The 257,724-nt window shown below is 46.5% G+C and overlaps 80 protein-coding genes across 80 annotated transcripts; 42 read left to right on the forward strand and 38 right to left on the reverse strand.

Moving 5' to 3' along the window:
- Positions 1-337: 337 nt before the first annotated feature.
- On the reverse strand, positions 338-3,668 carry F4807DRAFT_35612 (uncharacterized protein). Its single transcript, XM_047995512.1, has 4 exons — positions 3,284-3,668; positions 3,145-3,211; positions 2,970-3,082; positions 338-2,912 (listed from the first exon to the last, which is right to left on the reverse strand). The coding sequence occupies exons 1-4, from the start codon at positions 3,325-3,327 to the stop codon at positions 773-775; spliced, it is 2,364 nt and encodes a 787-aa protein (XP_047855863.1). The 5' UTR covers positions 3,328-3,668; the 3' UTR covers positions 338-772.
- Positions 3,669-4,425: 757 nt separating this feature from the next.
- On the forward strand, positions 4,426-5,586 carry F4807DRAFT_420061 (uncharacterized protein). The gene is made up of 2 exons (XM_047997452.1): positions 4,426-4,935; positions 4,990-5,586. The coding sequence occupies exons 1-2, from the start codon at positions 4,572-4,574 to the stop codon at positions 5,496-5,498; spliced, it is 873 nt and encodes a 290-aa protein (XP_047855864.1). The 5' UTR covers positions 4,426-4,571; the 3' UTR covers positions 5,499-5,586.
- A 2,340-nt stretch (positions 5,587-7,926) lies between these two features.
- On the reverse strand, positions 7,927-10,847 carry F4807DRAFT_420062 (uncharacterized protein). Its single transcript, XM_047997453.1, has one exon. It carries the CDS (start codon positions 10,626-10,628, stop codon positions 8,172-8,174), a length of 2,457 nt encoding a protein of 818 aa, XP_047855865.1. The 5' UTR covers positions 10,629-10,847; the 3' UTR covers positions 7,927-8,171.
- Positions 10,848-11,113: 266 nt separating this feature from the next.
- On the forward strand, positions 11,114-13,202 carry F4807DRAFT_420063 (putative toxin biosynthesis protein). The gene is made up of 2 exons (XM_047997454.1): positions 11,114-11,192; positions 11,258-13,202. Exon 2 carries the CDS (start codon positions 11,776-11,778, stop codon positions 13,123-13,125), a length of 1,350 nt encoding a protein of 449 aa, XP_047855866.1. The 5' UTR covers positions 11,114-11,192; positions 11,258-11,775; the 3' UTR covers positions 13,126-13,202.
- F4807DRAFT_420064 (uncharacterized protein) lies at positions 13,203-21,106 on the reverse strand. Its single transcript, XM_047997455.1, has 6 exons — positions 20,522-21,106; positions 19,392-19,751; positions 19,182-19,291; positions 14,233-19,119; positions 14,029-14,178; positions 13,203-13,973 (listed from the first exon to the last, which is right to left on the reverse strand). The coding sequence occupies exons 1-6, from the start codon at positions 20,683-20,685 to the stop codon at positions 13,777-13,779; spliced, it is 5,868 nt and encodes a 1,955-aa protein (XP_047855867.1). The 5' UTR covers positions 20,686-21,106; the 3' UTR covers positions 13,203-13,776.
- Positions 21,107-21,616: 510 nt separating this feature from the next.
- On the reverse strand, positions 21,617-23,706 carry F4807DRAFT_420069 (2-oxoisovalerate dehydrogenase alpha subunit mitochondrial precursor). Its single transcript, XM_047997456.1, has 2 exons — positions 23,015-23,706; positions 21,617-22,958 (listed from the first exon to the last, which is right to left on the reverse strand). Exons 1-2 carry the CDS (start codon positions 23,612-23,614, stop codon positions 22,185-22,187), a joined length of 1,374 nt encoding a protein of 457 aa, XP_047855868.1. The 5' UTR covers positions 23,615-23,706; the 3' UTR covers positions 21,617-22,184.
- A 1,595-nt stretch (positions 23,707-25,301) lies between these two features.
- On the forward strand, positions 25,302-26,849 carry F4807DRAFT_420072 (ubiquinone/menaquinone). Its single transcript, XM_047997457.1, has 2 exons — positions 25,302-25,818; positions 25,902-26,849. Exons 1-2 carry the CDS (start codon positions 25,457-25,459, stop codon positions 26,572-26,574), a joined length of 1,035 nt encoding a protein of 344 aa, XP_047855869.1. The 5' UTR covers positions 25,302-25,456; the 3' UTR covers positions 26,575-26,849.
- Positions 26,850-27,126: 277 nt separating this feature from the next.
- F4807DRAFT_420075 (uncharacterized protein) lies at positions 27,127-30,886 on the reverse strand. The gene is made up of 4 exons (XM_047997458.1): positions 30,324-30,886; positions 29,582-29,741; positions 29,414-29,525; positions 27,127-29,356 (listed from the first exon to the last, which is right to left on the reverse strand). Exons 1-4 carry the CDS (start codon positions 30,327-30,329, stop codon positions 27,562-27,564), a joined length of 2,073 nt encoding a protein of 690 aa, XP_047855870.1. The 5' UTR covers positions 30,330-30,886; the 3' UTR covers positions 27,127-27,561.
- A 1,540-nt stretch (positions 30,887-32,426) lies between these two features.
- F4807DRAFT_35795 (uncharacterized protein) lies at positions 32,427-35,937 on the reverse strand. The gene is made up of 3 exons (XM_047995532.1): positions 35,527-35,937; positions 32,776-35,316; positions 32,427-32,722 (listed from the first exon to the last, which is right to left on the reverse strand). The coding sequence occupies exons 1-3, from the start codon at positions 35,530-35,532 to the stop codon at positions 32,483-32,485; spliced, it is 2,787 nt and encodes a 928-aa protein (XP_047855871.1). The 5' UTR covers positions 35,533-35,937; the 3' UTR covers positions 32,427-32,482.
- Positions 35,938-38,631: 2,694 nt separating this feature from the next.
- F4807DRAFT_458930 (glycoside hydrolase family 78 protein) lies at positions 38,632-41,223 on the forward strand (the record flags this gene model as incomplete). Its single annotated transcript, XM_048001285.1, has 7 exons — positions 38,632-39,291; positions 39,437-39,573; positions 39,651-39,707; positions 39,763-39,802; positions 39,874-39,941; positions 40,020-40,762; positions 40,841-41,223. 7 exons carry the CDS (start codon positions 38,632-38,634, stop codon positions 41,221-41,223), a joined length of 2,088 nt encoding a protein of 695 aa, XP_047855872.1.
- Positions 41,224-41,906: 683 nt separating this feature from the next.
- On the forward strand, positions 41,907-44,675 carry F4807DRAFT_451005 (BRCT domain-containing protein; the record flags this gene model as incomplete). Its single annotated transcript, XM_048000192.1, has 4 exons — positions 41,907-41,996; positions 42,054-42,487; positions 42,540-44,007; positions 44,058-44,675. 4 exons carry the CDS (start codon positions 41,907-41,909, stop codon positions 44,673-44,675), a joined length of 2,610 nt encoding a protein of 869 aa, XP_047855873.1.
- A 154-nt stretch (positions 44,676-44,829) lies between these two features.
- Positions 44,830-45,892, reverse strand: F4807DRAFT_35868 (ESCRT-II complex, vps25 subunit). Its single transcript, XM_047995540.1, has 2 exons — positions 45,209-45,892; positions 44,830-45,097 (listed from the first exon to the last, which is right to left on the reverse strand). The coding sequence occupies exons 1-2, from the start codon at positions 45,783-45,785 to the stop codon at positions 44,985-44,987; spliced, it is 690 nt and encodes a 229-aa protein (XP_047855874.1). The 5' UTR covers positions 45,786-45,892; the 3' UTR covers positions 44,830-44,984.
- Positions 45,893-46,055: 163 nt separating this feature from the next.
- Positions 46,056-48,758, reverse strand: F4807DRAFT_420093 (HEC/Ndc80p family-domain-containing protein). The gene is made up of 3 exons (XM_047997459.1): positions 48,586-48,758; positions 46,534-48,485; positions 46,056-46,471 (listed from the first exon to the last, which is right to left on the reverse strand). The coding sequence occupies exons 1-3, from the start codon at positions 48,628-48,630 to the stop codon at positions 46,270-46,272; spliced, it is 2,199 nt and encodes a 732-aa protein (XP_047855875.1). The 5' UTR covers positions 48,631-48,758; the 3' UTR covers positions 46,056-46,269.
- A 187-nt stretch (positions 48,759-48,945) lies between these two features.
- F4807DRAFT_35961 (uncharacterized protein) lies at positions 48,946-50,900 on the forward strand. The gene has a single exon (XM_047995551.1). The coding sequence runs from the start codon at positions 49,124-49,126 to the stop codon at positions 50,210-50,212; it is 1,089 nt and encodes a 362-aa protein (XP_047855876.1). The 5' UTR covers positions 48,946-49,123; the 3' UTR covers positions 50,213-50,900.
- A 156-nt stretch (positions 50,901-51,056) lies between these two features.
- F4807DRAFT_466634 (adenylosuccinate lyase) lies at positions 51,057-54,360 on the forward strand (the record flags this gene model as incomplete). The annotated part of the gene is made up of 13 exons (XM_048002409.1): positions 51,057-51,210; positions 51,275-51,438; positions 51,491-51,506; positions 51,559-51,635; positions 52,054-52,269; positions 52,326-52,428; positions 52,487-52,514; positions 52,570-52,635; positions 52,747-52,850; positions 52,903-52,931; positions 52,985-53,089; positions 53,202-53,432; positions 53,521-54,360. The coding sequence occupies 13 exons, from the start codon at positions 51,057-51,059 to the stop codon at positions 53,617-53,619; spliced, it is 1,392 nt and encodes a 463-aa protein (XP_047855877.1). The 3' UTR covers positions 53,620-54,360.
- Positions 53,959-55,928, reverse strand: F4807DRAFT_420102 (glycoside hydrolase family 5 protein). Its single transcript, XM_047997460.1, has 4 exons — positions 55,375-55,928; positions 55,194-55,322; positions 54,525-55,123; positions 53,959-54,468 (listed from the first exon to the last, which is right to left on the reverse strand). The coding sequence occupies exons 1-4, from the start codon at positions 55,439-55,441 to the stop codon at positions 54,031-54,033; spliced, it is 1,233 nt and encodes a 410-aa protein (XP_047855878.1). The 5' UTR covers positions 55,442-55,928; the 3' UTR covers positions 53,959-54,030.
- A 1,806-nt stretch (positions 55,929-57,734) lies between these two features.
- F4807DRAFT_36021 (MFS transporter) lies at positions 57,735-60,196 on the forward strand. The gene is made up of 3 exons (XM_047995556.1): positions 57,735-58,368; positions 58,420-58,799; positions 58,853-60,196. The coding sequence occupies exons 1-3, from the start codon at positions 58,075-58,077 to the stop codon at positions 60,006-60,008; spliced, it is 1,830 nt and encodes a 609-aa protein (XP_047855879.1). The 5' UTR covers positions 57,735-58,074; the 3' UTR covers positions 60,009-60,196.
- Positions 60,197-60,808: 612 nt separating this feature from the next.
- Positions 60,809-61,645, reverse strand: F4807DRAFT_458938 (glycoside hydrolase family 61 protein; the record flags this gene model as incomplete). The annotated part of the gene is made up of 3 exons (XM_048001286.1): positions 60,809-60,980; positions 61,032-61,290; positions 61,342-61,645. The coding sequence occupies 3 exons, from the start codon at positions 61,643-61,645 to the stop codon at positions 60,809-60,811; spliced, it is 735 nt and encodes a 244-aa protein (XP_047855880.1).
- An 868-nt stretch (positions 61,646-62,513) lies between these two features.
- F4807DRAFT_420109 (uncharacterized protein) lies at positions 62,514-65,767 on the forward strand. The gene is made up of 3 exons (XM_047997461.1): positions 62,514-64,137; positions 64,187-64,889; positions 64,939-65,767. The coding sequence occupies exons 1-3, from the start codon at positions 62,606-62,608 to the stop codon at positions 65,260-65,262; spliced, it is 2,559 nt and encodes an 852-aa protein (XP_047855881.1). The 5' UTR covers positions 62,514-62,605; the 3' UTR covers positions 65,263-65,767.
- A 1,768-nt stretch (positions 65,768-67,535) lies between these two features.
- On the forward strand, positions 67,536-69,807 carry F4807DRAFT_466638 (general substrate transporter; the record flags this gene model as incomplete). The annotated part of the gene is made up of 8 exons (XM_048002410.1): positions 67,536-67,631; positions 67,700-67,837; positions 67,901-67,988; positions 68,113-68,665; positions 68,730-68,772; positions 68,829-68,990; positions 69,058-69,470; positions 69,628-69,807. Exons 1-8 carry the CDS (start codon positions 67,583-67,585, stop codon positions 69,805-69,807), a joined length of 1,626 nt encoding a protein of 541 aa, XP_047855882.1. The 5' UTR covers positions 67,536-67,582.
- A 225-nt stretch (positions 69,808-70,032) lies between these two features.
- Positions 70,033-70,959, reverse strand: F4807DRAFT_420113 (uncharacterized protein). Its single transcript, XM_047997462.1, has 3 exons — positions 70,883-70,959; positions 70,551-70,816; positions 70,033-70,410 (listed from the first exon to the last, which is right to left on the reverse strand). The coding sequence occupies exons 2-3, from the start codon at positions 70,705-70,707 to the stop codon at positions 70,184-70,186; spliced, it is 384 nt and encodes a 127-aa protein (XP_047855883.1). The 5' UTR covers positions 70,708-70,816; positions 70,883-70,959; the 3' UTR covers positions 70,033-70,183.
- Positions 70,960-71,593: 634 nt separating this feature from the next.
- On the forward strand, positions 71,594-73,556 carry F4807DRAFT_36066 (uncharacterized protein). Its single transcript, XM_047995559.1, has one exon. It carries the CDS (start codon positions 71,672-71,674, stop codon positions 73,307-73,309), a length of 1,638 nt encoding a protein of 545 aa, XP_047855884.1. The 5' UTR covers positions 71,594-71,671; the 3' UTR covers positions 73,310-73,556.
- Positions 73,557-73,630: 74 nt separating this feature from the next.
- Positions 73,631-74,162, reverse strand: F4807DRAFT_458943 (EthD domain-containing protein; the record flags this gene model as incomplete). Its single annotated transcript, XM_048001287.1, has 3 exons — positions 73,631-73,756; positions 73,815-73,995; positions 74,062-74,162. The coding sequence occupies 3 exons, from the start codon at positions 74,160-74,162 to the stop codon at positions 73,631-73,633; spliced, it is 408 nt and encodes a 135-aa protein (XP_047855885.1).
- Positions 74,163-79,233: 5,071 nt separating this feature from the next.
- Positions 79,234-80,400, reverse strand: F4807DRAFT_458944 (cyclin; the record flags this gene model as incomplete). The annotated part of the gene is made up of 1 exon (XM_048001288.1): positions 79,234-80,400. The coding sequence occupies one exon, from the start codon at positions 80,398-80,400 to the stop codon at positions 79,234-79,236; it is 1,167 nt and encodes a 388-aa protein (XP_047855886.1).
- Positions 80,401-88,470: 8,070 nt separating this feature from the next.
- Positions 88,471-90,364, reverse strand: F4807DRAFT_36212 (DUF500-domain-containing protein). Its single transcript, XM_047995581.1, has 4 exons — positions 90,163-90,364; positions 89,954-90,057; positions 88,870-89,870; positions 88,471-88,809 (listed from the first exon to the last, which is right to left on the reverse strand). The coding sequence occupies exons 1-4, from the start codon at positions 90,197-90,199 to the stop codon at positions 88,746-88,748; spliced, it is 1,206 nt and encodes a 401-aa protein (XP_047855887.1). The 5' UTR covers positions 90,200-90,364; the 3' UTR covers positions 88,471-88,745.
- Positions 90,365-90,974: 610 nt separating this feature from the next.
- On the forward strand, positions 90,975-92,064 carry F4807DRAFT_420140 (uncharacterized protein). The gene is made up of 2 exons (XM_047997463.1): positions 90,975-91,421; positions 91,497-92,064. Exons 1-2 carry the CDS (start codon positions 91,287-91,289, stop codon positions 91,653-91,655), a joined length of 294 nt encoding a protein of 97 aa, XP_047855888.1. The 5' UTR covers positions 90,975-91,286; the 3' UTR covers positions 91,656-92,064.
- F4807DRAFT_420143 (ArfGap-domain-containing protein) lies at positions 92,065-94,295 on the reverse strand. Its single transcript, XM_047997464.1, has 2 exons — positions 93,943-94,295; positions 92,065-93,875 (listed from the first exon to the last, which is right to left on the reverse strand). The coding sequence occupies exons 1-2, from the start codon at positions 94,058-94,060 to the stop codon at positions 92,266-92,268; spliced, it is 1,728 nt and encodes a 575-aa protein (XP_047855889.1). The 5' UTR covers positions 94,061-94,295; the 3' UTR covers positions 92,065-92,265.
- Positions 94,296-94,464: 169 nt separating this feature from the next.
- F4807DRAFT_420144 (SelR-domain-containing protein) lies at positions 94,465-95,682 on the forward strand. The gene is made up of 2 exons (XM_047997465.1): positions 94,465-94,900; positions 94,960-95,682. Exons 1-2 carry the CDS (start codon positions 94,660-94,662, stop codon positions 95,325-95,327), a joined length of 609 nt encoding a protein of 202 aa, XP_047855890.1. The 5' UTR covers positions 94,465-94,659; the 3' UTR covers positions 95,328-95,682.
- Positions 95,683-96,018: 336 nt separating this feature from the next.
- Positions 96,019-96,882, forward strand: F4807DRAFT_466640 (uncharacterized protein; the record flags this gene model as incomplete). Its single annotated transcript, XM_048002411.1, has 1 exon — positions 96,019-96,882. The coding sequence occupies exon 1, from the start codon at positions 96,361-96,363 to the stop codon at positions 96,880-96,882; it is 522 nt and encodes a 173-aa protein (XP_047855891.1). The 5' UTR covers positions 96,019-96,360.
- F4807DRAFT_420146 (uncharacterized protein) lies at positions 96,819-97,424 on the forward strand. Its single transcript, XM_047997466.1, has one exon. The coding sequence runs from the start codon at positions 96,940-96,942 to the stop codon at positions 97,375-97,377; it is 438 nt and encodes a 145-aa protein (XP_047855892.1). The 5' UTR covers positions 96,819-96,939; the 3' UTR covers positions 97,378-97,424.
- A 1,816-nt stretch (positions 97,425-99,240) lies between these two features.
- Positions 99,241-100,032, reverse strand: F4807DRAFT_458950 (uncharacterized protein; the record flags this gene model as incomplete). The annotated part of the gene is made up of 1 exon (XM_048001289.1): positions 99,241-100,032. One exon carries the CDS (start codon positions 100,030-100,032, stop codon positions 99,241-99,243), a length of 792 nt encoding a protein of 263 aa, XP_047855893.1.
- An 846-nt stretch (positions 100,033-100,878) lies between these two features.
- F4807DRAFT_420150 (phosphoglycerate mutase-like protein) lies at positions 100,879-103,917 on the reverse strand. The gene is made up of 5 exons (XM_047997467.1): positions 103,060-103,917; positions 102,157-102,971; positions 101,952-102,095; positions 101,505-101,884; positions 100,879-101,423 (listed from the first exon to the last, which is right to left on the reverse strand). Exons 1-5 carry the CDS (start codon positions 103,190-103,192, stop codon positions 101,231-101,233), a joined length of 1,665 nt encoding a protein of 554 aa, XP_047855894.1. The 5' UTR covers positions 103,193-103,917; the 3' UTR covers positions 100,879-101,230.
- Positions 103,918-106,407, reverse strand: F4807DRAFT_420152 (C2H2 type zinc-finger-domain-containing protein). Its single transcript, XM_047997468.1, has 2 exons — positions 105,733-106,407; positions 103,918-105,648 (listed from the first exon to the last, which is right to left on the reverse strand). Exons 1-2 carry the CDS (start codon positions 105,882-105,884, stop codon positions 104,112-104,114), a joined length of 1,689 nt encoding a protein of 562 aa, XP_047855895.1. The 5' UTR covers positions 105,885-106,407; the 3' UTR covers positions 103,918-104,111.
- Positions 106,408-107,002: 595 nt separating this feature from the next.
- Positions 107,003-112,141, forward strand: F4807DRAFT_420153 (uncharacterized protein). The gene is made up of 3 exons (XM_047997469.1): positions 107,003-107,659; positions 107,733-110,011; positions 110,061-112,141. The coding sequence occupies exons 1-3, from the start codon at positions 107,439-107,441 to the stop codon at positions 111,530-111,532; spliced, it is 3,972 nt and encodes a 1,323-aa protein (XP_047855896.1). The 5' UTR covers positions 107,003-107,438; the 3' UTR covers positions 111,533-112,141.
- Positions 112,142-112,154: 13 nt separating this feature from the next.
- F4807DRAFT_420155 (T-complex protein 1 subunit epsilon) lies at positions 112,155-114,581 on the reverse strand. The gene is made up of 5 exons (XM_047997470.1): positions 114,313-114,581; positions 114,236-114,253; positions 114,123-114,171; positions 112,946-114,062; positions 112,155-112,895 (listed from the first exon to the last, which is right to left on the reverse strand). Exons 1-5 carry the CDS (start codon positions 114,320-114,322, stop codon positions 112,434-112,436), a joined length of 1,656 nt encoding a protein of 551 aa, XP_047855897.1. The 5' UTR covers positions 114,323-114,581; the 3' UTR covers positions 112,155-112,433.
- Positions 114,582-115,299: 718 nt separating this feature from the next.
- On the forward strand, positions 115,300-118,179 carry F4807DRAFT_420157 (long-chain-fatty-acid-CoA ligase). The gene is made up of 3 exons (XM_047997471.1): positions 115,300-116,144; positions 116,203-117,754; positions 117,817-118,179. The coding sequence occupies exons 1-3, from the start codon at positions 115,696-115,698 to the stop codon at positions 117,907-117,909; spliced, it is 2,094 nt and encodes a 697-aa protein (XP_047855898.1). The 5' UTR covers positions 115,300-115,695; the 3' UTR covers positions 117,910-118,179.
- A 215-nt stretch (positions 118,180-118,394) lies between these two features.
- Positions 118,395-122,740, reverse strand: F4807DRAFT_420158 (cysteine proteinase). Its single transcript, XM_047997472.1, has 2 exons — positions 119,910-122,740; positions 118,395-119,857 (listed from the first exon to the last, which is right to left on the reverse strand). Exons 1-2 carry the CDS (start codon positions 122,085-122,087, stop codon positions 118,934-118,936), a joined length of 3,102 nt encoding a protein of 1,033 aa, XP_047855899.1. The 5' UTR covers positions 122,088-122,740; the 3' UTR covers positions 118,395-118,933.
- Positions 122,741-123,055: 315 nt separating this feature from the next.
- On the forward strand, positions 123,056-125,973 carry F4807DRAFT_420161 (VHS domain-containing protein). Its single transcript, XM_047997473.1, has 5 exons — positions 123,056-123,333; positions 123,401-123,533; positions 123,600-123,884; positions 123,957-124,746; positions 124,806-125,973. Exons 1-5 carry the CDS (start codon positions 123,257-123,259, stop codon positions 125,711-125,713), a joined length of 2,193 nt encoding a protein of 730 aa, XP_047855900.1. The 5' UTR covers positions 123,056-123,256; the 3' UTR covers positions 125,714-125,973.
- A 239-nt stretch (positions 125,974-126,212) lies between these two features.
- On the forward strand, positions 126,213-128,866 carry F4807DRAFT_451018 (uncharacterized protein; the record flags this gene model as incomplete). The annotated part of the gene is made up of 6 exons (XM_048000193.1): positions 126,213-126,324; positions 126,388-126,567; positions 126,615-126,638; positions 126,705-127,361; positions 127,417-127,608; positions 127,662-128,866. 6 exons carry the CDS (start codon positions 126,213-126,215, stop codon positions 128,864-128,866), a joined length of 2,370 nt encoding a protein of 789 aa, XP_047855901.1.
- A 297-nt stretch (positions 128,867-129,163) lies between these two features.
- Positions 129,164-131,065, reverse strand: F4807DRAFT_36557 (uncharacterized protein). The gene is made up of 2 exons (XM_047995627.1): positions 130,208-131,065; positions 129,164-130,148 (listed from the first exon to the last, which is right to left on the reverse strand). Exons 1-2 carry the CDS (start codon positions 130,604-130,606, stop codon positions 129,462-129,464), a joined length of 1,086 nt encoding a protein of 361 aa, XP_047855902.1. The 5' UTR covers positions 130,607-131,065; the 3' UTR covers positions 129,164-129,461.
- Position 131,066: 1 nt separating this feature from the next.
- Positions 131,067-132,143, forward strand: F4807DRAFT_36394 (RmlC-like cupin domain-containing protein). The gene has a single exon (XM_047995600.1). The coding sequence runs from the start codon at positions 131,438-131,440 to the stop codon at positions 131,879-131,881; it is 444 nt and encodes a 147-aa protein (XP_047855903.1). The 5' UTR covers positions 131,067-131,437; the 3' UTR covers positions 131,882-132,143.
- A 1,338-nt stretch (positions 132,144-133,481) lies between these two features.
- On the forward strand, positions 133,482-136,146 carry F4807DRAFT_420187 (78 KDA glucose-regulated protein-like protein precursor). Its single transcript, XM_047997474.1, has 4 exons — positions 133,482-133,845; positions 133,939-134,123; positions 134,189-135,677; positions 135,733-136,146. The coding sequence occupies exons 1-4, from the start codon at positions 133,711-133,713 to the stop codon at positions 135,919-135,921; spliced, it is 1,998 nt and encodes a 665-aa protein (XP_047855904.1). The 5' UTR covers positions 133,482-133,710; the 3' UTR covers positions 135,922-136,146.
- A 128-nt stretch (positions 136,147-136,274) lies between these two features.
- On the reverse strand, positions 136,275-139,074 carry F4807DRAFT_420190 (MFS general substrate transporter). The gene is made up of 7 exons (XM_047997475.1): positions 138,301-139,074; positions 138,131-138,232; positions 137,912-138,079; positions 137,830-137,848; positions 137,491-137,773; positions 137,313-137,394; positions 136,275-137,261 (listed from the first exon to the last, which is right to left on the reverse strand). The coding sequence occupies exons 1-7, from the start codon at positions 138,454-138,456 to the stop codon at positions 136,560-136,562; spliced, it is 1,512 nt and encodes a 503-aa protein (XP_047855905.1). The 5' UTR covers positions 138,457-139,074; the 3' UTR covers positions 136,275-136,559.
- A 1,841-nt stretch (positions 139,075-140,915) lies between these two features.
- On the reverse strand, positions 140,916-141,958 carry F4807DRAFT_36567 (peroxisomal biogenesis factor 11). Its single transcript, XM_047995629.1, has 2 exons — positions 141,264-141,958; positions 140,916-141,165 (listed from the first exon to the last, which is right to left on the reverse strand). Exons 1-2 carry the CDS (start codon positions 141,809-141,811, stop codon positions 141,003-141,005), a joined length of 711 nt encoding a protein of 236 aa, XP_047855906.1. The 5' UTR covers positions 141,812-141,958; the 3' UTR covers positions 140,916-141,002.
- A 1,080-nt stretch (positions 141,959-143,038) lies between these two features.
- On the reverse strand, positions 143,039-145,098 carry F4807DRAFT_36671 (phosphoribosyl pyrophosphokinase). Its single transcript, XM_047995638.1, has 4 exons — positions 144,763-145,098; positions 144,164-144,701; positions 143,821-144,034; positions 143,039-143,769 (listed from the first exon to the last, which is right to left on the reverse strand). Exons 1-4 carry the CDS (start codon positions 144,980-144,982, stop codon positions 143,389-143,391), a joined length of 1,353 nt encoding a protein of 450 aa, XP_047855907.1. The 5' UTR covers positions 144,983-145,098; the 3' UTR covers positions 143,039-143,388.
- A 985-nt stretch (positions 145,099-146,083) lies between these two features.
- On the forward strand, positions 146,084-148,123 carry F4807DRAFT_36685 (Formamidopyrimidine-DNA glycosylase N-terminal domain-containing protein). Its single transcript, XM_047995641.1, has 2 exons — positions 146,084-146,532; positions 146,586-148,123. Exons 1-2 carry the CDS (start codon positions 146,514-146,516, stop codon positions 147,770-147,772), a joined length of 1,206 nt encoding a protein of 401 aa, XP_047855908.1. The 5' UTR covers positions 146,084-146,513; the 3' UTR covers positions 147,773-148,123.
- A 47-nt stretch (positions 148,124-148,170) lies between these two features.
- On the reverse strand, positions 148,171-150,755 carry F4807DRAFT_420201 (uncharacterized protein). The gene is made up of 2 exons (XM_047997476.1): positions 149,356-150,755; positions 148,171-149,300 (listed from the first exon to the last, which is right to left on the reverse strand). Exons 1-2 carry the CDS (start codon positions 150,523-150,525, stop codon positions 148,395-148,397), a joined length of 2,076 nt encoding a protein of 691 aa, XP_047855909.1. The 5' UTR covers positions 150,526-150,755; the 3' UTR covers positions 148,171-148,394.
- Positions 150,756-150,939: 184 nt separating this feature from the next.
- Positions 150,940-153,335, reverse strand: F4807DRAFT_36703 (polysaccharide lyase family 4 protein). Its single transcript, XM_047995645.1, has 2 exons — positions 152,374-153,335; positions 150,940-152,296 (listed from the first exon to the last, which is right to left on the reverse strand). The coding sequence occupies exons 1-2, from the start codon at positions 153,184-153,186 to the stop codon at positions 151,106-151,108; spliced, it is 2,004 nt and encodes a 667-aa protein (XP_047855910.1). The 5' UTR covers positions 153,187-153,335; the 3' UTR covers positions 150,940-151,105.
- Positions 153,336-153,920: 585 nt separating this feature from the next.
- Positions 153,921-155,258, reverse strand: F4807DRAFT_420204 (uncharacterized protein). Its single transcript, XM_047997477.1, has 3 exons — positions 155,238-155,258; positions 154,951-155,050; positions 153,921-154,868 (listed from the first exon to the last, which is right to left on the reverse strand). The coding sequence occupies exon 3, from the start codon at positions 154,833-154,835 to the stop codon at positions 154,359-154,361; it is 477 nt and encodes a 158-aa protein (XP_047855911.1). The 5' UTR covers positions 154,836-154,868; positions 154,951-155,050; positions 155,238-155,258; the 3' UTR covers positions 153,921-154,358.
- On the reverse strand, positions 154,946-155,391 carry F4807DRAFT_36699 (uncharacterized protein). The gene has a single exon (XM_047995644.1). It carries the CDS (start codon positions 155,288-155,290, stop codon positions 155,057-155,059), a length of 234 nt encoding a protein of 77 aa, XP_047855912.1. The 5' UTR covers positions 155,291-155,391; the 3' UTR covers positions 154,946-155,056.
- Positions 155,392-157,538: 2,147 nt separating this feature from the next.
- On the reverse strand, positions 157,539-159,972 carry F4807DRAFT_37107 (MFS transporter). Its single transcript, XM_047995677.1, has 8 exons — positions 159,483-159,972; positions 159,019-159,429; positions 158,843-158,972; positions 158,649-158,791; positions 158,499-158,604; positions 158,403-158,450; positions 158,192-158,355; positions 157,539-158,134 (listed from the first exon to the last, which is right to left on the reverse strand). Exons 1-8 carry the CDS (start codon positions 159,579-159,581, stop codon positions 157,730-157,732), a joined length of 1,506 nt encoding a protein of 501 aa, XP_047855913.1. The 5' UTR covers positions 159,582-159,972; the 3' UTR covers positions 157,539-157,729.
- Positions 159,710-160,241, forward strand: F4807DRAFT_37037 (uncharacterized protein). Its single transcript, XM_047995670.1, has 2 exons — positions 159,710-160,052; positions 160,118-160,241. Exon 1 carries the CDS (start codon positions 159,819-159,821, stop codon positions 160,050-160,052), a length of 234 nt encoding a protein of 77 aa, XP_047855914.1. The 5' UTR covers positions 159,710-159,818; the 3' UTR covers positions 160,118-160,241.
- Positions 160,242-160,887: 646 nt separating this feature from the next.
- Positions 160,888-163,403, forward strand: F4807DRAFT_458969 (cytochrome P450; the record flags this gene model as incomplete). Its single annotated transcript, XM_048001290.1, has 15 exons — positions 160,888-161,092; positions 161,159-161,200; positions 161,273-161,354; positions 161,418-161,487; positions 161,570-161,712; positions 161,780-161,874; positions 161,928-161,937; positions 162,002-162,007; positions 162,060-162,087; positions 162,152-162,175; positions 162,241-162,475; positions 162,560-162,698; positions 162,758-162,862; positions 162,936-163,073; positions 163,196-163,403. The coding sequence occupies 15 exons, from the start codon at positions 160,888-160,890 to the stop codon at positions 163,401-163,403; spliced, it is 1,530 nt and encodes a 509-aa protein (XP_047855915.1).
- Positions 163,404-164,466: 1,063 nt separating this feature from the next.
- F4807DRAFT_451022 (carbohydrate esterase family 8 protein) lies at positions 164,467-166,751 on the forward strand (the record flags this gene model as incomplete). Its single annotated transcript, XM_048000194.1, has 3 exons — positions 164,467-164,557; positions 164,616-166,653; positions 166,715-166,751. 3 exons carry the CDS (start codon positions 164,467-164,469, stop codon positions 166,749-166,751), a joined length of 2,166 nt encoding a protein of 721 aa, XP_047855916.1.
- Positions 166,752-167,109: 358 nt separating this feature from the next.
- On the forward strand, positions 167,110-168,527 carry F4807DRAFT_37490 (uncharacterized protein). Its single transcript, XM_047995718.1, has one exon. The coding sequence runs from the start codon at positions 167,563-167,565 to the stop codon at positions 168,298-168,300; it is 738 nt and encodes a 245-aa protein (XP_047855917.1). The 5' UTR covers positions 167,110-167,562; the 3' UTR covers positions 168,301-168,527.
- Positions 168,528-170,791: 2,264 nt separating this feature from the next.
- Positions 170,792-172,109, forward strand: F4807DRAFT_37354 (uncharacterized protein). The gene is made up of 3 exons (XM_047995701.1): positions 170,792-171,173; positions 171,226-171,462; positions 171,517-172,109. The coding sequence occupies exons 1-3, from the start codon at positions 171,005-171,007 to the stop codon at positions 171,672-171,674; spliced, it is 564 nt and encodes a 187-aa protein (XP_047855918.1). The 5' UTR covers positions 170,792-171,004; the 3' UTR covers positions 171,675-172,109.
- On the forward strand, positions 172,083-173,329 carry F4807DRAFT_36827 (uncharacterized protein). Its single transcript, XM_047995658.1, has one exon. The coding sequence runs from the start codon at positions 172,545-172,547 to the stop codon at positions 173,184-173,186; it is 642 nt and encodes a 213-aa protein (XP_047855919.1). The 5' UTR covers positions 172,083-172,544; the 3' UTR covers positions 173,187-173,329.
- On the reverse strand, positions 173,276-175,783 carry F4807DRAFT_37414 (ABC1 family protein). Its single transcript, XM_047995716.1, has 3 exons — positions 175,050-175,783; positions 173,496-174,974; positions 173,276-173,444 (listed from the first exon to the last, which is right to left on the reverse strand). The coding sequence occupies exons 1-3, from the start codon at positions 175,599-175,601 to the stop codon at positions 173,400-173,402; spliced, it is 2,076 nt and encodes a 691-aa protein (XP_047855920.1). The 5' UTR covers positions 175,602-175,783; the 3' UTR covers positions 173,276-173,399.
- A 187-nt stretch (positions 175,784-175,970) lies between these two features.
- On the forward strand, positions 175,971-177,652 carry F4807DRAFT_37493 (cytochrome c/c1 heme-lyase). The gene is made up of 3 exons (XM_047995721.1): positions 175,971-176,250; positions 176,318-177,048; positions 177,106-177,652. The coding sequence occupies exons 1-3, from the start codon at positions 176,179-176,181 to the stop codon at positions 177,362-177,364; spliced, it is 1,062 nt and encodes a 353-aa protein (XP_047855921.1). The 5' UTR covers positions 175,971-176,178; the 3' UTR covers positions 177,365-177,652.
- A 992-nt stretch (positions 177,653-178,644) lies between these two features.
- Positions 178,645-181,062, forward strand: F4807DRAFT_420288 (uncharacterized protein). Its single transcript, XM_047997478.1, has 2 exons — positions 178,645-180,752; positions 180,825-181,062. The coding sequence occupies exon 1, from the start codon at positions 179,187-179,189 to the stop codon at positions 180,507-180,509; it is 1,323 nt and encodes a 440-aa protein (XP_047855922.1). The 5' UTR covers positions 178,645-179,186; the 3' UTR covers positions 180,510-180,752; positions 180,825-181,062.
- On the reverse strand, positions 181,023-182,070 carry F4807DRAFT_458977 (uncharacterized protein; the record flags this gene model as incomplete). Its single annotated transcript, XM_048001291.1, has 4 exons — positions 181,023-181,493; positions 181,555-181,650; positions 181,805-181,973; positions 182,033-182,070. The coding sequence occupies 4 exons, from the start codon at positions 182,068-182,070 to the stop codon at positions 181,023-181,025; spliced, it is 774 nt and encodes a 257-aa protein (XP_047855923.1).
- Positions 182,071-182,906: 836 nt separating this feature from the next.
- Positions 182,907-185,133, forward strand: F4807DRAFT_420291 (amidohydrolase family protein). Its single transcript, XM_047997479.1, has 3 exons — positions 182,907-184,111; positions 184,165-184,217; positions 184,294-185,133. Exons 1-3 carry the CDS (start codon positions 183,459-183,461, stop codon positions 185,052-185,054), a joined length of 1,467 nt encoding a protein of 488 aa, XP_047855924.1. The 5' UTR covers positions 182,907-183,458; the 3' UTR covers positions 185,055-185,133.
- Positions 185,134-187,357: 2,224 nt separating this feature from the next.
- Positions 187,358-188,624, forward strand: F4807DRAFT_458979 (uncharacterized protein; the record flags this gene model as incomplete). The annotated part of the gene is made up of 3 exons (XM_048001292.1): positions 187,358-187,433; positions 187,492-188,154; positions 188,221-188,624. 3 exons carry the CDS (start codon positions 187,358-187,360, stop codon positions 188,622-188,624), a joined length of 1,143 nt encoding a protein of 380 aa, XP_047855925.1.
- Positions 188,625-206,969: 18,345 nt separating this feature from the next.
- F4807DRAFT_466666 (FAD/NAD(P)-binding domain-containing protein) lies at positions 206,970-209,068 on the forward strand (the record flags this gene model as incomplete). The annotated part of the gene is made up of 5 exons (XM_048002412.1): positions 206,970-207,047; positions 207,104-207,146; positions 207,200-207,637; positions 207,697-208,236; positions 208,296-209,068. 5 exons carry the CDS (start codon positions 206,970-206,972, stop codon positions 208,799-208,801), a joined length of 1,605 nt encoding a protein of 534 aa, XP_047855926.1. The 3' UTR covers positions 208,802-209,068.
- Positions 209,069-209,349: 281 nt separating this feature from the next.
- Positions 209,350-212,367, reverse strand: F4807DRAFT_420306 (subtilisin-like protein). The gene is made up of 2 exons (XM_047997480.1): positions 211,671-212,367; positions 209,350-211,611 (listed from the first exon to the last, which is right to left on the reverse strand). The coding sequence occupies exons 1-2, from the start codon at positions 212,353-212,355 to the stop codon at positions 209,477-209,479; spliced, it is 2,820 nt and encodes a 939-aa protein (XP_047855927.1). The 5' UTR covers positions 212,356-212,367; the 3' UTR covers positions 209,350-209,476.
- A 517-nt stretch (positions 212,368-212,884) lies between these two features.
- F4807DRAFT_37672 (uncharacterized protein) lies at positions 212,885-214,870 on the forward strand. Its single transcript, XM_047995742.1, has one exon. The coding sequence runs from the start codon at positions 213,135-213,137 to the stop codon at positions 214,632-214,634; it is 1,500 nt and encodes a 499-aa protein (XP_047855928.1). The 5' UTR covers positions 212,885-213,134; the 3' UTR covers positions 214,635-214,870.
- A 649-nt stretch (positions 214,871-215,519) lies between these two features.
- F4807DRAFT_37692 (NAD(P)-binding protein) lies at positions 215,520-217,230 on the forward strand. The gene is made up of 3 exons (XM_047995744.1): positions 215,520-215,540; positions 215,612-216,576; positions 216,630-217,230. The coding sequence occupies exons 2-3, from the start codon at positions 215,699-215,701 to the stop codon at positions 216,769-216,771; spliced, it is 1,020 nt and encodes a 339-aa protein (XP_047855929.1). The 5' UTR covers positions 215,520-215,540; positions 215,612-215,698; the 3' UTR covers positions 216,772-217,230.
- Positions 217,231-218,709: 1,479 nt separating this feature from the next.
- On the forward strand, positions 218,710-219,347 carry F4807DRAFT_458986 (uncharacterized protein; the record flags this gene model as incomplete). The annotated part of the gene is made up of 3 exons (XM_048001293.1): positions 218,710-218,922; positions 219,174-219,251; positions 219,306-219,347. The coding sequence occupies 3 exons, from the start codon at positions 218,710-218,712 to the stop codon at positions 219,345-219,347; spliced, it is 333 nt and encodes a 110-aa protein (XP_047855930.1).
- A 1,336-nt stretch (positions 219,348-220,683) lies between these two features.
- On the reverse strand, positions 220,684-222,731 carry F4807DRAFT_37843 (glycosyltransferase family 69 protein). The gene is made up of 2 exons (XM_047995756.1): positions 221,078-222,731; positions 220,684-221,025 (listed from the first exon to the last, which is right to left on the reverse strand). Exons 1-2 carry the CDS (start codon positions 222,630-222,632, stop codon positions 220,829-220,831), a joined length of 1,752 nt encoding a protein of 583 aa, XP_047855931.1. The 5' UTR covers positions 222,633-222,731; the 3' UTR covers positions 220,684-220,828.
- A 2,793-nt stretch (positions 222,732-225,524) lies between these two features.
- Positions 225,525-227,176, forward strand: F4807DRAFT_451030 (uncharacterized protein; the record flags this gene model as incomplete). The annotated part of the gene is made up of 3 exons (XM_048000195.1): positions 225,525-225,581; positions 225,646-226,362; positions 226,409-227,176. 3 exons carry the CDS (start codon positions 225,525-225,527, stop codon positions 227,174-227,176), a joined length of 1,542 nt encoding a protein of 513 aa, XP_047855932.1.
- Positions 227,177-228,074: 898 nt separating this feature from the next.
- On the reverse strand, positions 228,075-228,664 carry F4807DRAFT_466674 (uncharacterized protein; the record flags this gene model as incomplete). Its single annotated transcript, XM_048002413.1, has 2 exons — positions 228,075-228,530; positions 228,605-228,664. The coding sequence occupies 2 exons, from the start codon at positions 228,662-228,664 to the stop codon at positions 228,075-228,077; spliced, it is 516 nt and encodes a 171-aa protein (XP_047855933.1).
- Positions 228,665-231,618: 2,954 nt separating this feature from the next.
- Positions 231,619-234,309, forward strand: F4807DRAFT_466675 (uncharacterized protein; the record flags this gene model as incomplete). Its single annotated transcript, XM_048002414.1, has 3 exons — positions 231,619-231,710; positions 231,767-232,100; positions 232,154-234,309. 3 exons carry the CDS (start codon positions 231,619-231,621, stop codon positions 233,924-233,926), a joined length of 2,199 nt encoding a protein of 732 aa, XP_047855934.1. The 3' UTR covers positions 233,927-234,309.
- Positions 234,310-238,192: 3,883 nt separating this feature from the next.
- On the forward strand, positions 238,193-239,973 carry F4807DRAFT_451032 (glycoside hydrolase family 18 protein; the record flags this gene model as incomplete). Its single annotated transcript, XM_048000196.1, has 7 exons — positions 238,193-238,314; positions 238,370-238,518; positions 238,582-238,661; positions 238,718-238,961; positions 239,103-239,425; positions 239,559-239,749; positions 239,820-239,973. The coding sequence occupies 7 exons, from the start codon at positions 238,193-238,195 to the stop codon at positions 239,971-239,973; spliced, it is 1,263 nt and encodes a 420-aa protein (XP_047855935.1).
- Positions 239,974-240,751: 778 nt separating this feature from the next.
- On the reverse strand, positions 240,752-243,242 carry F4807DRAFT_451033 (MFS general substrate transporter; the record flags this gene model as incomplete). The annotated part of the gene is made up of 3 exons (XM_048000197.1): positions 240,752-241,534; positions 241,655-242,166; positions 242,363-243,242. 3 exons carry the CDS (start codon positions 243,240-243,242, stop codon positions 240,752-240,754), a joined length of 2,175 nt encoding a protein of 724 aa, XP_047855936.1.
- Positions 243,243-245,230: 1,988 nt separating this feature from the next.
- On the reverse strand, positions 245,231-247,741 carry F4807DRAFT_466687 (DEAD-domain-containing protein; the record flags this gene model as incomplete). Its single annotated transcript, XM_048002415.1, has 3 exons — positions 245,231-246,243; positions 246,296-247,459; positions 247,508-247,741. The coding sequence occupies 3 exons, from the start codon at positions 247,739-247,741 to the stop codon at positions 245,380-245,382; spliced, it is 2,262 nt and encodes a 753-aa protein (XP_047855937.1). The 3' UTR covers positions 245,231-245,379.
- A 232-nt stretch (positions 247,742-247,973) lies between these two features.
- Positions 247,974-249,407, forward strand: F4807DRAFT_38076 (FtsJ-domain-containing protein). Its single transcript, XM_047995783.1, has 2 exons — positions 247,974-248,112; positions 248,173-249,407. The coding sequence occupies exons 1-2, from the start codon at positions 248,010-248,012 to the stop codon at positions 249,264-249,266; spliced, it is 1,197 nt and encodes a 398-aa protein (XP_047855938.1). The 5' UTR covers positions 247,974-248,009; the 3' UTR covers positions 249,267-249,407.
- F4807DRAFT_38073 (uncharacterized protein) lies at positions 249,278-250,057 on the reverse strand. Its single transcript, XM_047995782.1, has 2 exons — positions 249,652-250,057; positions 249,278-249,596 (listed from the first exon to the last, which is right to left on the reverse strand). The coding sequence occupies exons 1-2, from the start codon at positions 249,866-249,868 to the stop codon at positions 249,289-249,291; spliced, it is 525 nt and encodes a 174-aa protein (XP_047855939.1). The 5' UTR covers positions 249,869-250,057; the 3' UTR covers positions 249,278-249,288.
- On the reverse strand, positions 250,058-251,696 carry F4807DRAFT_38072 (taurine catabolism dioxygenase). Its single transcript, XM_047995781.1, has 2 exons — positions 251,176-251,696; positions 250,058-251,113 (listed from the first exon to the last, which is right to left on the reverse strand). Exons 1-2 carry the CDS (start codon positions 251,317-251,319, stop codon positions 250,247-250,249), a joined length of 1,011 nt encoding a protein of 336 aa, XP_047855940.1. The 5' UTR covers positions 251,320-251,696; the 3' UTR covers positions 250,058-250,246.
- A 1,859-nt stretch (positions 251,697-253,555) lies between these two features.
- F4807DRAFT_420344 (uncharacterized protein) lies at positions 253,556-253,813 on the forward strand. The gene has a single exon (XM_047997481.1). The coding sequence runs from the start codon at positions 253,561-253,563 to the stop codon at positions 253,744-253,746; it is 186 nt and encodes a 61-aa protein (XP_047855941.1). The 5' UTR covers positions 253,556-253,560; the 3' UTR covers positions 253,747-253,813.
- Positions 253,814-255,545: 1,732 nt separating this feature from the next.
- Positions 255,546-256,486, forward strand: F4807DRAFT_466689 (uncharacterized protein; the record flags this gene model as incomplete). The annotated part of the gene is made up of 2 exons (XM_048002416.1): positions 255,546-255,840; positions 255,898-256,486. The coding sequence occupies 2 exons, from the start codon at positions 255,546-255,548 to the stop codon at positions 256,245-256,247; spliced, it is 645 nt and encodes a 214-aa protein (XP_047855942.1). The 3' UTR covers positions 256,248-256,486.
- Positions 256,487-257,724: the final 1,238 nt, after the last annotated feature.

Here is a 257,724-nt window from a genome sequence, read left to right on the forward strand (position 1 = left end):
TGACCTGCTTGGCCTTGCGGCACGGGAGTCGAAAACCTCTCGACTAGGGGCGCGGTAGGAGGATGTGCATGACTTAGACCAAGCCCCGGAGGCACGGACGGCACCCGTCCTTCATCCGACAGGAACGACAGTTGAGAATTCTCCAGCCCGTCGTCGTCGTCGTCAGCAACGAGAGCATCCACGGACGAGGAAGCTTCGGGTGGTAAGAGGTCATCGTCTAAAGAAATACGTTAGCTACTGGCACCATGAATACGCGGTGAATTACAATACGAAGGAGACGAGAAAAGCAAAGGTCACGTCACAAAGCTTCCATCGTCGTCTTCCACAAGTTATACATGACTATAGCAACTGGGTATGAGGAAGAAATGCTATATTTGAGAGCAGCTTCTCAGGTCTGGTCTGGAGGATCGACCTGTGGGTTAACGTACATGAAGAACTTTGTGGAAGAACGACGACGGCTTGCCTGAACGTGACCCATGTAACCGATGATGCGAGCGAACAACAAATGAATAGCGCCAGAAATCAAGTATCTTCAGCAAAAAAAGGGCAAGCACTGTTCGCGCAAGGCCTCGTCGTTTCCAATCGCATACTCGACGCCCAAATGCAACCTAGACCCTCCCTGGGCCATGCCTCTGCAATGCTCGCTTAAAAAAAGTTGACGGAGTATTCCGATTAATTTCCTTTGCCCATTCCGAAAAACCTAAGACGCCCCCGACGTAGCCATGTGGAAGCCAGCCAGTCAAATGAATAAAATCAAATATGCCACCCTTCTTTACCATCTGCTGTATACGCCGCTCCCATACACCATGCTGGGGTTGTACCCACCTTGGTTTTGTCCACCGTATAGCCCCTGTCCGACTCCGGTACTGGTTCCCTGTTGCTGGTGTTGCATTCTCGCCTGCAGGATACTCGGGTCCGCAAGATCTACTAAGCCACTCCCCCCAGAGGAGGAAGTGTTAGCGTGTCTGTGCTTCTTCCCCTTCTTCTTCTGCTTTGGTCCGAAATCTTGGAAAGCCCCAGGCTGGGAACCGTGGAGCGATGCCAATAGGCCCGGAGCCGGAGCAGGAGCTGGGGTGGAGGAGGAGGAAGACGGGTATTGATTACTAAAAGGGAAGTACTCACGCTTTGCCGCCTCGTGGGCCTGGGTGCTTCCCGCACCTCTTCCGCGGATAATGGACTGGAGTAGCTCACTCGAAGTGTCCTTGGATCCTACACCAAACACCGATCCCCCAAACGAATTTCCTTGGCTGAACATCCCACCGTTAACAGGCGTTGAGCCAGCCGACTTAAGTCCTGGCGGAGGTCCCGGTATGGATGAAGGATATAGCTGATTGCCCGGCTGCGAACGATACGTGGACGGCATCATCGACGATTGCTGAGCCATGTACCGCGGGTCACCAGTTGACTTCACATTGATCGAGCTCGAGTTGTTTTCATTCGCAAAGCTGAATCTAGACTGCTGGCGACTATGTCCTTGGCCCTGGAAGAGCGAAGATGATTGTGGTAAGATACCGGGCGGCATCTGATCGGCGAAACTATTCTGGGGTCGAACGAATAGCTGTGGCGTGATAGTGCGGCCTCCACCAGAACCGACGGCTGAGGCAGTTGAACCGTATCCAGATAAGGTTGGTCCGAACAAGTCGTTTGTGTTCGTCCGTTGGATCGGGGGCTGTGCCGGATTTCGTCTCTGGTCGAAGCGACCACTATTACGGCCTTGATCTCTATCTTCAGGTTCACCCCCTAAGGCGAGACTACCGCTCTCAGGTTCGCCTTCAGAGGGCTCCAGGTTATCGACCTGTTCTTCATGATCGCCTAGACGATTCTCTTCTTCGTCTCTCATAGCTCGTCTTCGTTTACCCCCATTGACGTCGAATAAAGGGGGATAGTCATCGCCAGCGTCTTTGATCGGCGCAAAGGCGCTTTCCGGGTACTCAGAAAGGTGCTTTAGAATGATACTAAAATCGGGTATATCGTCTTCACTTGTTGATTTAGCAGTGACAGCAGCAGTAGTAGGTGTGGTCTTAGCAGGTGCCTCAGTTGCCGGCTGTTTCTCAGCTTTCCGAGAAGCGGAAGTCGAAGGAGGCGGCTCTGTAACCACCGCAGATTCATTTGTCTCTTGCGCAGACTCGCTAGTGACAGGCAATGAAGTAGATATAGCAGGACTCGAGGCAGCACCGCTAGTAGCATGACTTCCTCTTCTACTTCGCTGCTGGGTGGTGCGTGCCCAATTCGCCGAGGGTGGTAGAGCAGGGCCATCACCAGCATCCGAGCCTTCCTTGCTAGAGGTGCGGACCATGGGTTGTGATCCGGCAGCCGGCGGATGCGATGGAGCCTGTTGTCGTGATGCGGAGCGCGACGAAGACGCATTATTCGAGAGAGGCCGTTGGGTATGAACACTGTTCAACGACGAGAGGTCCTGCCGGGAGTAACTGTCCTCTTCGTCACCAAGCTCGTGAAGGAACATGCATTGTCGGTTTCCACATTGTTCATGCCGAAGCCATGCCGAGCAGTACTTGGTCGTTCCTAGCTGCGCCTTTAAAATACGATCGCCATTTTGCGAGCCGTGTACGGCTTGTATGCACCGGGCGGCGTCTTCCTTCTTCTCGAATGTGACGTAGATACCTAGCGATTGAGGTTGCCCATCGGCAGTCTTGCGGTTACTGATCGAAATCTTTTGGATGTTGCCATACTGGCCGAAGAACTCAGGCTTGCGGAGCGTCTTCAGCAGCTCGTCTTCGCGTACAGTAGGTGTTAAACCTGTGACGTAAACAAGGTTCTTTTGTACGACGCGGACACCCTGAAGATTCTTGCGGCTTTCCTTTTCGGCTTCGCGCTTCTGAACTTCCTTTTGGCGTTGCTCCGTTGCTCGCTTCTTCTGGTTCTTCTGAATGTTTGCTCGGAATTCAGCCTCCCTAACAAGAATTAGCCACATATCCTCAACAGGTTTAGATCGACCATAATATACATACTCTTCATGAGTAACCACTTTCCACTTGATGTCTTTTTCGTCGTAAGGCCGTCGACATGCGGGACATAATCCGTTCAGGTTGTTTTTCAGATTATTGTAGCAGAACTGACAGATCTAAGGCAGGGCTATTAGTAACGTAGTCAAACACCGCGACAGGACGGGCCCCAAAGTCTTACTTGATATCCGCAGGGACATGGCCTGAAGTTTCTGTCGGAAAGATCGAACTCTTCTATGCACAGAGGGCTTTATGCAACACGTTAGCAACTGAATCCTGTGACAATAGAGAGGATATGGAGTAACAGAGCGATGGCGTACCAGGTATCCTCTTCATCATCGATGAAGCTATCTTGAGGAGCCATATCGATCTTGGACAAGCTTGATTACAAACTTGAGGCTGCTCGACAAAATAGCCCCAACACCAACCCAAATCGGCAACGGTGAGTTCGCGTATTAGGTCGCCAGTTATTGGTAGAGTATGCGTTGATGCGTGTTCAAGAGGCGCGTCGTGCCTATGTGTCAAGTTTTGGGTTGAAATATCGGGTGATTATGCAGGAAGAGAGAAATGGTGATAATAGCGAGGGAAAAACATGCGAAACCCCCGTAAAACCGTGTTTAAAGGAAAAGAGAGATTATGGAGACCAAATCTGGTTTGTTGAGAAACGTCGCGAATCTTTGGAGAGAGGTGTCAGGCGAACGTTAACCAGAGATGATTGAGGGTAACAACATAAAAGTGCAGGTGAAGGTGAAAAGGCAAAGGAGTTTAATGCAGAAAGATTGGATCAGAGCGTCGCCGAAAAGAAACGTTGACCCGATTCGCGCTAAGTAGCCTGTGTGACCTAATTTGGCTTAGCGGCTTAGCGCCAATTTTGGATTTGCCTCAGCTATTCTTTCCCACCTTGAGTGCTGTGACTGTGCGAGGTACTAGGTACCTGGGTAACCAAATGCGGATTACCTAAGTGGTAATTAAGTGGGGTCTAATACACTCTTTCGGATGCGAATATGTGAATATGTGTAGGAAACAATGCAGTTGATAGGTAATTGTTCAATTTGGACTCCCAAGTCTCCTTTGTGATGTGACTTGGTGTTTGTCACCGCAACGCGATGAAAAGTGCTCGGTGATAGGAAACGTGTTCTTGACAGGTAGGTATGTGGATTCACCAACGCAGTCTCTTAATCTGTAGCAGAGTTTCTGTGACCTTCTTAGCGGTCTGGATGGGTCCGAGGAGCAGGAACGTCTAGGTACTGGTTTATTAAAAGTTGGAAGTTGGGAATTGGAGGTGCAAGTCATGTGCTACGTCACAAAATATGGGAGTAGGATTTTAATTGGGCAGGTGCTGCACAAGTTAGGCAATTACTTAAGCATGTTACCTAAGCAGTCCTAGTTCATGCTAGTCGGAGCAAGCTGAACATTATTCCGCAAATTGGGAATTGTCCCACTCTGATTGGATCAGACCTGCCGTACACTGTATGCACTGTAGAAGTAACGGCCTGAGTTACGCCAATACTAGGTCAATTATTGGATTCGGAGGCTCATGACGATTTAATACTCAACCAGCTCTAATACACCTACCACCAATTGGCCCGCCTACTATCGTCATCGACCATGGCGACCAAGCTCTGCCGAAGCAGGGCCTTCGCATCAGCTCTGCGACCGGCGAAGCCCTCGTTATCGTCCCGGAATGAGCAGGTCGTCCGCTGCATCGCCTCCACTGCTCGTCAAAATGTCGCCATGCCCAAGGATACCACAAACCCGAGGCAGGCGCCGCGGGACCACCCGAAGGAACTCAAGGTCCCCGTCGTAAACCCCGCCGACAAATACTCCTCGAAGGCCGATGACCTCCATCGCTACGGAGCTTGGCTTATGGGTTGCTTGCCTAAGTACATCCAACAGTTTTCCGTCTGGAAGGATGAACTGGTTATCTATATCCCGCCTTCCGGAGTCATACCCGTCTTCTCTTTCTTGAAGTGTAAGGCCCCATTCGCTCAAGAATAACATAACGCAGTTACTAACCTAGAGCTAGACAACACGGCTGCCGAGTTTACCCAAGTCAGTAGTATTACCGCCGTCGACTTCCCCACCAGAGACCAGCGGTTCGAGATTGTCTACAATATGTTAAGTGTGAGACATAATGCGCGACTCCGAGTTAAGACGTACGCCGACGAGGCGTCGCCAGTGCCCAGCATTACCTCTTTATTTGATGGCGCCAACTGGTATGAGCGAGAAGTCTACGATATGTTTGGTGTTTTCTTCCTCGGCCACCCGGACCTGCGTCGAATCATGACGGACTACGGTTTCGAGGGCCACCCCCTCCGAAAGGACTTTCCCCTCACCGGGTATACCGAAATCCGATATGACGAAGAGAAGAAGCGCATCGTTACCGAGCCGTTAGAAATGACGCAAGCCTTCCGTAACTTTGAAGGGGGTTCCACAGCATGGGAGCCCGTCGGACTTGGTGAGGATCGCAAGCCGGAGAGCTTCAAATTGCCTACACCTAAGCCCGAGGAAAAGAAGGAGGAACCTAAGAAATAGAGGCCGGTTATGCGGCTTGTACATATCTTTGATACAATTAACATCGTTAACGTTAAAATCAACCCTGTTGTATTTGATTTGAGGCCGTATCAACTTCTGGCCCTAAGAGTGCTTCGTCAGGTGAACGTTAGGTGAACACTAGGGCGTACATCTATTTTACTATCTTTACCAAACGCAGCGCCTGCGTGCTGGGGATCAACTGTTTTCGATTAACACGACTGGATTTTCTGACTCGAAAGGCAGGGCGCCTCGTCACCCAACACGGACAGGTCAGTGCTGTAGCCTCTCTTTGCGGCAATGGCAAAAACGTGATGCTGTGGCGACAGTTCGAGAGACATAATCCTTTCTGAATTTGCCCCTTTTCTCTCTAAATGACATTCCCAAAATCGTAACATATGCTTACGCTCAGATGTATCGCCACACGTATGAAAGCGTGTCATACGAGGTAGTTTTCATCAAGGTAATGCGATGATGATGAGCGAGCTGCCCTTTTGCTCGAGCGCCGCAGCGAGTGTTACATAGGTACAGCTATAGTATCTTACATGTCAGCATATAACTCATGAAAGTGCTGAGGCGATTACGTGGAGTTGTGTATTATGTCTCCTATTTTCCCCTAACCTTAACATCTTTTATCCTTCAACGAACTGCCTTGAACCACAAAATGTAATTATAGTATCATGTAACTAATACCCGTAGGTTTATAAGAGCCTGTGGTGCTAAACAATGTTAAAATACTTCTGATGTGGATGAATGAGAGCTCTACCCCTTTAGGATAACCTTGGATATTTGAATTTCATAGTGTATCCGAACTCGTGGATAGCCCACTTAGCTCAAAGATATACTTTTATTAGTTCGAGTAGGTATCTATTATGATTAAGCTTCTTGAATAGACCCTTCTACATCAAGAGTAGGTAGTCATGGATACTATCCAGTCGAAGTTTCTTAAGTTTAGTCGAAACTTGTTATGGCAGGCCAAGAGAAACTGCGTCCCAACCCAATTTGTATGAATATAGAGATCGAAGCCGGCTTATTGAAAATTTTTTTTTTTTTTTTTTTTTTTGGAAATACGTCGGGAAGTAAAGTCTCACGGTGAACATCACGAAACTATGCTCCCATGTGTCACGGCTGCTATCCGAGCGATAGGATTATGGGAGGTTAAGATAGGAAGGCGTCTTATCCCCTATTAGATGACGCCTCCCATCTAAGGTTGGTCCGGAATAAGCAAGAATGGGAACCCTACTAAGCCTTAATTCGTTCTTGTGCCTTATAATATCTGCCCATTGCTATATATACTACTCCTATCCATAATACACCTATACAGATACAAGCAATTACCAGTATTAGCTGTATCAAGACGCTCATTAGACATCATGAAGCTACCTACTTTACACAAGAGAAACACCACGATGGACGTCAAAGACACCACATCAAGTGCGCCGGGGAACTGTGCCATCCTCATGCCGACGTCAGAAGGCAACGTGCTCATCTACGCATCAGAGAAGGACATCTGCGACCGGTAAGTCAATCACCTCATTCCCCTTAGGTCCAGCCAAACCAAACCAAGTAACTAACACCCCTTAGATATGACTCCACGGGACACTTCTGCTCCCTCCCAGCCTCGTTCCGGGACTCATGGCAGCACAACTGTCCGCTCTCCGCCTCGGACTCGGCCTTAGCCGAGCTCGAATCCGAGCTCGTCCAAATCCTGACACCAACACCAACGCCCACACCCACGCTACCGACCCCAGCAACAACAACAACAGTCGACGACCTCACCACGACACTCACCCTCGCCCCATCCACAACCACATCCGATTCCGCAGCAGCAGTCATCATCGAGCCTCCGCCAGCAACCACCACGGCCGTCATGCAGCCCTTCCGGCCCGTCAAGTGGGACCCGACGACGGGGCTCCTGTTCGGCCTGGGCGGTTTCCTCATAATGTGCGTGATATTCATGCTAGGCTGTCCGGGATGCCCGTGCAGGACGCAAAGACCCCCGAAACGTCGGCCGCGACGGTGAGTTTTCCCTTTTCTCCATTCCTATTTTCTCATTTTCTCCCCTCTGAATTTGAATTTAGTGATACTCTGAGTTTTCTTACCTTCTCCCCCTTCTCTTCGTCTGACTCATACGTGACCCCTGCTAACTTTGTGCGTCACCCTGGCAAAAGCCTGACAACTCCCGCTTTGCTCGATCCAGAACTGACTCAAGGTATCGTGTATCCTGGGTTTGGAGAGGATTACGTACCGCCGCGATGATCCGGCTTCGGTGGTATTTTTGTATACTGGCGTTAGCGAGACTGGAAACCCGAGTATATAACTAAACAGCGATGCTGGACCAAGCTAGCGATGGAATTGGAATAATGCTCTTCACTAGCATGTATGTAAATGGTTCAAATGTACTGTTTCACGTAGGTCAACATTAATACATGCTTGGTTTAGAAATGCATGAAGCTTCTTCATAGGATACCTAACTCCTGATAATAATGCTGTCTGATTATTTCCATGATTTCAATGTGCCCTGGAAAAACAAACGTGGCATCATAGCTAGCCTAGCATACCAGAACGCCAAATTGTGCGCACTCCCCCTTGTCATCTCCTATCCTATAGGGTAAAAGCCTAACCCATCCATGCAACGCCCACGCGGATACCTAAACACGTAACCTTGCTAATGAATCATGAATCTGATTGTTCATCCGCCGAGTCCCATATAATCGGCGGTGGCTCTTGAATTTCCTCGTTGACCAAGCTGTCCGGCAGCATCTGGCTTCGTGTCAGGAACTGTGAAGATCTTAGGGAGTTATTTCGAGCATTCCGATAAGCTGTCGGACTGCTGCTATGAATGTTGTGGGAAGATGCTTCGCTAGAAATATGTATAGCCTGAGGGAGCGACTTCTCGGGAGATACGGCGGGGCTTGAGACTGTAGTAGCTTGGGAGGGTCTAACGAAACCTTGCGATCTCTGACTCACGGGATCTCGCTGTGATCGAACCGAAGAGCCTGACATCAATCTGGGCACAGCCGGTTTCACAAAATCCCTAATATCACCGGATTGGCTCTTTTTGCCAGATGACTTGATCGGTGTTTGGGTTGAAGGAATCACTTCATTCACATTCTCGGGTGAACGATGCTGGGTCGAATAATCCGCATCACTCTGAAGCTGTGCTTTGAGTTCTTGTGATTCAGTGACATTTGGGTTGCTCGCCTCGAGTGCGCCCTCTGCATCGTGCTTTTCACCAAACAAAGCGCACTTCAAATTCGCCGTGAGCTCTCCAACAACTGCCGGAGGAACCTTGATGTACTTCTGCGGAGCGGCAGATAGCCAACCTTTCTTTTTCATCTCGTCCAGGGAAGCCGGATTGTTCAGTTCATAGACCTGTAATATTTCATAAGCGAACTTAGCAGTCTGTTTTCCTTGATTGAATTCGGCATTTCCGATTCCCTTCTCGTCCTGAATTTCTCCAGGTACTTTCGGTGGACTAAGAATACACATGTACTTCAGCTCAGAAAATGGCCTGGTTGAGTAAATCCAAATACGAGATACGTCAGGGGGTATCTTCCAGACTCTGAATTCGTGGTCCTTTGTACGGTCAAGGATTCTCGCTAAGGGCTCGGGGTGAAGTGAGACCATGATATCAGAATTGCCAGTCTGGGGACCAAGAGAGCGGATGGTTTCTAGGGGTAATCGTTGGCTCTCAAAGCCTTGAGTGTAGGCTTGAGTGTGCGTATTTTCCATGTCCTCATCAGGCGGCTCCTGTCGTGGGGAAGACAAAGGCGTCTCTTTTACCACAGAAGCCGAAGCTGACGCAGGAGTAGAGACACTTGTAGCTTGGGACGCGCGTAAAATTTGCTTCTGTCTTCGTCTTGGCTTCGGCGTGGGAGTGGCCGAACGTGATCGGCTCTCCTCCCGAGAGTCGCTCTCATCAAGTCCTCGAAGAAGGTCAAGCTCAGCCTGTGTTTCAGCTCCGATAACACCATAACATGTCTCTGCAGCTCCGGGGTCATCTTGGTCGTCTGTGGCAGGGATATCCTCCACTGGAGCGTTCTGACGTGCTCTAATGACCTGTTCACCTTCCATATGGGTTTCGTCGGAGTCATAATCGGAATCCGGAATTTCTTTTAAAGGTGTTCGAGATGAACTATCTTTTGGCAGCTTTGGCGACTTCGGTTCGGTCCTGTTTGGTGTAATATTCTCTTTATTCTCAGGAGGTATTTTGAACCGAGTCTGCTTCTTTGGCGTCACTTTAGCAATCGACGACCGGAGAGACATAGCTGGGGAGCTGTGAGATGTGCTATATGAATCTTGAATCACTCTATCACCGAGCTTCGGCGTCTTGTTGACTTTCTTGATAATTGGAGACGGTGCGTTGAGGTTGGTAGATTTGCCAGCTAGAGGTGAGTTTTGTGGCATGGCAAAACGTGGTACTATGGGTGTTGATGAAGGCGTTGCCACTGTTGTGCTAGAAGATGGAATGACTGATCTCTGTCGACGGTTGGTTGGGGTAACAGATTGGACGAGACTCGGAAGGGAGGACTTGATTCCAATTTGTGGTTCTGGCATGGTCTCATGAAGCTTAGATGGAGCATGTTCTTTTGGTTTTGTTGGGGTTTCCTTTATGAGATCTGCATCGTCATCTTCTGAATCGTTGATCTGCCATGGATCGTTTTCCTCATCTTCGCCCTTGACGGAAAGCAGTTGAGTCAAAGTCTGAGTATGGAAGCTACTGGAAGGATTGGAGGGCGGAATATCTCCCAAAGTCTTGCGTCTCTTCGCATCTCCTGGTTTTCCATCCTTGGTCAATTCATCGCCAGCTGTCTTACGCCGGGATTCCCGAACTCTCTTCTTAGGCTTGGCAGGTTCTACAGGCGCAGGAGCCTCTTGCTCTTCAGCATCGTCATTCTCATCTTCGACTTCCTCCTCCGAGTTGAGGGGGTCCTCTGGCATGGAGGGCGTAACGAAGTCCATCTGGGTCAATGTTCCTTGCTTGGGATCTTTTCTTGCAGATCGAGGGCGTCCATAAGTTTTGACGTGCTTGCGACGTGCAGGAAATAATTGCTGCTTGGGAGCTGCAGCAGTTGATCGATATGACCCACTCGCGGGTGGTTTGCCACGGGATCGTGTCTGGGGTGGCATTGTTGGCCCAAGTGCCACAGATCCTGTCGATACCTGAATCCTGCCAGGTGCGCAATCAATTTGAATACGGCGATATTCTTGTGAGCCCAAAAGAATAGTGATTCAGAGATGAATATTGGATATCTGATTTAAACAGTAAGTAAGTTAAGATAAGATTCACCTTCCGAGGGTGATGTTAGTAAGGGGCAGTGCAGGAAGTAAGATATGAATGAAGATGCGTCATAAACGCGGTTAAGCGTTAAAGTGGAGTGGACACAATTAAAGCTATCGCGTCAAATGCATATCAATTAATAAATATGGGGCTACGTAGTACAAGGTGTATCCGCACTCGATAGATGCATCGATTTGTGCTCCCCGCGCCAAGTCCGGTAGCCTGCATCGGGACATGGGCCGAGGTATGTGTCTCCAGCCCCTGCATATCTGCATAGGTATACATACCGGATCATAGAGTCGGGATCGGCTTTCAGCTTGAATCCGGCAAGTTGCTTTTGGTGAATCACTTAGATTTATTTGACTGATTCAAAATTTCTGCTATGTAATAGTATCAATGAAATATTTCAATTGGTAAGTTTGATGTTCGAGGTAAAATCTACCTATACAATTCACTTACATATCTAACAAAGAATCAGGAATTGGCCTTAGTTCTATCTGATTTCTATATCCTATAAATTATATCTTTTGCTTCTTGTTTGTCGCCGAAACAACAAGCCGTGTCTGTCTCGGCCGAGTGCCTTAAAATCTTAGCGTTGAGAAACTGTAGGACGGTACCAGCGGACGGCACTCAGCCGCGGCTAAATCGACCACGCTCTATATACCTAGTTGGAGTAGCAAACTTGAATGCCACACCGAGAATTCACTGAAACAACATTGGAACCTCGACGGCAGCACAAGGCAATCTCGTATGGGTATAATGACTGTGTCAGATCTTTAAGCACCCAGACCTTCGACGCTTCCTAAGCAAAAGTCTCGGGTGCTTAATAAGAGCCTCCCGGCACTCTTCGTGCTGCGTAGCATCGACTACCACCCTATATATCCCATAGGTATACTTCACAAGAACCCAAGAGCCTTGTGCTCTCGACCAACTCTCGCCAAACCAGCGGTACCCAGACGCTAATTCAAATTCATCAACCGAACCACCCAGTCAACCATGTCGCCCTTCCCCTTCCACATAAAAGAGCACGTCATCCCCTCGCAGCACGTGCGCGAGTACCCGCGCGCGACCTCGCGCTCGCAGGAGGACGTGCTCTACATCAGTATCAAGCAGTACGTGCCCATCGACAACCCTAGCCCGCAGCCGGGCGACGTGACCATCATCGGCGCGCACGCGAACGGCTTTCCGAAGGAGCTGTACGAGCCGCTGTGGGCGGACCTGCACGCGCAGTCCCTAGCCTCGCAAAGAGAAGACGGCGAGGGCAGTCGGGGCTTCCGCATCCGCGGGATCTGGATAGCGGACGTGACGAACCAGGGGTACAGCGGTGTCGTGAACGAGGACGTGCTCGGCAACGACCCGTCCTGGCACGACCACGCGCGCGACCTGCTGCACATGACCAACGTCTTCCGCGCCGAGATGCCGCGCCCTTTGATCGGCGTCGGCCACAGCTTCGGCGCCGCCACCCTGACCAAGCTCTCCCTGCTGCACCCGCGGCTCCTGACCACCCTGGTCCTGCTCGACCCCACCATAACCACCTTCTCCTTCCAGCGCGACGGCCCGGGCAAGTCCGCCGCCCGCGCCTCCGCCTTCCGGCGCGAGACCTGGCCCACCGTCGACGCGGCCGTCGAGTCCTTCAACAAGTCCTCCTTCTACCGGACCTGGGACCCGCGCGTGCTCGCGGCGTGGAGCACGCACGCCGTGCGCCCGACCCCGACCGCGGTCTTCCCCTCCACCTCGCCCGCCGCCGACAAAGCCACCCTGCGGACGACCAAGCACCAGGAAGTCTTCACCTTCTTCCGGCCCCTCTGGCCGTACGTCGACAAGCAGACCCGCACCATCGACCGCGTCGGCGCGCCGGACTTCGACCCGGAGATGCAGGATAAGCTGACGCTGACCCCCGAGATCTTTCCCTTCTACCGCTCCGAAGGTCCGGATATCCTAAAGCACTTGCCCGAGGTGCGGCCTTCCGTGCTCTGGGTCTTCGGCGGCGATAGCGAGCTCGGTACTCCAGAGGCGCGGAAGCTGAAGACCGAGGCGTGCGGTTCGGGCGGCGGGGGCTCTGGCGGGATTGCCGAGGGTCGCGTAGATTCGGTCGTTATGGAAGGGAGGGGACATTTATTCCCCATGGAGATTCCCGCCGAGTGCGCGCGCCATGCTGCTGTCTGGATAGGGAAGGAGATGAAGCGGTGGCGGGAGCAGGAGCGTGAGTATGAGCAATGGACTAGATTACCGGTTCGAGAGAAGATTACGCTGAGTGAGAAATTCCTCGATAATGTCGGTCGGCCACCAACGAGGAAGGGGAATAAGGGGAACGGGTCTGTAGTGGGCACGGAGTCTAAGTTATAGAAACAACTACGTAGGAAGGATGCTCCATACATATCATTATCATGTATAAGACACATGCACAATCTAATTCAGCAAATAATCATGATCACTTAGACCCCGATCCTCTTTTAAGTAAAGGGGGGGTTTGTATTAAGACTCGAAGAGCGTGACAGCGAAGTAGCAAAACGCCATTTTGGGGGAACGGGTAGAAAATTTTAGAAATCAATACTTGGAGACAAATTGGCCAATCTATCTACCCGATGAAGAAGATGTGAAGCCACCCGGTTGCGAAGGTAAAAAGCAAAACAAGTACTGTCCTTGCCAGGGCTGTCCAGTCTGATGCTTAAATTCAATCCCGCCTGGAATCATGTTTCATTCCTACGCCGAAACAACCTTTCCATGCATCAGACGTTCCCTTTCAACCCTTCCGTATCTCGTGCCTTGTTCCGACCTCCATCTTCGTTGTCGAGGTTCATGACGGGCGTAAGAAGGGAATTATGGCGGGTGTGCCAAGAAAAGAAAAAACCCGACGCACCTATGCGAGGTGCGCCAGGACGACGGAGAAGAAAAAAAATCAATGCCTCATTTTCCTTCATCAATGATGTCCACGTATCACAATATTGATGCGTGATGTTCGGACTGTGTTGTTCATAAAAACCCTCGTGCTGGCGATTAAGAGAGATGGAAGGCACCTTGACCTTCCTTGATAGCAGTGAAGAGCTGTCGCTTCATGCTATCAATACTAGTGTAGTCGGGCAACTTTAAGTAGTTGACACACGTCATGACGCTTGGGAGATAGTCATCAGATGTGTAAGGCGGTTCACTGGGTTTACACACTACAGTGAACATGGGGGTCAAGCTCTTGAACCCTGCGACGACGGTTAAAATGGGTCCTGAGGGTGGGGGAGATGTCATGATGCTTACCTCCAATGGGGAGTTTTGGACTACCAGTAGTGAACTGCAAGAAGTCGCGTCGTTGCGCAACAGTGAGTTCGCTCATCGTCTGTAGAAGGTTTCGGACTGTTCTGCTATCCATATTGAAACCGTGATCGGCTTTGATCGAGTCCATAAGAGCTGGAATAGGTAGGTTAGCTTTATAAATGGTAACGATTGGTCTTATAAACTTACTCTCGAGAGACCAGTCCTCTTCGACGCGCCCGAATAGTGCCACCAATTCATCAGGTGTGAAGGCGCTCAGAGCAGAGTATGGGAATACTTGCGAGAAACCAGTGCGGAAGGCTTCAACTTGACGCTTGACACCGCGGGATAAAGTCATATCGATAACCTTCTCTAGGTAAGATTCGACATTGTAAATGGTGACAGGTATGTGAGAACCGCCTGGTGTAAGCTCAATATCGGGATATCCAGGCAATGTGAAATCCAATGCCAGGTCCTCCAGTGTTCCGTTGTCGATGACGATCTTTTCAGTATCCGCAACTTTTTGTGCAGGTGTGCGACGAGGATCTTCATCGATAGCCTTCTTCGCAATAGCAAACCTCTTGATGTGTTTCAAGGAGCGAGCCAACCCGGGATCGACTATCTTGACGGCACCCAATGACGGCTTTACGCCAGAAGAATCCTCACTAATGCGGAAGAAGATGGGGTTAAAGTTGAGGTCGATGATCCGAGAATCTATCATAGATCGGGCAACAAACTTTCCAAGCATCTTGAATAGGTGGAGGATGACGTTGGTGCTTGGGTCATCGTCGTTCAACGGCCGAGGGAACAGGCCAGTGGAACCGGAGATAAATTCGCCCGAATCGTTGGAATCCATGTCGCGCCAAAGTCTAAGTTTTTTCTTCGAGAACTCCTTCGACACCGTGGAATAAAACTCGAGAGTAGGCCCAAGACCTGTCCCGACCTCCTCGAAGTATTCAACCTCGAGAATGCTCTGTGAGCTACCATAAAGTTCCATCACCTTTAAGGCGGACTCTAAGATCTTCGACCGCGAGATTCGGACCTTTTGACGTTGAAGTCGTCCAAGGAATAGATGCTCGTCCCGTCGGTCGCGACGCGATGTCTCCTCCTGTTGAGCGTTCTGCCACCGACTCATAGACCGCGCATAGCCGAATGAGGTTGACTGAAGGAACAAGTGACGGGTCTCAAAGGGGAAGAGGAAAGGATATAGCCGAGCCAAATCCTCGCTCCATCCCGGTAGACAATTGCTTGCCACGATAAGGGGCTCTTCAAGCTGCCTATTGAGCTTGGCAGTCAACTTAGTATTGACAAACTGTGATAAGGGTTCCACATTCAACTTCAACGTGTTCTTATTCTCTACTAGAATATCGTCAATGTTTGCGTTCAGGTCATGCAGAATATTTAGTAGACGGAGAATAGAGGCTGTTGTTGGATTGTTCGCGAGCGAAGTCGGCACGCCATTCACATCAGTTGAGCCATCGAAGGAAGAGCTGAAACCGATAGGTTCAGCGGGAGGCGGTCCCGGAACTCGGCGGAATTTGATGACGTGCATGGTGGACCAGACGCTGCGGCCCATATGATCCTCTACAGGGTTGGCAAGGTTATGGACTGCTCGATAGATAGTGGTCTCATTTGGAATCACTCGATCTTCTAGACTGAATTCGATATGCCAGTCTTGGGGTACGGACTGAATGGCAGCCGCGTAAGAAAGAGGTCGAGATGCCGAAGGAGTCGGGGTTGGTGTAGCCTGCTGCGACCCCGACGGCTGAGGTGGAGGCGCACTACGGCTTGGTAAGTTTGCAGAACCACTCTGAGCTGGAGTAGGAACCCGAGTCCCATCCTCCTTTCTGGCCGTAATCCTTCCACCGGCAGCCTCCACCAAGTTAACCGCAGATGGGTCTGAAGAGGGTGCATCTTCCATATCCTCGTCGAGCTCGCCTACTATAGCGTCGAGAGCACTGCTATCAGCAGCTTCCGCTTCATCGTCCTCGTCAGTTATCGGCTTTTCATCCGCGCATTCTAATGCATTCTGCAAGCCCTCATCGTCATCGGGAGGCGGTGGAGGGGGCGGTGGGGCTTGCGATTCACTCGCTTGTGCTGGCTGGCGCCGAGTTGACCTGCGAAGAATAGCCTTCTCTCGGCCGGAGCCTGGTGTCGACGTCGCACTAGACGGCGTATCAGGCTGTCCTGGCTGTCTTGACTTGGATCTTCGTGGGGGACGAGAACCTGAAGCCTGCGTTGGGATCGGAGGCGGGTTGCTCGGATACCCCGATGCTAATTGCTCGGCCCGAGATCCTAATCGCTCGGCAAGGCGCTCAGCAGATGTAAGCCCTGATGGTAGTCCTGCTGAACTAGCCATTGCAGCTAATGCTCTAGTCAATCCATCACGAGATCTCGGGCCGCGGGGACGCTCGTGAAGACTTATTCTAGGGCGTAACCAGTCGTCGAGGGCCTTAAAAGTAGCAATGGCATGGATGTGGACATTAATACTTCGGAAAGAGCGAGGGATGTCAGAGTCATCGTCTGCGACTAATCGAAGCCTGATCTGTTTCGCCAACATAGACGCTGCGCTGCTGCGATTGCCATCAAATGTACTGTGGTGGACAGTAATAACTTCGAAATGCTCTGATCGGCTAAGGAGATCCTGAAGTTTATGGATAAGAAGGCTGAATGGCGTAGCGGGAGAATCTGCAGTTGCAGTCTTCGGCCGCGAGCTAACATAGCGGCCCATGAAGACTTCGAGGAACGAAGCTCTCGCCGCATTGGCCAGCGTCTCGTCGGGGTTGCTGAAAACGTCTTCCAGTACACGCACGAGACCTGATGCAAGCAATTCAGCGCTTGTCACACTGTCAAGTACATCCGCGTCGAAATAGGACGCTAGCCTTTCAAAGAGGGCAGTCCCGTTGGCGGGAGAAAGATCCTTCGCGGTCCTTTGGAGGTAGAACGAGTTGAGTCCACTAGCTAGTAATTCGAGATCTTCAAGAATTTTCTTAGCCTTCTTTCTCATATTCTTACTATGCTTCTCCGTCTCGTGAGTCTCCAAGAATTTCTTTGCCGTCTCCGCGATGCGTGACTTCATAGATGGGATGTCACCAACGAAAGGGCGCTGCGGGCCGTCGACAGACATAGTAGATCCATCTGAACTAGCGGGGGAGCCGGACATATCGTCGTCATGGTGATCATTTTCTTGGTCATCCTCATCGTTCTCGTCCTCGTCCTCATCCTCATCCTCACGGTCCTCATCGTCCTCATCATCGGAGCCATTGTGAATAGAGACCCTGTCACCTTCGTCTCCGGATGCCATACTATGGTCTTGCGATGTCTCGGCCGGCCTAGTCTCGGGTTCCTGATATTCAGCTGCCAGCTTCATTATCTCTGTGATCACTCCCTCGCGGTAAATTTGGTAGCGGTAGATATCATCCAGACGATTCAGAAGAAGTTCCGTGATCTGGACAGCAGACATGACGAGCGATGGATGGTCCTGCTGAGAGAGTATAGCGGCCAGGAACGAGGCATAAGGAACAGCTTTCAGGGCGTCGACGAGGATGTCTCTGTCTAAATTGGACAACATCTTCAACTGAGCGGTGAGCACCTTCTGTCGCACGCTCAGATTCACGGTGCTTGAAAATGCGTCCGTCAAGGTAGGAAATAGGATCAGCGCAAATCTTCTGACTTGATCTTTGCAGTCGTCGAGCAGTTCTAATCTCTTCTCGTTGGATGTCTTCCTATGAGATCCAAGAGTTGACGCAATAATACGCTCAGGGCGATCAAGATCAGCAGCGAGTAGGGCTGCCGAGCCATCGTTGAACTTTAGACCCGGGAGCAATTCGCAGACGACGTTGAGTGTCTCGATAATCTGCTCACGTGGGCGGTGGATTAGTGCCTGCATAATCACCACACTATCTAGCCTCGAGGCGACATCTTCTGTCTCACTAGGGGGGGAGACGCCCGTGAGGATCTGATAGAGTGTTTCGACCACGTTCAGCTTAAAGAGCTCTGCAGACAAGCTCGGGCTGGCACGAGCAGTGATCGCCAAGACCCGGAGGAATTGTGTATGGATATTGGCGCTGATGAGGTTCGTGGTGCCTGGGACTAAAAGTCTTAAAATGACCTTGAGCAAGTCCACACTGACAAGCTGTTCCAATTTCGACGATTGGTACTTGAAGCTCTCGATTATACGAGTAACACAGAGCGAGGCCTGCTCGACGACTCGTTGGTCACTGCTGTTCAGCACATTAAGGAGAATTGGCATAACCCCAGTAATGACGCCGAACGAATCTTCTGGTATATTGCGACAGCAATTGGCGGCAGTGGTAACGGCAGTTCTTTGTGTGCCTGTTGGGAAGAAGTCTAGATAAGTTAGACAAGCCGTCAAGCCGCCCTCCCTAACGATGCTTGTAGGATATTCTACGGAAATTTTCTCCAATGTGCTGAGAGCTTGCTCCGCAAGATCAATATAATGAATCTCTAGGAGCTTCTGGCATAAGATTGGTACGGCACCGCCGTATACCACGTTGGCAGCGCTTGCCGGAAGAGCCTCCATTAGGTTGGCAAGACATCGGCATGCGAGGAGCATAATCTCGGAATTTTCCTCGCCGGTAATCTCGTTGGGCTGCATCAACGTTACCAACTCTTTCACGAAAGCATCGGGGGAGAAATGACCGGATAGGTTGTCCTCGTTGGATACAAGGAGAATCTCGGCCAACTCTTGTAATGCCACGAGCTGTATGGTTGGGTCTTCCTTCTGCCTAAGATTGTGAAGAATATCACGCAGTCTTGAAGAGATGCCGGACATCATGCCGGTCAATGCCCTGAGTGTACTAGAGAGACCTGATCCATGAGGACCACCGAAACCACCGAACGGGTCGTCATCGTAATGACGGTGAGGCTCTTCATCATCATCGTCATTCTCATCGCTGTTATCGTCGTCGGGGTCATGCGCAGGAGGAGGCGGAGGTGGAGGCGGAGGTTCTGTCTCATCCTCATGCTCTTTGGTTCCTGTCATAGTCGTGTCTGGATCAGGGGGAGGCGGTGGATGATTGCTAGACGTTCGCTTCGATCGCCGTGTAGAACCAGAGGCAGCCGGCATAGATTGATCTAATTGGAAAAAAGTAAGCACCAAAAGAGTTTTTCAATCTGACAATAATAAAATTCCATACCTTGAGCTGCCGGAACGGCCTTCTTGTTACGGCTCGACTTGCGGCTAGATGAGGCTGAGGGTGCATTTGTAGAGTCCTGCATTCTGGCGGCGGGTGGGGGTGGGTCGGAGCTATCAGACAAACATTGATTAGCATTTATTTACGATGTGATCATATGGTAATTGTGAATTGCTCGAGGGAATAAGAGCAAAGAAAATTAATAAAACATACCCAGTAGGACTAGACATGGAAGCAGTATTCTTTCCTTTCCGCTTCCTTGAAGTAGATGCGGCAGTAGTGGCGGGGTTGGTTTCGGGCGTCGGCTCGGAAACCTTCTGCCTCTTAGGTCTACGTGTAGAGGAAAGTGGTTCGGTGTGTGATTGTTGCTTGGGTGAGTTGTTTTCTGTGGGGGACGGTTTTCTCTTTCGCGATGACGTCGGTCTCAAGTTCTGTGGGGATTGGTTTACGTTCGCCTCGGCAACGGCGCCGATGTTGGTTCTGGCAGATTGGTTGCCAGAAGTTTGGCCAGCAGAGGGATCTGCTGATGACGCTCCTTGGCTCGCTGCGTTGCGCGCAGAGGAGCGGGTGACTCTGGAAGACATGAGTACTTGTTATGAAGAACGCATGCGAAATAAATGGTCGGACTCGAGAAGAAAGGGTAGAGAGCAAGAGGCAAGCAAGAAGCAAGAAGGAGGCTTATATTGCAATGAGGTAAGTGAGGGTGATTTTGATAAGCCTCGCATCAGAAACTTAAACACAGTGGGACGGAAGTTAAGTTTAAATTTCTTAGAAGTAATGATAGGTGACAGCAAGTTCACCTGGACGTTGCCTGAGGCTACTGCTGCGATTTCTGCCGCTCTAAGGGCAACAGACAGTGCGGCCAACAGGTGGATACGTCCAGCGCAGGTGAACGGTCGTGACTACCTAGGTAAGGCGGCAACAAAGAAGGTACGAGAATGGAGTATGGATCGAGGCGTCAACTGAGTGATGCTCAAGTTCCAAAGCTCGTACCCCTCTCCCTCGAATATCTGATGGCCAACCACAAGGCACTGGCCGAGAGCTGTACCGCACTGGAGGGTGATTGATCACGATGAGGACTTGAGTCTAATGGAAAGAATGATGTAAAGGGTAACGAACAGTGGACGAGTGGGTGGTAGAATCAAAGGAGTTCGGGATGATGGAGAGGACGAAAATGAAGGCTTAGAATATCGAAGTTTGATATGGGGTAAAAAAATAAAGTGGTGCCTCCTCGGGATGTAAATGTACCAAGGTATAGTGTACGTAGGTGGATGTGTTTGGATGGTTCAAGGCTGAGAAAGAAGGAAGGTGTACTTGATTGAGAGTTTGGCTGTATATCGTACCTGGGTGATAATGACGGGTTCGAGTATGCTGGCGAGGTAGGAACAGCCGATCGCAAGTTCAAGTTCGTCAGGTCTGGTATGGAAGGAAGTCGCGCTGCTTGAGGACCGTTATCGACTGCCGATCTAGAGCGCGGGTTCGCAGCAGAGGGTGTTCGGTCTGCCATGAGTTACGCCATGAGGCACGGCGACGGGTTGGCTTCGGATGACTTCGAATATTTCGGATCGCTTGTTTTATTTGTTATAATTGTAGTTCGTTCTTCGTCTTTCCCTCTTGTCGGTTAAAGATTCTTGTCCTGCTGATTCGGACAAGAAAGTGGGAGTGGGATAAAAGTATGTCGTCAGAGTCGATTGACCACGATTCAATACGTATTCGGCTTTGTGGATACGAATGCGGACAATTATATTTACCTGTCACGAATCAAGTCAATGAAATGGTTTGATCGAGACAAACTTGTCGTCGCTGTTGCTGTCGTCGTCGTCTTTCTCGTCGAAGCTTTAAGACGTGCGTAGTTGGACGTTTATCGGAGGAGGTTCATTCGAAGATGCATCAGCGGGCGGCTTGGACGGTTGGGCTATGTACATAGGTAAAGGTGGGTTATGAGTGGGTTGTGTGTGGTGTGTGCGTTGTGCCAGAATTTACCTAGACCCGGCCGCCAGCCGTACTCCTCTACATTCCTTGTAGCAGTTCGTGCGGGTAGGGAGTGTACGATGCTTTACTAATGGTGTAACGGGCGTGTGAATAGAAAAGAGAAGCTACCTACTTACTGTGTAACCTTACACTTGGTAGGTTGGAATAAAAATATCCATACAAGCTAAACCGTATGCATACGAATGATAGTTGTCTTAGTGCTTTCAATGTCACTGTGATTCTATACTGTATGATGTGCGATTTGGTGAAAGGGGTGTCATTATGAACGCTTACCTTTTACATCCATATCTATTGGATTTTCGCTAGACAAACGATACCTAGTAGCAGCAACTAGCCGTTATCAATAAAATAGTAGGTACCTGCCTCACTATCGATGGGAGCTATCATAAATCAACTCATGCAGCTGCTCATGTTGCGGCTTTCTTCATAATTACTTGCTTTTCATTGCTTGTACTCGCACTAATAGAGGCCCTAGGTGCAACATGTACCGCCTAGAACAATACCATACAAATTATGACATCACCTTTCCTTAAAGACAAACCTACCTACTACTCAAGTGCTCATATTTATTCAATACACCTTGACCATATGCATTGATAATTTGACCTTCAACGCAAGCGCCGTATGAGCAAATACACATCCCACGAGGCATCAAAGAAGCTCTATTATAACTTTCTTCCCCAATTGATAGGATGAGAGCTTCCGTAAAAATTTGTCGAGTTCCCCATTTCTTTTTGTTCGACGTGGCTGACAAGCGTTGGTCATCTCGCAGCGCCTACCAATCATAACGTCTAGGGACATTTTGATTCATCGTCGCGTAACGAAGACAAGATATGGGCTTGAAATATGTAGGTACTGGTAGCTACCTACCTATCCACCAAAATCAAATGCTAAAAAAACTCGGGTAGCTTCAACGATATTTGACAGCATTCGATGGCGTACAAATTTGCTATGATCACGAGAGCCCATCCCCCTCTCTAGCTTGCTAGAATTAGAACTAACTATGCATATCCTCTACGAATTCAAACTGTTAATTCCCTCTTCAAATTCTCCCAATTCATACTCGTTAGGGTATTTCTCCAAGTGCTGTTTCAGCTGTTCCATCTGTGCCTTCAAGTCAGGGGTCATCTCCTCATATACATCCTCGAACATGTTCCGAATAGCTGGCTTCTTCTCTCGCTCGGCCTCCGAGAACGCCTTCAAAACATCTCGTTTAATGGTTTCCTTAGCATCCTTCTCCTTAGCCTCGTCCCAGATTCCTTTTGCTTCCATGTATTTCCGTAGTCTCGTGATAGGATTGTCTCGGCGTTTCCAGTCTTCGACTTCTACCCTTGCTCTATATGCGTAGGAGTCGTCGGAGGTACTGTGGTGGCTGACGCGATAGCTCATTGCTTCTATCAAGACTGGCTTGCCTCCGTCTTCAAGGGCCATCTCCCTCGCCTTCTTGGTGGCTTCTCTCATAGCCCAGAAGTCATTTCCATCGACTCGCACAGTGTCAATTCCGTATCCGATTCCCCGACTGGCAATGCCATCGCCTCGGTATTGGTCTAGAATCGGAGTTGATATTGAATATCCGTTATTTCGACATATGAAAATAACAGGACAAGATCGCGTGGCGGCAATGTTCAATGCGGCGTGAAAATCGCCTTCACTTGCGGCGCCTTCGCCGAAATACACGGCTACTACGCGGGGAGGTAGAGATGGGTCGTTGATGCGCTGCATCTTGAGAGCATATGCCGCACCGGATGCTTGTGGTATCTGCGTCGCTAGGGTCGACGAGATCGTATGCTACATGGAAGGGTTAGCAACTTGTTCCGATAATATGTAGAGAGGCCCAAACATACAATGTTGAACTCTTTGCTGCCGTAGTGTACAGGCATATTTCTGCCTTTCCCAATATCGCTCTTATTCGCAAATAGCTGGTTCATAAAGTGCTTTAAGGTGAAACCCCGGTATGCAAAAATGCCTTGCTCGCGATATTGGCAGAAGACCACGTCTTCATTATCCAAAGCCGAGGCAGATCCAATGCTAATAGCTTCTTCGCCAGCCGATACCATGTAAAAACTTATACGGCCCTGCCTCTGCGCATCGTACATTATGGGGTCCATTATCGAAATAGTTAACATGGTCTTATACACCTTTACAATTTCCTCTTCGCTGAGATCCGGCTCAAACGACTGATCAACAATGTTACCATCTTGACCGACCGCTCGATACGTTGGCAAGGCAGGAAGGTTGGCGGGTAACACGTATTTGAGGTCATTCGTGAACTCGCTTTTCACAGCACCAGGGAACGATACATGCTTCGAACCGAGTCGTTGCGATATGCTGCTGGATGATCGGATTATTGAGTGCTGGAAGCTAAGGGGGAGATAACTAGAACAGCGGGGTGAAGAGCTGAAGACCCTTCGTAATGACGCCCTCGGTAACATGTGTACCTTCATTTTTGCTAAAACATAGTGTTTCTATGAAAATAAGTAGTTTAAATTGCCATTAGACTTAAATTGGAAGAATTAACTTTATGATTGTTGATCTGACATGCCCAAGTAATAGACGGGTTTCCGAGGATAACGACGTCACTTAAGCCGGCGTAAAGCGAAGGCCGATCCAGACCGAGAAGGATCTCCGGCCTTTAATATACCCCTAGTAGTATTATGTAATATATATACGCTCAGCAACTACATGAATTAAAAGTTAGAGTTATAGTTCAATGTTTTCCTCTGATGTAATAAGTTTATCTTTTAATATTTCAATACTACTATATGGGTGTGCAAAATAGGTTTCGGTATTATACTTATGTGTATTGAATGTCGTCGTCTATCGCTTATGTGGTAGGTATTTGTTCTACGGACATTAGGATCTTGCTCCCCAGCTATCGTCTATATATGACCGTCTTGTAGAATTATTAGACAATCATGATATATGGGCCACTCGTTAAGTGAATAGTGAACTCAAAGAAAAATAAGCAGGTATGAAGCTGGCTATGCGTAGCATTAGTATTAGTCCCACTATCATTGCGCACGCAAGACGACGCCCCAGGACTCGGGCTTGTTCGAGAGACGATGACTCCTAAACCGTGATCCATACCGTCAACTCCTAGTTCGACTATTGCCCATAGCAACACAGCAACCTAGCTCCGCATATTCTATACTTTATCGATCCAGATGCGCATCACGGATCTAAACATACCTTTTAGTTACCATCCACCCTTCAACTTCCTTTCACCTATGTACCTTACAATACCACATCCACGTTCCTCTTCATTTGCCCTACCTTCTTAAGTCCATTCCACAGCTGGGATATAACAAGCCGATATAAATCTTGCTTCGATAGTCAAGACGTTGGGTTGTTATATCTATGCAACAAGAGAAGAACCAAGCCACTAGCATCCTTCAAGATGAGCCTAGCGGAGAACGTCGCAGCAGCCATCGTGGTCTTCATCCTCGTGCTCGTGATCACGATTATCATCTACGGGGGACTCTCATCGACCAAGTACTTTGGCAGGATCATGTTCCGCAACAAGCAAGCCGAGCGAGAGTTCCGCCAACGGCAGCAAGGAGGACAAGTGTTGGAAAGATTGCAAGCGATAGAACAGCAGATGCTGTCAAACCCGGGAGGAGGCGGTGGTGGAAACGTTATGAACCGAGCAAGTCAGACATGGGAGGTCGGCCACGGAAACGAGCAGCAACAGACCGAGGAGAGCCAACAACAGCAGACCGAGGAAAGCCAGCAGGAACAGGCCGCCGAGGCAAGCCAATTAACCGAGACACCTGCGCCGACGCGGACTTCGTCGAACGTGGCCGAGGTCGGTCGCCAATGTAAGTGCCTATCTTGAGTTACTGTTTATACGATATTTGTCGTCAGAAGCTGTGCCGTGCCTATGATATAAATCCCAAAGGCCAAAGGCCAAGGTTATTACTTGAAAGATGAAGGCCTTAAATCCGACCAATCGTCTTTGATACCCCAGATATTTGACCTCCAAAGTCTTGGCATTCCACCCCAAATACCCTAGTCCTAGACATGGGGCTCATCCATGGCCCACTGTGGCTAATACACCCATCGATCCATCGCCCACCCAGACCTCTCGCTTCACGGCAGCCACCCCCGAAGCTACCCCCCACTAAGCACATGCCGGGGACCTTGATCGTCCCACTCCCCGTCCGAACCAGCAATTTTCTGACCGTAGCTTCGCACCGTATTTTTTTCGGCCGGCCGGTTTTGCTAACCTCCCACCTCAACACCGCAGGATCTCACCCCCGAGCACTGGCGACGGCCGAAAACTGCGCATGACCATGGCCGCTCGCTCGACAGTCCTTCGCGCAGCCTCACGAACATTACGGGCTCCATCGAGACAGCCCGATTGCTTTCCTTTCGCTCCTTTCGCTTCTCCGTCTCACCCCGGGAGACTATCCTTCAGCACTACGACGCGCAACCGACAGCCCGAGCTTTCCTCAACATCCGCGCCCGCGCCTGGCGGTAATGGCTCGAGCAGTAAGATCAACAGGGACGGAACAACGCACTTCGGGTTCCAGGACGGCTTTTCCGAGTCCGAGAAGACGGAGCGGGTAGCCGGCGTCTTCCACAGCGTGGCCGAGTCCTACGACCGCATGAACGACCTGATGTCCTTCGGCTGGCACCGAGTCTGGAAGTACGTCACTTACCTACCCTCCTCTCTCCCCTTTCCTCGACGTAACCGCGAAACCTAAGCTAACTTAACCCCAACTTACACAGGGACCACTTCGTCTCAACCCTGAACCCAGGCCTCTCCTCCTCCGTCCCGCCCAAACCCCAGCGCATTCTCGACGTCGCCGGCGGCACAGGCGACATCGCCTTCCGCATGCTGCACCACGCGCACAACCTCAACGCGAACCCAGGCGTCCACGTAACCATCTCCGACATAAACCCATCCATGCTCGCCGTCGGCAAATCGCGCTCGCAATCGCTCCCCGCGTCCCAGCAATCCAACCTCTCCTTCCTCGAAGCCGACGCCACCGCGCTTCCCGCCAGCATCCCCGCGAACTCGATCGACCTATACACCGTCGCCTTCGGCATCCGGAACTTCAGCAACGTGCCCGCCGCGCTGTCCGAGGCGTACCGCGTCCTCAAGCCGGGCGGCGTCTTCGCCTGCCTCGAGTTCAGCAAGGTGCGATCCCCCTTATTCGACGCCGTATACAAGCGCTGGAGCTTCGGCGCCATCCCCCTGATCGGCCAGCTCGTCGCCGGCGACCGCGACTCCTACCAGTACCTGGTCGAGAGCATCGAGCGCTTCCCCTCGCAGGACGAGTTCCGCGGCCTGATCGAGGACGCCGGGTTTGTCGTTGGCGGCGACGGGTACGAGAACCTGACTGGCGGCGTGGCGGCTATACATAAGGGCATGAAACCTCTACGATTTTTTGGGTCTTGAAGTCTAGTTACCTAGGTAGGTAAGCAGGCTTGGGTACCGGAGCCTATGACTGATGAAAACAAGGGGGAAATAAGGGGGGGAAAAGAAGAGGTTTGTACATTACACTTGCATTATCCGGTCACCCTCGGCGGTACGGGGGCTATAGACAAAAGGAAGCAAAAAGGCGGGAGAGACCACCTCTCTTGGCTCATTGTAGCATAGCAGCTGGAGCAGAACTCGTGCGGCTCGCTCCGCATAACTCTCCCCTAATAAAGAACTTGCATATGACTGAAAAATTTACCAAGGCCATACTTGATTTTGGCGTGTAAACTGTGGTCATGAAAGTTACCTACGACCATTGATATAAGTAAGGTTCCCACTAATCCAAGACGTCAAGCAGTAGCATTAGATATTCAAGTAACAAGCTTCCCTCCTTAATGTCGTAGCTTGGAGAATGCTTATGAAGCTTAGTTATCTGGGCAAACCGTGCGAAGTTCATAGTGTCTAAAAACCACGGCTTACTCGAATAAGTATACAGTCACTATTATAACAAATCACATAGAGACGCAGAGATTTCTCAATAATCCATTCGTACGGTTGTGTATTGGCAAGAACCTATTTCAATGATTCCCGTCCGGTATGGGACCGGGATCTCAGGAAAAAAGGCACAAGAAACAAACCGAACCCTTTTTGCCTGCAATAGCCGCGAAAGCAGATAACTGGCATAACCGAGAGAACAATGGCATCAGCCGATGAGCTATCGCGCCAACCGAATACACATCCATTCCCACCAGTATGACGCAAAGGCCCCCTCACGTTTTTTTCCCCTAAAAAAAACTTCCTTCGCAGGCCGGCAGAATCTCTGAACTCCACCTGATAAAAAACGACGAGAAAGTTGTTCCGTTGCGAAGTGCCGGAAAACAAGCAAAATTCCGCGCGGTTTCACGCGAGGTTATTAGTAGAATGTACGTAGGTGATAAGGTAGGGGGGGTTAAGTCAACGGGGTGTTTACGAGTCGCCAGCAGGAGCAGGGGAGGCGGTTCCTCCCTCGCCTTTGCCCATGCCTCCGCGACCACCCCGACCACCCCGACCACCTCGATCTCCTCTACCACCTCGGGCTCCACCTCGACCACGTTGTCGGCCGGTTTCCGGACCGCTCTCGCCACCACTAAGAGCGCCGCGGTCACCCGCGCTGCGGTATCCGCTTGCATTGTCCCGGCCACGACCGCTTCCCCAAGTACCAGCTCCTCGGGTTCCGAACATCTGCTTGTTTTCGCGAGGCTGGAAGATCTTCACCAAAGGACGTGATCGATCTTCGGAATGGCGAACCTTGAACTCATCGGAGAGACCAGTATAAGCTGTCTCTCGATCCTCGACGGTCTGGAAATGCACAACCTTATTGTTGCTGTTATTTCCCCATTTCTCGATCTTAACAATCTTCGCCTTGTGCTCTTCTGGGAAGATCTCGCGAGCTTGTTCGTCGCTTTGCACATTCATCACAAAGAGGCCAATGATACTATCGGCAGGGGTACGAGGTGCTGGGGATGGTACGGTCTCTGGCCCGTTAGTCGATCCGTTGGCGCCTGCAGGCTTCTCATTCTCCTTACCGGCGGCCGCGCTGGGAGCCGGGGACGAGGAAGTCGGCTTCGGTGTGGCCGACTTCGGAGGCTGCAATGGGGTGGCTGCATTAGGCTTCTGTTGTCCCGCGGCTGAAGGAATTCTCTGCGGACCGGAGATTCCAGGTGTGGACGTCGATGCGGGGGCTACAGAAGCCGCAGGAGCTGCTGGGGTTAGGCCAGGAGCCGGCGAGGGGGTGCTCTGGGGCACAGTCTGTTGTTTGGCTCCGCGGTGAGAGAAGTTGAAACCTTGGGCTCGCATCTCCGTACCAATGCGGCCATCTTGAATCTCCAACACAAGCCAACCGAACGCAGCATCCGCCAAGTTAAAGTTCCACATATTCTTGAATGCGCTTTCGTCCACCTGACCTTGAGCGCCAGGTCCGGTAACAGGACCACCAAAAGGGTTTCCGCCGGCAGCGGTTCGAGGCATCTTATCTACCAGCTCTAGCGCGTTCCGGAGAAGATTCTGCTGAGCCTCATTCTGCTGGATAGCTGGCTCGACCTCACCCTTCACCGTCTCCCAGACGTCATTGAACGATGCCTTAGAAGCAGCAAGCTTACCACGATAATGGTCCAGTGTCGGGTTAACACTAAACTCATTGTAAGAGCTGCCGTATCGGAAGTGCAAACCTGCCGAGATAGAGAAGTCTGCCTTAAGACTGACTGAGAGCTGGTTTAGAATACCCTCGCGAGCGGGGGAGGCGTGAGTAACGAATATGCGGGTCTCAGTCGGGTCGTAGACACGGGTGGCAGTATCAACCAGTTCGCCCATCTGAAGCAGTGTTGTCCACATGGTACCCTGACCACCGGCAATAGTGGTTCGACCTTCGCCATTGTCGAATAACTTGTGCATGACGACGGCTCCGCCAAGTCCGAGCAGTCGCAACTTGACGCCACCAATCTCGAGTAACATGGATCGAGCCTCATCGATAATGTGCAGATTGTGCACCTTGTACTCCCCTGATCGGAATTTCTCTAACACACGGACATCCTCGCAAGCGCCCCAGACTGTGTAAACCGGTACGTCGAGCTTAACTTGACCGCTGATGAGCAGAGGTAGTTCGGATAGAGGAAGTTCTTGGGGAGGGAATCGAGCCTTGACGGAGCCCGGTCCACCTTGGCCAATAGCCTTCTTAACTTCTTCGTTAATTAAAGGGGAGTACTGAGCAACGTGCTTGAGAGTCCTGTTTCGCAATAGTTAGACCGCCGTCCAAAATCTCGGTTGAAAATGTGTATCTTACTTCTCCGCAATGCGCTCAAGGGATGTATCGTCATAGAAACCGAAATCGCCGGTATGAATGATGTGGTCTGCTCGTGCGGTCTTCGCCAGGTCGTTCAACGATCGTAGATTGCCTATAACACAATCCTTAGCCCCACCTTATAGTTTGATACAATAATTGTTATCCTACCTCGGACATCTGCTATGCATAGCACTCGAATTGGACCCGATTGGATGACACGTCCTTGGTTGGGTAAGAGGGGGACGGCGCCGGGGGCTGGCTGGCCAGCGTTCGGGTGGCCGCTAGTAGCGCCGTTGGGCATGTAACCCTGGTTCTGGTAACTACGGGACTGCAGAGGGTTAGAAAACATTGATCGAGGCAGAGATATCGAAAATTGGTGCCTAAATGTAGCAAGACTAGCATGACGAGGACCGGGTGGCCGAAAGGAACGAGCTTCGTCACCCGAGATCAGTCGGTAGCGAAAGCGACCAGGTTCGCGATACCGATCGCGATAGTTATGCTGAGGAGCTGTGGGAGGCGCATTCTCCCACTGGGGATTATACGGTTGGGGAGTGTCATCCCAAGCCATCTGCTGCTGCTCACAGCATGGCAAAGTCGGATGAGTGAGGAATGGGGGAAGCTGAGGAGTAGTCGCGGTGGAGCGATGGTAAGGTGGATGAGGCATCAGAGCCTCAGGTGCAGCAAGCCCTGCTATGGGAGGATGGGGGCAGGGTTCAAAATTGGAATAGGTGTTGCGAGACATCGCGGACGGGATAATGGGATCATGAAGTCATATCACAAAGGATATCTCCAGAGAAACAAGGAAAACGTGGTGGTGATGGTGTCCGGAGAGGAACAGGAAGCTTGCCCATCTTGTGGTGATATGATTCCAACACGAACGAATAATTAGGAAAACAGGTGGTCTACTTACTGCCATGGGGTATTCCGCAGCTGCAGGATAGTATTGAGTGGTCGTTGTAAAATCGTATCACCGGCGATGGTCGCGAGGTGTGTGTACGGAACCGAGAATTGAAGAGTGGGAATGGTGGACGATTATAATGCGCGTGTGCGTGATCGTAGTTTAAATGCCAGCAAAGTGGCTCGACCAGAATGAGAGACGGTTAAGGTACGATTCAATAACAACAACGGTAAGGGTATCTTAGAAAAAAGAATAATCGGTTAAGGATTGAGGGAAGTGCGATGATGAAGGAGGCAGGATCGGTGGTGGAAACCGTCGAGCAGAAAAATGTCGAAGTGTGATGATGGAAGCTCGGAAACTTTTGAATTTTCGAGGCGACAGTTAAGTGAACGAAGGTTTGGGGTGTCAAAAAGTTCGACTGGGGATAGGGAAGTCGCGACAATCACAAGCTGTGCTAATTTATCATTGGCTAGGAGCTTCAGCCTCGACCCGCTTTGTGATTCACTGGTACAAGGTACCCAAAATCACTTACTTTTAGGAAACATCTACTTGAAGATACCTAGGTAGGTACTTGCAGGCGCCTTAACCAAGAGCAAAATGCAAATATTCATTTTTAGGCACATAGGCAGCTATCACTCGGTATTTTGAGCCAATCAATAATTATCACGTTCAACATATTCGAGCGTACCTACCTACCACCTAGCTACATGTATGTACTTCAATCTTGGAAGGTTGATTCAACCCGGGCCTTACCTATGTTTATGTAATATCGAAGTACCTAAGTACCTTACTCAAAATGCTCTACGCACAAAACGTCGAACGTTCTATTTGCTAGGTACCTACTAGGTAGGTATTTCCAAGTTACCTATGTATGTACCTAATGTTCTATACTTCGACGTCGCAGTATGAAATATTGATATGCCAAATATTTAGAGTTACTCTGCCTTGATTTAAACTACTTCTTCCTTTCTCACATATAGGTTATACCTTACATAAGATATTAAGTGGCTTCTAAAAGAATAAAATTATTTGATACTTGAACTTTATCTCTTGAAAACAGTTTCAAAAATTGACATACGTAGCCTCGAGATGATCTGAGACAGCACAATGAGATACCGTTGCCTTCGTTAAACTGTCTTAGCTACCTCGGTACATAGATATGTAGATCCATAATAATCAACTCAAGCTCACCAAGTTATCCTTATGTTGGTGTCATTACTTGCCTAAAAATGACCTTAAAGAAACGAGGTAGCAAATCATGCGAGATACGGTTTTATAACGAATATTGTGATATGATTTTTATACCATCTGTCTTTTGACTCTTCCTTGAAAATATCTAACTAAGCTACCTTCCTGGCAATGTCTCTTGGAAAATCATATACAGCTAAGTGACCTAGGAGGATAAGCTTCGTTAATACTAATAATGGCGTCCATGAGCCTCTTTACCTGCTGCATAATAGAACGATGTAATGATGCTGTTCTATTTATACCACTGAAATTTAGAGAAAATATTACTTCATGTATATAACCAGCATAAGTGACTAAGTTAATCACATAGCTGATGCCTCGTCTCTATTTCTCTAAGAGCAAACCAAGGCACAATTGACTCCTGGCTTCGGACATGCAATGCATTGTATCACAACACAGGACTTCACTCGTAAGATGATGTATTTATGCCCGAAGGTCGATTTAATTCTGATTATAATCCAAGGGGGTTTACCTCCAGCTGATTTCCACCGTGCGTAAAGGCCCATGGTATGCTTCCTAATAGACATCATAACAGATGCTACCTTCAATATATTCTGGCCCCCTAAACTGGCCCTTCAATTTTTTTTCTTCGTGTCCCGCAATGTCGATCTCGCTCCTAGCAAGGAGAGGTATGCAGTCGACAAACTCCAAAACAGGAACGGGAGCGGGAATCTTAAGACATCTCTGGTTTCCCATGTTGCAAATGCCGTACAAAATATCCACCCTAAGCACATGCGGTTGTTATCCGTCCAACAAAGAGGAGCGCCCGGTTATGTGGCTAAAGGAATTCATATGTTCGTCGGGCTCCTGATGATCTGCCCTGCACGAAAGGCATCATATCCCAGCTTTGAAGCCTGGAGAGTATGCGTCGGTGTGATCGCTATACGGGTGCCTTTGGCGATCCCGCCTCATCGTTTGGCGTATCACCACATATCTTCGTCTTCGTCTTGGTGCTGGCGGCGCCCGTTTTCACTGTTAGTGTACTGAACGTAAGTAGAATAGTAATCCTTGTCTGCGTCTTGACTACCGTAATCATCCATATCTTGGTAGTCATTATTTCCACCCATATGATCCTTGCTATGCTCATAGTCGTAAATTTCGGCAGATTCCGGGTAGTCTCCAGCTTCTTGCTGCATGCTAGGATCCCCATATTGAGTCGTTGACTGGATTTATGTTAGACCTAGGAGTTTGGTTAGATTTGGTTGTGCTAACTTACTCGGTGGTATTCAAAGTTGTAGCGATCAATGCTATCCTGCGCCTGTTGCTGTTCCATATACTGCTGCTCTTGTTCACGCCGCCGTCTCTCCTCTTCTTGCAGTCTCTTCTGTTGAGGTGATTGTGGAACTTGTATTTGTGGGTGCATGGCTTGGACCTTTGCGAGATACGAGTACATGAAATTGCTGAGCAAGACCTGGCTATACAACGCACGGCGGGGGTTTGCAAGCTTGATATGTGCCATCCGATAGATCGCTCGCTCCTCTAGAATAGGGAATCTCGTCCAGTGATAGTCGACATCGGGCCGTAAGGGTCGGTATGGAGCTGGTTCTGGGGACAACGATCTCTGGGCCTGGTGTTTCTTACTGGTAGAATCCCTCTCACTTCTCCTTTTGCTACTTCCAAAGAACGAGCCGAAGAAGCCATCTTTTTCTTTCTTTTGTTCACCTGACTTCCGGCTACTTTCCTTTCTCCTTTCCTCCTCTAGTTTGCTGTCGACGGCGTCACGATCAAGCAGTAGACTCTCCCGTCCCTTATGAAGTGCTGTATCAATCGAAGTTTGCAGAACGTCGAGACGAACATTATCGTGCGCTTTCTCCACGAATGCTTTGGTCTTGGACTTCCTATTTTCATCGTCCTTCTTTTTCTTCTCTTTATCCTCGCCCTTGTTGAACCATTTCCAGGACGTAGCCTTGGATTTCTCACCCTCGTTTTCATTCTTCTCTTTCTTGCCCTTCTTCTCCGGCTTTCTGTCTTCGGGAGTTGTAAATGTCGGGATGAATGTAAGGGATTCGGTACTAGTGGCGCTGCTGGCTGCAAACGGTGAAGAGTTCGGTGGCATATCATTGATGTTTCGGTTAGTAGTGCTTGTTAATCTATTCGGTTGCGTTCGACTTATAACCTGTGGCGGTGAGGAACTCTGGAGCGGTTGCCCATAATTCGGTCTTTTATTCGAACGCGCTGGTGGTTCAGCCGGTGTTGACGGTGGCGGAGACACAGGCTGGGCGGCGTTCCGCTGTGAGGATGATCGCTCCGGGAAAGGCCTATTCGTTTCCATGGCTTGCGCTTCAGAAGGTTCCTCCTCAGCAATGGATGTCTCGATGATCTGCGATGTCGGGGTAGATGTCTTAATAGCCTCAGCGGATAAGGTACGGCTCGGTCCTTGCGGTCTGGTGGGAGAACCCTGGCTTGAGTCTTGTGAGTCATGTTGAGAACTTTCGTACGTATCTGACGCTGGGTCTTGGGAGAAAGTTTGCTGCCGCCGCATAGGTTTCGACGGTCTTGAGAAATTCTCGGAAATCGGTTCTGATTGTACCCGTGTCAAGCCGTATCCCGGTGGTGCTTCAGCAGTTGATTCACTGCCAGCTGATGCACCTGTCCCTTCTTCGGGTTTCTTCGCCGCGATACGTTTCGAAAAAGGGAGTCGATCCTCAGACCTGAGGGAACCTTGTCGATTCTTCAGACTGCCACCTTTTCGATATGTGGTACGAGTTGATCGGCGTAAGCCCATGCCTGGCGCGACAGGAAGTATAGGCATATCGTCGGCATTCGAAGCCTCAGCCCCTAGATCCTGGCGTTGAGATTCGAGAGTAAGTTTCTGGACGATCTTCGATGGGTCCTTAACAAGTTCATCCAAACTAAGCTCTGGTGGTCCTTGCCCTGGCTCCCTAAGCGACTTTTGCCTTTCTAATCTTTCGGCACCGTCAACGTATCCTTCCGCACCGTGTCCGCCCGCATTATCGATTTGTCTGGAAAGCATAGACTTCTTTCTCCGCAGCCCACCCGAATCGCTCCTCTCCAAGCCATCCACGGACAGCGTGGACTCGGAAGATCTCCGTTTCATTGACTGAACTCTTTTTTCGACAAAATTCTTGAACTCGGTAGGGGCCAGCTCAGGATGAACACCGGCAGGAACCCATAGTAGTCTCGAAGGGTCGGCATCATCGTCTCCTTTCGGTGCTATGGACGGCATCGCCATGAGAGACATGCCCTGGAAAGGAAGAAGGTCGGGGTCGCTGTTGTTCGAGACGTCCATGGACATGCGCCGTAGGGCTTGTAGGTTGCTTAGTTCTTGCGCGATATCATTTGGATTGTCAATGTTGGTTATCGGATATTGCTGAGCATCGTCGCGCATATCACGGAGCGTGGGCGACATAGGCGAATTTGGAGATTTCGGGGCCGCTTCGAAAGAGCTACTTCTTGAGTTCGTAGTTCTCTGGCCGGGAAGCGTCTGGGATTTCTGCGCGGAGTTTCCGTTCGTTGCGGGAGGCTGTAAATTTGTCTTATCTGAGCTTGTTCGAATAAGCGGAAGCCGTTGCTTATCGGAAGATGTAGGCTCCGGAGCAGGACGCTGGGCTATTTGCTCACCCTCTGGAGGAGAGGAGATGAAGCTCAAAGGGCGCGAATCGTAATCGTCATCGTCGCCGTACATAGTTCCGATAGTCTCGGTTATGTGGTGGGTCGGATCGGAGATGGAGAGTTGGTTGGCATGGCCACGCCGACTCGCAAAACTTCCACCAACATCGCGAGGACGACGAGAGGTCTAGGTATGTAGTGTTAGGTTAGTCGCGAGTAATCTCAACATATACAAAGGGAAGTTGAATGGTCTCAGTGACAAAGTAGGAGACTCTCGACATCAACACATTGTTGACATAATGAGTTAATAAATGGATATAGTCAAATGTCGATCTTCTCAAGCTGATTCCAGGACATGCGACCATATCCATCATATATACCGGGCAAGGTGACGTACCATCATCGAGGGTGTTAGCAACGACCTCGCGTGAGGTCTTAACCTCCAAGATTGCCCCTTATAATAATGTCGGGTTGCACGAAGCAGAGTCTCGTCCGGATCGCGGCACTATCATGGGCGTGACAATGTCGGGCTGGTCAAGCTGGTCTCTAACGTCGCTGTCGCTTTCCGATGTCCGAAGTCCAATGTCCAATGTCCAATATGTAAACACTCGTAGACGCATGCAATAGAATGATTCAGGAGGCAAGTTTAGGCTGGTGGTATCGGGATCGGGGTTGGAGCCGGGGTTCGATTTGGTGTCGACAAATTCGCGGGAGTCGCGTCAGGTGACAATGTTGTTCGATAACGGGTTAGACGATATGTCTAGCGAATTCGAGCGAAATAACTTCGAATATTAGAAATGGGTCGGGAAAGACTGTGTGTGTTCCAAGGTTGTATTAAAGTAAATAAGGGGGGTGCCCCGGGTAGTCGGCCGAAAGTTGCAAGTATAGAGTTGTTGGGCTCCGAGGTCGATGTTTATTAGGTAGATAACGAAGTTAGCGGTGCATGGTTCGAAGGGTTCGAATTCATGTCTCGTCAATTTTCCCCTTCCTATTTCTCGCCAAGGGGTTCCCTGAATAATACCGAATGCTTACCTAGGTAGTCCTAGGTAAAAGAAAGGTATGAGATTTGTGTGGTACAGAGTACTGGTATGGAGAGGTTATGGAGTCAGGTATTCCCTAAATCCTAGATGCTAGGTTAAATCCTACAGTGGCATTCGCCCACCGATCTGATGGAGAACAACCAATTCTTCTTCGGCTACAGGGCTAGCCATCGATGTTCCAACATTTGATTGATCCAGTCTGGGTGCTCTTTCAGAGCATTGCATTAGCGCCGTTCAGAAGCCAGCGCCTGGCCCTTCTTTTGGTTGTCGGGGTTAGGTATTTTTACAGGCAGGTTAACCCCTGGATGACCTGGATCGGATGTCCCAGTTAAGCCAGTGAAATGTCACGTGTGAGCCGCCGGAATGGGAAGAACAAAGGGTGCTGGCTGGACTACTGGGCTGCTGGCTGGTAGGAACTGCCAAGTGCCCACCAAAAGAACCCACCGACCGTGACTGACCAAGCAATTGGAAGCCTTATTTTATTCGCTATTCCTTCCAGTCGGGGGCAATACCTCCTAGCTGCCGCCGCGTCCCACTACCAACTACGAGCTTAGCGGAAGCTTAGTGGAACCTTACAAGGCTAAGATAAATGATTAGCAATGCGTCAATGGATCTTTATTGGATCTTTACAGGGGATCAACCCAGAATATTACATAGAACGTGCCTGCTTCCATCTGTACTTCCATGTGAGTATCCCACAGCTACCCATGGATGACTCGACGATTATTCGACTTTATAAACTGGAGAAAATCAAGCAGAGTCCTTTCAATTATAATCTTCAACTTCATGCGATAAGCAACTTCGACAATCGCAATAAATTACCAGCGGCGTCGATATCTTAAAATAGCCCACACCTGGTCTCTCAATTCGCTGAATCGTCACTCCTATTCAAGGCGAGGCTCTTCCTGATAGGAATCGTGGGCCAAAAGCTCTTGTCAATATAAATGGGCGGGATGAATCTGCAGCGATTCTCTTCCTTCGGTTACAGCTCACGGAAGCATGCGCGTCCTACCTACCTACCTACCTACCTGCTATATAAGGTCTAATATCTACGCCTCCATTGACAATTATGTAGTCATATTTGACCGCCATTCTACCTGGCATTGGGAGCTGCCGCACTCTTCATAAAACAACATGCGTATAGCAGATTACGGGCTCAAGTAATACGACATCTCTACGAGATCTGTCTGGCGGTTCTAACCCACAAAAGCCTACACTGCTTGCTGACTTATGAAGGATATGTTTATAATTCATTAATATGGACAGGTAGCATGTTTCCATCATACCGACTTTCTTCTTCACGAGTTGCATTTAGCTTGGTCTCACCCATGCTTCCATCTTCGAAGAATGTCGTCTGTTATAAGCTGGAATTCAGTCGGCTCTACGTCACCCCTACAGCTCTATGGCACGTATGTGGCATTTCCAACTGCATACCACACTGCGAGTTGTGTAAGTGGCTTTAAGATGCATGGCTAGCCCGGCTTATTCAAACTGGTTCGACGATAGAGTTCGCCTGCTAATTCAATTATGGCCTGGATCCCCTGCCGCACTGAAGAAAAACGTCTTCATTCACTAGGGTCATTCACGCAATTACTTATCTTACCCCAGAACTCTCTTACCCGGGCTTTATTTTGGAAGGTTAGAATTCGGCCAGATCGACAATCGACAGACATTGGACTGTTCACTAGTACCACGGAACCCGACAGTATGGATATCTCCAAACTTAATCTCATAAACAGAAACACCTTTCATCAGTCACGCCTTTTCCCCTGGAGCCTAGATATTCTAACATATCATGAGAATTGTAGGAGGCGCCTGAGATTACTAATGTTATATCATTACTAGGTACCTAGTCCAAGACACTCTTGGAATTCACGCGGCCCCAGGGGTTTATATACCCGGGATAAGTGGATCAACCACGGAGTAAATCAGCCGGAAGGTGAATGTGATTGATGGACTATGAATCCATTCAAACTTCCGGAACCAATATATTTCCAGATATTTTAGCATCGCGCCTGGCCGAGTTTCGTTCGGATTCGGGAATGCCTGACGATTAATGATCACCGGCATGGTTCGTCCAACCTTTGTCTCCACGGTGCTGTCATCCGAGCCGCTGTGCCGCCCCAGTAACCCCAACTGCCAGCCAGGTTATGTCCTTAATTTGAGCGGGGTGGCTATGCTGGCCGCTTTAGTCTCGGTGGGAAGATGTGACGAGAGCGTAAGTACATATTTATCCATCTCAGTAGAGTAGATACCTACGTACGGCTTCTATATAAATTGTTGCTTGTATATCTGATACATGTATTCGATGCGCCTCTACGACCCAAAAGTCTTGGAAAAATAGAATATTTATAGATATTCATAGGCATTGTATAAAGCATCCATGACTTTGGACACTCGTCGACCTTCTTGCCCCCTTATATAGGTACAATCGACGCGTTGATCCTGCGCTGTCGGTCCTTATGGCGTTTCACCACCCATTTCTCCTGTTTACTCTCGCGTTCTGGTTTCTGGTTTCTCGTACGGACGTTGTCGCTCAGAGCTGTTGGAGGGATACCAAATGCACGGGCCCTCAGACAGCTTCATTTCCTGGTGAATGGGAATCGAATATTTTCTCCCCATCGACACGAACTGTCACGCCTAAGGCCGTTTTCGACTTGGGCACTGGAGAAACCTCTGATATAAAGTCTGTCTCGTTCGCGAGTACAAAATCGGGCGTCTATTACGACTTTGGCCGTGAAGTGGGAGGCGTTGCTACAATTCAATTCTCTGTCTCGTCTACAGATGGTGATGGTGCTCTCGGCATAGCTTTCACGGAAGCTAAGGACTGGATTGGGCCTGTCTCGGACTCATCTAGTGGCGTATTTTCGAGGAAAGATGGCGCACTTTATGCCAATTTCTCCTCCACAGGAGACCAGACTTATGTCATGCCGGTCGAGAATATTCGTGGAGGATTTCGATATATGACAGTATTCCTCACCGGAACTACCTCCTCTGTCACCATCAACAATGTTTCTTTGGAATTGTCCTTCCAACCAACCTGGTCAAACCTTCAAGCCTACCAAGGATACTTCCATAGTAGCGACGACACGCTCAACAAAATCTGGTACAGCGGTGCTTATGTAAGTACGATTTGAGGTTGTGTATTTACCCCCTTGCGATTCTATACAAGGTTATTCGTCGATTGTAAGCTTGCAGAACGGACTATGTGGTTTAGAGCTTTTGCCTCGAGAGTAATGAATTAAATGCTGACTTCATTGACTATAGACTATACAGACGAATGCGCTCCATCCCTCAACCGGACGAGCCTGGCCTGCCCCAGCTAGCCAATGGGCTAATGACGGTAACATTGGTACAGGTGACACCGTCAATACCGATGGCGCAAAGCGCGACAGAACTATCTGGTAAAATACAGTTCACTTTGATATTCTTTATTTATTACATTATCTATTTTCATCTCATTTTATTAATTCTTAACTAGGCCAGGCGACATGGGTGTTGCGGTGCCCTCCTCATTCTACAGCACCGGCGATCTCGAGTTAGTTTCCCAGATGCTCTACAGACTTCCAAGTCTCTTCCCTAACTATCTGTAGGAGCATTAAAAACTCGTTGGCAACTTTATATTCTTATCAAGTCAGTGCTCCCTTCCATAGACGTAGGCAACTATGTGGAGCTTCTTGCTAATTATGTTTCCTTGCGAGTAGGCAGAGAGTGGTTTGCTTCCATGTTCCGGTCCGCCGCTTCTGGTCACAGACGGTGATACGTATCACATGTAAGACTCTACCTGCATTAGATCTCTCCCTTCCATTGTTCTACCGATGACCTATGCTAAATTCTTTTGTATTGCTAGGTGGACCATGATTGGGACGTACAACTATGTCTTATATTCCGGAGATCTAGACTTCATCCGAGGAATTTGGGACAAGTATGTCGCAGCAATGTCATTCATCTCGAGCCAGCTTGATTCGTCTTTAGGTATCCTTAATATCACGGGTTACACACACGACTGGGGGCGTTACCATGTTGACGACACCCAAGCCTCGGCACAGATGCTTTATTACCGGACGTTGATTGCAGGTTCTTCGTTGGCCACATGGATTGGTGACACAACTGGCATCAACTCAACGTGGCTCGATACTGCCGCAAAACTCCAAAGTGCCATAAATTCGCAGCTTTGGAACGGAACTGCTGGTGCATTTTACGATAGCATTGAGTCTCGCAACAACAAGACCGGTTTATATCCCCAAGATGGTAATGCCCTCGCTTTGCTCTTCGGAGTGGTAAACGCTACAGCAGACGAGGGGCAAACTATTTCTTCGACCCTTACGAAGAATTGGACCCCAATCGGAGCTGAGAGTCCCGAATTAAGTGGCGAGGTCTCTACATTCATCTCATCCTTCGAAATTCAAGCACACTTTTTGGCAGGACAGACGCAACGGGCTCTCGACTTGATCCGGACAAGTTGGGGTTGGTACTTGAACAACGAGAATGGCACTCAGTCCACTATGATCGAGGGCTATCTCATAGATGGCACTTTCGGCTATCGCCACGACGCTGGGTATGGGGAAGATTACTCATACACGTCTCATTCTCGTAAGCACATTAATCGTCATTTAGCCACCTACGTCTGAGGTTTCTTTTGGCGGATTTTACTGACGTGGACCACTGTAGATGGATGGGCTACTGGACCCGTTTCAGCGTTGACGGAGTACATCGTCGGCCTTAGTGTGACTAGCCCAGCTGGATCGAGCTGGCAAATCGCGCCCCAGTTCGGAGATCTCACTCATGCTGAGGGCGGTTTCACGACTAGCTTGGGAAAGTTCTCGGCAAGCTGGACGGTGAACGACGGCGGCTATACGTTGAATTATACCGTGCCGCAGGGTACTATAGGCACACTGCTTCTCCCGGTCTCCAAAAATGGTGTGCAATACAAGTTGACAGTAGATAGCCAAGCACTAACAGTAGATTCCGGGAAAACTGTCGAAGCAGCAGGTAAGAGGCAACTATACACCATCGTAGGGACAAGTGGACAGCACCAGATCGAGGCCAGCTAGAGGAGGCTTGGGGATGGTGGGTTAGACCAATCGTTCTTTGGAGCCGTGCCGTGGATGTCGCAGGCAGAAATATGCATGTAATCTTCTGCAGAACACCTAGCAAACAAGACATGTATATAGAAAATTGTGACTTTGAGTCGTGCTGAAAGCTACACACCATTAATATACGACGCGTGTAGTGTAGAATGACTCATAATTCCCTCATGTTGTATCGGTTTAATGTGTTGGAAGATGAAAATGACCTGGAGAGAAATCACAGTGCTTAAGGTTGTGGAACGTCTACGGTTAAGCACCTATATACATACCTATGTGCATCCATTTAGGTAGGACATGCACTTACGCGGGGTAGAAGTATCACCTGACCGCGACTCAATCTCGCGTTAATTACAATGCTCTAAACGCGTCAAGCGGTTTAATATTCCCTAGAAAACAATTGTCCCACCTTTTTCTTCTATCATCCATAAACTGATGTCAATCCCAAACTTCCAATCTTGGTCCCTCCAGTTTACCAACCAGGCAACGACCTGCAAATACGCGCTTTGATGCGAAAGTCTACAACAATTCTTTCCTCCCTTTAGCTTCTTCTTATTCCGCCTCAATTACGTCTGATATTGTTTTTAAAAGGGAATGCGTCAAACTTTCCCACTTACTCTGCATACACCAAATCGCGTCTGAAAGGCACAATGCCAGACCAAAATGAGACGCGGCTCTTCAGCCTTTGCAAATTCGCTTTTGTCCCGTGTAAGGAATTAAATCAGAGCGTGATCGACGAGGTTTGTCGCAGCCAATACAATATGTATAAATGGACCGCAATGCTCACTTTGTTATAGCTCACGCAGACTGTCATTAAGTATGGCGGCAAAGTCGAGACTGAGCCAGACCGACCGCTGGTCGAAATTGAAGACTTAACTCACATCATCGCTACCTCGATCGAGTTTGAAGCGTACACGGAAGCGACAGCAAGAATGATTCCTGTCATTAAGCCTAAGTGGATCTCAGCGTCCCTGGCAAAGGGAAAACAAGCCCAGATACGCCCTTTTACACCAGACCCTCGAATGATCTTCTCTGACGTGGTACTGTCGTGCGCCGATATACCTTCTACTGACAAGGAGGCAATCATCGGTGCTACAATGGCAATGGGCGGAATGGACTCGGACAACGTCACGAAGCTGACCACACACATCTGCGCACTGTCCATGAACCATCCGAAATGTCAGTTGGCCCAGAGCAAGAAGCTGAAGTGCAAGATAGTCCTCCCTCATTGGTAAGCAATATTTTCTGCTCGACAAGTGATAGTTCAGCTCTAATATGTCTAGGTTTGATGACTGCTTCAAGTTGGGAAAGCGTATTTCTGAAGAGCCGTATTGTTTGCCTAAGCCCGAGATACAGCACGCCAATCCCGAAGACCCGGTTAGAGTACCATCGAGCCAACATCTTGAGGGTGCTACTTCTGCTCGCCCGGATTACATGCCCAATCCTTCTCCAGACGCCGGAGAGGGCCGTCCTACCCTAACTGTGTTTAAGGGCAAGTCGATTATGTTGTCGGCAGACTTATCGATCAGAGATCGTCTTAGGGAAATCCTGAAGGGATTGATCCTGAACGGCGGAGGCCAGATGACTGATGACGTTGATGCTTGCGACTGGTACATCTGCCAATATCGCGAGGGACCGCAGTATATACGCGCCTCTCAGACCGGCAAGGAAGTTGGGAACCTATCTTGGTTGTACCATCTCATTACCCGCAACCAGTGGACGTCTCCTATCATGCGACTTCTTCATTACCCTATCCCACGTGACGGGATCCCGGGGTTTAAGGGGAAGAAGATTACGGTGTCTAACTACGGAGGTGAGGCCCGTATATACCTGGAAAATCTGATCGTCGCTACTGGTGCGGAGTTCACAAAGACCATGAAGGCCGACAACACACATCTGATCTCTGCCCGAAAAGTTGGCGAAAAGTGCGAGGCCGCTAAGGACTGGAACATCGAGGTCATCAACCACCTTTGGATTGAGGAGAGTTACGCAAAATGCGAAATGCTACCAATATCGGGAGGCAAGTACGATTGCTTCCCAGACCGCACAAACCTTGGAGAGGTCATCGGCAAAACATCCTTCGATAGGACGAAACTGCGAGAGCTGTATTTTCCGGGTGGGCAAGAGAATCCTAGTTCGCCGCCTACTTCACTGCCTACACGCAAGCGTAAGATATTGGACATGGCCGACGAAAATTCAGTTCCAGATGGCCCAGCCGAAGGTGTTGTAATCGGCCGTCAAGCTCATAAGCAGTTCGATGTTATGAAGGATACTGAAGACGGCTATGCAGAGAAGACGGCCGACGTCTTTGGAGTACCTGCACCGACAAAGCGTCGCGCTGTAACGGGCCAGTTCGCGACTCCGGCTAAGGGTCGCCATGTCCGGACTGGCAAAGAGAACGAGACTCCTTCTACAGTCTCTTCATCAAGCCGGAGTGCAAAAGACAAAGCACTGAACAGACTATCGGTTCTTGCTCCCGATATACAGTTGTACGAGAAGGAAAAGAAACGTGGGCTCAAGGACGGTCACGGACTCTGGGGAGGTAAGCGGGCAGCTGATCACATCGACCGAGAGCACCTCAATCGCCGCAGCGTTTCGAGCCCGGTCACAGCAAGCGAAGAGAAAGAGGCCAAGACGGAGAAGCGACCGGCGAAGAAAGCGAGGCCTACTTTACCGGAGGTCAATATGCGAGTAGTGCTCACTGGATTCCAGCGATGGGTTAACGATAAACATCGCGAGGATGCTGACCGCGTAAGTTTGCCGAACTTTTACATCGTGGATTTGGCTAATTTCTCCTATAGAAGAAGCTACGTGACCTCGGTATCGCTGTCGTGCCAGACGGACAGACATGCGATTATCTTGTAGCCCCCCATTTGGTTCGGACAGTCAAATTCCTTCGCAATCTATCGAAGGGTGCCACCATCGTGTCTTCGAGCTGGATCGAGCAGTGCCTTGATCAGAAAGAGCTCTTAGACCCGCAGGATTTCATTCTGAAGGACAGAGAGAACGAGGAGAAGTTTGGCATTAAGTTATCCACCTCGGTGCGCAGGGCTCGCCAGAATGCGGGCAAACTCCTCTGGAATACGCCTATCTACTGCACGAACAATATCAAGAACGGACCGGATGGTTATCGATTTATTGCCGAAGCCAATGGCGCTCTCTTCATGATGTATGGCGCAAGAAGCGGTACAACGATCAAGCCTACCAAGCCTGAGGATGACGAAGGTGGACCGGACCCGGTGTACCTGCTAAGCAACACGAGTCCGGAAGAGAAGAGACTATGGAAGAAGTTTGAGGATATGGCGCGAAACGGCAACATGGAGCCGCGCATCGTTGCCGCCGATTGGCTGTTGGACGTGGTAATGAATCAGGAGGTTATGTTCGACGAGAAGTACCTGGTGACGAATTTCTTTACTTGAGGGATCCACCAACAAAGGCAAAGCAAGGCAAGGTGAGGCGTTTTTCGCGGATACCACTTTTAATGTTGACGTTTATGAGTTCCGTTGCATGCATGGCTCGGTGATCGGGGGGGGTAGAGGATGGCGTTCGTGCGTGTTGCCGCATCCGTTTGCGCGTTGGTCTCCGGCCCGGCGGGTGGGATATTTCTGTTGTTCCCACCTGCCTATCATCGTCTCGCATAGCTGCCGGCCATGGTCGTCGAGACTTTTTTGTAAATATCATATGAAGATGGATGTTCGTTAGAACATGCAATACACAAAAATTCCACATCAGAAAAACTTGACACCTTGCTGGTCCTCCTGTCCGAATATCTGTGCCTTGCCGCGCTTCACTAGGACATGTAGCGCCTTTTGAAGTATATCAGGGTCGAGACCGTGGAATTCTGTGATTTGAACGAATTAGTAACTTGATCTCCTACTCCCTTATTTTAGAAGACCTGAATAGGTAGGGTTGAATTTCGTATATTCGTGATTATAAAAGCCCAACAACTCACCAGTCCCCCTCGTGCCCTCCCCCTCCGTCAACTCGTACAGCGTAAGCACGCTGTTCTTCTGCGCCGTCTCCTCGACCCAGGCCTCGACCAGCTCGGCCCACTCCTCCGGCGTCTTCCAGTAAATCCAGAACACATCGCCGCTGCCCTCCTTCCCTCCTCCTCCTCCCCCTCCCCCTCCGCCCATGCCACTTATACCGCTTATACCGCTTATACCGCTTATCCCACCAGAGCCGGCCCCCGAAACAGGCTCGGCCCGTCCCTCGCGGCGCATGAAATCCAGCACCTCGCGCGCGTCGGCGAGGCGGAGCGACTTGTTCAGGCGCCGGTTGCGGAAGAGGTCCTCGTACGCGGAGCCGTCGTACGAGAGGGAGAGGCGGAAGAGCCGGTGGTGGCGGCAGTAGGCTAGGATCAGCGAGGACCACTTCTCGAGCTGCGCGTGCAGGGTCGTGAGGTTCGTCTGCTTGGTGAAGAAGGGCGGGAAGTTGTACTCGCGCGGGAATTCGAAGGTGGAGGAGGAGGAGGGCGTGGCGGGGGTGGCGGCGGCGGGAGTGGGGGTTGAGGTCGAGGGGAGGGACATTGTGAATGAGGATAGGCGATGTGAGGATGGGGTATGCGACGGTATATATCGTGCTTAGATCGCTGCTGGACGAGGTCTTACGGTAGTCTGTAGATAAGTAGATGGTGTGAAGTTGAGGTTTAGCGGGGCTTTCATGTTCGAGCCAAGCTACCCTTGAGCTTAGGCCCCGCCATGGTTATCGATAGTCTATGCGCCAAGCACTAAAAGCCCCTATTCAGTTTATACCCCTTTCTTAAGACAAGGTTCCAATTCACATATGAAAAGCACCAATTTATTTTTGCTCATATATTGAAACTTGCATTATAACAATCGTTCGTAAGAATAAGACCATACTAGGTAAAAGGTATCCCTAACCATCATTCAGAACGTCTACCACATCATCATTACGGTCATCACTTGTAGTCCAACCGAACTCCGTACAAGGCAACACCGCGAAACGCCAACGCAGCAACCGGCTTGATTTAACCAAGCAACGAAATTCAAATCACATCTCAATGCCGCGGGTATCTTCTCTCATCTCGTCACTACCGAGTTCCTTCTCAAGCTCGTCTGCTACGAAGCCCTCGTAGTCTTCCAGGTTCTTCTGAATGTGCACCTTGAATTTGATGATATCGTTGAGCATCCTCTCGATCTCAGTGTGTAGTTCCTCGCGCAGCGCGTTCGCTCGGAGAGTTAATTGTTCATATCTGGATTTACCATTAGTAAGAATTATCTTGAATAGGGGGTGATCAATAAGAGGAAAACGTACTCGATGTTGGTGTTCATCTCTCTTTGTTCCATCAGCTGAACAGATTCGGTAAGTTGGGCTCGCATTTTGGCAAGTTCCTTCTCCATCTTCTCGATCTGTGTGTCCGAGGCCAGCTTCTGCGTCATGGTGACCTCCTTGGTCTTCTCGTACTCCTCCTCTGCGGCTCTGACTCTGTGTTCTAGAGCCTCGACCTCGTTCTGTTTGTCCTCGATTGCCTCCTTAATACCGTCGAGTAGATCGTGCTCCTTCATCATGATATCCATGGCTGCAGTCCGTCGCTCCGAAATCTCCTTTCGCAGAGCTATGAAGTCGTTCTTAACGTGCCCGCGCAAATCTAAGTTGAGGATGTGTGCTGGTTGGTAGCCGGTTACTGGATCAGCTAGTAGGCGTTCACTTCCTCCGGTCGAATACGATCCCTTCATGATGGAGCCCGTGAAGTCTGACTCATTGACAGTCACTGCCAATTCGTATGCGACACCCTTAGCATTTACTGCTGACGAAGGAATGAGGCCGATCTGGTAAGCGAGTGTGTTGTATTTGTCGATGAGCCTCTCTAGCTCATCGAGCTTGCGGCTCGCTTCCATTTCTTTCTCTGCGACCCTTTTCTTTCCTTCGTCAAGTCGCTGGGTAGCGGACTCTATGCCCTTCTGAAGTCTTTCCCGTTCCGAAGTCATGCGGTCAATATCCTGCATGCTAATGCCTTGGCCGTCGACTTCTTTCTGCAGCTCACGGCGCTCCTCTTCTGCTTCCTTTAGCTCCTCCAATAACTTATCAAGTTCTTCTTGTAAGACTTTAATGCGGCTTTCATATTTTTCAGTCCTTGATTCAGCAAGCGCATTGTATTCTTCGAACTTGATTTTGTCTTCCTCCATGATCTTGAAATGATTATCAAGAACACGAGGATCAGGGGTCGACTTCTCTAGATCCTCAATTTCCTTGAGTAGTCGAGCGTTCTCTGCTTCGAGCATCTCAAGTTCTGATAAATACTTGGAATTTGACCTCTCGAAAGCTTTAGCCATAGCTCCTACGTGGGGCGCAAGCACTCTCTCAGCATCATCGTCACCGGCGTCCTCGTCCATAGCAAGCCAGTCTCGGTACGCTGAACTTAGAAAGTCGAAAATTATATGATCACCACTCACGTCAACCCCGCTCTCCATGCAGGCTTCATCGTAGCGGTTGCATGAATAGCCCTCGAGCATCTGTGCTAATTGCATCATCCAATGTAGCAAGCCTAAAAAGGTGCTCCAGTTCTGACCACCCACAGCAGAGATTTGAGATTTGGTGATACTCTTATCGTAAGGATAACGTAGCTGCTTTAAAATTGGAGGAACCTCCTGGTCGATATTCTTTTGGAAGCGATAGCTCGGGTCGATGCGATGGTATAGCCATTGGAACATATAGTTAAAGTCTTTCTGGGTAGGCGACTTGATTATGTTATGCGATAGAGTGTGCTTCATTTCCATCTCAAAGTTGTGTTGCGATAAATAATCTAAGAGTTCCTGACCGATTCGCGCCTGGAACGAACGATCCTTCAATGGTCGCGGGTCGCGTGGTACACCAGCAGCTTGTGGTGCTTGTTGAAAGAAGCTCTGATGGTTTCCGGGACCGTTTGTAGACGTTCGAGATCGGTAGACACTGCTCCTTCGTTCGCTCTCCGAGTTTCGCATGGGCACACCGCCAGAAGCATAGCTTTTTATCGTAGAGCCGGGAACATTCTGAAAGGATGAACGCTTCACTGATGACATTCCTACATCGGCTAGGTTGGCGCCGGACGAAGATCGCGAAAACATAGGCTGGCTAGGGCGAGCCAGGAGGGATTGCCTAGATCCCGACATTGATCGCATATGGCTGCTCGAAAACGTGCCACCGCCATTTCCGCCAATCGAGTTCGACCTCTTCATTGCTGATGCTGGTACAGGTATAGCGGTATTCGGATTGATGCCACCAAGAGTCTGGCCGTGATTCAATTAATTAGTTACACATTCTGGTTGCGCGCGACACAGGAATTACAGGAAGAAAGTGTTCGCACGTTGGGCGCATTGAGTATCATACCTCTCGCGGACGACGGACACTCCAAAGTCCCGTCTCTTGGGACATTGTGATAAAATGCAAAATAATGCAAGTGCAAAGCAAATGAGGAACTGCTTGTCTTCTAATAAGATTAGAGGTTCCCAAAAGTTTGTGTCCTGTAAAGTTCCGCAGGTTGGGGATTGGATTGGAGAAACAGAAGCCGTCGATATGAATGGCTCAATGCAGGTGCCAAGTGCTTGCATTTTGTCGGTGCCCGATTTCCCCGATTTAAGTAAACAAAGCACAGGGCCTTATGATTGGCTGATGCAAGGCTACGTCAACAAACCCAATCTTAAAACTGGGTGGAGATGTGGGGCCGGTCCGCTAGAAGAAACAGCGCTAAAAACACTACGGTAAGTGCTGGGATCTAGTGGCATTCAGTAACCTTCGCTTTAAACTGGTCTATTTACCTACTACTAGCTCTCGAACGATATAGAACTCATCACTTTTCAATCATAAAGCCTTGCCTATATAAACTGGACATCTTGAACCCCCGAAGGATGATTTCCTTTGTGTCGCCATGGTGCGAAAAATCCTGATCCTTACAGGTGCACCAGAGAACCATAAACTTGATTGGAAAGAGTCGAACCTCGTGGACTATTTTTTAGATCCTATTGCACGCTTTGCCGGCATAACAAATTCCACAAGCCCAGACGAAGACGAAGAATCCGTTTTGGATGTTGCTGTTTGGAGATCCATACCTCTACAGAAAACAGCCTTACCAACTGGTTTTTCTCAGCTTCATCAAATAGGTCCGGACTATCATGGAGATGAAGGCTTCTTCACGACCTTTACCGGCTCTCATGGATCTGCCTCGGGCTTGGCTGGAACTGGCAGAATAAGCCAGGAAATACTAGATCAGTTCTACGACCATTCTCTCGCGATTCATGATGACATACCGTCATCTCAACTACCCACCTTGAGCCTGAGTACCGATGAGTCTTCGTTCAATACAACCGAGGAATGGAGTACCCGGTTGTCAACACAGGACAGCAATTCATCTGCCCGTCAAAACAAGCAATTTATTCCCCAATCGGGACACTTAAGCGACCTTGAAGATCTGCCACCTGCGTCGTATCTTCAATCTATTACGCCCCAGACAATGTCAGTTAACCTCATTGTCGGCATAATCTCAATCGCCGAGCCACGGATCGTGAAAACTAGATGGGGATCAACCAAATCTTTGGTTGAGTTACTAGTTGGAGACGAGACAAAGTCTGGTTTCAGCGTCAGTTTCTGGTTGTCGGCAGAATCTGACGAATCCTCTGGCAAGATTCTTAGGGAGCTCCGCCGCCAAGATATTGTCCTTCTACGCAATGTTGCGCTGAGTGTCTTCATGAAGAAAGTTCATGGGCACAGTCTAAGGAAGGGTCTCACCAAGGTTGACCTTCTTTACCGGAGGAAATTGGACAGAAACGACCAGGGCGGCGTTTACAATGTGAAGGACATCTCATCGAAGAAACCGGCACACCCACAATTACTAAAGGCTAGAAAGGTACAAGAATGGGTTATGAATTTTGTTGGTGGCGGTGGTACAGCCCTTGGGAAGAGGAAGCAAAAGGGAAGACCCGTAAGAAGTTGGGACATGCCGCCAGACGATACGCAGTAAATTGGTTCATGAAGGTGGCTCATTGACGTGTTGCGAATATCAAAGTCGAATAGTCATTATTCAGCCCTTTCCTCGAAACTATAGCGAGACGAAGGTTACAGCCATAGCCATTTAGAGGTTATGCTGGACGAAGAACGCTCTCCAAAGTAAATAAAAGGAAATCCAGTACGTCTGGCTACTCCACACGTTGAACGCTCTAAACTAATAGTATTATGCTCTGGATAGTGTGACTCGCATGGTATAGGAAGACCTCGTCTAGGCAGATATCATCCGACCAATCAAATCAATCTGATCGGCTTGAAGGCAGTATAACGTTCTAGGTCATATGTTATAGGGGATAAGCAAGATTCCGCATTGTCGCATACTCGCATGATTTAGTTCGCACGCGACTGAATTGGCCAATGGGGAGTCAGCTATTGTAGCCGGCAGCTTGGCTCGTCATTTACCGCTTACCCTTTCCAGGTTGATTTACCCCTCCATCGAGAATTTTCGCCCCGCCATTGGCAGTATGAAAATTACGATTAAGTAAGAGAAAAAGATCGCATATTTGCTGCATCGGCCGCATCTACTGCATAATCAGATCATACATAAAAAACATAACGCAAGGTTATCAAGCCAATTTAGTATTTTCTTTTCGTCCCGTGTGACCTACCTTGGGCTGATCAGGTTAGATTATTCCCAAGAGATTCCTTGCCTCGGAATTATTTCTCTCCTTTCTCCCATTGATGAGAGGAGAAGTTTGCGCCGCGCGCTCGTTTTACTACTCACTGCGCGATAAATCCTAGTTGAACGTCGATCATCTACCTCTGCCTAGCTATCTAGCCTCCCACCGCGATATTCAACCATGGCCGGTTACGACTATTACAAGACGCCTCTTGATTCCCGCTATTCTAGCGAGGAAATGAAAAAGCTTTTCAGCCAGAGAAGCAGGCACAGCACTTGGCGCCATCTCTGGCTATGGCTTGCTGAATCCCAGAAGGAGCTTGGTCTTGAGTCCAGTAAGACCTTGACTATTGGTTCTGCGTTTCTAGATATGCGTATTGACTTGTATCGCTACTGCAGTCACGGACGAAGCACTCGAGCAGATGCGAGCCCACCTTACTGTAACCGACGACGACTTCGATGTCGCACTAGAGGAGGAGCGCCGTCGTCGACACGACGTTATGGGTCATGTCCATGCATATGGCGTTGCAGCACCAGCGGCGGCTGGCATTATCCATGCTGGGGTATGATCATATCGTGAATCTGTGCAATTTTCCACGTGCTAATGTCCCGTAGGCCACTTCATGTTATGGTAACTTGCAATGCAGTTCCTTTGCCTTGTAATGCCGTTAATTCTGTTGTAGTCACTGATAATACTGAGCTGATCCTCTTACGCGAGGCCATGGACCTTCTGCTTCCCAAACTAGCCAAGGTCATCAGGGTAAGTCCTCCTTTTGGGATTGGATATATGGCTTGATCCAATATCTACAAATGATACGGCTGCTGATATAATGCAGTATGTAATAAGATGGACAGCCATTTTCGGCGTGTGTCCTATGCTGCGCATTTGAGAAATAATGCGATTTTTTTGATAGGAGACTCCATAACGAAAAATGCTAACTTTTCGTAGCAACCTATCTAACTTCGCACGGCAATGGAAAGATGAGCCGACTTTAGGCTACACCCATTACCAGCCTGTAAGTAGTACTCAAAATCTACGCTTCGCATGTCGACCTCGACTTTTCGATTCCCAACGTCGCGGACAACCTAAGCCGCTATAAGACATTCGATGAGAATTACACAGATATCAGCGTTGCCAAACATCTTAAACAAACAAGACCACTAACTTTCATTCTTAGGCCCAATTAATTACGGTGGGAAAGCGAGCCGCTCAATGGATCCAAGAACTTGTCATGGACCTTGAAGACATTGAACATGTCCGCAAGGAACTCCAATTTCGAGGAGGACAGGGAACAACCGGAACCCAGGCATCCTTTCTTGAGTTATTCGGCGGTGATGAATCCAAGGTTGATCAGCTAAACGTCCTTCTATGCAAAAAGGCTGGATTCCCTGGCGTAAGCGATTTCTCGAATCTTCACGAAAGGCAAAGTGTTAACCATGCTTGTTGTAGTGCTACTCTATCTCCACGCAGACTTATACGCGAAAGGTCGACCTACGGGTAGCTAACGCTATCGCCGGATTAGGTGCCACTGCACAACGCATTACATCTGATAGTAAGTATCTCGAAACCTATAAGACGTAATATGTGATTCGAGATGCTGACCATGTTAGTTCGCCATCTTGCAAACCTGAAGGAACTGTTTGTAGCATTCCCCCTTGAGATTATACTCACATAGACTAACAGCCGGTGTTAGGGAGGAACCGTTTGAGAAGGATCAAATCGGAAGTTCTGCTATGGCATACAAGAGGAACCCCATGCGGTACGCCATACCTTGCTTTTGAGGCGTTAATTTCATGTGCAAGACGAATTGAGCACCTTAAGGGGAAGGCATTCGCATGTTAATATATCCAGCTAACCTGATCAACCTTAGCTCTGAGCGTATCTGCTCTCTTGGCCGCAAACTTGCAAGCCTCCCGGTCAACTTCTCCAACACATTCTCAGCGCAATGGTTGGAAAGGTCTTTGGATGACAGCGGTAAGTAGTGGTTTTGATTGAAATGGATGTCGCTAATATGTAAAATTCACAGCCATTCGTCGTATTGACATTCCTGAAATGGTAAGATACAATATCGCCCTTGGGAGAATTATATGAGGACTAACAGTCATTAGTTTCTCCTCGCAGACGCTATCTTGATCGGACTTGACAACGTGACTAACGGTTTGGTGGTTTACCCCAAGCGAATTGACTGGCGTAACAGACAGGAACTTCCCTTTGTATGTCCATTCAATGTTTTCCAATCCCCCTCTAGACTCATTAACCAGCGCAACATGAGTTTTCCCAGAAATCATTTTCTTGAGATCAACAGCTATTAACTTCAAATATTAGATGATTACCGAAGCTATCCTCATGAAGATTGTATCTAAAGGAGGTTCCCGACAGGAGGCCCATGAGAAGGTCAGAGTGCTCTCACACGAGGCGAGCCATGTCGTCAAACATGAGGGCGGCAATAATGACCTCATCGAGCGCATCAAGAAGGACGATTATTTTAAGGACATCTGGGATGATCTCGATGCGATGTTGGACCCCAAGCTTTACACTGGCCGAAGCGCCGTAATTGTAAGTCCCTATCACCTACCCCACCCATTTCGTACCATATTTCTAGGGGTCCTTTGCTGGAAGTAGTCGCTAAATTAAGGCGTCTTAGGTTGAAAGATACTGCGGCAAAGGAGGTGTGGTTGAGAAAAAACTAGAACCATACCAGGACTACATTTCCAAAGCCGAGACTGCTCAACTCAGTCTCTAATCATCACAAGGGAAAAGGCATTGCCATCACATCTTCTCGGATGCTAGGCTCGTTGGGTAGAGCCTATCATGGCGACTTCAGGCCAGTCCATCGCATCCCTTTTTCTGTTTTTATTTCTCGTTTTATATGAAGCACGGAGTTCGTGATTACGACAATAATGCCGCGAGGTAAAGAGGAAAAAAAAAAGGTTTGTATAGCAAAAGACATACGGGGAAAGTCACTAAAGGTAGAAAAAGCTCAGTGTAGCACGACATGGAATTCCTTACACAAGGCTATTCATCATGCGAATAGAACATGACTTACGTCTTATTATAAAATTTATATACAATCTAACAAAAGAAGAAGCGTGTTATTTATATATACGAGAGAAGATCAAAGTAATGTCTGAGACGTCTCCTTGCCGCTGCTAACTTAGCTGCAGGGGTTGAGGCTCGCGGCGCTTCCGGCGTCCTTGGGGATGGCGCCGGCGGCGACGGCGGACTGGTAGCACCAGCGCCACTCGTCCATGCCGCCGATCCAGTTGCACTTCCAGGCCCAGAAGACCCAGCCGCCGGACTTCTCGAACGTGGTGACCTGGGCGGCCCAGTACTTCTTGTACCAGTCGACCTGGTCGGGCCGGTTCTGGATCTGGAACTCGTCGTTGGACTGCACGGAGTCGGCGACGGAGAGCGACCACTCGCCGACGATGACGTCGTCGCCCCCGAGGTTGCTGTTGCATGCGGCGGATATGTAGCCGTCTTTGGTGGTTGTTACGGAGGTGTCCCATTTGTAGTACTTGTGGTCATCGTATAGCGCGTTGGTGGTTGAGGGGAGGTTGCTGCTCGGGTCGCCGGAACCCCAGGATTTGTCCTGTTATTATTGTTAGCACATCGGTCTAGATTTGATTCGTAGGATGGGGCTTGTACCATCATCTGGATGTTCAGCTGCTTGTCCGCGGCGACGTTCAGCTTCTGCTCGGCGGCGCGGATGCGCGTCCAGGCGGTGGGGTAGAAGTTTGCGACCATGTCGGCGGCCTGGGAGGGGTAGTCGCCGGCGTGGACGGGCTCGTTGATGACCTCGAGGGTGCCGACGGTGCGGTAGCTATCGTTCGTGTGGGCGCGCTCGGCCATCCACTCGAGGAACTTGTAGGCGCGCTCGTAGTTGTCCGGCGTGTAGAAGCCGGGCTGGTCGACGGAGTGCCCCGTGTACTGCTGGTTCGGGAACTGCACCCCCGGACCGCCGTGCAGGTCCATGATCACGTAGATGCCCGCGTCCGCGCACCACCCCACCAGCCGGTCCAGGTACGCCAGCCCGCCGCGCGGGAAGTATTCTCCGTCCTCCACGAGGTCCTCGCGGATCCAGTACCCCACGGGGATGCGCACCGTGTTCAGACCCAGGCTCGCGATCTGCTGGATGTCGGACTGCGTCGTCCACGTGTCCCAGTGCTTCTTGAAGGCGGCGTCGGCCTGGTCTTGGCCGAGGGCTTGCACGCAGGACCATTCGTCGTTGGCGCTGCCGCAGCCCACTGCGGTGCTGGGTGTTAGATACTATTGTAGGATTGGTTGGTTGGTGGGTATATACGCAGATTCACTTACTGCTTTGCCATTCATCACCGGCCATCCATGGCTCGACGATGAATTGCGAGCCGAGGTTCACGCCGCGGACCTTGCCGCCGTTAAGCCATCGCTTGCTCGGCTGCGTGGATTCGCTCGCGGAGTCGAGAGCTGTCCTCGTTGTCAGTAAGTTGCTTTGAAGATCAGGTTAACAGTGCCTTACGTATAGCGGTGGCAACACTGGCGCCAGCGAAAGCTAGGATGGCTGGTAAGACTGATTTAGACAGCATCTTGACGAATCTGAAATCCCCTTCCACGGAAAATACTGTTTTCGAGATAAGAAACTTAGGAAGAAGAGGATAGAGAACAAAGGTTTCGGTCCGTGGAGACGGCCATGCTTTGTATCCCCGAGGGCTGAAGGTGTTTATTTTTAGGGACGGCTCGGATACATTTGAGGCTCTGTAGGATCGGTCCCCCTGAGCTGATGGGCGGGGGATCTGCCGAGTTGTCGCCTAGCTGCCATCAGAAGTTGGCGTCAGCAATATTGGCCAAGGACCTCGACTTCAAATTAAAATACTGCTGGTATACAAGGGTATGTCGATCGTATTGATGCGTGAGAAGTTTCTTTTTGCTCACTACTTTTCCTGAAGGTCGATTCTTAGGAACCTAGCATAGTATTGCATATTGTAACGAAGCCTTAGTTTGTTATAATCCTGATATGGTATTTGCTGGACGCTATGGTGGAAATTAAAGTTACGCCTCCGCTGTTAGGGCTGGTCGGTATTGATTGATAAAGATTCTATTTTTATCGACAGCTATGTGTGATCTGAATTACATCCATGGATACCTACCCTCTACTCCATGGGCTCCTGTGGGTGTCACCAATTTCCTTTCATAGTAAGCTTAAGCTGCATGCATCAGCTGAAAGAGCTAAGCTGTTTATAGGTGCATTAGTCGAGTAGATTTGCTTCAGCTACCACCTTAGTAGCACCAACAGACTCAATCTCGCATCCGTTTACCTAGTAGTAAATCATTTTTGGGTTCTGTCGTTTCTCATAAGTTATTGCTTATGATCTGATATCTTCTGGGAGCACCCGAATCCTGTTCTTAGTCTGCTGTTGTGAAAAAACTCAATAAAAAGATCGATCATCGTCGTCGATCGTCTTTGTGAGATGAAAAATAGGGGCTCGCATATTGCTCATGCCATCAAAGCCTATACGGGAAAGTGGCAGCATCTTCTCTGTAGTAATGGGGCCAAAATGCGAAACTTACATAGATGTAAAATCGGAGACCCTTACCACTAAACTTCAACGATTGATTCTTACCATGTCAAAAACATTCGGTTTGCTACAACAACATCTCGTTTCTCCAAAACCCTTTCCGGAAACTATATTGTTGCTGGTAGCATAGAAACAGAGTACACCGATTCGAAAATTGCTCATGGTGCACGGAAAGAATTTGAGTAGAAGCCTCAACTCTTAATCCATCACCATGCTGGCCGGGGCGTGCTTGACAAGGCTGCTAAGAATCGTTATTAACATTGAAACCCCAAAAGACGCAAGGGCATGGTATGCTATCTATATCTAGCAGTAACATGTTTCGTCTATGATGATGTAGCTTAACACAACGCCTTTGCTCTTGGTTGCTCTCGCCGAAAAAACCGACCATACAAGGCCTCCTTCACGACGTAAAGTAGGCAGAGAGGCATGGTGATTTTATCATAAGTAGGTACTAGGTAGGTAGATAGATGGAAGTATGTTCTCTCTATACGACTTTGCCAAAGATTCTTCGCAACCATCAGTACCCCGTAACATTTGGCGTAATGCTTGACTAACCGTCATCTAGGAATAACCTATTAATATTCTCCCCCGGAACTTGTGCGCTTTACTGAATTTCTCGTTCAAGCTCCTTTGACCTGCCCACTTTCGTAGGTACCACTTCCCTATTAGAGTTATGTTAGTTCCCCCTATTTTGGTTTTGGTTGATTTGACAATGTAGCCTCTAGCAGGAAGCTCTGCCACTAAGCACCTAGGAAAGCCATTGATCCTGCGGATTGGCCCCCGCACATAGAGCCAAGGACTCTCCGTCGGGGGCTCTCAATAAACTAGGCCTTTTTTTTCTTCGAGTGGCTTTGGAGGTAGAAGGTCCACTGTAAGAGACCAACGATCTGAGTGATCACTTTGGTGAAATTCGAGAAGCAATGTCGCAAATTATGCCCTATCTCTCCAAGCTCGATTTTTAAGTCGCACCCATTTTACTGCATGTCTGCCTAGATGCACTCAAGGAGCTAGAGCGTCCTATTGAGCGATTAGACAAAATCTTGCTTTCGATATAGTCGTGAATTGGTATTGTGAAGGACTGAGGGAACGATCGAAGGCATGACGAAGCCCTAATATATGGATAAGATAGGTCCTTCCGCGGCAATAATAGTCCCGCATTGTGGTGCTCTTGCTCCGCTGGAGCGGTAGTGGAGTGTGGGTACCTGCAGTTCCCCAGACGGCAGTTGTGATACCCCCGGCTGTAGTTCGTAGGTGCCGTAAGTTGACTCATCGGTTCGCCCCTGCTACTTCTGGGTACTAGGTTGGTTGCAATAGGGAAAGCGATTTATCGCTTCTTGCATTTCTTCATTGACGAAATTCCCCATCCATGGATGTTACGGATTATGGATAATTTTTTGCAGCTCCTTCTTTCAGCGTCGCAGTTGTTGGAACGACAGCGGAACGCTTCCACTAGATCATACATACTTCGATATCACTGGTCGTGGATACGACTGCAAATCTCGGTCTGACTCACCTACGTCGTAGATATATCCACGAAAGTCGCTTCAATTTGTGATGTTGCGTTGATTCTACAATGCATGGTTTTCCCGGTTCACTCTTTATTTTGGTTTTTCGATCTAGGCGCTAGATGCTAGACGCCGGCAATGCGGCCTCCCGACGATACTTTTGCTTCTTCCTCTAACGCCGCTGGAGCCCCGCTGCCTCCCATGACCCAGGGCCCTGCAGCGCCCAAGGGAGTCAGCAGCCAAGAGGCGGCCATGCAGTCTCTCCAGGAAGGACAACAAGGCGAGAAAGCATCTCAAGATGTTCGAGATGTAGAGAAGAGCGAGCCTTCCGTTGACACGGCGGCTGCCAATGTAGAGCAGGAGTATCCTTCATTCTGGAAGCTGGTCCTCTTGACAATTGCTCTTTGCATGGCCATGCTTGTCGTGTCGTTGGTAGGTCTCCTGTCCATTGAATACAATTTTCTAATCTCATGTTTTCCTTAGGATGGTACCATTCTCGCAACTGCCATTCCCCGCATCACCAACGATTTCAACTCGCTAGATGATGTTGCGTGGTATGGGAGCTCGTACCTTTTCGCCGTCTGCGCTCTGCAGTTGATGTTTGGCAAGTTTTACATCATGTATCCCGTGAAATGGGTATTCTTGGCTGGTGTAATCCTTTTCGAGATTGGCTCTCTCATCGCTGGCGTCTCCCCTTCCTCCGCCGTGCTCATCGTTGGAAGAGCCGTATCTGGTATGGGTGCAGCTGGAATTTTTGCCGGTGCTATCATTATTCTAGCAACATCGGTACCTCTACGGCAGCGACCCATCTATACCGGTCTGTTGGCAAGTATGCATGGTATTGCTAGTGTTGCTGGCCCGCTGTAGGAAACTCCCCCTTTCCTGTTGTATCAATATCTTCTAACTTGAACGATAGCTTGGGAGGCGCATTCACTGATCATGTAACCTGGCGTTGGTGCTTCTACATCAATCTTCCGCTCGGCGGCATCACCGTCGTGTGCTTGATTTTCTTCCTGCCAGCTAAACCGCCGATACAACCTGGACTGCCTTGGAAAGAGCAGGTCAAACAATTCGACCTGCCCGGAACCTTCTTTCTGATTCCCTCAGTTATTTGCTTACTATTGGCCTTACAGTGGGGTGGCGCGGGATACGCCTGGAATAACGGCCGTGTCATCGCTCTGTTTGTCGTTTTTGGTGTCTTGGGCATCATTTTTGGGGGTGTTGAGATGTATCAGAAAGACCGAGCGACCGTTCCTCTGCGTATCCTGAAGAACAAGAATATCCTGGGTGGCGTGTGGTATGGTGTATGCATGGGCGGCGCCTTGTTCGTCTTTTCCTATTACCTACCGATTTGGTTCCAGGCAATCAAGGGAGTAGATGCCACCACATCTGGTCTTATGAACCTGCCTAGTATACTCGGGCTGGTTATTTTCTCAATAATTGGTGGTGGGTTGGCTACTGCGTTGGGGATGTTTACTCCGCTACTTATCGCTTCTTCGGCTATCACGGCCGTTGGTGCGGGCCTCCTAAGCACTCTTAAAGTCGATTCTACTATCGGGTACTGGTTCGGTTACCAGGTGTTGCTTGCAGCAGGTGCCGGTTTAGGTGCTCAGAATGTCATGCTCGTTGCGCAGGTAGCCGTTCCCATGGAAGACATGGCTATGGCGACGTCAATCATGACTTTTACCCAGACACTTTCTTCTTCAATATTCCTGGCCGTAGCCCAAAACGTTTTCCAGAACCAATTGATCAAAAACCTTACTGAGAATGCTCCCGATCTTAACTCGAGCACCATCGTCAACGGCGGTGTCACTGCTATCAGGGATCTGGTCCCACCTGATAAGCTCCCCGCTGTCCTGCAGGCCTACAACGATGCAGTGACCCAAACCTTTTACGTTGCCGTTGCTGTCAGCGCGCTGTCTATCTTCGGGCCTCTATTTATGGACTGGATATCCTTGAAGCAGCCAGAGAAGAAACCCGCCGAGGAGAGCCAAGACGGGTCTTCTGTAGACGGCAAATCTACAGAGCCACAAATCGGAGAATGTGAGAACGAGACCAAGGATGGCCTATAGAACTACCATGAACGACCGCGCCTTTACATACTATATATTTTTAGCTGTTTTTTTCACGCCTTTTTCTGTTGTCATACCTTCCATTTTATTTCGGCTCGGCATACATAAACCTTGGGTATGAATCCCTAAAAATGCCATACTTAGAGAAAAATATGAAACCGAATAGAATTAATATCTTATATTAGCCTATCGACCATGATTCAAATGCCTACGCCGTTTCGCATTTCGACCTGATTACCTACCGTACCTACCTGAGTGCTAATTATTTCTGGGCTGTCCTAGTGTGTTTAGGTTGTGACCAATCAAACCCTTCATTTGTGGTTGACTGTTACCAAATAAGGCAATAGTGAGGAAGCCCTGTGGGCGAATGCATAGGTCCCTACTAGGTTCGTTAGCAAGCCGTTAGCTCCCCATAATTGCTATATTTCAGGTACTATGTGGGCTGCAAGAGAATGTCCATCTGAATGATGACCGACGTCTACTTGATCGCTATAAAATCGTGCGCTTCGAATACGCGGGCCCGTCTAAATCATGGTACTTGGGGGGGATAGGTGCAAGTTGCATAAGATTCCAATTACTGGTCTTCATTTAGGTACATGTTGCTTCTCCAAAGAGAATCAGATTCTATCCACAGATGCTAGAGATATGGCTTGCTAAATAGTGCTTTTGAATCCTACTGAGACTATATACATATATATAAGTCTCTTTCACTACATTGTCTCGGTATATATGCCTTATATATGTCGGTCGTGATCTTTCGTAGATGGAAAGTGAATTCTTGGAACCGCTATACCCTACACTTAGCAAGTGAGGACCTTTGGACCTGGGATGGTGTATTGTTTGCCGCCCATGTACGGGCTTCCGGTGGCGTCGTAGATGGAAACCAGAATGCCGGGGTCGCTTGCCTTGTATGCCCCAGGGAAGTTAACAAAGTCTGAACCGGTGTTGGTTCCAGAACCAGTGATACGGATTCTGCATTATGTTAGAGATAGTAATAACATATTTAGAGAGGATCTGCCTTACTGAGCGCATTCCATATAGAACTGGGCTTGTCCTTGGTTTTGGGCGCCGTGCAGAGCGATCAATTCCACACGCATGAGGTAATCACCTGGCGCGATGCACTCAGGCATGGTGAAGTAATGCCAGCCGTTGTTGGCGATCATCTTGTCGACTCCCCACTGCCCGTTGCTCAGTCCGTCTTCGGCAACCTTAAACCACTTAAGGCCGGTCGTTTGGGCCGTAGCAGCATTGTCTACCTTGGCGAGGTATACAATAATTGGACCTGATGAGATTAGCTATACCCAGAGAATATGTCTAAGAGACTTGTAAATACCTTTGTGACTCTTCGCAATGGGATTGTCAGGGTCATTTGCAGTCTGCGCGCCTCCAATCACATGTCCCCACCACGCGCCAACTTTCGCTCCAGCCGGGACGGAGATGACGGTGCTATCGACATGCTTGAGATCCTTGTTACACGCGAAAGCGGCATCGTTAACGTTCTGGATAGGGTAATCGCTATCAGGGGCACGAACGCCCTTGAGTTGGCCTTGGTCTACCCCGTCAACAGACATCTTCTGGAAGATGGTATGGCCAGAGGCCAAAGCCGCCAGGCCCAGGATAATCGATTGTACCTTCATTGTTGCCCAAGTGCGCGTTTGAAGTAACCAGTTCGAGTTCTTTGAGGGCTGGCATCCTCTAGATACTCTGACGACCTAGGACTCGTCGGCTCACTTATAGGTAGAGCAGCTCAAGACCAATTAGGGGTGCGGCGCCTAGAAGTCCGCGACAATATAGGGGAATTTAGGCGGCCAGTAGAAGTGCAAGCCAAGCCCACACGAGGTAATAAATTACCGTACCGCCCTCCCGTCACTTGATTCCCCATGGGGTCGGTAGTGAATAATTGGTATCAGCTCTCTCTTGTGATACTCGGAAGATACACGGAGATTAGGGTCCCTTCGAGATTATGTTCGGCGCCCTCATGATCGGGCATGGGATGGCATAGGAGTCATAATCGGACCAGGCCATCAAACATGCCTGCGCCTTGTGCCATGAATGGCTCCCTAGTGTTACTCATCCAGCGCATGTTCTGTTCATACTGAGGTATTCATTGAGTATAATAAGTTTTGTGCTGATCATTTGCAGCGAGTTTGTTAATTGAAGATTTCCATGGCGTTAATCTTATGTGAACGAATTACTGTGTGAGTAACATTGAAGTGATATAAATTCCGTATGTCGTGATTATGTAAATTTAAATCTGTTCGACGAACCTTGATAGGGCTGGATACTTTGAGTGACTATATATACGTTAGTACAGCCCTATCAATTAAGTGTGGAAAGCATCACAACAGAGTATCCCCAAGGTCTCTCCTTTAGCACGTATCGTACAGGTGATTTTTTAGAGGGGCACCCGTGCTTAGGCGTCCGAGATCTTCACCTAGACTCACCTGGGTTACCTTGTTGCGTTAGGCGTATCCACCATTTTTTCAATCCTTCCCACTTTCATCATTTCTTCGTTCACTTCCTCTCAAGTTCACAACCCAACCTTCTCAACTTCGCATCAAACGGCAGACAAGAATTCAACAACCTGTTTGCCCACGATGTATAGGAACGACTATCCACCGCCTCCTCCGCCGTCCTCATCTGGTCTGCCTCCGCCTCCGCCTCCGCCATCTTCCTATGGCAATGAGAGGTATGACCGACCGCCGCAGCCCTCGTACCCACCGCCTGCGGATGGATCATCGCGACCATGGAACGATCATTACGCCCAACAAGACCGCCGAGATGAATATCAATTCCGAGGCCCTTATTCTGATTTGCGCCGAACCCGTACGGAGGATCGCCGTCGAAATGACGGAAATTATCGCGAGCGCGACCGTGACCGTGACCGTGACCGTGATCGCGATAATTACCGTCCTCCTCAAAGCGACTTCACCTTTCATGTAGAGGCTCCGCCTGGCATCGAGCCCTACGACACATACCGCCCGAGAGATAGAGAACGGGATCAACATGGTTCAAGAGTGTATGATGGACACCGCCCCCGACAATCGTCTCGTCATACTTACAATAACAGGAACAACAATTACAGCGATGAACGAAATGCATCCTATCAATCGCGTCGTGGTGAGAACGATAGACAGTCAGGTCGTAATGGCCGCCACCGTCGTATGGATGATCACAGACGTCAGAATAATTCGTACCATTCCCAGCAGGTTACTGGGCATGGACGACGGGGCAACTACAAAGAAAAGCCGAGGCCATCTGCGCGGCTCCTACTGGTAAAGAAGCATGATGAGAATCCGGAACTCATGCTGGGGGACACAGGAGGGCGAGCAACTTATAGAGACGTTGATGAACTTTCTAACAGTGATGATACCGGAATGGATATATCAGACAATTCAGACACAGACGCCGTCGAACCTGCCAGCAAACGCGCCCGCACATCTGCTACTGCAACTGCTGCAGAACAAGAGGCGCCGAGATGGTCAAATCCAGACCCGTACACTGCGCTCCCTCCGCCTGATGAGAGTTCGCGTAAAAAGAAGGACATGGTGCAGCTAATCCGCAAGGCCAGGGTAGAGGCAGAAGCTAAGAAACCAGCTGCGCAGATAGAGGGGTTGGACTTTATCTCATGTGATATCAATGATAACGACGATAAGGTTCATGAACTGCCCGGCAACGGTGACTCGGAGGTGCAAATTCGACAAGAATTAACCACCAAGGCAGACGCTAAAACTCCCACTGTACACAATTTACACGGGTCAGTCACGACAACTGCCACCCTCCCACCTAAACAATCCCAATCATCTATTCTGCCACCTTCCACTTCTACCCAAACCCGAGCTGGAATTTCAAAAACCCACCCACATAATTCCATTTCCCACTCAAATTCTCCCGGTAACAAATCAAACCCTATTGATTTAACACCTTCTTCTGCTCTCGGAAATCGAAAGCGCACCTCTGACGACATCATCAAATCCTATTCATCTTCGCTCAAACCTCGTGCGTCACTCAAGTCAACAAATCGGATGGCTAAAGGCGGAGCTATTGTGCCCTCATGGCAACCCAAAGGAGAACCATGCCCATGGTTTCACCCGGAACATGTCGATGAGGATTGCTCTCCTGGTACTCGGTAAGTGTATTCCTTCTATCCTCATTAAGACCCTTTCTAATACCCACAGGCTTCACCGGGAAGTCATTGACTTTCACTTCTTTGTCGCTCCGCGTCAATTCGAATATGATGTCCGAACGGAACTAGTCGATCGCCTCACAAAGGCAATCCAGAAGAAATGGCCCGATGTCGATCTTTTACCCTTTGGATCGTACATGTCGGGCATGTACCTTCCAACAGCAGACATGGACATCGCTGTATGTTCTGAAAGCTATACCTCCAGGCGCATCCCCAAGTATTCCAAGAGGAACAATCTCTATCAACTGCAGAATTATATTCGCCAAATTGGACTCGCACAGGACGATGCCGTAGAGGTCATTGCTAAGGCCAGGGTTCCGCTGGTGAAGTTTACCGACAGCTTAACTTCTCTTAAGGTTGATCTTTCCTTCGAGAAGACGGATGGCCGCCGTGCGATCGAGACATTCGTAGATTGGAAAGCGCGGTATCCGATTATGCCAACCATTGTGGCACTGGTCAAGCAGTTCTTACTGATGCGAGGCCTCAACGAGCCCGTCAACGGCGGCATTGGTGGGCTTTCGGTCATGTGCATGGTCGTTCACGTTCTGAATCAGCTACCGCAGATTCAAAGTAGGGACATGTCCCCCCAATGGCACCCCGGAGACATACTCATGGAATTCTTTAATTATTATGGCAATCATTTCCGCTACCAGGAGGTAGCCATTTGTGTCAATCCCCATCGGCTCGTCTGCAAGGCAAGTATTATAGAGTATCTTTCACTATGCATGCTAACTATGAATTCAGACCAACGTGCCCGGATTGTATCAGAACTACGATCGACTCTGTATTCTGGATCCCAATAACAAGGACAATGATATCGCCGGTGGTTCCTACAATGCCGCAACGATTCTAAAGTGCTTCCGGGAGGCTTTCCAGATTCTTAGAAGCCGTATGGTGGAAGTAGCGAACGGTGAGAACCCCAAGGACGATCCTTTCGGTGACTCTGTCCTTGGTCCTCTCTATGGTGGCGACTACAGTTCGTTCGTGGCTCAGCGCGAACGCCTAGAACGATTATCAAAGATACCCAAGCCTATGAGGGAGCCGTATAACTACTGGTCGGAGTGGTAGGTTAAGGGCTCCTAGCCCACTTCCGTCAGTAGTTGGATATACTAGAGGATCCAACTTGGTCATTACACGATAACGAAGCATAGCATGGCGTTTTGTGGAGGGCGGCTAGGAGAAGATGTTTCCCTGGATTCCCCGGAAATTGTGGCATGCATAAGACATTGTAATGCCCAATGATATTACCCTGATTTCTTCCTTTTCCCCGTTTCCTTCTGTTACTCATTTACTGTCATGCAGAACGCGGCCTTATGTACCATAGCAGCCTGGAACCTTGAGTCGACACGCTTTACGTCGTTCGTCGATTTCCAGCCCCGCGATTTTATCGCCCCCTTGCGCCACCTCCGCTAACCTTTATGGTTTGGGACCAAGTCGCAAGGGAAATAATGCAGACGTTTCCTTTATTATTATATTTTCGCCTAAAATTATCTCCAGTGGAGATTGTGGATGTGACTGACTTGGTTAGCTGACCTACTGACGGGTCTCTAGGTTAAAAAGCTTCACCCTGCACTCTGCTAACCTTTCCATAGATGTTATGCTTCACTCGATGCAAGCCACTTCTCTTTCAAAAGTCGTGCTTGCTCATTTTCTCACCGCTTGCTGGGCTTCATGCCTGGCGGCGGAGAGGAGGTTGAAGAGTATAACAACATCTAGCCATGTCTGTAATGCAATCCGCTAGGACTGCATGTTGTGGTTGCACGATACGGCAAGGCAAAAAAGATGTCGCCTCTTATGCTGCATTGTTAAACGTCTAGACCCCTCGATTACGTTTCCTTTGACCAGGCTCAAACTTTGTGATCCCCAGCGTTGGAAGCACAATCGCAGGCACATGAATGTCTTACCTTATTAAGTGCTTCATCGTGGGGATGGTTTGATTATACTCATCAACTACTAAATGGGTAGGTAGCCAACCTCGACGTTTTCATATCTCTTCGTATTATACCTCGATTCGAAGATGATAAAAATAGTAACGAGTCTAGGATTACCGGCCGAGACTGGAGTTTCCAACTATGCCGGGGATCCTTTCAGGGTTTCCAGATGCAGATATCAGACCACCCGCATTAGGAACCCGAGCAAACAGTGTACAAGCCTTAGGATTGGGTAGCAGTACTCGTAACCAGTCTGTCGGATTCCGGGGCTAGGGATCACAGCTCTGGGGAGCGGGATGGCGTTTTCTTTTTGTACGCTTTTGATTCGGGATGTCGACATCGATTTTCGTATCATTTATTGTCACCCTGTATCCGGCAGCACACATGAACTCATCCTGGCCCGTATCTGCAAGGGCAACAGACGTCCCTTATCGCGGGATTCGGTATAACGAAATCGACGTATTCGAATCTTCGGTGATATCGAGCACAAGTTAAGGTGAACTTATTCTTCACCTTTCCCCTTTTCCTTCTGCCAGGGGACTCCCCAAGGCAGCGGATTGCAAGGTTCTTTGCATTCGATTTGATCGGAATTGGCAGGTGTTTCCTAGTTTTCATCAACCATATTTAGTGTTTGCTTACAAAACTCCAAACATCACATCGCATCTCGTCGATTTTTGGGAACTTTGAAGATTATGATATCTTCCAATCATATGCGCGTTCGTCGACCATCGAGAGGTTGCCAAGTCTTCTTTCGTCCGTTATCCTAACTTAGAATTTACTATGGATTTTTATTCCATCCCAAGTCAGGGGCAAACACAAGCTACCACATATACAATCGCCGACCATTAGAGTTTAGTAGACACAATGTTCTACATACAACACGTGGAGAAGATCGATTATTAAGTTAATCAAGTCAACCAGAGTTAAAGGACATGGGATTAGTTGACGGTGGTTTCAATGAACTAGATGGCTCCGGTTATTAACCCTAGCCTGAGGAATCAAACCATGTGGTATCTATTATTCTTCACTCGGCTCAATGCTGAAGAATACCCCTTCTTGTTCCGGAGTTAGGGAAGATTGTCATCCCAACGGCCGTGTGACGGCTACAGGATGCTCCAGAATTGCAGTTGATAGCTCCGCGGTCCATTAGAGGACACAGAGTCCTTACCCGATAGATATTCCTTTCGTATGATATCGGATCGAAGATTTAACAGTACCACCATAAGAAGTGTCACTATATCGTGTAGCTGACAAGGGATTACCTTATCATGAATAAGCTTGGCTCTTTCTAAAGTCATATTTGTATTACCTACACTCTTCTAGTTTTACGAAGAGAAACCCTTATGAGCGAAACCCGAACTTGGCTGTCTGCTTCCTTTACCCTCCCTTTTACCTAACATCTCCAACTATCAATATTTCCCAGACGAGCAAATAAAGATTATCTCTCAATTGCTGTTATGTATCGAGTTAAAAATGTATACCTCATTTGTGGATTTTCCGCTATCGGTACGTTGGCGCATCCACACTTGAGATCGGTCGCCCTTTTACTAACTCGTCGCCCCCATGGTGTCCAGGAGGAGGGCTTTTCGGCTATGATATCAGTTCCATGAGCGGCGTCATCGGCACAGCTGCGTACAAGCGATATTTCGGTGACCCGGTGTCGTATCGCCAAGGTGGAATCACCGCGTCTATGCCCGCCGGTTCGTTTGTCGGTACGTAGTAACGTAGGAGCTTAGCGCTACATCTTTTTAGATACTAATAGAAGCTTGGCATAGGTTCGCTTGCGAGCTCCTTCATCGCGGATAGGTTCTCTCGCAAAGTCGCTCTCCAGGTCGGTTGTATCCTATGGATCATCGGTTCGATGTATGTCGTTGCAAAACATCAACTACCTCCCCCTACCTTAGAGTCTACCCATTATTATCCTCTCCCATGATTCTATCTATCTACCATGATTCCATCCTCGCGATCGCCTGGCTCACTTAAACAGAATACAATGCGCCTCCCAGAACATAACCATGCTCTGCGCCGGGCGCGTCATCTCCGGCCTCTGCGTCGGCATCGCGTCCTCGATCGTGCCAGTGTACATGTCCGAGATCGCCCCGAAGGAGATCCGCGGCCGCGTCGTGTCGCTGCAGCAGTGGGCCATAACCTGGGGTATCCTGATGGGCTACTTCCTGCAGTACATCGCGGCGACGGCCGGCGGCGGGCCCGACAACCCGGGCCAGTCCGAGGCCGCCTTCCGCATCCCCTGGGGTCTCCAGATGTGTCCCGCCTTCTTCCTCTTCGCCAGCTTGTTCTTCTTCCCGCATAGCCCGCGCTGGCTCGCGTCGCAGGACCGCTGGGAGGAGGCGGTCCAGGTCATCGCGGACCTCCACGGCGGAGGCAACGTTAACCATGCCAAGGTCCTTGCCGAGTACAAGGAGATCGAGGAGGCGCTGAGGTTCGAGCGGGAGGAGGCGGTTTCTAGCTTCGGCGCCCTGGTCCAGCCGCGGATCTTGAAGAGGGTGGTTCTTGGGATGATGGTGCAGATGTGGTCGCAGGTAAGCGGCACTCGAGGACATGGCTGGGCGTGGAATATCGTGCTGACTATTGGTGACCGAATAGCTAAGCGGGATTAACGCGATGATGTATTACGTCGTATATATCGGTAAGCGCTCCTACAGCTCGAAAAACTACTCGTTGGCCTAGTCTGATCATTCGTAGTGGAGTCAGCGCAAATCGGCTCGCCCCTTACGACAGCCGCGGTACAGTATGTGCTTAACGTGGTGCTGACGTTGCCTGCTATACTGTTCTTGGACAAGGTCGGACGTCGTCCGACGTTCATCGTTGGTTCTTTCTTGATGATGGTATTCCTCTTCATCTCAGGTAATTATGTCCTTTCCATATATCTTTCATACGTAGCCTAGCTCTCTCAAACTAACACCATAGATAGGGGCTCTTCTAGCCATCTTCGGCCAACCAAACACGGGCCAAGGTAACATCGACATCACATGGGTCGTAGTCGACAACGTGCCCGCGTCGTCCGCCATAGTAGCAAGCTCGTTCTTGTTCGTCGCGGCCTTCGCGACGACGTGGGGCCCGACGTCGTGGGCGTACGCGGCGGAGATCCCGCCACCGCAGGTCCGCGCGACGGCGGTCAGCATCAGCACGGCGACGAACTGGCTGTGGAACATGGTGCTCGCGTTCGCCGTGCCGCCGCTGTTCTGGAGCGCCAACTGGAAGATGTATATGATCTTCGCGGCCTGCAACGGCGCCGCGTGCCTCCACATGGGCCTGTTCGCGCACGAGACGGCCGGGCTCACGCTCGAGGAGATGGATGATGTGTTTGATTCGGGGCGGCCTGCTGTGAGTAACACCGAGATTTCCTTTCTTTTCTTTTCTGCTTCTCTTTTTAGGTATCGAGCTACCTAGTAGAGCAGTTCCGGGAGTTAGTGCTCCTGGGACATACTTGAAACCCCCTGAATGTTCAAGCTGAGAAAATGTTGCTGATTCGTCGTTAAAGTGGCGCCCCAACAAGAGACCCAGTCGTCTTGATGCTTTACAGAAGGATATCGAGCAGGGCAACGTCCAGGTCTCTGCCCCAAGTTCTGCTGGTAGCATGGAGCTGAAAGGGGATGGGGATAAAGTAGTTGCGCTAACAACTATTGAACGGATTCATACACACGCGGGACCTGCTAAGTAGGTAGGGGGATTATACAGTCTTTCGATGCTTTTAACCATGTCATAGGTCATATAGAAACGAGGAAACAGGAGCATAATGGGTATAGCGATTTGAAACTAGATATTAAATAGATATATGCAGGGCATATGAAATTTCAGATATACTTCACTCACTGGAACACGGCGGCGAGTGTAACCTTATTCACCCGCCTATGTCTATTTTCTGCCTCAGCCGAATGTTTTCATGGTGGTGTATTGGTATCTATTAATTAACGAGACGAATAAGCGGCCGTCTCTACCGCCGGCCCTGCTGAGGTTTGAGGTGAGATAGAGACCCTCGAGCCCGGTGTTTGCCACCATCCCCTGATAGTAGCCCTTTTTTTGCGATATCGTATACCCTAACCTTGACCAATGGCCTTGCACGAGTGGTCACTGTGTGACCACAAGCTACACCATCGAATGCACTTGATCTTCTGGTTATACCTACCGAGGCTGGAGCATCCCTGATAGAGACGGCCCAACACTTCTCCATCGCAGCCTTGCTCATTCGTGTCGGAAAAGGCATACCATCGATAGATGCCGTCATTTGTGGTCTCCGTGTACACGCTCTTCGTCTCGTTGTCCACTAAGAATATGTTGTTAGTTACGAAGTCATTCCCCCCACACCTGTGATTGTCTAGATTGGGGCAAGAAATTCTCCATGAGAAAAATCTAGGGGAACATCGAGAAAGACTCTAGGGAATTAAATATAAACTTGTAACTCACTCTTAATCTGCCAGTACTGTGGTTTGAGTCCCACACTAGAGTGCTTAATCCAACCAGTACAGTCGTTCGTCTCGAACTCGACCGCCTTGAAGTCCTTCATTGCGCTAACCCCGGTAGTCGCCAAGAGGAAGGCAACGGTCTGTGTGAGAATTCTCATTCTTCCGCTTCCTGCTGATGAACTTGAGAAATTCGATGTTGCTCAGAATATTCGAAATTGGTGTGTTTGGTTGATAGGCAAGGAGACGTCAGGTACAACCTCAATCGATCTAATGAGCGACTATAATTAGCTGAATAATTTTTAATGCAGCATATTTGACTGGATATATACTTACCTCCTAGATTTTAAAGAACCCAATACTGGTTGTTGGTGCAACGTGGACCCTTTAATTGGGAAATGCTAGACAACGAGGGAGAATAAAGGAGAGTCTGTGAGAGGCGACTACAATGCAAACAAAGTAATTGCATACAAAGGTTTTCGCGGTTTTTATATCTAATCTTTCAAAGCACTGCTCGTCAATAAACTCACCTAATCATTAGGTGTTACAAAAGATATATGCACTGTTAGTATTACTCTACGATCCGAGACCCACTCAGCGACGACTAAGGGGGCGTCAACGATATAATCAAACCGACTCTAGATGTGATTTTGGGCGCTCCTATGGTAAACATTTACGACACTTTCGGGAAGTCAAAATCGTGAATTATAATTGCTTCGCACATTGACAATAGACCGTGTTCCGATTTGACCGAGTAATCTGTCTAGCTCAAAGTAGCATCTCACGTCCGCACAAATGTCTTGCATTTACTAGGCAGCGTGATATATAAGAGGTAATCGTAACATACATAGCCTTTATATGTAATTCATTGGGTGAGTCTAACATGAATTATTGAAGCAGAGCTACTGGGGTAAGCACTATGGAGAGTCACCCGCTGAATTCATACCCACGTCATAACCACTCTCATCCAACCGGATGCTTTGGGGTCATCTCCAAATAATATTGAATCCACTATGTTTCTTCGAAGTTTGGAGCTTCAATCTTCCATCCACATCCTGTCTTACAATTTATATATATATTTTTTCTTGTTGGTAGCTAGGCGCATGTATTCGGATACAGCAGCAAATGGCATCGTTTCTATCTAAGCTGACATCTCAGCTCCACGCTCTAGTGACTGATCCTCAACCACGGCCAGGTCTACACCCCATACCTGGAAGTCGGCATCTCACTTTCGGCGCAGCTATCTTACCGCCCTTGACGTACTACCTTGCTCTCCTGCTCCTTGCTCCGCCACCACCACCTGCTATCAACTCGATTTATGTCAAAACAATTCGTAATGTTCTTGCTTTAACTGCCGGGTTTCTCTTCTTTCGTCTTCCGCTTGCCTACCATGTCCCTCAGAGCATCGGACTTACATACCAACTCGGCCTTGTCGGTCTTTACGGTGGGTGTAGAGTGATAGACGTGTTCTTCATAAGCCCCTATTTCTTCAAGCACATTCCTCGGCGAGTCAAGTATGTGCACAAGCCCAGGCTCGAAACTCCTGTACCGGAAGAGATAGGAACGTCGAAAGAATGGTCTGACGGAGGAGTCAGGGAGTTACGCCCTTGTAGAGAGAGTAGCACTACCAATGACGAGCATGTTACCCCTGAACCAGAAAAATCACAAACTAGCCAAGGCAGACGTTCCAGCTTTTCCGCCAACATAGCGCGTAGGATGTCAGACTCCATCCCCGACGCAGCCCGGACCTCCTATCTAGCCGTCCAGCACACCCTAACGGGACCGGCCCCGCGTCCCGTCCTCGAAACCGCAACGACGGAGTCCGGCTGGCCGCAATCCTTCCGGGACCGCGCCTCGTGGGCCCTCGAGCTCGAGCTCAGCATGCGCGGCGTCGGCTTCACATGGACCACCGCCGACGTCCGGCACACGCGGAAGACATGGCTCCCCACCGTCAGGAACCGGATCCACAGCGTCTTCGTGCATGCCCTACCGGTCCTCCTCGCGAGCTGGTTCGTCATCAGGACCACGTACGTGCGGTACCTCGCCTTACCAAGCACCACCACCCCCACCACCCTTCCCAACCCCCTACCCCCATCTCCATCAAGCCCAACAGACGAGGTCCGATCCCGCGAGTTGTTCGACACGGCGCTGCCCCTCCCCGTCCAAATCCTGCTCACGGCCTCGCTAGGCGCCTTCCTCATGGCCGCCTTCTCGCTAGGCCACTCGCTCTTCGCGATCGCGCTGAGCCCGCTCGCGCGCGGCAGTCCGCTCGCCTTCTTCCCGCCGCTGTACAGCACGCGCGTCTGGGCCGTCGCGTCCGTGCGCGGCTTCTGGTCCTACGGCTGGCACCGCCTGTTCGCGCGCCTGTTCCTCGTGTACGGCGTCTGGCCCGGGGAGTGGGTTGAGCGGAAACTCTCGGGGAAGGGGGGCGATGAACCGGCTGATGTGGGGAAGGTACTAGGAGGGTTTATGGCGAGCGCGTTTGTGCATTCGTTTTCGGTGAGGGGGGTTTTGGGCGGGGAGTGGGCGAGCGCGGTTGGGGAGGCGAGGTTTTTTGTGTTGAATGGGGTTGCGGTTGTGGTTGAGGAGGCTGTTAGGAGGGGTGTGAGGAAGAGCAGGAAGCGGAGGGGGTGGGAGGAGAGGATGTGGTATGATGGGTGGGTTGGGAGAGTTTGGTGGGTTGCTGTTCTCTTAGGTTCCGGGAGGAATTTTGCCAGGGGGTGGGTTAAGTCGGGGTTGGTTCGGGAGATCGCTTTCCAATGATTACCTAGGTTCGGGAAAGAGATTTCGGGAACGGGTATATAGGTGTTAAGAACATGAACGGCGCATAATTTTGTACCTAACTTGCCCTGCGCCAATTTTACTCCAATGTTCCGACTTCTACGTAGCAGTCCCCGATTGGCGAGGACTGCCGGTTAAAGGGGCATGGTGGCTTCAAGGGGTATCACGTGATACGGCGAATCAGCTTAGCTCCACGTGTAAGTCCGTCTCATGACTGACAATAGACTCAAAAAATATTGAAACAAGCATTTAACTTATACTCTAGTAGGTGCCAGTTACTCTATCTCCGTGAATATCCCCAACTCAGAGGGTCTTTCCATTGTCCCATTTATCCTCATCCCACCCGACCATGGAGACAAGTTCAGCTCTGTTGATGAACCTATCCTCGTCCGGAAGTAAAGTCTTACGAAAATCTTCAGAAGTGAAAATCTATAAACCTCCAAGTCAGTCGAGGAAAATGAAAAGGGTAATCTAGCAAGTGACATACTGCTAGCAATTCTTCGAAGCTGTTTGCCCAAAGGCTCGCGACTCCATCATAGCCCAGCATATTATTAAAGCCGAACCTGGTTAGGTCGATAGAGGTATCAGAGTGATACTGCGAGTATTTCACAAGGTTTCGGCGGCTTATAGGAAGCGAAAGAAATATCTTGGAGTGTTCCTCAGACCAACTAAGGCCAGTGGTTAGCCAGTTAGATCATGGCGTTGAAATTTCGAACAGGAACTTGAGAACGCACTATCTGTGAAATTCTTCGTGTGAAATACTATCTTTCTTTTTTATGAAGAGAGTGATCTTGACAAGACGATTGTTGTTTGACGTTGGAGTTGCTGATGCCATCTCGGCTTGTTTTGGGACCAGAGCAAAATTAATATACTGATGTGAATAGTCAATAGATGTTATCGAGTAAAGGAGAGGATTTGATTCTGGAGTCAGATTGTTCAGTTTATATAACTCGAAGGTAGATACGTAGGAATGTATTAGGTTAAAGCTTATAAGCGTAGAAACATCCCTTCGAAACTTCCTGAACAATGTCTGTAACTTCGACTGTCACTCATCGGAGAGCATTCCATGCAGGATCACGAGTCACCGAGGGGCTCAAACTTACCACACATTTACCCATGGCCCAAGACCTTTCATATCTGCTGTTCATAACATGTAACTGAGTATACATATCCATCAGTTGAGCACTGCCTTTGAAATACTTAGGAAATACGCTTAAAGAGCTATGCTAATAACTCCCTTGCTACGATCTAACTGCCGTGATATAATGACTTGGCATTTATGGTATCGTATTATGAGTTAATCAGATGAAACAGGCCATGCCGATACGCGACATACCAAGGTTAACAGGCCGGCGGGAGCAAGACACGGTTAAAAGGGTTCAAATTTCATCCATCTGGCGCAGCAAGGCTATGCACTGAGTTTTCCAGTACCTAGCATGAGACGTGGAAAGGGGCGGAAGGCAAGAGAATTCTCTAAGTTTAGAGAAGCGTAAGAATCGGTTATCGCTGAGATATAGTATTGTAATGCCTGGTAGTTGTTGCGTGATGATGTTTGTTAAGCGAGAAAATTCATCGTGCGGAAGTTAGCGTTGAGGCTCATCTACCTAGGTATTGTTTATTCTGTAAGACTCTGAGAATCGTAATGACAGTGATCTGTATGGTAAACCGAACAGAGCATGGCATAGTGACATTGCGCCGGACAAAAAGCGTATTGTTAAGACATCTATCTTTCAGGTTTTACTAATATGAGAAGGAGGAAGTGACGCTTTCAATGCCACTATGGAATACAATAAGAATTGTCAACATACTATACTAGACTGATAACAGTAGACTAGACTTCGCCAGTGCTATTCACTATCCATCATACACATACTAACAGCACTCAACCCCATAGACTTTCATCAGTAGAGTTACTGAGTCAAAGTTCATTGTCTGATGGAGGAAAAACGGGATTTCTGAACATGAAAACAGATATGGAAAAGGCGTCTTATTCGACCTACGAAACCAGGCGCCATCCGTCTATCGGCCTTGGTTCTAGGATGGGAAAATTTGAGCGGGGGCTTACATGGTGCTGATATTGAAGCTTGTTCTGCTTAAAACAAGGCATGTACTAGTCTCTAAGTAGAAGGCCGGCATCGTATCATAACTGCAGTAGCTTGGTCCGGGATTCACACCGCGACAGGATACCGTAGTCTCTTTGATGTCTCCGGGTTGGGGGTAATACACTAACTGAGCCTCATCATCGCATCGTCTTGATGTGTCCCAGCCGAAGAAATTTATGGTTGATGCCCTGTTCTCTGATCCTGAGTTAAAATATGGAATTATAAACTGACGAGCTAGCTAGACCACTAGATCCGACGATAATACGTTGGCTGCATTTGCAATGGGGATCGCGGATTGGCCAAAATACGGCTTACGCCGCGCGCTGCCTTGGGTCCGGGGGTGTTTGAGTTGCATCCACTGCGACGGTAGATCCGGGCGACACTCTCACCTTTCCGAGGTAAATTATAGATAGCCTTGCGAGGCACCTTTATATGCGGAGGTGATGCGGCTGACGGGCATTTCACTGTTAGCCCCGGGACTAGTGATGCTCAGGTAGGACTTAAGGCAGAATCAGCCCTGGTCACTAAGCTTAGAGCGATGAGCGGTGAAGCAGAGCGAATAGCTCAAGTCAAGGTTATCTTCGCAATTGTTGAATCTAGTGATTCCGCCCGTCAGAATAAGTGTAATATGAAGATTTCCGTGATAAGAATGAGTAGCATGTCGAAGGAATGGAAGTGAAACGTGGTTGGGTAGGGGGACGGAGGGGCAGGGAAGGAAAGGAAAGGGATAAATATCGTCTAATTGATGAAACATTACCTAAGCTTTGAAACGAAACACTTAGTAAGCGGCCTCATACGTCATCATCCCTTCTCTACCACCCGCCGTCCCGCCCCCAAAGTTCGAATGTTACATTTACAGATCGTCCGTGTTGATATCAATTAATCGATTAATCAATCTACCGTCGTGAACCAAGATTCGGCGTTTTTCCAATATGTAACCTTTTTTGTGCCATCGCCCTTAATTCCCAATATCACGGTCTCCTAGCAAACATGGCTGTCTCTCCATAGTATATCGCGGCGAAGTGCTTCATCCTAATTCCTAACGTGGCTATGCCCGCGGTGTTTTCCATACCCAGTACCGCGGGATATCGACGTGTTCCAAAGGAGAGGGCATCACGGAATTGATCTGATGATCGGGGTCGCGTATGAACGGTGATTAAAGGCCCAGATAAGCCGCGATTCCCAGGCCGTCGGGTCGCTCCGTTGGGCCGCATGATGCTTCGCCAAAACGGTGGCACGGCTACACAGCAGCAGCATACAAACAAACATCGTTTCGCGTATCGCCTTCCAGCCTGCTGGGCGCGAGTGATAGAGGAAAAGGCGGCTCAAACCATCCTCTTGGCTTATTCGTAACGAATCCACCGGCCAACGTTCGATTCCTCCCTTTCTTTCGAGGGACCCGTCATCGTCACCGACGGCCATCAGCAATCGTCACCCGCTTACCTAATAGGAGTAGAGGGAATCGGCGGATTGTAACAAATGGAAAATCCGCCAGCTCCCAGTTTCCCAACGTTTACGTGTGACGACAAGCATGGGCAAAATTGCGATCACTGTCGATGGCCAGCTAAAAGGGATGTTGGCGAGGTTTTAGGTGAGTAAGCCCGGCAGAAGAGCCTTACGGTTCGGATCTACCTAGTTAGAATGTAGAATCCTTCGGCTCGGCTTATCACCACCCATCGTCCACACAAGCTGCACGGTGACACATTGCCTCGCTTGGACCGACGTCTTTGTTTTTCCACATGCCTATATCGTCTAGCAAAAGGGCCGCTTTGGAAGAGCCTCCCAGGTCTCCCGCGAAACACGGAAGGATTTTGATCGAATCCGATCAGCGGTTTCGAGAATATTTGGTACCGGTTGCTGTCTAGCCCATCCTTACGGATGTTCCGTGTGGGGACTTTGGGCCCATCTGTTTCTACCAACTCGTCCATAATACCATGGTAGGTTTCCCTTCCTTGCGCTTCGTTTCGGCGAAGAGCCTATTTCCTTCTCGAGTATCTTTTTCGGAGTGCCAGCGCTTGCGCCCCCCCAAATTTTGATAGACGTTGCTTGCTAGCGCGGGAATGATGAAGCATCCGCAATACTGCTATGCGGATCGTCGGATTCTAGCTTCTTTCTATTTCCAGGAATGGACATCTTTCGCCCTGCATGCGCTCGGCTTCAATGCGCGCTATTGTAGGGCGGCACAGTTTCACAGCGCACGCGGCTAAGTGCCAACTGCCTCCTCCCACGAATGTGTAAAGAATAGTCGACCAATGTCAACGTCACTATTCACTATCACGAGAGAGTATAGGACTTCACCGACGCATAAGTAGGTATTCATAGTAATTAGGTCTCGGCGCATCAACTCTATTCGGAATGCTCTGGGGTACTACAGCTCATGTATGTACGTTAAGCATCAGAGAAGCCGGATTGTACGTACATAATAATACAAGCGCGGCCCCCAAACCAACCCCAGATTGATAGCGCCATCTGTCGCCTATTTCTGGAATCCTACCTACCAAATACCGAGGACGTGCATTGCAGCAGCAGATCGGTGCATCCGAACAAAACGTTACCTAGACGTTTTTACTATAAGCTAGCACACCCACCTACCTCGGATGGTAAACAAGTATTAAGGCCGGGAACTATCCTGTTGGATGCGATCAAGTCGATCTTGCATATCCGTACGTAGCAGAGGATTATATGACCCAAATATAGTCGACGAAAGGCACATGCTTTCCCCATGTTCAGACCGAGAGTAGTAATTACATAATTAGGACCGAGTAAATAGAGGAGAGGGAAAAAAACACGAGCTGTAACAATACCTAGAACATGGAGCCTACGGAGCCTATAGGCATGCATCCTACGTTCCTACGATATGCCTTAGTACCTATACTATACTTCACCGCTTCTATACGCATAAACATTTCACATCGCACGAATTCGGAGAAAAAAACTCAATTATATGTGTTACCGAATGTTGGATTTTCCAATTCAGTAAGTCCGACTATGTAGTTTAATTCTATCGGTCCGACCGACAGTTCAAGTCAGGTCAGTCAAGGTCCCCAACCACCGTGATACCTTCTCGCTCGATGCCCAACATCAGCACACCAGCGCGTCGTAGTACCACCGAGCCCGCGTAGTGGTAAGTATGTATAACGGAATTCACTTTTTCTTCTGTTCTCCTGAGACCTGGAAACACCAATGATATCTTTGTGTAGTAGTGTGTATATTGAACCTCTTTCCCCATTGTAAAAAAAGCTTCCAATAGAATATAGTCCCGTCCGATCCGTGTTCAGTCCGGAAGAACGAATTCGCGATGCCAAAATGCAGCAAATGTATAGGTGAATGCTTTCTCTCTTCTACTCCGCCCGTTGCCAAACAAAGACAAAAACACAAGTTAACCCTAATTATGCCCGTGCCCCCCATCCGTAAAATCCCTAATTGACCCCGAATATCCCTATTCGCCCGTACCATTAGAAGTAAAACGAACAAAACAAAACAAAACAAAACAAAGATGAGAAATGTAAAGCTGCTGCGATGTGTAGGTATCATGACAATAAGGGTTCCACCCTTCTTTCTAGTGTATGAATGAAGAAAAAGAAAAAAAGAAAGAGAAAGATGCAACAGCAAACGTCACAACCCCCTTTTTTTCCCTTCGTGCCTAGCACTTCTTCGTAGCATGTAAATAACGCCCATTCCATTGTAGCCCCAACCCATCCATCTCCCAAAGAAACCTAGAACTCCTGGCTATAATGCAGTGAAACCAAAAACCAGTCCAAACCGGTTTACAACAAAGGGAATAGCAGTAAAATTTGTAAAAATTCACCGCACGGCGATCCCGCCACCGAACATGCGCCCCCACATCCCGCGTCCCGTCCTCGCGCGCTTCGCCTTCGCGCTGCCGTCCTGAAGGGCGCGCAGGTCGTCCGCGCTGATCTCGTAGGGGAGGAGCTGCTTCGTGCTCTTGCCTCCCGCCGTTGGGTAGCCCCTCGTGGTCGCAGCCGACTGCGGCGGCATGTCGAGCACGACCTCGACGGGCGACGCATACAGGGAGCCATCATACAGATAGCTGTTGTCGTCCGGATCGGACAACGGCGTCGACGAGCGCGAGTGCTGGCGTGACGACAGCGACGAGGCGTAGGAGGAAGAGCTGCTGCTGCTGGCGGATGAGCTGTACACCAGCTGCGGCGGCGACATGTTATCATCATGGACCATGCGAATGGTCTGCTCGGGCGGCGTCCGCGCCCGCGAGCTGCCGCGCGACGAAGGCGGGGTAGGGAACTGAGTAGAAGAGGCGGCGGCCCAGGCCTGTGCCTCGCGCATCTTGCGCTGGTCCTCCTTGCGCTGCATGCGGCGGGCGTGCGAGGCCTCGATGTGGTCGCGGATCGGGGCCAGGAAGGGGTCGAGCTCGCGGTAGAGGTCGTCCTCGGTGATGCGTAGCTCCCATTCGAGCAAGAACAGAAGCTGCTTCTCCATCAGGTTGACCTCCGTCCGGCTGAAGCCGAAGCTGCTGCCGTACCCGCCCGCGCTCATGTGGCTGTACGTCGCCCAGTGCTTGTTCTTGGGCGAGCTGTCGTTCAGGTACTTGGCCGCGAGGATGAGCGCCGCCAGGAAGATCCGGTGCGTCGTGCACCGTAGTCCCTTGGCCATGGGCTGCAGGCGGGACCGCAGACGGGTTAGGTAGACTAGCGTGGACATGAGGGTGGGGACCTGGACGTTAGATGAGCGGACTAGTTGCGTGATGAACTCCTCCAAGGTCGGTAGACCGCTGTCGTCGACTCGGACGGCTTTGGGCGACGGTGTCCTTGGTGGCGAGGGGTATTGCGACTTGTGAGCCGGCGGGGGCATCATGTTAGGATCGCATTGGATGACGTCTCTTGCTGCTTGTGCTAGATATTGTATCATTGCCGGGCTGACTGGCTTGTAGACGAAGTGCTCAAGAGCGGCGGCGTTGAGCTCGCTCATAGGTATCCTAGATGTCGACGACATTGTGTGGATATGTGTATGTGTCTTAGGTATGTGTTGCTAAGACGATGTGGTGAAGGTAGATGTGTGTGAAGTGTGTCGATATATTCCCACGGGTTGGAATATATAGAAGCAAGAAGCAAGAAGCAGCAACGGCAACGCTGAGTAACGTAATAGTCTAAAAAAGAAAATCCGGGGAAGACGATAGAGTCGGGATGTACGATTGATAATATATCACCCAACAGCCGTAGCGACTAGCGGTACCTAGGTATAGACGACTAGGGGGTAACGTGTGGGAATATGCGATGGGATGGGGAGGATGTGAAGTGGATGGGTGTATCACGAGGCGAAGTCCAAGGTCATATCAGACTGACAGACTGACTTAGAAGGCGTAACCAGTGAACAACCACCAGGGCAACTTCCTCAAAGTATCCCGGTAGCTAAGTACTGACGTACCCGAACTGTGGATTGTGAAGGGGTGCGTAAGTCTGTGTGACGTGAGGGTGGTCGAGGCTGAGTCCCAGTTGCTGGGTTAAATCTGGGCTAATCGATTCTCCCTGGAAAGATCGACCGCTGACGCGCAAAAGGTGACTAGGCGGGCTGGGCTGGATTCCAGAAAAGAAGTGGAGACAAGTGTCAGGGGTACTGCAAAGCCTACCAAAAATGGAGTGGGCAGCAAGAACCAGCTAAGCTAGGGTAGTGGCAGGTGCTAGGTGCAGCTGCTCGAGCGGGTGTTCAATGCAGGGGGTAGGGGAGGGGGAAGGAAACTGCCTAGGATGCCCAGGAAGCTAACGAAGCTAGGATAGTCTGTCTGGAGTCCGGATGTGGCCGACGGGGGTTGTTTCCCAGTTGCCCAAGTCGAATTGAAACGGTAAGGTACGTTACGGCAGGTAACTCGTCGGTCGCGGCGGCAGTCCCGGGGTTTTGCCTCGGGAGATCGGTGCGAAGGCTCGGTTGGGCTTGTTGAACAAGATAAAATTGAACGATTGTTGATGCAAATTGCTACGCCTGAATCCGGCAGTGAATGATGATGGAAATAGAATCGTGGAAGTCGTGGCAGGTTCCGAAAATGTTTCGCGTTTCTGAGCCAAGAGACAAAAGAGGACAGAATTGAAGAAAAGATTGCCGGGGTAACGAATTCAATAGCTATGCGTCCACGCAATGTAGATGTGGCTTCGATCTTGAGAAGTGGATTTCCTTTTCTTTTCTCCCGTTTCGGAACGTCGGGCTATTAGCGCAGTACGAATGCGATGCGAAGGCTTTAATATTAATGCCTATGGTGGCTGACGTGGTCAGGTTATTCAGGAAGTATTCAGAAAGTACTTAGAAGCACCAGAAGACTACCGAATTCAATTAGAGGTGATGGCAAAAATCCAACTAAGCAGCTAAGCTCCGGAGGTGAATGTAGCTGTCCTGCTCAGTAATGAGTGGCGATGATGCACAAAACCCAAAAAACGAAGGCGAGGTTCCCGAACCGGCGGAAGACCTAGAATTTGCTGGATTGGTTGAAAGTTGGTTGAAACAAATTCAGCGGAGCCGAATGGGAAGATAACGATTGCGCCTTGGTGTTGAATAAGTCGAATGCTAAGAGAAGGTAATCCTCCGAATCGGTAGGTTAATGCGTTTAATGCGTTGCGTAGGCTAAACCGCCGTGAGGTGAAAAAGACTGACGAATCGTTGGGATTGGTGCTGACGAAACTAGAAACTGGAAACTAGAAACTAGCAACTAGCAAAAATGGGCGCCCGATTATTCCGAGCCTCAAGGCGCAGTTGGTTCGGGACGTAGCCGGGGTCTTATAATAATGAATTAAAAGACTGAGATGAATGCGAGTCACGAGGAGTTTGTCGTAACACTTTTCGAAATGAATAATAATAACGCAAAACCAGAACGGAAGACCGCAACTTGCTTTGATCGCCTAGCTGTGTGTGACCAGCTGTGTCTTGTACGGTATCGTGTCTTGTGTCCCAGAAAAAGACCTTGCGGAAAGGTGCAAACGAAGCCTGATATATAATAAGATCTACCCAAGTTTTATTAAGACCGGGGAAGCGCTGTCGATCCTATCAAGGAGGTTGTCGTGGAAAAGAGGGGCACACAATGTCAGATTGAAGAAATGTATAACCATTAATTGCCGGATAGTCCAGTGGGAGGGACGGCGATGATGATAGACTGGCCTGAGTCTAGAAAAAGGTGGGTTCGTATCGTAAGTAGAAACTCGTATCAGTCGTCAACGTGGGTGGCTGTCTGTCGTAATGAAAAAGATAGGCCGGTTCCCTTTTTTTACTATGTATTCAATACTGTCGAAACAAGAACAAACTCATTCCACTCAGTGGGTTTCCTGGTTTATCGGTTTCTCCTTTGGGGGCCAACTAGTGGTCGAATGTCGAATACCTGATGCTCTCGATGATGGATGATGGAAGGGAAGATAATGATGGAAGGGATCTGGGGAAAGGAGTGTGCGTTTCTAGATCTATATCTACTTTTTTTTGTCCCTTCTTAACTTTCTTCACTTTCCCCAGGGGTTTCCCAATAGGGTTCATCTGATGCGAATCGCGAGTATGTACGTTGATAGGTGAGGCATGTAGGACGCCCAGGGACCCCATCGAGGCCAGCCAGCCCGTCTTGCCTATTCGCCCCTAATCTAGGATGAATACAAACATAGAGCCCCCCGAAAGGTTGGAGCCGCGACGACACGAATGGCCGTGAATGGTCGTGAATGGCTAACGGTTTACAACTCATCTCAGGGCCCGCCCGCCTACAGTATGCGCCGCATGATCCCTTGGATTGAGAATGACAGTGGCGGGTGGGTGATTCATTGGTGTAAGTGGTTCAGAGATTCAAGACATGAAACAAGCGAGAGAGGGGTCGGGGTACTGGGCCAAGAGACTCGCTGGAACCACCCGGGCCGCCTACTAGGGTGGCTAGTCGCCCACTTCTGCCACTATGGAGAGACACTACGTAGCAGGCGACCTGGGCTTCCTGGATAGCGCTGGGCACAGGGCCACACGCATTCGCCAGTGATACTCGATACGCACGTCGAGGTTCCAGTTAGCGCACTCATCTAACTCGAGAACTAGCCGCAAATCCAATTGTTCTGTATTCTTTGTTCCTTCGACCAATGAGCATAGAATATCCGCATCAACTAGGAATCAACTAGGAATCGAAACTGCCCTGGGCAAAACCTGAGCAAATAATTGTTGACTTATAGGCCGCCTTCGTTGCGACCCCTTCGACCTATGTTTAGCTTAAGGTATCCTTTCCGCGCGTGTTTTGACCTTGGCTGTTGATAACATCTGACAAAGTTACTTATTATTGTTGTCGAAATAGTGGCCTACCAATAGACCTGCGTCGACACATGGTGGTGATGAATTCGGGAAAAGGTACCTAGGTAAATAGTTACACCTGATCGAAGCCAATCAATCTTGCATGACCAGAGCTTTGACCTTACACGTTAGCGGAATATTGGTTCGTTGTATTCCCATCATTTCGATGACAGTTTCGTCTATCTAGCATCTACTACCTTCTAATAGCACTTATGATCATCCCAAGTCAAGATCTGCAATGCTCTGCTTTGTCGAAACGAAACGTACATGGGTGTTCGAGATGATCACCTAGTCACCCCAGGTCTTCTCCAGTTTTCGATTCTTCATTACAAGGTACGTTTGGGCCATCCCATCCTACCAGGGCTGCCCACGCTTGGCAGATTTTGACCGACTCTTCATACCAGCTTACCTAGTTAAGACGTTGACGCATCCTCGAGCAGCGAGGCATACTATGTATTGAGACGATGCAGTTGTTGTTTAATTGGCGGGGTACATGTTCGGAATAAAGGAACAAACTGCGATTACCGAATAGTGGCAAGGTCTGCGCATGAGGCGAAGGAAACATTCCAAAGAAGTGATGATAGCACCTGTTGTCGCGGATGGTCTTGTTGCCATTGGCCACCCCCGCCTCTCCTATGTATGCCCCTTATCTGAATTACATACAACGCCTTGGCATTGGCATTGGGATAGAGATGCTACTCTATAATAACAGGTATGATAGCCTTGACGGAGGAGAGCTAGGTATAGAGATACAACTAGTGTATTCTCCCGGCAAAATCGTATGCTTGTTCTACTAGTCTCTATAGGTTTACATATCTAGAAAGACGACTCCTTCAATATGATTAGTGTTTCCTAATGTAGACAATCTGTCGCCGTTATGGCGTTTCAAGATTTATCCGAGATCTCACTCCCGCGCCCCCTTCAAATCAATATCTGAATTGACATCACTATCACATACATCAATCTGACTGGAATGGAACTGCCCTTCTGTCCGAGCTCGATCCCTTGGCTCAGGGGGAGGGGCCTTTTTTTCTCCTAAGGCTTCGCATTCCATTACCTCTCCATGTGGCGTTGGCCGTGCAATGAACAATGAACTGGTGTTGTCTTATCCAGCCCTAGCGAACGATCTTAGCAAGTATCACAGACCCGATCAATCGTTGTCATCCAAAATGACATTATCGCTCTCATCACCATCCCTGGACCCCTGAGTAGCCTACATCGTGGCCAGGGTCGCAATAATGGAGAGGCCCCAATAACTTTAAAATTTGATTGCAACGTCACAAAATCTTCGTATTAACAATATCATTTTCTTAATGAAGTAAGTAGCTTGAGTATATCTAGTAGAAGGAACGCATAGTACACGCCGCACTTAGACTACAGAGTAAACAGGGGTAAACAAGATAAACGAACCTGTTCAGAGCCAAGACCTCACCGCCGTTCACTATACATATGTACCGCCTATATACGCATGAAATAAAATCTCTTCATCCAGACGGAATTGATAGAATGTAAAACCTAATTGGGTACCTGCAGGTGTATACATGGCGTATGCATGCGTGCTATTTGTTGTCCATATCTGATCCAGGCCAGAGAAAAGGATGGTTTGACGGCAACAAAGTTCCGCTATTGGCCAGAAGAATCTGAATCGAAACAATCCAGGTCGTCGAGGGCCATCCAATGGAGGCGGCCGTCTATAAGTTATGCCGTGTGGCTGAAGACTCTAGAACCCCTGGATTTTCTGCCGACAAGCATTGGCTTTCGGTAGACTAAATGGCAGGTGCATATAGTCAGCCACTTTAGGTATACGTGCTTTTGGCCTCGGCCTCACGAAGATTCTGGGTAATGAACAGCACACCCGTACATACATACATACATACATGATACATACACGAACGAAAAAAGTAGGCCAAAAACAAACAAACAATAATCAATATCATCCATCTGCACGTTGCAGTGGACGTGACGTTACGATGTTCGGATTTCTCTGAATATAGAAATATGCCTCGGACAACATCAACAAATCGCTCAACACGACCTGCTGAACTGCACGAATAGGAACCTGTTTTTCTAACCCAACCTTTTTCAGCAGCACATGGGGGTTGTGAAGAGCCTCGGTCGAGCTATCCGTCAAGATACCTATGGAGAACCCAGAGGTGTGGCTCATCGAACACTTTTACGCAATTCGATTCGATGAACGCTGAAGAAAATCGTCGATCTTTTTCCCGAAAGGGAAGGGCTAAGAATGTGGCTTACTGCTGTATGTCTCGCGAGTCCCGCTGAGGGAGGGGCTTTCGTCTCTTGATATAACTTATACTCGGCCCTTTCTACCCTTATAGTCTACCGTTGCGGCCGTTATATCCTATACCTGACGGATGCCTCAGTCTGCTGCGCGTCGCGGGTGGTGTCGACGATCCAAAGTCAGCCACACGGGGGCCTCTATACTGCTGCATGTTTCTCTCTTACGCCGTTGCGATGGCAAACCTGCACAATCCGATTGCTCCGCTCTGCCCGTCGCCGGACGCACTCATCCCACTATCGCCGACACACACACACACACCCAACCTGCTGGGCCCCCGGTGACCAAATAGTAGTAGCAGCAGTTTATAAAAAACCTTACGACATATTGATGATGTTATTTATTATTGTCTCTGGTTTTGACAAATGACAAAGTAGAAACTCCCAGTAGATGCAACACCAAATTGTCCGGCTGAACTGCATGTCTCGACGGGATGGAAGGGCACACTAGCATTATCTCCAAAAGCTCCCATCAGATAGGCTGGCCCGGTACGTCCGTGTGTCTCCAAGTCTCGGCCACAAGCTTCAAACACCAGAAATTGTAACCGAATTCGCTGAAACACGCATATCTCATTACACATAGACAATGCGATGCGATGCGATACGCAATTCCGTATTCCGTCTCTCTAAAGCAGCAGCAGCAGCAGCAGTGACAGCGCTTGCGAAGCGGAGGCCTGGCGGTATTTTCGAGGCTGGGGCGCGTCTAGATGCCGGCGCCTTGCTACGACGTAGACGGCGCGGCTACCGTCGTATCAGATCGCTTGTTTCCATGCCGCGATCCCAGCTCCCGTGCAGCGGCTATCTGCTTCCCTTGGAATCCTCATCAAACAACGCGAGCCGCCCCGTTTCAAAACAGGCGCAACGGGAGAAGAAAGCGGGACGTAGCTATCCCGTCTTGTCCCTCCCGGGGTATTTTACCAAGCGCCGCGCTTCGCAATGCATACATGCAAGGTATGTACATGTCTAGGTATATACCTGCTTACATAGTGGAAAGATCCGGGTAGGAACATCATACATATGGATGCAGACATACCCGTATCGCCCCGAACCCCAGATCCTGTATTAAGTAAGTAATAATGAACGTGTATATGAGCATGAAATATTCGCTCGGAGGACCGAGCGGCCCCTTTTCCCCCCATGTATATACGCGCTTAATTTCCGCCAGAGCCAATCAACATCTGCCATTTGCACCAAAAATAGCATCCCGCGGCAGCAAGACGTAGGGCGGCTCCATCGCAGCGCTATGAAAAAAAGAAAATACTTGTTGAAAAAATTGTTTAGAAGAGCAGTAGGTATGTAGAAATAGCAACCGCTAAAGTACACGGTAATTTAACTATACGGGGCGTTCCCATTTCTCCACGCTCGGACGTCGAATCCTTCCGGCGTAAGAAGTGTATCGTGGGCCGATACGTTAAGGTTCGGCGGTAAGCATTCTATATTGCATACTAGTAATCTCAACAAGGCGGTTCGATATGTAGAAGGACTGTCAATATTTTCCGGCCGTAAGCTCGTGATGGTTAATCGGGCGTATGCTACTGCATCTAGCCTCTACAACGCTTCAAATTCTAATGACAGAGTTGAATCTGTTTAGTAGGACTTAGGGTCAACCTGTCAGCTTAAGCTCATATCAATTGCTTACCTTTACGGGGCAACAAAATGCCGATGAAGCGCGCTTCGAGCACTTGAGACTCCAGGTTGCAACTAGACATGTAGGATCTATTGAATCTTGGATCTGCTCTTTACTGCAGACATCATCGCATACTAATGCCTAAACCAATTTTAGAAACGATAATATCGAATTGATCTTCTCCGTGGATTATCTCCTTAGAAACACGTAGTATCTCGTCATATATTGCTACCTAGAAGATACCTAAGCTTGGCTGAATATTACTCGCATGTCAAACCAGTCCTTTTTGCTGCCTGAACGAATGAGAACACACAGTCGGCAATGAAGAATAGTAAGCTGGTAAGCCAAGTTCAATATCTCAAAAAGCTCTTCTAAGCCCCCAACTCGATAACTCGGAGCCAGAGCCAAGAATGCTGGAATAATGGTTAGAATAAGATTAATCTTATCCCCAGGCGAAGTTGAGTGGCGAAGACCGTCTACGCTGCCGGCTACGCTGCCGGTAAAAGTGGGTCGATCTTCGTCGGCCCCCGAGACATCCGGAAGGCTGAGTCCGGGTCCCAACGGTAGCTCCTGCATCCGGGCAGAGAATCCCTAGGAACTTAGTTTGATATTGAAACTCTTGTGGCGCACGGGAGGCCGGAAAGATATACTGATTAAGCCTCAATATTTTTGGAGCTCCATATCGATGTGGATGTGTAATTGTATAACGTAGGCGTGTTTAACAAAAATATGCAAGCGAACCTATAATCCCAATTACTATCAGACACTCATAGTCCATACCAAGATGACCGAATAGAAAATTTCTATTTTGAATCATCGCTTCAGATGCTACCTAACTTTGCAAAGTCCGCCAGCCACTGCATCATGAATAGAGAAAAAAAGTGTTAAAAGTCATCGTCAATGTGAATCAACAAAGCGCCGCGCAAACCAGGTCGAATCGTAAACCCTGCGTGAGAAGTAGAATCTAAATATCACAAGAGCGTTTCAGGTATCTCCTAATCGATCAATCTCGTAGTTGCCGTCGCCCCTCCCCCCTTTCCCCCCCATACGCCTCTGCCACGATCCGCGTACGTCCGTACGTATCCCAGTTGATCCCGAGGAAGCTAGCTTAAGCAAGGCAACCCTTTTATTCCTTCATTTTTACATAATTGCTAGGAAATATGCCATGCCTCGAGCCAATCATGCCGGTCCTGCAAGGTAAAATCAGCATCAGGCCCCAATTAGCTTCGTGGTTCAGATCGTATACTTACCACCAATCGTTGTCGCTGTCCGTCTTCTTTAGCACCGTGATAACATCACCTTTCTTGAAACCCAGGTCACCCGGCTGGTCTGCTTCGAAGTTGAACAGAGCGATGGCTTCATTCTTCTTCATCAACGCTTGCTTGCTTGCGAAATTCGGCTTCGGTGCTGCGGGTCTGCCGGGTCCTGTTTTCTTATCATCCTGGTAACCACCAACTGGAGCCGAGGCTCGATGATCGCGATATGAATAGTCGTTATCGTACGCTTGAGATCTTGCTACCGTGTTGGATCGATTGATGTTGCTCCCAGTCGGTCGGTCGTACACATCATCCTGCCAAGTAGTTGCTCGCTTTGGTCCACCGAATTCAGTTTGAGCGGCAGGTTGTTGGGCTTCACCATAAGCGCTTCCCCGCTGGCCATTCCATACTACATCGTCATGACGGTCGTCGTAGACCGGGACGTCGTTGTACATATTGTCGTCTACGGTGCCTGAACGCACGCCTGCAAATATTCTCGAGTTTAAGACAGACATTAAAGGCCCGGCTTGCGGGGGCGGTCGCACAGAGCCTGTGAGGAGTTCCGCTGCTGTCCATCGTTGGCCGTACAGCTTCTCGTTTGCATCTCTTCGTTCTGCGATTACCGAGCCTTCTAAAGATACGCCGGCAAACAATCCCTTCGTCTTGCTGTAGCTGAATACGCCAGCCACGCTCTTTAGGGAGGCGGCGCCAGCAGCTTCAGCGTTCCGACCAACCGGCCCCGCCGCTATGGACACATTTCCGCCGAGTGTAATAGAGCCTTGCTGCGAGAACGTCTTGACGGCATGGGAATCGTTCAGGATGAAAACGAAGTCGGTCAATTCGAAACCTATCTGACCACCAAATCCACCTCCTGCCGTAAAAATGGCAGACGGCGCAGACCACGTACCGTCGTTTAAACGAGCGACGACGAGGCCGGAACCGAAACGTGCGGATCCAAGGAAGCCGGCTTTAATGACAGTAAGAATCGCAAGACCCTATTTGATTATGAGCTATTGCTTCGGTACATATGACTATTGATTATGGCTTCGTTCTAGGCTTCAAGCTAGACCTCACTTACTTTTGCGTTTGCGAGGACCGACGGGGGGATAATTTTGTCGGGACCGAACGCTTGGCGGGGATCGATGAACGATGTGAGGATCTTGCCACACTTTTTGCACTCCGCTGTTAGGATCGTGAGCTACTAGTTCTAAACGTGTGGAGGTAATTACAGGTGCTCGACCGCGCTCGGCCACGCGGGATTGCGCCTGCTTGAAGCTAGGGACTTACACGCCATAGACGACGGTAGAGGGTTGTTGATACCCATTTTGAGGAATGAGTGATGGTCGTAGGTGTCTAAGCACGAGTGATGTTTAGATTCCGGAACTGCCGAGTTGGAGTTGTTTGCGACAGTAAATAAAGCTACTTAAAGCCGATTATCGTTCTAGCTTGCGAAAGCCAATTGCGGGGATAGAGGCCGCCGAATTAGAGCACAAAAACTTATGAATAAGGGATGATGAAGAGATTGACTGTTTGTCCGGATTCTCGAGTCTAGATCGCACCGTTTCCGTGGCGGAATCTTCGCATAGGTCAAGTAGGTAGGTAGGTGGTAAGGTCAAGCAATGACTAAGGTTGGCGATATACAACTAGGCATTATTTATTTGGGTACGATCGAAAGATGAATTATGGCGTCGTCAGCTGAGAGATTGGTAGCTCTGCCACTCTTAGCGGGGCAGGCGGCAACCACGGCAGCTCCTGCTGCGAACCTACCTGGGTATACAATGTAGCTGCCTTGGAAGCTCCCTAGGTTGGTAAAGTATGTACCTAGGCAGGTACTATGCGGCGTAGTGACTGCCAAAGATGCGCATCCATGAATGTATGAGGCACAGCCATATACTTTACAGGTACCCAAGTACGGACGATGAAGTCACCAGCCAGCAAGCAATAAAGCTGGGGTAGATGTCTGTGCAAATCATAGGCCGTACAATTTTAGTACCGATACATCTAACGGTGCCAGCGCTGTACATAATTAACTAGCCACTCGAATTGGAACTAATGATTCACCAGCCACAGCCTGCGTCATCTTCACTCCTTGTCGCCTCCTTTTTGTCACGGAGCCATCTCGTGTTTCTCCATTAAAGCCGGATTTTGGGTAAAAGGCATATGATACACTTGGGGAAAACAAAGACGACAATCAACCTGCGCCCGCGGCGGGCCTTTCATATCGACAAAAATCATTCAGTAAACCCGTACCGATCTCTTATTCGTTACCGACTCAGCCTTCCGATTACCTAAGGACTTGTATTTCACCACGTTCGCATTGAAACAGCACCAATTAGACGAGTAGTTGGTTCCCTCTTAATTCCACCGTTTCCGCCGGAGTCCTTAAACGAGCACTATCCTATAAGCCTAAGATGTCGGAAGCTTACGAGCGCGAGCGCCAGAATAATGCGCGATTGGAGGAACTGTCCGCGAAGGTGTCGTCGCTGCGTGGCGTAACCGTTGATATCTACGACAACGCGAGGGCGCAAGATGTCATCGATAATACTGTACGAGCCACCGCACACTCCCTTGCCCACCTTCTTTTTCTACAAACCCGCTAACTACGGGCTTAACCCGTATAGTCCGATACCTTCTCTTCCATGTCGATGCAGCTAAAAGGGTCTGCCGGTCGACTGGGTCGTATGGCAGCGTCGGGAAACAAAGTCGCCATCCTCAAACTCTCGGGCATCCTCATCGGCACCTTCCTAGTCATATACTATATCCTTAGGTGGATTTTCTAGACGACTCTTCTCGTAACGGCATACGATCAACAAAACAGAACACCACTGACCCAGGTCCAATGGGGTAGTTTGAATGATTGCAAAATCATACGCTGTCAGTTTCGTACCCGATAGCACGATGTCGCTCATACGAAAGGACATACAAACAGTGGAGGAATTCATGAAGGAGTCAATAGTATGGTTGGTATTCGTGCTCTGCCCTCGTGTGGTCATGAAAATGTGTAATGCTTCGGGCGGGATTGCATTGCCTGTGTGCTTGTGCCTTCACATATCTAGTTGGCATCAGTAGCAGCTCTATATGAGAGGATAAAGCAGTTAAGTTTGGGCTGGTTCAATATTGGAGTTAGCAGTCCCTATAGCAGCATAGCATAGGCGTTATGAGTTTAGCCTTGTTCATACGGAATGAATGGTTTTCAATTGACAGCCCAATGGATTTATCTAGTTCGATCTTATGTGCTGACTCTTTATTTGACAAGACTACCTGGGGCAGAGCCAGAAGACACGGCTAATGGATGTCTTGGAACTCAATTTTCATAGACCCAACCCCTATTCTGTACAAAAGTTCCAGTGTGGTCAAGTTCCTTGGCCTGTGCCTCGTGGGCTTAGCATATCACTGCCAAACGTTGGAGAACAAATCCTCGCTCCCAAATCCACCAGCAGCCTTTGATCCATTGTTGTTAGACGTTCCAGTACTGCTCGTCCATCCACCGAATTCCTCATCAGCTGCCACCTTTGGCGCGGGAGTAAATCCTCCGGAGGCGCCTGGCACTATACTCTGAGTAGCGAAAGATCCTCCGGTGCTACCCCAGGCGCCGAAGTCGTTACCGGCACTGATCGACGGGGATTTAGCAGATAGCGGGCTCTTCGAAGCCGGGACTGCAGCCGGGGCAGGGTTACTCCAGGCATTTCCCCAGACATCCGAATTATTCAACGCGGATGTGTTCAGAGAAGCAGTAGTACTAGCGACAGGCGCTGGCGCAGGAGCTGGCTTCGGTTGATTTGCGGAAAGATTAAAGACGGAGCCTGTTGATGTTGGCGAGGGAATTGGCTTGGCAGCTGGAGCAGCGGCCGGTTGAGTAGCAGAGCTAGACCAGTCGAAGAGATCGCCTAAGGCCGCTGAGGAAGATTGTGCTGGTTTCGGCACGGCGGAAGGCGAACTAAATGCACTGAAAGCATCAGATGTACTTGTCGAAGGGTTATGTTGCGATGTCGGCTGAGCGGGCTTCGGGTCAAAGAAACTTCCCCCGCCAAGGCTCGAGAATGACGAGCCTGCGGGTTGGGGGGTAGACCGGTTACTAGATCGGTTACTAGACATAGTCGTTAGGCCCGCGAAGGCATCAGTTTTAGGACTCTTCGGAGCTGAAGCATTTCCGAAGCTCAAGCCTGCAAAGGCATCATTGAGTCCTCCGCTGGTCGACTTCTGAGGCTGATGCCCCATTGTTGGGGACTGCAGCGGTGATTGCATCGCTCCAAACCCTCCAAATGACCCAGAAGAGGAATGCGACGGCTGCTGAGGCGGCTGCTGAGGTCGCGGAGCCGAAGCATAGAGGGAAAGAATAGATTGCTTTAGATCAGGTCTCGACTGGCCTCCTAGACCGCCCGCATTGGTTGTGCTTGCTGGGCGCGGGGGGGCAGCTGGCGTTTCGCCCAAGAAGTCCAAGCCCAGAAGCGAGTCTTTCGGGTTGACTGCCTTTGGCGGTGCTGGAGCTGACTTGGGAGGAACTTGCGACGAAGCTGGCCCGGCAGTGCTCGCTCTAGGTGGAATATCGTCGCCGCCGATAAGGTCTGCTTGAGGTGGTGGAGGGACCGCGCCTCGTGGTCCAGCTTGATGGCCCACAGAACTTTTCCGAATCGACTCTTTTCTGTCTATGCTCTGCTTCTCCTTTACAATGCTTAACGGAACATCGTCGTCGCCCTCGACATCCAAGCTGGCGGGATCCGGCATTGGCCCATCCATTACCCATCTCTTCAACTCGTATTTAGTTCTGATGAAGTTCTCTATCTTGGCTTCGGAGGGAGCGTGACCAGCTGCCAATTTAGATTCCCAATATTTGTTGGCGCGCGCATTTCCCCAGCTCAAGATGCTTTGTAGTTGCTCGTCGGTCCAGGAGTCTAGGTCGACAGACTTGACTCGCGATATGTGGGTTCCCATTCCTCGGTGGATTCCCGAACAACGAATGCAGATAAAGACGCCCAAGTTCCAGCTCGCCCATCGCGGGTCTATATAAAACGTAAGCACTATAAACACTATAAGGGAAATTGGTTGGTTATGTTCAAGAGGGCATACGTTTGTTTCGTTTGCAATCGGCGCATATCTTGTTAGCTTCCAATTTCAAGAGGCTCTTGATAGTCTGCGAGTTTTGGGCCGCCCTTTCAGCAGCCGGATTGGGAGGCCGTCTAGACATGATGCAATCCTTACTGGCGAGGAATTAGTAGTATGCGTTGAATGTATAGTCGAGCTGGTGAACGCCGGCAAGGCGAAAAGGTAAGGGTAGATAGAAGGCTATGTTTCAACGTTGTGAGAAAGGGGGTATGTATGTTATTGAGTAGAATTCCAGGTTCCAACTTCTGCCAGGTGCTATCTTGAATGAGCCTCGATGAAACTGTGGCTTTCAATATATCCAATGTATCTGGTCCGAGCGTCCAAGTGTACCCTTCGAGGTAGACAAGTACCGCTGCGTTTTGGAGTATGTACTTCGTACTTCGTACAATGAGATCGGATGTTGCTAGATTAAGTTAATCCGTTATCTTAACAGCATTGAAATATTGTAAGCTAGTGCGCGCTCATGTGGCAAGGGTCGGGACGCAGTGGGGATTTCTGACGACATCAATCGCTTGGACAATCGCAGCTACCAAGGGTCCGATACAATGATACCTTCAAATTCTTATGCATAGCCAACGTTGATTCCAAATCATCACTTTTCCTTCTATTCATGATTCCATCCTGTGTAAACCTCTTATCATTGTACGAATATATATACCGTAGCTTTCCAACAGATAGGTAATGCGATTACCTCCGTTCTCCAATTTGCTTCGTACTTTCTACTCCTTCTCTTACTTTGCTAGAGTGCGCCCCTTAACTCAACAAACCCAACATTCATTACTACGCAATCCATCGACTTTGAGGTCTATGCCGACTATACCCTTCCTCGGGAGCCTATTTGGATCAAGCCCGAATCAATCTAGCGCCATGTCGTATCCAGACCAGAGATCCGCCGATGAGTGGCGTGCTGTTCTTACCAAAGGTAGGGTTTGAATTAACCCCTTTTCGGCACGAGCATGTTTATTAATTTGCATATTGTAGAGCAATTCAGAATTCTTAGGGAAAAGGGGACTGAGGCCCCAGGGTCTGGTAAATACGATAAATTCTTTTCCGAGTCTGGAGTATATACATGTGCCGGTTGTAATGCACCCCTGTATAAGGCAAACCACAAGTTCAAGTCTGGCTGCGGATGGCCGGCTTACTTCGACAGCATTCCTGGCGCTGTCACGAGGCACGAGGATAAGTCTTGGGGTATGGCAAGAACTGAGATATGCTGTGCCAACTGCGGCGGTCACCTAGGCCATGTTTTTAAGGGCGAGGGGTACCCTACGCCAACCGACGAGAGACACTGCGTCAACAGTATTAGCTTGAATTTCTCCCCCGAAGATAAGCCAGCAGAAACCAAGTGAAGCAGAATATTGGCGCAGGGTTGAGGTCATGATGTACGAGTGGATGTTTCTCATGATGTTTAGTGGGCAGGGAAGGCAAAAGCATAATGGATGAACGATGCTAGTAAATGTGAGCTTTAGTTGTTTTATCTTCCTTATCAAGCCAGACGAGTTTACGCTTAGTGGATAATGCCGTCAGTAGCATAACTTTTGGCATATATGCACCTTTGCTCTCCCAATTCGTTCCTTCAAGTACATTCTGTTGTCCTTTTGTAAGGAGAGACTTGGACAGGAAGCGAGGAGCAAGCGCGAAAGCTTCGATGGTCTCTAGCTATATTTAGACCGGTGTAATGAAATATTTCACATTAATATGCCATATTGATTTTTTTCTTCTGTCCACTTATGCAGTCATGACCTTTAAGTTGGCCCTTTAGCAGTATTCCCTACTTCGCGCCGCCAAACAGCCCAAATGACACACAGTTTATACATCTTTGTTGTATTCGTTGTATTTGGAAAGTATACGGTAAAATTTTCTATTGGAACTATCACTAGGAGGTATTCAGTGTTCTTCTCGTTGTGGCGCTATACTTCCATCCATGGATAAGAAACTATCACCCGTTTTCGTATCATGAACTAGGAACAGTCGCTTACAACTGGCAGCTGTTAATATTTTTTGTAGGGGCGTAGAAGAAAGTGCTTAGGAACCGCTCGGACGCTTTAAGTTCCTCCTAACCATCTAACCACCTAGGCAACGACAAGGAATTTGAAAAATGTGTGAAGCCTCACAAACCCTATTCTGCCAGCCGCTTTTGCCAGCTACTTTTTCTAACTCCTACTTTTACCAACTTCCATCTCCGATACCAGCAATTTTCTTATCCAAAGAAAAACATCCACAAACTAGTATCCCGCAATTTCTTTCCTTTCTCTTCCCACTCCCATCCATTTACAGACACTCTATCTATCCGTTTCCTTGTAAGCATACCTAAGCTTACTCGAAAACATACTCGACACACACAACATCGACGTCTTTTCGCGTCAAATTCACCATCCCAAGATGCAGACCCGCTCTCAAAGCAACATGGGCAGCAGCACCTCTGGTCTCTCTTCAAGCCGCACTCCAAGCTCCACCCCGAGTCCGGCCTCGGCAGCTGCGCGCAAGGCAGTACAGCGAACCCCATCTAAGCCAAAGGCAAAGCTCCTAGGGAACCCAAAGATCACCAAGCCTGCTCTTTTCAGCCGTAATTCCTCAGGATCCTCCGGAACCTCTTCTTGTCGAGTCTCCGTGAACAACATCCGAGAGTCGATTGAGGTCAAGCAATCAGCACAAGGAGAGGATAAGCCGGAGCCGATGGACGAGACGCTATCTAAACTGCCTAGTATCTGGAAAATTTACAAGGATGGACCCCCCGGTCGCCTTTTCTCCATTGAGGATATCAAGAACCACGTTACCATCTACCACCATGAGCGGGACGCCAACAAGCCCCTCGAGTTGACATTCAACGATGGCAAGGTTGTCTACATTAAGAATCTGAAGACAGGCAAGGTTATCTACAGTTCTCCCAGCTGCAAATTCTGATCATGACCGCCAACCTACGGTTCGCTCACATAGCAGCGATGCTCTTCTCTGACACGTATGGCTCGACATCACGGCATTGGTGACGACACCAGCGTTTTCGTCCACAACTTCGATATTCTACTCCGATCATTTGGTTTTTTCTTTCAGTGTTTAACCTTTCTCAACGCCATCGTCAAAAAAAAATTAAAACACACACAAAAAAAGGACAGTTTTGAAATCAACAAACTCGAAAAAAAATTACTACAAACGTCGTTTAGTTTCGGTTTACACTTCCTGGTATACATAACGGTAGTTTGGTACCGACATTCATGGATACGCCCCAGGAATAAGCGGGATCGGGTGAATAGGCGTTACAAACATAATGATTTCCTATTATACATATGGATCATCATGTTCTTTTTTGCTTTGGTGCTGGATTGGAGGGACCATGAGGATATGGGAAATACCCAGGCCGCTATTGGGGTGAAAACGGACTCCGTACGCAGTGGAGGATGAAGTGGACTTTACTCTCACCAGACTTTCAACTTGAATTTGTATACAGCGAATTTCCTTTCTTTCATTAATCAACTGCTCTTCAATATTTCATGCTTAGGTAGTGACCGTCGCTAAGTCGTAGTGAGTTGAGATTCGATTTTATGGGCAAACAGTTCTATCGTCGTAAGCTGACCCAGTTGATAATACATCCATGCTTTAGCCACGAGAACATCTCCACCAACGCTTATTATAGAACAAGTAGCACTTCAAATACGCATTAGTATCTCTACAATTATTCATATCGATCACAATAGAAGAAAATATGATGTTGTATTTTCCTAGTACTGCAATACATCTTGCTCCTCCTCGTAGTAATATCGCAGTCCCAGCTATTTTTTTTTCCTATTCAGCTAGGAAATGAGTTGCCCAGGCCTTTAAAGCACGGTACCAAATTTAACTCCGCCGAGACTGAAACACAACTATTAAAGTTATACATCTGACATATGGGATCAAATGACAGGGCCGTTCAAATTCGAACCTGTTTTTGGGAGGGTTATATTGCCACAGTCACCTAGGTACCGATATGTTGGTCACTACCTATCCTCGCCTTGGCCCCTTAAAGTCTTGGCAATAATCCCAAGAGAACCTCAGTTACTCCCACCAGAGGGCTACATGTGGCAGATTACCCAATGGCAAGTAGTAAAATCTCAGGAGGCCCTGCCTCACCTATCATAGGCTGGCCCAGCGGGTGGCGTTCTACCACCCAGTCTTACAACTCAATTATCGATGTTACACTTTACGAGGCTTTAGCTTAATATTTTCGGTGAAGAGTTTGGCGAACGCTCGGAACGAGTTCCTCCCATTGTGACCCATTGCGAGGGATAAGCTGACGGAAACGCGTTACGCTCAAATACCTTGAATCATACGTTGGAAGCGGCTACTGGCCCGTCAGAAGCGTCCGTACTGTCACAAGTGTCTCCGGTGACAATGGATCCCCAGACTCATATTCCTATCAACTATTCATCTCATGCCGACGAGTACGTTCGCGATGTTATTCATTACTTGTAGATATACACAGAGAACCATACCTAGGGAACGAAGTACGAAAAGAAATTCCACCACCACGATCACGGAAGCCCGGGCGAGGAACAGACCATCGCATAACTTTACCGGCCCCCCTTCCGGGACTTCCCAGAATCGCGCTTATTTCTTAGCTCGTAGTTGACAGCACAGAAGTTTACATTTAGGATGATTCCACAACAAGAAAACTTGACAGAACTATGTTGCGCCTCCTTTTCCCCCATGGGAAACCCTAACCTTAAAGTAGTGCGGTCAGAAAAGGGGCACTATGTATTAATAACACTGTATGAACTGTATAAATGATAGGACCAGCGATACACAGCAATTTTCGCACATACTACATTTACTCTGGTGCTATTTTCACATAGTAAATGGAAATAACATCTGATAGGCATATGGACAGGTTCATATACCCTTGCCCCTTGGTTATGCTATTGCGTTTGCTCCGGAACGTAAGACATATTTGCTTACTAATAAGGGAAACGACGTTCTCCTAGATTGCTGAGGTACGGATACATTCGGGGGCGATTATGGTAACGACTATCGTCGTTTACCATATCTAAGTAAATCAATAAAAAAGGGAGTAAGCACTACTCAAGTAGTACATCGAAAAGTGAGGCTATATAAATATAAGCCATTTAAAAAAGGGGAAACATTACTTGTCCCAATAGGATTCCGATTGAATGCCAGTGGATGGTTGAAAGATTATAAGATTGAAACGTAATAATGTTGAACTATTTCCAAAACATGGTACGATTCGTGATCGCTAGTATCGACTGCCTCTGCCAATAACCCCAGAGGTGGTCACTTCAACGTCGAGATTACCTTGGCTAGCATTAGGTACAGCCGCTTCCTTTCCTTCTCGTCTTCAACACTTTTGAATTCCTCCACCACGTGCTCAATGGTATTAACACCGGCCGCAAGAAGATTCACTTTGTGACTTAGGTGAGGTAAGGCGTCCACGGCTTCCTGAACCTCCGGCTTCTTTCTCCATTCGGAATCGGGAACCCCCTTGATCTGCTCCGATGCTGCTGCCACCTCCGATTTCTTCTCGTCAATGAATTTAGAGACGTGTTGTATGGCGTTCAAGATCCCTATCTTGGAGTCATCTGTTTGTGCCTCGACCTCGTGACGTAAGGATTCAAGATGCTCGTCGGCCTCTCTTAAGTGGTTGGAGACAGCGTCGAGGCGCCTGGTTGCTCGGTCACGTATTCTGACTAGTGCTTCGTCCCTAGGAGGGGGAATATTCTCAGATTCATTCTTTTTCTGACGCGGCGCAGGCTTAGGTATAGGGCGGCTCTCAGTTTGCTTTCCCTTCCCCTTGTCTGAAGTTGTTTTCTGTTTTGGCAGACTTGGCTCTTTAGGACGTCTCTCCTGCTCCTTCAAGTGCTTCTCGAGCTTCTGAGCCTTGCTGAACAAGAGCTCGTAAGCTTCTTGAATCTGTACGAACTTATCGTGGCTCCATGAGCCAGCTTTGTCCGGGTGAAACTTCAATGAAAGTTTGTGGTAGCTGCTCTTGATCTGTCGGGCAGTAGCATTAGGGCTAACCCCAAGGATACTGTAAGGATCGTAAGATGGGGTTCTTTGAGGAGGCATCTTGAAATAGGTGGATATGTGCTTGATATGAAGTAATTGTACGTCGTCCAAAAGACCGGAGTACGTGGTTATGGAGAGGGTTAACGTTTATTTCGAACATGTACTCATGGACAACATGAAAATGTTTTCTTCGTGATTAAAAAAGAGAAGAGAAAAGAGATTTCGTTATTCGACACCGAAATGTTCTTATGTATATATAACATGGTCACTTTGAGTTACGCCAGGTTCTAAACGAAGCTGTGGCTTTCTGGGATACATCGGAGATAGAAGAAACTTATTCACAGACTGCTATGTCGGCTAATCCATATCCATTCATACGTTTAGACTGTAGATGGGAAAAATCATAACGCCACAAAGTATGTTTCCACCTTAGAATTCCTCTGGGCTGGTCACCTCAAAATCTTGGAGGAACTAAGCCTCCCCCCTTTAAATTCTATCAACTGTGTTAGGTTAGGAACATCCATAATGCTGTAGACTTTGACATTTCATAGGTGGTGAGCTCCAATTTGGGTTTGAGGATTAGGGAGAATCAGAAAAACTAACAAATAAGAAATCGCTGTTGTTTATCGGTATATAACCCACGAGGGTCAAGGATTGGTGGCGTAGTGCAAGATATACCTCGACACAGAGTTCCGGATGAGCTAACTCAGATCCTCGAGTAGGGAATCATATACTGTGCACTCGCAGTATAGGGAAAAGTACAGGCATCCCTTAGGATAAGATGGACTACATATGTACCCCAGCTACACAACCGATCTCGCCATTACTAGTGAGAACGAATTGCTTCAACGAGAAGTGGAGCTTATACAGCGAGTTTAACACGATCTCCTTCTAGCTCTGGTTAAGTTGGGTTGAATATGTTATAATATTATCCAATTATCGAATTAAATAGAACCAATACCACGCGCCCCCTACGAGCCTATGCCACGCCCCAAGAATATCCGTCGTCAAGTCGTGATGAGTTTCAAAGGGATGCATTTTGTCCAATTGTTAGGGACTTCCAGTCGAACACCAACAGAAGTCCCAAACCTAAGGTGGCCAAGATACCGAAATCGTTGTTCTCATTTACCTAGTACATCCGACATGCTATCACGGCCAGACTTCCTAGGGCCATAAAGGCTTTAGCCATTGCCATTGCCATTGCCAGGACCATACCTCCGCTTCCGTCCTGCAGGCTCGGGGCCTGCGAGCCAAAATCCTAGCTCTTAGGTGCACGGCCATTGTAGTCAACGCCTTGTGCGGCCGTGTAGTTGGCGAAGCAGTCATAGTCGTAGTCGATCTCGTCAATACGGTCCTTGAGGACTGAAACCACGTGGTCGAACGAGCAGAGACCATGAGGATCGACAGGGCACCCGGCATATGAGTCCGCAACTGGGATAACGGCGTCGTTCCTAAAGGGCTTATAAGTACATCTCGCTTTTTTGAGGCGTGTAGACGTAAGATAGAAATGGTGAGGAAAAGGGGGAGCTTACACAAGGAATCTGATCTGCTTGGTTGGTTGGTAGGTCGGGCACTCGAGGACCTGCGCGGTGAAGTGAGTTGCGAACGGAACAAGCTTACTAGCTACGAAGCTGTTTTCTCGAAGGTTCCCCGTGATACTTAGAGGTGGTCCTTTGAACAGTGCCGTCAGGTTGAAAGCCGTGAGGGTGTCAAGAACGACAACCTCGTGGGTGGCATCAGCGTAGATGGATTGATTCAGGGGGAAGTAGGTGGATGAGTTGTCGTACGTCTCATTCAGACCTGACCAATTCTCGGGGTATTCTCCGGTGAAGCGAGCAACAAATTCTTGCAGATAGCCCTTCCCCTGGGCAGCAGAGACGGGAGAGCCGGGACCGTTTTCGTAGTAGAACGTCTTAAGAGAGGTTAGCTAATCCGAGAGATAAGGCATCGAAGGGTATTCTTGGCACATGAGAACATACAAGGTCGAACATATACTCATAGTTAAGGAAGTCTTCCTGGCTAAAGAGTGGACAGAATGCAGAGTAACCAAGCGCGTTGGTCTCGTATGAGCATAGTTGGAGCATGGCAAGGATATCAGTAGATGTGAAATTGACGCCGGAGATCTAGAGACAGTTTGTAAATTATTGGCGGGTCCTTTCTGGAATGAGTTCGACGTCGACTTACCTGCGAGTTGAGTCGAGCAATGGTAGCATTGAAAGCATTCTTTGCAAACTTGGTAGCCATCGCAGTTCCAATACTTCCTCGGCTAGCCACGTTGGCATTGGTGCATACATCATATGGCGCGCCCGAGTTGTTGACACCGGCTGCTTCGACGAGAATCTCGATGCTTACCTGATCCAAGTATTCGGGTACGCCAAAGAAGCCAGCAGCAAAATTGTGAGTGGTCTTAACCATGCGGTCTTGAGACTCGGTCCGGAAAACGGGTATGGTACCGGCTTCGGTGAAGTTATTTAGGAGGTGGCCGTAGAGTTGTCGGTGTTGAATACCAAGAAGAAACTCCTGTTTTCTGCCGAACGGGGTGAGAAGCTCGCCGCCTAGCTTGTAGGTCCAGTCAGCTAGGAAAGCTAGATCACCGCTGACTTGCAGCCCTGTCTTAGTAGCATTTGCGATCTTGTCGGCGAATTGGGCCGGCGCGGCGCCGGTAGTTGGATATCTCGCGCCGTGACGGTACAGCAGATGGAGTTGGGTCACACTGCAGCCTTCGGGAGCGAGCGGGCTGGTGTCCGGTAACCCATAGTCGGCAGAGTCGAGGGAATACCAGGGCGACAAATTACCCCAATACTTCGTGATATCGAAGTCGTTCTCTGTGCTGTCATGCCCATGCGGCTGCGGTGCTATGAGAGGAAATTGGTACGACGGTCCCCGATTACCCGGATATGATAGCGCCGTTTGGATGGCCGCGGGCTGAACTCCCGTTGGTGTTGGCCCCGGAAAGCCGACTTCGGATTCAGGCGGGAAGAGCACGGAGTCGACAGATGCTTGTTTTTTTTAGTTAGCGTTGTACGACTCTACTGACTATCCAGGTCTGAATGGTTCAATGGTTCGACAGTAATAGGTAGTACATACTACCAGATGGAGGGTAGAGATCTGAAACGGCGGACCCAGCGTGGGGTGCGGCCGTGACGAACGTCGCATCATCAGCCGCGGCTGTACTGGATTGAACCAGCAGCGCTGAAAGGAAGACTGGAACCAGCTGCATCTTGGGTTCCTCTTGGATCTGCTACCTAACGGTAACGATTGGAGTGCCAAGTGAGGGTAACTGAAGCTAAATTGAAGCTACCAATGTTGGGTTCTTATAGGTAGGTATCGCGGCTGACTCCGCGTTGATATCAATAAGCCTCGGGTAAATACATACTTAGTCGATCCTGGCTGTAGATCCTAATTGAAAGGATCGCTCAAGACCCCCATTGCCCAAGAGGGTAGGATGGGCAAGCGATCCAATAAGAGGCGTCGTGCTGTTCCAACTGTGCGGGATGGGGCCGAGCTGGGAAAAGTGATGACCGTTCGATCCGTCCGATATTAAATCTAGGTACCGCAACTTCTTTCCCACGTGCCTGCGTCTTTGCTACTCGATACGTGAACACCCTATTGAGACGTATGCACTTCTACTACAGCAGGTGTAGGTGAAGAATATAGGTAGGCAGGTAGGATATGGTTGGTTAGTCAAATCGACTGAAGACTCAATTGAGTTAGACTTCGCCTACCTGGCCGGAACCTAAAAGCTTAACCTATGCTTATTAAGGTTCTGTCGTCCAATGATTGATGGACTTAACTACCTAGATCCCGTCCGGGGCTCTTCCCTCTTCTCGGGCCGACATTACACGTGTCTGAGTGTTGCGTATACCTATCAATTTGAGTTGCAGTTTCTGTTTTACTCATTCTTATTAGCAGGCATTGGTCGTTGATAACGGCACAGTTCGGAGTTTCGACAAGATAAAAGCAACGAGTCTTTTTCCCACATATTTAGTAATGCATATCAATGGATGCTTTCTAGGTATTATATACCCGACTTATTTGGTACTACGAATTTGATCCGCAATCGGAGCAGCATACAATTGTCCATAGCAATCTTTCAGTCCTCGATAAATGCCTAAGAACCGAATATCTCGTAAAGAGCTTTACAAGATCTGGTAGTTGTAGTACTTCTGGTGGTTTGCCTGCTTGTTGACAGCCCACTCCTTCTGTCTCGATGCCTTGTGCTCTTGCTTACGACCTCGTTGCTCGGCACGTACCACTTCCTTTTTCTTTTGGTCCGTCACTCCTAACATGCCGGTTCCACCATTCGCCCGGCTTACAACAGCGCCATTCCGTCCACGGTCCTGGCGTCGAGCAACCTCACTGTTACCATTCTTGGCACCATCAACATCCATAGCATCACCCTCAGGCGATGCCGCCTCGATAGCGAGCGTCTTAGCACGCTCGGCGGGCGAAGGATAATTGTGAAGGTTCTGGCGATAGTATCTCGCCAAAGATCGGTGACCAACTGCACGACCCGAAGGCAGGTGCAATTCAGTATCATCGTAGAAAATGGCCCGATGTTTGTGGGCATGCGAATGCCATCCGTCCATCTGATGATGGTGTCGAGGATCGTGGGATGTGTGATGAGGATGCTTATCGAGTCGCTCATATTGGTGGATATGTTGATCGACCGGAATAGAACCTATCTCCTCAGAATTGCATGACGAAGTAGAGCTGTCCGTCTCCCAACCCTCGTCTTCCATAACCTCATCACCGTCCTCGCCAACGGCCTTAGCCGAACGTCTAGCTCCGAGCTTAGCACCTCCGTTCTGTTTGCCATCCTCAACTTCATCTTCCGAGTCCTCCTCATCCGAGTACGTGGCTCGGAAGTCATAATAATCACCAATCTCGACCTGCTCATCCTCGGTGGTGTAGGGTACTTTGCAATGGCCCTTATCACGCATATGCGTCTGTACTGCAAGAGCCGTATTCTTGATCTTTCCACAATACAAACACTCATGGAATTCGTGGACCCGCTGTTGCAACGCACCAATGAGACCCTCAATATCGACCAAGTACTGCTTCTCAGGAATGAACATGCTATGAATGCGCTCCATGTGAACAACATTCAGGGAGACGGTTGGTGAATCGTAGTTACAGAACAAGCATGACTTGAGTGTGAGGTTTGGGATGGGTGTCGATGTACTGGAAGCGGCCTCGCTAGGATCCACCGACTCATCTGCTTCCGAAATGGGATGTTCTCTCTTGTGCTTAGCCTCTGCTGATGGATGAGGGTTCTCCGGTCGCTTTAATGGAGATGAACGTTCTGTAAGGCTAGTCTTCTGAAGGCCTTCGACAACTTCATTGAATTCCTCCTCTGCTTCAGAATCGACTTGCTTGTTATCCGTGGCTACAGGTTCAAGGGAAAAGGTAGAACTCATAACGGAGCTGGCATCATCTTGATTTGGTCCTCGGCGCTGTAAAGCTGCTTCCTTTGCCTTGTGCTTCTGGCTCGAGATGTGATTTCGGAAAGAATTCTCGCTATAATATGTTCGTTGGCAGACCTCACATAGTTGTTGGAAGCCGGCACGGTCTGCTTCGGCGCTGGTCTCGGCGCGGGCCTGGAGAACCTTTTCGGTGAATACCTCAGACGAGATAGGAGGCAATGATGCAACACGGCGTTTGAGGTTATATCGACTAAGAAAGGACACGGCACATGTTAGATTTGTAATTTTTTGGCATGCGATCACAAAGAGAAACAAAGGAAAGACATTCACTTACTGCCAATCGCTCTTCATATGACCCTTTTGGGTGTCGGCGAAGCGGAATGCTACTTGACATGTGTTGCAAGTGAATTGGTGAGTAGACGGAGCAGGGTCCGAAGCGGGAGACAGGGCAGCGCCTGATGGTCGACTCCCCGTGATGGTAGCCATGGTGAAGCTACCGGACGGCTCGGATGGTAGAGTGAAGAGTGTAGAGAACTACTTCCAACCGTCGATGAATAACAGTGGGGGATATTTTATGGTACTTCCAACGGAAACTCCGAGGCGACAAAGTTTCTAGGCCGTCAAACCCAGTTCGTTGAATTGTTGTAGGTTTTTTTTTTTTGCTTAGGTAGATGGACGAGGGGGAGGGGTTTGTGAGGCTTTACCTGGACTATCTTGAAAACCAGATTACACTAGCGCCAGGAATGTTGTGTGATGATTTGTGATAACGAAACCTGGACGATTCTATGGTAAAGAGGGGTGAACGGTCTCTACGAATGATAGAATAGTCTAGGTAACGTTAAGAGTTTGAGTACCTAGGTAGCCGAATTGGCTTTTCACGAGAGTTGCGCAATAAACGGGGAAAGGAATTAGTCAAAATGTTGAAATAATCATTATTTCGATCTAATAGTGGCGTTGGTGGGGGGCTGTTTTTTTTTTATTTTTTGCCGAAAAAAAGGACTAAGATTTTAGTTACTCATACGTCAGTTGGTCGGTTCTAGAAGCTCAGGTAATCGCCGCTGAGGCAGGTGCTTGAATTCAAATCGACAATCGATAAGCATTAACGCTGATTCGTCCGCCTTCAATTCAATGTCCAATTTTATTGTAATTTTATGTGTTTGTAAGCAGTCACATAATACTAATCTAGCTACTTGCAATGCAATTATTGTAAGTTATTGTTTATGCCAATACATAGATTTACATTGACTCAACTTTTGTAAGACATATTGTCCCAGCTATATAGGTTTTGGGATGAATCACTTAAGAATTACACAGGAACCCGATTGATGCCCTCCTCATCTTATACATGATATGTGAAATTTTTGGAATCTTATCTGATTGGGTTGGGTTGGGCTGTATGTGGGGTAATACTATAGGCTGACCCGCTGCCCAGGTGTACAGTTGTAGATTTATGTACTACGTATGTAGATATGTACATGACGCTAAAATAGGAGACCGGGATAGGTCCGGTATGCGATATGCGGGTCCTAGTCTTGTACCTTCTCCATTTATGCGCTCAGCCTTTGGAGATCCCATTCGATTCGGTTGCTTTGCGGCTCGAACTTGTGTGATACTACTACACAACCTTGGAACTACTTCGTACCGAACTTCCCAACCATACCCTCACGTACCTCCGTTGCGCATGTTGCCCGACCATCGAATATTCGCCTCATCCATTAGTTTCTAGGTTGGTTGTAGATGTTTTTCGTGATGATCGTACAATCTGATACTGCGTAACCTTATCGCAGTTCGAAGTTCCGATTATCATCTTTTCTTATCCGTTCCGTCTTTACTTTAACTATTCAACTATTCAACTATTCTATCTCCAAGCATCCTTTCCAAATCCAACGCTTTTGATCGATCACTACCCGTTCAAGCCGAGATACAATCCCAAATGACTATACTGCCATTAGTCGTTAGAATCGAGTGATCGAATTTGTGTCGATAAACACTTTGCACGGCGATTCCACATTCGCTTCTGTCCCGTTTGTACCATATGTCATGACGCGAGAAGACAATCGGCCGACGGACAATGGTCCTGGCCACCATAGTCTCGAGGATGATGTATTAGCTGCATTATGGGAACAAGTCCCTTTCCCGCGCTTACCTCCAGACGCGCCGCCCGAGATAAAGGATCTTGTCATCAATGTCGAAAACCCCAAAAGGGTTTACGCTATCTATCGCGCCAGCCGCCGCCATGATCTACAGCTGCTAATTGAGAAGTAGGTTTTGGAGTTGTCCAAGCCCAGCCCATGTATACCTTCATCTTTGGTCTTATTAACCAATATCTCGTAGGTTCATTGTCCAGCTGCGCTATGGATGTGGCTTCAGCGCCTGTACCACCGCATCGTGTTTTAGTTGTCGAAAACGACTCGCTGGCAAGACCCCCATCCGCCGATACAACCCTACCAGCGCAAGGACCCTAGCCGTATTTCTCGCCAGTCAAGATGACGCCGACGGTCGACTTTGTCCGCACCTTAACTCCCCGGCCGGCCCGAGTGACGCGATGAAGTCGTTGATATTTGGTCCGAGATACACGACATCCCCTAACGATAAAGCCAACTCAGCTTATAACGGCCCGGGGTCTATGGCAAAATCTGCTAAAGGGACACCAGGGCGCGTGGCGTCAAAAAGAGCACAGGCATCATCACCAAATAACCCACCTACGGTCCAGGCGATCAGGAGGAGGGGCGATCAGAGCTGCAGTAAGGAATCTAGGGATACTGCAAAGGCCGAGGCATCGTCGTCACCCACTACGGCACGTGAAATAAGTATCACTGAAAAATCTGTTAGCAAAGATTACCGCTCATTTGCTGCGAATGTCTTTGGGACTGTTGCGTTCAGAATGCTGGAGTGGTTAACACCTAACAATATGGAAGCTATGTCTGAGAAGGTTAAAATGGTCGGGGACACTGCAGAGGTTGCCGAGGGTTCTCAGACGATCTCACCTCGACTAGACGATCAGAGTGAAACAACAAGTCCGGCATCTGGTCTATTGATACCTGAGCAGAACGACCAAGCTGGCATCAGAGATACCCATAGTGACCGCCAACACGCTACACCAGGGCCGTCTCCGGGTAGCGAAGTTCCCGAACTCTATCAGCGGGTACTCCCCGAACACCAGCCGGTGTCTACTCCTCATTTTCAAGCTTTATCATCACATCAAAGAAGAAATTCTAATGCCCGAATTCGCACCTCCTCCGTTTCGAAGACCCAGGCCAAGGTCGTTTCTGAGCCCCTAGTCGAGTCTATTGGAGATGAGACGGGACCCCTTTCTCCTGGAATTCACACTACACAACCAGAGAAGGGGTCGAAAGGACTAGTTCGGCCTCCATCAACTATAGCGCGAGCTACCTCGCCAGCAGCGGATAGTGACATTCATACAATAGTAGAAAGGAAGATTTCGGAACCTTCGAGTCCCCATTCTCACATGGATGAGCATTGTCCCCAGATGGATGGCGTCAACGGAGAGGAGACTTCGAGCAGCGCCGGAACTACGCGATCAATAGATACGCCAGACGAAAGCCATGAAAGTCACGATGGCCTAGCAGCCAATGAAGAGGTCGAGTCGACATCTGAACTAGATAGCTACCTACCACAGTCTCTATCACGTCTAAATCTCCAAGCTATAGACTTCATATGCGATGTCCTTCAGGAAGATGCCACCTTGGAAAGACATCTTCTCACACCACCAACCATTAGTGGATCTGGAAGACGCTCGTCTAATCAGCTTAAGTCGTGGAAGAGAAAACGAAAATCGCAAACTCTATACCCCCGGGATTTGAAATTACAATGGAAGTTATTTGTCGAGCAGAGTATATTTCACGTATTAAGTGACCCTCAAGCTTTATTGGACTCGTTTACCAATTCCAATGGCATGGTGGACTCGCAAACATTGTGGTATTGTATGTTACGCTTGACAAGGGTAGCGCCTAGCTTGGTCTTTGATAGTCTCTGGATGGCTCTAGCAGGACTTTTTGCACCGCCAAGGGCCCTACAGTCCATGAGATCGCCGATAATGAAGGTATTCTCTGGGCCTGGATCTCAAAGGTCCTTCACGAATGAAGAGGCTGCGTCACTTATGTCTGTATGCTTCCACGCGTTGGTAGCTGCAGCTCCGCTAGTGACCGACGCGAGACGATTAAATGATATGTCTCGCATCAGGGCTCATGGGTTGTCGCTAGCGGGCGGTGGTGCTGTGGCGAGGCAACCGATGTCCTTGTGCCTGCAATACGAGGACACTTTCACAGACGACATGGCTCTTCGATTAGCGAGAAGATTGCTGAGGGTTATTCCGACTCGACGGCATTTCGACGAGTTAATTGAGCTTGACTTGGACTCGGAGGACGATGAAAAAGAAAAGGACGTCTTGGAGATATTACTTTCATATCTCGAATCTCCGGCACAGTCAGCAATAAACTTCTCAAAAGCCGAGCGAAGTATGCACGAAAGGAGGATACCGATCCTGCTCTTGGATTGGGCGAGAGCTGTAATGCTTCACGAGTGGGAGGGAAAGCCTGACGTTTCCGGAGATGGTCCGTTCGGCGGTGCTCTCTCTCTCATTGCGGCTATGTGTAAGTATGCCCCGATAACTTGCGGTTCTTAAGCTAACAAACCAAACAGACCAGAAACGTCAGTCGCTCCTCTTAGGTGATGTCCATTTCCGCTGCGAGTACTTCGGTGATCGTCTTGATCCCATTCAAATGCCAGTTGCTTGGTTGTCATTCACCTCTACCAAGCGGAGGGTTCATCTTCTGGACTATCCTTACCTTTTCAACCCGACGTCTTTAGTGTCATACTTTAGGGCTATCAATTTTTCTCGCATGAGCCGTTCCTACGAGGGATCTAGTTCTTTACAAAGTCGAATCCGCGCAATTATTGACACCGACAGCCTCGTTACGGAGACGCATCAAAAGAATGTCCTTCAAGACCTCTTAAAAGTACCTGCCTCTAAATACTTGATCTTGGATATTAGCCGCAAGAATGTCCTTCGGGATGCTTTTGACCAACTTTGGCGACGCGAGGAACGCGAATTGATGAGACCGTTGAAGGTCCATCTCGGAGAAGATTCTGGAGAAGAGGGGTTTGACTCTGGGGGCGTGCAGCAGGAGTTTTTCCGCCTTGCTGTTGCTGACGCTCTGAATCCGGACTACGGTGCCTTCACTATAGACGAGAGAACGCGGATGACCTGGTTTCAGCCTGGCTCCATGCAACCCGACTGGAAGTTCGAGCTTATCGGCATGCTCATATCATTGGCCGCTTATAATGGGCTCACTTTACCTATCACATTCCCAAAAGCCTTGTATCGCCAACTTCTGGGAGAACCGGTTACCGAACTACATCACATCGCGGACGGATGGCCGGTACTGGCCAACGGACTTACGAACCTCCTCGAGTGGAACGAAAAGGACGGTTCTGTGGAAGATGTATTCGTCCTTACCTACGAATTTTCTACGTCAATGTTCGACCAGCCTATCACTCGCGAGATGGATTCGTCGCGACGGACATCCTGGCCTCAATTCCCCGCACACCCGGACTCCAACCCCTTACCCGCAGACAATCCACACGATGCAGCGCCCGTGACCGGTGACAATCGCAACGCCTACGTTAGCGACTACATCCGGTACCTAACTTACGTGTCGGTGGCGCCTCAGTTTGACGCCTTCGCGCGCGGGTTCCGCACATGTCTAAATTCAAAATCGCTGAAGTTGCTGACGCCGTCGATGCTCCAGAACATTGTCGAGGGCACACAGGACATCGATGTGGGCGAGCTGAGGCGTGCGGCAAGGTACGTGGGCTGGGACGCTTCGCACCGCACCGTGCGCGACTTCTGGAGTATCGTTAAGAGATATGACGATCGTATGCGCCGCAAGCTTCTCGAGTTCGTCACTGCAAGCGACCGCGTCCCAGTAGGAGGGATGGCGAATATTCAGTTCGTGGTCCAGAAGAACGGCGAGGAGGGCGAGGGAGGTCATCTGCCTACCGCGTATACGTGCTACGGGACGCTGTTGTTGCCAGAGTACCGAGATAAGGAGGTCTTGCGCGAACGTCTCGCTATGGCACTTGAGAATGCACAGGGGTTTGGATTTGCGTAGGTGAACTAAGGTACACTACAATAGGGGAGGTGATGTGTGGGCAGTCGAAGTGAAGGATCCAACGAATGCTGTGGAAATCGCGGGATACAGCTTCTGGAATACATGATGGAAGGATAACCCCGGACAACCAAAAATAAAATAAAATAAATAAATGGAAAAGTGTTGAGATAGCAAATGAGTAGGATTCGCGATAGGAGCTGGAAACAGTAGTTGGGAGACGGAGACGGGTCACAGGACGCCAGCTCCTATCTCGGTCAGCCGTCGTTGACTTTCGTATATATCATCACCCTCGGGTCGGAATGGAATGGAATATCGGGATGGCGGTTCAAATTCAAGGGTACTTTCTATTTCTATTGTTTTTCAACCCTCACGTACACACAACACGCACTCACGTCATCCTACCCCTTCACAAAACATTAAATTAGGTAGGGTACGTCATCTGGGTGCCCTTACTTACCTACTGCCTACACTTGTAGGTACCCGCTCGCGATTCTTGTTATACTAGATATCTGTCGTTTTATTCGTTTTTAGCGTTCTCGCGGTACTAAAAGTTAGGGAGCGGTCGCTTTCGGCTTCGGCTCAAAATATACACACATATAAATAGTAGGCTTTGAATATCATGCTTTCGTGATTTCCCAGTTCTTCTAGATCGTAGGGTTTAACTACAATTGCATTCACAATATGAATAGACATGTAGGCATGTACCTAGATAGGTAGATATCCTGGACGGTCGTACTAATACTTGTCTTCGTACGATGATTTTTTCGTTCTTATCTCAGGGGTCTATTGCAGGAGAGGTATCTTGGCTTTTTTGACTGTCCTTACATCGAAGTCCATCCATCCATCCACCCATCTCATCTACACAAATACCTAGGGCAGATACTACTTAGACCAATTCATCTCAAAAATCCTGATCTCCCGACCCGCTGATGATGACATTATTGACCTTAAGCACCATGCGGCACAGCTGAGTGGCCAGCATGAGCTGCTGCCTCTTGCCGATAAGAGGATCGATGACGAAGGCTTGCTTCATGTCGTTGCTGCCGCCGTTCATGCAGTCGACGCCGAGCTTACCACGGCCGGCGTCGCCGGCCTTGACTTGCTGCGACTTGACCTCGGCGAGAGTCGCGATAGGGTTCAGACCGCTGTTCTCGGCGAGCGCCATAGGGACCGCGTCTAGGGCCTCGGAGAAGGCACGCATAGCGTACTGTTCTAAGCCCGGAGTCTTGACGGCCGCGTCCTCGACCGCGAGCGAGCAGGCGATTTCAGCCGCGCCACCGCCGTACACCACGCGGTTGTCACGTACTAGGTTACGAACAACGCACAGGGCGTCATGGAGGGATCGACGGGCCTCGTCGATAATCTAGGGGGAATTAGCTAGTGCCTTGAAAAAAGGGGGAGGGGAAAATTTACCATCTTGTTGCTTCCCCTGACAAACACCGTCACGGCTCTCGTGTTAGCGCACTCTTCAATAACAAGCATCTTCTCCCGCGTAGTACCGAACGTCATCTCCCGCACGATACCGGCCCTTCCTAGCTTCTCCGCCTTCAGGTCCTCGAATCGAGGCACTATTCTGCCATTCGTGGCAATGGCGATAAGTTCGATCTCGGGGCCGCCTACCCATCGTACCGCCGGTAGTTCGTTCTGTAGCAGCAGGTGGTTTGCTTCGTCATCGAAACCCCATTGGCAGATAGCTAGGTTGGCACCGGTGTCCTTGATCTGTTGGATCATCTCAATGAACTTTTCCCGTTCGTAGTTCTGTAGCTTCTTGAATTCCTCGACCGAGGTAATATCCAACTTATGCTTGGTCTTCGGCTTCGGTGGCTCGAACGCGCATGTGAGAATGGCGATCTTGGCGTCCTTGACTTCTGACGGCATCTGCGGGTGCGAGAAGTCCTTGTCGACTATCACGCCCTTCACTAAAATGGAGTCTTCCAACGCACCGCCGACCTTTCCATCTACCTTGATCAACTCGAAGTCGACATCTTTTCGCTCGAGATCGGCGACAGATAAAACAGCATCCACGGCGATATTGGCGAATTGGTCGTGTGCCTTGGATACGATCTTGCTTCCTAAACTTGTCCGTGCCACCTTGACAAGGTTCTGTGTGTCTTCCTTGCTAAACTCGATGGTGTCTGATATCCGATCTAGCTCCGCCACTGCAATATCACAAGCCTGGTCGTAACCATCTGCTATTCGGATAGGGTGAATGCCTTTGTCTATTAGCTCGGCAGCCTGCTCTAAAAGAGCACCAGCTAGAACAACCACGCCCGTTGTACCATCACCAATTTCGTCATCCTGGGATTTCGAGAGTTCGACGAGTAGCTTCGCTATGTGGTTGGAGATCTCCATCTGCTGTAGAATAGTAGCTCCATCGTTGGTAACGGTAATGTCACCATCGGGTGAAATCAGGATCTTGTCGAGACCGCGGGGGCCTAAGGATGTCTTGACGATGTTCGCAATGGTCCGGGCGGCGAGGATATGTGACTTGACGGCTTCATTGCCATACTGACGCTTCTTCTTGCCTTGACTAAGGGGAGGAGTGGTTAGATCTTGCTCTTGATCTGGTGTTTTTGATCATGGGACTCACTCTCTGACCACGATGAAAGGTCGCCCTTGCTCATCTTTCATAACAGCAGCTATAAGAAACAGGCGTCAGCATATATAACTCCATAAGTCATGTAAGTCATGTGTGTCGTATACCATTTTGGAGGTCAAGATCTAAAAGAGAATGTTAGTAAATATTGATACAACAGAATGGCGGGGCTATAGCGACATACTTAACGCCATTTTACCCCTTTCCGTAGCTCAGGAGAGCTTGTGTTTCTGTTATAAGGTAAATTCCGACAATGGGTAGCTTCTCCGTCAAATCTAGCAAAATGTGGCGTGGTATGAAGCTGTTTACTTGGTCGGGTTCTGCCTTGCTAGCAGTACCTGTCTTCGAAATTCTGAAATTCTAAAGATCTAGACCCGCATTTGTCTAATTCGGAAAATTCACCAGGCCGACAATACTGAAGTACCAAAGTACCCCGCTAAAGCTCTTATCTTATCATGTATTACATAAGGAACTTGAAATGTTCCAATAGAAAGCTTGGGTTTCGGGGAAGCTGCAAGTTTGAGCACTGAGGTGTTTGAGCCAATAACGTTGAAAAGATATCTGTCAATCTACTATGCGTACATATATAACACACATGCATCAATGTTCGTAGCCACGTTTGATCCATCTGCATATCATGCATGTTTGCTGTTGCTGTCTTGCACAATGTTTTCTAGAGTAAATCAAAGAATACATTTCTATTTTATGACTGGGTACTGTGAGTATAATGAGAATTTGCATATACCGACTATTACAGGGGTAACATACCGGCATTTGAAGGGTAAAATTCTCCAATGCCTCGGTACTTAGGTATTTATATCAGGCACTCGTCTCTTATGATAGACCCATATGACTGGTTGTAACATTGACTATTAAAGTTTTCAAGTTTCCAACCTTGTTTGTATAACAATTACTTAGATACTCTAGTACCTGGAAAGAGGTTTGCTTTTTCAACGTGGGATTCTTGACCCTGCATGACTGCATGATGCAGGTTGACTTGTTGAATGATCAGTGAATCAAAGAGTCATCATTTGACCTATATTATTGCACCGAATATACTGAACACTCGCATTGAGTGCCGAGGCACGGCGTAAACCGGCGAGTTGGTAAATTTTCTCATTTCTCATTAATGTTGTAGGAAGAATAATTATAATTTAATACCAGACCGTTCCCATAATATCCATAATATTATCTCCTTTCCAACTTCTAGTTCCAGTTACGCCGAGAAATCTCATCTGGATACGCACGTACTAACCTAAATATATTCTTCTAAAAGGATTACACGTTCATTATTATCTTGGTATTCAACTAGACCCCGGTCTTCAGTTGCCGGGTTAGCTTTGATAGGCGACTAGAGTGCCTTAGGTTGCCCCGCTGACGTCTGTAGCCTCGATAAATCCCAACTTTAAAATATCCATATCCGCCATATCTAGCTCAAGCTTTGAACGTTGGAGCTCACTTTCTGTCAGCTTCCTACATACTCTCTTCCCAGCCAACATCAACGCCATACATCCCTGTGCCTCACGCTTGACATCACATCCCTCCCCAACCATAATTAAACGTAATTATGGCTCTCGCAACTCAATTCGAAGGCGTGCTTCCGCTGCACATGGTTCAGAAGCCGCCGTTTATGATCGAATCGCCAGGGGCTGAAGAGGTCGAGGGAGAGACGAAACCGCACAGGCACATAAAGGCCAAGGATGGCCTTCTCACCCGCCCTGCATCCCACATCGCCACTACATACGATATTCTCATCGAGAGCGCAAATAAGCATGGAGATAAACACGCGATAGGTTCTCGCAAACTAATTAAAACTCACACCGAGACGAAGAAGGTGCCGAAGATCGTCGATGGCGTCAAGAAGGAAGTTGAGAAGCAATGGACTTACTTCGAGTTATCTCCATACTCCTTCCTCACTTATAGCGAGTATAAGACTCGGGCTCTACGCGTAGGTGCTGCTTTACGGAAATTGGGTCTGGAGCCAGGCGATGTGTTGCACATTTTCGCAACCACAAGGTAGAAATGAATTCGCTCTACGTAAAAGAGGCATTGGAAACTAAATTTGTATACGTAGCGCGAATTGGCTATGCATGGCTCACGGCTGCTCCTCGCAATCCATCACAATCGCGACAGCTTACGACACTCTCGGCTCGGACGCTGTCGAGTACTCCCTCACCCAGACGAATGCGAAGGCAATGTACACCGATCCTCACCTCCTGAAAACCGCCAGTCGCCCATTGAAGAACGCGAAGGATGTCAAATTCCTGATCTACAACGACACATCCAATATCCCAATCTCCGACAAGGAATTGGAGGACTTCAAGAGCGCAAACTCCCACCTTACCATATACTCCTTCACCGACCTTGTCGCTCTCGGTGAGGAAAACCCCATAGATCCAGTACCGCCGAAAGCTTCCGACATGTGCTGTATCATGTACACTTCTGGCTCGTCTGGGACGCCGAAGGGCGTGCCTATCACCCACGAAGGCATTGTTGCCGGTATCACCGGCCTGTACACCGTTATTGAGGAGACGGTCTCTCACCGCGATACGATCCTGGCTTACCTTCCTCTTGCTCACATTCTGGAGATGGCTGTAGAGAATCTGGTCATGTACATCGGAGGCACATTAGGCTACGGATCTCCACGCACGCTAGCCGATTCCTCAACCCGCAACTGCGCTGGTGACATGCGCGAGCTTGCACCAACTGTCATGGTTGGCGTCCCCCAGATATGGGAGACCATTAGGAAGGGTATAGAATCGAAGGTCAGCAACGGCGGCATGTTGCTGAGAAACGTTTTCTGGGGTGCCTTCGGCCTAAAGTCCATGCTCACATCGGCCGGCTTGCCTGGCGGAGGATTAATCGATGCTCTAATATTCAAGCAGGTTCGTAACATGACAGGTGGAAGAGTTAGGTTCCTGTTCAACGGCGCAAGCGGTATTTCCGATGGCACGAGACGATTCGTAAGTTTGGTGCTCGCGCCCATGATCACGGGTTACGGTCTCACTGAGACATGCGCCAACGGTGCCCTGGGCTGCCCCTTGCAGTGGACGCCGAATGCTATTGGTCCCGTGCCGGCTTCGTTAGAAATCAAGCTTGTCAGTTTGCCAGATCTAGGGTACGACGCGAAGAGCACACCGCCACAAGGCGAGATCCTGCTCCGCGGTTTGCCTGTATGCAAGGAGTACTTCAAGAACCCCGAGGAGACGGAAAAGGCGTTCACGCCGGACGGCTGGTTCCGGACGGGCGACATCGGCGAATTCGATTCCGTTGGACACATCAAGATCATCGATCGCGTCAAGAATCTGGTCAAAATGCAGGGAGGCGAGTACATCGCACTTGAGAAGCTCGAGGCCGTGTACCGCGGCAGCGAGTACGTCCACAACATCATGATCTACGGTGACAGCGATCACCCCCGCGCTATTGCAGTTGTAAGCCCCAACGAGAAGCCACTGAATGAGTTGGCAAAGAAGCTCGGCGTCGACCACGCGCACGCGCATACCGATTCGAAGGTCTCGGATGCGGTGCACAAGGATTTAGTCGCTGTGGGGAAGAAAGCTGGTCTGACAGGGTTAGAAATGGTTGTTGGTGTTGTGCTGGTCGAGGATGAATGGACGCCCACGAGTGTAAGTTCAAGCTGCTCCCCCTTTTTGCCGCATCTCTTGTCAAATACTAATGAACGCAATAGGGTCTCGTCACGGCAACGCAGAAGGTAAACCGGAGGGCTTTAAGAACCCACTACAAGAAGCAAATCGAGGAATGCTTTAAACGGACGGGCTAGCCGGCCGGTCCTATTTCACTCGATGTACCTACGTAACCTAGCGCAACAGACGCTTCTCTACGGTGCGGGTATGGGTGTTTAAGTTGGTTTCGGCTTCGGATACTGGCTCGGACGAATTTGAAACTGGGTCACTGTATAGTAATGTCATGGCGTGTCGCTGTCTACTTAACGGTAGTTGATGTTGGGGATGATAGTATAATATTATTACTCGGGATTGTTTTCATGGCTAGATTTATAAATACATTGATGTCAATATTGCTCTGACTTGGTGAAAGTAAGGACTATTCGGGAGTGAGTAATTTGCGTTGTTATTAAAGACCCTCACGTACTCCCACGGACGAGTAGCTAGAAAGGTTTAGAGCAGGTCGCTCATGTGTAGCCACATCAACGTTCACTCTAACATTAGGTGCCGGCTACATATGTAAACGTTATAATCACCTACCTAGTCATCAAGCAACCAAAATGAAACCGCAGCCGGGATAACAGCACTATGATGCATTGGGTATAAGGCTCTCGTAAAATAATAGTAACAGTTGTTATTTCCTACGCATTACAGGTATAAAAATAGCCATGATAGGAATCTTGCTCGTAAAAACAAGAAACTCGAACGGGCCTTTTTTCTATTGAGAGAAAGAGAAAATAGTGATAGGGGGAGACTTACGCCCCCCTCGGATCCAACGCCGTCCATGTATGTACCAGGAAAGGGGGAATGGCCAGCCCCAAATGCTCTCCACTTCTTCCCGGAACTCCCCCCCCACGTATCCGGCCGGTAATGCTCATCCACCAACTACCCAAGCCATAGCCTCTAACGTAGCCCGTACATGCTCTCGCTCATAGTACCCCACCTATGGACCATATCTCCCAGTTGACCCTAATTTCACGACACGTCTCGCGTCGAACCGAGCTCATGTGTTTATTCGCACATATATCGTAAACCCTCTCTCGAACCAACGGTATAGGTAGCCGCCATCTCTTCGTCCCCTAGGTCAATAGAGAAGAAGAAAGCCGGCGTCGCGTCCTGTCATCAACCCCTCCTTTGCCACTCATACGGTATATCCTTCCGCTTGTACATCAGCTGAACTGGGGTGACGGTATTGTCGCAATCGTACATCTCCTTCAGCGCGTCCCGCCATTCCGATCCCGAGAGGTAGTTGACCTTGTCGTCGTTGAACTGGATCCACCTGTCTTCCTGCTCCGTCCGGATAAGGGCCCAGTAATGGCCTGAAACGACAGATGCGCCTGCGTGGCACTGGATGGAGTAGAGCTCGTACTCGCTTGGAGCTAGGAAGTTCTGGTCATATGGCGAGGGCATAATCTCGGCGGCTTGTCCTCGGATCTGGCTGTCCCAACTGTACGGAGCCAGGTCCAAGTTAAATGGGAATTCTATCGGAATCAACTCCTTTGCATCGGTAGCAGACCCCCTGTATCTTCTGATATATATACGTAATAAAGGAGGGAACGTTATGAATCGGTATCGAAAAGTCGCGGCATCTTCCGCCTTACAACGAGAGCAGATACCTTGGGCGTTGTGCTCTACGGAATTTTCCATCATTATATCCTCCAACCGAAGCCGCCCGCGACGTGAAGATCGTGTAGGTGTCAAATAAGTGGTCGTAGTGGAATCGGCATAAACAAGCGTATCTCGACATTTTGAGCACCTTCTTTGGACTACAGTGCTGTATAGAAAATGCTTATCGATGAACGTGATTTTCTTGTTTGACATAAGGAAGTCCCAAATTCTCTCAATCGCAACCCGAACGAGCGAGGGCACCCCGGCCGGTATTTTCGGCGGAGCTTCAAGCGATTGAGAGGTCACGTTAGTCTCGGCTGATAGTTGATCAAAGAGAAAGGTACACAGCTCGTCGACATCATGCTGGTTGTCGTCGCCTAGTTTAAGTCTACGCCCGTCGTGATCTTGATATCCTTGATGGATAGAGCGCATATAATGCTATGGCTATGTGAGTACAAAATTCGGCAATACTGAGTGGGAACAAACGTACCATAAGTGTCGTGCACCTCATTACTTTGAACTGTCTCTTGTGCATCCACTCAAACAAATTCTTCAATATTTTGGACAATAATTGTGGTTGGGTAGGCTCATGATCCTCGGGTCCTCGCCAGACTTCGGGCCAATTGGGGTCCAATATCTCATCGATAAAGCCAGGCGAGTGGAGGAGTGCTTGCATAGTAGAATTGCAATAACACGCATTCCCGCCACTAGCAAGCCCGGTGCGCGGTGCTGTACCGACCGAATTCTTCAGCGAAATGGGGTTGGCCAGCATAGCAAGAGCGCCAACGTCGGAGTCGTTATCTCTAGAGTCCAAACCACTATATCTCGTCCTAGGGATAGCGGGCGCCGGTCGTCTAGGAGGGGCCGGTGCTATACCTGAGAGAAGCTCCTGCTGTTGCTTGTGGAGTTCCTGGTTGATGGGAGTAGTCATCGATTCTGGAGCGCCTCCTATACTTGGGTAACGGCGAATGAAATCATCTCTGTTTTTAATGTAGTCGAACTCCGAGATTCCCGTTTTGTCTTCCTGAATCATACCCTCAAACTGATTGATTTCATCTTGAGTAAGGGTCTTCGTTTTGGTTCGATACCGTCTTCCGCCCCGACTCCTGGCTGCAGACGTCGCGCTTAGAGGTGTATGTTTCGATGTAGTGTTGGAAGTCTCGAGAGAGATATCCCCAAATTCGTTCAGCCACGAGGCCAGACCACCTCTCAATAGCTTCGGGCTATTCTTGAGCGGTCTACTATAGCTGTAATGTGACAGAGCTTGTCGTAGATTATGCAAGACCATTTCTGTGGAATCCCCCGTTATCCTATTCGGTACAGAGACGCTATCTTCGTCATAAATAACTACTAAATCTGCCTTGTCGCGTTGTTCGATGGCGAGTTTCTCGTTTGAAGGGGCCAGCACCATGCTATCGGCGATCTCGTCCGCGGATATGTTCTCCCGCATGAGAATCTCGGGCTCGACACAAATCGTCCTACGGGATCTGATATGCCCCTCGTCGAAAAATTGGCGATCGCGTACATCGATGATTAAGATTTCAATATCCTGGTGCATAAGATTCGCAAGGGTGGCAGCTGATATGGTCTCTCCCTGGGGGATCCTAACCTGGGGTGCTTTTGCCGATGATTGGGAGGTGTGAAATGTTTGAGCTGTAGCAAATTGCTCCCTGCTGAAGGCCATGATGGCATTTTCCGTCGAGTTTCGAGCAGAAATACTAGGGGTCGAAGTGATCGAATTTGTCCGACTGAACATGCCGCGAGGGGTGCTAGATGGAAGGTTGGCGATCTCACTTGTCACAGTACCCCTTGCAGGGCTATATATTGCTTCTGGAAGTTTTGGCATTGCTGGCATAGATGTATCTACTGAAGGCAGTTTTGGGGGATTCCCTGACTTCTGAGATTCACGCAGACGCGCAAATCGACTGGCAAGGTCCTCCGGAGACGCCTTTGGGACCTGATTGATAGCATTTCCATGTAATGCTTGGGGTTTCGGTTGTACTGGAGGTTTTGATTTATGTTCCGCCTTGGAATTCGCGCTAGAATCGTTTGTACTGCCATGCCTGCTTGAGGTTTCGAGTTCATTTCGGAACCCATTCCTCCGAATGTTCGTAGAACCATTTACATGACCTTGTGGCAGCATCCCCGAAGGCGCATTAGATGATATCGGACGGGTAAGTTCGGTGGAGATCTTTGAGGAGACAGTTGGCTCCACACCGCTCCGCCGGTTATCTTCCTTGATATCTTCCTTGATCTTGTCAAAGATTGCGCCATTGGCGGTGATCTTCGTTTTGAGGGCATTATACAAACGACTTAAATGCCCCGGGTCAGACTTCAAGGAGGGATAATCTTTGTGCCTGGGCACCTTGTCGACAGCAATGGTAAATGCCTTGATATACTCCTGCAGTGCTAAGTCGGGACGTCGAAAATCGTTGTATGTCATTGCCTGCCGCATGTGGGCATCGCCTAGCTCGAGGACCTTCCGTAGCGGAGTATGCGGGTCGAGGTCCACGCCAACAGACACCAAGTCGTCTATGTGTCGATATGGTGCCTTTCCTGTGCCCGAGCTACCACCAGGCGCATGCCCGTTGGTCATCGCGGAGGTCATTGTGCCTTGTGCGCCGGTCCCAGGGGTAAATGAAGTCTTCGTGTAAGCGACGGAACTCATAGTATCGTGAGTCTGGTCCTAGTGTCCTAGTACCATTCCGTGATCGGATATAGACAGTTTTGAATAGGTTGAAAGTGAATACGAGTGGGAAGCGACGAGAAAGTATGCGAATACAAGGGCGCAAGAGGGGTGAAGGAATATAGACTATGAGATAAGTTAACCTCGGATGCGCTATCAAAAACCTTTGTAACGGAAGACAAGACAAATTGGGGCAAGGAGACAAGAGCCTTATGTACCACTATTACCCTGAGGACGGAGATTGGAATGAAGGGGGCATCCTTTCACTAGGTCTGTTAACGTCGCGGCGTTAGAGGTGGAAAGGAGGCGAGGAAGACGAGAACGGAAGGTTGAAAGAATCGGAGGAAGAAGAAAGAAGAGGTTCGGATGAAAAAGATCGTGAATGCACAAAGAAAAAGATGCTAGTCTACCAGTCCCCAGTGGTAATTGGAAAGAGGAGCTTGACCTATCGGTCTACTGGTCGAATGCGTAAATTTCATTTGCAAAGGTTATTATTTTGATTGTGGATTGTTGATATTTGACATATATGAGGCATTCATCCTAGGACCCTGCTTTGGAGTTTACACGTTTAACCTTCGTTTCTTTGGTGTCTGCATCATCTGAAGATATTACATAAGGCTAGAAGCTAATTAACCTGCTAACGCACTTGCGTTCCAAGGGTTTCAAGGTTTCAAAGCTGGAACCTTGAACACATTTTTAGGTAAGCAGATGTATATTGAGGGGTCATGGGGCTGGTGGGGGTACTTGGTGTGGAGAAACAGACACGCCACATTCGCCTCAGCTGCAGGTATTTCGGATGCGAATACGTTGGTACCTACGTAGCAAGTATCCACAGTAGCTAGGCAGTCACCTCCTGTACCTAAGCTTCTAGGTACAACTGCGGTACCTACCTACATACGTCTAGGGGTACCTAGGTATGTAAGTGTGCATGAAATCAAAACTCCTTGAACATTTGAACATGTTATCATTATCACTACCAACGTCAAATATCAACCACCATTTCAATGCGCTTCCGGGTTGTCGCGTAATCTTTTTTTACCTTTGAATAAGCAAGCCGCTTGTCGTATCTTCTTGTCTAGCGTCGAGTCTATAGCTGCTTGATATTGCGATTACTCGACTTTTGCGCGTCTCTCTCAATACGCTTTCGCAAAATGATGGGAGGCTGGTGGTCCTCCTCGGCCAACAGTGCCTTGGACGAACAGATCGAGAAAGCAACTGGGAGTAGTTTGTAAGTAACAACACTTTTACTGCGATTATAGTATTGTCTGCAGGGCCACTAATGATGCGGGATACAGAGAGGATATTCCCCTCAACCTCGAAATATCCGATGTTATTAGATCTAAGAATGTGCAGCCTAAGGAAGCCATGCGATCGCTGAAACGCCGCATTGGCAATAAGAATCCCAACACTCAGCTAAGCGCGCTAAATGTACGGACCTTTCTCCTCCAGCTGTCTATATCAAACCTTGTTGCCCAATATTGACTTGTGGCATAGTTGACGGATACTTGCGTCAAGAATGGTGGCTCCCACTTCCTTGTCGAGATTGCCTCCCGGGAGTTCATGGACAACCTCGTTTCTCTTCTCCACGCAGTTGGTCCCGCCGCCGTGAATTTAGAAGTTCGAGCCAAGATCTTAGAGTTGATACAATCCTGGGCCGCCGCTACCGAAGGTCGTTACGACTTGAAATACATTGACGAGACCTACCAGACCCTACAGAGGGAGGGCTTTCAATTCCCTCCTCGGACTACCGTGGCGAGCAGCATGATTGACAGTAGCGCTGTATGTGTCACGTCCGGCCAGTCGTTTTAGGGGTGTCTGTTTTTGGGGGCACAGCTAACAAGGTCATCATAGCCTCCGGAGTGGATTGACTCCGATGTCTGTATGCGATGTCGCACCCCGTTTACCTTCACGAACCGTAAACACCACTGCCGTAACTGCGGCAATTGCTTCGATCAACAATGCTCTACCAAGACACTCCCTCTACCTCATCTAGGCATCATGCAGCCTGTACGAGTCGACGACGGTTGCTACGCCAAACTTACAGACAAATCTAATAAAGGCGGCTTTGGCAGACAAGAGCGATCACCTACGAGCCCATCATTTCCTCACAAAAATCGCAGTTCGTCTGTTATGCAGCCCCGGAACGCCCGAGTCGACGATGCCTTTGACGAAGATCTTAAGAAGGCCTTGGCGATGAGTTTAGAGGAGGTACAGGGACATTCAAAAGGATATGTTCCCCCTACGGATAATACTCCATCAGCCTCTCATGTGAAAGCCAATGTTGGTTCACCTACGCCTGCAGGGGCGCCTGAGGAGGAGGACGAAGACCTCAAGGCTGCCATCGCAGCATCCTTGGCAGACATGGAGGAGCAGAAGCAGAAACACTCTGCAGCATTGAAGCAACAAACAAACAAGGCAGAGAGCACGTCGACTACTTCGTTTGCCTTACCGAAGAATGATTACGAACTCACCCCTGTAGAAGCTGAAAATATCAACCTTTTCTCAACCCTAGTCGATAGATTGCAAACTCAACCCCCTGGCACGATCCTGAGGGAGCCACAGATCCAGGAGCTTTATGACTCCATTGGAGCGTTACGTCCTAAATTAGCACGGACATATGGCGAGACGATGAGCAAGCATGGTAAGTTCTACCTAAATTTCTAGATACGGAGTCACCGTCCTTAGCTAACTGCATTTCAGATACACTTCTCGATCTACATGCTAAACTATCCACCGTTGTTCGATATTATGATAGGATGTTGGAGGAGCGCCTCTCAAAGGCTTATAGCCAGCACAGTATCGGTGGCTACACTCTACCCACCCCTGCGCAGCAATCGGGCCCCTATCCTTCGGTGCAATCGGCCGCAGGTAGAACTCCCGCATCGGCAGAGAACTTTTACACGGGCGAGCAACTTCCGGATCCTAGTAGGACGCCTGTACCCCAATACCTTCAACACGTTCAACAAAGCTCTCAACAGCAGTTTTCGAGCTACGACAAGAGAGCCTCGGTATCAATGCCTCCCAACAATCAATATCCCCAACATGGCGTTCAGAGAAGCGATAGTTGGCAGAAGCAGCAAGGGCCCTCCGCACCAGTTCAGTACCCTAATCAAGTGAACTTTACTCCGAATGATCCTCCACGAACTAACCACACGTCTCATCCGTCCCCACAGACTCCTCTGAGTAAAGCTCCGGAGTCAGTTGGGGCGTCGGCAACCGACCCCAATGCCTCTTACTATTATAGCAACCCACAAGCTAATAATGACCGCGCGACACCAAGTATCCCGGTAGAAGTGGCACCTTCACCGTATCCGAATCTCCAACACACAATAAATTACGCGGGGCAGTCCGTCCCTGCGACACCTGCTTCGATCCCTGCGCAACCGTCCCAACCTCCACAGCAATACCAGCAAGCCGGTCATCAAACGCAGCAGCAACCATATTGGCAGCAACATCAACAGCAGCAACATCAGCAACAAGATCAGGCGGTTCACGGGTATCAGGCAACTGGAGCTGGATACTCTAGATATACGCAGGATTCATTCCCTGCTGCTCCTCAGCATGCGCCTCAACAACCTATCATAGAGGAGAGCTTAATTGACCTATAGGGTGAAACACGGGCAGGGTGCAGGGGGCGGGTTCTAGAACGTGGATGTCGGGAGGCTCATAACATTACTGGCGAGACCATCTCATAATTGAATGAGTAAAATTTGACCGACCTAGATTATGAATCACTGTCTTATAAGCCTACCAACTTGCACAAACCCGAAACTGAAACTCCATGATAAAGAACATGTACATAGGTAGGTAGCCACCCGTGTAGATACCTAGGTACATAGTAGTAAAAGCCATTACGTCATTTGCCAAAGTTCTCAGGTACCCACTATATGTAAGCTTTGATATGGATGCGACTCCTCGTGCCCCTCTTCTAGCTACTTTCCGCCTATGTATTGTCATCATTAAACTCAGCCTTAGAACCTTACATAAACGTTCCTACACACAGCCGGCCATTGTTGTCTTCTAACTTTTATACGCATCCAGGGATAAAAATCAACAAACAGTTCCAAAGGTTGCTTTCACAATCTTTCGTTCCATCCAGTCGACACAATGTCCCGCCATCAAGCGTACCGTAATTACGATTACGAGAATGATCTCGACGAATATGAAGGCGAAGGGATTTCAGAAGAAGAAGAAGAAGAATTGAGTCCAGAAGACCGAGGTATGTTAGTATTCAAGGTCGAGTGCATTCAATGATCAACTCCTGCTAATTGTGTTGAAAAAGCCCAGATGGACACTGGCACTGCTCAAGTTCGAACCGCCCTTGGAACTGAGTCGTCAAAGGTTACAACTCAACAAATCCAAGAAGCGCTTTGGCATTATTACTATGATGTCGATAAATCTGTGGTTTACTTAACGACTAAGTTTATCGCCCCTCCGAATAAGAATAAGAAGAAGGATACGGGTAGGTACAACTTTTCCTTATTCTACTATAACCACTCAAAACACCAGGACCACAACATCTCGCGATTGCAGGTGCGTCTCAAATGTACCTAAAGCAGCTACCCGGTTTCTTCGGCAAGCTGACATTGGCCAATGTAGCCGGGAAAGGCAGAACATCCCCATTTGCCGATTTCTTCAGCGACATGCCATGGTTAAACATACCGAAGGAACGAGAGACAATATTCATCGAACCACCACGGGTTCCAGGTGGCCTGTTAGGGGGCACCGGAACAACTGGCAAGATGTCAAAGCTCCAGGCACTCGCTGCCGCGCGCAAGAAGAAGGCAGACAATCAAAAATCAGAAGAGAAACAGCCTCACGAAACAACACAGAAGCTCGGCAGTCTTTCTATAACTTCGACGCAAGCTGAATCCACGAAGACGAAGGAGAATATACGGCCATCAAAAACTACCCCTAAAGACAAAACGGCTCTTACCGGGGCCAGCATAACCACCTCCCAACAAATCGAATGCGAAAACTCAAAGACTGGAGACGAACAAATCCAAGGTCAACTTGATACGACTAAGGACAGACCAGCCAACTCGCCAATCTCTGTTAGCTCGTCGCCTATGGATGTTCCATTTGAGACGGCCGTGCCATCCCCCTTTGCCCAGGCTCTCCTCGGTTCTGTTAACAACTCTGCTTCAATCGCGCCGAGAAACTTTTCGTTTCCTTATATGAATTTTACTTCATCAGTAGCTGACGCCTTCTCAGCTCCAAGTCCAGATGACATAGTCCTAACGGCACAATCCCAAGGTTCGCTCTTGGCGAAGAAGGTGACTAAGTGAGAATACTAATACTTTGGGATCAGCAAGCAGTAAGAAGATCGCTGCTAGTATACCTAAGAAGAAAGCCGACTCAGGAGGGAGGAGTGATGAGGTTACAGAAAACGTGAAAGGCCTCAAAATCGATGATGCGCCGTTGCCGAAAAGCAAGAATCTCGATGTGCTAAAGGAGTTCGACAAGAGCAAAGGCAAAAAGAGCGCAAGTTTTGTAGTTGTCGGTAAGGACTATGACTGAGTATGACAGCCATGATATCCATGTTAATTTGATCAGGTCATGTGGATGCTGGCAAGAGCACTCTAATGGGTCGCTTACTTCTCGATCTCAGCGTCGTCGACCAAAGAACCATACAGAAATACCGTAAAGAAGCCGAAAGTATAGGAAAATCCTCGTTTGCACTTGCGTGGGTTTTAGACCAACGGTCAGAAGAGCGCTCGAGAGGCGTAACTATCGACATTGCGACGAACAAGTTCGAGACAGAAAGCACCTCATTCACAATTCTTGATGCGCCCGGGCACCGCGACTTCATCCCCAACATGATCGCAGGTGCAAGCCAAGCAGATTTTGCAATCTTAGTAGTTGATGCTACCACCGGAGCATTCGAGGCGGGGCTCAAGGGGCAAACAAGAGAACATTCTCTTCTCATCCGCAGCATGGGAGTGTCACGCGTAATCGTTGCCATCAATAAACTAGACACAATTGGGTGGTCACAAGATCGATTCGACGAGATTTCCCAGCAAGTTTCCGGCTTCTTATCGGCAACAGGATTTCAGCTTAAAAATATTAGCTTTATTCCTGTCTCTGGCTTACACGGAGACAACATAACGAAGAGATCCACGAACGAGGCGGCTAGTTGGTATCGGGGGAAAACTCTCATCGAGGAGTTGGAGAGTTCGGAGCCAATGGCCCGGGCATTGCACAAACCTTTGCGCTTGACGGTTTCCGAGGTCTACCGCTCAACACAAAGTCCACTTACAATCTCCGGACGGATAGATGCCGGGTCATTGCAATCAGGAGACGCGCTCCTCATCCAACCTAGTGGAGAGAAAGCCTACGTCAAATCTTTGGAACTCGATCAAGAATCAGTGGATTGGGCTGTGGCAGGACAAAACATAGTCATTCACCTCAGCAATATCGATCCGATACACGTGCGTGTCGGTGATATTGTCTGCGATACGAAACAACCAATCACTTGTATTGACACATTCACGGTCAAAGTTCTTGCATTTGACATTCTGATGCCAATGCAGGTAGATGTCCACAGGGGACGTCTACACGCGGCAGGTCAAATTTTAGAGATACCGGCGCTCTTAGATAAGACCAGAGGTACGGTGCTGAAGAAGAAGCCCAGAATCGTGAAGCCGGGGAACGTCGCGAGAGTAGTGGTCAAGATGGGAACCAAGGTGCCGCTAGAAGCGGGTCAGCGGGTTGTTTTAAGAAGCGGAGGTGAGACGGTCGCCGCCGGGTTATTGGAGTGAAAAATTCGGATACCCAAACACGAGTGAAATTTATTCAGTTGCGTGGACTGTGGGAGAGATCAGCGGTGCTAAGTGCGGTAATGGGGAAAGATTACTATGCTGTCTCACTAGAGAAGCAACAAGGCGAACGATGCGATCGAGTCCCGGGATGAGAGACGCAGTCCTGGCGATGAAAGCCCTCCTGACATTCTAGTGATGGAGGATCAGGACAAGCTGCATAACATTTGGTTGAGAAACCTAATATGAAGTGGAATTACCAACTAACCTCGGAAGCTTCAAGTAATTGCTACTTTATAAAGTGAATGTACACGAAATTCAAGAAGACCCATCAATGGGTAACTCTTGTATTGAACTGATGGTTAGACATTTAGCACCACAAAAAGGTCCAGTGGATTATGGTACAATGCTAGCACCCTCGACTATAGTGGGAATAACTCGCTAGACAAGCAGGAACTAAGAGATACTCTCAAGAAAGTACTAGCACCCTGCTCGAGTTCCTGTACGATGCCTTCATAATGAACCCGACTTAATGACCTGGGTATTATACACAACAATACGAATTTGTCTTAGAAATCACAAGTCTATCTATAAAAACTCAAACCTTTGCTTCCTCGACGCATCCTTGGGCGCTAGTTGCAAGACGTGGCGGTAGCGAGGCGGGCGCATATCGGTTCGCATCCAGACACCTCACGTCGAAAGCGCTTTCCGCTGCGCGCGGCTTCGTCGGGCTATAGTAGGCATCCCACGGCCGAGATACGTCGACGCCGCCGCCGCCGCCGCCTCCTCTCGCGGCCGGGCTCTCGACGGTGGTGCTCCCGGCGGCGCGGCCCGGCAGGCTCTTGATCAGGCGGTTCAGGACGACGAACTCGAGCTTCAGCTTGACGCCGTAGACGGCGGGCTTGAAGGCGCCGGCCAGGTAGAACAGGTCGGCGTTCTGGATGCCGAGGAGGGCGACGTCGAGGCAGATTACGAGGACGTTTATGTAGAGCAGCTGGTGCAGCATTGTTTTTTTCTTGGTGATGCGGGATGGTGGTGTGGCCGCGTCAGAGGATGAGGAAGAGCGGGTGTAGGGGTTGGTGATGGTTGTGGTCGTGGTCGTGGTCGTGCTGGTGAGGGAGGATGATGGGCCGCGGGTTTGGAGGAGGGGGGCTAGGTCGCGCAGATACAGGCGCGTGTGCCAGATGTAGAGGATGCTGAGGGTGGTCTCTTGCACGAAGAATACGCCGGTTTGGAACCGGTCCCATATGTTGTTCGCGGGGAAGAGGGCGTGGTTGACGGTTTGCTGGTAGGGGTGAGATGGTTAGTTGTAGTGAAGGTTAGGTGATAAAAGATAGTATATACCGCAACGGTGCCTAATACGATGGTAATTGTGCCGACGACAATCGAGGTGAATATCAATACTACCCGTATCCAACTTAATACTCTCGGTTGTTGCAATATGAGATGTAGTCGCGAGAACAGGATCCACGACTGAGAAATAACCATCATCGCCCAAGTTAAATAGATCAAGGCGATGGGCGTCACCTTTTCGGTCCATATGCCGAAGTCCGCGAGGACGATGAACAAAGTCTGCAAGATGACACCCCATATCCCGAGGGCGCAGGCCCAGAAGTAGAGACCGCGCCGCCGCTTGAAGAGCAGGAACAGAGATACGTTGATCTCGATACCGAGGCACCAGGACACGCCGGCAAAACCTGCCATGGCCAGGGCCACGGAGGAGTTATCGTCGACGACGCTCATGATGTTGCGCGCGTGGATTGCGGTATAGTGATGACGGCATAAGCCCCGGGAGAGAAGAAATCTTACTTCACGCAGATTTGAGCTGCGGGGGGGGGATCCGGAGAGTAAAGAAAAGGGAGCGAATCCTTAGAAACCGTGTATTAGATGGACCCATCATTGTGCCCATTACGAGTCTTAGAATTTCTGCAGGCTGGAAGGAATAAAATGGTCTATCGGTCCGCCTGGGTGTCTTGTGCGAGCAGAACTGGCATTCTGAGCATGGATCTTCACGCCTCCTGTCGTAATGTTGGCGTTTTCTTGGAGGTTTGTGTCACACAACTCGCCGGCCCCTGAATACAAGTAAGACTCTGTCAGAGGCTTCCCGAAAGCTGCCCAGGGGGGACCTAGAGGGGATAGAGACGTCTGCAGATGTCAATGTCATTTTTAATTAACTGTTCGTTTTATATACGATATTTATATATGATAAACGAATTAGTAAGAAATAATCGCTAGATATATCAAGTCGGCACAAGTTATTCAAGTACCAGGCATGGTGTCTACTATGTCCGTACCGTTACACACTTCTCTATTTTTAGTCGTCCGTCTCTTCTAGATCGGCGGGTAAGCCACTCAATTCTGCCCGATTTGCACGGACATTAGATAGGAGAAGAATGCGTGTAAGCCTCTCCGGGAGCCCTTGCATCTTGCTTACCTACTTTCCCCACTACTGCCATCAAAGTGTCTGACTTCACTCATTCAGCTAGTCTATCGATCGCAAACATTCTCTAAACTTGACCAATCATTAGTGCTTAACCGTTCTTTAATGAAAAATCAGCTATTGCTTCCTTCAAAATGTCAACAGCAACACCAAAGCAATCGGCGAAGGACATCATCGCCGCCCTCAAACTGTCCCCGCACCCGGAGAAGGGGCACTTCATCGAGACGTTCCGCGACGAGCACAGCACGTGCATCTACTACCTGCTCGAGGGCGAGAGCGGGCTCTCGCACTGGCACCGCGTGATGACGTCCGTCGAGACCTGGCACTACTACGCCGGCGCCCCGCTGCGGCTATCGCTATCCTTCGACGACGGGAAGCCCGTGCGCGACGTCGTCCTCGGCGCCGACATCCCGAAGGGCGAGCGCCCGCAGATCGTGGTCAAGAAGGCCGAGTGGCAGCACGCCATCAGCCTCGGCGACTGGACCCTCGTCGGGTGCACGGTCTCGCCGCCGTTCACCATGGAGGCGTTCGAGATGGCCGAGCCGGGCTGGGAGCCTAATGATAAGGGCAAGGCTTAGGGGGACCAGGGGAGTGGTCACGAGGGAGTGGATATGTGTGTGTGCGATGAGCTTATGTCATGGTGGGATGTCAACAAAAGCTCAAGAACTTTGCAATGGCTAGATAAATAGGTAAAAGAGGATTATTATCTCCGCTACCCCTTTTAATATTCGGCCTATTCTTGGTCATGTGACACCCTCCAGCTTCACTACGTACTTGTCGATTTAAATCCTACGCGGCGCTCATTGACATACTCACGACACATGAGACCAACGTTTATAATATATATCTAGTCAGCACGCAAGATGCCGTTTGCAACCACTATTTTTCGGAGACGTTTTTTTTATTTAAATACGTACCAAAGCCTCACGCCTACTATCTTTTGATAGACGGAGGCTTAAATTTTTATTCATACAACGGCAAAGATGAACCTTTCCGATGGGCCACTGTGCACTGCAATACTCCGGTTGTTCGCTCGGTGAGGTCCATTCGAAGTGCACTATGTCATGCGAACTATTGCTTCCGATCTAGGTACGTGAAAGACATGACCACGTATCTATCTGGTCAGAGTGACTCAATTACTGAGGTTCGTCCGATGGTAAAGTATAACGTGGATTATTCGCCGTCAATAGGAACAAGGGGGGACTGGGGAACGGTAGTCGATGGACCGGCATTGCCCCACGCCACTGATATATGGAATTTTCAGGGGTCGGTTGCGCTCAATCCCGCTCTTGATCGGTCACAGGGGCGGAACGGATGCGATGTAGGTGAGCTTGGATGTCGGGTATGGAAACGTTTATGATATGAGGACACATTTATTTACGTTGTCTACCCGCAATTGATATGTCTATTCGTAAAAGGAGGCGAATTTGACACGAATTAACGGCCTGCTATCTTGTCAACTCAAATGAGTCAGACAACAAACCGTCGCAACCAAATATCTGTCAACGAAGAAAAGAAGTACGTTTCAAATAAATAGAAAATAGAGATCTAACAACATAAACCAATAAGAAGACAAAAAAGACAGATCTCTCATTAAGGAACCCTTAATAAAATATTTATTAATAACAAGTGCTGAGTGGTGGCCAAAGATCTGGCCTCTAAATAAGAAGCATAAGGCTGCGTGGACAATATTAAATGACACCTACCACGTTGAGGTTATTCACATGGCGCTGTCACCACTGTCATAGCTCCTTTGCCTCAAAAGCTAGCAGGGATGTCCCGCATCTTGGTGGGGCAGGGCCTATAAACAGCCGCTCTCGTTGGAGAATAAGGTTGGGGCAATCTGGCTTCTGCGAAAAAGGTAAGAAAAGAAAGAAGGTTCCAGTGCCTACCAAGTGACATCAAGTGTGAAACAGCCCTTTGGTTTTTTTAAACTTAACCTTTAATGCAGTTAAGCGCTATGGAAGGGACTACTTAGGAGTACAACGCCGCTAGTGAGCATTGCGAATAAAAAGGCGGAGGATATAGCGACGCAAAAGTATTGGTATGTAGCTGAGCGGTGTAATGTAGTAGGGCGAACGCATCCTTGAACACCTTGCATTTACTGGCTACTTGGCGCCTGACCCACACTTTATTGCAATGTGTTCTCTTGCAAGCTGGCAACATCATCTTGAACGCTTTTTTTTTCTTCTAGCCATATAAGAATTTCGCACTTGCACCATTGCGTCTCCCATAAGCTTTTCTTCCCATTCTTCACACAATCTTGACGACTTCAAGTGCCGACTGACCAACCAAGGGAGAGGTTGTACGGCGCTTTGGTTTTTTCTAATAATTTAATCATTTCCCCCTCCTATTCCCTATCCATTGGACATCCTAGTGATACCTCGCCGTCACCCTCCTCTTCACCATGGCTCGTTCTCAGAGCTTCTGGGCTATCGGCTTCGGCATGGTAGCCTGGACCCTTCTCCTCTTTAGTCCTCTCGCATTCGTAGGAACTGCGCGAGCAGACGATGTCGCCGATTACGGCACGGTTATTGGTATTGTAAGTTGAATTCTATCAGATGAGGGGGCGAGATCTCTTGCAATTCCCCACGAAATTGAAAACCGCCTAGTGCTAACTAATCTTCTCCTGTAGGATTTAGGAACTACATACTCTTGTGTTGGTGTCATGCAACATGGAAAGGTCGAAATTCTCGTCAATGACCAAGGAAACCGAATTACCCCCTCTTACGTGGCCTTTACCGAGGATGAGAGATTAGTGGGAGATGCCGCCAAACAACAGGCGGCCTCCAACCCCCGAAACACTGTCTACGACGTCAAGTAAGTCGAATCTAGGCTTCGTCTCGACGATTGCGGAGAACTATTTGCTAATTCCCCTACTTCAGGCGATTCATCGGCCGAAAATGGGCTGAGAAGGAAGTCCAGAATGACCTCAAGCACTTCCCCTACAAGGTTGTGGATCAAGATGGCAAGCCCGTTATCCAGGTCGATTTCCAAGGCTCCGCCAAGAAGTTCACCCCCGAAGAAATCTCTGCCGTCATTCTAGGCAAGATGAAGGAGGTCGCCGAGTCCTACTTGGGCAAGAAGGTTACCCACGCCGTCGTCACTGTCCCTGCCTACTTTAACGACAACCAGAGACAGGCTACTAAGGACGCCGGTATCATTGCTGGTCTCAATGTTTTGCGAATCGTCAATGAACCTACTGCCGCTGCCATTGCGTACGGCTTGGACAAGACCGGTGGTGAGCGTCACATTATCGTTTACGATCTTGGTGGTGGTACTTTCGATGTCTCTCTTCTCTCCATTGAAGATGGTGTTTTCGAGGTTTTGGCCACCGCCGGTGACACCCATCTTGGTGGTGAGGATTTTGACCAGAGAATCATCAACCACTTTGCCAAGAGCTACAACAAGAAGAACTCTGTCGACATTACCAAGGATCCTAAGGCCATGGGTAAATTGAAGCGTGAGGCCGAAAAGGCTAAGCGAACCCTCTCTTCTCAGATGTCCACCCGTATTGAGATTGAGGCCTTCTTTGACGGCAAGGATTTCTCCGAAACTCTTACCCGAGCCAAGTTCGAGGAGCTCAACATTGACCTCTTCAAGCGGACTCTCAAGCCCGTTAAGCAAGTTCTCGATGACGCCAAGATCAAGAAGGACGAGGTTGACGACATTGTTCTTGTCGGTGGCTCTACCCGTATCCCCAAGGTTCAGGCTCTTCTCGAGGAGTTTTTCAGTGGCAAGAAGGCCAGCAAGGGTATCAACCCCGACGAGGCTGTTGCTTTCGGTGCTGCCGTCCAAGCTGGTGTTCTGTCCGGCGAGGAGGGTGCTACCGAGGTTGTCCTCATGGACGTCAACCCGTTGACTCTCGGTATCGAGACTACTGGTGGTGTCATGACTAAGCTTATCCCCCGCAACACGCCCATCCCCACTCGTAAGAGCCAGATCTTCTCCACTGCCGCCGATAACCAGCCCGTCGTCCTGATCCAGGTCTACGAAGGCGAGCGATCTATGACTAAGGACAACAACCTGCTTGGCAAGTTCGAACTTACCAACATCCCTCCTGCACCCCGTGGTGTTCCCCAGATTGAAGTTTCCTTTGAGCTGGATGCCAACGGTATTCTCAAGGTGTCTGCCCATGACAAGGGAACTGGTAACAAGGAATCCGTCACCATCACCAACGACAAGGGTCGTCTCAGCCAAGAAGAAATTGAGCGCATGGTCGCCGAGGCTGAGAAGTTCGCCGAGGAGGACAAGGCTACTCGCGAGCGCATTGAGGCTCGAAACGGTCTTGAGAACTACGCCTTCAACCTAAAGAACCAGGTCAACGACGAGGATGGCCTTGGTGGAAAGATTGACGAAGAAGACAAGGAGACTGTAAGTTGATGCTCGCTACTGTTAAGTTTGAAGTCGCATACTAATTCTCTATTAGATCCTTGACGCCGTTAAGGAGGCTACCGAGTGGCTCGAGGAGAACGCCGCTACGGCTTCCGCCGAAGACTTCGAGGAGCAGAAGGAGAAGCTCTCGAACGTCGCTTACCCTATCACGTCTAAGCTGTACAGTGGTGGCCCGGGAGGTGCCGCAGATGATGACGAGCCCTCAGGCCACGATGAATTGTAAATTATGATTCATAGATCTCTTTTTTCATTAGCATACCCAGGCGTACGAACGAACGAATAAAGAAAGTTAAATAATAGTATTCTAAAAACTACTGGAACCTATCATATGTGAAATTAGATGAGATGAAATGTATGAATTCGAGTTGCGTTGAATGGCATTGAGATGCTACGCAGGGTTGTTAAGGTTAGACGGTTGTGTAAAAGACGTGACCATACCCATTCCAGGCTGTATGTATGCCTATATCTTGAATTGAGTAGAAAGGAGCAAGAAATGAAGTTTCGCAATCATGATTCAATTTTCACTTTGCATTTTCGTCTCATCCCGCCTCACGATCTCATACGTAGTATGTAGTTGTCAGAGAACAGGGAAAAGGTTGATACCTATTCATGAGTACGGGAAACCCGGACGACGGTGACAGTAATAGCAAAATTGCTTTATCAAGATTGGCATTGCTAATCTTATAGGTCACTTTTGTCCTAGCACTGTTGATATAGAAGTATACTGTTCTCTATTGTCTATTCATTATCCAAAATGCAATAATGATATGAGGCATCTCGCTTCCCAACCAAGGAAAAGGGGGGTATCCAATGCAACTGAACCCGATTTTAACTGACTCAAAACACTGGCCTAGACCAACATCACTCGGCCTTATCAGCCACTGGCACGGTAGCATCCTCTGACTCCTCCGGTAAAGCCTCGAGGCTCTCCCCCTTCTTGAGCCCAAGTTGTCTCGTGTCCCAGCCCTTGCTTTCGAGGAAGACCCTGAATTTGGCGTCCTCCTTGGTAATGGTGTCCTGGTCGATGTGGGGAAGCAATAAAGCTAGGAGGGCTGCGAAGATGCACAAGCTAGAACTGACGTAGAACTTGTACTGAGCCGACTTAACAGGGTCGCCGTCGGACGATTTGATGTGCTTGAACACGTATGTACCGACGAAGGCACCGATCTTGCCCATAGCCGCGGCGATGCCATAGTACTGACCTCGGACGCCCGTCGCGCAGGTCTTGGCCGCTAGCAGGCCGATATTGTTTCCGGGTCCAATCTCGCCCAGGGACAGGAAGATGCCGTATACCACCGCAAAGGCGCCGACAACAGAAGGATGCGAGATTTTCGCGTAGCAGCCGGCCATGATAAAACCGACGATCGCCTGGAGAACTTGGCCGAGGATAAGGGTGTAACGAGGACCAAGGCGATCGCTAATCGGAGCTCCCAACATAGTACCCGGAATGTAAAACAAGTTGATAACCGTGTTCCATCCGAAAACAGTCGTTAAAACCGTACTGTCTCCGTAGATGTTGGCGAGAATGGAACTCGAATAGATTGAGAATGAATAAGCCGAGAACTGGGAAAGTTAGACGATGACGGATTAAGTATCTAGGCGGCAGACACTCACGTCGTAGATGAACCAGATCAAACTGACGATTAGTAGTCGGAATCCATAATATCTTAGTATGAGAAGGTATGGCGTCTTGGCACTGGATTATATGCTGTTAGTAATTGACCTACATGCATAGCAAAGGTAGACCGTAGGAAATAGGAGAATAAGAATAAGCCAGACGAGATGAACTTACTGCTTCATGGAGTTCCGGGAGTATTCCACAGGTTCTTTTAACCTGAGACGAAGGACAAACAGTACTAGCGGGAACACGACGCCAATTCCCAAACTTGTTCGCCAGATTGTGCTGTAATGGGAATTGTGAGCGGCAGCAGCAACGACATATGGGACGAATGCGCCGAAGACGAAGCCCCAGTCTATCATAGTGTTCGTGAATAGAATGAACCAGGTGTTCCGGGTACCGCTCTTCAACTCTCCACTAGACTCGGCGCAGCTCACACTTCCGGCCGGATACTCGCCTATGCATACATTTAGCTTACTATTAGTTTGATTTAATTCTTAGTCGAATTCTTACCTCCAATGCCGATACCGACCTGTATTTTCAGTTAGTGTTATGGTATATTCAGAGTTTTGTTCAAGACTCAAGATTGACTTACAAAGAATCGCCAAGCAGTCAGAATATTGAATAACCCTACAGCATCGCCATGGTAATAGGATCCAGCGGCAAGAGCCGTGAAGATGATTAGGATGATAGTCGATATGAGGAGAGAGTTCGTGCGCGACCACTTGTCGGATAGGTATCCGAAAAACAGTTGACCGACCACCTAGGCATGTGAGCATAGAACTCCTACAAACAGTATGGGGTATCTCCGTACAGTTCCTGCGAACGCGATAGCCGGTACGATGCTGGCTGCGTTGGAGTTGTTGTACACATCTCCATATTCTAATCCTAAGGTCGTGCTTACGGAACCGATGACCTACGTGGCGCAAAAGTTAGCGGACATGCGCGCAACGCCGAAGGAGAATGAGAGAATGTGAGCCGTACGTTGTTCACATAACCATCGGAGAAGAGACCAGCGCCGCAAGCCAGGACAGGCCAAATGACTTGCCAAAAGGGTTTCTGGTCAATAGGAGGTCCCGTATCGATGGAATCAGAGACCACTTCTTGGTCCTCGTCCTCCTTCTTCTTGCCCCAAAGCATTTTCTACTGTGATGACGGTCGAGACAGTGATGAGAATGTTGGTTGTAGTGAGTCGGGATAAGCCGAGATAAGCCGATAGCAATATGACGGTATGACGACGACAATGCTACTGAAGGGAATGCTCAACTTATATATGTATACAACAAAAGGCCATTAAAGAGGAAGTCTATTCAAGATAGACACTAGGACCTAGCGACGGGAACTAGTTGAATAGTGAAGCAATACCTTAGGTATAGCTGTCACCAAATCTCAGCTAGATAAGCGCGAGACAACAAGTTCGAGAATAAAATGTTTGGCATGGTAAGGAATAACATTAAATATTTACCTAGCCTCTAATCTTTCAGCTAAGCTTAAGCTGGGTTACGCATCCTCGACAAGGTTTCTGCACGTGTTATGTGCACAAAGGTGAGGCTAACAAACCTTCGGCGAAGGTCTACCTTCCCTATCTGTGTAAGTCGTACCTGCAAGTCCAAGGCAAGCTCTGTAAATCCTCTGCCCTTCCCTTGCCTTCCTTGCCTTCTTCGGTGGGAGTTTTGTCATTTTCGAGTGGCTTGCTCAAGAGATAAGACAGGCCTAACTCAAATTGGCCATCCAACGTCAACATGTGTACAGCGGGCTTTGTGAATATTCAGCTATGCGGGTAGATATAAATTACGGCTAGCCAATTAGAGACTAAGGATATACCCCGTGCCAAGTTCCCACTCGAAGGCTTAACTTTCTCCCCGGCCCAAAAGCGCCGAACTACAATCATTTGCGGCGAAACCGAATTTTAATATCCTATTCCTATTGTTTGTAACGCGGTCTTGGCTGCAGTGGTTAGCTGCGAGGTACGTGAAGATCGTCCTTGGTCGCGTGTCGAACTGTTGCTGTTCTCTTTTATCTATGATGGACCATACTCATTGAAAAGACTTTGGCATCTTAACTAGGTACATGTAGAGTCGTTTGGTTTATTAAGTATTAGGTAAGTAGAGGGACTTTGATAAGCTTAAATCTTGCAAACACCTGCACCCACTCAAAAGTTGACTGACCCATCAGAGCCCTAGCAATATAGTGGGCAATACGTAATTAACGAATTATCGTGTTAGGGCCGAAAATCCTACGAAGAGTCTCCCACGTTTCGGCCACGCCGAACTTTTAAGACACACTACACCATTCGCCTATGAAAGAAACCTTTCTTATCTAAAATATATAACGAGACGCGCACATTGGCCACGAAGGTTTGAAAAATGATGCCAATAGGCTTACTTGTATATTAAGGTTGTTTCCGCATGCAACATGCCGAAAAGCTAGGCAGTTGAGACGAAACACCATAACTGAAGCCATCTAGTCGGGAGACTTAATGTCACATGTTATCGTGAGCCTAGTCTGAATGCTTCGACTCTTAGACTCGGTATAGTATTACTAATGGTGTACGACTAATTGATGTTGATGGGAATCTAACTAATGTCTCTAGGCGGCGTTTCGACCAGCAAGTGGGTAGTTCGACAACTATTTTCACGCAAGCTATTTAGCGACTTAAGCTATCGTCCCAACTCGTCTTCATTCAGTTCAATCCCTATTTTATTTTAGGAGACGGTATTGGACCATGTTATGGTGTTTGAGGCTATCTATTCATATCACAGGTCTTACGTCATTGGAGTCTATACAGCTTTAGCTAGCTCTCCTTGATCAGCATGCAAGGAGCAGGCATACACATTCACTCGTCTCATGTCTAACCATCCATCAATGTGATAACTTCATACAACGCCATCATTATCCTGATTGTGCTTTATCTGTAGTCTTAAAGAAGAGTGCTGGAAGCCTAATAGCTTGCGTCAGTGCTTCTCCATATAGGGGCCTGCCCGGCTCGGGTTTAATATACCTACATGAAGGTTGAAACATGTTTGATGGGCCGAGTATAGATATAATCAACAACTTGTCCCATTCTACTCGACCTCCGCGATATCCCCATTAGATTTTAGAAACAGTAGGCCAAAAAACCGTCACGAATTATAACACCACAATGCCGCCCATTCAGCCTCGGGGACCAACAGATCAACATCCTACGAACCCCACAGCATCCGTCCACGTCACATCACGTCAAGTCGGAGATTTTCACGATACATAATATATATTACCATCACACGAATCCCCTAAACGCAAACTCCCAGTCTCGGGCGAATCAAAAACAAAAACCTGCGGCTTCTCGATTAGGAGTTAATATCAGAAGAATCCACCGTGAAACTCCCTACCTACACAAAAGTTCATCCACCCCTCCCCCTTTTCCCCGCCCCTTCCTAAGCTCAAACCTCGACCTGCTAGTAGTATTCTAGAAACCGGCACGCTTGGCTGGCTGGGGCTGTGGAAAAGAATCCGTGTCTGATTTTTGTACATCGTGACTTGACGATACGCGTTATAAGAGTAGTATAACACTTATCATCCGCCACCATCATAGTGCTTTCACCCCCGGGCTCCGGATACGTTGATACCCTTCTCCAGACCACTTCTTCCTTTCCGGAAACGCTCTAACCGAGTTATCCGTCTGATCCAATGCCTCGCGAGACTCCTTACGCGGTCTTCTTCCATTGCGAATACACGCCGATCAAACTGCTCACCGTGCCCGCCAGGCCGACGAACCCGTCGTCGAACCCGACCCATCCCAGCGCCGCCGTCGGGACCGTCAGATCGCAGAGATCCGACAGGAGCTGCAGTTGGCTCGCGGCGCGCTCCCTATATATGTCTGCGTTAGCCCTCCAATCCCATTCGTTCAACTAGGGAAGGTAGGTAGGTAGGTAGGTAGGTAGGTATGTAGGAAGGAGAAAACTTACAAAACAATCCTCTTACTCTCCACCACGCCCTCGCCCTCCTTCTTATCGACCTTCGCCTCGCGCTCCCTCAGCCGGTACAAAGTATACACCTGAGCCACGACACTGCACAGCAGGCCCATAGCCCAAAAGCGATAAGCCTCCCTCTGCGCCCTCTTCGCGCCCTCCCACTTCCTCACACCGAGCGAATCGAGCACCGTCGCCGCGTCGAAGGTAAGGTACCCAGCATAGCCCAACTGCCTACCCACCGCCGCGTAGCGGAGCACGGCGTCGGGCACGCCGGCCTTGTTGTCGGCGGCCTGGGCCGCGGCCTTGAAGTGCTCGACGTTCTTGCCGACGCGCAGCAGCTTGCGCGCGAGGCCGAACTGCTTCTTGATGGCCTCGTAGGGCGCCACTTCGGCCTTGGTCCCGTTCGTCCGGTACAGGTACCACGCGTAGAAGCGCGAGAAGTACTGCAGCGTGCGCAGCAGCTTGTCGCGCCCCACCGTCGTCGCCACGAACTTCAGGTAGTGCGCCACCGTGGGGTGGTATACGACGGCGTCGGCGACCATTTTGTTTCGCGGGGTTGTTATGGGATGGGATGGGACGTTTTTCTTTTTTTAACGTTGATATGGACACGAAATGTGAGTTTCGGATCGGCTCGTGAGGGTTTGCGCTATAATATTGCGGTCGATCGAAGGGATGGTATCGTATGGCACGGGTTTACGCGGAAATGCAAGGAAGCCGTGTAGACCTAAATGTGCGTAGGGAATCGATGTAAATTAAATAGGTAGAGAAAATTGAGTAGACTAAAAAGAACCAAGTTATTTTGTGTAAAAGTTAAGTTTCGACGAGAATGTAGTATCGCTATCGTACAAGAGGCGGGGAGTAACCTATTAACGACCGTTCATTCAAGCCGACGGGATGCATGGAATCTGGGGGAGGAATTGGGCAATGCCTAGGTGGACTAACAGGTAGCGAAAGCACATGCCGAGGTCCACCGAGTGATTGGGAGAAAGGGCGAACCGAACTGCGCCGGCAAATTTTGGCCAACGTTTTTGCCGGACGTGATTCCCTAAACCGATTCCGTTTCGGGGTTCCTGACTGTAATTGGGATTCACCATTGGTTGGCGTCTCACTCGAAACGGACTAAGTCCCAACGTTACCTGAGATTGATGCCACTGGATTGGGGCATAACATGACGTGATGCAGAAATCAAAACGGAAATCGAAACCCAAGACGGTTTTAAACTCCGATTCTCGCTGACTATCAGGAGCATTTTCAACTACCTACCTACCTACGTTTAAACAGACCCAGCATTGAAGTTATAAAATTGCATGTGTTTTTGCGAATATCAATAGATGATATATATTACACATACCCGAGTATATTCATAGTCTATCGGGGCTATTCTATCAGATCATCATCACGCCAACATAATCAATCATGAATTACCCCCGACCTGTAATGCAATCAATGTACACCAAAGTCTAGAATCTACCCCAACATTAAACCTCATGCTTTCCAATAGACAGACGGACTAGTATGTACTAGACCTAGCCTTATAGCCGTACCTACGCGTAGGTAAGTACATAACCAGCTACTTGGCGTCCCTTATCACCAAGATAAGGCCTGTCCAAAAGCGCAAATCACAAGTACGAAACTTGGGGTATGGCGGTGTGGTATTTACGATGAGGAAGGCTTGTGAGAAGCTTGTGTTACTTTGCCGACCTAGAAACTCCTCTCTATAAGACGCCTATGAGACGCGACTGATTTCGCGAGAAACCCCCAACATTATCAGAAGTGCCCGGTCGTAGTGGCAGACGCAGGAGAAAGCAAACCAGCTAATAAATCTAGCCTACCTTGAGTGTGGTCGCCGTCGGACCCTATGCATTCCATATGAAACGAGAGACGATTAAAACCGAGCTTCGAAGCTCAGGTCCAAAAGAATTCCCCCAAATAGGAAATGCGTCATAAGCATAATTATTATGCTCGCAAAGGAATCATTCGGAAGCGAAATGTGGCCCATCAGACTCGTCCCTTCATGTTGCGTCCTAACAGATTGCCTTCGTGTAGTGGTGACCGTGAACGGTCGGCGAGGCCCTTAGTAGTAGGATAACTTCCATCCTACTTCGAATCAAGCGGCTGCTCAGTCATACTGAAACAGAACGCTGATAGATTCACCATGGTGGATGCGGCGGATAGCTTCGGCGAATATCGGTGCAACGTCCAATACTTCAAGTTTGGGGCACAATCTCTTGTGCTCGTCCTGAGGAACCGAGTTGGTTACAATAACCTTGTCTAGAGCTGAAGCATTGATACGGGCGATGGCGTCACCACTTAGTACACCGTGAGTAAGGAGTGCGTAGACAGCCGTTGCTCCCTCTTTTCGCACCAACTTCGCAGCGCGGGTAATGGTGTTCGCGGTATCGGCCAGATCGTCAACTATAACACAGACTCGGTTGGCAACGTTGCCTACTAGCATCATCGTCGCGTTTTGTCGATCCGTTATTCGCGTTGGTCGTCGTTCCTAGTTGGGCCGAATGAGTTTGAAGACACCTACAAAACACAATCATCTTACCTTATGGATGAGGGCAAAGTCCATGCCCAAACTATCCGCAATTGCCGTGGCTCGTTTTGCGCCACCAGCATCTGGACTCACAATCACGGCCTCCTTATAGTCGGGAATGTTTTGCTGGATATAGCGTTTCAGCAAGGGGCGGCCGTACAAGTTATCCATCGGGATGTCGAAGAAACCCTGGTATTGCGGGTCATGAAGATCCAGGGCGACGACGCTGCAACTATCGTTAGCTAATGTCCTCGCGTGTCTAGCTCCTATGCGGAACTAATTTATTAGGGGGTTTTAAGATGAAGGCCCAATACAAGGGCAATGAATCCATCCTTAAGTTAGGGAGGACACATACTGGTCAGCACCGGCACAGGTCAGGAGATCTGCCACCAGAGTTCCAGCCTGCGCAACCCATCTCTTATATCCTGGTTTAGCCTGGAACGTTGAAATGAGTCCGGGATTTTCGTAGTCGTGAGTCGTATAGCTCCCGGCACGTGAATGGGTCTGGTATACAGCCGTATGTTGGTCGCCGTTAATGCTTCCATTGGTGCTCCCGCTGCTATGCCCGTTGGCGTTCCCATTGCCGTTAATGTAGTTCTCGCTATGATTACGTTGAAGGCCGTTCACGCTCCCGGTTCCGTTAGTAAGGGAGGTCTTGCTCATCACCCTAGCGAGGTCCGTTTCTCTGTTGAAACTAGCACTCTTAATGATGCCAGGACCAGGCGTTGCCGGGACACTCTCAAACGTGTACTTGTCCTTTGGAACCTCGGTCGGGGGCTTCGACAGTGGTGCCCCAATCTTATTGTAGGGCAAGTCTGGTTGTCGAGAGTAGGGGAACAACGGGAGCACGGCTGTGACACGCTTGGCCGAACCAGTCTTGCAGGCAGATATCACTATTTTCTCTCGTCAGATCTGGTGATACAATAAGCTAGAAAACCTCCCAGTGATACATACTGATGCAGAGTTCTATCAAGTGGTCATTTATGGAACCACCTCCGGACTGGATGATGAAAACATCCTTGCCTCGTACCGAGTCTTGAATCTCGCAACGGGACTCCCCGACAGAGAATTTGCTCAATATGCGGTTCCCACTGGGAATTCCGAGCATATTGCATACGGACTCTGTGAGGGAGGGATGGGAGTTCCCGGAGAGAATGACGATGTTTCTAACCATCTTGACGATCTACTTGCTGGAAACGAAAGGCGGTGTCGAAAGGAAACGTTGTTCTTTGACTACCTAGGTAGACGAACACAAACCAGCTTGGAGAGAAATGGGGGCGAGGAAGGTAGCTCGATGGTGTATTGTAGTCAAAGTGGTTCTCAACGACGATTTCTTTTCTTCCAAGATTTTTTGTTGTTGCTGCAGCAGGGGATTCCTATTTGCTCCGATTGCGGTAGGTTGAAATATGCCGACGTCAGAGTGTCGAAGTGGTCAAGCTCTGCAACTTCTGGACCGAGGATGGACAGGTCACAAGACCAAAAGAAGAAAGCGAGACAAGTACTGGTCTCAAGCTGAAGCGAATGTATGGAGAGCTGCTCAAAGAGACCTAGTTGTTAAATCCTAGAGAAGATCCATTGTGAAGACGAAATAACGAGATATTTGTTGGAAAAGTGTGCGCGATTGTAAAATCTTCAAGGTTTGGTTGCAACTTTGCTGGCTGCACGACAGGGAGAAGAAAGATTGAAGTAGATTGGAGGGACTTGGTCTTTTCCTTCCAATTGAACCGCGGGGCCCTTCACCTGTGGCACCTGGCACCTGCGAGAGAAAAAAAAAATTCTGCTGGGTTAGCTGAGTTTACGGTTAAGGTTACGCAAAATGGACCTCAATGGACCTTCAGCGAGGATTATTAGCGATGCTAGTGGGTGGTTTCGGTGGCATGGGGTGGCAATGGCCGCGAACTAAAAACGTCAGAACCACAAGAACGGCCAAGTGGAGCAATGCGCTGCACCTTCTGCAACTGCTGCAACCGCAACTCGTAACCACTAAGCTTCGACTTTGTGAGCCTCTGACCCAAGAAAGACCCAAGAACGACCCTTGATTATGTCTCATAGGCCTGTGAGGCCTGTGACCGGCCGTAGTTCTAGTGGGGGTGGGTTACCGCCATCTCTCTTTATTCGGGGAAGGAAGGTGATTGGTCAAATACCTCCTAAATTTGCCGACTTCACGCGATACGGAATACAATAGTACTACGTAGTACATGCTTCCGCTTTGTCCTATCCGCTTTTCTTGCATTTTTCTGACCTTCTTTTCGATGCATCGCCATTGGAGCTAAAAGCACAGAATGGTTTCTTTGTATCCATAAGTCGGCATTACTCTCTTCAATGCAAGTTCATTACAAGATTACTAATTATGAGTTATGATATCAAATTCTATCTGCAACTTTACTAGGCAATCCTCTTAAAAGCTCAAAAAGCCTTAGAGATGGATACGTATGTACTTCGTACCCTGTAACTTGTCAGATCTCAATGCCAGAAATCCAAGGCTGCCAGATCTGATTGAGTCAGACGGCCGTTGCCGAAACCCATGCACGGTCTATGAAGCTGCGGCACGTAATGTACATTAGGTAGGCATCCACGGGATTGTTTTATTTACTTTTCAAGATATCGTATGTCATCACTTATTCTAGACAAAAATATTAGTGATATTCAATTTTAGACTTGGCATTTTGAAAATAATTCATTAATTGTAAGTCCGGACTCCGACAATGCCTGAAATTGCCGAAGGTGAGTGAAGCGCATATCACATCTCAGAAACATAAGATATTAATAGTTCAAAGTTGCCCGCGTTGTTTACTACCTACGCCAAAATCTAATAGGGAAGACCATAAAAAAGGTGTTGGCCCCAGATGATAATAATATCTTCGGTAAAGTCGGTACGAGCGGCCCTGCGTTCGAGAAGGCTCTCACCGGGAAGAAGGTAGTAGATGTCGGGAGTCAGGGGAAATACTTCTGGATGGTATTCTCCGCGCCGCCGCACACCGTCCTGCACCTAGGAATGACGGGCTGGGTCGAAATTCGGGGCAAGCAGACCGGTTACTCACGCCATGTCGAGAGGACGAAGGGAAATGGAGAACAATGGCCCCCTAAATTTTGGAAATTTCATTTCGAAACTGATGATCCTAAAGTCGAGGTCGCCTATATCGACTCTAGGCGCTTCGGCCGCGTACGTCTAGTTGATTGTCCCGGAGAGGATATTAGAAAGCATTCGCCTCTGGTTGAGAACGGGCCGGATCCCGTTGTCGATAAGGACATATTTACCGAAAACTTCTTACGGCAGAAAATGAGAAGTAGACATGTCCCGGTCAAGGCCTTGCTACTAGACCAGGCGACAATTAGCGGGATTGGCAATTGGGTCGGCGATGAGGTCTTGTATCAAGCCAAACTTCACCCGGAGCAATACTGCGATGACTTCGATGACGCAGACATCGGCGCCCTATATAAAGCCATTCGATACGTATGTGAGACCGCGGTCGAAAAGTTAGGAGATTCGGACCTGTTTCCCGAAGATTGGCTATTCAAGCACCGATGGGGCAAAGGGAAGAAAGATTCACCAACCACTCTCCCGAACGGCGACAAGATTATTCACATCACTGTTGGCGGGCGAACAAGCTGCGTGGTTCCTAGCGTACAGAAGAAGAGAGGACGCACGACCATTGACAACGCTAAGGGGGAGCCCACGCCGTCGGAAGAGGAAAAGGAAACAGAGAGCCGATTCTTCAAGGGCAAGAACAAGAACAAGAAAGAGACCAATAGTGATGCAGAAGCGGAAGGACGATCTAGCAAGAAGGCTAAAACTGCAAAGTCGAAACCCGTCAAGAAGGAAGAGGAGGAGGAGGAGGATCCAAAACTTGCCATCAAAGCATCGCGCAAGTCCAATAAGCCGAAGAAAGAGGAGAAGCCAGTCGAGCCTTCGCCAGAGCTTGGAAGGAGGCGGTCGAGTAGACTTAGCCGTGCCGCGGCGTAGCTTAGAAAGTTCAACCTTTCATAACGCGGAAGCGTAATCTCTATGTAATAAGGTCGTATGACGTCTAGGCCATACATGTATAGTTCAAATTGACTGGCTTATATTCATAATGGGAACATTTCTGGTACTCAATACCAAAACACAGACAATGGTATAGCGAAGAATTGGAATGTAGCTGACACCTCACGTCCACTCTCCTGAGCTTATATTCGGATGACGAGAGCGGGTCAGTTTGAAGCTATCTATATGCTTCATCCGATTAATTCAGTCCAGCTCACAGACATTCTTACCTCATGTATGCTTAGTCTGGAGTCATATCATTCTCTAACAAACCTCGTCCCGTAACTCAACTCTATATTATTAGCTTTAGAGCAAACGCAGCGATGCAAGCAATGCAATTAATATTGATCATATATCATTCGGGTATTCAGCACTGCTCTAGCAACTACCGCTTAAAAATGGACGGTGGGACGAATTTGCTAACCTGGGTCTGAAAGACCGACAGACTCCGTCCGTTGTACTCCTATGCTATACCCTAAACATGAAGCATCCACCATTCCCGTCATATTCGCTTCGCGGATCATCACATGACCTGCAATAGCTGCATGTACCTTCATCTGCGTTACTCGATGCTCATGCGCATCAGACCATCGTTGGTATCGACCATTCCTTGAAATCCCACTCGACCTTTGGCCCCATTGATAGGCCTCCCATTTCCACCAGCGCTTCCGTTCTCGCTCGGGGTACCTGATGCTTTATCCCCGCCGTGGTTACTCCCTGGTCGGGAGCCCCACGGCATATCCCGCTGTAGGGGACTTTGTGTGATTGGAGAGTTATGAACGCTATTCATTCCAGGGCTTACAGCCCTTCTCTTGAAGCTGTGTGGGTCGAAGTCGTCGTCTCTTCGGCGTTTATTGTTTATGCGACGAGTGATCTCCGCTGCGGTTGGCGGAATGCTGCCTCCTTGCGACAGCGGTGCCGAAGCAGGTTGCGGGGTATCCGATTTTCGACCCTCGCTTCCGGGGCCGCCGGTCGTCATTCCAATGCTGGGGCCTAGGTTAAATGGATTAACGTTGCTAGATCCTGCAGACAACGATGGCGAATCCATGTTAACGTCCTCGCTCATCCCGGACGAGGAGCCTCTGGGCATGAAGTACGAAGGCGGCGGAGTGACCCGGTTGCCACCCACACTGCCTGTTTCGGAAAACGTTTCGAAGAAGTTCTTCTTCAAGTTCTTCATGGCCTGCTGCTTGAAACTACCTGACAATCCCGAGTCCGTCATCATATCATCCTCCGGAATATCGTCAAGGGATTCTTGAGCAGTATTGAGATTTGGGGACGACTGTGCTGTCGATAGGTTCGGGATATCTAAACCTGGTGTTTGACCAGGTGGTGCACGATGCTCAAGGTCCATGTCGCTTTCTCGAACTTGGCGAATGACTTCTGCTTCTCGGCGAACTTCCGAATCTATGGGGGTGCTTTCCTCTGCCAGGGCAGCACGGATACGCGCAAAACCCTTCGTCTTTGGCTGAGAGAAGTGTTTAATAAGTATTACTTGGGCAAAGATGAACGGGAAGACTTACTAGTAGACTACCCCTTCTCGTAACAACCCGCTTGACGACACCTCTAGGGCCATCTCTCGACAGCACTTCTCCAGCCTCCATGGATTTGTCTTCGTTCTCGCTACCGGATATATGCAATTGGTTGGCGGCCCAACTGATGCTTTCTCTGCGTGCATGAGGGATAGGAACATCCCTAATCTCCTTAGCAACATTGTTAGGTGGTGACTTAGAGAACACGGCTGAACCAGCAGGGCTAAAACCTAGTCCCGTTGGGCCGCGTAGTCTCTTCCGCGGGTGCTTGCGGGGCCGTGTTCGGAAGCTCTGAAGGCTGTTAATAGCAGATGATGATCCAGGCATCCACGGGACGACGTTGCCGGTACCCGGCGTTGGGTTTCCAAGAGGCTGGCTGTTCTTGGAAATCTGCGGTGTAGTATAAATAGCATCCTCCATTTCCTCATCCATAAAGTCGTCATCACCAGAGCTCGAAGAGGAATCCGAAGCTAGAGGATTAGTGCTTCCTACCGAACCAGAAACATTCATACGCTCTTGGTTACCCATCATAGACCACAGAGAATTGACAGATTCCTGGCCAAAATCACCATTACCTCGACCGGGAATGTTCATAGCGCGCCCTCCAATGGTCGGAGACGAATCGGGTGATGATTGCTCGGCAAGGGTGGAGTGATGTAAACTGGTGGCTGCTCTAGAGAAATCTAGTCCACGGGACCGCCTGGGAAGAATATTGGTTGGGGATGCATAAATTTGGGAATGGTCAAGTTTCGGTGAAAGAGGGGCGAGTTTGACCTGGTTAGGTGTCTGGGACGGGGAAACGGAATCGCACTGTGACATCTGAAGCGATAGACCACGCATAGGAAAGTCGGGTCGACGAGGGGTGACGGGAGTCGGGGCGATGGCCGGTATATCTTGGATCTTATCCTTGCTGAGACTGAGAGATCTATCGGTATCGTCCTTTGATGTGCGGCGTGAGGCTTCGAGGATGTGGGGAGAGGGCGATAATTGTGTGCCGCCTCCATCCGATAAACTTCTGGTCTTTGAGAGGGGCGTCCTCTCAATCATCCCAAAGACTGCGCCATTATTATTATGGCTTTCACCCTTTATGTCTTCATCCATTACTGCTACCTCATCGTAATCGTTTGGGGCCATACGAATTTGTCGGAATCGTCTATCCATCCAGGCAGGGCAAATCCTATTCTAGAACTATCGCGGCTATACTCTTCTAGCGGTTGGATGTCCGGTGCTAAGGGCTACTGATTTCGACGTGGGTGAATAAAGTTGAATGTCTTATGGACCGCATCGATGCAGACAAATGACAACGCAGCGCCAACAATGCGAGCGTAGATCGGGCATAGGTATGGAAAATAAAAGAAGTTTAAGTGAGGAATTAAGGATCGACGTTGAAGTTGTGACGTCGCGTCATATTACGGTAAACGCGGATTAGGATAACGACGGATCTTATCGATAAGCCACATTTCGCTTAGTCGCACCAACCACGGAAGCTTCCGCATATCCTAGCCGCCAATCAATCTTCATAATGCAACCGCTTTCTATAAATAGTGGACTTCACAGTTCAACGCTAACATGCACCTAATATCTAGTGGACATATGCCCCTATTTTAGCAGTAAGCTTGGACTAAGCCAATGGATCGCCAACTACTACCATTTTATCAAGAAGTTTATATAATTCTTGGCTCTTTTAAAAGAAAGTAGGTAGTTAATCCCTCGGTGGGTGACTTCAAACAAACCCCCTATTCTAACTAAGTTCAAACTTCAACGCATCATACTGTACGTACACAGTGGCCGGCAACAAGGCCGTCTCGGTATCTGTCGCATTGAACGGCAGGCTTAAGGTGAATTCGTTCAATCCCACTTTCAGAAACTCTGCCGCCTCAAACGAGAACTCGTTGCCGAAATTCTGGCAGACCACACTGCTTCGGGCACCACACGAACCGCTACGGTAAGATGGTATGGTCCACGTGCTGATATCCCTTCCGTTGGCGGCGACGGTGTAGGGCAGGTTCGAGTACTTCTCGTTGGGAAGCGATGCCCACTTGTCGTTGCCGTTGGCTGTCTTGGCACCCGCAAGTTCGACTGTCAGCGTCGCCGTCTGGGCGTCACCAGTAAGCTGATCACTGGTGAGATTGAACTGGATGGTCCAATTATTGACATTTTCGTAGTATGGCTGCGACCGGAAGTAATTGGAAGGTCCGGGAAACACGCTCCAGTGGATGTAGTTGAAGTCTTCCGCCTCCTTGCTTTCTCCGACCTTGAAGACAACACCGTCTGGGAAGTCAGTTGGGAAATCCCAATTAGCCCAGTAGACGCGGTATTGTTCGGGCTGCAAGGGCTTCGACGTATCCGGCGCATAACCATGTCTGTACTCTCCCGCTGATTTGTCCGGTGTGCCGATTCGCCATATTTCTTTGCCTTTACTTTCTGGCTTCCATTGGAAGTTATATGCATCCGAGGTCTTCGATACGTCGACATCATCCTGAATGAACCATCCAAAGATGCCCTCCGCGTATACGGTCAACCTGTAAGTACCTTCTTTCACCATGGGGATCTCCACTGTTCCAGTACTGGGGTCAATATCAGCCCAGTACTGCAGACTAGACATTTCGAAGACGTTCAGTTGAAAATCCTGCTTGTTTTCGGAGAGGACGGCAATGGGCCGCTTTCCGCCCTCTGGTACGTCGATGGTGGCCTTGAATGTGGCGCGCTTTGACGTTGGGGTGTAGTTGGGAACATGCTGAGCGATGCTGTCGTAGAATTCGCTGTTCCACTCTGGATTAGCATACTGCGCTGCGTCGGCCCTGAGTTCCTCGAGTGTAGAATCCTTCCCGCCCCTATTGAAGTGATAGTATTGCGGACCCCAGGTTCGATCGAAGCCATTTGTCATATTAGGGGTAGGAGCGCCATGGTGGCCTGATACCAGGTAATTGTACTACGGACACAGGTTATTAATGTGAACTCTTTTTATCCTCCAAAACAGCAGCAAGAAGGGACCAAGGGAGGACTTACCACGATGCCGTCAACGACCAGATCTGAGTGTAACGGCCCACCATAATACGTCTCTCTCGTATTATGCACCAGCCAGGCGCCGTAAGTGTTTCCGTCAGAGCTAGTCGATCCATCCGAGTATTGTCCGTGAACATCATGGTCACGCCAAACCTCAGAAAAGGTGTACTTGGTAAAGTAATCTGAATATTGTTCTACATAGGGATCGCTAGTCGTATTGCCGAGATAAGTCGTCGCATCTTGGACGGTGATTGCCCTGCTAGTAGCTTGGGAGGAAGGGAAGGGCGCCCAATTGCCTTCGCTACTGACAAGATGAGTCCACAAGTTCGTGCTCGGCCTGAACAGCGTCCGTAGTTCACCAAGACCTCGAAGGAAAGGCGTCTTCTCGTTGTAGTAGGTGGCCCGGGAGAAAACATGCAAGCCGGTTTCGCCTTCTCTTAGAAACCAATATTGTCCCAGTGTCTGGTTCGTAGATGCGTAAGTATCTTGCATCACGACGCCTCCGTACGGTGTTCCGGTTGCGTCGGTCCCCTTGAAGAGCTGGAATTTGGCGGTAGCTCCAGGGGCCCAGAAACCGCTAGGAACACAGGAGCAGTCTAAGTACGGCCCTCTTCCACTTGAACCTAGAAGATCTTCATTTCCTAGAAGTATCTTAGAAACCCCCGCACTGCTTTTACTTATAACTACCAGCAAGTCGTCATTCTGAAGAGTGAATTGAGTACTAGTTTCAGTAGCGTTCAGAAATGCCGTTGCCTGACAGGCAAGGAATGACAAAGTTAGCACCTTCAGTGAGACCATTGGATTAATGAAGAGCATCTTCTAGGGAGTTTGTAGGTTTGTGATTCGTCTTATTAGAAAAAAAGCATTGCTGGGTACAATCACATTAATATTGACCCCTTTTTACGTCCTATATAGGATCGCTTTATAGGTAGATATCTGCAAACATGATCTATGATTTCCATGACATCTAAACAATTCAGTCAAGTTTCTCCTTTTCTTAGGAATATCTCGGTCCTTCTTGAACCGAATGTCTTAAAAAGTTCATAACATCTATGATGTACGGTGGGATGAGGGGGAGCTGAGATTGAGTTGCTTGGCTGCGAGGTAGCGTTACATGGCTCGTCAGATCCGGGTTATTAGCCATTGTTCCGGATCCGAATCTCTTTACGGGCTATACGTTTTGGCGAGATTCAATCATCTATGCCAACGTGATGGTATGGACTCGAGTAATAGGTACCTAGGTAGGTATCGAACTGATACCTTGCTACAAGCGTTACTTGTACGGTAACTAAAACTGGAAGAAACTTCGTTTGATTGTTAGTACTCAGGAACTCGTGAAGTCTCTATGTGGAGGTTTATAGAGGCGGCGTTCTCGATCTTAGGTCTTGGCAGTTATAGCCCCCCTAATTCTGCATGGAGGCTAAGTCGCTATGAATCTAGGTAGGTAATCTTGCATTAATATCGAAGAAAGGTTGGATTTGGTAGATAAATAGCTACCGTAGTATGGCCTAAGTGAGTTATAATAAGAATAGTTAGAGATTGCATACAAAGGTTGAAGTGTTGGTATGGAGGCCTCAAGGACTGGAAGTTCTGGCATCCGGAAAAGACAGGGACCTTCAAATCAGCTTTACTATTAATACCTATACAAGGCGATGAGTGTGGCGCGAAGTGTGGGAGCGAAACGGAAAGATAACAGTCAGAAATGGTCAAGACGGTCGCAGTATCCATGTCAAACGGATAAAATGCAGCTGCACCGCGTATCTATGTAGCGACAGCGGACGATAGGATAATACATTCTGTTCTTTTTTTTTTTAAAGAAATCAATCAAAGCCAGCCATCAATTTCAACCCCGACTTCATTACCCTAAGACCAGATCGTGGAGCCCTTAGCGACGAGTAACGACATTTTCGCCTTAGAGAGGAAGCCTGGCTAACCAGTTGCCCCGGCCAATGCCCCATTGATCTCCGATGCAAAGTAGCCTTGCCCTGCTAATAAAGCAGAGAGGTTACGATTTCCCGTGGACTGGTAGATCTACCCAGATATCCAAGTGTAAGCACTTGGCCACCTATCTGAGCAATATTGAGAAAGGCGTTTCCGGGGCCGACATCTTGAGGCTCTAAGGTGAATGATACGAGGGGGTAGGCAATGGTCATGGATAAACCTGCTCCGACAGCTACCAAGACGGATAAACCATAGATTAAGAACGCTGGCGAACTGGGGTTAAGATTAACAACCAATAAACCACTGCCAGCAATAGTAAAGACGGCAGCGATAGCGTAAAAAACGAGAATGACGTAGTCGCGATGAATAGCAGGACTGGTGTTCGTTGACAGAGTAGTTGGATAGGGAAGAGGCGCTGGGAGGGGGTATTGAAGATACAAAAGGTCTGCTGGATTGCATAGGCAATAATGACAACGCTGAAGGCAGCCTATGTGGCGATAGTTCTGCCATCGCTCCATAGCCATTGGTTACCGGCCATCGTTATTGCGAGTAGAAAGGTAACCCATATACCGGTGCCCAAGAGGAAGCCGACCTAATCGATGCCAGCAAGTCGTTTAGTGATACTGACACCCTGGATAGGATGAGAGACCGACAACCAGATGGCCAACGACGGTATAGTCACAAGCCCTACCTATAGTTACATCTTGTTAGCCACGGAAGTATGATGATGAAGCTTCAGGTAATCCTACCGGCAGGTTGATATAAAAGGCCCATCTCCAAACAGCCGCGCTCTGGGAAAATGCGCCCCCCTATTACTGGTCCTAACACGGCACCTAAACCCCAGAAAGCCCCTACGAACCAAAACATAAAAGCCTCGTTCCTTTTTAGTCATCATAGAAGTGAAATAGACTAACGAGCCGAGATAGATGCCACTCCCCCCAATACCAGTTAAGACGTGACCGACGGTGAGTACATTCATGGAGGGCGCTACGCCACACAAGGCAAAGCCTGCCTCAAAGAGGAGGATGGTGATGATAAGGTTCCATTTAGTGTTAAAGTTCTTGTATAAATCTCCCAGCAGCAGAATGATGGCAACAGAGCCCAGGGGAAACCCAGAGCCGACCCAGGCGAGCTGGCCGATCTCGCCAAATGTATCGACTACGGACCCTTGAATATCGGCGGCTACGGTGGTGTCAAGGCCATACAAAGTACAGGTGGTATACCTAGATATCGAAGCAGATTGCAGTCTCTGCCATTGATATCTTCTGTGACGGGAGGTGACTCTGTCAGGTCCTGTTCACCATTGGCCTGGCCATTCTTCTCGATGTCGCCCTGGTAGTCGCTGGTGTTGGAACCAGGAAATGTTGCATTGGCAGAGTGGTCATGGTTCATGTTTGTATCCATGGTGCTGGTGGGCGGTGTCGAGGACATTGTGGCGGCGGTGATATTGGGAGGAACCCTCGAGAAAAAATGTCGATTGGCTCCATCATGAACAGTAGACGGCAATGAGATTTGTATTCGTTTTCAAAGAAGCTTGAAAAGCTGTGATTACAAACGTTGGAAATATTTCGGCCCTCATAACACCACCTCGAGCTTCCGACCAGTGTCGGCGGAACCTCCACGGAATCACTCAGGGGAATGAGGCGTGGGTCTGGCGCGGACCGATCGTGCAGGGGAAGTAGAGAAAATAGTTGACAGCTGTTTCTACAAGTTGTCCTATAAACTCCATGGATATCATTCTTGGCATATGTCAACTATAGACTATAGTATTCTATAGCCTCATCGCTCAGTTCGAGGACTCGGACTGATGTCGAATTTCAAAGAGTTGCTCTTCTGTCTCAGTCCTGACACAACACCCGCGCAGTCGCGTCGCCTGAATATGGCCAGCATGTTAAACGCCAATGTAGACGGCGAGTATCCGCTGAATTGAAAGGTCAGATAGCTCCTAGTCCGCGACTTCAAGTTTATCGACTGACATGTTGTCAAGGCGTGCGATTTATGCTGCTCGAGAAAGCTGAAATGTGACGCCCTGAAGCCGTGTTGCTTCAGCTTGTATTACCTACGATTGCGACTGCACGCATAAGGCAGCCAGTCGAAAATTGCCGTCGAGGAAGCAAGCCGCTGCTCACCGTCAATGTCGCGAAGATGCCTTGCATACTCGAGTCGAACACCTCGAGAGCCAGCTCACTCGTGTTCTCGCAAGAGTCAACAGCTTGGAAGCAGGCAATACTGTACCTTACACTCTCAAGTACGCCCCGAGTTTGTCGGCCTTGTCAACGACGGGTAATCGAAACTCGGTGTCGGCTTCCATGAGTCACGATTTACAGTCAACTCATGAGAACGCTTTATTGGGCGACCTACCTCCCTTGAGAGATGTTTTAGAAATCATGTAGATCTATCTATCTAGTTTTAACACGATACTACCCTTGTTTCATGCTCCGACCCTTCTCCAGACGGTTCGCTCATGGTACCAAAGCCTCCACACAAGAAGCCCCATCGACTGGGGCGTCATCAATGTAGTGCTGGCTTTAGCCCACTACACACACTGTCTAGGAGGACAGAGCGCCCATCGGGCGATACAAAACATATCTGAGCAATGCTTAGTCTTTGCTTACCAAGATACTATGTGTGATAAGATGGATTGCCCCCTTACACCCCACCCCGTGTCGCCCCATCTATCACCCAACTTCAACCACTTCAATTGAAGGTTTTTTCTTACGTTTAATTGATATTTATACAATCCTCCGCTTCGGTGACATCTTCAGGGCGTAGTTCTCCGTACCTAGTGCCTCTTCCTGGCACGTTAAAGGCCTCGTCTTCGTCTTCGTAGATGACGCGACCGCGAAGTCTACGCTTGGCTCGACGCACATCTGCCATACGTACAAACTTCTGATTCGGTGCTATTTTGTCCTTTTTACGTACCTGCTTCATCTTTTTGGCCGATTGAAGCCTCAATCGTTCATCTTGGGGTTCTAATCAGCGATCTGTACGTCCTTTAGATCTAAGGCTTTGCTGGCCTACACTGTCAGGAGACGATGGACTGGCACTTGGAGTGATGGATGTTCAGAAGCCACTTTTCGACTACTTCGGAGGAAATCTTAACCTCCAAAGGGCGTCCTGATGGCTGTCGGAATAGTAATTCCGAGGAAATCAGGTGTCACTGGCCTTCTAGGCCCTGCCGGTGCCCTAGTTACTGACCTTGCTACATCCGTACAAGTAAAGCCATTGACTATCTCATTGTCAGATATCTGATAGGTCACTTGGCTCCGGATAGATCCCGCGTATCTACAGTGTGTCATTTCTCCGGGTATAAAACGCAAATTGTATACCCGTTCCGTCGATCGGTACCTAACAAAAGCTTTGCCGATCTTGGCCCAGCCAAGGTAGGCATCGAGTAATCATGTTGCATTTAAGTTATCTATTCTGCGTTTCTAGATTCCGCCATAATTTGTGATGTATTTGCCGAATCGCGCTCCTTCAGCTTCAGCAGCTCCTGGCAGTAAGGACTATGCATTCTAAGCCAAGTGCCATATCTGAGAAAGACAAACGGTATGATTGCCATGGCTAGACTGAGGAAGCCTAGAAGACTGCACGCCCATGGAATTCCGAGTCTCTCATACATCGGACTAGCAGCCAATGGAAGCAGAACAGCAAAAATGCTACGACTAAACGCTGACGATGCCAAAGCCGATGCCGCATAGATGTCGTATGCATCTGCGAGATAGTTCAGCATGGATATGAAAACCAATTCGAGACCCATGCCGAATGGAACTCCTGCAAGCATGGGGATAATCCAGTGGATGTCTGATCGCGCAGTCCAACCCTGAAAACATCTAAATTAGCTTAAGATCCCCCCGCGAGATGGTCTTGGAAGTCTTACCAGCCAGAATAACGATGATACATTTAATGGCCCGCTGATACACGCCAAAGGAAGTCGACGGTATTCCTCACTCTTTGGCCACGAAGCATTGCGCTCTTTGGCTTGTTCGAGAAATGTGTCGTACCAGATTGCTATGCCACAAGCGATCACGCCGCCAACCCCGACTAAAATCTCAATACACAATTCAGTTACCTTTGGACATTTGACTCACCTGGAACCAAGGCTACACCAGCAAGTCCATCATTGAACTTGTATATGCCTAAAAGGAGTCAACATCCAAACACAGCCAGTGAATACCGGGAGTTACCTTGAAACACAGTGGGGTAGACTTGGAAGAAGATATAGAAAATTCCAAATTGGAGAGCCAAGTACATGCAAGTGCAGATAACGATAGGTTCTTTGAACATCACCACCTAGATGGTTAGCTAACCTTTATAGTAAATGGACTATCACATACTGGTCTTGCGAGCTTGACTGTTACGGTGTGCTTCCATCCATTGTCCTCAAGTTCGATGGGCGCATATACGTTCTGGGCATGATTAGGCGATGCTGCCCTCATTCGTTTTGCACGCCGCAAAAGGATGACTGGAGGATATGTCTCTGAAGCATATGTCAGGTGGATCTCATCAAAATCAATGTCAAATATCGTACCTGGGAGAACAAGAACAAGCGGCCAAGTTGCACCGGCAATTATCAACCCGACCCAAAACGTCCATCTCCACGAGATGGGTGATACGAACCCCGAAATGATAGGTCCAATGATTGGACCTAAGGAAGTCAACTGAATCCCGTTAGCATTTCAAAACTTTCCCTCGTAATATACTTACTCCTATTAGGGCTATTGCTTGACCTCTTCTCACAGGATCATCATAGATATCGGCGAAAATGCCGCCCACAACTGTTATTGGCGCCGATGCAAAGGCACCCGAGAGGAAGCGAAAAATCAACAGAGCTGGCCATGTTGGTGCTAAAGCGCATGCCAGGGTGAAGGCTGTAAAGCCGAAGAAGGTCGAAAGCATCACGATTCTTCTGCCATGCATCTCGCTGAGTGGACTGAACAATGGCGGCCCAAAGACATATCCAATCAGGTAGACAGAGTTTGGCAATGCCAGTTGTTCGGCGCTTGATACATTGAAATCTTTGGACAGATAGTGAGAAGCGCCGCTTGGGAGTGAGGAACCAAGTGTGCTGTTAGATGCGAGTGCAAGTCCGATTATCAGGACGAGAATTTTCCTGCTCTGTTGAAGGTGAGAAGCTGAATATGATGGTAAAACACGACTTTTCCACGTACTGTACTCCAATTTGCAGCGCGTTCAGGGTCTCCATCAGAAAAGGCGACCAATCTCACACTCTCCATATCACCATTGACCGGCGCGTGTACAGAGGCCATCGTGGTGATGTGTCGTGATTTGAATTAATTACCTGGGGGGGGTTCGAATTAGGAAAATAAAAACTCGTGGCATTTGATAGCCTATGCAGGGGATCTTTGTTATGCCATGTTATGCCATGTTACGCAAAGTTATGCTATGTTACACCATGTTATGGATATTTATCTGGCTTTGTGGCTGGGCGCGTACGGCGCGCGGGGGGCTGATGTCAGAGCCTCAGGGGTTGGAAACTCCGGCTTATGTTGATATTCATGATGGCGCCAGCTCTCACGCGAGTTACTACCTCCTTTGTCTTCACTACTTCTAATTCATCCACTGCAATGAATGCTTCATCACGCGATTCCAACAGCAACCTCACACCTCTTACCACAATGGGCTCGCCCACAAACCCTTCACATGTGCAACCCGCAAAGCAACGCTCCTCCGTTCTTCATCATAATACAAGCAAACCTGATAATACGAGCTCAGTATAGGTAGAGAATTGTGCAAGCCTAACGCTCCTTTGAGCTTGATTCTGGAGTCTCTAAGCGAGATGCAGGCTATTTATTATCTTTTCACTTATCTTTTCCGCGCATATTTTGGCGCTGTGCATGTCGCAGTAGCTTGGAGGATGCGAATGCCCGCCTAGGCCCTGAGGATCGGCCAAGGGTTCGGCCAAGGAATCGGCCAACGACAACGCCGGGAATTAGACGTGAATGAGCAGCTTCCTGTTCGACTCTCGTCTCGTCGGCATGCAGGGAGCACATATCGCCACCATAGCCAGAACAGAAGCCTGTTATCAAGCACTAAACCAAAATCAACGCCATGTACGTTAGGAAGGATGAGGCTAGAATGGGGTGTATGCATGCAGGTAAGCATGTAAAGGAGGAGAAATAAAAGAGGAGAAGTAAAGGAGGAGAAGTAAAAGAGGAGAAGTAAAGGAGAAGTAAAGGAGAAGTAAAGGAGAAGTAAAGGAGGTGACGTAAAGGAGGTGAAGTAAAGGAGGAGATGTATAGGAGGAGATGTAAACGAGGTGCAGTAAAGGAGGAGTGCAGTTGTTGTTGCATTTGCTGCAGTCAGCTGACCATGGTAAACGTATGGATTCGCCTTCAGATGTGCAGATCAAGCTCTCTCATCCCATCCCATCTCATCCCATTCTTCTAATACCATCTCCTATATAAACCCCCTTACCTATACATCCTCTTGTCCAACTCAAATCCCCTTATATCTCATCCTTCACATCCTTCCCTCATCCTTCACATCCTTCCCTCAACCGTCAGCATCCCCAGAAACGACACCACCGCTTCCCACAGCCACACATCCCCAACAATGTTGTTCGAAACAGCACCCCTCCCCAACCTGCTGGTCCTAGCAGTCTTCTTCACCATCATCGTCTTCTTGGTCCGCTTCATCCGACAGGCAGCGTTCCGCAAAACAGGACCGAAAATTCCGCCTGGTCCGCCGGGCAGTGATCATGCGAAGTACTTGCAAACTGATCGCTGGAATGTGTTTAAGGCGTGGAATGAGAAATATGGTATGTCTACTCCTGTCCCGGCTGTGTAGAGAGAAGTGTGGTTTGCTGACATGGGGTGGGGGATAGGTAATGTGGCGAGTTTTTACACGGGGCCGCAGTTGAATGTTTGTATGTTACCTGACCCTGGAGAAGTGAGCAGTGATGAGCCTGGGAAGGGGTGACTGACGTGATGGGTGCTAGTGCTTGGGACTATGGAGGGAGCTATAGATCTCCTCGAAAAAGCCGGCGAGACGTTCTCCAGCCGTCCCGACTTCGTCATGGGGTAAGATCAACATCCTCGCCCATCCCCCCTCCTCTCACCCCCTCAAACACTAAACAAGACCAGCGAATTCCTCTTCTCTCGACTCCGAGGATTCTCCATGGTCTACGGCCAAAAATGGCGGAATTGGCGCACGGTTAGTCTTCTTGTTTTCTTTTCGAATATTTCGAAAAGCCAAATCATGATAGGGGGTTAATGGAGGCGGTGTTACGCAATAGATTCACAACTCGCATTTCAGCGCCAAGGCATCGCCGGCGGCGAAGCCGATGCAGGAGAATGAGTCGGCGGTGCTGATTAAGGATTTGTTGGAGAATAAGGCGGAGGATGGGATTTTGGACCGGAAACATAAGATTTTGAGAAGGTAAGAGTACTGAGGGATGGAAATTGGTGGTGTGATAGAGGGGAGAGGGTGCTGATGGGTTTTATAGGCATATGGCGTCTACGATGTTTCAGATGGCGTATGGACGGAGGGTTACGTCTATGGAGGATCCGTTGGTTATGGAGCATGATGAGGTTGAGGAGTGTAAGTACCTGATTCTTCCACTTCGACAAGGGCTTTGCTGATCGTTTTGACAGATATTGAAAGGTACGTCGGAAACCATGCTGTTATAAACAGATAACTGTTCGCAGGTTATTCACACTGCTTTTAGTACAAAGTAAGTGTCAATTACGGACTCAACCTCCGAGTATGGACTAACTTATTATCAGGGTCCCGGGCCGCTTCTTCCTCGAGAGCGTAAGTTCTTCTAGCAGCGATAAACATTGATCCAGAAATTAGAACTAACCACCAAAACAACCAGTGGCCTCAACTTCTATGGCTCCCAGTAAGCAGCGCTTCTCCCTCGCCATAGCAAAAGTTCCACTAACACCCCTCCGGAAACCCCTGCAGTGGTTCAGCTGGGAACCCGAGAGACGCCGAGACACCAACACAAGACTCTACATGACCGTGATGAACGACGTCAAGAAGCGAATGGAAGAGGGCACGCAAATCCCATGCACAACCCAATGGGCTCTCGAACGACAAAAGGAATTGGGCTTCGATGACCTGGAACTGTCTTATGCGCTGTCTTCTCCGTGGGCTGCGGGCATTGGAACTGTGTCTACTGCGATTGAGATCGCTATCCGTATGTTTAGCCCCTCAAATGATTTTATGATGCCTTTCATTTTTCATTTTCCAGGGAGCGTGGACCTCTGACCGTGTTATGTAGTCGCCATCTTGCACTACCCAGAAGCCTATGCGAAAGTCAACGAGGAAATGGACAGGGTGGTAGGACGAGACCGTATGCCTACTTTTGCAGACCAGCAAAACCTGCCTTACCTAGAAGCTTTCATCAAGGAGACTATGAGGTATGTCTCCCTATCCCATATGCCCGTAAAGCAATGGTCTGACGTGCATTTTGATGCAGATGGCGCCTCGTGACACCAACAGTCATTGCGCACTCTTCGATCCAGGATTATACGTATAAGGGCATGTTTATTCCGAAGGGCACAGCGATTTATCCTAATGGCACGTGAGTACTCCCTGAACCCCAAATCACAAGTTCATCCATCCGTCTAGTGATTGACGAATATGAACCCTCGTAGGATGATGATGAGAGATCCAGCGGTATTCCCCGATGGCGATGCGTTTAAGCCGGAGAGATTCCTGGATGTCACCGACCCAAGGCTGCAGACGTACAAGTTCGGCGTGTTTGGGTTTGGGAGAAGAATTTGTCCGGGCATGTATGTTGCGCTGCAGTCGCTGTATATTGCTATGGCGCGGTAAGTGAAGCCTTCCTTCTCTCCCTCATCCCCTCCACCACCTTTAATTTCAAACCCGACTTCCCACTGACGCCGCCAAACAGCATGCTCTGGGCATTCGAAGTCCTCCCCGTCATCGAAAACGGCAAACCCTACATCCCGGACGCCGACGACTTCAGCTACGGTCTCGTCAGCTACCCCGCGGCGCTGAAATACAGACTTGTTGCGCGGAGTGAGAAGCACAGGGAGATTGCTATGAGGGAGGCGGAGCTGGCGGAAGAGAGGATGGCGGGGTTGCCGGGGTCGTACTGAGAGAGAAAGTAGGAAGTGTTACGAACCAACAGTGGAAAAGGCCCGGCGACGCGGCGGCTACGAGGAGAGGGCGGCACCGTCGCACCGCCACAATGAGTCAGCGGCGCCTTCGTGCCAAGTGTTCCATTTTGCCATTTGTTATAGGGCAATTAGGTAATCCATCCCTATAGGGATTAGCCCTTGATTACCTCAGCTTGAGCGTGGGTATATCTAGCACTCCTTTCTATAGGAGCAAAGCTCTCTTTTACTTAATAGATCATTCCGCTCACTATGCTAGAGATCCGGCACCCACAGACTGTGTGACACCATTCTTATATAGGTACTTAGACCTCAAAGTGAAGGTTACGACATAATACCTAGGTTCAAACCACCATGCGGATATGTTGACCGGGGATGAAACGTCCCCAGCTGTTATGGCCCGTTAATTCGTGGATTCTTAGGCTATCCAGCTATCCACATATGCATCCTAGAAGCCCGGATGCAACATCGTCTGAAGCCCACTTGCCCAAGAGCTTCTAGAACTTTGTTGTATACCGATGCCATTATAATTTAAGCCTGAGCTCATATCGCGAGTATTGCCAATAGATGTTGTGTTACCACCCTCATGTATTGGTACCCACCTTCACCATTCAGTCAGTTGGCCTCGCAATTGAAGACTTTGGAAATTAACAGAATGATTAGGTACACTGCATCTTTCTCTATGAACTGGGAAGTGTCTGTGGGTGATCATAAAATATACGATCACCTAATTGTGCTAGGTCGACTAAGGTAGCTGGATAACAGGTAGGTAATTACGAGGCATCATCGGCGATCACTCGATTTGGAGGTTAGAGATCATTTATCTGACTACATTCACGGATTAAATCCAAATGCACCAATGTTTCATAACATACTGCCCACGACCCACAATCGCGTTGATTCGTGGGATAATCTAAATTTAAGTGGAAAGGGTTGTCGTAATGCTCTATCTATCAATAATTAAACTGCTCTTTTCCTATGGCCGTTGCTTCAGCATGTTCGAGTCAATCTCGAACATACCTACCTAGGTATGCAAGTCTTCAAGATGCTAACATCCAGGTTAGCGCTCGTCTTGGGCCATTTTTGTCTATTGCCTGCGCTTGTTTTCGGTGCTGAGGCTACGGCGGATAGCACGTGTAAGTAAAATCTACAACTTTCTCAATGATCAAGTCACTTACCATGAAGGACGGAAAGCTGCCTCATCATGCGGTGCTCATCCCACGAGCGCCTCTACCGCTCCATCAGGCGCCATAGTCGTTGACTCAACCAGCTCAACAACTGGCTCTTTCTCTAATTTGACTGCTGCACTGGCGTCGCTACCTAGCGACTCTTCGTGCCAGACAGTTTTTATGAAGCCTGGAACTTATGTTGAACAAGTTTCCGTCAACCGACCTGGTCAGACTGTTATCATTGGGTACACTACCGAAAACCCTGGCAAGGAGTATTCCGGTAACCAGGTGACTGTCTCATACAGCCGTGGTCTTTCCGTATCACCACTCCCTGCAGGCCACTCAGATCCCGAGACAGCCGTCATCTCTACTGCGTCTTCCAATGTTGCTTTCTACAATGTCAACTTCATTAACACCGACAACCTAGACGGGGCTACTGCTAATTATGTAACCCTGGCTGCTTCGATTTACGGTAGCCACATCGGATTTTACGGATGCAATTTCACGGGCTGGCAAGACACCCTTCTTACTGGGTCAACCAGTGGCTATCAGTATTACGAGTCTTCCTACATAGACGGAGCTATCGACTTTATCTGGGGTTATTCTGCTGCGTATTTCAAAGGATGCACCATTGCTGCTAAGAAGACGGGAGCTGCTATTACAGCACACAACCGCCAGGATTCGTCTGGCATAGGGATATATGTATTTGACCAGTGCCTCGTAACTGCTGCAGAAGGTTATGAGTCCGCGACCAAATCAGGAGTTTATCTAGGAAGACCTTATTCTGAGTATGCGAGAGTCGTTTTCAAGGACTCTTACTTGGATTCTGTCGTTCAACCGGCTGGTTGGGAGCAATGGAGTTCATCAGACCCTCGACTAGACGATATATTATTCGCTGAGTTCAATAACACCGGCCCGGGGAACTGGGAGAATAATGCTGCCGCGCGTGAGGGCTTTGGTAAAGCAACATTGTTGACATCGGATACCTATACCCTCTCTAGTGTCATGGACTCGACTTCCTGGATTGATTCGACGTATTGGAATAGTATTAGCACGCCTTCGAAGATTCTGACACGAAGAAGTGATATCGAAGAGCTTGTTATTATATCTTCTGAGGCAAACTCCACCTCTCCAGCTGCGGGTGATTACATCGTGTCTAAGACCCCTATTCAAGGCAAAACCGTCTACTCAATTTTCACTGAAGCAATAGAAGCTATCCAGAAGATCTCAAGCGACGAAACTGTAACGCTTTTCATATATCCCGGTCTTTACAAAGAACAGATCGTCTTTAGCAGATCTGGTACCACCATCTTCCGTGGCTACTCGGAGAACCCATCTGACAACACGCAAAACCAAGTCGTTCTCCAAAACAGTGTTGGGGTTGATACGCAAGCCGACCAAAGCAACTCAGACTCGGCGACACTGTACTCCCGGGCCAAGAACCTTCAGCTTTTCAATATCAACATGAATAACGTTTTTGGGCAGACACACAACTACGCGTCCCTCGGGTTTGCTAGTGGTAATAACGGATATACATCCTTCTACGGATGCCAGATTACTGGTAACCAAGACACTTTCGACATGAACACCGGGACCAGCGTATTTGCGTATAACACCCTCGTCGAAGGGTCGATTGATTTCATCTGGGGTGCGGGAACAGCGTATTTCCTCAACTCCACGATCGTACCAAATACGGACGGTGGCAGCATAGCAGCTATGAAAAGAGATTCTAGCACCGCCGCCGGTGGCCTCGTATTTGACCAATGTACTATTGCGGCGACCAAGGACGTCACAGCGGGCTCGATCTTCCTCGGTCGGCCATATAATGAGTACTCTCGGGTTGCATATATCTATACCTATCTAGACGACTCGATATCAGCAGCAGGTTGGTCAGTTTGGGGGAAGTCTGATCCCCGAACGGACAACATTCTCTTCGGCGAGTACCATAACAACGGTCCCGGGGCTTCTACGAGCGGCCGTGCCTCCTTCTCGCAACAACTTACCGACGCGGATGCTGAGCAGTTTCAATTTGCCAATTTCTTCTCTTCACAGGGAACTTCATGGTAAGCACTGTGGAGAATTCAAAGGGTTTCAGGCTGGATATGGCTAACGATCACCTTTTAGGATTAACATGGCATATGTTAAAACTACCCCTTTTTGATATTCCCTCCTCTCCCACGTTCTAAGAATAAAGATATCACAATTCATAAAAATGCTCACTCAATTACTTTGCGTGATTATATAAACCTTCAGAACGTATGTGAATACACTTTTCGGCACCTAACAATTCCTTGTAAAAGGCACGGAACTCATAGCCAAAAATCAGATCTTGATCCACAGCGCAGAAAGACCTTGGAAAGTATCATCATATCGGTATTCCGATAGAAAGCCTTTGAGACTGAAGCACCCATAATTGTGATACCTTCGCTTTCACAATAGTATATAGCGCTTTATCTATCGTTACTGTTAGTCCAACCTTGGCTAACAAAGCGCCCCTTATAACAATCCCCTTGTAATTCAGAAACCCTAGAAAGCTCAACGACCTAGACAAAAAAGATTCGAATATAGAGTCAGAACAACTAGACCTGTTTCGAAAGAAAGCTGGCACAAGGCCATTGTGCTTGAAAATCCTAATAAATATCTACGAGGCCTTATCCAGTGTGGAAATGGGATTTCTCTTCGATATTCCTCGAGTCCGGACTCCTGGTGCTTCGCTTCCTCGCTAGATCGCTAACTATATCATAAATAAGGTATTCATACATTAGCACCTACTAGGTACCTAAGGCAACTTAGGGTTAGATAGCTCTAGTTCCAACCTCAGGAACTAAAAGCCTCAGGATCCCATCTGAACCAACGTTCGAACCAAGCGGGTCTTGGCGTAGCAATACATCTATCTAGCTGAGTGAAGCACCTTCCTTACACCCGACTACCTGAATAGTAACAGCAGATACTTACCCAGTAACCGTACAAAAATGTGTAGGCGAATCCTAACCCATTACATGCACCACGACGTGCGCAGCCCGATGCTCCTCGACCCGGCCGCCGAAAACGCACCCGTCTACGCCAACCCGCTGCACACCCGGTTCCACCGCTGCGAGGTGAGCCGCCCGTTGCCGGGCCAGTGGCTCCTCGGCAGCCCCTTCCCCACGTGCGAGTACCACAGCTGCTGCGTGCTGGTACGCGAGGTCGAGTTCTGCGCCGACTTCCACGCGTGGGTGTGCGGCACTCTGGGGATGGACGACGACGAGGACATAGACGAGCACTGCGAGCCGGAGCAGTGCGTCAACTTCGTGCTCGAGCACCGCCACGAGAAGCTCTCCTACTTCGGGCACCCGGAGGCGTATCTGTGGAACAGGTACCCGGCTACGTGGCGCGAGGACCTCCTGGAGGTCGAGAACCGCAGGCGGATGCCGTGGGCGGACGAGGAGTTATTCCTCGAGGGCGAGAAGCTGTATACGCTCGAGCAGGACGCTAAGACGCAGTTCCTTGTGTATCGCGATCTGTTTAAGGTCTGGCCTAAGGGGCACGACCAGATGCAGCATGCGCAGTTCAACGTGGAGCAGGCCCAGACGCTGCTCCTCGAGCAGAAGGAGAATGTGGCGCGTTTGATAGACTGGGCACGAGGTAATCAATCACAGCCGATTAGGGCTTTTACACCGATATGGTGGATGCGCATGTGGGCATTGGAGCATGGGGAATTTAGAGAGTAAGTACTAACGTCCCAACCTCTGTATGAAATGGTAAGTGGCCGTAACTCAAGGTAGTTTCGATTGGTGGAGTTAAAAGGCGTTATAATTCTCCAGAATATGTTTAACCAACCATGTAAATGTTTCAAGGTAGAGTATAAATCTAACTCCCTTTCCACCCTAGATTTCCGTGGTGAAGTTGAATCCTAATGAAACTTTGAGGTAGATCATGGTGGTATCATCTTCCTCGCGTGAAAATCAAAAGATCACTGAATTTCTGTAGTAAAAGGGGCTCGATGCTCCCGGGGTGATAATATCCCTCCAAATACAACACTGTTGATGTATGTAGAGCGCCTAGAAAGTATTGGCTTGAACACATCGTTCGATGTGATGATCATGGCTGCCTTCGTTTTCATGATCCTATCATTAAAGAAACACCCGTGTTCGTGTCTATCCGCTGTAAAGACTGATCCGCCCTACGCGGCAAATTACTGTATGTTCGACAAGTGTTTCGTATCACATCGTACTTTCATCTTGCTATGACGCCCAAGTTCCGGGAGAACCGGAATACCCTCCTAGGTGACCACGAGCCCGAAGTAGATCCTCAATGGCAAGATCTTGATGCTATTTCTGGTGCCTGCCGGATAAAACTGAATATGGAAGCTTTGTCTACTTTTCCCAGTGTAACTTTTGGAGGACCAGTTGATGGTTATGGGAATCTGAGTCCGCCAAGTTCTGAGATCGTTCATTGTCGTGGTCGATGATGGAACGCTGCTTTATTATGCCTGGATGTCGAGTGGGCTGAGTTAATAGGCAGACTATACGCTCCACGCTGGCTGAATTCGTTATACCAGGAACATCGACCAGTCCAATTGATTGTAAACTATGAGAAGGCTATATTGGCAATCCCTGTGAGCGTAATATAATCGGCATGATTGTCAGATTGAACCTCATCGATTGATCGAATGGTTGTGAGACCTACCGAGTGGGTTACCCTCTCAGTCGGTTATTAGCCGTGTCTTGCCGTATTTACCGTGAGCCGCCGTACCTTACTGAGAGGCAATGAGCAATACTCATATATCTGTGAACAAGGACTCCGACCAACTCGCCCAGAACTAGATGGCGCGCATAAAAACAGCCATGACTTGATGCATATCATCTTTGGCTTGAGTGTCGTGTTTGTAGAACGCGCAATGCCCCTCTAAGCTCTCTCGGCTGACGTTCGCCGTAACGCCTGAGCCAATGGAATTGGTATAATGATGTGGCGGCAAGGCGTGCTCAGAACCAACAATCGACGTATAACGGTACGGCAAAGTACTGACTGAACCCGGTCTGCAGCTTCAACTTGGTGTAACTTGTTTTGACGTTGCTTTTACCTTCAGGTCTGACGCACCCCGCATGTTTCTAGGTCGTAGGGGGGCTGGATAAATTGTACAAATTGCAGACAGCTAATATGCGGCTCCCGGGAGTCGTATATCCCTTGAATCTGTTACGTATTGGACTCCTCATTTCGATGCAAATATGATACGAATCTGACCCATAGTAGCTAGGGGCGCGCGAGTATCAGATTCGCGCCGTTGATTTATTAAGCGCAGCAAGAAGCTACATTTCGAGAGTGGTCTTCAGTGGCGGCCCGGAGATGGCCACTATAAGTGGCGAAACTAAGAAATCGCGATATTGAGGTGCTGCTGTAGTAGCACGAACAATATGGATGAAAGACAATCCTTCTTGAGAGTGTTGTGAATATGATGATCGGTCCGCCTCGTCAGCTTGCGGTGTTGAATCTGAATAAAATAATCTCTAGCCGACACGAGTCTACTAGCAAATTGATCTACCGGTATCGAGGAGATCGTCGGTGGGGAGGAAAGAAGCTTAAAAGTGACAGCGCTGATCGTCAGGTCCAAATCATGGCCAAAGTCGCCTAAGAATTGAAGAAATCCTCCTCTCAAGAGTGCTGACATCATTTAGCATTTAATAAATGCAATGAATGCCACGTCAATACTATAATACCAAGAACCCAGGGCTATTGCTAGATTATTAACTAGTATTGTCGATTCTCAGCACATATGTTGAGCATTGCTAAAATTGCGCAGCAGCACGCAATGTCAGGGGCAGGAAAACGATGACCAATCAGGAGGCAGGTCGCCCCCCTTTCGTCGCAATAGGCCTTCCTTTTCCTCTACCACGTTGTTGTCGATTCACCGCAAAAGAGATTGCCGATACTCGAGTTCCTCTCTGGCTTCCGGATATGATATCCGTCAAGAAGCAACAGAGCCTGACTTAGTCATCCAATGAGAAATTCACCTACGTGCCTGTCAGCAAGGGGGCTGTATTCCGGCGGATAGATGTCATTGACCTATATTAGATTGCTTCATTAAAGATGCATATGGAAGATAGTCGATGGACTGAGTTTGGTCGGCGACTTCGACGTCATCTTGCAGGTTGTTAGCCTAAGGTCCGTATGACAGCCGATAGGAGGCTGCAGGAGGATGAGAGTGAAAAAGATTATTGAAGTTAATACCTTGGAGCCAAGCACGCAATATGGAACCAGAATTATCTCGAAGAACGGGATGAGTGTGCCGTGAGAAGGTATAAATAGAAGCTTCGATTCCTTGTAGGATGCTATTTGTTTGCTCTTCATTAGCGACAGCAACAGACTCGGCCTTTTCCATCATTCCCTCTTTACTTCAAGCCCTAGATAAACCATTAGCCTCGAAATATCTTCAACATGAAGACCACATTATTCGGTGTTCTTGCCCTTGGCGGCTTCATCGTCACTAGCATTGCTAGCCCCGTCGTTGTTGACACTAGCGTGAAAAAGCGTCAGGACATTGATGCCATTGAGACTGCCTTAGAAACGCTCTTCACTCAGATTCAGGAGCAGACTACTCAGATCAGTAGGTATATAGAAAATGAAATAGGAGTTATGTTGATCTGACAAGCGACTAGATGCCACTTTAACTCCGGTTCAGGATGCCGCTCCAGAGGCTGAGGCTCAAGCCGCTGCCGACACTATTGCTCCTCAACTAGAAGCCATCTCAGATCTCTTGGATCAGGCTGGTAGCATTGCTAAGCGCGCCATTCTCGAGGGTCGATTCGTCAAAGAGGACATCTTCAAGACCGTTAGCCTCATCTTGTATGAGCTGCTCGGTACTGTGAAGTTCATCCTCATCAAGCTTGGTCTTGGTAAGCCGAACCTACCGTGACAGAGCTTTGGATGCGAAACTGACATATCAATAGGCCCTGTGCTAATCCACTTGGTTCCCTTGATTCTTGCTCTTACCCAGACTCTCAAGGCCCTTGATAAGGTTGTCGATGGCCTGCTCATTGCCGTCAAGTTCATCGCCGATGACCTTCTCAAGGCCGTTGGTCTCGGCCTTGTCGGCCTCCTCCCCTAAACAACCAACGGGTACCTAGGTGGCCATTCCGTTAGAAGGGTCGGCTATTTGCTTAAACGACCGTTGCTGGCGTCGAGATACACGTTTGGCGTCTTAGATAGTCTGGATAGTGGTGGTCTTCGTTTCATCGCCTTTTTCTCATGATGCCCTAGGCAAATGAGTGATGAATATACATATTCCCATGATCTATTGTGTCTGAGATTCATAAGAGTAATTGAAACTGTTGTCCTTTTTTGACAGTGAAGTTGAGACTGGAAAGATAGAGTAAAAGATAGAAGGGTCAAGATAGAAGGGTCAAGATAGTGGGGTTGATATGTGACAAGGATCCCGCAGATCACACAAGATAAATTTCTCTGATTGGTCAATGGTTATAGTGAAACCCGGTTCCCCCTGATAAGGAGATCGCCATTGAGGCTCTTCGCCCTACCCGCTGTCGACACTCTCTGGTTGACCAATGATCGACCAATGGAACAAATGGAACAAGATGGATATCGTGCCGAAAGAGGATGTTCTGGGGAACGTGGAACTGCTTGGCCGGGTCTCAGACTAAAACCCATCAGACATGAGACGAAAGACCACATCTTGGCATTCGTGAACGCCTGATCGTTCGCTTCTCCGGATCGTCTCTCGTATTAGTCGTTGATAAAAGCATGAAAGATCCTCAGCAAGCATGATCGATATTCTCCCGCCCATCTCTCATTTCTCACATTTTTTAGATCTTGAATCTTGTCGTCCTTCTGGGAAAGGATTTTCGTTTCTTCACTTATCCATTCGTTCTCGTTCCTGTTCCTGGCTGGCACTCGACTTTCGTTCTCTGTACATACCATTGACATCCAACCCACCAATAATACCCACCATCCTAAAAACAAGATGCGCGCCTCCTTCCCCCTCGCTCTAGCCCTCACCGGCACCGCCGCCGCCGCAGCTCTGCCCAAGATCCCGTTCGTCGCATCCTCGGACGTGATCACGTTGAGCAACACCAATACCGCTGTCGTCGTCGCCCGTCAAAGCGCCGCCAAGGCCTGCTTCGTGATCGGCTCCACCACGCTCCCAGCAGAAGTGGCCGACGTGGCCGCGAGCCTCGCCTCGAACGTAACATGCTCCTCATCCAAGACTACGATCTCGGGGGTGCCTGACGTGACCTCCGGGTCGACGACGTTCTCCTCGGTCGACTTCAGCCAGTCGAGCCAGACGCCGCTCCAATTCGCACTCTCCAAGTTCGCGACCGCGAGCCCGCTCGCCAGCACCGATCTGCAAACCTTCCAGGACCAGTTAAATGTGTACGAAGCGACTGAGGCCGGCATCCGCAGCGTCGGCGGCTCGCTCGCCATCAAGGTGCCCAAGTTCTTTCTCGAGATGCAGGTTAGCCGCATCCAGACGGCCCAGGGAAACCCGCCAACCGCCGCTGGTCTCCAGGTCGACCATCTCCGAGACAAGGTTCTGAAGAACGCACCAAAGGAGGCCCAGGACTTGCTTGATCAGGTCACGCAACTCGCGACGCAGCTTAGTTAGAGAGATAACGAGATTGCCTAAGAGTCCGTTTTCATGGAAGCTGGGAGACGGGTTTCAGATCATCTGCTAAAAACGACCCTAGCTAGTACGAGTTGACGTTCATCTATAATTAAAACGTTATCCTGAAGAGTGGTATTACTCCTGAGTTCATTCCCATCTATCAATGTTTGCATATGCAATTCTTCTATGTCTATCCGTGACCGTATCTCTGAATTAAATGTTCGGTGATAACAAATCGTATTTTACACACCTCTCCACCTATACTAGTTGTTAGCGTTGGGTGCGTCACAATAGAGGAATTAAACTCACGTCTTCGATGCTAGCTTGCATGAACCGTCTCGCCTCTAATCCAGCCCAAACGAACAACATGGAGAAATCGCCTCCCTTCATCATCTGAGCACCGCCTTGAGCACCTAGTTGTCTAAGGATTGGCAGCGAACTACTTAGAAGGTCCACATTAGGATCGAGGCTACGGCCAATACCCTCTAAAAGCAATATGCTGATCACAACGTTGACAAAATCGCCTTCCAACCTCACGTGATGTTGTCGGACCATATCAAGAACTTGTTGTAGAATGTCGCCGATCTTGACATTACCTAGAGCGAGAGTGGAACTTTTCACATTCAAGACGAGGTGTTGCATTTTCAATGCAAAAACTTCCTCGTCAATGACGGCGTCGGGCTGTCGGCAACGTTCGCACATGAGATGGCCGGCTTTATATCCGTCGAATTCGGCAATGGCGCGGAAGAGGTCTAAGAAGTTGCGGCGATTTACTGCATTCAATTCTGTCACGAGACCAGTGTCGATGAATATTAGTTGCGGTCTAAAGCCTTCTTGGTCGATCTTTTTCAATTCTGCCTCCCAAGCGGCAAAATCTTTTCTCTTGCGGAATGGACGTAGTCGTGCAAGCACTTGTTCAGTAACATCGGATTGATCTTCGGGATGCGGTTTGTGGCCATTAGACGTGTTGCGTAGACTTAAGTCTGGTTGGTATGCTTCGTAAAAGCGAACCATAATATTTCCCGGATGTAAATCAGCATGAACAAAGTTGTCAATTAATAACATGCGTAAGAAAGCATCGAGTCCTTCTTGGGCGATGTCCCTTTGGAAGACACCACCTCCGTTTTCTAAGAAGTCAGCTAGGGGTATGCCTTGCGCAAACTCCTCGATAAGTACTTCTCGAGTTGTAAACTCGAGGTATGGGAACGGAAACCACGCTGTAGTGCGATCCTTGAAGTTTCTTCGAAACTTGGCTAGATTAGCAGCTTCAATACGAAGATCAAGCTGTAGCCTCATCATCTCTCCAAACTGAGCGACTTCGTCAGGTAGAGATAACCATTCGATAGTGGGTATTAGGTTTAGAGCCGAGGCGAAGAAATGCATGATGCGTAGATCACGCCGAACCGTTCGTTCAACTTTTGGATGTAGAACTTTGACGGCAACGTAAGAAGATGGAACCCGCTTTGGCACACTCTTCAGAACCGTATCTACTTTTCGACGAACATTCCGTCGGAGGTTGCTGCGCGTGTCTAGGACATCGACATCGCCCGGTGCTGCGAGATCTGGCTTCAATTTGGCTTTATACACCTGCGCAATAGCACCCACACCCAAAGGAGTTTCATGAAATTCTTCGAAAATATCTTCAAATCTTCTACCGTCAAAAGCCTTTCCGACAATTCGCATCGTCGCCTCCAAGGAATGAGCAGGAGCATTGGAATGAAGCTTCGACATTATATCGCACATTTCGGTAGGGAAAATATCAGTCCTCGAAGCGGCCCATTGACCAAGCTGTCCGCGCATACGAATGTTAGTGTCCTAGTAGTTATCATATTATTGTTATGCGTCATGTCAGCATTGACACACCTTGATAAATGCCGGGCCGGCCGCCTCCATAGACTTTACCAGGAAATAATACCACCACAATGTGCCCGTTCTCTCATTGTTGCGACCAGGCTGGCGGGACCCAAGCCATATGGATGGGACAGCCAATATGACTGGTATGAATATGAAGACTAATTCGACAAATCTCACTCCAGTGCAAAGGGGCTCCCAAAAGTAGAGGTCCAGGAAGATGATTATTTTATGACCGAAACGGTTGAGAAATCCTGCATCGCTATCGACGATCTTCTTCAGTTCCTCTCGCGATACCTTTAGCATGCGATCTTCGGCCGTGTGTTCCGTATCCTTGTCATCCTTTTCGGATAGCTTGACAAACGCGGCGGTCCCGAGAGCTGCGTGAGCTGTAGCACTCAATACCCTCCCCCTACCCCTGTTTTGGGAGCTGCGCCATGGTGAAGGACCGAGAAGCCGGGATCGAAAAGTCGTGTGCAATTGCCTAAGATTCGTAGCAGTCTTGGGAGCATGAAAGAAATATCGGCGAACGCAGAACCGGCCGAGTAAGATGGCTGGTCGCATCTCTGTTCACACCTATAAGTAGAAGGGAGAGCAACAATTGATTGACATGGTGGTCGGAATCTTTCTATATTAGCGTTAATCAATTTCACAACTGTGTGCAAGCAAACGTTTATGCTATTGGTGTGCGTAGCATTAGCATAGTAGTGTATGGTGTTTGATGGTTGATGGTGTATGGTGAATCTCTAAGAATTGAGATCGCGTGTCAATGATGTGACGTAGTTGATTCGGCTTAAACCGAGGACGGTAAAATCCCGGTAGCTGCACTATCGATATGACATGCGGTTACCTGCATGTACCTAAGTACCGAGGAAGTCATCACGTAATAGATTCTAATAGCCCACTCTGAGTTTCGCCTTACACTTTCCATCCATTTACTCCACTGACTCAGCCTTAAAGAACTGACCGCGGCAAATAAAAAAAATGTTAACAAGTTAAAGACAAGAAAATCTACGATAACCCCTCTCCAGGAAACAAAACTCCGTACACTTTCTCGATCTCAATATATCGTCCCCAAAATACCTATTAGACTTAAGTCCATCTTTCTCATTCAACCACCGTACACAAGTAGATCAAAGTCATGGGCTGGTTTTGGGCAGACACTCCGCAGACCTTACGGCATCCTAACAAGAATGCATCGCGATCGCCCCCGGTAAGTTTGTCTCGGAACCTAATCGACCTACATGCTCTTAAAGTACTAATTATTGTTCTCTTACCAGGCTGGATGTCCGATGCATAAACATCAAAAGTCTGCCGACGCGATAAACTCTTCAAGCTCATGCCCTGTGAAACATTCCCGGGCCGACCATGAACCTCCTGCTTTTGAATCTCCTTTCGAATCTCGCGAATCTCGCTCCTATGTGAAGGGACATAAGGAACATAAGGAGTTTGTAGAACCTGGGAAAGAAGCCAAGAAGTGCGACAAGAAAGGAGGAAACAAGAAAGGAGAAAGCGACTCGCAATCTGCTTTTTCGAAACTAAATCCTCTGAACTACATGTTCCGCGAATTGTCACAAGAGCCTGCTCCTAACCAGACCTACTCTCTTCCTACTTCGCGAGAACCATCATCCATTCCCAGAGGTGATGGTGACGGCAATTGGGAATATCCCTCCCCGCAACAAATGTACAACGCTCTCCTGCGCAAGGGCTACACAGACACAGACGTCACCGCAGTCGACAGCATGGTGAGCGTTCACAACTTCTTGAATGAAGGTGCTTGGTCCGAGATTATGGACTGGGAGAAGCGATTTTCCGGTGGCCTCTACAAAGGCTGGCGCATGTGTAGTCGCGGTGAGCAGAACTTTGAAAAGATGGCGAAGAAATATGGTTATGACAAGGAGGTAAAAGAGCTGAGCCCAAGTTTGGTCCGATTCCAAGGTCGGCCGCAGGACATGACACCCAAAGCAGCTATGTTCCAAGTTATGGGCTGGCTGTATCCCGGGGCCTTCGCGTAAGTCAATGTGCCTATATTCTTGGTTGGAGAAGATGACACTAATACTTGTTATAGTACCGAGCCACCTTTTGATCGACACGACTGGTATGTATCCCGGGATGTTAATGGTCAACGAAAGGAAATCCGATACGTTATCGATTACTATTCCGGACCACCCGAACCCACTGGAGAGCCAGTATTCTTCCTCGACGTTCGACCGGCCTTCACGCCAACCGGCGCTGCTGAGAGGGCGCTGCGATGGGGATGCGACGTATGGTGGAGAGCGATAGGCGGCGACGTGCGCGAGCGCGAGAAACATAACAGGCCCAAGTGATGCGACAAATATACCGACAACCACAGCTACAAATAAAACACATCAATTGAAACCGGAGTTTGGATTTGCATTGCAGGGTGCATTGTAAAGGGGGTTGGGCATGCTGCGACATCTTGCGATGCATCACGATCCCTCGGATTCACGAAGTACCTTTGCTTTTCTGTACCATACTAGTCTACAGACTCTATCATCTCCTCTTCGCAGGAAAGAGTGCCATGAACCATGTGTCTAGACCACACTATGAGTCTCCAGCAAAAGATCCGCCGGTCCATCGATCGGTACATAGACCAAGCTGGTAAGCCGAGGGATACACAATTGATCCCTATTATTCCATAAGCACAATAATCTCGACCTCTCACAGAGTGCCGTAAGTATAAATATTAGTAAGCCGGATAAGTCCTTAGCACTCTGCTACTAACCTGACACTTCTCGTTGTCTCGTTCCAGTCGCATATAACTGGCTTTAGAGTAAATGATCACATATATATTAATACATTCTTATCATAGATGGATGTCGTCCTCGATATATTGAGGTTCCTCATTCCCCCGCAGATGCTGTACGTATTTTGAGATTCGCATGACGTGGTCAGATCTCATCACGATGGTCCTCCGCATGACAGAACCTCCAACGTGTCCACTACGAAATGAGGAAGTAAGGTGCAGCAACCCTCACATATTTAAACCCTCATGTCGAATTCCAAGATATTACTACGATTTCTTGATAGCTCACCAATCTCCCCACGCATATCAAAGAACTCAGAGCGAATTGCTTGACCTTATGAGACTTCGCATACTTATCTCCGCAATTGCCGTCTAAATACCTATAGATAAGACAGCTTTTACCATACCTGCTCCTCAACATGGTAAAGGCATGTTAATTATACGGTCCAGTTGGATTTGAGAATGTGAGTACGTACCACAGATCATCCAATCAGACTCAATCGTAGATATAATATTGACCAACCAGATTGATTTGGCCTTATACTTCCAACAGTTCGAAACACATTCTCGCATCTTAATGCTACAGTTAAAACTCCACAATTTGCTAAAAGAAAATCTCGAGAGCTTGTGGGGAAATTATGAAGTGACAACTCTGGATGAGTTGTGGATCGGACTACTGGCGCTCGAAGCTATCTTGATCGCGAGCGTACTCGGTCTTCGGACCCTGGAAGCGATAGGCCGTGAAGTGCAGAAGTTAAAGTGGAACAGATCCTATGGTGTAGTCATATAGATTCTAAGACACAAAACATTCAAATGGAAACTAGCCTACCTATCTAAGACTCAGAGTGCAGTATATAATTTATGATAATATCTACCTAGTCTTCCCACTTGATTGAATAATTTATGTAGTGAAGATTATTTTATCGCCGACGCCTCCCTTTTTCATCCTCTCCTCTCATTCGTTCACACTTGAACCAAACCTCTAAAGAATACCGTCGCAGATTCGAGATATTGAAGCGTACATATTCTTTACTGTGTACTTATATGCATATATGCAATACAGGAATATGTATGCCCGAATGGCGTTTTTTATTTGGCGGGATTTGGCGGTTTGTATGACTTACAAGGCTTGGGCGCTGTAACTGCAACTTCCCTTCTGCATCTTTATTCCAATCCAACTGTTATATCCTAATTTCTCATCTGACAGCTCAATAATCAGGCTACCTGCTCTAGATTACCTCCAGTACCGATATTCACTATCGTGATATAGACAGCTAGCCGGCCTACACGCACAGGGATGCCCATCTTAGACACTTGCATAGCATCTCACCAATATCCATTACATTTACTTAAGAATATTCTCTAAGAACTCACATCACAATATGAAATCCTCCTTGGAAGCTCTCCCGATTGAGTTAGTTGAGCGCATCGTGACGCTCTTGGACCTCCGGGACATCGCGTCTCTCCGATTAACAAACCGCAATATTGAGAGCAAGGCTTCCCAAGGCTACTTCACCACATTCTTTTACCATAAGAATATCATGCTATGTACGAACACATTAGAAAACATGGTACGCGTTACAAGTCGAGGTCGTCTAGGCTGTCAACTGCGATATTGTACCATCACTGGCATCTCAGGATTGTACGTGGCTACGACATTGGATCTTCATGATTACGCACGTCTTTTAACTGAAGCATTCCTCAACCTAAAGAAATTTTCTCCGAGGGGCAGGCTTGCTTCGCTATGTCTTCGTGTTATTGCGCGTGCCCAAGATTCCGATGGCGGCCTCCGCGAGCCAGAGACCTTCCACGCATGGAGAGATATCTGGACTACAGCTTTACATATTTTCGATGTCACAATGCTAGCGCTAAATGAGTCCCATACATCTGTGGACGAGTACCTGGATGTATTTGGCGGTACTATAGGCTGCAGCCTGGCGTATGGTGCATTTCTGTCTCTCACAGAGAAATTTCCTTCAATGGACAGTCTCAGATCATTGAAGAAACTAATGCTGAGCTTGTCGTCATCCCACACGTATCCGACGGAGCAATTAACCAACACAGCGACCACCGCGCCGGAAGGTCTATGCCAGAGCATCTTGCAGATGTCAGGCATCATGCCAGAATTGGAAAGTCTCGATTTACATTGGTACGATGTCGGAAGCAACATGCCCCCAACCCTAGTACAATCCACGACTTCCCTGAAGAATAATAGCCACTCAAAGTTCGCACGTCTCAAAGAATGTAGTTTGCGCGGCGTGTATGTTTCTGAAAACGAACTTCTCGAATTTGTCAAGGCCGTCCATCCTGCAGCATTGACAATGGCAGATGTTCACCTCATTTCAGGGACATACACTTCCATTTTCGAATATTTGACACTCTCAGAAACTCCCGTCACATATTATCATCTCGACGACATTCGTGAGGGTATTGATCTCGTACACTTCGATGTGCCTGGCGGCCCTAAATTCCGATATCAAGACATCAACATGGGACCGAGTACACTTATACGGCAGATGGATCACGTAAAGGAGCCGATTCAATATCGCATCACTCGAAGAAGACCGCTTGGATCTGGGGAGAGGAGGCGTTGGTGTGAAAGCAAGTATCGGGAGTATGGACCACTTCGACAGGCGGTTTATGATTTTGTTGAGCTGAACTCGCCGGTGGATTTCCCTGCATCTGACAATTCGGAGGATGGTTGATCATGCATGTATGTACGTGCTCGCGACCGAGATACCCGCATAATGAGAGTAATCTAGGGATGTTTATGGATCTTCCGTTTTCGGCAAGAAGTTGATGTAAGAATACATACCAATACGCCCGATCAGATCGAAATGAAGATATTTTTTGAAATCTGGCCCCTTGGACGATTTGGGGGACTGTGGAACCCCTGAAAATCCAACACGGAATTGGTCGTGTAACACTCCCTCGGCGCAGTATTCAAGGTTAGTAAGTGTTAAAAAAAATAAATTAATATCTTTCAGCTTCTGTCCTTTTAGACTAACCAACTTCGCTAGCGTATACATGTGTTATTATCCCAAAATATACATGATAATATCCCTTTAACTGACGGTAGCCCTGAGGTAAAATACAACTTCACATAACTTGGTGGGCTAGGCCTAGAATTAATAGCATGGACGATACATGGTTTTACTACTCCTTTTCCTCGCACCATTTGTACCGGCAGTTCCCTGAACCGCTTAAACATTTGATCATCACAGAAGCCCTAGATTAATCCCGGTTTCAAAAGTCTGCTCATACCAGAGCCTGAAGTTAGGGTTACCTGCTCCATCCGCGTTCGAATCATATCCAAACAGCGCTTTGCCCTGGTAGGCTTGTTGATACTCCTCGATGTTGATTGCGATATAGTTGTAGTAGACTATTGTGATCCCTGGAATCAAATTCGTGAGAGTCTGGGAAAGGGTCCTCATCCTGTCTCCATAGAGCTGCGTGTCGGCACCCGGTACAGGCGGATTTGGATTCTGCTCCGTAGGATCGTCCTGATCCTGGCGAGGAGTCATGATAAAGGCGACGGCAGGGCCACTGAATAGACTTGGATCCAAGCTGTCTCCTCTTGTCCTCCAAGTCTGGCCTTGGCCTGTGATGAAATTGATGCAATTCTGCTGGAAGGCGGTGTCTGGGGCTTTGCCCTCTGGAGCGAACGCTAGGCTCTCAAAAAAGTGACCCTTGTGCTCTATGAGTCAGAAACCCATTGTCAAGGCGATTGTGGTCAGAATGGCCACTTACCATATAAACTGCACTCCGAGAAACGACGGTGACGACTGTACAGCCTTCAAGGCTTTGGATACCGATATTCAGGACATTGTTGCCGAAATGGTCGAACTTTTTCAGTGTGGCGAATGTATAAGAAATCTACAACATCGCCTACTGGGCCACGGACGGCGGCCGAAAACTCCACAGTGAAGAGGATGGATGCGGTGCTATAACTGGTTGGGACTGGCATTCCGCAACCCCCTCAAGCTACCCACTAGTCTACTTTAACATAGACTTTTTCTTCAAAGCCGGGTGCATCGAGCGCGCAATTGCGTCGGCCGGCGGGCCCCAGCTCTCCTGTGTCGGCCATGGCCTTGACGTCAAGAAGCGGGAACTTGGGGATGTTGTAGAAACCAGAGAGTATGGTTCTCATGCCGAAAGAGGCAAGAGAGCTGCGGTCACGGTAGCGGCTAGTTACGAGCCACCGTCTTCGACACCAAGCTATACGTACCCCGCGTCGTTCACGTCGAGGCCGGTATATGTTCCCATGGCGTGGCCTGATGGCGATCGAGACCCCGTGGTGGTGACCTCAACCCTCACGTCAGAAATAGTTACGTTGGTTACAAATGCCGCCCCGTCGATCTCGACTATAAGGAGTACGCAGTCGATATCTCTGAGTAGTTGGCTTTAGAACTTGCGAGGAAAGAGAAATTTCTGAGTTAAGGAATATTTGTCAAGCCTTGGAATAATAGTTGGCTTCTGAAGTAACCTCCCTGAGCTAGTTGTAGAAATATTTCTAAAACCAAGTATCCTCATATCGCACTACCTACCTAGGTAGGTAAGATGACTAAATCAGAACTTGGTATTATGAGACTCTAGTTGATTGTGGTGTTGGCCTCTTTTCAAGAATTCCTCTGCCATATGTCTCCAGTAAGCAGGCTCATCATTATCAGGAACTTGTGGTAATACTTGGACGCCCACGTACCACACTGAAATTACCTAACTTACCTACACATTTTCCCACAAATTTTTCTATAAAAAAAGCTTCCGTATTTCCTTAGTTGGCATAAGACTACAACTCCACCACGATTAGCAGCTATACATACTGCCAGCAGCCCCTGGGCTCCACTGGCACCCACAAAAGTATCCACTTCTAGTTGGTTAAACTCCTCTGAAGATCACTGTAAGAGCCTCAATACCTACAGGTTTGACGAGCTGCGCTATCATCAATGTACAGTTACCGGTTTTGTGGAAATCGTAGTCCTAGCCCAACCAAAGGGATAAGACTAGGTAGTAGGTAAGTGTAGGAGTGAACAGCTATTTTCGACTTCATGCTCCTAAACTACAACATATCATGAAAATACACATCCACAAATTGAAGCATAACCTCATGTAAGTTGCACAGCGTTCCAACGGCCTCGGCCTCGGCCGTCGCGTTGCTCTAGCGGCAAGGGCCCCGGGTCGGAAATGTGGGTACGGAGGCCCACATTCGCTTTTCGGTCGCGGCTTCTTGGCGCGGGGAGTGATCGATTGGTTGGGTAAAGCACTACTCGGGCAGGCTCGGGGTAATAGCGTCCAACTAATTATGTGCCTTCCATTCACCCACGGTCTTTAAAGGAGATAATCAAATTTTCCGGGTGGAAGACGGCGGTGCAAATGCGGAGATAGTCTTAAATACGACTGGATTTACGAGTTGCGTCACTTACGAACAGTACATTATCGCGAAAGGGCGAGGTAACCAGATGGTTGCAGATGGTTGATGGAACCCCTCCTTTACGCTAAGCTGAAAATAGGATGACTAACATATGACATCGACGATGGGCAATCTTCTTAATAGCTTATGAACTCCGGCGATGCACTCAAGTTGAAAGTTCGATCGTGAAAAGACTAAGAAGATTATTAGTAGATATTCACTTGTCAACACCACTATCAGCAATATGTCTACAACTCCAAGCTCGATTCTTCTCTCTGGAGGAACCATCATAGCCTTCAACGAGAAGACTGAATCTCTCGAAGTGATTCGAGATGGCGCGCTCTTAGTTACCGGCAATCAGATCGCAGGGATCTATGACACCGCACATCCTAGCAACTTACCGGCGGGCACTGAGGTCGTTGACTGCAACCACAAGATTATCTCCCCTGGTTTTGTCGATACCCATCGACATGGCTGGCAGACGGCTATAAAGACCCTAACCGCTAACACAACGATGCCTGACTACATGTCCCGATATGCAGGGGGCAATGCTGCAAGCTATTATACTGCCGAAGATGTGTATATCGGGCAACTTGCAGGTCTTCTAGAGGCTCTCAATGCCGGCGTCACGACTTCGCTTGACCATGCTCACCACATCTGGTCTAAGGAAACATCAGAGGCTGGCCTCAAGGCGTCTCATGAAAGCGGCGCGAGAGTTTACTGGAACTGTGCCTTTGGTGGCACACCCACATATTCGTGCTCGGACCAGATTGCCGACTTCAAAGAATTCGCGAAGTCGATATCCACATCAAACAGTCTAACAACCCTTGGTGTCGCCTATGATGGATGGTCCGTTTTCCCGCCCGAAGATACTAAGGCGGTGATTGCTTTGACTAAGTAGGAAATGACCCCGTTAGTTAAGGTTTGGCATGATAACTAATAAGGAAAAGGGAGTTGAATATTCCGGTTCTGACCACGCATTACTTGGGCGGTGCATTCATGGGTATGTCCTTCCATAAGAAGCACGCCTCCCATTTGAAAATTTGCGGGAAGTGCTGACACGCTTGGGCTTGCTCCAGCCAACAACTCGCCCGAACTTCTTCAAACGTACGGGCTCCTTGATACGGATATGGCCGTAGTCTTTTCGCACGCCTCGAACGTAACACCGATGGGATCAATCTTACTTCGCTCAAGCAACCAGTTTATATCGGTCACGCCCGAGTCAGAGATGCACTACGGGCTCTCGCATCCGAACGGGCACCAGATCCAGGACCAGGCCTCTCTCGGCGTCGACACCTTCCACACCTTCTCGACGGATCTGCTAACGCAGGCGCGCATCTGGCTCCAGCGCACGCGAAGCAGGCTCTACGACCAGGTCCTCGAGCGGTGGGAGGTGCCCAAGAACAACCCCATGTCCGTCAACCAGGTCTTCCTGATGGCGACCCGCCAGGGCGGGCTGGCCCTCAGGCGGCCGGACCTCGGCGTGATCCGTGTTGGCGCGAAGGCGGACCTGGTCGTGTTCGACGGCCGGAGTCCGGGGATGCTGGGGTGGCGCGACCCGGTCGCCGCGGTCATCCTGCACGCGAACGTCGGGGATATCGAGCACGTGCTCGTGGACGGCAAGTTCAGGAAGCGGGACGGGAAGCTGACTTTCGAGAATTACGGCGCGGTGGTGGACCGCTTCTTGGCGAGCGTCGAGAGGGTCCAGAAGGCCGATATCGAACGCCCGCCCCCTGTGATAGAGGGGAGGTTCTGGGGTGGTTGCCCGTACGGCCATGCTCTGGAGGTTAACGCGTGCCGAGGACTTGGTACTGGTTATGGCACGCAGTTTCTGCACTAGAACTAGGTTAGGTAAGTAGTATGTATCATGGCTACTCGGATGCGTTCTGGCCAAAATTCAAATATATGAAGTTATCTAATTCTTATGTTAGCCTGCACTGCTTCGTGTTATGAAAGTCAATTATCTTCATACGGCTATGTACATCTACCTCGTGTTGTTTCCGGATCGCCGTGATTACCCCATAATCCCATGAGAAAATCATCGGGATCCTTCCGATATCACACACGCGATCTGCATCTCATTGGAGCACTTCTTTTCGATGTGGTAAACGTACGCGAAGATAGGTTTTTCGAAACACAGAACTTCTGGGCGGCGATGAAGAATTTAAAGCTATATTGGATGAGATATAAGTTACCGTGAGTCGCCTTGACGGTCATTTCGTTGAGATTACAATGTTCTCGTTACTTTCGAAATCCTCTCTTACGGTCTGTTTCATGCCCTAGAAGTTTGACCCAGATATCTTGTTTTCTTTCTCGAAGACTAGGAATGGGTGGGCTGAGTGGGAACTAAACCGCATGTCTCCCCGTCCGAGCGTAGGATTCAGTCAGGGGACGATCTTTGGTTTGGAATTTTCGATGCGTTCTTCGATTGGTCAACTCAATTTTCTACGCCCTAAGTGAACCACTTTCGTTTCTAGTGTCGTACGAACCACTCTGATATTCGGGAGGTGATCGACAGGAACTAGGGAATTTGGGACGAGTTAAGGTGAAGAATAAAATGTCCAATTGGCCTAACGGGTGCCTTATACTCTAAAGGAAGTGATTTTCGTCGAATGTCAACGTAGTAGTCCCAGCAGCGATCCGACGATCAGAAGTCCCGTATGTCAAAGAGTTGAAACTGCGTATATTCCGTATAGAAGTTCACCATTGAATTCCAAACTTCAAAAAAGAGTCCAATCTAGAATATTCACTTCTATATGTTAGTCATTCTAGAAATCACACCAATCATGTCTCGGCTCCCAAAGATAAGACATACATACCAAGCACACCAGGTGCGTAGTGGTAATCTTTATCAATTGACTAATCGGTATCAAGAGTGCATTGCAACCTTGTGATATTTGTTTTACTAGAACCAAGTCCACGGCTATCGGTACCTGGTTCTTAGCGCACGCGCTAACACTTTGGGAACGGGAACCCCTGAGCTCTCACTTTACGTAAATCCGTTTAGTTCTATTGGAGGGTGAAGCTCACAAGCAGATGTCGAGAATGTTATTGCCGGGTTTCCTATAGATCCGCCCACCATAAACCGACAAAGGTGCCGCGCCATGTGCCTCCTACCAAAGAGTCGGACCTCATAAGATATTACAATGACGTGCGGGTTCATGCAAGGGCGTCCGTGGTAAACGCTCCAGAATTTGCGTGACAAGAGGCCTGCGCTGTTTCTCGTTATCAATCCAGCATGTTGACATATGAAGGTATCTATCTGCTCATGACACTACATCGTACACCGTCCGTAGACTAAGGTGCACTATTGATTACCTGTCAAAACATCTAGTCTACCTTAATCTATGAGATGTCTTTCACAGGCAACACTTTGCGTGGTAACAAGGAGTTTTATCCATTTACGAAATAATCTGATTCTAGACAGACTTCTAGGTCACATTTGGATGGATAACCTGGTCTACTTAGTGTGTATGAATGGTAAATGCCGCTCAGACCTAATCGGGAGGATCCCCATCTGGTTTTAGTCGGTCGGGTTGCCGGAGTCTAAAGTCGTGCCATCCGCCCGTTCTATCCTCGATGCGGTCTAAAGCATACCGGGTGCTTTGATTGCTACCTAATATGTGACTGGCGGACATTAATATGTATTGGGACTGACCATCAGTCAAATACTTTAACATCGACGCCAGACTACCTAACTGCACTATTTTAAACCTGAATTCTAGTTCGAAGGGAGATTCAGCCTTAGATCGGAATTCTATCACGAAATAGGCAGGAGAGCGAGGGTCGAATTCCAGGCTTGATTATAGGAAAGGGGCTTACGGCTTCAAACTAGTCGGCTGACATTTATTCTATTTATTCAAAATTACACGATGCTGTCAGAAGTGGATTCTGTGGGCCGGTAAACTATAGATATCATCGTAAGTCGTCCTCCTTACGTATCCTCCTGCGTTTACTTATCAGTAAGTAAAGTTACCTTTAAATATCTCGCCTGGGACAGCGGCGCGCTGCAGGCAACTGAGAGTTTTTCCGTCTAGCGATGCTCTATTATACCACGATAAGGGCCAGCTCTAAGAAAGAAGCCATCGTCGAGAAACCCGCGCGGTGCGGTCAGCTCACAAGAGCACCTATCTACGTCCCAACATGATCGAGCTCGGCCGGAATGACTACGCCGTCTTCGCCAACCGAATACTATGGTCTCTCTTCGCAATCACAACTAGTATGCTTGATATTCCTTCGTCCACAGAGCTCAATTCTCACCATAGCCCCTTCTACAGTTATAGTTGTGCTTAGGGTCATTTGCCGCTTACGCTACGCTCGACTCCAGCGGACAGGGCTAGGATTGGATGACTACATCACCATCTTCTGTCTCATTCTCAGCTTAGTCGTGACCGTTCTCATAACGATAGCAACTGGGTATGGCCTTGGAAGGCATTCATACGAATTAGAAGATGGCCAAAGGAGGATCGCGCTGGAATATAACGTGATCATAAACGCCATATTGATATGGCAGTTCTCGCTACCGAAATTTGCGATCATCGCTATCCTAAAGCGCATTCTCAACTACGGAACGAGAACAGCAGTTTTATTCTGGACACTCGGCATCACTTCGCAGGCCTGCATCTTTGCCGTCTCAGTTTGGTGGTTTAAACAATGCGATCCCATCGAGTTTGGGTGGGACAAGAGTATCAAAGGGGGAACTTGTGCGGACGTCCGCATCATGATCAACCTTGCTTACTTCACATCGGCTTACTCGGCGTTCCTCGATATCTTCTTCGCCTTCTACCCGATACCTTTTATTATGCGCTTGAATATGCCGCTCCGGAGTCGCATCGGCGTCGCCTCAGCCTTGAGTCTGAGTTCACTTGCATTCGTTGCGTCAGTCATCAAGCTGTCAGCACTCGGGGAAGCCTTCGCCATATCGGCAGAAGATCCAACACGTGAGTTCCTACCTACTCTAAATATAGTATATTGATGATCATCTAATACTTACGAACCCTGCGCAGTTCCCGTTCCACACCTCGACATCTTAGGAATGTCGGAAGGATATATTTTGATGATCTGCTCTTCGCTTCCTACTCTAGGACCTCTCCTCCGAGCAGCAAAAATTAAGTTGACAAGTCAAGACCTCGCCACTAACAAGTCCGGCGTACACATTGAATCCAGCCTTCATAGCCTACAGCAGAGCTTTCCGCATCCCAAGGGGCAACGGCATACAAATGATATCGAACGCTCGATTAGCGGAGGGGAGTCTAGCATCGATGCTATTCCGCTAGTTTCATCACCCATGCCAGCAGCAGCCTGTAGCATCAAGGATTTTGGTATTCAAAAGACGGTGGAGGTTCACATGACTTCAGAGCGGATAGACCCTGGGTCCAAACCCCGGCAACATAGCGCTCGAATATTCTGAAATTCTATACGAGAAATCGCGCCATTCATTTACGTTTACGGACATGATAAAACGCTGAAAAGAGTTATACGGGGACTGATGTACATAGGTAGTAATTGCAAAATTTCCCTGCCACCCCAACTACTACGCCGTCCACTTCGATTTTCATCTGAACAATTTTCTATGTCTTAGACTACTGCCTATACCGAGGAAGTGCTTTGAAGACTACACGTGCTGAAAATCGCCGAATAGTCCCCCACACATGCGATCCACATCATTGGACAGTTATCAATCGTACCTTTTTTTTAATATTAATTTCCGTTCGAAATCAAGGAGTTTTTGCAGCACTTATCATCTCCATTTCTCTTGGCTTACTAACCCCTGTTGAAGTCCAGGCTCTGCCGCTAGCATTTCCCCTGCATACATGCCTGCAGAAACCACGCGCTGTTTGACGCGAAGACGATTTCTGGCATAGCGTGAGGGGATCGTGGTATTCTACAGAATGAACAGGGCTTAGCTCCCCCAGATTTCCTGAGCCCAAGAGCCCAAGATGACGCGGTCTGATGGTGCACAATCTTATTCACCTCAACCTTGCCACTATTATCGATGATATTATCACAAAAAGAAATCACTAGGACCACGTGCTACGCTGGTGGTGATACGGAATTGGCTTTACACGGCAATATCGGCTATCCGGGCGACAGACAAAATTCAAGACACTATGTATGTCTTACGGCTTTATGAAAACGGTAGGCATCGTAGTACAATACCTCGTTGTAAGACGCCTTCACCGGTTGGAATATATTATATAGTGTAAAGGAAAAAATAAGAATATAGTGTAGAAGCCAGCTAATACAATAGATCCATCGAGCCACAAGCTTTGTCCAGTCACCATTCATATATCAGTCTAGGCACGTGAGGGGACTACCACCATGATATGGCAGTAGGGCTTTAGCATGAGTTTTCTAGTAGATTAAGGCGGCTAACGAACGCACCGAGGTAGATATACTGTGGTTTCCTATCTCTGCGAAATATTAGTCGGTATGCATCTTTGTGACACCCACAATCTGTAAATTCGGGATTTGATCTCAAAAAGACTCTAAGACAAATCGAATGAATAATTCCTAGCTGCTAGCCCACGATCCGCTGCCGAATATGCGCCGCCTTCCTATTCGTCGAACCAAACTCTGCCATATCGGGTGCCGCAAAATCTGTCAGTCAATAGTAGGGCGGCACAGCGACTCCACTCGGATGGTGGACGGGCTTCCTTCCAATTCGTTGCTATTCCCTAATTCCCGGGTCACTAGTGTAGTTCGCTCAGCCGTTCTCTTTGCCGCAGAGGGCCGCTCCAGGGGAAATCTGAATGGGGCTTAGGGCTTAGATGGAATCAAGAAATCTTGATTTCTTGCTCGATGCATCCTGTATGTTCCTATGTTCCTATGCACCGTATAGTTGGGCATCATGCAAAGTATTGGATATCCGTATGCACATATTCCAATTCTATCGCCTGATTGGCTCCATAAGACATGTGCTAAGGAGCCGCTATGACCTCTTCACGCTGCAGCCGGTGAAAGTACCTGCGCTTGCTTACTGCACACCTGCACTGTTACCTCAGCAGAGTCGTAGCCATCTATTCAGCATGAAAGGATTATTCGATCTCAATTGCTCTTCATGCAGCTACGGCACTTCTAGGAACTATGCATCTTGCAGTATCGCAGTGCTGACCTGGTACTTTTATTCCTGAGCCCCTAAATCGACTTCATACGGGCTACTTCATGCCTCGTGAGCCTCAAATTGTCACCTAAATCTAGTTCCTGCGTTTACCAAGATGTGAGTTTTCGCTTGCTCGCCTATCTGCATATCTAAACAATATTTACCGGGTCGAAACAATCAATCAATAAGTGGTTTAAGATATTCGCTGAAGAAAGCTATTGTTCTGCAAGCATTGAATGACTCTGGGTTGTATTTTGCTGCAGTTTCTTGCATTCTCTTCACATTGCCAGCCCCATAACTACTTACCCACCTCGCACATTCTGCGAGAACAAATCATTGTGCATGGAAAAAAAGTCCAGATGTTAGCCTCGTACTTTAGCGAGCTCTTTGTTCTTTTGACAAGTGTCTTAAGCTTTGGCGCCGCTGCCGCGTCGTTCGGTTCGTGAGGAATCTTTTCTAGGCCCAAGGAATTTCCGCCTTTATCCTCTCTAAGTAATCTACGTCAATGTGGTAGATGTAGGTTGAATGGTACATGTGAGGTTAAGAATTTGAGGATGAGTTATACATGGAGACCGTATACTACTAATGAGAGGGTATGTCTTACTATCAAATCCTACTACAAACCGGCTTGTAAGATTCTATCATCGCCTAGGCGAAGCGACCTGGGACCTTTCAACCCGCTGCTGCTGAGACTAGGGTTTGGGATTATGTCGATAGCAGTAGCAAATGGCGAATTAGGAAGCCAGCAATTCCGATCTTACATACTGCATTTGAGTCTATAGCAATAAATTCGGCCATAAGTACTGATTAAATCACCAAACATGGCCTTCTCAGACTGATCCGCATTCCTTTGGTTGAGTGACAGACACAAGTTTCGTTGATGGAATAGTATAGATATCCATTCGCCTACTACATTAATGTTTGAACGCAAAGACCAAGATAGGTATCAATAGTGATATAACCGCCAACGACGGCTTTCGAAAAGAACAATGGTATTGTTCACTAATCCTTGAGAATCCTAAACACTTTCTCTGCCAAACTCCTTTGTGCTATCTAGTCTCGAACTCACAGTCTAAGCAAGACAAAGATGGATTTCGGAATTTTCGATAAATGGGCGAATAGATTTCGTCTTGACGGCCCTGTGTTCAATTCAAGCTTTGCTACTGTGAATCCTGGTATGTCTCCGTTCTCTGGAACCTATACCGATAGGCAGCTTGTTCAAAACGCGATGCGCACCTGGCTTCCCCCTTACGATGATCAGAGCTTCGTAACTCCAGGACCATCTCCATGTGAGCCTCAACTCCAAGGATATAACACTGTACACCCAATGCGATTGATGCTGCCTGCCCGCAGCCCACAGAATTTTAATCAGGCGAGAAGGGTGGATACCTCGAGATACTGTCCTATGGGTGTAAATTCAACTATTAGCCCGTATACAAACGCCTTCACTTTATCATATCGGGCCCTAGAGAAACCAGAACTGGACTACTCCTCTAATTCGTTCTAACACTATAATTTGTCCTTTGATGTACTGAAGGAGCTGCTTAATAATGATAAGAATGATAAGAAAGATGAAACTTTGGGGAATGAGGAAAATTCAATGCTACTTAAGAACCTGAGAACTAGTGAACTCGAAGTTCCGCCTCTAAGTGAGCTACTTAGTCAACTAGCACAGCATGTCAAGCATATGCAAATCTAAGACTTGGCCGCTTACGTAAGACGTGGTGCTTGGCAACGGCGGAGGGAGGATATCAAGGAAGGTCGGGTGAAGGGCCCGGGTACCCAATCTTCCTTGTATTGCAAAACGTACGGACCATTGGTGGGAGAGCTAGTTAAACTAGGATTATTCGAAATGATCAAAGTCTCTCTTTGCCTCGGTATATAACCAGAGCTTGCAGTATTAGTTGGCACATAGAATCACGGTCGATCCGAAACCAATACCAGAAATGGGCTGTGACTGATAAAAAAAAGCACACTGTTGCGTTCCCAGACTACAATTATAATATGAAACCGAAGGGGAGGCCGAAAAGAACTGCTAATATTGCCTCTTGACATGGCAAGAAGTCTCGCTAAGGTTGATAATAATACATCAAATTGAAAATATCCAGATCAAGGGCAATCTATCCCATGAAGCGTTTCGGTCAAATCAATATGCGAAAGTAAATAAGGTAACTATTTGCCCCTAGATAAAATTCAAGCTGTGTAACTTGCCAAAGAGCAAGTTTGTGTCCATAAAAGCTCACCGTCATCATCCGTATATAGGTAAGTATGTATCTAAGCTAAATGGCATTGATACCGTTTAGTAGTATAAACATCAATGTTGATATCTAGTTGATTACTTGGTATATGGGTACATGTGCGGGTGCATGATGTTTATTTGACTGGTAACAAAGTCTATCTTTGACCAATCACTTTTCGCCCGGTTCATTTCTGATGGTTTGCTTGCCTAATCGGGTAGAATTGGACATGCTGATTGGTTGATTGGAAGTAGTATACGGGATACTTAGTGTAACCACAAACAAATATGCCGAGTACTAAGGTAAGTGCGAATAAATAATAATCCCAATGATAAAAGAATACGCTGTATTCGTCTTTTTTGTTGCCTTGGTAATTGCTCGTTTTCTACCCAAGTATTCAATATAAAGGCCGTCACAAGCTGCCTACTAGTCATACTCGCCATGTCTATCCCCGAGCATTGCACCGTCCTCGTAATCGGAGGCGGTCCCGCAGGATCCTATGCTGCCACAGCCCTCGCACAGGAGGGAATTGACGTTGTCGTGTTGGAAGCCGACCAGCATCCTCGGTAAGAATTAATCGAAGCTTCATCTGCCAGTTTTATTTTCAAAAGGACCTAAGCTAATTTCACATCCTGAATCAACAGTTACCATGTCGGAGAGAGCATGCTTGTGATAAGGGGAATAAGCTTGGAATATAAGCTTAATTTATATAATAATTTTTTAAGGGTCTTAAGTCCTTAATTTTTTTTTTTTTTTTAAAAGGGGATCGTTTTAATTATTTAAGTTTAATTTATTATATTTAAGATTTAAGTTTCGGTATTTTAAGTGCTTATAAATATTTTATTAATTAATTTTATATATATATAATAACTTAATAATTATTTTTAATAATTAATAAATTAATTATTTTAATTTAATAGTTTTATATTTTATATATATTAGAAATATAATATTTATTACCGTATAATATTAACTTTTTTTTTTTAAAATTTATTTTTAAACGTTAAATTAAAATTTATTCGTTTTAAGGTTTATTAAAATATAATTAATAAAATATTTTAATTATTTTACGCGCGTTTTTATTAATTATATATTTATATGGTTTTTAAATTTAATGTTTTTTAATTATTTAACTTTTTTATTTAATTAAATATTTCATTTTATTTTAAGCTTTAATAAAATTTTTTATTTTATTTATTTAATAATTTTCGAACTTTATTAAATTTACTTTTTATAAGATTTAATTAAAGTTAAATATTTTTTAATTATTAATATAATAAAGTTTAATAAATGAAATATAAAATAAATTATAAATTTTTTAATTTATAAATAAAATAAGTTTAATAATAATAAAGGAAATTATTTTTTAAATTTTAAAAAAATTAAACATTTTTTTATTTAATTTTTTAACGGAATATTTAATTTTAATATTTTTAATATTTAATATAATTAATTAATTTTATTCGTATATAAAAACTTTTTAATGTTATTTATTGGTTTATTTTTTTATACGTTAATAATTATTTTCGAGTTATTTTTTAATTTATTTATACATTTAAATTATTTAGTAAATATATAATTTATTTTTTAAGTTTTAAAATATTTTATTTAATAAGTTATAAATTATTAAATAATAATTATAATTCGCGTAAAAAAAAATAAAGTTAAATAAAACCGAAAAAATATTATTATAAGCGAATTTAATAATAATAAGTAAATCCTTTTAATTATTTATTTCATAATTAATAAAGGTTTAAAAGTAAACCTTAAAAGTTTAATTAAATTATTTAATTTAATTATTAATTTACGGGTGGAAAATTATATTTATATAAGATTTAATATTTATTAATTTAAAAAAATCCTTTCATAAATAAATAATAAATTTAAAGTTTTAATTAAAAATTATATTAAAAGGGATATTATGTAATTTTTAATATTATTTAATAAAAATTTATATTAAATTTTTAATTTTCTTTTCCTTTTTTTTTAAAAAAATAAAATGTATTATTTTTATAAAAATATTTATTATTATTTATATAAAATTATAACCGTTTAATAATGGTAGGTTTATAATAAAATTTATAATTATAATTTATTAAAAAATATAATGTAATTTTATAAATTATAATAATTTAAAAAAACCATAACGTTAAATTTTATTTTATTAATAATTTAAATATTTTTATATATAATTTTTAATAATAAATTTAATATTTAATTATTAAAAGTTTTAAATAATTAATTTAAGGATTTTATTTATGTTTATATATTTAATTATAAAAATATTATGTTTTAAAAAAATAATTTTTTTTTAAAAGTTTATTAAAATTTAAAAGCGGTTTTTTTTATATAAAATTCCGTTAATAATTTCCATATTTTTAAAAAAATTTTTAAATTATAAAATATATTTTAAGTTTTATTAAATTATTTCCTTAAACCGGTTAATAAATTCTTTAAATTATTTAAGGGTTAATATATTATAAAATTTTACCGAAGTTATAAAAATAACGAAAAACGAAAAAAAAAATAATCCTTATAAATGCAAAAAATGTTTTTCTTATAAGACCGTTTTAATAAATTAATTTTTAGTTCCTTTTTTCTTAAGGTAATATTATAATAATTTTAATAAAATATTAACTTTTTTATTTTATTTATCCGGTTAATAATTTATAATAAATTAATATAATAAAAATTCTTATATTTAACGCGTTTAACGTTAATTTAAAACTTTTATAATAATAAAGTATAATAAGTTTTAATAATTTAAATAAACTTTAATATAATATTTAATTTTTTTTAAATATTAATATTATTTATTAAAAGCATTTATTATTATTAAAAATTTTTTATTATGAATTTTATAATTTATTTTTGCCGGTATAAATTTTTAAAAGTAAAAAACAACGGGTTATAATTTTTTATTATTATTTTTTTAAAAAAATATTACGTTAAAAGTATAATTAAAAGTATTTACTTTTATATAAATTTATTTTACGGGGTTAAAATATGTTATAATTAAAATTTAAATAAAATAATATTTAAAAGTTTTAAATGTTTTATTTATTTTTTTAATTCATTTTTAATTTTATTTATTATTTTTATTTATTTTAATAATAAGTTACGTTATTTTAAAAAAATCTTTAATAAAATAACGGTAAAAGTTTACGAAATTTATAAATTATTAAAATTTTTTTAAAGATTTTAAAGCTTATTAATTTTTAATATATTTAATTTTATTTTATGTTATTAAAATATTATTAATATTAATAATATATTTGAAAAATTTTATTTTTTATACTTGTTAAAAAAATTTTTTTAAGCTTATAACGAGATAATATTCCGAAAGTTTTTTTAATATTTTTTTTATAAGTGTATTATATTTTTTAATAATATTAATATAAATTAAAAAATCGTTAAAATAAATAAATAACCTTATATTAATAAAATCTTTAAAAATATTATTTATTATAATTTAAAAAGTTATAAGTATATTAATAAATCCGAAAAATATTATAAAATATTTAAATAAACCGTATTTATATTAAAATGTTATTTTTTATTTATTATTTTCTTTAATTTATATAAAATAAAATCCGAACTTTAAATTAATTTTAATATATTATTTAATAGTTCGAAATCGGGCTTAAAGTTTAATAATAAAAAAAATAAAATAATAAATGAATATAATAATATTATTTAATTTTTAGTAATTAATAATTAATCGAAATAAATTTTTTAAATTTAATTTATTAATAAATATTATAAATATTTCGTAAAAAAAAGTTAACTTTTTAATTCGTTTCATATTAAACATTTCTTTTAATTAAAGTTTTAAAGTATTAAGTTCTTTTTCATTTATAACGTAAAAAAAACCTTATAAAAGTATTTTTCCTTTTATTAAATTAATTAAATAATCTTAAGGTTAGTAATCCGGGAATCGACATTTTGTTTCCTTAATTATAATATACATAAATTCACGGAATTCTTTAAATACGGATTTTAAAACTTTTTTTATTTTAATATCGCGTATTGTTATAATTTTTTATGTTTTTTAAAAAATTAAGTTAACGTAATTTTTTTAATAATATTTAAAAATAAACTTTATTTTCGTAAAATTAATAAAAAAATATACCGGTTTATAAATTTCTATTTACTAATAAAAAAAAATAATATTTATTTTATTATTAAAGTTATTTAATTTAAAATTAATTTACGAAAAATAATCCTTTTAATATTATAATATAATAAATTTTAAAAAATATTTACCCGCACCGAATATAAATATATTATTAAAAATTATTATTATTTTTAAAATAATTTTTTTAATAATAAATAATTTCTATTTTTTTATTTTAAATAAAAATATTAAAAAAATAAAATTATTTATATTTAATAATATTTTAATTTTATGTTTTTTATAATTATATATAAGCGTTATAATTATAATAAATCTTTGGCTTATTTCCGGCTTATAAGGTTTTTTTTTTTTTAACCTTAAATTAATTTTATTATTTAATTTTTTAATAATTATAATTTACGTAAATTTATTTTAATAAAACCATAAATTTTAATAGGGTAAATTATTAAAGCTTATTAAAAATCCGAATCGGAATTATTAACTTTTATAATTTAAAGTTATATTATATTTTTAAAAGCTGCGTTAATTTTTGCTTTTTTATTTAAGAAAAGCGGTTTTTTAATATTATTTTTTTATAATTTTTTAACGGTTAAAACTTTTTCCGGAAATAAAAGTAATTCTTTATTATTAATATTTTTTTTAGTAAAATAAGTTAAAGTTTAATAATTATTTTAATTATAATGTTAATATATTTTTTTATTTTTTTTCCATTTATCGATATTTTTTTAGTTAATTTTTTTTAACGTTTTTTTATTTTTGAATTAACGTTTTTTATTAAAATTAAACTTGCCGTTTAATTTTAACCGATTTATATTTTTTAAAAATTAATTTTAACTTAAAATAAAATGGTTTTAATTATAATTTTATTAATCCGATTTTAAGTGTTTTTTTATCGAAATAAATATATTTTTTATTAATAAAATACTTAAATTAATTAATATATTTTTATAAATTTAATTAATTTTTTAAATGGTTTATATAAATTTATTATTTATAATTAATAAACTTTTTTATTTAAAATATATTAATTTAATAATTTTATTAAGGAAGGTTTTAATAATATAAGTTTAATAAATTATTTTAAATTATTTAATTACTTTATTAAAGTTTTAAAGCTTTATAAAATATTAAGTTATATTCTTTTAATATTTTAATTTAATTATTTTTTTATAATTTTAATGTTTTTTTAAAGGATTTTTAAACTTATTTTTTAAGGCGTTAATATATATTTTTTAAAAATTAATAAGTTTTAACTTTTTAATTTAAATTATTTTTTATTAATATTAAAATTATCCTTTCTTTATTAATAAAGAATTAATTTAATTAATTTACTAATAATTTTTCGGAAAATTTATTATATATATTTTAATATATATTTTTATTTTTAATTATTAAATATAAAACTTTAATAAATTTTTCTCGTTATAAATAAATAATTTATTTAATTAAATAAATGTAATAATAATAAAAATAAATTAAATTAATTATTCCAAAGTTTTAATTAATTATTTATTAATTTTTTAATTATTATTAATTTTATTTACCGAAAAAAATTTTAATAAAAAAATGTTATTAAATAAGTTTTTTTTATAAAACCAAAGATTATTATTATTATCGGAATCATTTAAATTTAACTTTAAAAAATTTAAAAATAAATTATTAATAAAAAGTTATTTATTATTATTTTCATTTCTATTATTTATAATTAAATTATAACGCGTTTTTTAAAATTAAACTTACGCGGCTTTCGAAATAACTTTTAATTAAACCCTTTAAATAAAATTAATTAATAATAAATTCGCGTTATAAAACTTAAAAAATAAATTTAAATTAAAGTACGTAAATAATTTAATAATTACTTTAAAAAAATTTTAATTATAAGCTAATAAAAAATCCGTTATAATTTTTTTTTAATAAAATATAAAATTAAATTAATAATTATAAGTTTATTATAAGTTTATAACTTTATAATTTTAATAATAACATTTTTAATATAAACTTATAATTTTTTAAATTATTTTTTTTAAATTTCATTTAATTTATTAAAATAAATATAACATTTAATAAGAAAATCATTAATAATTTCATTTATTTATTTTCTTTAATTATTAATTTATTAAATAATAATAATAATATTTTCCATTTTTTTTTAATAATAAAAAAAGTAAATTTATATAAACGGGCCGTTTTTATAAATTTATTAATAACTTAAATTTATATTTATTCATTTTTAATAAATTAAATTATTATATTTTAAACTTATTAAAAAAAAATATTACTTTTTTTTTTAATTTTTTTTTTAAAATTAGAAATTTATTTTTTAAAAGTTTATACACTTATGTAATTAAAAATTATTAAAACATTATATATTTATTAAATTTAAATATAATATTTTTATAATTTTTATTAACGGTTATTAATTAAATATATAACTTTAATAAAAATATTAAAAACTTTAATTATATTAAAAATATTATATATTTTTTAATATAATTTAAACATTTAAATAAGAAAATTAATAATAAGGTTTTTTATTTAATAAATAATTCCGTTATTACGTATAATTATATTAAAATTTTAAAAATTATATAAAATAATAATATTATTATTATTAAAAATAAAAATTAAAAAATCATCTTTTTAAAAGTTAAGTTTTAAGCTTATTTTTAAATTTATAAAAATAAATATATTAAATTATATATTAAGTTTAATAAAAAATTTATTTTATATATAATATTATTTTTTTATATAATATAATTAAATATAAGAACTTAATTAATTAATAATATAAAATATATTTTTTAAAAATAATAATTTTAAATTAAAATATTATTAAAATATTTTAAATATAAAAAAGAAAATTTATTTGCGATGAAATTATAACGTATTTAACGTAAAAATATTATATAATTATTAATTAAATTTAATAATAAAGTGTTTCTTGTTAATATTATTATTAATATATAAGTGGGAAGTGTAGTAATTAACGCGTTAATAAATGACGTTATTAATTTAATCGAGACGAGTTTAAATTGCGACGATAATGCGTTTAGTGGTAAATAAATTATTAAAATAAATAAAAGGAAAATATATTAAAATAGTAAAGATATAATTAAAATATTATTTTAACGAATAATAGGAATAATAAAGGATTTTTAAAAGTTAGAAGTAAGTGAGATTATTAAATAAATCATCCAATAAATAAATATGTGGTTTAATAACGGTTAATTATTAAATAAAAGAAGGAAGAATAACGCTTTATAATTAAGAAATATTAAAAAAATGTTTTCTTTAATAAAAATTAATTTTTTAAAAGTAGTGAAAACTGAAATAAATATTATATATTTCTTTTCGAAATTAATTATATTATAAACCGATACCGCCCCAACTTAAAAATTATAAGTAAATATAACCGTTAATTATAATAACGTTATTATTTATAACTAAGCACTTACCCTGGTAGTCCTAGCCAGGAAAATAAGAAAAATAATAATTAAAGGCGTTTAAGTGAAATTTAAGCTTATAATATATAACATTAAAAAAATAATAAAAGCGGTGAATAAAACCTTAAGATTATAAAAAATTATAATTACGAGGCAATTACGAAGTAATAACATTACGTTTACATTCCATAAAAAAATAAAATAATATAAAGAAAAGTAAAATTAAGTTAAGAAAATTTTCGGTAATTAAGCGTTAAGTTTTAGTAAAACCTTCACGGTAATAATTAAAAATTTAAAAATAAACCGATTACGGGATACCCACGCTAATTTTAAAAGTTTTTTAAAAAAGTTAAAAAAATAAAATACATACTTTATAAGTTAAATAAAATTAATTTATTATAAAAATAATAAAATTAAATATATTATTTTTATAATAAAAGTAAACGATTTATAAATAACTTAACGCTTATACGCTAATAATTTAATATAAAAAATAAAACTATTTAATTATAAACTTTTCTTAAGAAATATTAAAGCCGAATAATGTTATAAATATTATAAATTTAAACATATTGTTAAATATTATAAAAAATAACTTAAATGTGGCAAGTGTATCGGTTTAACACATGAAAAAAGAAATAAAAATTATTAAAACGCATTACATTACCGTAATTATAATAATAAACACGTAACTTAAGAAAAAAAATATAAACATATGGAAAAAACAAAGAATAAAATTAAAAAAGCTTACGTTTGTAAATTTTGTTAATTCGAAAAAAGAATAATAATAAAATATACATTAAACCTTTTTCCATTAAAATATTATTTTAAAAATAATATTAAATAGATAAAAAAGAAAAAACGTAATATAAGCGGTTCCCGCTTGGTTTACGTTAAATAATTAAATATTAATAATTTTTCGGGGGTTATATAAGCTTTTCCCACTTTAAAAAGAAAAAAACCAAAAAATAAAAATAAAAGCCAGGTCCGAATAAACCCCGAAAAGCTTATAATTTAATAATACTTTACCTAATTCCTATTAACCATTATAAACTTATAATAATTTAAAATAAATTTAAAATTTATTATTTAATAACCGTAGTAAAATAATAATTAACCCCTTTAAAATATTTAATAAATAAAGTTTAAATAATATATTAAAACGTAAATAAAAATAAAATAATAATTAAAGTATTTTACTTTTAGTATAATAACGATATAATTACGATTTAAAAATTATAATTTATTAATAATAAACCATATTATTTATACTTAAGAAATTATTATATGGTATGGGAAAAATTAAATAAAATTATTATATATATTAATAAAATAATAAAAAGGAATTATTAAACCGGTAAAGCCGGCTATAACTAGGTATTTGTAAGCTTAAGGTACGGTACCGAAAAGTTTATAATTTAGTTTATTTACGTTGAATTAAAAAAGTTAACACGAAAAAACCTTATATTAAAAATTATTGTAAAAAGAATAAATGGAAAAAACGTAATAATAAAAAATTTTAACATGTACCATTCATTATAAAATAAAAAAAATAAAATTATAAATAACTTAGAAGAATTATTTATATTAACGGCGTAATAACGGTTTGTTTTTACTATAAAAAAAGGTATTATTATACGGTTTAAGAAAAACGATAAAAATTTTATTATAAATTTAATATAAATAAATGAAAGGTTATTTTTTATTATTTTTAAAGATTTTTCATAAATAAAATTAAACCATATAACGTAAAAAATATAAATTAATATTAATAATAACCCGTTATTTAAACGTTTAAAATTAAATGAAAAAGTTTAAAAAAAATTAAACGAAACATTAATTAAAATAAAATGTGAAAAAATCGTAATATTTAATAAATTCGATAACTTAAAAAATATAAATGAATACATTTCTTATTTAATTAAACGATTAAAAAATATTATAAAAGCAATGTTATTAACCCGTAAAATATTTTATAATAAAGTAGCGAAATAATGGAATAATTAATTAAAATAAATGAAAAAGGAAATAATTAAGTTAAGGCGTAAATAGATTATATAACGTATAATTAAGTTATGGGACGTGCTTAAAGTTGCGAATATTAAATATAAAAAAATAATTAAGGTAATTAAAAAAAATAATTTTAAAAAAATAATAACGGAAGTTTTTAAAGATAATAATATTTTATAAAAAATAAAAAAATATATTAGGTTAAAAAATTAATAACTTAATGTTAACTATTAAATTTTATTTTTACGAAAAAACATTATAAAGGAATTTTAAATAAAAAATTATTAAGATAAAAACGTGTTATTAACGTAACGTTTTTTTTTAAATTTAATAATTAATTTATTAAATATCCTAATTAACTTAAATTTAAGTTAAGAACGGGAAAAAACTTTTTAAATATTAAAAAAAGTAAAGTGAAAAAAAATTAAAAATATTATTAAAGATATAAAACCTTGAAAAATATTTAAAAAAAATATATTTTTAGTTAGATTTTTAAAAGCATGCGAAGAATTATTATATTACGTTTTCTTCGTAATTATAATATAAAACTTTATGTTAAATTATTACTTTAAAACTTTTTAAAAAATATTAACGATAATGTTATTAAAATTAAATAAATCGAAAAAAAAAAAATCCTTTTTAAATGTATATAAGCTTATCGTATTATTTAGTATAATAAAAAAGATTATAAAAAAAATTATAATAATACGAATTACCGTTATAATGGAAAAGGAATATATTTTCCTTAAAAGATAAATGGGAAATAAAGTATATAAATTTATTAAAGTTATAATTTAAATAATTATTAAAGGCATTTATTTAATGTAAAAATATGGCGGTATTATATTATTATTTTAATTTAATATATTAAAACTTTTTAATAATGTAATATATTAAAAAATGATTTACGTTTTAAATTAAAAAAGTTATTTATTTTAAATAATTAAATAAGTAATAAACTTTATAGAAAAAAAGGAAGTTAAGTTTATATTTAATAAAAAAAATACGGAAAATTAACGCATTAAGGTTGAAATCTTTTAAGGATTATTTTTATTATTTATTTTATTTATTTTATATATTATTATTTTATATAAAAAATTGGAACGAGAAAATATATTAATAATAAGATTTACCGATAATATAAATTTATTAATAATAAATAAAAATTTTAATTGTAATTATTAAAGATTAAAAAAAATATATAAAATTTACGAAGTATGGGCGGTAAAATATAATATAACCTTCGTATTATAAAAAAATGAATTAATATATTTTATTAAAACTTATTAATTTATAAAAACCTTAATAAAGTTAGGTTAAATAATAATTAACCCCAAAGAAAGCGTTAAATTTTTTAAAGTATAATTAAATAAGAAATTAAAATGGTTTAAATATTTAAGAGTAATTAAGGTGAAGATGGAATGATAGCGGTACACCTTTTTAAAACTGGTGGTTTTAACCTAGGGTTATAACGTATTAAAAGTAAAAAAAATTTATATTAAAATAATAAAAAGCGTTATAATATACGGAGTTATAATATAACATATATTTAATAAAAGTAAATACGTAAAAAAAATAATAAAGAAATTTTATAATATTTAATTAATTTATTTTTAAGAAATAAATGGGATGTATAAAGTTATATTTATAGTTTAATTTGAATTAAAAATAAGGTACTTATTATTTAATTTATACTTAAATATAAAGTTAATAAAATTTAAAAATAAAATTAAGCATTTAAGATTTAATAAATTAATTAAAAAAATTAATAATAAAATCGTAAAATAAATTTTAAGGTAAAAATAACGATAACGATAATAAAGTAACGGCTTCCCTTTTCTATAAGTAAATTTTAAATATGATTATATAATTAAAAAGGAATGGTTAAAGGAATGGTTATTTAATTTAAATTTAAAAAATAATTTTATAATAAAATGAAAAGAATCTTAGGAGGTAGCGTAAAAAAATTATATTATATTAATTTCGTAAACCTTTCCGAAAGATATAATAATTAAAAAATAATATTATAATTTAAAAAAATACGAAACTTTGGTTTTATTATAAATTCGGACGGAAAAAATAAACCTTAAAACGTTTTTTTTTAAAAAAAATATTTTTAATATAAATATATTTAAATGTATTTACGGTAATAAAAAAAAAGAAACTATATATTATATAATTATGGAATGTTAATAATTTATAATGGAAAAAAAAATGTTATAAAAACGGATTACCCTTAATTAACTATTAATAAAAAGGGATTATTTATACGTTATAACCGAATTAAAAAAAATAAAAATAATTATAAAATAATTTTTAAAAAAAAACCTTTTTTTAATGTATAAAATTATATTATTATTTACGTTAAAAAAAAAAATATAATATAAATAAAAAAAAATTAAACAACCCATATATAATTAAAAATAAATAAGAAAAAATGAATATATTATTATTATAATAAAATTTATAAAAAATAATTAAAGTTAACATTAAAACTTAAATAAAAATAAACCTTAAAATTAATAAATAAATTTTTTAATTAAAAAAATATTATTAACTTTAAAAAAAGTATAATTATTAAAATAAATAATAAATTATTAAATATTAATATAATTATATTAAATTTACACCATTATTATTAATATTATTATAATTTTTTATTAAAAAGGAAAAAATATTTTTTTAAAATAATATAACCTTATATAATATTTAGTTTGAATATTAATAACTTTTTAAACTTTTTACGAAATTTATTTTTATATATTTTTTAATAAAAATACCTTGTATTTTTTAAAAATATATAATAATATAAAATGTTTATAAATAAATTTTAATTTTTAATTATTTAAATATAAATTAGTAATAATTAATTAATAATAAAACATATTTATATAAAAAAAAAATAAAAAAATAATTTACATTAATATATAAGTTTTAAGGATGGTATTATTAAAATAAACCTTATTATATTTAAACTTATTTAAAATAATAAGTTAAAGTATTTATTATATTAATTTTAAAAAATTTAAACGCTTTTTAATATTAAACCTTTACTTTTATAAAACCGGCTTTTAATTGGTGTATGGTTTTAGCGAGCTTAATTCGAAAGTAAATAAAATATTAATAAGTATCGTTAAAATCATTAGCTGAATTATACACGTACCTTTCAATTTCGGCGAAAAAAGGCTTTACGAAGTTTAAGATTTAAATAAAAACGAGGAAATCTTTTATTATATTAATGGTAATTTAATGAAAAAATTAATAAAAAATAATAAAATAATACCGGAATAATATTATATTATTTAAAAATTATTTATTTAAATATATTTATTTTTTATTTTTTTATAATGAAAATAAATTTCCATTAAAAACCGGAAATATTAATATAAATAATTTAATTTAATTTTATTAATAAAAACGTAATTTATAAACTTAAAATGAAAACATTTTATATAAAGAACCTTTAATTTAATAATATAAAAAAAATTTAAAATATTTATAATTAATTTTTTATTAATATTGTTAATAATATAATAAAAATCGGTTAATTTTAAAAATGAAAAAAGGAAATTATTCACGTTAAATTTATAACGTAAATTTTTTTTTATATAAGCTTTAATTAATAAGGGAACCTTTTTATATTAATAAAAAAAAATAACCATATAACCTTTTTTAAATTTAATGTTATAAAAAAATAATCATTATTATAATAAAAAAATTTATACCCGAATCGCGGGTATAACGTTAACGGAATAAAAAGAGTTTTATTTAAAAATAAAAATAATAACCATTACATAATAACCTTATATAATAACCCTATTTAAAACCTTTTCACTTTATATAAAAACACTTATATTATATATAATCCTTCCCTTTTTTTTTATCATTTTTATTAAAAAAATAAGTTCTTATAATTAAAAAAATAACAAACTATACCGTCGCGTAACGTAAACGATTAATAATCGGAACGGGTTAAGTTTTTTCCGGCGTACAATTTTTACCCGAAAAATTACTTTATTACAACATTACACGTTCTTTATATAATATATATTATATAATTATATAAAATAACGAATATTCGAAATAAAAAATAATAATAATAATAATAATAATATTATTAAAATATTAAAATAAAAAAGAAAAAATTAAAAAATAATTTACTTTTTAAATTAAAGAATATATTATTAAAAAGTTTTTTAAAAAAAAGAATTTTTATTAATTTTTATATAATTTCTTAAATAAGTAAAAATAATAATTTTAATTTAATTAATTAATTTAAATAATAACGTTAAAAAAATGTTTTTATAAATTTAAAAAGTTTTTTATTTATTAATAAAAAAAAAAAAAGTATATTATTAAAATTTATAAAATATTTCTTATAAAAGTTTTAATAATATTTAAAAATAATATTTTTCCGGATAATTACGGAAATATAATTTAATTTAAATAAAATATAAATAAATATTATTTTAAATAAATATATATAATAATTTAAAAAAAGATTTATAAACTATAAAAAATTATTTATAATAAAAAGAATAAATTTAAAATATAAGTTTAATTTATATAATAATTCTTTAAAAGTTTTAAGTTTTTAATCCTTTTTTTTTTTCAAAAGAAAATTATCTTAATTATTTAAGTTTAATTTATTATATTTAAAATTTAAGTTTTAACACTTTAAACGCTTATAAATATTTTATTAATTAATTTTATATATATATAATAACCTAGTGATTATTCTTAATAATTAATAAATTAATTATTTTAACCTAATAATCTCGTATTTTATATATGTTAAAGGTGTAACACCTATTGCTGTGTGATAATGTTTCCATCTGCTTGTCATTACCTTAAGTTCATTGATGCTTTTGATAAGTGGCAAATTAAGGGATTCCAAGTCAAGGTGGGTACACCATGTTAGGACATACAAGCGACTCATCGTACTAATGAGCCTTGTAGAATGGCGGTGCATTCCGACTGGATCATTCCCTTCCCGACACCTGTAAGTCACTTTTATAATCTTATGTCGACGATAGCTGCTAATGAAGTGTTAAGATACGGACTTTATCGCGTCCGGAGGCCCTGACGGTTACGCCTGGAACGTAATCCGCTCTGAAGCCGACGAACTCTTGTTCGAGCACGCAGGTAGCTGCGGTGCAAAGATATTCGAAATGACTAAGGCCACAAGTATCCACTTCGAAACCCTTCCTAGTACCAATGAAGCAGATCAAGCATCCCGGATGGATACTTCTACTCTAGGACGACCCCTATCGGCGACCTGGAGTCATCGGGATGGTTGTAATGGAACGATTTTCTTCGACTATCTAGTCGACGCCAGTGGAAGACAGGGAATCCTTAGCACTAAGTACCTGAAGAACCGCAAGTTCAACCAGGGACTCAAGAACGTAGCCAACTGGGGATATTGGACGGGCGGTGGTGTCTACGGTGTTGGAACTTACAAGGAGGGTTCGCCCTACTTCGAGGCTTTGACCGGTACGTTACCTGGTGAATACTAAACAAGCTTTTGGGTAGATTTATAATAGTATTAACAGACTCCAGCGGATGGTGTTGGTTCATCCCTTTAAACAACGGTACTCATTCGGTGGGTATCGTCCAGAACCAACAGATCGCTACAGCTAAGAAGCGATTGCTCGAATACCCTTCCACCAAGGATTTCTACCTGAGTTCTCTCGATCTCGTGCCCGGTATTAAGGGCCTCCTATCTAATGGAGAATTAATCTCCCAAGTTCACTCGGCTTCCGACTGGTCTTACAGCGCTTCGTCATATGCGCTTCCCTATGCTCGTATCGCTGGTGATGCTGGAAGCTTCATTGACCCTTTCTTTTCATCCGGTGTACATTTAGCCTTCCTTGGAGGACTTTCGGCAGCTGTGACCATTGCTGCCTCCATCCGTGGTGACTGCGACGAAGACACCGCCGCCACATGGCACACCAAGCGAATCTCGGAGAGTTATACTCGCTTCTTGCTGGTGGTCCTGAGTGCAACAAAGCAGATCCGTCACAGTAACGAACCGGTCATCCATGACTTTGACGAGGAGAGCTTTGAGAGAGCATATGATCTCTTTAGACCAGGTATGGATGGTAAAGGCAAAGGATTTACCATGATTTTCGCTAACGATTTGATATCCTAGTAATCCAAGGAACGGTCGATGTCGACGCCACTACCAAGACGAAGCTCACACAAGCAGAGATCTCCAAGACGGTGGAGTTCTGCTTCCGTTCCTTTGCCGACGTACCACAAGAGAAGAAGGATGCCCTGATGGAGAAGTTGAAGGGATACGGTCTAGGGGGTGGCTCCGACGATGAGAAGACCACCAAGACCATCGAAGAGGTTAAGGAAGCTCTCACACCAGAGGAATCCCAAATCCTCGACATTCTCCGAGGACGACGGATGGTGCGAGGAGAGGATTCGATCAATCTCGTTAACTTTACTCGAGATGTGATTGACGGACTAATTCCTAACATGGAGCGTGGAAAGCTCAGTCTGGTCAAGGCGTGTCCCGTCGCACCCAGCTCAGCGCAGCTATTCTCGGTCTCGTACCTCAGAGGTGGTCGACCGGACATCAGAACCCAACGGGGGGACAAGTCTTCTAAGGCTGGAGTTGATCAGTGTACATCCATGGATGGCAATGTGTAAAGGTCACTCTGGGATCGTACTCGGAGATTTGGGAAAGAGTTTGGTCTCTTTATTTTGTTTTTTCCTTGTTGGTCCAACCTGAAGATTGAGGTTTTGCTATGTTTTTTACGACGCTAATTTGTATGGCATTTTTCTGTTGAGCACGATGGCTGTCATTAGTTGCAGTGGCTTACTCTTTGTGGGATCGCGGTTCTAGATACTTCATTTTCCTTAATTGACTCCTGTTTACCTAAAACTAGGGGCCCATTGCTTCGAGCCTATGTTGTGACTTGCCAAAGACTCATAATGGCATAGAGGAGACTGAAGTATTGAGCGCCTAATTGACTGAATCACATGGTTGCGGCCGCGGTCGTACACTTTACTGATCGCTCGGTACCTACAAAATGGTGAGGTGCTCGCTGTTACTCGCTGTAGCTTACTGCATGTATGGTGGACTCCACCGTCATAAGCCCTATGATTTATAGCGCACCCCTGCCTAAGAGTGGGCCTTTGATTGGAGTCATCACAGGTGCTGTCAGCGGGTTGTTGGAGACCTTCACCCGGACCGGGGTAGAAATGGATATATCATACCTAGGTAGGTAGTGAAAGTATATGATGAACACTACCAACTACTACCTAGAAAAATCTATTTAAAGCATCATGTAATTGAGAGTTGTGCGAAAATATTAATTCCCATTAACCAGGAATATCATCCTTTGAACCACCAGGAGGCGCACTTACTGGCCCATCAACAAGCCTAATGACCGCCGACAGCCAAGTCTCATGGTCCTCAAGGAGTTCCGGATCGCCGCCCCACCGCAGCACGCTAGCAAGCCAGCGGTAGTCGCCCAGGCCGGGCGAGTACTCAGTTCCGTTAGGCAAAGTCGCGGTGACCCCCGTTCCGGAGGGCCAGTTGAACGTCGATGGCGACAGAAGCTCGGTGGAATTAGCAAGGATTCCATAAGACGGCAGCCCGAATACTTCCGTTGGTGGAGCCATTGTCGATGGCCGGTACTCATAAGTCTCAGTTGGATTGAACCCGTACAGGTCGGGCGTGATGCTGATGTTCGCCGGGACTAGGTCAATGCGGTACCCTCTTGTAAACTGGTCACGGCCGATGAGCGAGCGGTACGACAGCGACGAGTTCACTTCGAATAGACCCCTGTCAATCACCCAATCATCGGCGAATTTATATGATAGCGATGGCTGTACGTTGTCGGATGTGTTCACGATGTGGAAATAAGCAGCGTTGTACAGAGAAAAGGGGGCCCCTGAGTAAGGTACGCTGAACTCTTCATCACCGCTGGTCACTTTTATGAAGCCGCCGAAGACGGGCTGACGTTCGGGCTTCACGCCGGAGCTGGGAGGCAGGATTTTGAATGAGACGACAGCAGACTCTCCTGCTGCGACTTGTACTGTCGGCGACTCAAACTCCGCGGATCCGTAGATCGGAAGCTGGTTCTCTTGTGAGAAGATAGGGTTGTTAGGCGGGTTTGGTTCGGAGTAGGATGCCCCTTCGTGGGATAACGCGTATATCTTCGAAACATTGGAGTTGTTTTCAATGGTGATGTTTACTGCGCCATACTCAGTGCGAGAGTTGTCACCCACGAGAAGCTGCCCTGGGAGCACGCGACTTTGGTACGTTACGGCTTTGTAAACGTTCACCAACCCGGCCCCTTGCTGGAATGTTCCCGCTATCATTGTATCATTCCATACCCATGTGATTGGACTCGAAGTTGACTGTAAAAGTGATAGGATTTCCGCGACAGATAATTCGGGGAACTGGGATTTGACCAGAGCATAGCATCCGCTTATGAACGGAGTTGCCATGGAAGTGCCTGAAAGGATGGTGTAGTAGCCTTGATCTCCTAGTGGCCAGGTCGAAAGAATTTCGCCACCAGGTGCTGAAATTTGAGGTTTCAGGTCGTAGCTCAAGTAGATAGGTCCAAAGCTCGAGTAATAGTCCATCTTGCCACCGACGAATCGTGGAGGACTTGAATACGAAGAGTCGTTGAAATATAATTTGTACTGATCTGGCCCTGTTGTATTCATATTCGCAAGGATAACCTTGCTATCATTCGCGTTAACGGCTATGTATTGAACAGAACCGTCGCCGAAGAAACCTGTAGACGCCATCTCGTAGTCCACATTATAGGGGTTCGATGTATCTGCATGAAGTCCCATTATGAAAGGTGGATTAGATTTCGAGCAACAACTTCTCGCGCCGGTATAGCGACAACTATCAGTTATTGGAAAAGCGACGACAGTCGAGTTAAGTTTTCCTTGGTTCCCTAAAAGCGAAATTACCTCGTCCCAGTCGCTAGAGCCAGAGCATCCATTGTCGAGTAGGTAGATCCCTAAACCATCCGGAAATTCGATGGGCCACAACGATGCATAATGGATAGTATCACCTTGAGAGTCCGTGAGCGTGTAGACGAGAGGGAAGGTTTTGCTCGCGACCGAGCCGACTGATATTACAGCTGGGAGCTCAGCAGGCGTCGCGGTGCGATACAGCTGGGGATCATACTTGCTGCCAGATCCAGAATTTCCTTGGGCAACAATAACAGCAATACCTGCATCCACGAGTCGTGAGGCGACTTTCATCAATGGATCATCTCGATCTTGCCATGACTCTTGGATGCTCAGCGACATGCTTATGACATCTACGCCATCCACCTGCGCCCGAAGCATCGCCGCCATAACGCGGTCTGTCGTCTCTCCATTAGTGGAACAGTCAAACACTCTGTAGATGTACAATGTCGCTTCGGGCGCAACACCGGATATGTTCAATGTTCTGTTTCCATCCGAAAGTGGATTCATACCGACAATCCCTGATGCAAATATCAACTCAACTGATTTCAAAGAGAGATTAGTTCGTCGAATACTATACCGGCAACATGTGTTCCATGACCACCGCCATAACATGTAGCGAGGAAGTTATCGTCCTCGACGGCAGTTCCATTGTCGGCCAGCCAAGACCAGCCTCCGGCGATCTTGAATCCAGGGCCGACGCCGCCACCCAGTGCCGGATGACGATAATCGACGCCAGTATCAATAATACCTACCTTCACATCCTTGCCCTTGATTCCGAGTTGATGAAGTTTATCCACACCAGCCATTTCAAGGGTTGAGACGAGTTTTCCATCTGGTTTTGGTGATACTATAGGCATTTCAAGCGGATCTTCGTACGATCGGAGAGGATTCCCTGAAGTAGGCCAGTCACCTGGAATGCCTGGATCCGACAGGAACATCTCGTAGACAGGGCTCACCGATAAGACTCCGGGAATTCTGCCAAGTCTGGATGAAATGGCTTCCGAATCGCCATCTTCAGAGATTCGAATCGATAGGCCGTTGTACATGCCTGGTGAGCGATATTCATGCGCTATCGTGTAGTTGAGGGGTAGTAAGATTGCGTGTTTATGAAATTCTGCATGCTGATCGAAGTCCTCCGGACCGATGCTGCCTTCTGCTGTATTGTCGGCGAACTCAATGATCAAAGCCCCATCAACTAACCTTGGATCTCTAGTAGCAGACACAAAGGCGCAAAAAGCAGCGAAGATGGCGAATGGGAGCATATTCAATCTAAACCACCCTTTGGGAATCTATTCAAGTTCTATCATACAATGATCTAGCGGCTGCGGTATGAGAACGGCTTTATATTCGCAATACTACATACTTTAGGCTATACTCTGTATTGTAACCGAATCCGCCAAATTTTCCGTTTTCTACTTATGAAGCATCTCAATACAACTCGGGTTACGTCATCTTTAAGTAGTAGCTAGAGATAATTAAGCTCAATGGTTAATAATAAGGTCGTCGTACCTGGTTAGTTGTAGATGATTTACTAGGTATCTACATAGTAGTTCTCGATGAAGATAGCGCCAGGGGAATAAGTGTCTAGGTAGGTTAGTGAAGTTCCGCGATGTTCCGAAGACAACTTGCACAGAACCTATCTATATTTATAACAATTGATAATATCAACATAGCTGAGCATTCTTCATGGCAAGGTCGAAGAAAATAGTATATCTATTCACTTGACTATGCTCCTGGGAACAAACAACGAGTATAATACCAAGCGCTTAGGACTTGCGTAACATTGCTATTGTCTATATCGCATGAGCACCTGATTGTTTACAACAATTACTCAGTACACGAACAATGCAGTTGTTGTATGCACCGCCCTTCGAGGATATAAGGTGAGTATATTTCGACTCCAAAGCCGTTTCCTATCCCCCATCGCGAGATATCACACAAATAGATACCTGCCTATCCAACATACCTAGTTTTTACGAACAAAAAACTTATTTTTATTGACAATTAACCCATTTTACCTTTTTACCTCAAATAATTCAAAATGTGGGACCTCCAGTCTCTTGACGACTCCATCAGCGTCATCTCGGAATCGACTCTCTCTCCGAGAGACGCCTGGCCGTGCCTAGACAACCCGTCCGGTTTTATGGGGTACCGTACCGACCGGCAAACGACAGGAGCGTTTGCAGCCCAAGACATCGCTTTCAACATTGAGCGGATTGGGTCAATTACATACAACCACTACGAATGCGGCCCTTGTGGCAAGTGTGGTTGTATGACAGGTTGCAAATGTGGTTCCAAGCCGTGTACCACATACAAGTATGTACCTTGCGGCACATGCAGTTGCATACCGTGCAAGTGCATGCCCACAAGTGCTCCTTGTGCTCCCTGTGCTCCCCCTCCCAGATGCACCGGTGTCCCAGGTCCTTGTGCGGTGGCCACACCTTACCCACAACCGGCACCGACGTGGACGTGCCCGCCGCCAGTCTGGACATACCCAGTCTGCCCGCAGCCAGCACCGGTACTAGCATATCCGACATGCCCACCAGCACCGGTATCGGCATATCCGACATGCCCACCAGCACAAGTAACATGCATGACTTGTAGCTGTGCACCATGTCGTTGCGGAGGCGGTATGCCTCAACCTCCACACGGGCCACACCCGAGGTGTAGGGGCCCAGAGGCCACCGTGCCGAAGCCATGCCACGGGGTTCAGGCCCCGATTGTATGCAGGAGCAAGGCACCCCTTGCTACAATGGCAATGCCACGGCCCGAGGAGTATCCCTTAGGGGGCGCTAAGAGCAAATTGGCCAAGGAAGCGATCCCATTGAAATGGTCTGAGGATAGGCTGCCAATAGAACACAAGACTAAGGCGGCCCAACCTGCGACGGAGCGACCATTGCCTGAAGACCCCTTTCAAGGCAAATTGGTCAGTAAGACTTTAGATGCCACGATGGGGATGCCCTGGCCATCAGATATGCTCCCTGGGTCGCGGAAGCGAAAGGCCGCGGAGATTGAATTAGAGCTGTCTCAACCGCCTCCCTTGAAGCTCTTGGCCAAGCCGTTGGAGAAGACCCCACATGACGAAGAGGAACGTTCGCCGGTGCCGCCACCTAAGAAGGTCAAGGTTGCAGATGGCGGAAGTGGATGGGCGGCTCTTGACCTTCCACCCCCTACAAATTTCCTACTCGGTGGAAAGGGCGCAGGAAAGGACCGGGCGGCATCGGCATCGGCACCGGAGTTGTTTGCTACGACTACGAGCGCCGAAGAAGTCCGGGCGTCGCCTGCCGCTGCGCCAATCCCGGACCCATTCTACATGGCGGCGCCTACGGTTCCCAGATCGGTACCACCCCCTGCCGCGCCTAGGCCGAGTTTGATAGCCAATGCGGAGCTGCATGTTCAGAAAACGGTAGCTCCTCCTGCGCCGACGCTGACGATGGACCTGCCGGGACATGAGGCCCCTAGAAAGTCGCCGCCTAAAAGAACTTACAAGACGATGACTCTTGATGCCAACTTGGGCACAGACATCGGCTATGGGGGCTAGCGGTTATTAAAGCTAGAACTTCTAACTGTTAAGGCGGGGTTTCTTAGGTTTGTATAACGAAACGGTGTGGGGGCGTTTTGGGAGCTATATCAACATCTTTACTACTAACATAGGTAGGGGTACATGTTTATTGTTTACTAGTTAGGATAAAGACATCGTTATAAGAGTTTTTTTTGGGGGGGAAAATGCTTGTATGTGGCAGTGGATACGTACCTCCTACTTCTATGTCACAAGTGATTCAACTGAGATATTATGTAAAGTCCATGTGTTGATTTGAAGTGAAAGGGAAACCAAGTTTTTCAGATGAAGATAAGTTATATATATAACCATATATGAGAGCAACTGGAACGCCGAAAGAACGGTCCATTGCAACGCAAAGGTATCCCGAGGACTTGATGTTTATGTAGTATGCTCTGGATGTTACACGAACGTACGTAGGTAGTTTAGCAGGGGTTGGGTTCATCGCCTAATTTCTTTGTGTCTAACCACTAGTTCGCCACGATGATAGATATAGACATCATCTGCTTTCAAAATTACATGAAACCCCGATTATCAAAACCCGTGCCCTATCCCGTCTCAAGAGTCGGGGTGCGGAGGTATGATCCCGGTACCAGGATGAACAATTGCTCCGAGCATAGAATTGACGGGGCAATTCGAAGCAGCAAGATTGGAACTCTGATTGGTCAAGTATTAGCTGGCCTTTATCTCCTAACTCCTCCTAACCCCGTTAAACATATCATACACCCCCCAGAACCAAAAATAGGTAGATTGTCATGACGAGACATCTACAGAATGTTGGGGATAATGTTATCCTCAATAAGTCCTACGAAGATACGTAGGTAGTTACTACTGTATCTATTTGGTTCGCATGCATCGTTCGTATATAGGCTATTCCATAGGTATCAGGTACGCATACGCGAAGCCCAGTGATGCTCGAGTATAAAGTCTCCAGTTCCACACATGTTAACCCTCAATAGTTAACAATGAAGAGTTCGACCTATTTATTGCGAAAAATTATTTACAAAGACCAAGAAAATACCATAACGACGTAACTCTCGGAAATTATGTCGAATTTCTGCTATTTCGTGGACCTGTACTGGCACCAATTAACATTCAAAGCAAGGCCCCTCCCAGATGATATCCTACTTGGAGGACAGACAGCCATTGTGACGGGTTCGAATGTAGGCCTCGGCTTTGAGGCGGCTAAGGAGTTAGCATCACATGAACTTTCGAGGCTCATCTTGGCAGTGCGCGACCCGGCCAAGGGTGAAGCAGCCAAGGCAGAAATTGCACGAGTAGCGCCTAAGTGTGACATCCAAGTTTGGCAGTTGGATCAAGAGTCGTGGGGAAGCATGGTGGCGTTTGCAGAACGCGCACGCACCGAACTTGATCGCCTCGATATCACGCTACTGAATGCGGGGTTAAAGCGACTCGAGTACACACGGTCGCCGACGAACCATGAAGCTCATGTTCAGATAAACTACCTTGGCACAGCATTGCTCTCTTTGCTTCTCATAGAGCCGCTACGGCGTACAGCACGGCAGACGGGTAAACCTGGTCGGATAACCATCACGGCATCGAGCGTCGGGTTCAACGCGCCCGTCCGCGACGTTCTGAGCCCGCAAGGGGGAAGTTCCATCATCAACTGGCTTGACAACCCGGCCTCATTCGTACCCGGTGAAAGCCGCTACTGTCTTTCTAAATTGCTCGATATGTTTTGGACTCGAGCCCTAGCATCTCGCCTTGACGCTAGCGACGTCGTTGTTAACACCCTCAACCCGGGATATTGCCAAAGTGCTTTCCACCGCGTCGACCCGACGGCTGAGAAGGCTTCGAAATATTTCGCCTTTACCACCGTGGAAGGTGGCCGCCACTTGACCGATGCCGCCGTGCGCCACCCGGACAGCCATGGGGCATATCTGAGCGAACAGAGAATTCGATCGTATGAAACAGTGCTATGATTTCAAGTCCATTTAAGCTAACAAAACGGAGCAGGTTCTCTAAATTTATACTCTCAACCAAAGGCGAAGAAGTCCAGCAGAAGCTGTGGGACGAGACAATAGCGTTATTTCGAGAAGAATGCCCGGAGGCGCATATTGGGGAGTTCGCTAAGGGCAAGTCAAGTGTTGATCGATAGAGAGGCACAATGCCATGGTTAGTATGCACTTACATAGCATTTAACAACAACATTTAGCGATGAGTTATCAGCTAGTCTGTGCTTCTCCACGACTGACGGCACAAAAATGTAATTAGGAAACGGACCGAGGCAATTCTTAGAGCTTGGGCTAGAGAATTTTCATAATTGCAATAGAGAGAATGTTACTTTCTTAGTCTTATCTAGAACCATCACACTTGAGAGATAATAAGACATGTGGATTGATGATGACCGTGATGATGAGCTTCATATTTCCAATAGATCCGAGTTAGCCGGAGGCTCGAGAGTTCTAACATTGCAGTAAGGAGACGATGAAATTGACTAGGTCACTGCTGACGCTTGGTTTAGCGATAACAGAGGAAAAATATGCCAAAAAATCATCTGTGACTCAGATCCATCTCATCACTGGATTAACTTTCTCAGTCTGACTCAACCAAGACTCCGCGCAGAAACGACGAAAGACTTGTTACTCGAACGGCGCCAAGTATGTTGTAAAATGGTTGAGAGTCGATTCGATTGCTCTTCAATTCGCATCGGGGGCTGCCACACTTACCTAACATACGGTGAACTCACCGGAATAGTGAGATAGGGGGCTTGGAGTGATAAAACATGGGATGAAGTTAAGTTTAGTGGTTGGTAATGCTCAACTTGTGTTGATCAATGAAGACGATGCTGCAATAAAAAATGCGTAAAACTAGGCAGTGGAACACCAAATGGGAGACTTCGGTGGCCCCGACTTCAGTAATGAGTGCTGATCTCAACCTGCTGATGCAGGCAATCCAGATGTAATCCACGGCCAGAATGATCAGGTGAAGGATAAATAGCTGGGGCAATTCGATCCAGAGCGATCGAACAAGTCCATCATTTCTCTGTCTTGTCTACCGCTTTCGTTGCGTTACCTAGGTAGGTAGAGGATCCAGGCGCGCGGCATCGGTCGCGCACCAGTGAAATGAACGAACGTGGTCATAGTCCCAGCTGGAAGACCCAGATTGAAGGTGTATTGGCTTAACTCGATCTAGCAGGGAAAAATGATTGACAGTACTATTGGCATGAGTAGGAAAAAGAATGCGAGGAAATGATATTATGATAAGATTGACAGTGCTAATATATGAAAGTTGGAGAGGAGAGAAAAGATAGCAGAGAAGGAAAAGAGAGAAAAACATGGGAGGGTAATAATGATATGGTGATGGATGAAAAGGCAGGAACGTTGAATCAAAATATGATAGCGGCAAGAGGGACCAAGCTAGAGCTGCAATCACGGGCATTTTTTGTGTTATCAAACTCATGCGCCCCAACCCTTTCCCTTCCCCCCCTTCCATCTTTCCCACCCCTCGACCAAGTTCCGACCAATTCTAGGCCTGATTAGCCGGATCTGTTTATGCGTTTAGTTTTAATTACTATTATTACCTTGCTCAGGGTATTATTCATGTATTATTCGGTTAGGTTGGGTGGTGTTGTGATGGAGGAGCTGTCGAATCAGTGCTGATACGCGGAAACAACAACACACTTCATGTAGGTACCTGCCCTAATCACCTTGCTGCCCTCTTGTCCTCGAGCTCTCTCTTAATCTTCCCATCGTCCTCCCCGTCGACTTCCCTTCTTTCTCTTCCTTTCACAACTTTTCCCCCTCCCATTCATCTTACAATTGTTTATTGAAGCTACGTAAACCATTTAACGAGTTTAATTACTACTTTATTACGCAAATTTTCACTATCGCGTTACCCTGCCCCCTAAAAGTCCTGTAAGCAGCCCAACCCAAATATCATCTTTTCTCTACCCGTTCTTCTTTCGGTCGCATTCCGTTTCGCACCCGCGTTTTAAACCACGCTATCCATCTCAGACCTTCATCTTAAATTCTACATCGTGTTCTAACATTTGATGTAGAATTTGCCAAACTTAAGCCCAAAGACATAACGCATAATGCCACGTGAAGGAACGCGATCTGCCACCGGCAACTCCAAGCCGCGCGTTTTCCAGACCATTGACACTGCGCCTGCTATCAAGCGCAGCACTAAACCCAAGGCGAAGAAGTCGCCCACCGCCACCAAGCCTCCGGCTAAGGTAAAGGCCGCGAAGCCTACTGGTGTAACCAAGAAGACAGCTGCGCCTAAGAAGGAAGGAGTCGCAACAAAGGTATACTAATACTTCAACTTCATTTTAATATACCTAGTACATCACATTGCCTTCAATATCAACACCCTGTCGCCTGTCTTCCTGGGCTCTTTTTAAAGCAATTTTAAAATACAAATTTGCCCTATCCCCGGTTCCCTCTTCCGCCCCTCTTATGCGTCTTCCCTCCTCTTTGTGACCAGTGTAGCAAGCTGTCTTATGCCAGTATCACTACATAACACATGACAACCCTTATATTCTAACAAGAAGCACAGGTTAAGGCTGCTGTCAAGAAAGCAGAAGAGAAAGTAGAGAAGCCTGAAAAGGCTGAGAAGGCTGAGAAAGCTAAGAAGGTGACTTGTTTCTTGTGGCATGTTGTTGATTCCTTATGCTGACTCATTTTGTAGCCTGCCCCCAAGGCCAAAACTGCTGCCGCTGCTGCCAAATAGACATGATATCGTCTGTCCTCAGTCTAGGTCCTGATCGCCAAATGATTCAGGCCACAGTATTTATGGCATGAAATGATTATCTATCGCACCTTGCCACCTGGATGTACCGTAGTCTTTAAACGAAAGACTCTAGACCGATCATTCTCCTACGACATCGAAATCAAGGATGCCATCCATGCTGTCTCAATCCCCTCGCATTATGCTAGCATTATGGTCATTCCTGTCTTGCACTTATACCTTGAAGTTTTCTCCTGTTCCTCTAACGGACTAACCTCCTGAACACCTTATGGCTTCGAAGCTACGACTGGGCAAACGTAAGCAGTTGACTTTCTTAATTTACTGAGGGCCAAGGATCAAGAGCTGGTGTAACAACAAGGAGCTGGCAGCAGTACGGTTTATATCTAGGCTGGTGAAGGATGTTGGTTTGTCGACGTAGGAGGCTATCAGATGGGTTAGCTCTAGGCCATGCGCCATGGTATATGGCACATAGAGGTGAGATGGGGGCAACCTGCCATAGTCTCGACAGATCCTGAAGGATTCTCCGAATCTACGTAGTTAATCTAACTGAATTCGCCTGAACCTGTTTTAAATCACATGGTTCCCGTGCCTTGTTTTATAACAGTGAGACAAGACGCCAGATGATTACTTTATGATTGAAATATGCATATTCTTACGAAATGAAAAGGCAAGAAAAAGAGGTCATGGCTGATTTTACTCTTCACTTTCAGAGAAGCACGCATTCTGATTTTCCTCAGTATACGACACCCTATCAGAGGAGTCCGCTCTAAAAGCTCGATGTTCTAAAGCTAGCATCCAAGCCCCTATTTTTTCTTCGCTACCCACGGTCGTGATCCATCCGCGATATTACGATCTCCGAGACTATAAAGACCCGGACTGGACTTCGCACCGGCTAACCTACCCGAGCATCTATCTTTCGAAATCTACAACGATGGCGCAAGTCACATACGGCGAGCAACGAAGAACATAGTACTTTACTGGTCATTAAAACTGATGTGTTATTCAGAACGTAGAATTCATCAACCCCTAAAACTTCGGCTCATCGGAATGGCCTACTATTCCCCATACAACTTATCAACACTTCCTTTCCTCCCTTCCTTCCGTGTGCGAGCCACACAATATTATTTCCCCAAAAACGCCAAACCCGCCCTCCGATTTCTAGGAGCAAATTAGCGAGTGGTGGTATAAATGTCCACCCTGGGTGATTCCGAAGGTCTGCTTCTACGGATAATGAGGCCCAAGATAGATGAGGGTATAGTTCGTAATGGTTTTGTCATGAATTGTGAATGTAGAATTGATGCCTTGAGAGCCACTGCTTCAAATGCTGACCAATAGTCATATCCTGAAGGATGTACCTAATCCAACTTAATACAATGTCCGCCGTGGCTTAATAATGGTGGGATGGAAACGTTTAGTTAGACACTGGGGGTATTCGTCAACAATATAGCTTAATGTGCTGAATATCATGAGAGGGATGGAAGTTGGTGCTGTTGTTGCTGCTTCTTTCGTGCTTTCTCGGCCTCCTCTCTAACTCTCCAGCTCACCATCGGATCCCACTTCTCGCCTGACCGTTGTACTTCTCCGTGTTCGGTCGGAAATCGTGTTACCTGGCCAGCAGGGATCTTGATATTTTCCCAGTTCTTGTCTCCGTCGCGCTCATCTGTGATTTGGTTAATAGCTGACCTTAGAACCAGATTATCAACTCAACATACCAAGTTTTATAACTTGCATTTCTCTAACGCCACAGAACATCCCGTTTCGACCCTGTCGCTGCACTAACTGCCAATGGCCAGTATTGCCTTCACCCATCCATATCTCCTCTGTGAAGGTCTCGCCCTCTTGGACCGTGCGATGTGGGTTGTAAGTGGGCAGTGACATGAACCACGAGATTATAGCATGTGGGATGGTAAATAGTCGTTCCCATCTCTTGACCCAAGGTAGCCAAGAAAGCGTCTTTTCTGTGTATGCGACTCGTACGTATGGATTCATATATATCCCCAATTCCTCTTCTCCGGCTTTTCTAGATACCTGGGCTACGTCGGCATGGAAAAGGCAGCACTCGCAGGCTTCGAAGAAGACCTCTGGTTCGTAACGAAATCGGACTGGAGAGGTGACGTTATGTGGCCTCGCAGGATCGATGACATAACTGCTAATGTCCTGGAAATGGGAGCTCGGTAAGGATTCGTTCATATTTTGCACATGTTTCGCCTGCATCGCCACCATACCACTCCAGCAAGCCTGAACGGGAACGGCATCTTTCTGACCAACCATGGCAGCCCGCGATACACCCTCGCCGACATTGAGGAAGACCGGCCAAAAGGGCATCCCAGCAGAATAACCTTCGTAATCACGGGTGACATATAAATCGTAGAATTTGAGCGGTGTCCAGAAATCGACAGCGCATGCCGACAAATAATGCGCACGCCCATCTGACTCGACATTGGTGCTGAAAAGCAGGTGCGCTGCTTCAATCGGATGAAAAGTTACGTCATTAAGGAACAAGATCTTATCATATTGCTCCGTCCCTATGCTGGGGTCGAAGCGGTCGAGAGGTCGCAGGGCCCGATTCCGCATTTCAGACAAGTAGGCTAGACGCTTCACTCGGGAGGTGTCGTCGGGAAGTTTGACTGTTGGAAAGTCCGTGATAGGCACATGTGGATCGTTGACGATGGCATTTTTGCACCTGAGCTGTCGTCTCAAGCTTTCAAGGGCGGTGGCGCCTTCTGGACCGCTATCGTTCTCGTATATACTTAGAAAAACGTTGTCATGTCCTAGTAGGTGAATGAGTTCCAACAAGCTCTCGCCCCAGAAACCATTCGCTAGGTGACCTTCCTTATCATATAAGGAAACGCTAATAAAGATCTTCTCGTTATGGAGGTTTGCACATCCCGGTGCTCGAAGAGGTCCCTGACACCTGGATTCTAGATCTCGAAAATGTTGAGGGAGTCGTGTGTATGACGGAGCAAAAATCGGCGTTCCTATTAATAGTATGCATATTACCCAAATAGTATATTTGAGCAAAACGGCAGCAAAACTTGCCGGGTGTCTCTTAACCTTCCTTCGAATGGTTCTCAATCGAGATAGGCACCATAGAAGTAACCGGCCGTCCCACGTTTGCGTAGACCATGTCGAGTCTTCTGGTCGTCCGGTCTCTATATCCTTGCCTGCATCTTCTCCGAGGAGGGCGGTAGAAGAGGAAGCCGAGGCCTGAGCCTCATCATCGTCTAAAAGGCTTAACCGTTTCTCTTGTGTTGTAGAGCCAGGCATTGAATGCGATCGAGCATTAAATCGAAAGGACGAAACTAATTAGGTAGACCCAACTCCGGTCCGTGTGCATGTAGCACAACTAAGGCTATTGTCTTTATGCCAGCTTGACCGCTAAGTCAAAAGTCGTGACACCCGCCTGACTTGTCGATGGTGGAACGGGTGCTAGGGTGAACGCCAGCCAAAGATCGCCACAAAGACGATGCTGCAACCAAGTTTTGTTAAATGCCCAAAACCATGCTACTTCGTCCCCTATATAGCGGTCTACAATCCTACCGAAAAGACTGGTGATGCTTTCTGCTTTCCATATACGATCGTTCGAAAAGAATCGCGACTATGCGTACGAAGGATAGAGAGAAGATGTAGAAATTGTCGAATCGTGTGATTAAATGGCGCTGAAATAGGAGGAACGCGATCGGACTGGGAGTCGAGGTCGACGAATTCTGCGGGCACGCGTGAGATTATTACTAGGATCGGGCGTGCCTATGATTTCTTGCGCGATGATTGCGCCTAATCTCGTAGTTGGTGGAGGATATTAATCAACGGTCAAAAGAGGATATAACATCAAAGACGAACAAAGAATACTTTTGAATATTTCAATGCTACAGTTTATGGCAATACATGTAGATGTTCGAGGTTGTTGCTTGAATTAGGGAGTTCGGGATTAGAAGTGGAACAAGGAGAAGGAGAATCGTGCACGGGGACCATTACATTGGGACAGTCTAGGATAACCTAAAAAAAGGGCTGTGCCGCAGTTATTACGTAGTGGGGATGCTGAGGCTTTGCCGTCCAGGCCGTCCTTGGCGGGCGAGGTACAGTTGTAGCTGCAGCTCTAAACCCTACCGTTTTAGCCTTAGCCAGGGCGTTGGCATTTCAGCTTATGATTCGCGGGGCTCCATAAGGTCGGTTTGGAAGCTGCGTAAGTCCTGAGGTGGGACGAACCCTTACTTGCACTTACTACACTTATGACTCGGAAAGGTGACTGCTACCCTACGTATTAGATGCACAACTGTACGCTATTGCCGTACAGATCCGTATCTTGGGGTCCTGATTGCATCCACGGATAGGGCCAGAATGTTTGGGTGACGCCTAGATTGAGCTTCCGTGACTCTAATTGGCTGTCACATGTGCGTATATGCCATTGTGTTAGTTACTTGGATACTTGGTAGATAGGGTGTGCTTTAGCGGCATTCGAATTCATTGGTGTCGGCACTTCAAGCTTGGTTTGCGTTTTCAATGTCACCATACCTACTTATACATTAAACTTGTATATCTAGATCTTTAACAAGCGAGATCTAATGCATTACGTTCTTTACAGCATCAATAGATATCAGCTGATAATACACCAAGTTCACGGGAATGGGCTGTAGAATCTCAATGTGTAAGATACCTAGGTACCTAATTAGTAAAATCATTCAGCCCAACAGAGCTGTCAGCCACAAGACCCATCTGCTGCAAATAACTCCATTGGCCAATCATTAGCTTATATGCAAGTTTGCATCATACATCAATAGTTCTAAGGGAAACATTAAGTTGTTAAAATTTCTAAACCTTCCAACTCATTTTGCAAAATCTACACATAATACTAGATCATGGTTCAAAGTTTAGGTAAACACGTTGTTGGAAGTTGGAACAATTATACGACCCTAGTCATTAGTGTGGGGGTTATAGATGTACCGGGATATCTCATGAATTTAATTTTCCCTTAGAGTTGGAGATCCAAATCTTTTGATCAACATTGAAAACTTGGGAAGCTCAATCTGCTGCAACAACAGTTTCGGCAAATGGCTCTTTCAATATCTCTTTGACCGCTTAGCTTTCATATCGCAAGGCGTTCTCTATATTGATTTAGAGGTGCGGAAAGCATCGGGTCGGACGTCTCAACACCGCATAGAACGTCGGATCCTTCATAATTCCAGAAGGATTTTACGATTATTTCGCTACTTTAGCTTAGCACAGCCATGCCAATATGGAGAAAACTGCCTTGGCGATCACACCTCGCGACTATTTACCTATCAAAGGACCTGTTTATTTGCAATAGAACAATAGTACGCAGGCAGCAGTAATGTGTCCCAACGGATTATGGACTCTTTGCGGCGAGTTTCCGATTCCTCTCCGCAGAAAGCATGCCAATGCCGGAGTCCTCTTAATCGCCCTGTCCGATTCGGTCTCTAGTACTGAAAGAGAAGCTCATCGTCTTCTAAAGCTCGGGTCATAGGTGGGTTAGGGTTCTAAAGGGTGGGTCTTACCTTAAATAAGATCTGGGGAGGCTAAACGTGAGTAGGGCCTTAATGAAAGGAGCTATATTCCGAGCCGTAGTTATCCGAATCGTGTTTACATTAAGTACTGATGTCGACAAGCTATTATTCAATGCTTCAATCCATTCCGTCGACGAAAATTACCTAGGTAGCGTGTATTGAAACGATGCTGATGGACATAAACTCGTCTCCATACATATTCTCAACGAAGCACGTGACTGTACGCAGGTCAACTGGCTGAAATAATGTCCGAACCAGCATCCCGGATACCGATTATTTCCCTATATTGTCGAGAATCGGGTTGACCGCGACACAATACGACCGTGGTCCGTTACAACAGTGCTACAGAAATGATCACTAAAGCATTTCATCATATGTACCTACCTATGTATGTAGGGCTGATGTCGCCGTAGAGTACAGCCACAAAAATGGGGGCCGTTCGGTGAAAATGGTATCGCATTTCCCAAATCGGGTATGATACTGCTATCTCCTGCCTTGGTACAGCAAGAATCGCTGAAAATGTAACTCTGGCAGCCCACCTCAACTCATTGGTATAAATTCCACATCTGTTCTGCAGACCGCACAGTACAACCCTTTTCGTACGCAAAGCTTTGCATCAGTTTCATGCGTGCCAAACATGGTGGGTGTCCCCAGATCAAAACGATGCGAACGCTGCAAGCGCATCAAGATCAAGGTAAGACTACCTCTAGGAGCCATCCTGCTAGACTGGCAGGTTAGCTAAATATGACGATGTATAGTGTGATGAAACTTGGCCAACATGTACACCTTGTCTACGAGCCAAGACACTTTGCTCGGGCCCTCCGAACTTGACCAAATTCATCAACAATGGCCGTCACACTCCTGTCGCCGAAGAATCAAGCGAATCAGAGACCATGGTGCATTTTGTGACGTCGGGGAAAGGGGTTAAAAACTTGAAGAGTATCCGTCACCAAGGTTTACCGAATGGTGCTCAACTGGGTCATTTTCGTCTGTCCGCGGATGAACCGCGAAAAAACCTAACGACCGTAGCCGATCGTGTAGCTGCTCGTTTCGTCGGATACCTTACCCATGAGCGCGCTGCGTGGGATATGCTAGCTTCAGCCGGTTACAATAGACATCTTCCAGTCCGGTTAAGCGAGAGTGCTGCATTGCGGGACAGTGTAGCTCTTGTGTGCTCCACCTGGTCCAACTCCCGGCGAAACGTGCCACCAGACCAAATAGTTGACCCGAACCTTTATGGAAAGGCGTTGCGAAGCCTACAGCGCTCTCTCGAAGATCAGCAATTGCAGTTGCGCTGCGAAACTCTCGCCGCAGCGACTCTTCTAGAACGGGTTGAGCTTATATTCGATACCCATCGTCCCTATCAGCGGACACGCCATTCCTTTGGAATAAGTAGTCTCATGTCAGCTCGGGGACCACCAAATCCCAATGATGAACTAGACATGCATCTAGCACTTGAAAATCATGCGTCGATGGTGAGTGTTCCTATTCTTCCTCTAGTGGCTCAACTAAGGGTTGAAGATATCTCACTGGCTTGTTCATGGGGGCGAGAACTTCTATCTCACGCCAACGTGGGCGGAGGTAATTCAGCCAATGAAGTCAAAGCTAGAAAAGTCTGTCCCAGCTGAGCGGTTGCCTTGTTACACGCTAGGGTACTACTATGGCTTTTGGCCAGGCCTCGTTCACGAATTCCGGCGCATTACTAACCATCCTAATGAATCCTTAAAGCAAGAGCTAGCGATGAATTTCCGAGACCGCGTTGCAACCCTGGAGTCGAAAGTCATAGACATTGGCGAATCCATGATTGAGAGGGCTCTCCTTACAGGTCGAATGCTGGAGCAACTGGACCCTGAAACTCCTATCGGTAAGAAATTCTGTTTTGAAAGCATCGACTTGCTGTCGTCTGTTATATCATATGGGATGATTCGCACTGTCTTCAATCGATTGCAATCTCAGGTGAACGATTTACTAGGGGAGCTCGACTTTCTCCTAGAAGCAGACCACCGAAACACTTGCAGATTAACCTGGATGTGTATCCCGTTTATTTTAGGGTTAGGAATGGCACCCTCTATGATGTTCGCTACGTCGATATTCTTGGCGTATGAAGGAGCAAATGAAGTTGAAAAGGAGTACCTCCTAGACGTTATTATGAAAATGGCCGCGTATAACGGGAGGTATCCTGAGGACAGGTCGGCAATAGAGCATATCATGTCGAACACAGCAAAAGCTCTGACAGGCCGCGATGTTTTCGCTCCATCTATTCAAGCCGCCGCAAAGGGCGAAGAGTGAGATGAGGTGGCAATTAGACGATTCAAATATTGTGAACAAATGCATTGCCAAGAAAATTCCCGAGGCACAGTGATTAATCAGGGAAGCAACGGCTGTATCTAGTGTGTGTACGCTTAAGGGGGTATTGTATTGTCCCCTCTCATCCTCTTATTGTGAGCCACTTAACGGATGGTTCAGGCCACTACGTCGGTCGATAGTCACTACACACGCCCAAGAATCCGGATAATCCAGTCTGTTCATTGGTCCGAAGACATCCATATGACATTGGACATGATAATTAACTCTAGTGGTTTCATTAGCCTCTCTTCAGACTTCTCGGAAATTTTAGGATGATAAAACTAGGTACCTATCTAAGAACTCCTAAGTAAGAAAGTTCAATTATTAATAGTAGTTCTTAATACCTGCAGTCGATAACAATGGACCTTTATTCGTTCAGCCAATCAGTCCTGATCCATCCTCATCACTCCCCTTAACGTATTCTCGCGTAACAGTTCTGGAGGGTTCTTGCGAGATGATCCCATGAGGGCCTTGATATGGCTTATATCAAGCGTAAATATCCGTCGCGACTGAGGTCTCAACTTTTTGGACCTAGACTTGCCTATTCCCAAAATTGTCGGCAGACGGGGCACCCAAAATCTTAAGTCAATTACAAACTTGAGATAATACACCTGTTGTAAGATTACAGGTAGGGACTTGCGCATACCGACTATCAAGGACTCCTGAGGTTGCGAAAGAAAAATCTAAAACTCTATAATACTAAACAATTTTCTAGAAACTGCCTAGGTAAAATATATAATTGCCGACAACGCAGCGTTGAATGAGAAAATCAGGTTAACAGTACGTGATACACCTTAGCTTCAGCATAACATTCCACAGATAACCCTCTCGCCCTTTACCCTCAAAGGCCGTAGAAAGCGACAGGAACAGCCGCAATAGCCACGACCATACCAAGCATTGCATTGTTCGCCTCTCCAGCACCCGTCTTCGTAGAACCGGAAGAGGAGGACGAGGAGCCGGAGCCTGAATCAGAGCTTGAGTCAGAGCTAGCGGTGCTTGAGGCGGAAGAGGCTGTGGGAGTGGAAGTACCAGAACTAGTAGCGGTCGACGAGGACGAGGACGAAGTACCGGAGAGCGCGTCCTGAACCTTCTGGTCGTAGTCAGGATCCGTAGTCTCGACCTTGGCCTTGCAGGAGCTGGTGCTGCCGTCGCCACAGAGACCGATTCCCTTGCAGCTGCTGTTGCTGTCCATGACGCAGCATACGGTGTCGTTGTCGCCGCTGACGATGGCGAAGCCGGGGCAGCATTTGTTGTTTGCGATTAGCTGCTGGCCTGAGGGGCATGGGCCATTGATGGACTGGATAATTGGTGTGTTAGTTCCGCAGTTGAGTTGTATTGATATATTCTTCTTCTGCTATTATAATTACTTACGGCAGCTTGGGCGATGGACGCCCCGAGAGCGAGGAAGACGGTTCTTGTAATAGCAACCATTCTGAATTGAATTGGAGACAGATAAATGGTGATATTAATTAATCGATGAGAATGAAGGTGAAGTGTGTGGTCGAATTATGGTATTTTAATACTGGTCAAAGCCGGTGTTAAGCTAATGCGGTTGTGTGAGTCTGGTCTATTTACATCATGATCAGAGGATGGACCTCATTATATACTCATTCTCTACATCAAATCTATGGTTTCGATTATGAAGGCTCGCTTATACGAGTTCCTGATACGACTAGAAGCTCACGCTCATTCTTACCTTAGATAGGGCGAATTGTCGCATGAGCTGCGGTGCAGGAGCGTCTCATTAATTTGCTCCTGAAAATAGCTTCCAACAGATGTTCAGATTTTCCTACATGCCTAGGTCGGCTATACCCAGATGATAGGAGGCCTGGTCTATCGACCGCTTTCGATTTCCCGAAAAGGAAAGAATATCAGCATTGATGTGGACGCTGACCATGCGGTAAGTGGCGGTGCGGCTGAATCAACGACGGCTGTATGACAGATCTGGAGGCGGATATGCTACTGATGATTAGGCTGGAGCCATATTGAAACGTTTCTTATTTTATTAAATTAGCTTGCTACCTACGCGTGGAAATGATGTTAACCCATTTAGAGGCATGTTGCGACTGTAATCAGGCAGGCGGTATAGGTGTGGTCTGCGCGTGCTGGAATTCCTTTTCTCTTTAAACTTTTCATTGGTCCCTCGGATTATCTCTCGAAGGAGTGTGTTCGTATTTGTGTTACGATTCAAAATTCTAGTAGAGTTCTGGAGCTTTTCTTGATATAATGCATTATATACCTACCTACGCATGCACCCCTGATCAAGCTGCGATGTATGCATTTCGAAATTTGGAAAACATGCGAATGTGAAATTAATTGGGTATATTTAAAAACTCAGTCTTGGTCGAAGCACTTACACTTAAACTCGGTAGGAAATTCTAATAATACATTTAACATGTTCGTGATAGATCTGTCTAGGTTACCTTTTAGTACCCTTACATCGTAAAATAACTTCGTATTGAACGCGATTGGTCAGTCTCCTTGAATCGCTCAAAAGATAGAAGCATCTTGTTGTTATCCTCATGATCTTCGCCCACCCCCAGATTCTTGGCCTTGCAGGAGTCAAGGGTTAAGTGGAACTTCTTGTTCTTGGCTATTGTATTTAAACGACATCCATGGATGCGGCTGATTAATCTTGCTAGGTTAGTAGTCTGGCCCTTATACAAGTACACCTTCTGGATACAAATCTTATAAGGCTATGTGCGATTATATTGAATAGTTAGTATGCAAAATTTCTTTAGATCCATCGGTGAGAATACTTGTATAGAGAATTGAGGCCTCTGAGGAATCATGAAGACATGGATGAGAAGATAGGTTAATCATTCCAACAATGTTTCTTTCCGCGAGAGAACTAAGCGAAAAATGACACATAACTCTGAAAGACCCATCCCAGGGTCTGCTGATCGGCTAGGTAGCCACTGCGCCGCCCGCTACTGGGTATTTCTTTGCCGCTCTTCCAAGAACTCGAGACAATTGCAATTGCAGGGGAATTGTTCGAGCTGGAATGACGCAGTGTCTGTACCTAATCATCAACCGACCACATTATTTTCTGAAGATCGATGATAATTGCAGTTCATAGATATCTGTGGTTTTATTTTACTATTTAGGCTACAGATGGACCGGCTATTTGTATGGATAGGTACGTGACCGTCGTTATAAAGCGACGGTACGGTTGGCATTAGCCACTCATCTGAACAATCTCCATTCCAACATTTTCTAAACTGTCTATTACAAGTAGCGTGTGTGAATGGTCATGTATTAAATGAAATATCTACTCTATAAGGGGAACCTAGCAGCATCACCAATTCTAGTACGAAATAGCCCCTGGATGTAAGTACTATTAAGGCTCAGCCCTACAAATCCGCTCGGTCGAGTTATACATGTGATGGGTCAGGTTTATCTCATATTCTAGTAAGTATAATTAGCAGCTCTAGAACTCGTCATGGGTGTATCTTCGGAGATAAACTATACCTTAGGAGTTAGTACATACCTATATGATAGTTTTCCTCCCAAGTGTTTCGCTATCGTGAAGCCTTTGCTGTGTCTTTCCATACGATCTTCGCTAACCGGATTTAAACTTATTCGAGATCTCCCAGATATCACCAAAGGATTTTTTAAAGCATAATCCACAACATTTCAATTCTAAACAAGCATATATCCTATTGTACGGCGCACGATTCTTCTTCAGCTTACTAATCTTGATAAAATGCTACATGCCACCGGACTGCAGATTCTGAGTTGATTACCAACCGTTTAAAGGAACTTAGAGGTACGTTCTGGAATGTGAAAAGGCTATATGATGATCTTAGTCGCACGTTGACACGCATGATAGGCGGGTGAAAGATTGTTGGTTCGAAATTTGCTGAGCCACAGGTGTATATGCCGCTTCCCACTTACAGGGAGTGAACAAGAATTATAATTCTCCGCCATTTGTAAGAATCACAACTTCCAATCAAAATTTAATCCTCTGCATTGTCTAAAATCCTATTCGCTCTCTAACTCTGAATTGCCTCCATGCCATCAAGGATTGCGTGAGACTCTGTCGGCGTTGGATCCTAGACACTCCTATTGGTTCGGCGGAATCTATGTTGAACTGTTGTGGCCATGGTGGTTCTTTTGTAAAGTCCCTTTTCACTCTATTAGAATAGCTACTATGAATATATTCGTTTATTTTATGGATCATCACCATACCTCTAACCGAATAGAAGCGGGCTTCCCCCAGATTATATCACACCCTTAATAGGCTCGACAAACGTTACTCTATGAGTTATTCAAACATCTCGTTATTCGTCATCGGAGACACCTAGTTCTTTATTTATTTCACCAACACATGATCGGGTTGCGGTAATATCCTGTTTGCGTCCTGCCAGCCCACATAACAGATCATGTCAACGCCAACGTCACAGTCATCGGATCGTGGTCGCCGCACGGTCGAATCCATTGTACAAATTCCGCAACTCAGTTGCGAGTTGTGCCAGTAAGTTGACGAAACGTGCTACGAGATGCCATGGTTACTAACAATTTGTATCATAGGAAGCGCAAGGTCAAATGCGACAAGTCAAACCCATGCTCTAGTTGTGTAAAGTCAGATACGACATGCGTACCTATCTATCGTAAACGACTTCCTCGTGGTCGGCACGTCCATCATCGGCCCTCTGCAATAACGAATGAAGAAGATGAACTGAGGGATCGGATCCTTCGGCTAGAGGCTTTAGTTGCAAACCTGAGTGGCGTGTCGGATTCATCAGCGACCAATACTCCTTCGAACCTTGAGTTGGCAATGCCATCTGGTAGCTCCGAAGCCGCCGATGCTATGGGCGTTGGGAAGCAATTTGGGCGACAGTTTTGGGCTCACATTGCAGAAGAGGTAGTTGATATCCCACCTAAATGCCACCATTCGGACTACCTAACATTGAGTAGATTGGCGGCCTTCGTAACATCGTCGGTACTCCTTCTGATGATGGGGAGAACGTATGGTCCAATACTAAGGCAGCCTCAAGCCCTAGACTGCGATTACTAGGAATTGGCTCCACTCGGGGCGGTAGCCTTGGGGAAAATGAGAGCCTCTTAACTGATACCAAGCTGGCAGCCCAGCTTTGCCAGGTCTATCTGCGGCAGGTAGACCCTATCGTAAGGCTCCTGCATCGACCTTCACTAAGCAAGTTCATGTTAGACGGCCAACGCTACTTAAGCTACGATCTTAATCACATATCCGCAATATGCCTAAGCTCTGCTGTCTGTTATTCGGCTCTAGCTAGTATGACAGATGAACAATGCCAAACCTTGCTTAATATGGATAGGTCCATATTAATAGCTGAATATAGAGCAGCATGCGAAACTGCACTAGAAAGAGCGGATTTGATCAGCACAGACGATGTCACCATTCTACAAGCCTTTGTATTATACCTTTTCGCTAGACGGACCGAGGATTCCAGTCGCGTTATCTGGACCATGTTCGCCATCGCTGTGCGGATCGCAAAAGCCCTTTTACTCCACTTAGAAAAGATGGAGTCTTTTTTCAACCGACAGGTTAGACAGCGATTGTGGAATACTATTTGTCTCTTAGATCTCCAAACCTCATTTGGGCAAATTGCCGAGCCTCTCGTTGGACTCGGTGGATTCCCGTCGATTCTGCCATTGAATATTAACGATTGCGATTTTGATGTCGACACCGTCGGAGAGCTCATGGGTAGAGATGGGTTGACTGATATGACCTTTGCTCTTGTTCTTTACAGCGCGGAGCGGACCGGACGGCTTCTAAACTTCCACGGTAAAGAATTGGTCGACTTCAATTGGGAACAAAGAGAAGAACACGTATCGCGCTTTGAACAAAGTGTGCTTAACCTTTTAAATTTCTGCGACCCAGAATCAAGTCCGTACGCTTGGTCTACCTTTCATGGGGCGCAGATGAGGATAGTAGCCATGCGTCTTACAGCTTTAAGACCATTACATCGTCTAAGCAATAGACCGACTCCACAGGCTCAAAATATCAATCTACTTAATAGCGCCTTAGAAGTTTTAAATAAGGTGCACCTTATCAGAACAGATCCAAGGGGAGAGGGATTTAGATGGTATGAAGTAGTTCAGTGGCATACTCTTGCGATTGCTATTATAGAATGCTTCTGTGCTGATACCGACACCCTTCGTATCTCTTGGCCATTGGTGGAGGCGTCATACGAGGACTACCGGACCGACCTTAAAAATTACCACCAGGGGATGCTAAGGAAACCATTAGAAATGCTCATGAACCGGGTCCAGACAAGAGTTAATTATCTTCTAAGTGGCTCAAATCCTTCTGGCCAATTTTCACAGTCTGAGGCTGGATCATTGGCCCCCTTTGATACAGGCCAGCCGACTTATTACCCTTATTCACAACCTTTAAACGCCGCGGATGAGATGGAACCATCTGAATTGACGGGCCTACCTCCTACCCAACAACTGGCCCAACAGCATATGAACACCCTCAATTCCAATATCGGCGCAGTCCATCCGCCCATATCTTACGGGAACAATATGTTCATGCCATCTTCGGTACCTCCGTGGTTTTTGTCACAATTACCATATAACCCAAGTCCCCAAATGGGTGGTCTGTTTGAAGACATCAGTGGCGTCTCTAGTAATATGTCAAGCAGGATATGGGAAGAGTTCGTATCCAAGTTACCATTCGAGGATTCCCTCCAGGTTCCTACGTGATGGAGTTAAGTTAGAAATCTAATGTAAAGAGCTTAGAATAACCGATAGTCACAGTTGGTTGCATCTCCTTCGAAAAACTTGTCTATAAATAACAGCGTTATAGATGTCTTGACCAAAAGCGTCGCACGTCTGCTGGCCATGGAGGGCCAAGACCGTGTGAATTGAAAGGTTGTTGTATAGTGAGGCGCTTTTCTTTAGTGGCGGAGCTCCTCGAGTTATAGCGGTCAGCCACTAATTTTAGCCGAAGTGCCACTATGGATTTTATAACGAGCCCGTCTTAGCTTATAGTTAATACAGTATTAATCGATCGTACTATGGGAAAAGTATGGATGAAAAATATGTTCAAGATTGAAGATAAGGTTACGCAATGAACTGCTTCCTTGCTAAATTGATCCATGATTCGCCCATCAACCTGTCAAACAGCTTCGGGAAGTGCTTATACATTTGGTTATCTCTTTGGTTGGCATAAGACTACAGCTCCACCACGATTAGTAACTGTACTTCCTGCAACCCCTGAGTTCCACAAAATCTTACTTCTAGTTGGTTAGACGCCTCCGAAGATCACTGTGAGAGCCTCAACGCCCACGGGCTTTAAGGGCCTGCGCTATCGCCGATGTACAGTTACCGGTTTTGTGGAGACTGTAGTCTTATGCCAACCAAAGAGATAAAGTAATTCAAGTCTTGTCTTACCCGACTTGTCATCATGTTTGGCGTGTCATTTGCCCTTAGCTATGTGGTCTAGAGTGCACAAAACTAGGAGAACTTAAAGAGAGACATGTCATGGAGGCGATACTCTTTTTTTTGGCAATGTGACGATTTCTATCTATAGACTAGTAACGTGTCACTCCCCTAGAAAGCCGTATTGTTGAAAAGACATTTGGGACACATAGTGTCGGCCTAAGGCAAGCCGCCGCTGAGTCCGTAGAGAGCTAGTCTGGACCATGTACGCGTGATGATCCGTGATCTCCATCGTGTTTCGAAGACTCCTGAATAAATGGTGGGGGTAGAACGGTCGTAAATAGGGGCAACATGGACAATCCATCAAAGAATTGTCTTAAATAAGATTCCTAAACATATTAAACTAGTATGTTATCATTTTATATAAGTTGTGGTACTAGAAGAGCTCTGGTGTCACGGAAGGGAGACACTCGAAGGTAACGCCCGTTGGTGATCACGTCACGAGATAGGGAAGAGGCTGAGACCGATGGAATTCCATTCAAACCGGCCAAGGATGGTACAATGGCGTACGGCCTTTTAGATTCGACGAAAAAAGATCATGGAACGTTTAACCAAGACTGCAAGGTTAGCCACACGCCTAGATCGGAAAACTTGGCGACGGGGTAAAGTATGGTTAGGAACGTGATTTGTAGTCCGTGATGTTAAGCCGTTGCGTAATGGATTTTTCATTCCAAACGATGTTAGGCGATTTTAAACGTCAACGTTGGCGTTGGCGTTGGTACCATAAATAGAAATCCGATTCTAAATAGCCCCATCCCATCACACACCTCGAACCCCTGAATATTTATATATGTATAACATGATATGCATGTTATGCGTTGTATGCAAGTAGCGTGGGTATCAGCTAACGTCTTGCCGCAGAAATTATCAAAATTATGTACCCACCTAGGTAAATATCCATGGAAGCGATGATCCCGTGTAAGCTGAAAACCCAACTCGTGTAAGGCTGCGTTAAAGTTAGCTAGAAGTGGGACAACTGCTCAGGTAGAAATAAAAAAGGGGTATGGATGGTGGTGCAGGGGGGTACAGAGTTGAGGGTGTGGGTGCTTGGCCCAAGCTCCCTAGCCCCGATCGTTGATAGGGGTCTTGACCTTCTTGGACAGGGGTTGAATTCGACAATTGTTCGCTTTTGCTGGGTATGACTCTATCATGTATATGGTTGCCGATGCTATGAGCAACCTAACGCCTGACAACCTTCAGAGGGTTTATGAGCATCTTTAAAAGTTTATCTCCCAGCAGATGGCAGTGGCGCATTAGGGGAAGTCGCACTTTGACAGATATCTGAAAATGATTTGTTGGTCTGCGACGAAAATACGGACCTTACACTACGTCTACCTAGTATCTTTTAGCCTTTCCGCGTAGGTTATCTCCCCATCTTCCTACAGCCACCCATGTCGTTTACTATTGAAATGCTACTTGCTTACCAACTGCTTTTATGACGAAGGATGCTGCCGTCATCCGAGTCGTCATGCCGCTCGAATCTAGCAATGTCCCGCGTTATGCCAGGTACCATCCTTTTAACACCATGCACCTCTTGTCTAACCTTTCCGATCGGCAAAGAGCCTCATGCCTTAATCATCTTCGCCGCCTTTTTGCAGATCTTGGAAGAGTGTTAGGTTTCACTGATATAATGATTTGACCCCCTTTGTCGGTTCGGCATTCTTATCATTAACCCGACAAGTAGTTGTCAAATCCAAAAATGCAACCGTCCACGCTCAGTGGCTTTGCACGGCCCCGCAGGTCTAAGAGATCCTCTAAGTGTTTCCTATCATGGGGCCCCCAAATCATTACTAAGCGCCAGGTGCAACAGCGCGGGACGGTCAGTTCTGAATTCCAAAATATCGGGAGCAGCATGGTAGGCTTAGCCAATGGATTATGTCTTGCTCTAACAGATTTTAGTGGTTGGAACCGATGGTCTCAACGCGCCCGTACCACATGGATATTCTATGCAGGATCAAGGGTGAACGTCACGCGGCTCAGGGATTGTGAGTGGCCTTTTTACTCCATCGACGGAAATTCTACGCCGGACATGAAGGCGTTTCAGTGGACGAAGGCGGACGACAATCTAGACGTTTTGATCGGCATGGTTGAGTCTCGCTGATCATAACCTCTATGGTTACTCTGCGCCACAAATGAGACTACAAGTGCACAATCGGCGGATTTACGTCCCTCAATCCCAGACCACAACACTACCTAATCGGATAAGGCTTGTACATACCATTGTCCACAACTACTCTTCATTTCATCCTGGAAATGGCGCCCATTAAACTTGAGCGCGTCGTAGAAACGCCCAATTTCCGCCTGGGGCCAGTAACGTTGCAAGTAGTATAACAATTCTTCTTGATGCAACGAAAGGTCCAGCAAAGGTCTAGCGGGGGTGGGGTGGGCCGCCCAGGTTGGTCAGCTCACGAATCCCATTGTAAGCCTGACCTCGGTACCACGAGCATCGGCAAAGTAAGAGTTGGATCTCTTCGATACGCCGTGCTGGAAAAAGTGATCTAAATTAGGAAATACCTTATCTCTCCGCACAAGAAACCCGACAGTGCTCCGGGAGCTAACTTGGATTCAATCTTGACACTTGTTGTCTGGTGGGGTCTGGCCAAGATATTATATTCCCATCGCGTGAGGTAAGTGACCGATGTTAAGACAAGTCGTCTACATGTCTCACACAATCTACCACATTACCTTTACGCCCGTTAGCTTAATTGTTATGCTGAATCAGTTGATCGCCTGTTTTTAATCGAATCTTGATATTTACTCCTTGGCCTACACGCCCCCGATCTATAACAATTATCCCAAGATCTCAAGTTGGTCAAGTGATAGTGGGGTATGAGCGCGAAGGTGGATGGATCCTTACAACCCTGTGATAAGCTGTTTATCCTTGTGCTAATCTCGTCCGAAGGGTAAATGGTGGTATTAACTGGTGGTATTCTGGTCCTAACCTATCTAGTCTTTCATTGGCTGTCGCCAACAGCTTCCCCTGAGCAAAGGCCATCCCCATTACCGAGACTGTGAAGGCCTTGATATGCAAGACACATTCCAACGTCCACCTTCCTTACGCGGAATAGGGAGGGTGCACGAGGGCTCCCAAGCTGCAGTACAGCTTGCCTATGCCTCGAAGCTCCCAGGAGCTTCACTGATACACTCATAACCATAACCGGGAATGATCCCAAAAAACGACTCCGCGGCAGGGAAGACGGCGGGATGTACCAGCACAGGAGCCTGTCTAAGTTGACAGCAGCAACGTTGCCGCCTTGGGTCGAAGAGCCGCGATGAACCGCATATCAAGGCTGTTGGTCTGTTGGCGACTCCTTAATTCCGATTTTACGGTCGCATCCCTGTACCACATGAGAGACACATGGTTGTAGTTGAAGTGTGCTGAGATCGTGTGCTCCCTACACCAGTCAGAGATATAAATACAATGGTATTTCATCTTTCATTCATATCTGTCTAAGCAAGACTTCCTCACTCAGTCCAGAGTTCCATTCCTTTAGACTACTCTACTCGCCATTCTGAACATTCGGCATCATGGTTTCTACTAAATCCTTCCTTAGTACTTTGCTTTTAGCATCACTTGGCCTGTCTAGCCCAGTCAACCAAGTCGAGAAGCGGGCTTCTTCTTTCCAGAACACAGTCTATTTTACCAACTGGTTAGAAATCTACCATATTCCACTTATGAGTAATCATAGCTAACATTATTAACAGGGGTATATATGGGCGAAACTACCAGCCCGCGCAGCTCCCAGCCTCGCAAATCAATCGAGTTCTCTACTCGTTCGCCAATCTTCAGTCCGATGGTACAGTATACAGTTCAGACTCATACGCCGATCTGCAGAAGCACTATGACACCGATTGTAAGGGATTCATCGATCTTGTTACTATCTATCGGCGAAGCTTACTAACAACATCGACTCTAGCCTGGAACGACGTCGGTAACAATGCCTACGGTTGTGTCAAACAACTCTACATGTTGAAGCAAGCCAATCGACAACTAAAGGTATAGGCTAGTTCTTGATACCTCTCCTTCATTCTCTAATCGTGCTGCTGTTTTAGGTGTCGTTATCGATCGGAGGATGGACGTACTCAACCAATTTTGCCGCTGCTGCTAGCACCGACACAACTAGAAAGACATTCGCGTCGACAGCGATCACTTTGATGAAAGATTGGGGGTTTGACGGAATCGATATCGACTGGGAGTATCCTACTGATGACACCGAGGCTACCAATTTTGTCCTTCTCCTCCAGGAGGTTCGGAGTGAACTAGACGCGTATTCTGCCCAGTACGCTGACAACTACCGTGCGTGCAGAGTCTCTTTTATTTCATAACCTTCTTTCGGGCTCAGACCCTTCCTAGTCTAGTCAACCTTGCTGAAGTGTTACTCCTGAGACCTGAAAACACCAAACTCTTTCTTAAGAAATTACTGACTCATCCTTACAGACTTCCTTCTGACTGCTGCTGTTCCTGCCGGTCCCACCAACTTCAACATGCTCCACTTAAGCGATATGGCAGCTGTCCTCGACGCCTTTAACCTGATGGCTTATGACTACGCTGGTTCTTGGGACACTACTTCCGGCCACCAGGCAAACCTGTACCCCAATTCTAATGCTCCGCTTACTACTCCCTTCTCAACCGATGCCGCCATTGCTGCGTACATTGCCGGTGGAGTCCCAGCCGAGAAGATTGTATTGGGTCTTCCGCTGTATGGACGTTCGTTTGAAGCTACCGCTGGTATTGGACAGCCGTACACGGGTATCGGAACGGTACGTAATATCTAGAGTCCCTTCATTTTGGCTTTTCTCAAAGGTGAAGACCGCCTGGTCAAAGTAGCCGAAGATTCATTGTCAACGCGTAGTTACAAATCCTCTTGTGAAAATGACTAACTCGTTATTGAAGGGATCTTGGGAAGCGGGTGTTTGGGATTACAAAGTGCTGCCTCGCTCTGGAGCTTCGGAGATATATGACGCTGTTGCGGGAGCCACGTATTCCTACGACAGTTCTGCCCAGGAACTTATCAGCTACGATAACGTTGATATGGTGAACAAGAAGATCCAATACCTCCAGAGCAAGGGCCTTGGTGGCACTATGTGAGTACCATCCAGAACTACTTAATATCTTTGAAAACAAAGAGAAGGATACTAATTCTCAATGTTACAGGTTCTGGGAAGCTTCAGGGGACCGCAACGACAGTGGTAGTTTGATCGCGACCGCTTTCAACACCCAAGGAGGAGCAGCCTCCCTCGACTCCACGCAAAACCTTCTCAGCTACCCTAACAGCCAGTACGACAACATCAAGGCCAACCTTCAGTGATTCTGACTAGGCTAGGTAACCTTACGGCGGTCATTTGGATCGGGGCCAGCGCTCCGTCTTAGAGGACCCATGATCATTTTTCTCCTGTGGCATTTTGCGACATACCGACATTCGCTTCGTGTTTTATAATTGTTGAATCTTTGGGGGATGTAAATATGGACGATCACGATAGAGGGACATATTCTAGGCATTTTGTTTAACTGTATATATTTATTCGCATATTCTCCACGCTGTACATAGCTGATCAAAGAGAAACCATATTCCAAGTACAAGTTTGTCATCTGACCTGTGTCGCTCCTCTCTGCATGTGCTTTTTAATGGCACTAATTGAAGACGCGCCTAGAAGCGCTGCCCATCCTACAGCTGACCTCGTTGCAGGTGTACTAAGACTCGCTGTAATCATTAAGCAACCCCTAAACCCCACAGACTGATAAAAGAATGGAAACAACTATAGAATACACACCACTTATGACGCCGTACCTGAATACTCCTTTGCTATCCGCGTTCATGTCTTTATGTTATGGCGCCTCAGCATGGCGCCTCAGCATGGCGCCCGTGTTCCGCTACTCCTGGCGTAATTATTAGCGCCACCCCCTATTCAGTATCCCTGTTCATCCCTCTCGCCCACTGCGAATTCAGCGCTTGTATTCCTATCCCACACAACAATGTTAGCCCCCATAAAAACACAGTTTTTAGAATTCACATTAAACAAACAGGAACAGGGTAGACACTTACCTAAATATTCCATGATCCAGTCTTCCCTAGACCGCCGCCTCATCTACATCACACTACACCGGTGGCGCCGTTCCTTCTCGCTAAACTGCTCCACCCCGTTCGCAGCACTGTGCTGAGGATTCGACGAGATAATAACAACCTCGCCCTCACCCTCGCCCTCAACCCCATCTTCCGGCAGCGCAGAGGCAGTTGCAGCAGTAGCGCCAGAATCAGCATTCTCAATCTCCCTAAGCGACGTCGGGCTCGAATTCTCGCCGCCCCCGCCCCCGCCGCCCGTCTTGCACCGGCTGCACGTCCCGGTCAAAGTGCGCCCCGTACTACAGGTGCACGTGCGACTCGAGCTCGTCGTGGGCCGCGACGGCGCCTCCGCGATAACCTCCTGGCTCAGACGCCCGCCGCCGCCGCCGCCGGTGCTGCGGTAGCTCTGGTACGAGTGCAGACGCGCCGCGTGCGCGGGCCTCGCTAACTGCGTGCTGCAGCGCGGGGTGACCGGGGCTGAGGCGGAGGAGGTGCCGGGGAGGGGTAGGTGCAGGAGCGAGTTGGATTGGCTGCCTGGTAGGCTCTCGGCGGGCAGGAAGTTGACCATGCGGTTTAGCTCGTCGTTTGCGTCGACGGCGGGGGCGTCGTCGGAGGGGTTGGAGGGGTTGCCGGGTTCGTTGTGCGTTGTGGAGACGACGACGCCTTGGTCCGCTTGCGCTTGCGCGAGGGTCTGCGCGAATTTGGAGTGCCGGCGGAGCCAGGGCCCGCATTTGTAGACGAAGAAGACGGCGCCGTAGAGGATGGTGGCGATGGCGAAGAGGATTATTGTTCCGACGAAGACGGAGAGCTTTTCGTACCTGTTTTGTTGTTAGTTTCGGGGTTGGGCGATTATTTCTTACACTAGCGGTGGGGTAAGGGGGAAGAATTGAGGTGAGTAAAGTGATTGCTATGGGAATTATTGACGTACTATAAGCAGGTTAGCATGGTTTGCGATAATCTTCCCGGGGCATCTAAGGGTACTGACCATTGGAATTGAATAGGGCGTGAGTATGCCGGCGAAAAAATCTCGCGCCCAGCCATTACCGCCCGTCGCCGACGCAGCGTAGGGACCATATGCCCTGATTACATAGTCGATGGTCGTCATGTAAATGGCAAAATTGGATATACCGATCAAACAAGTTCCGATCATACTCCAGAACCAGTGGATAGGCATCGTAAAAAAAGCAGCTGTGAACGCGAACACTAGGAGGCCGATAGGTAGCAAGGGAGCGGTATACAGCAAACTCTTGAGCCGAGATTCGTACTGCGCATGCTCACACCCGGGTTTTTGCTTGCGCGTCTTCACATTGCCTCTAATTATCCAGAAGTACATGATGTATGCCATGAGGTATCCGATGCCGATTGGTACGAAAGTCAGGCCGAGTTCGTGGGTGTTGAAGCCGTATTGCCAGTATACGAAGTTGAGACTCTGGACCATCACTGTGGAGGTTCAGAGTTAATACTGGTTATCTCATCTGGGTACGACATAGGAGTATAAGGAAATACATGCGCCGTATATCCACATCTTAGAGGAAAACATATTCATGGGGTTCTTCCGTTGATCTGTAGAAAGATACAATGTCGGGAAAGGAGTATGGAATTTCTGAGAGGTGGCCAAGGCCAGGAAAGGACTCACTAAAAATGATGGCATCGGAGAACCCGGATAATAGAGAAAAGACGAGAACTATCGGCTCCGTGAGGAACATCCTGAACGGTCGTAACCAGATGGACCCGTACTCGCGGAAGTTGATGTGTTTCTTGCCTGCAATCTCGCCCGGCCCGTATACGTTGGGTTTTCTACCGGACTCCCGCTCTTCTTTCGCGGCATTATCCATGATAACAGTGACTCTCGTCTCTGGCATGAAGAAGAAATGTAAAATTTGCACGAAGACGCCGAAGAGGACCTGGATACCCAGGCACCATCTCCAATCGAGAAATTCCTCAATAAACCCGCCTATAATGGGGCCGATTATCGAGCCACCGACCGATGATAACACAACGAAGGAGGTAGCGTGCTGGATCATGGGATCCTCGGGTTCGAAAATGTCCGAGATGACGGCGAGTGTCACGCTGCCTCCGGCGCTGGACAGTCCGCCCAGGAAGCGGCCGGCGATGTGTGCCGGCCAGTTTGGGGCGAACCATACTAGGATTCCCCACAGGTTTACGAGGCCTAAGGAGATCTGTAAGATACGCCTACGTCCGAATTCCTCGGACCAGGGCGCCCAAAGCTCGCAGCCGAACGCGTAGGCAATGAGGAATGAGCTGGCACCTCCATAACGAACGCCGAACGGGGTGACGCCGAAGTGATTCGAAATGCCGCTGATAGCGTTGGAGTAGAGCGTCGTGTTCAGGTTCATCGATACCTGGGTTAGGAATATTATCCAGAGTCGGGACCACTTCTTCTTTGCAGACCACTTGTAGCCCAGCTTGTCACCACATTCGGAGGGCTTGATTAGTATCCGTTCCTCTTGTGATGGGAGCTGGACTCTTCGACTTCTGCCGAAGCTGATAGTCATCCGTCTGCGTCTGCCCTCTCTGCCATTCTCGATCTCTTCCGATACTGGTGAAAGCCCATGTTCCCGCTGCATGTTATCTCGGTCATGTTGCGCCATGGCCTCTCCGCATATTTTTGATGTCTCCTGGGAACTCCCAGGCCGCTTGTTGGGTATATGTGAAGGAGTCGCCATAGTGTGTTGAACTACACATGGAACTTCGCTCATATCTGCCTATGTGAAGTTAATAGCTCTGAGCATAAGTATCTCTTATCGCACTCCTCAATTCCTTGTTCCCGTGGGCTCGTTTTGCGAAAGCACAGGTTGGATAAGGATGTAAGTTCGGATACGAGAGGCAAATTTGGGGTGATCCGGTGCTTATATGGCCTGGCAAACTATGCCTTACCCGCTTCCCGGACCTCTCTGAAATAGAGAAATTTGAGAGGAAACGAATGGAGAACAGACTTATTTATCTATGTGGCTGACATTAACTTCATATAATTCTTGAGCTAGTCCTAAGCGTAGCAAGTGGCGTGTCGCTCGGACAAGTTGCGGTAGAGAGCAAAAGGGGTCTTGGATCCGATAGGCTTTGTACCGGATGTAGGACTTAGAAATGCTTGGCTAAGCCAACTTATACCCATTGCTGGAGAGAGGCTAAATGTGCAAGCTTCAAGCACCACCAAAGCGACAATCTCACTTGACGATCCCGAGAAAAAAAGTCCACGATCTATATTAAGTTTACGTTCAACGCCCGAGCCTATATAATTTGGTCACGAGATGCGGAGATATGCATGATATTGTCATAGTAGCAGAGTTTGCGGATAGATATAGGGTCTGATTGAAGCCATAGGGACTTCAGAGTACAATATTTATAGAGACAACAAGTCAAAAGCATCTCACTTGGAGGCTTCAAGGGCTTATCTTAAGCTTCGTGGGCGTCCAATATATTGATGAGCTTAAAGAGGAATTATTATTGGTATTTGCGATATCCTATAACGAGTAAAAAGCCATTGGGGCGATTCAAAGCTGACTCCCCTAATTCATCGGACAGCATTATTCACGATGTAAAATGCTAGGATCCCTTCCTGGTCATTATGATAGAGTTGAACATTTCGTCATATCGCCTTCCAACTATGACAGAACAGGGCAAGTCAAAAAGGTTCTTCGTGCGTATTACGAGATGGTGGCTGATCATAGTTCCGGATAGAGGCGTAGAGTTCACACTACCTTCGGGCTTCAAAGTCGTAGTCAGATTGAGAACCGAAGTGCAATTCCCTATGAAGGCACGTTGTTATTATTTCGACTAGATTACTATCCTGTCTTTATCTTAGGATGTTACATTGATAGATGAGAGATGGGATGCATAGCTGCTTGCGTGATCACTAGGACATACTACTTTGATGTTCAGGGGGGAGGGTGATAACTTGGCAGATGGAATAATCTAGGTATTTAGCGTTCTAGAAATGTCTTCTAGTTTCAAATTCATGCAGCGGTATCTCTTCGGGTACCTAGGTATGTACTTTCATGAGATCTACATATTACATACGTTAATGCACGATTTAGCTACAAGTCCCCTATTGTACATGAACCTCTAAGAATGAAAGTTCATATCAACTCAACCATTGCCAGAAAAGCAATGATATCATCATTTGAGCACCAGCGTACGCTATGTGCTCCAATAAACGTTCTTCCCTCTGACCGTTGACTTCATCGTAAAGGCCGTTATGGTACGAGATCCTAAGCTATGTCTATGGACATTCCAAATGCCCAATTCTACATTCAAGGTAGCACCGCTATGCCTATATAAGGCATGGGAGCAAGCAACGGCTTTATCTACGAGCCCGAAGTCCTCCAGGAGTTTGACGTCAATCAATAGATCGTCTTACCTTAGAAGAAGGCGATCGTAGGATACCACATAGAAGTCGTTCGCGTCGTGTGATCGACCTCTGTGCATAAAATGACAGCATGAACCGTGATGAAATGAAGTTAGGTGCAACACCAATGACGGCTGCTGGTGCCGCGCTGAATGTCCGCGGTGCAACGTCGTTCAATTGGAATAGGTAATCATCCAGTCACTAGCAGCGGGACGTCGACGTTATTGGTATCCATAGATGTTTGTTAGAGGAGCTTACGAAGCACCATAGCCAAGAATAATAGTAGGCTATAGGGTTTCGATGTCGAGGCCCTCAACTTTGCCCAAGAACTCGCCCTTCGCGCCGCGTAGAAGCTCGTCCATATCCACCATGCCAGTAGCGATGTATTTCTCGCTAACACCAGCATTAACTCTCTTCGAGAGGAGCTCTCTTAACTCTGCGCGCAGGGCACCTAACTCGGCCTTGGTCATAGCCCTCGCTTGTTCCTGCTTTTCTTTCCGGCCGCCTCCACGTCCTCCCCACTTTCCGACCTGCTGCATCTCGTCGCTGTCGTACTCGACACCAAGTTCCTCAGCGGCGTTGCGCATCCAGTCGTCTTCCTTATTGCCCTTTTCTTTCGCAAGCCCGGCATCAGCAATCTTCTTCGCTATCGTGACACGAGGTTTTAGACGGTTGACCAATTTCCGGTCCATATCCAACGTCTGTACGAAGAAATTCTTCTTGGACGCCTTACCGCTAGTTGAATGCACCTTAGCGATGAGCCTTCTGGTTGGGACAACCTCCTCCGGTGCACACAGCAGTATACTCAAGCCCGTTTTGTCTGCTCGCGCGGTACGTCCGGACCTGTGCACATATGCATCCGCAGCGCGGGGTACATGATAATGAACCACCAGGTCAACCCCTGGAATATCCAAGCCCCGTGCGGCGACATCTGTCGCAACAAGGATTGACGACTGCCCTTGTTTTGCGCCGGTAAATCGTTCAACAGAACGCAAACGTGCCTTCTGAGGCATCTGTGAGTGTAGTGGATGGGTTTGCAAATTCAGATTTTGAAGCATAGGAGCCAATCTTCGGACAGAACTGATAGAATTGGTAAAAACCAGTGTCTGTACATTTGGATATAGGAGTAAAAGGGCGTATAAATAAAGATCCTTGCAGTGTCTGATTAGCAATGGTAATTTTTGTCACTTTGGTAGAACTCACCTTTTCCATGGCCCCACATTCTACTAGGCCTTCTTTAAGCCCTTCCGCCATTTGAGATACCGGATTTACGTCAATAAATTTTGGCTTTTCTTCTCGGAAATTCAACTTCTTGAGTAGATACTCCATAGAATCTTGCTGGCTCATTAAGTCGTAGCGACCTTTACCAGCAAGTTTCTGTTGTAGCCCTTTATGGAATGTAGCTGAGAATACAAGGGTTTGTCTTGGCGAAGGCGTCGCATCTCCTTCCTCGTCTTCCTCTGTTTCAAATCGGTCCAACGCATTAAAAATTTCAGCAGCTTCTTTGAAGTGGCCCTCTGTCAGAAGTCTATCGGCTTCATCTACCACCAAGCACTGGATCCCCTTGAAGCTGTTCAATAGCTCGGAGCTAGAACTTAGGACCTCCCACAATCGCCCAGGCGTTCCAATAACGATGTCTGCCTTAGCTAATTGGCGCTGTTGCTTGTAAACTGATAGGCCACCAGTAACGGAACATACGTAAGGTGATGTAGGTAAACCTGCGCATAGATTCTTGATGTGATCTGTGAGTTGATGCGCAAGTTCTCTAGTTGGCGAGAGGACCAAAGCCAGGGGAATTTTGGAGGTAGTCTCGGAAGTGATGTCCTTGCTCTCTTCCGATAAATCCAGCCACTTCTCAACAATTGGAATTCCAAACGCCAAAGTTTTTCCTGAACCTGTTGATGCCTTGCCAATGACATCGTGACCGGCTAAGATCTGTGGTATCGCGGCTTCCTGGATAGATGTAGGCTTCGAGAATTTCAACTTCGCTAAAGATCCAAGCAATCCAGGGGATAGACCTAATGACACCCAGGCCGACAAATCTACATCATCTTGCGCGTCCTCTACATCATCCAATCCGGCGAATAAATTGGTCTCAAGCTCTTTATCCTCTGCTTTATTCGACGCCTTCTGTTTTTTCTGCTTCTGCTTTTTCTTAGTTTCTTGGGTATCATTGGTATCTCCCTTCTCTGTCTCTACATCTTCGATGGTATTCGTGGATAATTTGGGTGGCTCGTTTTCGGAAGCATCATTCGCAATAGGCTCATCTTCAAATCCCTCGAATTCGTCATCGTCACCGTGTTCATTGAGTTGCTCATCCTTTTCAGTTTCTTCGTTATCATCACCATCTGAGGGAATGGCAGTCCGCTTTTTCTTGTTAGCACTTCGAAAGCAAGTAATAAAGGGGTCGCCTACAAATTCAATTGTATTGTCACTATTCTTGATAATCTCAACACCATCAACTTCTTCTAAGCCGTAAAAGCCCTCGGCATCGTCGAACATATCGGGGAGCTTTGCTTTGCGCCATTGTAGCGAGTCAATGTTTGTAAGCTTCCTAGATTTTGAGACAGATTTTCGAGATTTTGCCTTCTTGTTAGCTGGCGCATTCCCCGTTTGGCCACTGGCCTTTCGCTTCTTCAGGCCGTTCATGGTGTGGAATTGGGTATGGTGGGATGGTAAATTCGTGTACGATACGCGATGTTGGATTTCTGGAAATTTTTGGGACTTTGAAGTTGTTATCGTCTTATCAGCTTATCAGCAATCTCGATAAGAAATCCACGCATCCACGCACTGACCACACCTTAATTCAGCCCTATCGACAAGCACTTTATGTAAAAATTGTTGGTGGGGTTCAACTTCGACTTCGACATTTACAATTCACGTGGATTTCACGGCCACGGAAATTCGGAGATTAAGCATGGGGAAATCATCCAAAGACAAGCGTGACGCCTACTATAGGCTTGCTAAGGAGCAGGGATGGCGAGCAAGGAGTGCTTTCAAGCTCTTACAGCTTGACGAAGGTCTTTTGCCCCCCCTATCTGAAAAGGCGTAACGGAATAAGCGTGTTAACCGTAATTCAGAATTCGACCTCTTCGCCAATGTTACTCGTGTAGTGGATTTATGTGCCGCGCCTGGAAGTTGGTCTCAAGTTCTTTCCAGAGTACTGATCAAGGGAGAGAAGTTCGGCAGAGCTGCCTGGCAGGACCGTGATGCGAAATTTAGACAGCAGATGTTGGGGTTGTTTGGTCCCCACGCGGATACTGGTAGTGAATTGGAATCATTGGCACCGAAGCCACCAGTCTCCGAACTAAAACCCCGACAGGATGTCAAGATTGTTTCGATCGACCTACAGCCTATTAGTCCGTTGCCAGGGATTGTCACACTTCGGGCTGATATTACTCACCCAGCCACGGTCCCATTGCTTCTGAAGGCATTGGATCCTGGATACGATTCGAAAACTAAGTCTCAACAAGCTGCTCATCCAGTCGATCTAGTACTCAGTGACGGCGCGCCCGATGTGACTGGATTGCATGATTTAGACATCTATGTTCAGTCTCAGCTTCTCTTTGCAGCTTTGAATTTAGCCTTATGTGTTTTGAAGCCTGGTGGCAAGTTCGTTGCCAAGATCTTCAGGGGCAAAAACGTAGATGTACTCTACGCTCAGCTCAAGATATTCTTCGAAAAGGTTCATGTTGCAAAGCCGAGATCTTCGCGTGCAAGCAGCGTCGAAGCATTCATCGTATGCTTGAATTTCCAACCTCCCAAGGGTTTCTCAGCAAGCCTTGAGGAACCCCTAGGTGTTGGTTTTCGCCTGTCAAACATGACAGAACAGAACTCAAAGAGTTTACCTATTACGGCGACTACGATCTTACAGAACCCAGAAACAGGGGCGTGGAATAGTGCTCCGGATGTCGTTCAGACTACAGACCAAGATGGAATTACCGAAGTAAAGCTAGAGGATCTCCGCCAAAGACATGAAAATGATGTGAGGTGGATTGCACCATTTATTGCCTGTGGCGATTTATCTGCCTTCGATTCCGATGCTTCATATCGACTCCCACCAGACCACGTATCCCTTGACCCGGTCCAGCCTCCAACGGCACCTCCTTATAAACGCGCGATAGAGATGAGGAAGGCCTTCGGTGGAGCATATGGAAAGACAAGTAGAGACTAAAAGAAAGGATTATGACGCAGCTTCAGCTATGTTTTGGATGCGATGATGCGGGCCCTTCGATCAAACCGATATTGATGCCTGTCGTATTACACTCATTCCAGTCCCTGACACCGAGGTACTTGCGATAGAGGTACATCTTATCGCTAGTCAACAACATAAACCGTCGCAAGTGGTTCCAACCCTTGATAACTTCATTAAGACATTCCATCATCCAGCTGCCGAGACCTTTTCCCTGATATTCAGGGAGGAGATACACGTCCGTGAGGTATGCGAAAGTGACATCATCGGTCACCATTCTCACGAGTCCAATTTGGACGGGAGTACCTTGGCCTGTTGATGTGAGTTGGATTTTTTGAGCCAGGATAGACCTGAAAAAAAGACATACCAGCAATCTCCGAGGTCGATTTAGGGAGCACGTATACCCCAAGGCACAAGGAGTTGTGAAGTGCCCTTTTTGCCTCGTCCCGCGGCAGTCCCTTGGCCCACCACATCAAGTCCGAGCTCATCGCCGCATTGACGGCGTCAATCTGAATTAGAAGCGGCTCAGTTGAGATAAGATACTCATCTCGATACCAATTTCGAGGAGTCGTTTCGAGAACCATGATGAATACACGCTTGGGCACGATCTCCCCGATATTCTGACGAAATTATTAAAGTACGTCGTTGTCCATACAAGAGTTTGAAGTTGAATCCGGATCGGCCCCGATATCTGTATGACAATGACTAGCGCCGCCATGCATGACTCATTTTCCACGTGATTGATGCCGGTGAACCTAACCTTATGCACAACCGTAGTGGGGAAAGCCCCCGAACCAATCCGCCCCCCGCCGTAAAGCTACACAGCAGTATAGGTGACGATACACGGCGGACAAGCCAATACCAATTCGTCAAGTCAAATTCCGAAAGTCCATATATTAACATTATGGAGACAGTAATGTCGAATATCCCAGGATTGCTATCGATCATGTTGGCAACAGCTCTCATACCCCTACCGCACCGGCGTGCTTAGCCTTCGCCTGAGCATTAAACCCTGTCCACACGGTATCCTTCGGGTTGAACCCCCACGCCGTCGGACTATCGTCATGGACTGTCGTCCGTCTCAAATCGCGCCTATACTTCCCCTCAAACGCCCCACCCCCTGCCCGATGCAGGACGCACCGATTATCCCAGATAATCATGTCGCTAACATTATGCCACTCCACCGTAGTCGTATACTTCTTCTGCGTAGCAAACTCATTCAGCCTCTGCACCAAGTCCCACGATCCCGGTATCTCCTTCCCGTCCGCGTCCTCGATATGGTGCATGTGCGCGCCGACGTACAAGTTCATCCGCCCGCTCGGCTCGTGCTTCTGCACGACGCGGTGCCGCTGCATCGGCCCCGCGCCCGGATCCACGTCCGCGAAAAACTCCGGCGACCCGAGCTTCCGCGAATGCGCCATCGAGTGCGCGCCCACGTAATCGCGCGCCAGCAATTCTTCTTTTAGGTTGAGAGGCAGCTCGTCGAACGCGGTCCGCGAGTCCGCGAAGTCGGTGTTGCCGCCGTTGCCCGGCGGCGGCAGCTCGCACGCGCGCAGGAGCGAGAAGGAGGCCCGCCGCGGGTTGAAGGACGAGTCCGCGTGGAAGAGCCCGTTGCCGCGGTTCGAGTGCGCGCGCGCGCTGTCCGGCGACAGGATCGTGTCCGTCTCGCCGTCGATGTTGCCCGCGTCGAAGAGCTCGAAGAGCGAGTACCGCGGTAGCCGGCCCCCGCCCAGGTACCGCCGGATGTTGTCTAGTTCGCCGAAGCGCGTGGAGAATTCGACGTGTGCGGGGTCGTCTAGGCCCGTGTTGCGGAAGACGCAGAATCCGTACTGTTGGTTGTTAGCTGGGGTTCGGGTTATGTTGTGACCTGTTCAGTGGGGGATTGATTCACTTTGGCCATAGCCGCGAGGATTTCCTTGAACTGCTCTTCGGACAGATCTTGGAAGTTGACGCCGCTGACTTCCGCCCCGAAAGTAGGGTGAAGCTCCTTGACCTGGATGGTCTTGAAGGGCGATTCCTGGACAACTCCCGGCATGATGCCACTTGTCGTCTTACTGGTATTACTTCGATAGTTGTCTAGTATCACTTACACGTTCGTAAGGGCCAAGGCCGGTTTTATGGAAAGACAAGGCTCCATTGAGTCCGCGACGGCCGTATTTAAACCGGGTTCAAATAGCCCATATCTGGTGTTCAGTCGAATCATACACCTGCCGAAGGTATGTCACAATCCCGATCAAGGTATCCGTGCGGGGTATGCACTGGCGGCAGAATCACGGAGTCCCATGATCAACGACGTTAAATCCGACAACCCGGCTACTCATAATGAGTTTCCACTCGAAAGATTTCAATTGTAGATCATTGTTGGAGAGATGCTTGAGTTGAGGCTAGAGGAGTATGAGGTATCAAGGATTACTAATTTGGACACTATAGTTATCAGGAGTGACTAGATGAACTCTAACTTATCTCCTTGGTTGGCACAAGACTGCAACTCCACCACAATGAGCAACTGTACGCAGCCCCTGGGCTACACTGGCGCTCATAAAAGCTTACTACTAGTTAGTTAAACGACTTTCAAGATCCACGTAAGAGCCTCAACACTTATAGGCTTAACGGGCCTTCGCTATCACCAATGTTACAGTCAACGGTTTTGTGAATACAGCAATATCATGCCGACCAAAGGGACAACAACTATTAATACGATAAACAAGTAGTTTGCTCAGTTACATCAAACGTTAAACGTCATTCCTGAAAGGATAATGTAGATAGTTATGACTACACATCCTTAGATAATTAATGTCTAATTAATAACATTCTATACACAGGACAAACGTTCATACTCGTGGTATATAACATATGCGGATTATTCGTCTCATGTTTAGGAGTTTTATATTTTCTTTCTAAATTACATACTCTTAAAGCCACGTACTTATAAATTAAAGGGAAACCCATGTGAAAGACATGTACAATTCTGTGTATAAATTCCACCAGTATTAAATATAAAAATAGTCTTAAGCCCCTTAGAATAATCCCTTCAGTCATAAATATACAGCAATGCCAGCTCTAGCTAGGTACGATCTCAACAGGACTTTCAAATGGTTTATAAGTCATTAGCCTCAAGTAAAACAACTCTCTGGAGACATTCATATAACAGCGCCAAAGGTAGCTTCGACAGCCAACTGTTAACTTCATCGCCTACTAGTGTCTCTAATTAAAGCCTAGTGATAAATTTAGGGGCCGATACCAATCTTAACATAACCAATAATGGTCATCTTTGAACTATCTTCACTGCCCACCCCGAGAATGTGGAGCCGGGAGACAATGCAATCCTCTATGCCCAGTGTCAAAAGGTATTCAATACTAAGATAGCGCATCGTCACGAAGAAGAGGTCCGCATTGGGACTTGATACTTTTGGGGCGATTGCGAGGTTGAAGTGGCCACCGGAAGCCAGTTGAATAAGTACCTATTTTAAAAAAGCACAAGAACAAGCCGGCCCGTGAAGTCCCTTTGGGATGTCTGATATGCCATGTCCCGAGATGTTGTAAAGTGTACGCAATGGCCGATCCAGTAGCCAGTCATATAAGTAAGCATGGAATATATTCATGGACGCTAAGAAATGTAGTAGCTAAAGCTGTACAAGAGCTAGATTATCCACGGATGTAAATGAAGGACGATGTCCGGGTTTGTCTTACTCATATGTTGATATAGTGGAATGGGGAACCGTCTTCTCGTAGCCTTCTACGACGATAACACTCCTCATTTTGTAGCACCCAAGCTCTCCGTTGTCTAGGTAGTGCATTGGCCATGTCAAATTCAAGGGTCGGTGTCGAACTCGACAATATTTGCTAGATAGGCAGGTAACGAACGGCAGAATTTCTGGACTGTCCTTACCACCACTCAAATCGTGCAATATAATTCTTCGTCTTCTACTTTTGCCATCCACAAATTCTCCCATGATTTCTTACAGAAGAACTCATTCAAGATCTACCACAACCACCAACCAAAGGAAAAATTTCGATTAATTATTGGAAAGTCCTATCTTTCGTCGCGCATCAACACCGCCCATCTCGAATCGACGTTCATATTACCTGTAAGAATCACATCTCCCGTCTTTTTTCTTTCTTTTTTTTTACACGCAAATCATGTTTCAAATGATAATAGACCATGCATTATCAAAGATGCTGACATGAAATTGTAGACTTTTACCGCATCTAAAATACCATGACTTCACGCTCACCCCCCTACCGCCATCGCCGGGTCGATAATTTGATCACGCTGATGTGCGAAGAAGCTGGTATCGTTCCCCCTGGTGAAGATGCGTACACCTCCCGAGCGCCTACTCCTCTTACTGCCGAGCAAACCCAATGGGTTTTAGCACTCATCGAAGAACGCAGGCAACATGAAGCATCTGCTGCCCTGCCACAAGGTACGTTAAATGCCCTCAAAGCCGAACAACTACATTGAATTCCACCCACACTACCTTTCGGCCACCTCTCCTTTAGTGTCATATTTTCCATTTTATATCACCATGACATTAACAATTCTTTAGTTGCTCTCGATAGTGACAATAGCACCGACGCCGCAACCACTTCCCAGACCTCTCCGGCTGCACAGCATCAGATCCAGCCTCCCAACGACGATTTCGCGTGTGACCAGTGCAGCAAATCATTCAAGTCAAAGAGGACTCTCACGCAGCATCTTACGGAAGTTCATATCGGCACGACCTGCTATTGGAAAGACTGCAACTATGAGGCCAACAACGAAGCAGACATGAACGGCCATCTCAAATGGCACAACGGCCTCCGGGCTGCGGGCGTTCCAGACGGACAACTGATCTGCCACTGGCCCGGGTGCGGCGCAAGATGCACGAAGGAGGAGTCGGTGGCTCGCCACCTTCGTAGACACCAGATCCGAGCAAAGAACGGAACTGAGAATTTTGTATCTGCCTATCAAAGATGAGCTAAGGAGGTGGAGCAAAGGAGGAAAAGTGATTTACATAGAGATCCCTCGTCTCCTAAATGACACGCTGTTCTAAAACACAATACATGACGGTTTGGCCTTCTGCTTACGCAATATTTCTTTCTTCTTTGACCATGTTACAACTACATACAGGATTTCGTAAGTGGCGATGGCTTCACACAGTGCCTTTTACGTGATAGCCTTGGAAGAAAACGCATTCGTTCTCTACCTACTAGTATATGATGGAAGGAGTGTTTGTATAGGTAAGATTCTGTGGGTAGAAGCTGGCGGCTAGAATGATACATATCGCACTGGGTAGCATGTGATATTGATGTTGTTCGAAGCTTTGGGTCGGAAGGTTGGACTACGTCCCTTGCCCAGTGCGTAATCGAATAGGCAGTGAATGGGGATACTGTATTCTTTTCAGGCTAAGACTTTCAAGCTGGGACCTATTAGTAATCTATTCACTATATTTTGGTGGCTAGCCGCTATAATTCAGCCAGCTTAGTCACTGAAGGAAAAAGTCACACGGTACAAACCATTTCATTTCATACGGTTCTGACTCATCAGCACATAGTCCAAACTTTTGGCCTGAACCACGCTCTAATACATACCAGTATATAACAACATCATTCGCTTGGACGACCGATATAAAAAGCAATTCGAATAGTTGCATAATTTTATTTACCTAATTACAATTACTATAACTATTATAATGTAAGTCATCAAGAAGCGTTAGCTTATTATGAAATGGTTGGATAGATCCTAACGTTCTAGTAAAGGGGGCAGTAATTATCATCGTCAGCCTTGTTGCCGTACTGGCCATCTGCTGGCCGACAGCTGAGACCCTGGGTTGGCAGCTGCGTCATAACTGTGTCACAGCCGAAGCCAGATGCAAACCAGGTCTGCCAGCTGCATTGTTCCTTAATGATTGGTATCTAGGCCGTGGCTCTTGCCATTACCCATGATTATTAGACTCTACATTCTCGACGCTATGATCATTCGGGGAATAATTTAGAATGGTAGGTGACGAGCCGTGTCAGTTGGGAAACCTATATATATCCCTGGGACCTAAATCAAAATCTAAACGACGATTTCCCCCAATAACCAACTCTCTAACAATCACAAATTTCTCTTCTTTCTCACGGCATAACGACAAGTCTCGTTTGATAATTCACTTACTTTCACCTACGATACAATCCGTATGTATTATTTATTTTTCTATGTTATGTCGACGTCCATGTTATCGCGTTATCAAGAGAGATTTACTAATTGATACGATGCAATAATAGACGCGAACCATAATGTCATCGTCAGAATCAGAATCAGTATCTTCTGGCAATCATTTACCAGCCTCACCTCCCTCACCCTCCCCTTCATTGTCTAGCTCATCATCTGGATCATCCGAAGCAAGCAATGGCCTCTTTGCGCACCACACAAATCTAGTAATCAGGCTCATGCACGAGACATTTGGGATTGATGTGCCTAACCCAGGTGCCTACATTCTCAGGCCTGGGACACCATTCTCTCCGGAGCAAGTTAACCAAATGTGGAATATACTAGTCAATGTGCGCGAACAAGGTAATGCAGCTGATGTCGGTACGTAAATCTCCTCAAAATGAAACGGCAATATTTAATGACTAATCAACCCGATAGATGCCCCTGACCAAGTCCAAGAGGCAGCACAAGCCCCCCAATTCAACCCGGACTTACAGTGTCCACAATGCAACAAGGTCTTCAAGACCAAGGCCACATATCGCCAGCACAGCCAATCTGTGCACATTGGCACGAAGTGCTACTGGCCTGGTTGCTCGTTAACATTCTCGAGCGAAAGAGAGTTGAACAAACATCTCAAGGAACATAACACGCTTGCATCCAACGGGGATCCGCAGAATATGTTGACCTGCAATTTCCCAGGATGTGGAAAGGTCTGCACTATGGCAGAGATTGTCGCACGTCATCTCCGTCGACATATTATCGGAGCGCTGAACGCTTCACAGTCCTAAATATGGGTACCATGGAAAGGATATCCCATGTGGACTGATAAGGGACTGAATGCGCACCTGAAGGCCCACAATGCCCAGGCATCCGGAGAAGATCCCAAAGGCGCGTATATATGCCATTTCTCGGGCTATGGAAAGGAGTACACCATGACGGAGAGCGTGGCTCGTCATCTCCGCCGGCATACAATCGAAGCGCTGAATGCTTCACAGCCTTAGAGGTACCTAGGAAAGGATAGCCCATGTGGAAATTAAGGGCGCATTATGATCTATATGCCTTAACCAGCCTTCTCTGTAAGTTCTCCATGCTTTCCAATATTATAAAGTGAGATGGTCTGACATTTTTCTAGACAATTCCCTCTTACTCGGATGTCCTCTGCGATAGCTTCATCTACGCGGAGGACCAATAGGGTGGGCTGGCTAACTTCACATACTTGGCCAATTGAAGGGCCTTCTCTCCCTAGATCGATATAGGTACTTTGCTACATTGCTTGGGATTAATAGGGAATTGAGAGTTGGAACTGGTTACATGTGCGTTGTGGACAATAAGTAGGTTCACAACCGATAAGGTCCCTCTTAATGATAAAACCAAATGATTCATCTAAAGAATTGGCGGCATTTCCATTGAACTAACATCCTCGACACCGTGATAATGGAAAGATGATTGTCTTGCAGACCTCTCCCAAGAAGGAATACTTGAAATCGAGATTGACATATCTATCTAAGTGAACCTAACTTACCCTTCCACCCAACACACACAGGGAAAGTACCTATCCATTATGATTGCCTACATAGCTTTCATCGTGAGTTGAATAGATAGGAAGTACTGTTAGTAGTAGCACTGGAATTCATTGAATTGTAGAAACTTATTTACACATGAATTGTGATATAATTGTAATCAATGGTAATTAAAGTGCGTTTATTCTTGGTAACAAAACTGCTACAATAAATCCGCAACCAAGAATCCTTGCTCAAAAAAAGGGGTATTCGACGATGTTGAATCAGGAGGTTTGATTGGTTGAATCAGCAGAAATAGTGGGCTGAGTGAGCGATGGGAGGTTAAAAGAAAGTATTCTGCCAATCTCACCGCCTTAAATGCCCATAAGCTCTCCTTCGTCTTGCTAAGTTTTAAGAATTCCTCCTATTTATTCTATGTGTGTAATTATCATTCTTCCAAACTTGGTTTCTCCGTTACTAGTAACCTCTAAGCATTAGCATGCAGAAAACAACGTGTTAACAAATAGAAGCCCATTGCCTTCTTCCGTTTTCATTGATTGTGTGTAGAACTCATTGATTCTCCGAGTAGGCCTTTCCTAGCTATACTCAGCAGACCATGTATAACAGGAGCTATTGGGTTGGTTTTGAAAATCAGCCATGGTACTAGAAACCATGCCCTAGGTAGTGGCCCCTGGAGAGGAATATGACATTCTGTATTGTAGTTCCTAGGTACTTAGGTAGGTATTCATACGGTATACCCCCTTGT

Source organism: Annulohypoxylon truncatum, assembly GCF_022578515.1.
Source record: "Annulohypoxylon truncatum strain CBS 140777 unplaced genomic scaffold F4807scaffold_10, whole genome shotgun sequence".
Classification (NCBI taxonomy): Eukaryota; Fungi; Ascomycota; class Sordariomycetes; order Xylariales; family Hypoxylaceae; genus Annulohypoxylon; species Annulohypoxylon truncatum.

Excerpts from the sequence above, each read along its gene's own strand:
- F4807DRAFT_35612 (XM_047995512.1), bottom strand. The coding sequence starts at position 3,327 with ATGGCTCCTCAAGATAGCTTCATCGATGATGAAGAGGATACCTG. Across the intron at positions 3,212-3,283 it reads GATGATGAAGAGGATACCTG|CCCTCTGTGCATAGAAGAGT; the intron begins GTACGCCATCGC and ends TGTTGCATAAAG. Across the intron at positions 2,913-2,969 it reads AAAGTGGTTACTCATGAAGA|GGAGGCTGAATTCCGAGCAA; the intron begins GTATGTATATTA and ends AATTCTTGTTAG.
- F4807DRAFT_420061 (XM_047997452.1), top strand. The coding sequence starts at position 4,572 with ATGGCGACCAAGCTCTGCCGAAGCAGGGCCTTCGCATCAGCTCTGCGA. Across the intron at positions 4,936-4,989 it reads CGTCTTCTCTTTCTTGAAGT|ACAACACGGCTGCCGAGTTT; the intron begins GTAAGGCCCCAT and ends ACCTAGAGCTAG.
- F4807DRAFT_420062 (XM_047997453.1), bottom strand. The coding sequence starts at position 10,628 with ATGCCACCCCAGACACGATCCCGTGGCAAACCACCCGCGAGTGGGTCA.
- F4807DRAFT_420063 (XM_047997454.1), top strand. The coding sequence starts at position 11,776 with ATGTCGCCCTTCCCCTTCCACATAAAAGAGCACGTCATCCCCTCGCAG.
- F4807DRAFT_420064 (XM_047997455.1), bottom strand. The coding sequence starts at position 20,685 with ATGGCAGACCGAACACCCTCTGCTGCGAACCCGCGCTCTAGATCGGCA. Across the intron at positions 19,292-19,391 it reads TCCATGTCTAGTCCTACTGG|CTCCGACCCACCCCCACCCG; the intron begins GTATGTTTTATT and ends TTTGTCTGATAG. Across the intron at positions 13,974-14,028 it reads TCCAAAACTCCCCATTGGAG|GGTTCAAGAGCTTGACCCCC; the intron begins GTAAGCATCATG and ends CCGTCGTCGCAG.
- F4807DRAFT_420069 (XM_047997456.1), bottom strand. The coding sequence starts at position 23,614 with ATGAAGGTACACATGTTACCGAGGGCGTCATTACGAAGGGTCTTCAGC. Across the intron at positions 22,959-23,014 it reads GCAGCAAAGAGTTCAACATT|CATACGATCTCGTCGACCCT; the intron begins GTATGTTTGGGC and ends CCTTCCATGTAG.
- F4807DRAFT_420072 (XM_047997457.1), top strand. The coding sequence starts at position 25,457 with ATGACCATGGCCGCTCGCTCGACAGTCCTTCGCGCAGCCTCACGAACA. Across the intron at positions 25,819-25,901 it reads GGCTGGCACCGAGTCTGGAA|GGACCACTTCGTCTCAACCC; the intron begins GTACGTCACTTA and ends CAACTTACACAG.
- F4807DRAFT_420075 (XM_047997458.1), bottom strand. Across the intron at positions 29,526-29,581 it reads ATGCATAGCAGATGTCCGAG|GCAATCTACGATCGTTGAAC; the intron begins GTAGGATAACAA and ends ATTGTGTTATAG. Across the intron at positions 29,357-29,413 it reads CTTGAGCGCATTGCGGAGAA|GACTCTCAAGCACGTTGCTC; the intron begins GTAAGATACACA and ends ATTGCGAAACAG.
- F4807DRAFT_35795 (XM_047995532.1), bottom strand. Across the intron at positions 32,723-32,775 it reads ACAACTTTGAATACCACCGA|TCAACGACTCAATATGGGGA; the intron begins GTAAGTTAGCAC and ends ACATAAATCCAG.
- F4807DRAFT_35868 (XM_047995540.1), bottom strand. The coding sequence starts at position 45,785 with ATGTCCCTCCCCTCGACCTCAACCCCCACTCCCGCCGCCGCCACCCCC. Across the intron at positions 45,098-45,208 it reads GGAGGGCACGAGGGGGACTG|AATTCCACGGTCTCGACCCT; the intron begins GTGAGTTGTTGG and ends TTCAAATCACAG.
- F4807DRAFT_420093 (XM_047997459.1), bottom strand. The coding sequence starts at position 48,630 with ATGTCCCAAGAGACGGGACTTTGGAGTGTCCGTCGTCCGCGAGAG. Across the intron at positions 48,486-48,585 it reads GTGTCCGTCGTCCGCGAGAG|ACTCTTGGTGGCATCAATCC; the intron begins GTATGATACTCA and ends AATCACGGCCAG. Across the intron at positions 46,472-46,533 it reads GAGATGAACACCAACATCGA|ATATGAACAATTAACTCTCC; the intron begins GTACGTTTTCCT and ends TGGTAAATCCAG.
- F4807DRAFT_35961 (XM_047995551.1), top strand. The coding sequence starts at position 49,124 with ATGGTGCGAAAAATCCTGATCCTTACAGGTGCACCAGAGAACCATAAA.
- F4807DRAFT_420102 (XM_047997460.1), bottom strand. The coding sequence starts at position 55,441 with ATGCTGTCTAAATCAGTCTTACCAGCCATCCTAGCTTTCGCTGGCGCC. Across the intron at positions 55,124-55,193 it reads CGGTGATGAATGGCAAAGCA|TGGGCTGCGGCAGCGCCAAC; the intron begins GTAAGTGAATCT and ends CCAGCACCGCAG. Across the intron at positions 54,469-54,524 it reads AGCTGAACATCCAGATGATG|GACAAATCCTGGGGTTCCGG; the intron begins GTACAAGCCCCA and ends CAATAATAACAG.
- F4807DRAFT_36021 (XM_047995556.1), top strand. The coding sequence starts at position 58,075 with ATGCGGCCTCCCGACGATACTTTTGCTTCTTCCTCTAACGCCGCTGGA. Across the intron at positions 58,369-58,419 it reads CCATGCTTGTCGTGTCGTTG|GATGGTACCATTCTCGCAAC; the intron begins GTAGGTCTCCTG and ends TGTTTTCCTTAG. Across the intron at positions 58,800-58,852 it reads GCTAGTGTTGCTGGCCCGCT|CTTGGGAGGCGCATTCACTG; the intron begins GTAGGAAACTCC and ends CTTGAACGATAG.
- F4807DRAFT_420109 (XM_047997461.1), top strand. The coding sequence starts at position 62,606 with ATGTATAGGAACGACTATCCACCGCCTCCTCCGCCGTCCTCATCTGGT. Across the intron at positions 64,138-64,186 it reads GATTGCTCTCCTGGTACTCG|GCTTCACCGGGAAGTCATTG; the intron begins GTAAGTGTATTC and ends TAATACCCACAG. Across the intron at positions 64,890-64,938 it reads CCCATCGGCTCGTCTGCAAG|ACCAACGTGCCCGGATTGTA; the intron begins GCAAGTATTATA and ends CTATGAATTCAG.
- F4807DRAFT_420113 (XM_047997462.1), bottom strand. The coding sequence starts at position 70,707 with ATGAGAATTCTCACACAGACCGTTGCCTTCCTCTTGGCGACTACCGGG. Across the intron at positions 70,411-70,550 it reads ACAGTACTGGCAGATTAAGA|TGGACAACGAGACGAAGAGC; the intron begins GTGAGTTACAAG and ends ACATATTCTTAG.
- F4807DRAFT_36066 (XM_047995559.1), top strand. The coding sequence starts at position 71,672 with ATGGCATCGTTTCTATCTAAGCTGACATCTCAGCTCCACGCTCTAGTG.
- F4807DRAFT_36212 (XM_047995581.1), bottom strand. The coding sequence starts at position 90,199 with ATGGGTATCAACAACCCTCTACCGTCGTCTATGGCGT. Across the intron at positions 89,871-89,953 it reads CGGTCCTCGCAAACGCAAAA|GGTCTTGCGATTCTTACTGT; the intron begins GTAAGTGAGGTC and ends ATAATCAAATAG. Across the intron at positions 88,810-88,869 it reads GACAGCGACAACGATTGGTG|GACCGGCATGATTGGCTCGA; the intron begins GTAAGTATACGA and ends TTTACCTTGCAG.
- F4807DRAFT_420140 (XM_047997463.1), top strand. The coding sequence starts at position 91,287 with ATGTCGGAAGCTTACGAGCGCGAGCGCCAGAATAATGCGCGATTGGAG. Across the intron at positions 91,422-91,496 it reads AAGATGTCATCGATAATACT|TCCGATACCTTCTCTTCCAT; the intron begins GTACGAGCCACC and ends TAACCCGTATAG.
- F4807DRAFT_420143 (XM_047997464.1), bottom strand. The coding sequence starts at position 94,060 with ATGTCTAGACGGCCTCCCAATCCGGCTGCTGAAAGGGCGGCCCAAAAC. Across the intron at positions 93,876-93,942 it reads CGATTGCAAACGAAACAAAC|ACCCGCGATGGGCGAGCTGG; the intron begins GTATGCCCTCTT and ends CGTTTTATATAG.
- F4807DRAFT_420144 (XM_047997465.1), top strand. The coding sequence starts at position 94,660 with ATGCGATTACCTCCGTTCTCCAATTTGCTTCGTACTTTCTACTCCTTC. Across the intron at positions 94,901-94,959 it reads GCGTGCTGTTCTTACCAAAG|AGCAATTCAGAATTCTTAGG; the intron begins GTAGGGTTTGAA and ends TGCATATTGTAG.
- F4807DRAFT_420146 (XM_047997466.1), top strand. The coding sequence starts at position 96,940 with ATGGCTCGACATCACGGCATTGGTGACGACACCAGCGTTTTCGTCCAC.
- F4807DRAFT_420150 (XM_047997467.1), bottom strand. The coding sequence starts at position 103,192 with ATGCAGCTGGTTCCAGTCTTCCTTTCAGCGCTGCTGGTTCAATCCAGT. Across the intron at positions 102,972-103,059 it reads TCTCTACCCTCCATCTGGTA|CATCTGTCGACTCCGTGCTC; the intron begins GTATGTACTACC and ends AAAAAAAACAAG. Across the intron at positions 102,096-102,156 it reads TTGCTCGACTCAACTCGCAG|ATCTCCGGCGTCAATTTCAC; the intron begins GTAAGTCGACGT and ends AACTGTCTCTAG.
- F4807DRAFT_420152 (XM_047997468.1), bottom strand. The coding sequence starts at position 105,884 with ATGGCTACCATCACGGGGAGTCGACCATCAGGCGCTGCCCTGTCTCCC. Across the intron at positions 105,649-105,732 it reads CATATGAAGAGCGATTGGCA|TCGATATAACCTCAAACGCC; the intron begins GTAAGTGAATGT and ends GTCCTTTCTTAG.
- F4807DRAFT_420153 (XM_047997469.1), top strand. The coding sequence starts at position 107,439 with ATGACGCGAGAAGACAATCGGCCGACGGACAATGGTCCTGGCCACCAT. Across the intron at positions 107,660-107,732 it reads CTACAGCTGCTAATTGAGAA|GTTCATTGTCCAGCTGCGCT; the intron begins GTAGGTTTTGGA and ends AATATCTCGTAG. Across the intron at positions 110,012-110,060 it reads CTCTCTCATTGCGGCTATGT|ACCAGAAACGTCAGTCGCTC; the intron begins GTAAGTATGCCC and ends CAAACCAAACAG.
- F4807DRAFT_420155 (XM_047997470.1), bottom strand. Across the intron at positions 114,063-114,122 it reads CCTTTCATCGTGGTCAGAGA|TCAAGGCAAGAAGAAGCGTC; the intron begins GTGAGTCCCATG and ends TCCTCCCCTTAG. Across the intron at positions 112,896-112,945 it reads TCAGGGGAAGCAACAAGATG|ATTATCGACGAGGCCCGTCG; the intron begins GTAAATTTTCCC and ends AATTCCCCCTAG.
- F4807DRAFT_420157 (XM_047997471.1), top strand. The coding sequence starts at position 115,696 with ATGGCTCTCGCAACTCAATTCGAAGGCGTGCTTCCGCTGCACATGGTT. Across the intron at positions 116,145-116,202 it reads CACATTTTCGCAACCACAAG|CGCGAATTGGCTATGCATGG; the intron begins GTAGAAATGAAT and ends TTGTATACGTAG. Across the intron at positions 117,755-117,816 it reads ATGAATGGACGCCCACGAGT|GGTCTCGTCACGGCAACGCA; the intron begins GTAAGTTCAAGC and ends TGAACGCAATAG.
- F4807DRAFT_420158 (XM_047997472.1), bottom strand. The coding sequence starts at position 122,087 with ATGAGTTCCGTCGCTTACACGAAGACTTCATTTACCCCTGGGACCGGC. Across the intron at positions 119,858-119,909 it reads TGAGGTGCACGACACTTATG|CATTATATGCGCTCTATCCA; the intron begins GTACGTTTGTTC and ends ACATAGCCATAG.
- F4807DRAFT_420161 (XM_047997473.1), top strand. The coding sequence starts at position 123,257 with ATGATGGGAGGCTGGTGGTCCTCCTCGGCCAACAGTGCCTTGGACGAA. Across the intron at positions 123,334-123,400 it reads AAAGCAACTGGGAGTAGTTT|AGAGGATATTCCCCTCAACC; the intron begins GTAAGTAACAAC and ends TGCGGGATACAG. Across the intron at positions 124,747-124,805 it reads CGAGACGATGAGCAAGCATG|ATACACTTCTCGATCTACAT; the intron begins GTAAGTTCTACC and ends ACTGCATTTCAG.
- F4807DRAFT_36557 (XM_047995627.1), bottom strand. The coding sequence starts at position 130,606 with ATGAGCGTCGTCGACGATAACTCCTCCGTGGCCCTGGCCATGGCAGGT. Across the intron at positions 130,149-130,207 it reads TCGTATTAGGCACCGTTGCG|CAAACCGTCAACCACGCCCT; the intron begins GTATATACTATC and ends CACCCCTACCAG.
- F4807DRAFT_36394 (XM_047995600.1), top strand. The coding sequence starts at position 131,438 with ATGTCAACAGCAACACCAAAGCAATCGGCGAAGGACATCATCGCCGCC.
- F4807DRAFT_420187 (XM_047997474.1), top strand. The coding sequence starts at position 133,711 with ATGGCTCGTTCTCAGAGCTTCTGGGCTATCGGCTTCGGCATGGTAGCC. Across the intron at positions 134,124-134,188 it reads AACACTGTCTACGACGTCAA|GCGATTCATCGGCCGAAAAT; the intron begins GTAAGTCGAATC and ends CCCCTACTTCAG. Across the intron at positions 135,678-135,732 it reads ACGAAGAAGACAAGGAGACT|ATCCTTGACGCCGTTAAGGA; the intron begins GTAAGTTGATGC and ends ATTCTCTATTAG.
- F4807DRAFT_420190 (XM_047997475.1), bottom strand. The coding sequence starts at position 138,456 with ATGCTTTGGGGCAAGAAGAAGGAGGACGAGGACCAAGAAGTGGTCTCT. Across the intron at positions 138,080-138,130 it reads CTATCGCGTTCGCAGGAACT|GTGGTCGGTCAACTGTTTTT; the intron begins GTACGGAGATAC and ends TCACATGCCTAG. Across the intron at positions 137,262-137,312 it reads TGATCTGGTTCATCTACGAC|TTCTCGGCTTATTCATTCTC; the intron begins GTGAGTGTCTGC and ends TAACTTTCCCAG.
- F4807DRAFT_36567 (XM_047995629.1), bottom strand. The coding sequence starts at position 141,811 with ATGGTCGCCGACGCCGTCGTATACCACCCCACGGTGGCGCACTACCTG. Across the intron at positions 141,166-141,263 it reads GAGAGTAAGAGGATTGTTTT|GGAGCGCGCCGCGAGCCAAC; the intron begins GTAAGTTTTCTC and ends AGACATATATAG.
- F4807DRAFT_36671 (XM_047995638.1), bottom strand. The coding sequence starts at position 144,982 with ATGGTTAGAAACATCGTCATTCTCTCCGGGAACTCCCATCCCTCCCTC. Across the intron at positions 144,702-144,762 it reads CTTGATAGAACTCTGCATCA|TGATATCTGCCTGCAAGACT; the intron begins GTATGTATCACT and ends GAGAGAAAATAG. Across the intron at positions 143,770-143,820 it reads ACTTTGCCCTCATCCATAAG|GAACGACGACCAACGCGAAT; the intron begins GTAAGATGATTG and ends CGGCCCAACTAG.
- F4807DRAFT_420201 (XM_047997476.1), bottom strand. The coding sequence starts at position 150,525 with ATGGATAGACGATTCCGACAAATTCGTATGGCCCCAAACGATTACGAT. Across the intron at positions 149,301-149,355 it reads CGAGAAGGGGTAGTCTACTA|CCAAAGACGAAGGGTTTTGC; the intron begins GTAAGTCTTCCC and ends CACTTCTCTCAG.
- F4807DRAFT_36703 (XM_047995645.1), bottom strand. The coding sequence starts at position 153,186 with ATGCTCTTCATTAATCCAATGGTCTCACTGAAGGTGCTAACTTTGTCA. Across the intron at positions 152,297-152,373 it reads TGGTCGTTGACGGCATCGTG|TACAATTACCTGGTATCAGG; the intron begins GTAAGTCCTCCC and ends CTGTGTCCGTAG.
- F4807DRAFT_420204 (XM_047997477.1), bottom strand. The coding sequence starts at position 154,835 with ATGGCTATGGAGCGATGGCAGAACTATCGCCACATAGGCTGCCTTCAG.
- F4807DRAFT_36699 (XM_047995644.1), bottom strand. The coding sequence starts at position 155,290 with ATGAATGTACTCACCGTCGGTCACGTCTTAACTGGTATTGGGGGGAGT.
- F4807DRAFT_37107 (XM_047995677.1), bottom strand. The coding sequence starts at position 159,581 with ATGGCCTCTGTACACGCGCCGGTCAATGGTGATATGGAGAGTGTGAGA. Across the intron at positions 159,430-159,482 it reads GCGCTGCAAATTGGAGTACA|AGCAGGAAAATTCTCGTCCT; the intron begins GTACGTGGAAAA and ends CACCTTCAACAG. Across the intron at positions 158,792-158,842 it reads GCTTGTTCTTGTTCTCCCAG|AGACATATCCTCCAGTCATC; the intron begins GTACGATATTTG and ends CATATGCTTCAG.
- F4807DRAFT_37037 (XM_047995670.1), top strand. The coding sequence starts at position 159,819 with ATGTTGATATTCATGATGGCGCCAGCTCTCACGCGAGTTACTACCTCC.
- F4807DRAFT_37490 (XM_047995718.1), top strand. The coding sequence starts at position 167,563 with ATGTGTAGGCGAATCCTAACCCATTACATGCACCACGACGTGCGCAGC.
- F4807DRAFT_37354 (XM_047995701.1), top strand. The coding sequence starts at position 171,005 with ATGAAGACCACATTATTCGGTGTTCTTGCCCTTGGCGGCTTCATCGTC. Across the intron at positions 171,174-171,225 it reads GGAGCAGACTACTCAGATCA|ATGCCACTTTAACTCCGGTT; the intron begins GTAGGTATATAG and ends ACAAGCGACTAG. Across the intron at positions 171,463-171,516 it reads CCTCATCAAGCTTGGTCTTG|GCCCTGTGCTAATCCACTTG; the intron begins GTAAGCCGAACC and ends ACATATCAATAG.
- F4807DRAFT_36827 (XM_047995658.1), top strand. The coding sequence starts at position 172,545 with ATGCGCGCCTCCTTCCCCCTCGCTCTAGCCCTCACCGGCACCGCCGCC.
- F4807DRAFT_37414 (XM_047995716.1), bottom strand. The coding sequence starts at position 175,601 with ATGCGACCAGCCATCTTACTCGGCCGGTTCTGCGTTCGCCGATATTTC. Across the intron at positions 174,975-175,049 it reads CCGGCCCGGCATTTATCAAG|CTTGGTCAATGGGCCGCTTC; the intron begins GTGTGTCAATGC and ends ATGCGCGGACAG. Across the intron at positions 173,445-173,495 it reads TGCAAGCTAGCATCGAAGAC|GTGGAGAGGTGTGTAAAATA; the intron begins GTGAGTTTAATT and ends CAACTAGTATAG.
- F4807DRAFT_37493 (XM_047995721.1), top strand. The coding sequence starts at position 176,179 with ATGGGCTGGTTTTGGGCAGACACTCCGCAGACCTTACGGCATCCTAAC. Across the intron at positions 176,251-176,317 it reads ATGCATCGCGATCGCCCCCG|GCTGGATGTCCGATGCATAA; the intron begins GTAAGTTTGTCT and ends TTCTCTTACCAG. Across the intron at positions 177,049-177,105 it reads CTGTATCCCGGGGCCTTCGC|TACCGAGCCACCTTTTGATC; the intron begins GTAAGTCAATGT and ends TACTTGTTATAG.
- F4807DRAFT_420288 (XM_047997478.1), top strand. The coding sequence starts at position 179,187 with ATGAAATCCTCCTTGGAAGCTCTCCCGATTGAGTTAGTTGAGCGCATC.
- F4807DRAFT_420291 (XM_047997479.1), top strand. The coding sequence starts at position 183,459 with ATGTCTACAACTCCAAGCTCGATTCTTCTCTCTGGAGGAACCATCATA. Across the intron at positions 184,112-184,164 it reads GCGGTGATTGCTTTGACTAA|GGAGTTGAATATTCCGGTTC; the intron begins GTAGGAAATGAC and ends AATAAGGAAAAG. Across the intron at positions 184,218-184,293 it reads CTTGGGCGGTGCATTCATGG|CCAACAACTCGCCCGAACTT; the intron begins GTATGTCCTTCC and ends GGCTTGCTCCAG.
- F4807DRAFT_420306 (XM_047997480.1), bottom strand. The coding sequence starts at position 212,355 with ATGCTCCCATTCGCCATCTTCGCTGCTTTTTGCGCCTTTGTGTCTGCT. Across the intron at positions 211,612-211,670 it reads TCATGGAACACATGTTGCCG|GGATTGTCGGTATGAATCCA; the intron begins GTATAGTATTCG and ends TATTTGCATCAG.
- F4807DRAFT_37672 (XM_047995742.1), top strand. The coding sequence starts at position 213,135 with ATGTGGGACCTCCAGTCTCTTGACGACTCCATCAGCGTCATCTCGGAA.
- F4807DRAFT_37692 (XM_047995744.1), top strand. The coding sequence starts at position 215,699 with ATGTCGAATTTCTGCTATTTCGTGGACCTGTACTGGCACCAATTAACA. Across the intron at positions 216,577-216,629 it reads AGCGAACAGAGAATTCGATC|GTTCTCTAAATTTATACTCT; the intron begins GTATGAAACAGT and ends AAAACGGAGCAG.
- F4807DRAFT_37843 (XM_047995756.1), bottom strand. The coding sequence starts at position 222,632 with ATGCCTGGCTCTACAACACAAGAGAAACGGTTAAGCCTTTTAGACGAT. Across the intron at positions 221,026-221,077 it reads AATGCAAGTTATAAAACTTG|ATGAGCGCGACGGAGACAAG; the intron begins GTATGTTGAGTT and ends ACCAAATCACAG.
- F4807DRAFT_38076 (XM_047995783.1), top strand. The coding sequence starts at position 248,010 with ATGGGGAAATCATCCAAAGACAAGCGTGACGCCTACTATAGGCTTGCT. Across the intron at positions 248,113-248,172 it reads GCTCTTACAGCTTGACGAAG|AATTCGACCTCTTCGCCAAT; the intron begins GTCTTTTGCCCC and ends ACCGTAATTCAG.
- F4807DRAFT_38073 (XM_047995782.1), bottom strand. The coding sequence starts at position 249,868 with ATGGTTCTCGAAACGACTCCTCGAAATTGGTATCGAGATGAGTATCTT. Across the intron at positions 249,597-249,651 it reads ATCGACCTCGGAGATTGCTG|GCCAAGGTACTCCCGTCCAA; the intron begins GTATGTCTTTTT and ends TCACATCAACAG.
- F4807DRAFT_38072 (XM_047995781.1), bottom strand. The coding sequence starts at position 251,319 with ATGCCGGGAGTTGTCCAGGAATCGCCCTTCAAGACCATCCAGGTCAAG. Across the intron at positions 251,114-251,175 it reads TCCTCGCGGCTATGGCCAAA|TACGGATTCTGCGTCTTCCG; the intron begins GTGAATCAATCC and ends AACAACCAACAG.
- F4807DRAFT_420344 (XM_047997481.1), top strand. The coding sequence starts at position 253,561 with ATGTGCGAAGAAGCTGGTATCGTTCCCCCTGGTGAAGATGCGTACACC.